Genomic DNA, 247417 nt, shown 5'->3' with positions numbered 1-247417 from the left:
TCCCCTAGGGGAAATTTGTCATGGACTCAAGTGCATGGTAGTAGCTGCCTGGCAGACAATAAATAGTCTACATAAAATAGCCTACATATGGACAGTTAGAGACGTAGCCTACATGCACACACATGACACATCCAATAAAAGATTAAAAGGGAAAACAAACAAACAGAACATCAAGTTATTGCTCCCAGGCCGCAGCTTTTTTGTGCCAAATGTGCAAAATCAATGAAATGTTGACCAAAGTGCTTCACAAAATAGATAATTCTGAGATTATTGTATTGATGCTTATTACAATCAATCACAAACACAGATTTAGTTAAGAGGATAATCGAGTGAATTAACAAAACGCAGATGGTTCACTGGTTATCAGTAAGGATAAGTCAGTACAGGGCCAGATAGCTAGGCCTACAGTCTTTCTTTCTTCTAGCAGAGGAGTCCTACTGCTGCAGTTTGAACCAGCGCAGGTGAGATAAGTCTGGGTGACTAAAGATAGAATTGCTGAGGCCAGAGGAAATAAAAACATTACCTTTAGTTACCAAAATCCCCAACAGACCTTCATCCGAGCACAGCGCCTGTAAGACTATGCTGGTATTGAACAGTACCGAAAAAAGATGTCTTACAGTTTATCCTAATTGGTCTAGCCTAATTGATCCTTGCTTCACGGCTGCCTAGGACTGCAGACAAGCTGTAGGCCAAAATGTTGTCAGCTTATATTAAGGATCAGCTAAATTGTTGACCCACGACTTATCCTGACTTAGAGTCCTCTCTGCAGTCATAATTAAACAGACCCAAAATGATTATTTGTCTGCAGATCAGGTTGGTTTCAGCTGACTGAACCAAGGGCAGCAAAGGAGTCGTCTTTCTCGAAATAACCACAAGATGATGCCAGATCTACAGTATGACTGTGTGTCTTAGATTAAATTGATTTTTAAAGTCTATTTTTAAAACACGCAAGTCATATTATGTTTTATCAGCCTGTACTTGGCATTAGGGTCTCCAATATAGGCTATAGATAGTCTACCATTAAATTAAGGTCTTCTTTCTGTGTCATGTTTAAAATGGTGGCAACCTGGTGGACCTTCATTGTTAAATCAGGTTTATTCTATGTCACTGAAGTAGGAGGCTGTTGTATCAGCATATCAGCATGCAGCCTGTGTGGAGCTGCTCTCCTGTAATTAAGTCACAGTTTTCCCTCTCACCTAATCAGTCCCTCTGGGCTTTTTAAGGCAGGAGGTTTATCCCATACAGTGATGCATTCCAAGAGGAGATCCTGTCTGACAACCAGGACTTACTTGAAAACAGAATTCCCAAAGTAATCAACCCACCAGGATCATAATAACGATGAAGATTATTCCAGGATGAGCTAGGAAATATTACCATACGCAAGTTAGGTGATGTATAACAGAACTGAGAGGTACTAACACTGCAAATAAGATGAAAAATAATCAAAAGTGTAATAGGTGTAATTGGATTCAGACCCCAAATGTCTGTTTTACCTGCAGTGGTCCCGTGCCCAAAGCTGCTGGGAGAAATCCCAAACAAGGGTCCTTTTGATATGGCTAAGTATAATATAATAAAAGGTCATTGAAATAAATGACAAAATAGGTTGTTGTGCCCGTTGTCACTATAGCATCACCAATGCGAGCTTCTTCTGAATTTTGTCTAATTCTATCATGAAACACAATTGAAGCATCTCCTTTTGAACAGTGAAACATTTGAACATCTGGTTTTACCCAGATGTTTAAACCAACCTATTTTGGTTAAAATGATCATACCCTGCTGTCATCACATGAACTCTTTTCAAAATACTGTTACAGGTCAGAGGTTAGGTTTGGGTATGAACATGCTCAAGTTCAAGAACATTGTGACGGTTAAAATTACCATCCATTGTTACCCCCTCCTTCAGAGGCTTTGTGGTGCTGAAGAAACTTTATGTTATCACCATGTTTTCTCCTGACAGACAGCATAAGTTGCTTAGTCATTTGAATGACCCGTACTGTCAACATCCTGGTAAAACCAGTTCCTCCAAGTGTCATGTTTGGATAAAATGTTATACGTCCTGAAATGCCATGCCCAGAATTAGCCTACCCCGTTTCTTGAGTTTGTGCATCTTTGGCCGTCGTTTCCAAAACAGTTTGTGTCAGTAAATGAAGACCTTTTGGGTTCTTAAGCAAGACAAACAAACTAATCACAGTGTGTATAGCCTGCATCTGTGAGCTACTTCCCCAAACACTGTGTCTGTTAATTATTTCTGAGGCATAAGTGCAAAAAAAAAAAAAAACAAGATTAGAGAATAGTCTACAATAAAAGTAGAATATGATTGTTTTCTGCACATTTTCCCCTTTATCCTCCTGTGATCATTTTGATTTATTGTATCTTGTTTCCTTTTGGGGGATCTCTTCACTTCCAGTTTTGGAGACATGCAGCCCATCCAGAACATTTAGTAGCCTAAGCCTGCAAAGAAAATGCACATTTGTCAGTGGTTGTAGAGCTGGAAATGTACATTTCTGATTGTGTCATGGGGGGGGGGGGGGGGGGGTTCAAAATGTGGTTATGGGTCTTCTCTGCATCTGTCAGATATCACATGAAAAACAGTCACACATTAAATTACACCAAGCCAATAACCTGCTGCAAATGTTACAATAATTTGTTCAGCAGACCTGCGGAGATTTGTATTTGTATTAAAATTTCAGATATAATGTGACAGAAAGTATCTGATCTTATTTGGAAACATGATGTACCTTCATGCAGCCCTCTAAACAGACGTACAGTAGCAGCACACAGGACACGTGCACGCTTGGGTCTCCTCATAAATCCACCTCTGAATTATAGAAAATGTCACAGAACTATCCATCTACTTGGAATATTGGTTTTCCTCTGGGAGGCAAGAGACCAGTGCTTGGATTTAGAAGTAATCAATTTCAAGTGCAAGTGACCCTCCTGTAGCTGCCTGCGGCTGATACAACACCTCCTCCATTCTCACCCTCTCCCCCATTCATCCATTCATCTGGTTTACTCTACTGCACCACGCTGCCTGCGCTGCCTGGACCAGTTCAGCCCGGGATGGCACGCACCATGAGAGGTCCATTTTGTGCAAAACGTTCACTTTTTTAAAGCGGGAGGCAGCGCTTATAAAGAGCCGGGAGACAGCATCCATCGGTCGGACGGTGATGACTCATTGCGCACGATCAGTCACTTAGGGTGCTTGAATTTTTTGCGCTTTGCTGTGGAGGATCGATACCTCCAAGAAGACCCATATTCTGGTGGAAGGCGTGGCTTGGTGTCACCGACACAGGGCTGATTTACCATATTCATTCCCAGGATATAGCCTCATCTCGCTGATACGGACGCGCCAACTGCACCCCACGGTACCGGGGCATAACGCGTCTCTCAAGGTAAGCCATCCTCCTCTTTTCACCAGACGGTGCTTTCCTTTCCCTCAAATGTTGAATCCGTTCGCAAGGTCAAATCAAACCAGCAAACATCAGTGGCCTCTAATGTGCTCGGGTGGGACAAGACTGCAAATGTAGGATATGACAAAAATGTTAATTAGCCCGAATAGGTCTATGTGCAGTGTGTGTGTGTGTGTGTGTGCGTGTGTGCCTGTGTGCATCAGTTTAATGCATGTTACGTTTTTCCATTTTTTGCATGAATTCACATTCTGCATACACTCCTCTTGTTATTTTCTAAAACTGCTGCAGGGGTAAAAAAAATCCCCTGACACCTGGGCGTTTTAATTGTACAATATGTGAACATGGTCAGGGCATGCTTTCCATAAATATTTGCACTCTGATAACAGACGGGCAGATGCATAGAGGGAGAGCACACACAAATGGGCTACCCCTATGACTGAGACCAGAAGCCTACTATTCTTCAAGTCTCATCTAGTAACCATGCTTTTATGTGACTAAATACACTATGTTTTTTCGTTTGTTTGTTTGTTTTTGTGTAATGCAGACATACATGACACACAGCAGCTTTTTATTTCCTCAATGAGGAGCAATGTTGAGACTTGTTGGGAGAGAGGGAACTGACACAAAGGACAAGGCTGAGTTTAACATTAGTTTCACTGAGATGAGCTGCACATTATGCAGAATGGATTACCATCAATACCGTGACTGAAATGGACATGGCCAACTCTCCAGGGACCACTAAACTACACATTGGTGTCTCTGCTTCCTCTTTGTGTAATGAAAAGTCTTGGTCACAGAGCAATTCATTTTGTCTGACTCCAAAAGATCAGATATTTCGGACGTCTGCTCGCTGAGTGCTGGCACATTACTTGCCGAATTGGCCCAGATGCTTTAACACATTTAGGGAGACAGACTGAGATGGAGTCATTCATCAGGCCTGGGATAAAGAGATTTGTGAAACTGTAGGTCACTGCCTAGATTTTAGACTAGATTGATCGCAGGATGAAAGAGGATCTAAAGACAGATCTAGCTGAGTTTCAAAGCTACTCTGTTTTTCTTGAGACAAAGAAAAGATAACTTTAAATCAAAAAGATTGTGGTTGTTCTCATTGTGCACTTTCATCTCACCTGGCAATTTTGCAGGAGTTGTTTTTAAAAAGGAAATGGAAATAATATTAGTTTGTCTTGACATAAAAATATTGAGATACCTATATTTCAACTGCATTAGACGAGACTCTAACAGTGTCTCATGTGGTTTAGTTTGCCATCCATCAGAGAACAGTTAGCTCAGCTGACACGACACTAAAATCACATCATTACAGCCTCTTGACGACGAGCAATGAGAGAAGAGAATTCATCAGGTATCTCTTTCTGTACTGTAACACTCATTATTCCTGGCATTTACAATGACTTTAGATGAGATTTGGATGATGAGGTGCTCCGTATAAGCAGCAGAAGACTGGTTGGTCAGATTTAACTTCATTAAATGGGGGAACATCCACATTTTGTAAATTAAAGTGCTTACGGAAAAGTAAGCACTTTAAGCACTGCATATATCAAAGTCTTAGCTCTGTACTTTGCTTTCTTTGCTTCATAAACTTTTCTTTGGTGTGATACAGCATTTTTTGCTTATTCTTTAGGGATTGACCAATTTATTTATTTGTTATTCAACTGCACCAAGCAATTCAACAATATATATTTACATTTTCTAATATAGGTTTACAAAATACGAATATGTGTTCTGACTTCTGACTTGAATCCTGCTTTGATTGTCAGGTTATGTTTTCTCTGTAGCCTTTCATCAGAGGCAAATTCACACACACAAGCTTGTTAAACATATTCCCATTATTATTTACACTGTATCTTATGATCACTTTGGAAATGAGACTTTGAATAATATATATCAATTGTCGACAGGTCGTTGTTCTGGTGCTTTGCCCTTTATTCCAGCAATGTTTATTTAAATGCATGTTAATAACTAATCAAAGAAACTATGTAGAACGCTCTATGCAACTGAACTTACATAATGATCACCTCAGCTGGGAGTATAATGTGTCTGGTGGTCTGATTATTTTGGCTTAAATTATGAAAAGTGGAGATCAATCATTTAAAATAAGCTAAATCTATTTCTGTTTTCCTCTTTTAGGAATTTGCACAAATCAGCTGGTTGCATATTCTGTTTTCATCTTGATCTGGATTACGACGATATACTATAAAGACTGAAACTGTGAATCCGGCATGGGAACTAACCCAAAAAGGACAGTGACAGTCCAGATGGTGCCTCAGCTGGCTGCGGTGGACACGCTGGGCAATAAGGAGACTAATGCCAACTGGACTAAAGAGCCCAACCTCAAACTCTCTCAGGTTTGTCCAAACCCCACCCTCACATCTCCAGACCACAAACAGGATAACGTGTCTGTGACTGGCGCTCCTGCTAACACCATCCCACATACCCAAAAAACACCCTCCAAGGGAGGTGAACCAGTTAGCAGCACCGTGTCAGACAAACCAGTCCCAGCCAATGGAAACGGGACAGAATCTGAGCTTGTGACAGGTGGAGACCAACAGATGTCAGACCTGTCTCTAACAGGCCAAGGTGTGGGTGAGGCTGGGGACGACCGGAGGGATTCTAACGCTAATATTAAAATGTTAAGCCCGGCTGATGAAAAGGAAATCTGTAAGGGCGGCTTGTCGTCTGCTGCTACAGCGTCAAAGGTCGACATGCAGACCAATGACTGCAGAATAAAAGGGCCAAGTGCAGCAGAGGAGGAGTGTGGAAAGCTGACATCCTCAGCCAAAGCCACTGCAGCAGAGGACAGTAATAAACATGAATCTCCAAGCAATAAAAATCTAAACAGTGCTTGTGAATTAAGGCAAACAGCATCTGCACCCAAGCAAGAGAATAAAGGGATTATATCAGCTCCTCAACATAAAGACACTGCCACAGCACAGAAATCTAAAGAACCTGATCATATACAAAGTTCCTCACAAAGCTCTGTGAGTCTGCAGGAGGCTCCCAAACCTCAAAAAAACATGGAAACGACACCCCCCCTCAGCTCTGCTACACCTCCATCCAACAGCAAAGAAGCAGAGACTCCGACGCTTATGAATCAGAATACGAGTTCAACTTTCCCACAGAAGGATTTACAAACAGCAAAGGAACCACAAGTCTCCTTGGATAAACATCAGCCAGTGTCTTCACAGAAGGATTCCTCCACTCGGCCCCAGGCCATGCAAAACATGCCGGCATATGGACAGGTGGCTGAAGAAGCCAGCCAGACTGACACAGCTGTCACCGAAGGGCAGCAGCAGCAGCAGCAGCAGCAGCAGCAGCAGCAGCAGCAGCAGCAGCACTGCAAGCTCTACAAAGAGGCTTCGACTATGACCTCATCCCTATCTTCCACCCCAGTCAAGCAGCGCCATGATATGGAGGTTCAGGCGGTGGCTAACACGTCCAGTAAGGCTGTGGCCACGAGTCCGAGCCTGCTGCCCTTCGCTGTGACTGCCAGGCCGAGCGGTGGTGCAGTCCCCAGGGAGGAGGCGCACAGCCTGACTGTTGTCTGTCAGGTGGACGGGGCTGCGTGCGTCCATCAGATGAGCATGACTTCTCTATCCACCTCGACTGATCCGAGGTCAGAGAGACTCACAGTTGAGGCGGAGATGTGTCACAACCAAAACGCAGGCATGGTTTTTAACACTTCATCCCAGCAGCAAGATGCTAGGCTAGGGGCAAAGCCCAAAGACCCGGGGCCAGCTTTGTGCAACATCCAGCCAGTTTATCAAATCAATATTGAACACAGCAACAACAAAGAGCAGAAGGAGACAGGTAACTCCCAACACAAGACTGCAGCTCAGACATCTGCAGCAAAAACAACCTCTGCTGAAGCTCCCGCTCTCAAATCAGGAACCCCCCCAGAGACAGCCGGTGCTTCCAAGTCTGGATCTGCTGACAGTAACAATGCTGCACTGTGTCAGGCTGCCGCTACAACCAAGCCTGAAAAGGCCCTGCCGACAACAACAGTAGGAAACACCACATCCAAGTCAGCTCCAACTAAAAAGAAAGCTGAGAGTTCAAAAGAAAAGAGCAAGGAAGCTCAAGGCAAAGCCAAGGCAAGTTCGGGCAAACAGAAGAAGGAGCAGGAGAGACACAAAGACGAGGAGGACCAGTCAGGGAAGGAGAAAGGAAAGAGTGTCCACGATGTCGTGTGGGACGAACAAGGGATGACCTGGGAGGTTTACGGGGCGTCGGTGGACCCAGAATCCCTTGGTTTTGCCATTCAGAGTCACTTGCAGTGCAAAATCAAGGAGCAAGAGAGGAAACTGATTGTCCAGACCTCCATCCGAAAGTCAATCACCGGTGTGGACTCGCCGGGACAGGGCACGAAGAACAAAAGGAGGCAACAGAACATTTTCAGGTCAATGCTGCAAAATGTCAGACGGCCCAACTGCTGCGTGCGTCCCCCTCCCTCCTCCGTCCTCGAGTAGCACAGCACACAGAGGTGGCTAATGTCGGACTCCTCCCTTTTTTTTCCTAGAGGTCAAAATGTTTGTCCTCCTCCCATCATGACTGCAATGCCAAGTGAAACATTAGCGGGGTGACGATCCCTGTAAGTAAGTACGTACGTATACTGGAATGTTGTAGCATAAAGAGTCAAACTATTGTGATGTTTGTGATCAAAGAAGGTAGGAAATAGAAATATAAAGATGAGCAACTCAAGAGTTATTTTATAGAAATAGATACTATGAAAAAAAGAGAGCAGACTTCTAACTGTTTTTAAATAACAAAGGCAATAATAATAGTAAAACGCATGTATATTAGTTGAAATGGCAGTTGTATGACTTAACATGAAGTCCAGACCTTCACAGTTACATGGCACTGATCATGGGCTGGGCATATTACTTACTGTCAGAATATTTGTGCAAATATATTCAACCAACATCTCATTACATTTTGGTGCATTTGGTATCTGTATTTGAGATGTTTTAGGGCCCTATATTTATAAGATTGCTGTATTTTTCTTTTCCTGCACATTTATTTTTAGTCAGTGATTGCATTGTACAAAAAAAAAGGAAAAAAGAAAATGGGGACCGTATGCATACATGCACTGTTTAATCTCTGTTCTTCTTTGGTTTTTATTAAAAATGACAAAAAATAAACAAAGCTGAGCTTAATATTCTTTATTTCTGGCGCAATGACAGATTTTTAAGCATCACTTTTCTTTGGTCATTTCCAGAATGTGAATGTGAATGTGTTTATTTCTAGACAAAAAGGTTGATGGCTCTGGGGCTGTAGGAAAATTAAACACAAGGAAAATAAAACAAAAGCATTGTGTTATAAAGACAGATCAAACACTGCAGTAACTCAAGGAGAGATGGTGTCGAAGCCGAGAGTGCATGAGGATGTGAAAGCAGCAGGCAACATCAGGGCTGGCCACAGGAGATGTGAGGGAGTGATAGACTGCTGCTGAGAGTAAAGGTACAGTAGGTTATAGACGGATCATCAACCTTAATGAGGCAGTTTCTGATCTGAAAGTTTGTTCCAATGCAAAGATCTTGCTCCCAACTAGTTCTTTTTGTTTGACGGATAGAGGAACAACTATGCATTTGATGTTTTCAGGTGGGGCCTCATCAGTAACGCGTACTTTTCCTTGGCATTGCTTAGCTTTGTGTGAACGTAAGACCTACATGTACAATTACAGGATTGTGTCAGCCAGAGAGAGAGAGAAAAATCAATGCATTTCTCCTGAAATGGTTTTATAGGCCAGCAAAGGACAGGAGAGACTCGGTCTTGTGGATATTTCCAAGAGAAAGATATACAGGTCTGGGATGTTGCTTTGTTGTTGTGTAAGTCTGAGTTAGAAAAAGGTTTTGAACAGGCCATTTACAGTAAGTGTGGAGTCATAGGGGAGAAGGATGGATATTACTTATTTCCACTTCAGGGCTTGAAACAGGCAGTTTTATCAGCAATGAACGTACAATTCTGTGTTGTTTATTATATTGTCCGTGATATTTTGGCTACACACAGTGTGAGGTATCATTGCTAGGATTTATTGTCGTATATAAAGGTGTGCACCGTGTGGATAAGACAGCGCCAGAGCCACATCTCATTTTAGCATTTTGAAGAAGGAAGCGAGAAAACTGGGCAGCTCCTAGGCCCGAGGGAATCTAAACAGACCCTGTCATATTCAGACATGATAGCAAGGCTGTATGAAAAATATTGATGTGTGTGAGAGCATAGTTGGGGATACCATGACTCTCTAAGATGCCATGGGCCCTGAATTTCAAAAGCAGAACGACGCTGGTAAACAATCATACAAGCGTTTTCAGTTATTGTGGATTTTTAGGTCGCCATTCACATGGTATAAAAGTTACTGTAATTATGAAATCCCAATGTTGTTTCTTCATGCTGTTCACTTTCAAGCAAAAATGAATGAATGAATTCTACCGACAGCCTTTCACATATTGGTTCTCGTTTGCATCATGGTTGAATAAAAATAAACAATTTAAGGATACTTTTTGGACACACTATTAACATTTGGAAGTGGTTATGAACAGAATGTTGACTTTTATATAAACTGAATAGATAATCAGGAGAATAATAGGCAGATTGATCAGTAACCTTTACTTGTATCCCCAGGAAACATCTGTATGTCCAACATCGCATTCAGTGATAGAGAAAGTCAATGAAACACATGAACCCAATAACTATAAACCCAATTTTGCATTTCTTACATCGCTGTGCTGTATGTATGTATGTATGGTACTATGGTACTATGTATGTATGGTACTTTGAGCCCTTACACGACCCAAAGTTGTCTGATATCATAAACACTTGCACATCTTTAGGAAAAATAACTACTAAACAAAAGTCAAGTGTGAAGGCCATACTGTATGTATGGGCTTTCAGCTAGGCTGGAAAATGTACACATTAGCTTTCTGTTACTGTTTAGTCATTCCATGCATCTGACTGGATTTAGACAATTATATCAACCATGATAAGCCAACTAATCAATTTATTTAAGCAGATCAATGAATTACTTGGGTCATTGTTCAGCCAAACATTTGATGGTTCCAGCTTCTCACATATGTATTTCATTACATAACACAAAACAAGACTTATGTCTTCAACTTCCTCATGGGTAATTCTTTTCTTTTACTACTATCTGATGTAATTTACACCGACTGATTAAATGATAGAAAATAACCATTAGCTGCTGCAAAACTGTGTGATGAATGCATGTAACTGAGCAGAATCTCCACGTAAGACTGTCTGCTCTTCAGATTTAATTAAGGTTTTAAGGTTAATTGTAGGGCTCCACTGCCGTTAAATGTCCCACTCATGTGTTCTCCAGGTGCCCATGTCCAGTGTATGAACAAGATAATAACTCATTTCCCACAAGACTACGACGCTCCTGCACAAGGGAATATTCTCAGTATCCTTCTATATGATGGCGAACACCTCCTTTCATTGTGAATTTACTGTCCTGACGGATGTAACACTGATTCTAGGCGACTGCTGTTATTGTCTTAACAAGCATGTCACTTTCTGTTAACGTCAGGATGTGATAACAGGGGGAAAAAAAGTCCTCTTTACTCGTCGTCTCTGCGCTGTGAAATGTCACAACCTGTAAAGAACAACACAGACTGAAACGCCTAATCTTTATTTATTTATTTATTTATTTTATTCATTGTGATCAGAGGACACAGGTACTGAGTCGTACTTACTGTATATCTGTCTCATCCTGCCTGCTCAGATTTTTGTAAGAACACGAGCCTGTAAATCTTCCTGGAGGTAGTTGTGCCCCCCGTGTCCTCTTCACATATATATTCTGCCTCAGGTAAAATAATGCATCTCTCCTTCCTCTTCCTGTCTAGGTCAGTTTCACCTTTACACACCAGCTCTGACCTTTTTTTTTTTTTTTTTTTGCAGGCCTGGTTGGTCACCAGCCTTGATTTTGATTCTTTCACCCTAGTTTTAATCAGCTGTGTTTCGATTTTTAATAACCCGCCCTTACTCAGTGTGTCGTTATGACTGGTTCCCATTTGGATGTGCAAATTAGATTGGACCGCAGCACTAAAAGAGACTTGGAGATGGGTTTCAAAGGCACATGGACAAATACTGCCCACTGCCCAGCAAGCAGAGGACGACAATCAGCTTTCCTTCTGAGCGCTCCATGCCCTCCATACGCATTTCAATGTGTTGTTATATGGGGAAAGTCCACTATTGGTGACCCAGTGCTTCAAGAACCATTATAGTGCTTCCCCCTCACCCTCTCCCAGTCCTTCTGTGGCTGGTGAAAGGTCCCACCCCCTTTGCCTAAAATTATGGTTGGAGACAGTATGTAACTATTTTGCCACAGTATGTTTTGATGATTGATGGGATTTCTATCAAAACCATAAGGACATGTCTTAATAAATAAAATCCACTAAGTGTGATGTCCCTATTTATAAAAGAATATGTTTTTCATGGTAATGTTTAGGCACTCACAGAATTTGGGTTAGTTAAGGTAAAATATTGTTTTAAAAACCAAAAGATTAAAAAAACAATTGAAGCATGAGACACTTCTTGTTTTGATGTGTTTTCATTTAATTAACTCATTAACTAACATGTAACTGAAACACAGTCTTTTCCTAACCTTAATCTTTGTCGCTCTTGTTGCTTAAACTATAGACTTTAAAAATCTGACCTTTTCCTTATCTCTAAAGCCAAAGTGCCATTTAATAACCAATATATAATTTAGTTTGCATACAAAATGCTTTAGTGGTCACACATGCAGTCTTCCTGTATTGCTCATCCTTGCTCTATTTTGCTATGCACAAATTAGTGGTGCCCTGATGAATAATTCTGTCACCAGCCCTTACAGCTCATATTTTTGTTTTAAAGGGCAAAACCTTTCACTTCTAATACTAAGCTGTAAAAAAAAACAAAAAACAAAAAAAAACACTAGTGATTTTATTCATTTCTAAGAAACACACCAGTGACAGTACAGCACTGACACCTACAGCCTGAGAGCAAATTAATGATCTCTGAAGTGTTACTACTTAACAAGGAATCTCCCAGACTGTGTCAGAAGCTAAAATATAAGACTGATAATCCATGAGAGGAAGTAGGAGCCCCAGTTTTACAGCCCGAGGGCCTCCCGTCCCCTGACTCACACTGATGTTGAAACTAATGGTGCTCATACTCTGGGTGAGCAGATGGGCTGCAAGGTAAACTGTGGTACAAAGCATACATCTATTTCTGTAAAAACCACAATAATAATAATAAAATAATAATGATGTCACCACCATGTTTACCTCAGTTACAGCATCCTTGCATTTGAATTCAGGGCAGCGACATTTTTGAGCTATAATTGAAGTGCTATGATAAGTTGCTGTCCTGGTGTTGGGATTTGAGATCTGCTTGCAGTGACCCAGTTAGCGTCATAAACACATTAGTTTGTTCAGCTCGTATAGAAACCTTTGTGGGAGGCCCTACAGATGCTACAGCACTTGGAGAGAAGCCATTACAATTATCCAGATCATCATCAGGATAAAATGTATCCACTGCACAGATCCTTTGTGGCATATTAGATACACGTTTATCGTGGGAATGCGTGTTAATTACTATTTACAGATCATATTTTGAGATTGTGGAGTGGGTAATTAGATGTAGCTGGTGATCATAATGTTGCCGTTTTTCCTTTCTTTCTTTTTTTACATAGCTAACCCAAGCAGTGAAACTGCTCTGGAGATGAGTCTTTGAAGTATCTCCATTTCCACCCATTTCCACAATTGTTTTTCTGCTTCTGTGTCTACCTCTGGTCTCTTTCTCTCACTATCGCCCCCCTCAACCTCAACTCTCCATTGTCTCCCTAAGCCTCCATTTCTGTCTGTCCTAGACCCTCCTTTCTCTGTTCGATGATGATATCGTAATGAAACATAAGCCACTAACAGTGGGATGATTAAAGCTTGTGCTGGCCTCCTCTCTTCTGAATATTTCCCATGAAAATGGTCTACTACCGCCTCTGTATCCTTCGTATTGTGTTAGCCTGATAGCTGGAAGTGAAGCTCGTCCTCCTGATGGCCGCTCCATTCCCAGTGGAATATGTGGCCTACATTTGTTTGTGGTGCAACGTTGGGCTGTGTGAGTGTGCTCCCTTATCAAACACTTCCAGTTTTCTGCCACATACCCCTTTTGTCTCAATTAACAGTCATTATTTTGTGGTTACACACTATGTTTTTTATTACTCTGTTCCCCTTTTGCTCTCTGTGTTCTCCTTTGTAACCTTTGTAACAGAGAATACATGTGGAAAAATGCACGCTTGGAAAAAAAAAAAAGCACTCACAAACATACACACATATATACACACAAAGGTCACCTTCCCTTGCTTCATTAGAGACTGCTTTATTATGGCTGACAGATGTGCCCATAAATCATAGGTCCCCTGGTGGAGCAAGAAGATTCAAAACAAACTCAGCACTGATAAAGGTGAGGAACACAGAGGGAGAGAGAGAAATACACAAAGAAACAGACACAGCATGCATACACAGATATCAATATACTATATTGACAGTTTCTGAAACAATAGGTCTCAACCACCATACTGCTTAAAGAATTTTTTTTTTTCTGCCACTGGCATCCCTGCAGGGAGATAGGCAGCTTTTGTTACATAACTGCCTTTTGTGAGAGAGAAAAAATGGGAGGGAACCCCTTATCTTGAGAGAATTATGAAGGAAACAGACAGAGAGATGCTGCTTCACAATCAAACACATTCAGAGTGAGTCCAGGAGATTATTTTGATCGGAGATGAAGCGCCAAGTGTTTGAGTAATGGAGCACACCTATGACGTGTGAGTTTCTCATTTTCAAATGGACGTAACATTATGTAACCACTGTTCCTGTGGCAGCAAGTTACATTTGTCAATTATGACTTAAAACACAATCAAATGCTGTCCATATTGTTATAATTAATATATAAAATAATATAAATAATATTTTCAATGAAGCCTTAAGTCATATTACTTGGGGTTACATTGTTATTGGTGGATTTATGATGTTTAACTGGGTTGCTTGATGAATTGACTGAATTAGTGCAAAGCAGTGGAGTGACACACGTAAATGCTTAAATGTTTATTATTATTGGCATGATATACCTCGATAGCTACAAGACAGCAAAGTAGTGTTGACACCCTAATATTGAAGTTGTTATGAGGTCTGATTGACTGGTCTATCCCACTGTTTTATTAGGTTTTTGAAAAATCGATTCCACACCATGAATATTATCATGCGAAGTCCACTGCAGACTGTTGAGATATCATTAGCGACACTTTATTTAGAGACCTTGTTCACATAGTTTTCTTGACATTTCTCCCATTTCCCTCCTTTTAGCTGCCCATGGTTCTCTGGCTGAAACTGACAGGGCAGAACCAATCACTGGATTAGGAATATAATGAAAAGTTTACCATTTGTAAGTGTCAAATAGAAAATGTAAATTCGTGCTGAAACCAACAAATTTGTGGCGTGACTTCAGTGGACTCATCATTAACTCTTGCCTTGATAATCTCTGGTAATCAATACATTTGTTGATTATGAAAAGAGCTATAAAAAGTTCTTCGATCATGAATTTGCTGCTTACAGGTGATAAAAAAAACTGTTTAAGTAAAGGATACACATTTCTAGTTTGTCAAGAACAATCCTAGTGTAATAAAAATGGTCACGTGATTGATTGTCCATCTTGGTTATTACATAAAGTCCTTGACAGTCTTGATTACACACAAAGGTTTGATTTACAACACATTATGACAATGGTCATGTGTACATTCAACATTTAAAACTTTAACATGTTTTATTTCCACTGTATTGTGTATTAAATCACCTTTTTTTAAAGAGAGAGAGACAGACAGAGAGAGTCATTCAACACGTAAAAATAGGCAGCGCTGTTTATTCTTATTTCTGTAACCTTTCTCTCTTTTATTTCCCATGCTGTGTACTGTAATATTGTCAACTCCTGTGACACCTGAACTCATATTTTTCTTCATTCTTGTACTGTACCAGCCTGTTAATAATAAATAATAAGAACTTAATACCACATTTGACATAGACAATAAGTTGCTGTGTGGGACAGGTCAGTTCTGTATCATTCATATGCAGATAAAGATATCCCAATGACCCCTTGTTTGGGACACAATAAGCGCCAACAATACTCATTAACTTGTTCTATGATACTGTATGATTTATGGCTCAGTCACATCCATCTCACCCAGGTTGGCATAAAGCAACACCACATTTGAAAGAGCTCAAGGTTCATCCGTGCTGATGAACCCTGGCCCCAGCTTGTGTCTGTGATAAACTGGCGAAGTGTTGGATGAGGCACAGTCTGGTGCAGCTCCTCCACCATGAAGGACATGGACCTGGAGAAGAAGGGTCATCGCAAGTCCAAGGGCCTGAGCGCCCTGGAGAAGGGTCTGATATTTCTCTTCGTGGCCATGACCGCAGCCTGCATCGGCCTCGTTGTCGTCTACTTCGTGGAGAAAGCCGACACTTCCACTCATATAGAAGGTGATACTCAAAGAAAATGTATTGTATTCTATCTTAATCCAACACGTGACTCTGCTTCAGGGCTTACAACGTGCTGAGATACTGTACTGATGCTGATTTGATATCACTGGGGTTAATTTCCCTGCTTTTAGTGCATAGTCTTTCTTAGATAAAATAAAAAATCAAACTCATCTGCAGCAATAATCCTCAACATGACAGCAATACAGTCAAAAGACAATCCTTACACAACCACCTGTATCTATTGCAAAGTATTGTAAGGGTAAACACCTTTACAAGAAATAGTAGCTGTCTTACAAGTGTCCAATGTCCTGCAACAAATAATAATTTTATCCAAGTGAGCACCTATCTATTGCTCACTCCATTATTATTATTGCTTGTGCACACCTGTGTTGCTGGTTTATTTGTCTGTTAGTAGGATTACAGAGAAAGTACTGAACCTATTTCTCACCAAACTGGAGGGATGGAGCATGGGCCACGAAAGGAGACATAACTTTTTTTTCTGGCAGTTCCAGGTCATTTACCATCAATAAGATTATTTTTGGCAGCTGTCTGCACATTTTTTGAGTGCTTTTAGTAGGAAAGTTTATTCTTCATCTTAAATGAATCTCATGCCTGCCTGTACAAATTTCACGTATCTGCTGTACACTGATGAAAAAAAAGGCTTTCCAGGTGACATACAGTACAGAAGCACAGGCTTTATTGTTATTTTTTCAGGAAATTATTCAGGATCCATTACTATTGGTGAATATTTAAATAAAAAGTCAGTTTTAAACTAACGGATACAGATGCTGATTAGAATTTGATAGTTGTAGTTTGTCAGAAATAGCTGTTAAAATATAATCTTGACAAAATGTTTTACACTTTATAATAACAGAAGGTCTGAAAGTCATACCTTTTGTCAAATTTAGGTTTTTCTTGACTGACATTTTTTTTTACAATGTGAGCTGGAATTTTGAAATCAGGATAGAAAATGTAACTCCTTGACAAACAATTGTATTGTTTATGGAAGAAAATGAAAACATTTAAAGGTCCCATATTATGCTCTTTTTAATCATTTTCACTCAGCTGTCAGACGTCCAACTAAACTGTATTCGAAATGTATTGCCCCAAACTGATCCGTGGTCCTGAATGGCAGCTGTCTCAAAGTCGCTCAAATGAGCTCTGCTGAGAACAAGCTGTTTCTGTGCCTGTACCTTTAAATGTTAATGAGCTCCGTCTGTCACAGCCTTGCCTTGCCCCTCTCAGCCAATCAGAGGCCTAGTAAGGCGGGTCTTGGCGTAGGAAAGATTCTGCCTCAGGGACAGGATGTGGCTAACGGTAGCATGGGCTAATGTTTATGGGTGGATGTATCACTATGGCCAGAGCGATTGATATAACAGCGTGGCGACAGCTCTTGACGTCGCCGCCAGTGCGGTCTCGTGGTTCATGTAGCTCACAATAGTCCCAAACTAGGCTTGAAACAACGTTCAAAACACACACAGCCAGTATCACAACTAAGCATAAAGTCCGCTTAGCTCAATGCTAACGTATAATGTGAAACCTCATAGACGGGCTAACAGAAATTAGCATCGGCTGTCGCCGTTTCGCGGCAAACGAACAGCCATAGAAGCTGCTAAAAACCCGTTTAATTCAGGCTTTAGCACTGTTAACACGTCACAGTTTTAATATTTTTTCATGCGAGAAAGTTTAATCCAGAGTCTGTGGTCAGTTTGCTCCGATGTCTGTCCTGGGAGAAGTGCAGAGTCTGTGTGAGCCCCTACCGGGGACCGTGGCAGCGGCTGTCTGCTGCAGCAGCAGCCGCTCTACTGAGCTGATCTGCCGGGTCGGACATCTGTCCTCCTCCCGGAGGAGAAAACGAGCGAAGTAACGTATCCGCATGCTTTTAGAGGTTTACCGCTGGCTGGTTAAATTATTTTTAGGAGATTTAATGCTGGTCTCATTGATGAAATTTTACAACTGTGGCAGTGGCATTAGTTTGTTTGAATGAAAAGTGAGGAGGAGCTGGGCTATGAAATCACCACATTTACGTAAATAAAGGGGGGGGGGGCGGTGACAGCGGAAAAGCGACCAGACTTGCCTAGTTGTTCATTTTAAAACATTTATTGATTGAAATGTGGTGATATCTGATGACTTTGGCGCTGTGTGTGCAGCCAACAACAGAGCAACCGCTTCTTCCAGGTCGTACATTCGCCATTGTTCTAACCGGAGCTATGTTAACAAGTGGGGAAAAAAATGGCACGGTTTAGAAAATTTCTTGAGGCGTGGCAAACCTTCACCTGGGGCGGTGCCACCAACCTAGGGGGTGGCGTCGAGTCTGTCGGTGACGTCACCGACAGACAGATCTTCAACTGGCCTGTTTAAGCACACATTTTCTAAAGACAGAGAAAGCAAAAAAGGGAGAGGATGAACTTTTTCCATACCAGGGGGGATTGTAGACAGGCCGGGGATGCATATTATTGATAGAAAACCGCTCTAAAGTGCATTTTGCATAATATGGGACCTTTAAATATTTTAAACAAATTAAAACATAATTGACATCTTGTCAGAGAAAGCCAAACACAGCAGATACGAATGGATAAGAAAAAGCAAGCTGTACTTTATCAGTGATTTACACATCTGACCACAACAATTTCATAACAATAATGTATGTGTCATCACTCTCCATCAATAAGTGTTAACCGCACAATAAACAGGCTACTCCCTCCTCCACTTTCTCCTTCATCTCTTTCTAGTTTCTCATCGAGGAACCTGATGTTTATTCTGGCTTAACGCAGGACAAATAATATTCAGCAGTCTCTGAAATGTCTTTATTTGAGTAAATGAGAAAGTGGAAAGTGAGGTGGAAAAATTCTTTGTGTTTGCTTGAGAGGAGTGAAGCAGCTAGATTAGCATTACAGCTCGTCAGAGTCTCCTGCACACCTGAATATTAGTCTTTGTGACAAGGGAGACAGCAGATATGAGGAGTTAGCACTTGCACACGGTTGCCACTTATATAATTTTGTCATAGACTATTTCAGAGTATGGTCTTCATCACTTGATAAAAGCTGTCTGTGTTTTTGTGATGCACTAAAAGCATCCCTGCCAAAAAAAAAAAAAATTGCCCTGTTTTTTCATAACAGAACAACAATATGATTACTATGTCCAAAGTAATGTTATGCCTAAATGACAAAAAACATATTTCAGCCTTTTGTTGTTAAACATAGCTGCGCTCCAGACTCCTGAACAGAAGCTGTCCCAGCCACTGGGGAAAACACAATGCTACTGTGGACGATGACACTCTGTATAATCAATGCTGTTTCCAAGGCATCACAATTGATTTTGATTTTTTCTTCAGATGTGATAAGGTATTTTTTAATCACTTGATTTTCAAGGCTTGTGCATCAATTAAATACAATCATCCCTAATGGCCAGAGGATAAATTCTGCTGACACTGGTTTGAAAGTTTTTGGCTTTGAGTAAAAAGTCTGAAAAATCTTTGGAGGGTTTTCGGTGAAGTTAGATATGGGCACTCATGTTCCCCTCAGGATGAGTAATTTTTTCCTCTGGCGCCATCGTCAGGGTAAAATTTAAATTAATTGATTTTCTCCATAAATTTGGCTCATTTTTCAAAACATTCCCTAAACACCAATAGCAATAGTCACAACAGTTTCATGGTACATCAAACCTCTATTGCATGTTTGCGAAGGATAATTCACTCAATATGAGCTAAAGCTATAAACAGCTGCAAAGCTAATGATATTTTGAGTAAATCTAGGCTGTTCTTTATATTTAGCGCTAATTGACAAATACTAAATATGCACCAATGCTGTGCTGACATTAGCATTTAGCTAAATTTGATCATGTGATATTGAGTAACTAGTGCATTTTAATGTTGGATGGGGACATGCATGTTGCAACCTACATATCACTTGAGCAACTTTTTTTGCCATCAGCTGCTGTTTATGTTGCTTTTTGATTCCCAAAAAGATGACTGATTAACAAGTGTGTGCCTTTGTCATGCATTTTCAGAGCCATCGGCACCCTCAGGTTGTGGTGGTCCTCAGGAGCTGACGGGGGAGTCGGGCAACTTCAGCAGCTGGAACTACCCCAACAGCTACGACAACGGCAAGAGCTGCACCTGGCGCATCACCGTGGATCCAGACAAGGTGACATGGATCCTCATCACTGCTCTCTCCCAAACCTCAACCAGTGAACTACTTACTGTCCCCACTTTAAACTGCCTTACAGCCTTCGTGTTAGATCAGAAAGAATATTTAATGAACTGACTGACTAGATTTAAATACCATGCTGCTCAAGGGGAAGTAGCTCCACATACAATATGAAGTCATGTGGAGCCCTACATAATGTTTCAATATGGAGTGGGCTACTTCTTGCTGTAATTTACATCTTCATCTTCAAAGCAGCTTCACTGCAGGTCTTAGTATTTGTTAAGGTGAACAACTGAGTGATTTTTATTCAAAGATTTTAAAAAAGAAAAGAAAAAAGATTTATTAAAGATTATTCTATAAATAGCCACGGATGGTTTCTCTCTTGGAAACCACTCTCAACACACCATCATGAATCTTTTTTCAAGAATTCAGTCATGTCTTTGTTTCAGACAGGGTCTTTCACAGTGTTTGTGCTCATTGTGTCTGATCAGTAGAGTTTGTTGACTCACTGTGAAACCGTCTTATGTGAGGCCAAGCAGTGGAGGACAGCTGGGGATGAATGCAGTGGCAGCATTGTGGACAGATGGCTGCCTTGTCTCCTTCACTTTCCTCAGCTCTCCTCCCCACATCCACAGGAGGAAACAAAAATCCTTGATGCTTTTTTTTTTTCTTTGTTACTAACATGGCTGCCTTCCTGCCTGCCTGTCTGCCTGATGCAGTGACTGCTTGTCTCAGTGTGTCTCTCCTCCATCTTCCTTTCGCTATCTTTAAGCACACATTATGCATACACACAGGGGCACAAGCAAACACCGTACACACTCACACACATCTGCACATATAAGCACTCGCTGAGCCTTCCCCGTCAACGAACTGTCTGCCTTGTCGGCTTTGCAGATTTACGTAAAAAAGAGAGACAGAGAGAAGAAACACCTCTGTACGTTTCTGTTGCAGGTGATCCATCTGTGGTTTGAGGAGTTTGCTTTGGAGGACACCAAGCTCTGCACATCTGATTTCGTCACGTTACGAGACTCTCTGGGAATCATCGGTAAAAAAAAAAAAATCAAATCCATTCAAGATAGATAGATAGATAGATAGATAGATAGATAGATAGATAGATAGATAGATAGATAGATAGATAGATAGATAGATAGATAGATAGATAGATAGATAGATAGATAGATAGATAGATAGATGGTTTATAAGAACATATACACACTCAAAATGCACATACACTCCCTTGGCCTGCAGAGCTATGCACTCGGTCCAAGACTAAGGGGATTGAGCTTTGATGTCATGCCCAAATCAGCCCATCCATCCATGGGCTCTCTCAGAGCCACACAGTCCTGCTGGTCCACTGCACACTGCTCCAGTTAGTAACACACACACACTTCAGCACTAGTTCTCCAGCCAACCTGCAGAGTTTAGGTAGTGCACTTTGTTCACAAACATGTCGGTCTCCTTTTTCTTTTTTTTATTATCATCTAACCCCCATTTTGTGATAGTTATGTATAAAGGAAATTAATCTATGGTTGCAACAAACACTGTGGCCACATCATTTTTTGTATCTTTGTGGTCAGGTTGCGCATCTTTGTAGCATTTTGTTTTGCATCTGGTTTGTGTCTGTAGAAGTTTTGTTTGTCTCTGTGGCTGTTTTATGTCTCCTTGTGCTTGTTTTTCTGTCTTTGCAGTTGTTTCGTTGGTTGTAGTTAAGTCGTGTCTCCCTTGTGCACAATTTCTCTGACACTTGTAGGTAAATACTGTGGCTACACCAAACCCAAGCCGTTGGTGACACTGACAAACCATCTGAGCATTTACTTTGACACTAATGAGAGAGTAACCGACCAGGGATTCAAGGCTTATTACAAAGCTGTGTCTCCACAACTTGCACCAGGTAAGATGACAACTTGTAAACCCATTTTAGCAAGAAAATTGCCCACACTCTGATGTGATTTTGGACATACGTCTTACAATATACGATTGACCTACAAAGTGAATGTGCAGTCTGAAAAGACAGGCAGAGGAATAGGAATGAAAATGGGGTGGGTGGGTGGGAGTGGAGGGAGAGGGGATACATAGTATATAATATTGTGGGTATCCTTGAATTGTGGAGCTGAAGTGCCCTCCATCCCTGCTGCCAGAAATAGCCGGAGCCGGTGGCTTTCTCCAAGGTGACCGGGGGGATTTGATGACCCCTGGCTTCCCTAAGCAGAACTACCCGGATGGAGCGTTATACCAGGTATTGCCACACACATCAGTGCAACAGCTCATTGAAACATTTACTTACAACGAGGACTTTTACATCTGGGGAAGCAAGTACATTATAATGAATGGAAATTATTATTTTATGCAGCATTTATCACCCATTGTGTCGTTCCCCATCAATGCTGCGGCCTGTTTGAGCATCTTACAGCTCACTCTCGTGGCTTTTACACGCTCTCAGTCAATCTCTTTGCTCACAGCAGCATCATTCCCATCGTTCCACAGCAGGACGCTGTTTTCAGCACGACTCAGTTTACAAATGAGAATTTTTCTATTTTTGACAGAAGAAACAGAAATATCCTATTTGACATACGCATACATAATATTATTTAACCTCACTTTTCAGCTATTTATAGTTATTTCAGCAAGTCTGTATAATTTTATTATGGCATGAAAACATTACATTGATTATAAGATTTGTGTAGCATTAGTTGCATAGATACAAAATTGTGTTTTTAGAGTAGTTTTAGTGTGGCGGCTGCCTCTTTTAATGATGTACATTGATGTTGATGCTGTCACATTATGTAAATCAATGCCAATTAAATCCACTGATCATTGAACAGGATATGCGCATAGAAGCAGAAGAGGTTTCTTCTTCTTTTTTTATTCCAAGTGAACTGTGCAACTCAGTACCATTATTACAGTTCCCATAGTGTTTGCATTGATAAGCATATGGTTCTGAACAAACGATAAAGATGTCAGATCAGCATCTCAAAGTAAATCCATCAACACAGTCACGTTGATGTTTTTTTGTTTTGTTTGCCTTGATCTGTGATTAATGCATCTAATTAAATCAGAATCAGTTGTGATGTCAGGATTGGACAAGGACTTGCATGGCTTCATTTGGCTGTCATCACAAGTTCGCCTGCCTGTGCTTTACCGTGACAAACAGCAGCAGAATCAGTGATGAGTTACTTTCTATATAAGTCGAACTGCAGCTCACTTTTCTACCACGAACAGTGATGCAGATAGTGGTTTTATGTCTGTTACAAACCCATTGCTGGTTTAGTCATCTGCATTTTTATGTTTGTAGTGTGAAATAAAAATGGTTTGTGGAAATATGTTTATCGCAGAATTAACTGGTGCATGTGTCTCTGTGTCTCTACTGTGCTTGTGTGTTGGATCAGTGGAGAATCACGGTGCCTGAAGGTGAGAAGGTCCGACTGACATTCACCTCCTTCGACCTGGTCCCTGAGGTCTGTGGAGACTTTGTTCAGGTCTACGATGGCTACAAACCCGGCTCCTCTCTCGTGGGTAAGCATATACACCAAACATATAGAAGATGAAGGGTCAAAGAATCTGGTTGAAATCAAGTTCATCCACTGTCTATGATGATAAGCAGGGATTTTAAAATGTACCACAAAATGTTCAGTCATCAGTGCAGTTTATTCCTAAGCTGGGTGATTATACGCCAAAAGGGATGCGTTGGAATTCAGAGTCGATTTTGGGCTTTGTTCAACATTAACAATGTCAACTTTGTGGCTCCATGAATAAAAGATGAGCTCAATTAAAAGTTTGAGAAGTTGTACAATGGACAGAGCTTCTGGAGTCTATTTTAAACTTAATGAATTTAAATCTGTCTGCATAGACTTAATTGTTAAAGTAGCTTAGAGGATCTAACAATGTATGTTACCGCCTGTCGTTCGTCTAAACAAGGGCACAGGTTTTAAAGAACCAATTGTTACATTCATTTGGTATTATTAATACATTATTAATACACTTTCTATTTGGTCTTTAGAGACCTCAAATTTTGAGATCAATGTTTTGTAATATATGAATATTTATCCTCATTTAATGTCTCATCTCCTTTGGTCAAATTGAGCTTTATTTGTGTTGCACCTTTTTTCATATAAATCAGTGCAATTCAAAGCTCTACAGATGGCTCGTGAGAAACAGAGGTGATAACAATGCAAGGATAACACCAATGATAACTTAAGTAGAATAGGTAAAATACCATAACGACTGAAATAGGAAAGAGGATGTAAAACATTTGTGACTAAAACTGAAATTGGAGGATGTGGCTGTTGTTGTCCAAGCTTCTGTGAATGTGTGTTACTGTACCTTTTAACACCGACATTGTCTCAATGAAAGATAAATTCTGTGGGGGGAAGATGCCAAAGCCAGTGGTGTCCAGTGGCAACACTATGGTGGTCCGCTTCAAATCTGACAACACTTTGACTGCAAAAGGATTCAGCGCTACTTACACAAATTCCAGCCTCCCACCCGTCGTTCCCACCACAACAAAACCCACACCCACGACCACAGCCAGACCCACAGCCGGACCCACCACAGAAACCAGACCACCTCTTACAACCTCTGGTGGTAGGTATTCTCTCCAAACCCACTTTACTCTTTAAATAACCCTTTTTGTTTAGACCACTTAGAATAAACCAGGACGGTGCTATGATATCTATCTATACTTACTCATAATAATCCCATAACACAGTTTGGCTTAATTGACTTTTTGAGCCAACCTGCCCGCCCCCGTGTGTCTCCACTTTCATTTCCATTAAAATATACCACATCAGATATATCTGACTGGCTCACTAACAAATCACATCATTGGTGTTGATGCAGTTGAACAAGCTACACAAGAAAATTGGTCATTACCTCCTCAATGTTTTTTATTTGACATTTGAGTGCCAAAGTACAATCAGTGACCACGGATATATCCAGTATACTACAGCATGATCAGTTTTCCACGTTTGCAGCTCTCTGTGTAGGAGTGTGGAGATTCCCTATGAGGTTTATTTGTTCATCAATCTATTAAAGCTATTGACAGGCAAACTAGATCTCTCCAGTGGCTAACAAAGGTGCTAATGAACTAAAACATGGGGCAGTTTTGTATGAAAGCAACCTGGTCCAGAAAATAAGTCTGTACCAACAGAAAACATAGCTTTTCATCCACTTTTCTTTCTTCCAAAACACTTACGTACTAAAACAAACACTTTCTCTGTCATTTGTTATTCAGGAGGAAGTGATGGTCCAATAAACCTTGATGGACGTAAAGGAGTGCTCCAGTCCTTGGATTATCCTAATTCATATCCTGCTCATCAGAACATCTCTTGGCAAATAACTGTGCCAAGAGGATTCCTGGTTAAACTGCAAATCACTGACCTGGCCATCACAGGAGAGACTGGGCAGTGCAAAGAGGACAAACTGATCATCTCAGATAGATACAGTGTTCTCGGTGAGTCATTATCAAATCTTTTATACTTCTACAGTAACAAATGTTTGTTATCATATAAATGTCAGTCGGATTTGTTCAGTGAAGTTTTATGAGTCTGGCATTTTGCTCATTAGTGTGCTCAGCCATGTCTGTCTCAGGGCCACATAGACACCAGTATGAAGAAGAGGTAACAACATCCCCTTCTACTTGCTTCAAGAAATTCAGTGGACAAGCTCCAAGACAAATAAAGCAAACAAGCCCTCATCAAACTGGACTCTGGTTTGTGTTTGCTGGCTCTTCTTAGACCACATAACTCTAGTTCTATATTATAGTTCAATATCCAAGCCCTGTTGTAAAACTGTAGATTAGGATCTTCTTTGCAAAGAGCCCAGCAAACTATAAATTACCTCTCCTCTTGTTATTCGCTTCAGTGCCTACAGTGCAGCTGATACAGCTTTATCTACTGATGAGTTCTCAAGGACTAAAGCGCTGAGGTGCAAGCACACGCTGTGTGAGAAAACATACTCAGATAGTTGATGAGCGTTGTGAGGGTGCATCCTGTTAGTCGATGGAGCGTGAGTTTGTGTGCAAAATGTTGACTTGAAATAGGAAACAAAATGATGCTGACCCATCCACCCCATTCTTTCCCTTACATGGACTTTGTCTCTACTATATAACAACACCTGAAAGTAGTGAGACATTATTGGATCGCGTCTTTTCCCCTAAACCATGGGGAAGCCTCACACTGTTTATTTATCACTTGAATTAACAGGAACATTACTAAATATAACTGAAAAAAATGTGCTAGAGCTATCGAAAAGGTTACTTTTCATCCAAAATACCTGGAGAAATGTCACCGTCAATAATTATTCAATTATTATATCACAAGCATTCAGAGCAATAATAGGGAAAATAAATTATTAATACTTCACACATGCCATTATACTACATTACCAGGAACAATTTGAGAGGCACTTGAAACAAGACATGCAAATCAATGAATATAAATGTTATGGACTAAATGTTACTGATTCCTAAAATGCAATCCTCAGTACCAAATCACTGTCTCTTCGTCAGAGGATGATTAAGCTGCTTGACCTGCTGCACTAATAAGCAGCATCTCAGTGAATGTCAGCGAACATTACCAGTCAGTGTCATCTTTTGTGTTCAAAAGCTCTTTGTAGGAACGGTATTGCACTTGGTTTTGTGTTTAGTTCATGATGAGTCGGTGATGCTCCGGAGTTGATGAAGGCACATTCACAGTCATTGTGGTCCCACTCATTTGCTGGTGTTTCATTATCATCATCTATCAGTACACATGCTTTTAAGTGGTGTACTGTATATTTACTATTTAGCTGCATCCATTGAGCCATCCCTTCATCCTTCACTCAGCTCTCTTCATCTCCCCCTCACTTCCAGGCACGCACTGTGGCTACATCCTTCCCCCTGTGGTGGTCAGTGCCACTGACACAATATCTGTCAACTTCCAGTCTGACAGTCGCCTCACAGACAGAGGATTCTCCGCCAGGTGGGACGCTGTGTATCCTGAGGATGTCACAGGTACTGAGGAGTGTCACGCACATCTGCACTCACTTGCACTGGGCGCACACACCACACACACGAGGCACACGTTGCTGCAGCAGCTCAGCAGCACCTCGTTAAGAATAAACCATAAAACATCTCGATCCCTGTCATATATTTGTTAACACTGAAAGTAGTTGCATAAGAAGCGTGAACTCTGCCAATGCACAGGTCAGAGTACGGTGTGAAGTATAAAAAGCGAGATAAAATTGCTTTATCTTTTTCTTTATCATGGTTATCAAGCCGGAGAAAGATTTGAGACCCTACACGTGGTGGTGGAAAACATTCACCATAAGCTAGCAATAGAACTATTATACTATTATATTATTAAAACAATACATGAATTAAATGTAATATAGAGCAGAAAAATGTTTTTGTGCATTAAAATTAAAAGTACTTATGTAAAAGCTTTAAATATTTAAGGAACTGCAAAATAGATATTATAGCTATCAAATATCAAATTAGTAGAGTACATACTCATAATGTATTTCTCTTAAATCTAATAAAGAAAATAAATGTTCTTGATGCATAAAATGCAACATTAGTCACAAATACATGAAAACTGTATCTACAGTTCTTCAGTCAATGTAATTAGTTACTTCATGTTAAAAATAGCACCCAGCCATGTTTTAGTGTTTTATTACTGGTCTTCTATCACCAGCAACACGTGAATGAAGCAAAAGTTGTCCTGACAGACAGATAAGGAATAATCACATTTCTTTTCTCTCTCTTATCACAGACAGATACTGCAGCTTGTATCCGCTTAATTACAATCACAATCACATCTCACACAGCGTCTTGACCACTCCCTATTCCTTCTTCAGAAACCCTGGGCTGCGGCATGTCTTCCAAAGAGGTAACAGGGGTCATCAAGTCCCAGAACTGGCCCATGAACTACAAGGCTAACACTGAGTGCATGTGGAACATCGCTTCGACTTTGGGGAAAAAAATCACACTGAATTTCACCCACTTTGACCTAGAAGGCAAAGACATCCTAGCGTCCAGGTGCTATGATAACGTAATGGTATATGACATCAACGGCCTGACTAATGGGCTGATAAAACAACACGGTAAGTCATTATTCATGAACAAAATTAATTAAATTTAACCATAATAAGTGTTAATTCATAGTTTTAAGAGACATTGTATATCTATATACTATCATCAGAAGAGGATCATAATGTTTATCATGGGCGAATTATTCTTTCAACCCACCGCAGGTCCTTTCTGTGGGACTAGGATGCCCCAGACCATTCAGTCAAAGGGCAACAAGCTGCTGATTCGTTTCCACACAGACTTGTTTACTGAGTCCAAAGGCTTCAGGGCCTATTGGACTACAGACACCAGCCTGCCTGCTCCCACTGAGCCACCTGCTCTGCCAAACCCTTGGGACGACATCCCCATAGGTGAGCCCGATGCAGTTTGCAAACATTTTCATTACACTACAGTGTCAACACACTTTGAACTACCAATGTGTATTTTGCATATTGATTAATTAATGATGTACAATGCAGAAGGGGACGCACTAGTAATGAACCCATGGAGACTTATCACTACACATTACTTCAGCTCGCTTTTAGCCTCAATTAGTGTGGTGGTTGGTTTTCTGGCCAATAAGTCCAAACGCATCGAGCTGCCGTGAAGACTGAACCTAAAGAAATCAGGAATACAGCGACACATGTAGATAGAAAACAATCAATTGTGTTCTTAGCTTATTTTAGACATGTAAAAAAAACAAAAATGTTACATTGTTTAAAAAAATAAGCCAAAGTGAAAATATGGAAAAAAGAAAGAAAAAAAATACACATTACAAAGCATAACGACTATGAACACGTTCAAAAGGGAGTAGGAAGAAGTATTTACTTATTAACCAGTAAAACAATCAATAGGTTGATTGAAAAAACATTTAATTAATCAACATCGGTATCATTTAATAGAATCTGCTAATACAAATGCTGGGTCTCCTCAGCTCTAACACCGTGTCACCAGGAGAGAAGAGAAGTACTGCCCCATCATCACCAACTGCAGTGACAAACATTTAGTCTCAACAGCCCCTTAGTAGCTGCACAGAGACCTGCCCCATATTTATGTGATTCATGCTTCCCTCCTCCCTCACCCCTTCCTCACACACACACACCTGCCCCCACGTCTTCCTCGCTGCGCCCAGATGTGCAGTAAAACGAGGTGCTTCGGTGTGATGAGAACACAATGTGAAACGGTCCTAGCGCTTCACTTTCCTTCCTTGCCGGCTGTCACTCGATTCCCATTCTTCACCCTGTGATGAGCCCCAGGTGGCCGTGGCCCCTGCCAAGCCAATTGCTGAAATAGTTTTATAGATGGACTCTGCTGCCTCTGGGTTTTTTTTTTTTTGTTTTGTTTTTTCGTCCACCCAGGCTTTGACCAGAGGCAACACTATGTGTCAGTTGAAGGAGGGACAAATAGAGATGATGGAGGAAAATGTGAGATGTAAAAGATGTCAACAGAAAATAGCCATACATGTTTATGTGTGCTAGCTGTGACTCTGAGTCCAAATCAGCATTCACTGCCAAAAACAATGGACACAGTTCACTGTAACCAGCAGAGTCGACCTGGTGTGATTTGGAGAACGATTTCAAAAATATAAACCGGAGCGCCAGAGCCGATGATTAAAGCCTGCACTTTTCTTCAACGTGCTTCTCTTATCTATCAGCTGCAGATAGATACTGTATAATCAGGCTTTGTTTATGCACACACAAACCACAAACAAATTCATACATGATCAGACAGACAACCAGATCCTGGATATTTTACGGAGGTTTCCTCTCATTTTTGCTATAGACTGGCCCAGTACATGTGGCAAACCAGCCGTTCCTCCTGCTGTTATGTCACGCATTGTGAACGGAGAGCCAGCCAAACCGCACTCCTGGCCCTGGCAAGTGTCCATGCAGGTGAGAATCTCCCTTAATTAACACTGACAGCTCACTCAAAGACAGAAGGGATTATGTCATCATTTAGAGTATGAACTACAGTATCAATGATTTAAAAGAGAATACAGTTGAACCTTTGTGTAATCATCATAATTCATCACCTACACCTAAGCTTAAGAAACTGACATAGTGCTGACTTCTTCTCTACTGTTTGTCTCAGGTTTGGCCTCCCAGTCGTCCAGAACCAGTATACTCCCACATCTGTGGTGGTACTCTCATCCATAAGAACTGGGTGCTTACAGCAGCCCACTGCTTTATAAAGTAAATATCCAGTTTTACTTAAGTGCATGCAAAATAAAGTTTAAAAAAAGACAAGCTATGTCCACTTCCTGGAAGCCCATTTGTATGATTTCAGGGGGCAGTTATTGGTGTCTGTGCTTTCACCTCAGGCTTATTACTGTACAGTCCAAGTGCAACACTCAGTTAGAGATGTCTCTATGTCTTAACTAATGGTCTACACTGTGCAACAGAGAGAGGGAGAGAGAGATGCGGATGTGCCCTGGAGCCTGTGTATTTCATATAGTTTTGTAGCAGGATGCACACAACACAAGGACATTTGTGCTGTATCACGGAGGTGTGCAGCAGTTCAGGTCAGAATATCCTGTGTGTTGTACAAGTGGAAGTGTTTACTTCTATAAAATGATAGCTTATAGTAGGATGCATTGGCCCTGATATAAATAGGTGAGGCAGCCTGTACATTGTGTGCTTACTATGGGGTTTTATTATTATTGATTCATCTGCTGATTCCCTATCCAGTTATGCTGATGAGCTGCAGCGTTGGCAGATGTGCCTTGGCAAACACAACCTGACCCACACAGAGTCAAGCCAACGCTGCTTCAAAGTGTCTGGTATCTATCGCCACGAGGGATTCAAGTATCCCACGGTGCCCACGGTGGAGTTTGACATTGCTCTTGTCAGATTGGATGGTGAGGTGACATCCAGTGATGAGATCTCCTACGCCTGCCTTCCCTCCGAGGAGGAAGTCCTACCGAAGGACAAGATGTGCTACGCCACCGGCTGGGGAGATGAGACCGGTGAGGTTTGAGCTTAGTGTTCATTAGTAGCAGCAGGTCACATTTCTATGTTCATGCTCATATATTAACTCCAGTCTCATCTTATAAAAGTAGTTTATGTTTTATTCAATTAATTAATACAATAATGCACCACCTCAGGCAACACTTGCATCTCATAATGTTTTTTTTTATGCTGTTACAGATTCATTGTTGCACAGTGTTCATGCCCTCTGCTGGACTTAATGTGTAAATTATCTCCTGTGTTTTTGCTCCTCCGGCTATCAAATTATAATTTTTTAATCATCTGCCTGTGTGTGTGTGTGTGTATTAGGTGACTCACTTAATGCTAAGCCTTCAGAGACCCTTAACCAGGTCGCCCTGCCCGTTGTGCCCTATAACACCTGCAAGAGGATGGATTACTGGTGGTTCCAGGTCAAACCCTCCATGATCTGTTGTGGTTATACGCTGCCTGATGAGCTCGCGTCTGTCTGTCAGGTAGAAGAAGACGAAAACAACATGATGAGAAGCATATGGACTAGGTTTGTTTCACATCTTTAGATGGTTAAAATGCTTATGGTGTTACTGACGTTGTATTTACAGGGAGACTCGGGTGGCCCTCTGGTGTGCCAGGACACTGCTGGCGGCCCTTGGGAAGTCCATGGTATAACCAGTTTTGGCCCAATCGGATGCATAATGAATAAGAAGCCCTCCGTGTTCACTCGCTTCTCTGCCTACCTCCCCTGGATCAGAAATGTCATCCGCAGAGACATCTACAATGAGCACAGTATGAATCCAGCTGCTCTGAACTGACCCACTTTCCTTTAAAAAAATAAAAAAAAGTATTTTTCTTTTTTTTTTGCTGGTTCTCACCCTCTGTCCTCCATGTGTAGCATCTGGCTGTGGAGGAGCAAAGGACCTCACTGGCACAAGTGGCAAAGTGTCCTCTATGGGACATCCTGGCACCTACAGCAACAAAGCCCGCTGCCAGTGGAACATCCAGGTGCCTGAAGGCAAAGTCGTCCACCTCCATTTCAGCAATTTCTCCCTGGAGGAGAGTCAGTTGTGCATGAACGACAAAGTGAGCATAGCAGACAGAGCAGGAAGTCTAGGTATGTGTATATCTGCTTTCTTTCCCTCCCAGGTAGGTCATTCTCTGAATGGCCCTTTGATATGATCTCACAATAAAATTTCACTCTCAACTCCCAATGCATGCAAAGTATTTACAGCAGTTGACTGACAGAAAGCCTCTGCCATTATACCATTTATACTAACTAGGACAAATGTGTCCAATCAAGGCAATCATCCTCAGAGGCCAGACCAAAAACATCACACATCCACACATCAAGAAACCAACATGCATAAACTAAAAGAGAAGCAAAAACAATATAAAAATGATCTCTAGTCAAATTTGACATCACCCTTCTCAGTCCTTATATAATACATTTAAGAAAAGAGAGATGATCTGATTGAGTTTCCATGGTCTTTTCTTTTATATGTATTTCCCCTCAGTTTTTTTTTACTATGCAATAAAGTGGCACACAAAACACACTGTCAGATGACTCAACCTTTCTCATCCTTAAATGCCAACTACACATATTCCATACGTATTATAGAGAAACAGTGCAGAAGTCACCCTCAAGTAATAAAGGTGTTGATAGACTTAAAAGACCAATACACAAGCTCAGGTCAGGCTAACACTTCTATATGTTTACCTTCCCTCAGGCACCCACTGCAGCCATGTGCCCCCTAAAGACCTGGTGACTGATGGGAACAGGCTTCACATCAGCTTCTCCTCTAACGACAAGGTGGTGGACACCGGCTTCTCTGCCACCTGGAAGGCAGTGGACCCCACTGAGGGTACGGAGAAAGGTTATACTGATAAGACACTGATGGAAGAATCTCTGGGGAAAAACTAATGTCCCCTTTTTCTCTCTATCCTTCCGCACATACTAGCTCCTTGTGGAGGAAGCTTCAGCGGTGATCAGGGGGAAATCAGCTCTCCTAACTGGCCCGGTGACTACCATGGCCAGTCTGTGTGCACATGGCGAATCACTGTCCCCGCAGGAAAAACAGTCCATGTGGCCTTCACTCACTTTGAGCTGCAAGCTGTAAACGTGTTAGGGAATTGCGTGGACTACGTGGAGATCCTCAACGGAGCCAGCATGGCCTCTCTCGGTTGGTTTACTCTACTATAAAGTATTTATCAGTGTCATTGTCTTAGATGCTGTCGCCACTTTGCTGCTCAATACTGAAAAAAAATCCTCTCAAATTTCTCACCTGTCGCACAGGTCGGTTCTGTGGCTTTGCCCCGCCACGCATCACCCACGTTCCCAGCAACACGGTCGTCATTCGCTTCGTTAGTAACGGAGCCAATCACCAGCAAGGTTTCCGTGGTTACTGGACCACTAATCCCAGTGTCTTCCCAACACTGCCTCCTCCACTACCAAAACCATGGGACAATATTACTATCAGTAAGTGAAGGCCTACAGTAGATAGCTTAACTGATAGCAGCTTTGTACGTCTGACGTGAGGTCATGTGTTGCGAACTCAAGTGGAGGTTCCCAACATTTCAAAATTATTTTGTTTTATATTAAACAATGCTGCATGAGCTGAAACTGGATCCCCTGCTTTTTTGGCTCCAAAATTATCATTACACGTGTATCTCCAGCTTTGATATATTTGTTCTTCATTAAGTATGTATTAGCAATTTTAAAGGTAACATTTCTGCTTTTATTGCCCACAAGGCGCCCGTGCAAAATAAAGTAACATCCTCTCAGTGCACCACCCTGTATTTGTTAAAACATTTTTTTTTTATGTAACAGATTATAACTTGCTTATACACAACTGAATTGCACATTTTGTCCTCCCAGGCTGGCCAAAAAGCTGTGGAAACCCAGCAGTGAAACCCAGCACAGCAACCACAAGGGTGGTCAATGGAGTAGAGGCGACCCCCCACTCCTGGCCGTGGCAAGTCTCCATGCAGGTACTGTCTATGCCTTTAATTTTGTGTTGTGTGCTTAATTGGCTGAGAGTAGAATTAATTATTTCATAAAAATGTATTTCTCTTTCCCAGGCTTCACCAATGTTTCCCATACCATACATGCATGGCTGTGGAGGCTCATTGATTCATGAAGAGTGGATCCTGACGGCTGCTCATTGTTTCATGGTGTAAGCTATAGAAAGATCTTTAAAAGCCTGTTGTACTTTACTGTAACAGTGTTATGTATCGGGATGCAAAATCACTGTAATCTGCAGCTCAGCTTTACAAAGTTCACTCACTGCTGGCATGGTGATGTTATTGTGTTTTCAACAAAGACTTGGTAGGGACCAAAAACTTAGCAAAAAGTAATGAATATGAATATATTTACCAAGTGGCCAAAGACATGACTCCAAATGCATTTTTATATGCATTGCAACTGCTGGATGTATAAATAAGTAACTCTTCTGCTGCCCTCAAGTGGCAAAACTTGCTTGCATTCATTTCGTCTTGGCTTGCAGCTCGCACAATAACCACAGGGGGAAACAAAGACAATATCTGATTTTCGTTTTCTGCTGCCGTTCCAGCCCACTGAACAAACCGTCCTACTGGCGCATGTGTCTGGGGAAGCACCACATGAACTCCTCTATGGACGTTCCCTCAGCAGAGGACTGCTACAAGGTGGACGGCATCATCCGTCACGAGGGGTTCGTCTACGAGCAGGATCGCACCGACATCACCAATGACATAGCCTTAGTGCATTTGTCCGAGCGTGTCAATATGACCAGGGAGATCAGCCCCATCTGTCTGCCCAAACCCGGCTCTGTGATGCCTGCTGGGAAGGCCTGCTTTGTCACGGGATGGGGAGACGAGAAAGGTAGAGATGACCATAGAAATTAGAGTTACCTGTAGTTAATGCACAATTAAAACCGATGATATTGTCAAAAAAAAATTTGTGATCCTATACTTTTTCTGTTTTTCCACACTCTGAATCGGATGTTTCTACATCATTTTTTCCCATTTCACTTATTTTTTAGGTAACCTGTTCCCCAAAGTGTCTGAGAAGCTGAACCAGGCAGCCCTTCCTGTTGTTGACTTTCAAACCTGCAGTAAACCCGCTTACTGGTGGGACACCCTCAGGCCCTCCATGATCTGTGCTGGGTATGAGTCCCCAGATGAGCTTAAATCAGCCTGCCAGGTGAGAGGACACACTCTGGAAAAAGTGACCACCCTTCAAATTGACACAGTTGATGTTTTTTTTTTGTGTTGTTTTAGGAGGATGCTTATAGGAAGATGCTACTTCTGTGTTGTAATTCACTCCATGCTTTTAAGCATTATATAAATATTCTGGCGTCTAACGATTAGGTTGTCTGTTATGCAACGTCCTGTTTTGTTTGTGATCGGTCAGCCTTGATTGCAAATAGCTGCCCTGTTTTCACACATAATTGGACAAGAGAACATAGGAACATTATTTGTTTGCGATAATGAGCATTCATGCAAGCAAGGACATGGGAAGGGCAGACATTTTCGGGAAGTACTAAAGAAAAACACTGACACAGCTTTGCAGTATAATGGTTTTAGAGAACACAACCCTGACATTTGCCTCCAGAAACCTCTGATTTTGATAAATATTGACACTTACAAACTGTATATAGGCAGTCAACATCAAATACTTGTCGGAGAATCTTCTCACCCGCACAGTAAGTCGTTGCTGATTTCCTCCTCCTGCTCTCCTGCAGGGTGACTCTGGGGGTCCGTTCGCCTGCACGGCTGCTGAACCAGAATCGACCTGGGAGGTCCACGGTGTCGTCAGCTTCGGACCTCAGGGCTGCATCAAGGACAAGAAACCGTCCGTGTTCACCCGTGTCTCTGCTTTCAGCGACTGGATCAACGACAACATCAAGAAGTTTATTTATGAAAGTGGCAAAACCAACTGAGCCTGATGTCTTTAAATAAAGATTTTCATAGTGTTACTGCTCATTTCTCTCCTTCTTTATGTTTCAACAGAAAAGTTATTTTTTATTTTTTATTATTTTATTTACCTTTTTATTCAAGGTATATCTTAAGAGTTGCTGTCTGGTGAACTCTGATGAAGAGGGGTAATGTCATGAACTAGAGGGCATCTTTTTCTGGCTTCCCAGTGAGGAAATGATGGCAGAACAAGTTTTATTTAACACTGTATATTATAGTCATTAGCATCAGAGAGATGCATTTGACAATGACATTTTGTGTATAAATGACGGAAACAATAAAATAACACATTTTTCTATGCAAAGTTTTTGCTGTCCTTTCCAATTATTCCTAACAGGCAAATGTAAATTATTAAGGCCAATATGAGTTTAAATGTATAATTAAATCATCATGTGTTAGTGTAAATTACAAATACATTTTTGATGTTGTTCAAATTAAATCATATACAATGCGAAACCTGTCCTGATTGATAAATCAATCGAGAGTATTGCAACCATGTTTCACTCTTTATAACGGCTGTGTTATTATAAAGCAGCTCCAGTTTTAAGTAAACAGGAGTTTGTTTCTCTTCCTTCAAGTTATTGGTGCTTAAAAAAAAGGTCCCTCCTCTTTTCTTCCCTCCTCTGCAGGCAGATGAATCCTGCAGGCACAGATTTAAAGTTTTGGGTTTTAACCCCTTAATCACATGACCAGGCGATTCAGCCAATGGGAGAGCTCGGCTCAGATTTCAGCCTAGGAGGAGAGAGAGGAATAAAGAGGGAGGAAGAGAAAGAGACAAGCACTAAGCTGTGCTCATGGGCCGGACAGCCCACACTCTGCCGGCAGTGACAGCACTTCTTTACACTCTCTCCCAGCCTGGATTATCTGTGTTGTGTTTTTGGATTGTTTGGATGGGATATTTCAAGGTGAAAGGGATTCCCACCACTGGGGAAAATCCAAAAGTGTGTCCTGGCACAGAGTGAGGAGAAGAAGAGGAAGAGGAGGGGGAGGAGGGAGGACGGACAGCGGCAAATTTTCCCCTCATCTTTGCCTCTGCAGGCGTTTCTTCTGTGGGAGAATGGGGGCAGGAGCTCTAACCATCTGTGTGAGTAGAAGCTAAAAAAGCCTGAGTTGGCTCAAAGACTTTCTATTCAACCTGTGATTAAGGGCTAAAGAATGCATAACGGGTGTGTGTTGTTCAGAGCCGGTCCACACACTCTTTTGTGATGTTCTGGTAGACACTGGACGGCTTGTAAAATGTCAAGGAGGCACAAATCTCTTCTCCCTGTAGTATAACTAACTTCCTCTCACAACATTAAAAAGAGCTTTTCTAATTCTTGACTCCTGACATCAGGATGAAGACTTTATCTAACAGAAAGCAGCTTTAATGCTGGCAAATTTCATCTGCTCTTTACTCCCACATCCTTTACCAATGTGTATAGGAGAAAAAGAAGGAAGTAAAACACTCTGAGCTTCATGTCTCCTGTTTGGAAATGTCATTTTTTCCAAGCAACGATCCAATGCCTTGATGAGGTCACCTTCCAAAAAATGGAAACAGTCAGAGCTTTCATAAACATTAAAGCCTTTAAGAAATCTCAGTTTTTATATGCATTAAAAACACTCCATGTGCCTGGGAGGAGGATAGTTTAGCAGCTGTTGCTTCTGGTGCCTTTGCTACCAGTTGCTATACTGGCCGGCCACCCACAGAGAGAGAGAGAGAGAGAGAGAGAGAGAGAGGCAGGGCGGAGGTGGGGGTGGGGGGTGAGCGCTGGGAATAGAGGGCACATGCTCAGACTTGCTATCCCCCTGCATGAGGAAGTCAAAGACATGGATAAAAGACACAAAATGCACTTGTTTATCCACTTCAACTATACAAAAATATTTAAGAAAAGCATCTCAGCGCAACACCTTCGTACCAAAAAAAACACTCTGGGGCAGAGAGGAGACTTTCAGCAGCCATTAGCTCACACAGTCTCGACAGTCCCTTGACAATAGGTTTGTTTCTCACTGTCAGAAGTTGTAGTGTGAAAGCATTTTAAGAATGGGGGAGGGGAGGGGGGACGAAGATGATTAGGCTAATCACAGCAGACTGTCCTGGTAAACAATAGCAGCAAATGGATAGTGCCACTGTGTGGTTCCTTGCTGCTTTGGTTCACACAGGCACAGTCGTTTGTAGTGTAGTAGCTGTTTGAATAAGAAAAGACAAGACTTCATGAAAACCTCAAAAAAAAATAACAGTAAACACTTTTAATTCTACAGTATCTGTGTTCAATGCTGCAGCTGCAGGTTTTGATGTAGAAGTAGGATGCACAGGTCACAAACTCTCTGCAAATTCTTCCTCTAACTTTATTTCTCGTCTTCTCTTTGAGTTGCAATTCATGCACTTTCAAGAATTTAAGTTGTCGCCCTAACATCTCAGGTGACCAAATAAAGAAAAATAAAGAGTTAACAGTTGAGGCAGCCCTTAATTATTCCATCTGCCATGTTAGGTCATCCTACCAGTCATCAAGGAATGATTCATGTGTGTTATTTAAGGTCATAGGCACTGCATGGTCACACAATGGGGTCAAATGTGGCTTGGAACTATTTGTAATAATGTAAATGTAATAATAGATGAAGGAATATATTGTATCTGCCCCCAGTTCTCACTTTTGGATCCCTGCCACAACTTGTTTTCATTTTTGTTAATTGTGAATATACTGTAGGCCTCCATATGCTGACAGTAACACCCAATGATGATGTCAGCTGTCTGTTTTAGTGTAGAGCTAAATACTGAGGCCATGTGTCTGTGTGTATGTGTATGTGTATGTGTGTGTGTGCGTGTGTGCATGATAGTAAAGACAGATCTGGGAGACATCTGCTCCGTCAGGCTCATCAAAGTCAACCCCAAGCTCAGACCGACTTAACTCTTTAACACCTGCAGCAGTAGTAGTACCATTGGAGCCAGTTCAAAGCCAAGAAAAGTTCATCACTGCCATCAATGGACTGTCACGTCTCTTCAAAAAAGTATGTCAGCAGCAGGGAAACCAACAGAAGAATACTGACCAACAAAAACTCACTCACTTTAAAGCGTTTGTTCAGAGCCAAAGAGCCGTATTATTAACCCTCTTTACAATTTTTATTCTCTTCTACCAAGCACTCAATAATCTAAAATAGTCCATACCTTTGTGTAAGTATAATCAAGGTTTATTGTTCTTTTTTTTGTATACCCATCCAAGCCATTTGTTTATTCTGGCCAACACCTATGAGGACCATGCCGGTCTATTACATTGAAATTCGTCAGTGCTGTTTATCCCTGTTAAGTATTGCTACTTCTCAGGAAGCCATCAAGCCATGAAGCAGTCAGAATCAAGATTCAAGTGTACTTAATTACATTTCACCCTCCCCAGGAGGACGCAAATGGCATATTTCTATGCACCTGTCAGAGACTAAGCAGCACTGACACGTATCTGCTTGCCTTGCAGAAGCCTCTCAGACGCTCATTTGAGAGTGGGTGCTTGTTGTATTGGAGCATCTGCCATGGTAAAGATTTTGTCTCCTTAGCCATCTTAGCGCCATCTGTGAGGTGGGCTTTTAATTAGCTGATCTGAAGTGTGGCACACGTCTGTATCCATGATGTCTGCACAATTGGCCACATGGGGAATAAACATGACGAGTGATACCTCTTCTTCACCACCCACTCCTACCTTCACAATACAATGCTGCCTTACTGTGGACCTCATTGTGACCAGATCATAGTCGGGGCCTCTCATTTCACTGTGTGGGTCAGTTCACTCATTTGAAGCGGTGAACTCTGGCACGACCAGAAGTCACATGGTGCAGTCGTAGCTATGGCTACAAGAGTGAAAACTTGCTCTGTGTCTGTGGTGCACTAAAGTACAGGAAGTCTTTTCTTCCTGCACCCAGTTAACGAATGCTGCTTCTGGATTGTGTGTCTCCTCTCTGGCTCCTGGAGCTATAACTAAACAAAAATGCGTCACACTGACTGGAGGTAAATGTGCCACACGAATCAGTCATTTACCAAGTCCCGTCTAGTGCTGCCTTATTAAAAAGGGATGATTTTTCTGTTGTCTCAGAGAGCGACAATAACAGAGTATGTTGTAAAGCCTACATGAAGAGGTGGGGACGACATGTGGCACTGTTTGCCTTTTAGCAGTAGTTATCAGATAACATGTACTTAACAGCTGAATTAACACAATCAGTTTGTGTTTAGACTGGTCATGTCTACTAAAGAAGGATGGGATCGGCCTGGAAAACACAGCACATCAGCAGCAGAGGCACATGGACTTTAACTTCTAACTCCACTAATGGTCTTTTTACTCCAGTACATGTAATGTAAACACTGCAGTGTCCTAACTACTTTGCAAGGGGGCTGCATGTGATGATTTAAACAACTTACTAATCTACTTGCTCTCATTCACTTTGAACAGAGGTATCAAACATTTACAGATTTCAGCCTTTCTTTAATGATAAAGACAAAGCATATGTTTTATATGTGTTATTGAGAAATTACATCAAAAATTTAAAGAATGGCCCCTATATTAAACTATTTAGCAGCACATAAAGCATTGGTTTCACCAGATGCAGCATTGAATTACTACATAACACTCTCATATGTGTACTTTTACTACAATATGCTGTGTATAAGTGTTACATATAAGTCTTACATGCTTAAAATTGACAGAACATTTTTGAGTTATAGTGTTTCTACTTTAAGTGAAGAAGTACGCACTGTATTTACTCAGAGAGACCTCTACAGTAAAAACCTTTTTTTTTATATATATCTTCCAATTTTTCATGTTGTCAATCATGACTGATTATCTTTCCACTTCTCAGCACACAATCCTCACTGATACGTTTTTCTTACTACTCTACATTGAATTTATTAGCTGGCTATAATCACCCCCTTTGAAAATGCGTGTGTCTTCCGGTGCCTGTGTATGTCTATTTGTGCAGGTGTCCATGTCACTCTGGCAATGCCTTTAACCAAAGGTGTTGCATGGTAACCTGATATTTGTTGTAGCAACACAAGCACGGTCCGGCCCTCCCTCCTTTTCTCTCCCTCTCATCTCTCCTCAAACACTGTCCCCTAAGTGTGTGACAGTGCCACTTGTAGAAGCTGTGCATGTATATGGACTACACATACCGTATGGCGTGGAGTGAGCCTTCCTCCTGCAGCCTGGACGGGAGTGTCAGTGGTGTCTAACCCGATGCCGGCTCCAGCGCTGCCCTCTGTGCCCTTAAGTGTCGGTGGCTGACTGCTGCTGCTCTCTGCTTTTTGTCCTGCAGCAAAACAAGGCAGCGGTGCAGGTTAAAGAAGACATGAAGAAGATCGTCCAGATACCCTTACTGAGACCCAGGACAGTGGCTGCAAAGCACACCAAGCTGTTTGGAGTGTCGTTGTTGGAGCTGCGAGAGAGGGGCCTGGTGGAGGATGGCGTGCCTCTGGTGGTGCGGAGGATGGTGGATCATCTCCACAAGCATGGTGAGGATGAAAAACTCAGAACTTCTCTTTTTGAGTATAGGGCTTTTAGTTCAAGAAGTAATGGCTTCTTTGCTAGCATTCATCAACAATTTCAGTGATGTAATATTTAAAGACATCACCAGCATCACAAACATTCAAAATCTGGTTTACCATATGATGGAAGGAGTAACAAAATACCCACAGATAGTTTAAATTGAAAGAACCATACTGGAGATTTGGTTTTGCAAACACTCAAACTACACTTCAACCGCTGCATTACTGACCAACAATAGTGTAGTTCAGTAGATTTTTTGTTTACGATTACGCAACTCCAGAATTAGCATTTTAGCACTATTAACACAAATGAAGGCAACACTTTTAATCAAATGAGGAAACCCACCAGTATGACCTACTTTATTATTTTCTGTAGTTTTTCTGTTTGATCACTAGATGTCAGTACAAGAGAGAAGAACTCAGTCCTGCTGGTTACTGAAACTGCACGGCTTTAGTGCGACACTGTGTGTATGGTATTATTATTGCCTTCAACTGTAAGGCCTCAGTGGTTTCTTTTTTGGTGTTTTTAGTGTCCAGATTAAATTCATATCAGAGTGGCACAACTATTACTTTACACTACACAAACTATCTTCTATCTTGACCACTGTCTCTGAGGTTTAGCTGTCCTCACTACATCCATGGAGGTGAACGTCATCCAGGGCTGGATGATGACTGGGCAAAGTGGGCAGCTGCCCAGGAGCCCCCAAAAAACCCCGATTCACTCTCCCTCATTTCTGTATAAATAATTTAATTAATTGCAGGGAAATTAGAAATTTGCACCACCAAAGTAGAACATCAGACATGACAGGTCATCCCTCCTCCATCTGGTGTCTCTGGTAAAAAGAGGGACTGTCTCCAAATCTAGTTTTAAGACCCAAACTGTTTTACTTTACATTAAATAAAATTTCTAAAGTTGCAGTTTATCAGACTGCTGAATTTGTTCAATGTGCCAGGTAAATACCATATAAGATCTGTCAGTATGATTAGACCTGTAAAGCTGCAACCTCTTTTATATATAGTCTATGGCTGCAACCTACAAGCCTATGTTTGATTGGCTAAATGGTACCAATGTGCAACCATATCCTGAATAACAAGAAAAAGAAAAAAGAGGAGGGGAGGGGAGAAAAATCAATATTCAAAAACAAGAGTTTAAAAAAGTAGCCTAATGTCTAACCAGCATTCACATTTGACAACCCAAAGGAAAAATGAATCTATGTTAGTGTCTGGTTGCCTGAGAAAACCAGAGGCCCTGAGAAGGTTGACCCGCCACTCACGACCTGAATAGATTTTAAAAGTAAAAATTTTAAAGTAACAAGTCATTTCAAAAACGGTGACTCTGTTGCAATGCACGGGTTACACCGTTTGCATTGGGACTATTTCTTTAGTGGAAAGTAGTTCCTAATGTAGCCTACTCACACAGAGGTCGGCGGGATTTTCAGCCATTTGTTTGTTGATTTAGTTTGATAAACATCTTAATACATGAAAAAGAAGTGGAATTAAAAGACTAAAACATAATATAAGTTAGTTAGGTGTTGCTACCACGATGAGAAACTACAGGTAGCTATTCATCTTGTTATAATTTGAGTGAACTATGGCAGCATCTAGTGGTTACCGTGGAAACATACAGCAAGGAAACTAGACAACTGAGTCACAAATATACCAACATTGCCAGCACTGTGCAAAAGGTAAGGGGGGAAAAATCATTACGCTGATTTGGCCTACATCTTCTCATATAAAACATTTCAAAAGTTTCCACCCGTTTTTAAAGTTTGAACCTCTGCACTAGCTTCACGAAGTTGTAAATTAACTTAACACAGCCTGCTGCTTCAGGTAACTTAACCTCACATAGCTAATCATATAATAATGTTAGAAAATGTTTCAGCTGTTTGCATGGCTTCTGTTCATGTCCTGGTTTGTATTTATATTTAAAAGATAGGCTATTTGCTAAATTACCAATCAAACGTTTGTGGTTGACTACATTAGCTAGCTAACGTTACATCATCTAACTTAGCTAACCACTTACCTCGGCTAGAAAAACTGTTTCCATATATCACTTAAAAATGAAACGCAAACAGTGGAGCTGAACATGCTTACATTGTCCTGAAGACTAATAAAACAATTTGATTGTCAAAATATTACATGACAGTCTGTTACGGATTATTTTAGTCGATTGACGAAAAATTAATCGACAACCTTTTATTTTGATAGTCGACCATCACTTCCGCCCATTTTTATAGGCAAACTGGCCAAATAATGTATGATATCAGATTTTCTAATGTAGAAATGTGCCATTTTTCTTTGTCATATGGGATAAAAAAGAAAAAAGAAAAACAATGAACAAACAAACAACAAAAAAGAGATTCCACCCCATGATTTGGCTTTAGGATAAATGACGCAGGGTTTTTGATCGTCATTCAACTTTTAGGGAAGAGAGTTTTAGGCCTATCACTACAATTCATCACTGGACAACAATATAAGTTTGATGTTATAGTTGTTTTTGGTTAAATTTAATTGCAGTTTCCACCAAAACAGGCTAGTAGTAGATCACTTTTGGGGGCACATCTTTTTTTCCTTCCAAATAAGACATCTTATTGTATAATTGATGGTTAGTTTGGCTATTAATTCCACAAGCATTAACTAGGCCTAACTAAAAAGGGTTTCTCTGTATTTCTGCCAGCCTTGCAACAAGAGGGCCTGTTCAGAGTGAATGGTAATGTCCGGGCCGTGGAGACCCTGAAGCAGCGGCTGGAGTGTGGCGAGGAAGTGGACCTTCTCTCTGAGTCTGATACATGTACGGTGGCCAGTTTGTTTAAGCGGTACCTCAGGGAGCTGCCACAGGGTCTGGTAGACTCAACAGTCCAACAGGCACTGATAGATCACTACCAAGGTAAGAGGAATTCCCAGTTTGTCTCCTTATTTGGCTCCTTCCAGCTCAACTAAATGGGGTTTAGATTTTTAAACCATCTTGTGATATCTTTCTTGAATCATTCCTCAAATTCAGCTTGTGATATTTATACCCACACGAGCAAAGTTAATATCTGGGTCATGACTGATATGATGATAAGCAAAGCTATCTTTAGGTGATGAAATTTACCATTACACTGCAGTCATCTGCACCAGGCAGTGCACATATAAAGGCACTGCTGGGTCAAGTGTGCATGTGTGTGTGTGTGTGAGAGAGAGTCTATGTGATTAAAGGAATGATGGACCTCATATTTCTGTCAATAATCTTAGAGGTCGTAAAAGGTAAAGTGAGTCATTTGGCAGGTGAACTGCCTTTGCTCACTCTCCACTCCCCTCCATCACAGGGTTTAATCTGTTTAATGGGGGAGGAATGTACATTTTGGCAGCAGTATTCATTTTGCCCTCAAAGACTAGTTTAGTATCAGGCCCATTTTTCAGGGCATGTGGCCAAAGGCTGCATTAGGGAACGACTCCTTGGTGCTGGACTTGGCCATAGCTTCTGAAAAAAAATATTTTTGTAATCTGTGTAAATTTCTTTCTTGCCAGTTTTTACAGAAATTTAAAATAGTTGAGTTATATGGTGGATGGATGGGTTGATTGTTAGCCTAATGTGAAAACTGATTCTCAGTGTACTCATGGACAGACAGAAAATAGTCATAGATCAAATTATATTTGTACATGTCAAGGTCAAGTTGTACTTTATTTGTCTTCATTATGAATCAAGTCATGACGGCTGAAAGGGATGCGGTAACACTAACTGCTGAGGGCTATGCTGATGTCATATTGTGTTGCGAGTCATTTATTAGTTGGTAAAGAGATATTATTCAGTGATTTTTGGGAATGGATTATTCATTTTCATTAATATAGCCAGTAAAAATCCTAAACCTTGCAACAATCTCACCTTCGAATCTCAAAATCTGCTGGTTTTTGTCAATGTCCACATAAGCCATACGCCATTCACTGCAATGATTTGCTCCGTTCGTCATAGCAAGGTTTTCTGAGTCATGTATGAGACAAAAGTTATGGAAAGAACAATCTCTTCTTGTCTTATACATAAGAAAACCTAGCAATTTCAATTTGCAGACGTAATGAATTTTGTTTTTGCATTAAATGTTTTTTTGTTCCATCCTTCAAAATGTGTTTATCTGATGTACAGTACCACCAACCTGTAAGAACTTGATCAACTTAAAGAAAAACATGTTAGGCGCACGCACACACGCTCAGGAACAACCTGAACTTTGCTCAGGGACAACAATAGCAGCTGTGAATTTTTATGCCATTATTTTAAGCCATGGTTCTCCACGGCACGCTCAACGTATTCAGACAGACGCACAGACATACGTGCGTATGTGCATACACTCGCGTGTACGCATGCACTCACAACGTTTGCGTCACTCAGTCACTCAGGATCAGTAGCCATATCCGTTTATCCAACTCTGACCCAATTATGTATCCCAAGTAATAGCATCAACATATTTTAGGCTCTTTGCTCTAATGCTCACGTATTACTTGTCACCACAACTCAAGATTAGATATCACAGAGAGCAGGCGGATGGAGCGATCGCTGCCTGCTGGAGACTGGCTGTAAAACTATTTACTAAAGTTGGGATTTAAACATCACTCACTGAAAATCTTTTTTTCAGTTTTGCATATTGTCATCTGCTCCACAGGCAATCCAGATGGTCATGTCACTAATCACTGGCAGTATGAATAGTTTTGAGCAGAGTGTCAGTGTTGAGGAAGGGCTGTTTCAAACATTGTAGCATGTGTTCAGTTTTGTGAACGTTTGACCTTACCTGACACCTGTGTTGTCTGTGTCTGTAGAGTGCGGTGATGATGGCTCATGGTCAGATGTGAGAGATCTGCTCCAGCAACTTCCAGATGTCCATCACAGCCTCCTCCGCTACCTCTGCCACTTCCTCACCCTTGTGGAGCGCAACCACAAGGACAACCGCATGACTGCCCTCAACCTCGCCACTGTCTTTGGACCCAGTGTCTTTCAGTGAGTTTAAGCTTTTGTCTTTTTTTTTTTTGGTCAAGCATCAAAAATAAGTGTCACTACTAGTGCAGCTTACTCTTTTTTGCTTTTTATCATATTCAGCAAAAACTGTAGGCGTTTAAGAAGGTGTTTAATTTCTAATCCATACACAGTACCATCTGGGACATATTTGATTGGCCCCCAATTCTGCAGCATGACAATGACCCGAAACGCACAGCCAGGGTTATAAAGAACTTGATCTTGAAATATAAGAATCAAATTCAGGGGCAGATGGTCCGGCTTACACAGTACACTCATCTTAACATCATCGATTCAGTCTGAGGAAGAAGAACTGTGGCAAGTTCTCCAAAGTGATTGAAATAACCAACCTGCCAAGATGTGTAACAAGAAGAGCCAGCCCAGTCAGGTTTAGAGGTAAAAAAATTGGCCAAAATGTTTATTTGTCCTGGAGCTGTTTTTAAAAAATATCCTTGCTTTACTTTGAAAAGCGTTTGCATGGTACTCCATAACCAAACACTGAAACTTCAATGAAATTTAGAGGACTTACATGTATTTCAGCTTGGATTATTAAACCTTTTTGGCCTCCTGGGGTCCATTGCAACAAGCCGTAAATACAATGCTGCCACCTTTTAGCATGACCTGATGAACCCAGGTCCAACTTTCACTCTCCTTACATAGCTCTATTTTGGTCTACTAATTCTGAGGGAAGTATCTGGATCTTAAGCTGCTGATTGCTCCACTGTGTTCATTTAGCTAGTCGCTAATTTGTCTGTTCTCCATTTGATGCTGAGTAGGCAGTGTACCCGCTTTTTTTGCTGCCTGCTGTGGCTGGAAATGAGTTTGACGGAAGCAGACCACAGCAGTAAAAGTTGCAGATGAAAAAAATTGATACCCGATGACACCAGAGGGAATATTCAGTGGTGTTCCTTTAAGGATGGTCTGCGCCTATGAGATCTCAAAGCTGGAGATGTAGCATGTATAGAAGCAACATTAGTGGTTAAATATTGTTTTGTCATTTTAAAATGGCGAAGGTGTAGCAGTCTCAGTGTAGCGCTATCATTATCACACTCAATCAAATTCCATGGCTCAGTCAATCATAATAAGTAAGATAATTCACCTCAAGTTGCTTCCACAGACATTTCACCTGTTCTGTGTTTCAAAATGGAGACAGAGTTTAAATATGAAGAGCAAATATTAAGGAAGCAGTTACATTCATCAAGGACAAAACATGTTCATTTGGCTTCAAAAACGAATTAATCCAAAAGTATTTATTGAAAAATGTAATGAGAGAGCATAATGATCACATGGCTGCTGTGTCTGGCCAGCAGATGGTGCTGCAGCTTATTTAGAGAAGCTGAAATAGTACGGTTTTTCAGTAAACAGTGTGGGCACCTGCTCTTCCTGAAATTCAGGGCTGATCATAGATATCCTACCAACAAAGTGTCTTTATATTTTATCAGACAAACTGCAAACTGCTGTGCCATTGTTTCAGAAAGAGCTGTCTAAACACCAGTTTCCTCCGTGGATAAAAAAAAATGTTGGTGCACCTTATGATCTGTAAATAGCTCTGAAATAAGATGTTTTATTCTAACATTATATTAAACAAAGGTCATATTCTACGAACACCAACTGGATGTTGTGAACACTTTTGAGGTGAATGTCCTGTGTCATATAGAAAACAGTCTGGCCTTAATGTGTTTTCAGATATTACTTTGATGTCCATAAATAAATGATGTAGTCACGGGCTTCATCCTCCTCCCTGCAGCTGCTCAGCTAAGTACCTCTGTTCTCACCAGTCTTTTTGGGGAGTCTGTTACAATTCATACCCCTACAGTTCCTAACATACAGCTGCACTGTTCTCCCGACTGGTGACGGGTGGGTTTCCAGTAATAACACATTATTACCGGAGAAACCCACCGTCTGAAGCTCAGGAACCCCGCATAGAAAATAGATCGAGTCTCGCTAGAGAAAATCGAGAAGAAGAAACTGTACTGGGTTCAGTTTCATATGTACAAACTGTTCTCTTCGCCCCAGCCCGTAGTTGTGTGTGTGTGTGTGTATGTATGTGTGCGTGTGTGTTCATGTTATATAATTAGGCCTACAGTTAGACCCACAGCCAAGTGTATACCTCACACAGCTGTTCAGCAACAACTCTGTAGCACCAGACTGTACTTACAGTGCCAGCTGAATTCTGCTGCGTTAATCAGGTCAGCTAACTGATGACTAAGTTTCAGTTTCTGTGTCACTCTTGAACTAGAATTGCTGAAGCATATGTTTATTCAACACAGCAGATCAAAAGTATGTTCCTAAGCCAGAAAGTCATTCATCAACAAATACTTAAGCTCATTTCTTTATTTTTTGTTTCGTCCCCTCCCTCTGTTTACCAGTGTGTCTCCTGGTTTTGAAGCGATGAGGGATCAAAATATCTGCAACAAGATCATGGTCAAGCTCATCCAGAACTACAGCAACGTATTTGAGACGGACAAAGAAAAGGAAGGCTGCACAGACGAACTGTCAACCCTCATCGTTGTCAAGGTGTTGTATATCCACTGGGACAGCAGCTGTTGATGTTTATATGGAATAGATCTGTGCCGGTGGCCAGATCAAGACTAGTAACTGTGAGTCACATGTTTTTGCCCATGCACTTTAAAAAGTGTGAATCCCTCCTCTCTTTGCCCTGTGACCTCACCCTCTGTCCATCCACTGGATGGAGGAGGTTGGTTTATAAATAAATGCAGGATATGATGCCAAGCTGAACTTGATTCCAGTATCGATCTTATATCACAGCCTCACAGGAAGGACTGCTCCACAGGTGGCTGTTGTGAGTCTCCGGTTGTTGATTTATATTTGCTGCTTCGATGGCTGATGTTTATTGATCAGCTGGTTTGTCTGGTCTGCTGGTTTTCCTGGCAGGGTCTTGTTACATAAAGAAAGAACAAACCGAGCACATCCACACCAAACCACCCTGAGTCATATGATGTCAGATTCTAGTCGCATTTCTTAAACACATGAAGAGTTGTGTTCAGTGATTTAGAGTGTTATTTATTTCTGAATATAATGAATATCTATAATTTTTTTTTGTGTATAACATATACAAATGAGTAGATACGTATGTATAGAAATCCAGGAAGGTAGCCAGGATTTCAGAAATCTTGAGGTCAGGACTCCAAAGTCTTCTCCTGCCTCAAGAAATGCTTGACAAGACTAAAAAAAAAAAAAAAAAATTACATTTTATTTCCTAAAACATGGGTCTCCACCATTTCCACAACATCACCATTTCAAAATCAGCAATGAGTTTTGAAATTGATTATTTCATCTAAGAACTAAACTATAATATACAATAAACTATAGAGGTGATACTAAATATATTGTATAAAACATTTTATCCTTTTAAAAAGCAATTCTGGACATTGCCAAGAAAACATCTTTAGCCCTATTTATTTTTTTCTAAAACTAGTGAAAATTGATCTGAATTGAGTCTTTCATTGGGATTAAGGAATTAAAGCCACTCAAAAATCCTGTCAGTGAATCGAAGCTGCGTGCTTTATTCTGTGACAGTGCTGCAAACTGAGACATGCTCACCATCTCAGTTCGCATGACATATTTTATGTATTTAAAGACTTTGGACCTGTTTTTGCTGCAATAAACAACATAGAGTTTTTGCATCACAAGCAAAATGGCAAAACATTGTGAGAATGTTCCAATTTTGGAAAGACATCCCTCACCAGAGTCTAGAAACAAACACCATGATTGTTGATGGATGAGTGTGTTATTAGTTTGAAACGTGACATGGGTCATCTGATACCCAGTGATGTGACCAGGCAATGATCAGGTATTTAGCTTCCTTGAGTTTGACCCCTCACCTCATGGGCACATCTCCTACCAAACATAGTTCCCATGTGACACCTTGCTTACCATGCAAAAAGAAAAAGAAAAAACACAGTTTAAGATGTTAATCATTTTTGAAATTACGTGATTACATGCAGCCTGAAATCCAAAGGTCCAGACAGTAAAATGAATACTTGGAAACACTTTGTAGTAGATGTAGTATCTTTTTTTTTTTTGTAATAACATTTCCAGTCACAAATATTGGGTCTGTGTTGTGAATACCTGTCAGGGCACTGCCACATGAGATCCCGCTGACCCATGGGAAACCCCCTGAGTCAGATAAGATCCTGTTGCACACAAACATGCATACATACACAAAAACACCTTACACATATGTGCATGCACACACAGTCTGTGAAGGCCCCTCACCTTCTGACCTTCCTCTTAATACCTTTGAACGCAGCATATATGATCGCTGGTGTTGCCTTTACCTTCAGCCATAAAACCCTGATGAGCAGAGGGGTGTTTGTGAAAGTGTTCATGTGTTTAAATCTATTCTGATCCCTGTTGTCAGGGCTCTCAGAAGAAAGAAAAAGTAGAACACATACTCAGGAGTCCTTTAAACTCACTCCTTGTTAAAGGGATAGTTCAACATTTTGGCAAATTGGCCCATTGCCATAATCCCTATAGTCTTAGCAGTAGGTTCGTTACCTTTATTTGTCGGTGTAAGCTATTTTTAGAATGGAGGAGCGGAGCGGCAGGCTGTTCAGAGCTACACTATGGAGGCTAATGGAATTTCTTGGTTTCCCTCATCAAACTCATCAAATACAAAATCCCAAAACTCCAAAACGCTTTCGTGGACAAGTTGTGAGCTGCACAATCACCACGCTATGAGATAATAATAGAACGTTACGAGACAGAGTTGTTTTAGAGGTAAATTCATGCAAAACCGCTGATGCGCGTTGCGTTCAGGGACAGTTTTTCAGCAAGCAGACTCTGTATTTACCTCGACAACGGCTCCGTTTCGTAACGTTCCATTATTATCTCATAGCGTGGTGATTGTGCAGGTCACAACTTGTCCACGAAAGCGTTTTGGAGTTTTGGGATTTTGTATTTGATGAGTTTGATGAGGGAAACCAAGAAATTCCATTAGCCTCCATAGTGTAGCTCTGAACAGCCTGCCGCTCCGCTCCTCCGTTCTAAAAATAGCTTACACCGACAAATAAAGGTAACGAACCTACTGCTATGACTATAGCGATTATGGCAATGGGCCAATTTGCCAAAATGTTGAACTATCCCTTTAAAAGATTTTTTATAGCCACTAGATATCTGAGGCTACAGTTACAACAACAACAATAACTGTTGAACGTGATTTGTTGCTCCTGTTCCTCTGCTGAATGTAAGACATGTATTTACAAATACAAAGAATGACCGTCTTCTTTGTCCTGTTTCTGATCCCAGGAGGCGCATGTGACCGATGCAGACACACAGACGTCACCCTGCCACCTCAACGCAAAGACACCGACACCAGTTCCCAGGACGAAAGTGCGTGCTCGGCTTTTCAGTAGCATGCCTGCATGTGTGCGTCTTTGTTTAAACGTTAATGCTCCTCGGTGTACATGTTATGGAAGCTTTTGTCTCAGTCTGTCTGCTGCGAAATCCAGAGTTGTTGTTTATGCATGAAATTCCCAGGTCGAACTTGCTCCAACCCTTCAAATTCCCTTACATAGTCCTTTTTAACACCAACCATGTGATCTGTGTGGCGTGATTAACATAACATGGGCATGTTTTGGAAAAGCTGTTTTCCACCACCAAAGACATCTCTGTGTGCGTCTGTGTGGGCTTTTTTTTTTTTTTTTTGTGAGTTTTCAAGATGTCATGAGTGTCACCTGACTCGTCTATACAACCTTGAATAGTACTTGAGGTCAGTCAGTGTGAACAGATAATAACCTTTTTAACAGTATATAACAGACATTACTGATAACTTATCAGGACAGAGATGTTTGAAAACAGCACTGTTCAAATTAGCATTTTCTTGCACTAGTGTGGCCGCAGAATTGACAAAGCAAATGTGTAAGTATTCACATTTTCATATTTATACTTAATTAGCAGAACAATTTATAAATTATAAGACATCTGATTTTGTTTGCAAAGAGCAGACTATTAGAGAGTTTTATAACGACATGCAGTATATCAATCAATATTATCTTCTAGTCTGACCTTATGTTATTCTGTAAACTTACCCGGTTGTGTAAAATGCTCAAGGCTGTCTCACTGAATGCATTTTTCATGCTACCATAGTCATTATATGTGTTGGTTCCCTTTTATTTACTCTTATTTTCTCTCTGTCAATTTTCCAAGGTCGGACAAAACAACCTGACAGAAAATGTGGAACATCTGAGCAAATCCTCAACTAACACTCCCAAGGCAAGACCACGGAAGAAGAAGGTATAGGAAATAATAGTTTGTTACTGTCAGTGTGATTGATTGTTGTTGTTAAATGGGCTGGCCTAATGGTTTACTACAGTCTTTTCTCACCCTTTCCAATAAATACTTTGCGCTTCTTTATCTGCTGTATTGCCTTGGTGCTGATTAGCCTGAGGTCATCTCTCAGACAGCCTCTCATGCCTGTGGCCTCATTGCTTGGTCACATGACGTGATTTGATAAAGGCAATCTGCTGCAGGAAACAACAACATGCTTATTTGCAGTGAGAGACAAAGATGGGCTATGTTGTGCTCCTCCAGCTCTGTTGTGGTATTATTACAGATGAGCCCTGCCATAAAAACAGCATTTGGCCATAGATTTGAGTGGAGTTAAAGCATGGAAATTTCCTGTTTGCATGCAAGGTTTGAAGAGCGTGCTCGGGATTAATTTACTTTAAATCAAACAGGTCATTAAGAGACCTACATTTTACAAATTGCATTTGTTAAGTTTAATACACCGCTGCTCTTTTGATCCCACGGACATCCAAAGTGAGCGTGCCTTCATTTACGTATGTGATAAAATAATGAGTAATTCCTCTGAAGTTGGCTTCAGTTTGCCAACAAAGACAGACTGAGCTGACTTTCTGTGGTTGTTTTGAATGCAGTTAAGAGCAAAGATCTGACGCCATGAATGTGGCGTACCTATCAAGACGAGTGTCTCTGTAGAGATAAAACACATGCTGACTGACAGCAAGATAATCTCATGGGAGTTAAAGCATCTGCTGATGAAGACTGTTTCCTTCCCTTCTTCCTTCCCCTGTAAACACCTGAAGTTGGTTACATTTTTTGAACCAGGAAGCTTCTGCTCATGTAATGCATTTGGATGCAAAGCTGGACAGCAAGCCAAACACACTTACAGTTGAGGTGAATGGCAGCCTTTGATTGATTTATTGAAAGTAGTAGTGAAACTGAGAACGGACTCAATGATAGCGATCATAACATGATAATTCCTTGAGCCAATGTAAAAGCAAAAATACTGTGAAAACTATTTCACACAGTGTTAAGGAAAGGTCAAGATGTGGTTCCTATATAGACAATGCAGTAATTGATCTACAAATAATTCAAAAGTTAGCGTTACTTAAAATGTTGCATTAGCATTAAACTTATAGAAAAGTGTGAATGTTGAAATAACAGAAGAAAGGGCATTTGCGAATGCTCGATGTAACAATGTTAGTTAAGCGGCAAAGAGCTGTGCCAGTACTAGGGGTCGCTATTACAACAGAGCGCTCAACTGAAATGTTTATCAGCAGCAGTAAATTAAAATGAATATATGAAGACCTTAATTTGAATATCTAGCTGATGAGGCTACAGATTCCTGTGAAAGCTCCACTGAAAATATTACTCTTAATAGCTTGACCTTCTTAATGACTTATCAAAGTGATTCACAGTGATTCATCACTATGAATATTAACTTTTACAGCTATGATTCCCAAACACTCCCTTCTCTAAAACCTCTCAAGGCCAGACCCTACACAAATTGCTCACTACTCACAAATCACTGTTATGGATTTGGAAGGGTGCCTCATCATTTATGCAGTGTTTATGGGCCTCAGGTCAATGGTGACTATTGGTAAGAGAAACAAAATCAAACAAAACAGACACACCCACACACACATAAACACAGACACATTTCAGTAAGGAAGCACTAAACATGTCTGTATCTGTGTTATTTATGATTCACCTGTTATTAAAATGGATGAATGTATGATCAAAGGGGAGTATCATGAGATGTTTCAATACATGATGGTCTTTGGACTCCATAGGGCAGCTGTTGAATCAATAGATTAATGACACTGTTTCGTTCTCATGGTCAAACCTCAGGAAAATGTGACAACAATTTCAAAATAGACAAATAAATTACACAATACAGCATTAATAAAACATCAAGTTCTGAATGTTTCATTTGATTTTATTTACAGTCTTTTGAAAGTCTTGTCACAACCTTCAAATTATAAATTAATCCATGATTTAGAAACCAGGTCATATCCTCCTTTTGGTCTGTCAGGCTCCTTGGCCATCTGGCCTATTTAGCTCCGACTTGTTGTTGCTCTGTTTGTGCTTTGGTTTTTTGCATAGGCAGAAACTGAGAACTAGAACTGGAGGCAGCATAGCAGTGATGAAACTTACACTCTATCAATTAATAGAATAACCTCCAACAGCAATTTTTTGACTATGCCACATTTTAATTCCCAGTGATAAGAGAAAAGGTGAACAATGTCAGTTTTCATTTTTAAAAGAAACAAAACATAAGTTTCTGTTGACTGTTCCTCAATGTTCCACATTGTTTTAGCGTTTTTCAGCGATACTTTACTTCTCTGGTTTTCAGTGAAAGCCAAATTTAGCTAAATCAATTACAAAATCCCTGAGGGGCAAAATCCATACCAGGTCTAGCTAAAGAAGCTTGTGGAGCTAATTATGTTCCCAGAGATTCACCCATTAAGTGCACCAATGACTAAATGTCCAAATGGAGGCAGCATAGATAGATTTTAGAACAACCCATTAAGTTAAACCCCAAATGGAGATGTTCCACTGGTAAGTGGTGTAAAGAAAAAAAAAAGCGATCCTTTTTAACTCAATCGACAGACATTTATCTAGAGCCAGGCCTCTTTTGGCATCGGGTGTTTTTGACAATTATCAATACTTCAGCTGCTGGCGTCAGAGCCATTTCATACCCTGTTAACCACAGCCAGTCGGCTATTTGGCCTCAGTGTAGATGGGCGACCGAACCAGTGCTTTCCATATATACTGGGAGAAAGCCTCTTGACACATTCTTCAACACTTCTCTCAGGTCTCCTGGGTTGAAAATGCAGAAGGGTTCTTCTCACAATGTGGCTGTAATTAGGTTAAGGTTCTTCTCCTACACTATAGTCGGCGGCTCACGCTATTTATACCCACTGAGGGTCAGCACGGTAAGGCAAACATCACTCAGACCTTTCAGTTTTACGAGCTAACCTTTATTTTCCCCCCTTTTTTGTGGTCTTTTATCGCTCTCTGACTCACCTCAGACGATCCTCGAATGCATGTTTTATTCTACCTGAGCAAAGGTTGAAAGCTCCACCGTGTGTTTCTGTGTGTTTCTGGTTGTACGGGCTTGATTGAGCAGTAATATTACCTGCGTTTAATTTCCCTCCTGCGGTATCTCATATTTCCTCTCACGAGACTAACCTGTCGTTGGCATCTCTCCTCTTTCACTCTTATTGCTTAGGTGAGGAAAGGGAAGAGTGACGGCATGCCCGAGGTTGTCGTTCAGCCCAGCCGTTCTTCTCGTTCGCCCCATGCAAGGCTTTTCTCCATACCAATAGTTCTGCCCCTGACCTCTGAGATGAGAAGCCCCAGTCCAGAGGCGATGGAAACCACTCCCGTTCCTCAGACTCGCCAAGAAACACCAGACGCTGCCTCCCACCACAGCCATCTCGATGTCAGCCCCTCTGGCAGCATGGAGGCCCTCAGCAGGTCAGTGTGTGATGAAAGCACATGCACTTCAGCAAATCTGAAATATTATCTATGTTTTATGTTTCAGCAGTTGGATTTGAATTATCGTTATTTTAAGACCAATCTGTGAAATAGTGATAGAGCAGATGATGTATTGACACAAACATGTGGAAACAGCAGAAACAGTGACAGCATGCTGTGTGTTGCATTCCTGGACATTATTAGTGTGATCTGAGGTGAATACTGCATTTTAGTTGACTTCCTTATTTGATGGGCAAGATGCAAATTAAAGGGATAGTTCACCCAAAATTCAAATTTCACTCATTATCTACTCACCCTCATGTCAACTAAGGGCTGGGAGAATTTTCAGAGTCCTCCGTGCCTTCTCGGAGTTACGGGGGTATCCGCGCAGCAGTATTTGTCCATATAATGGTTGTGAATGGTGCTCACTTGTCTTCGTAAAAAGACACACCAAAAAACATCCAAATACCTCCATACTGCTCGTCTGTAATAATCACGCAGGATTTGCACTGACACAGGAAGAGCAGTGAACTGAGACACTGGGAGCTTCCACTACAAACAAGCTTAAAATATAGACTTATTTAAATGTTTTCGGAATAATTTCTCATGTCGGGGCTTCAATACAAGAGTGACATTACAGACGAGCAGTATGGAGGTATTTGGATGTTTTTTGGTGTGTTTGGTTTTTGGTGGACAAAGAAAAGTGAGCACCATTCACAACCATTATATGGACAAATACTGCTGCGCGGACCCCCCTGTAACTCAGAGAAGGCACGGAGGACTCTGAAAATTCTCCCAGCCCTTAGTTGACATGAGGGTGAGTAGATAATGAGTGAAATTTGAATTTTGGGTGAACTATCCCTTTAACATAGTTTCAAAAGGATATATTACTGCAGTGCATTACGTGCAAAATATGCTTTAGATTATTATTATTCACCCATCGTAATTTTAGAATAGATTATTAAAACCTGCCACTATGGAATTCACTCACGCCATGAAATGTAGTCAGCTGCTCCTGTAGTTTTATGATTTTATGAGGATGATCTTTTATCTGTATGCAAGAGGCTTTATAGCTGCTATAAAACTAAAACCTAAGGTCATGTAACGCATATACAAAACTTCGATACCACATGCCTAACAATAAATGTTATTCCGTTTCTACTTTCATTATGGTATTATCTTGATCTCTGTGTGTCCAGTTCCAGTCTGGATTACAAGAGGGGGGGGATTGTAGCAGTGGTAAATAGGTTATGACCACTGTTTGCATAGGTGATGTGCGAGCAGCCGAGGGTAAGGGTGAAGAATCTTGAGTGTCCGACAGCAATCAGGGATCTAAGGCCCGAGCCCTGTGGCACGGTGCCTCTGGCATCCAAACAAGCCTATTATAAGAAGCTGAAACTGGAACCACTTGGTGTCGAGTGTCCTCAGCTCTGGAATAGCCAGGCTACAGCTGTGTCCGTTGTTGGGACTCTTGCTGTTTGTAACTGGGAGAATTAGACCTTATCTGGACCCACAAATTACAAGATGAATATAGGTCAAAACCTTCTCCGGATGATAGACTCATGCAGGATTGATCCTGGAAAAAAACAACAACTACAAAATAATCTGGGGCAAAGCAAAAATGTTGTGTATGATGTTGAAACATCAAGATGAGAAATGTGGATGCTGTTGTGACTTCTACTACAGCTTGCTGACCACAACGTTGACCTTTAGTATGACATTAATCGTGGCTTAAAACCGTGTCAGCACCAGATCCATTAACACATTACATAAAAGTTTAGTATGACACACACAGTGGTTTGCTGTCAGGCATACTTCAATACTGTATTACAACTCTCACTGCTCCAGCTTATACATATTAAAGAAATCATATGATATAAATACGTCAAGTCAACCTTATGTATGTATGTTCGTTTTTTTGTTTGTTTTTTTGCTCCTCGTCCTCAAGATAATGAACAGTTGATAAACAGGTGGCAGTTATTGGAGCAGATGTTCCTGCCCACATGAAGTGACAAATATAATACTTTCAAGGTGGCGAGAGCTGTCCTCACCGTGTCATGGTACCAGTAAATCTTCTGGTGGATTTCCTCCACACACACTTAAATTCTCCTTGCTGGGTCATATCAGTTGACTGATCTACAGACAGCGTGACGGGGGACCCCACTCATGTGCGTCACCAGTCTGAACTCGTTGGTATTTTACTAATAGACACCTGCAGCATTACTCAAAGGAGTTATATCATCTTTAATTTAAAGTTATAGTTCTGTTCCTGTTCAGAAACACTTTTTGTTATACTGGGTGAAATGGTCCTTCTATCCTGAGAGTAGTCAATACTGTACATTATGTATTCAGAAAAAGGAACGAAAATAATCAGACCTCTGTGGCAGCTGCAGGACTGACAAAACTCTGACCAATCTATGCTTTTCACTCCGAGAGCAAAAAAAACAATCAGATGCCTTCATGTCTAGTTCTGTCTACGCCCAATCAAGCTGCCGTCTCTCTACCTCCTCCCTCTCGCGCGATCAGAGTCTTCACCTACGTCCGCGGAAAAGTCACACTCCAGTCTGGTGGATGACAGTGTAGCTCTGGCAATGCGTGTTGGGTGTCTTCACCCACGTCCGCGGAAAGGTGAAGGCATGGCTTAAAGGAAGGGGCTGGGACTTTTGACTAATGCAGCCTGCTAGAACTGTTTTTCCAGAATCTCCAACCCTACCTTTAAGAAACTGAGATCTGACGAGCTATTTTCCAAATTGTTTCCAAATATTCAAAGACGAGACTTACAGGGGAAGCTTTGGGGCAACTATAAAAAGATAAAATAAATATATAATATATTTTTAATCATGTAATATAATTGTTTTATAATACAAAATAATTAGCTGCATTTTTCACACATAAACCAGTAGCAAATATATGATAATTTTCTGTCAGTGGAAACTCTGTAGATTGCTCTCCTACTTGTCAGCTTGCTCTCACTTTCCATAGGTATGTGTCGTTTAAATCTGTGTCAGCACATCGCAGCACAACGGGCGGCAAACAGATTGAACATAGTGACAAAGTCTTCTCCTTTTAGAAGCATTTGTTGCATTTTTGTTTTCTTCTCTTTTACATTTCATTCATGGTTTTCTTTTTATAGGGTGTGAAATATGTTGTTAAGAATTTCTGAAGTATGTTTGCATCTTGTTGGTGGTGTTTAACTTATTTTTATTTGCATGTTGACACGCGTGATAGATTTGACACCAGCACCATTCATTCCAGTGGACTGAGTTACTCCGTTCGCTCAATGAAAATCATCATCCTCAGGCTTTCCCATCAGTGGCCTCTCTTTTAGATCATGTGTCGTCTGTGCTGTATTGCACAAAAAGGTCCTTCATCCTAAACATTACACCCTAACCAACAAATGAATGCTGTAATTTCGAGTGGCACATTGCTCTCACCTGTAGCTGAAATGCGACACCAGCCTCATTCACCATATACGCCACATGAGCCAACATAGCAGCATCTTGTGAACGTATTTTCCTCTCAGCATTGCGTAGCTGCACGTAGGGGATGCATGCAGGCTTTTGTGTGGAGTTGCCATGGTTCACTGAATCTTGTGATGTAACTATTGGGTTTCTTAGAAGAGCGTTGGAAATAGGTGGGAGTGAGGAACGTTGCAGTGTGGTGTGAGTGCAGGTCCCCTGTGGGTCTAACGGTATTGTTGGCTGCCCGTCAGGAAGTCTCATCCATCAGCTTGAAAGTCTTGACAGCACATATTTACAGCAAGAACCTACTGGCTGGAACAGACTGGTTTTGCTGCTCTTTTAATGTTACTCAGGGGCCTTTTTCCCCCCAATCACACACAGAGCAGTGCTCCTTAAACGTGCTAAGATTAATGTCAATAAAGATTTTCAGTCACTCAAGTCATAGGATATTTATAAGTAGGAAGTCAAAGCCAACGGGATTTGTCAGAGGGCTTCTTCAACTTCTCTCAAGAAACAAAAACCCCCAAGTCAAACCCAATTGATGTTGAGATTATAGATACAAAGTTTAATGTTCAAGTACAGAGACAAATTGTCGGATATCTGACTTGATACTGAGGGAAATGAATGACTGCACGTGCTCCCAAAACAATAGTGTAACCATCCATGTATTTTAACCTGGACTGAAAAACTGTTGATTAACTGATCATAAGAAATGTAATTGTCATTGATGCTGACAATCAAAGAAACAATTCATTTATTCATTTCATTTTGCTGCTTTTCTCTGACCACGTGGATGTAATATAGATTAACTGATGCAATCATTATGCAGCCCCTAGTTTCGACAAGTATGTGGATTTCTCTCACGCGATGCTAATGTCTCAGTGAAAGATGCTGCTGTACCTTGTTGCATTTACAGATCCAAACTATGTGGCCAAACTCTTCTCACAGGTTTTACTTCTAATCATACACACATTGTTTTTGTTTGTGTCATTTTGCTGTTATTGCCAATAAGGTTTAGCCAAGGTAACAAGATGCATGTAATAATAGAAGACAAAAGATTTTCTGTATCTGTAAATTGTCCTGTTCATCAGCAGGTCTCCTGTGCCTCAGTTTAAAACCTAAAGCGTGACGGCTTCTCTTTTGCTTTAACACCTTTTTCCTGATGGAATGAGCATATACCACGCATAGCTTAGCCAGGCTTATCCAATAAATACTTTGGATCTTGACCACTACACAGTTTGTGCTTGGAGGTATTCAAAGAATGTCCAGCACCGATCTAAAAGCTGATGGTCTGGGGGTCCTGAACGGACCGGAGACCGAAGGGACTCCCACTTGGGACACTTTACCTCTCTGTTGATCAACAAAATACAAAAAGAACTTCACCTATGTGTCGAGACATTTGAGATCTCCCATTGTTCTCCACATCAATGCCTCAACAGCAAGTGTTTTTGTAAATTGTTGTCGAGAGATTTTGGAAAAGGTACAGCGGGGCAGGGCGGAAGGAAAAAGACCCTGCCAAGAATCAAGTGACCAGCATCCGCTGAGCCAGACTACCTTTGTCTACTCATTTTTATAAATGTTGAAAAAGTGGAGCGTATCCAGATTGACCAACTTGTCATTGGTAGTTTTCCGTTTGCCCCGGAGGGATCAGGCCTCCACAGTATCCCTACAAAGCTTTTGTTATCCTCTCAGTAAGGTAGTGGGTAAGCAGGATTTCCGCTTTTGCAATTCACGGCGGCTGTGACGGCACACATTATTTTAATTCGCCTGCCAGACTGTGTAACACCGGTTAAGAACGTGGGTGCGTGAGGAAAAAAAAAAAAAAAAGCATTCACCACTGAAACTCCAAAATAATTTGAAAGTGTTTTGTGGTAAAATACACCTGTAGCTCAAAGGCTGGATGAACACACGGACATTTCCTGTTTATTCCTGTTGATTCGTGGTGACATTAGAGAAGACTTTTGAAGTTCAATGAACTTTGACCGTTTTGATTTTGATTCCTGCCTGACGTGAAACCTAAATCCTTTGTTTTGAATTTGTTGAGGTGCTGCCTGAACGGTGAAGGTGGTTTCCCCTCCTCTCTGTGCCCTGCCCCTTACAGAAAGCCACAGGAAGGCACGTCACGTACCAAAACACACCAGAGTACCAAACAACCCACTCAATAACAATTCTTTCCTCTGTGTCTTAGGGCATCTGAGACGTGTTTACAGCCCACAGCTCTGACTGATTGTTGACAGGGATTATTTGATTAATTTAATGTCATCCACTCTCTGCTCCTCTTTTAATTTAAAACAGAACCTGTAAACCAGCATATTCAGACCATTTACTGGACAACTGTATGTGGCCTCTGTTGAGCTCTTCTAAACAGTACAAAGGATGAAAAGGGGCTTTGACATAAATAAATTAATCAGAAGTTAAATAGCAGAAATTAATTAAGTAAGACTACTTTCAGGATATTGTCAGTTGATCTGTCAATTATCTTCTTAATTGTTCAGTTAATTAAGAAAGAAGAACTAGGAGATGTTTTTACTCTTAGGTAAAAAAAAAATAGTACTTAAACAATTAAAGCAGATATCAGCTTCACGGCCGTTTCGGCTAATGCTGCGTTCAAGGCAGGCTTTTGAAACCGTAAGTTACAGCTTCAAGTCACAACTACGACTTGGTAGCGTTCCAGGTAACCCGTAGCTCGTGTTTTTACCATCCTGTTGTCTGTGAAAGTTCCCTATAACGGCCACTCGTAACTTCCGACCCGTGAACTCGTACCAGATCGAACTGGTATGACTTCACAGGAAGGAAAAACACAAAGTACGAGTTTCTTTGAACGCACCATGAGTTAGCAGCCCCCGCCCTTGTCAGGCATCAATTGGTCCTCGTGCTACGTCACCACATTCACGCGCATCCCTTGGCTGCACACACAGCCCTTCATGCCGTTCTCTCTCCTCATTGGATAACACTTGTATCCCACAAGGAAAATTTTCTCCTCGGGTTACAGCAGAGCAGAGTGACGGAGAGACTCGTGTTTAGGCTGAAATACTTCATGTAAGTGATTGCTGACGGAAAATAGGACTATTTAGGACTTATATTAACAAAAACATTCCACTGATATCTGCTTTAAGTATTATTGATGATCAATTAATAATCAATTTATAATTATATAAATAGTTACAGATTATTCATTATGATGAACCGTTGAATGAATGGTACATTCTCAGATCAGCAGACAAGAAATATATTTAAATATGTGTGGAAACTTTGTGTGCAACTGCTGTACCTGGTTTGTCAACATTTTTTGAACCTGAACTTTTGCCCCCAATTTTTTTTTTGTTTGTTATCAATGTGTAAAATGAGAACACTGGTAGAGTTCATGTTGTGCCGACAAATGTTCCTCTCACAAGTAAACATTCATATAAAACCTCAGCAGGGGTAAAAAAAAAAGTATTGAAGGGTCTTGTGTTAAAATATTCCTATTTATCTCATGTAAAATGAAATAACTATATAATGCCAGCCATGTGGAGGTCCTCCAGCACTTTATTTGTGAAATACTACATTTCAGGTTTTCGTTGCAGTGTTTTTCTTCCTGCTTTGATTTTAGAGGAGATAATACAGTATTCAGCTGTGCTGAGGCAAACAAGACGTGGTGATTATGAAAGCCTGCAAGTGCCAGGATATGAAAATGTTAAGCAACCTCAACATTAAGAGCCAAACACTGAGTTCCTCTTATCGTTGCATAATTTTATCATGTGTCACTGGCATACATCCAGTGGCAGTAACCAGCCTATATTCTAGAGCAGCAACCATTTCTCTGCTGGTTCATAATAATTACCCGAGACAAGTTGCACAAAGGCACTGATCTGTAGCACTGCATAGCTATTATTCTGCAGACAAAAGCCAGCCTTATGCTCCTATTGTCAGCCCCAGTAACATGTAGTGATGGATGGGTGAGGTTGGGGAGCAGGGATGTGAGGGGGTTAATGTTTTTATGCCATAGTTGATAGACGCAATGTTCAAGCTAATTAATTGTGTCTGTTTGTTTTCACATTTCAGTTCCCAAGAAGAAGAGCGCCCAATATCTCCTTTCTACATGAGGTAGGCTTCCTGTCTTTGTTAGACCACTGGAAGAATTGGGTGAGAGTATGTTGTTTTGGACTGGAGGTGTGGGGGAAGTGGTTGTGTGCTGCCTCAGTGCATTATCATCAGAAACAATGAAACCACCAGTTAGAGGGAAAGCAGGGCAGCGTGCACATACAACAGTTTGCCCACCACAGTTTGATTATTGTGGAGGAGGAGGCAGCCACAGGGCACGTTTCAAACACACCATCTAAACAAAACAAGCACGTCTGGGCAGAGACACTTTCAAAATGAAGTGATGGTCAAGATTATTCAACAATGCAGGAGCAATGACATTTAGAGATTATTCTAAAACTGAAAAATATTATATTTTGCACGGTTGGTTGAACACATTTTAGTGTACTTAGTTAAAGGGATAGTTCACCCTAGAATGATATTTCGCTCATTATCTACTCACCCTCATGTTGACTAAGGGCTGGAAGAATTTTCAGAGTCCACCGTCCCTTCTCTGAGTTACAGGGGGTCTTGGCGTAGCAGTGCATTTCAATGCAACGGTTGCAAAGGGACACCAGAGCTCTTCGTAAAAAAACACACACAAAAAAACATCCAAATACCTCCATGATGCTCGTATGTAATGTCCGTCTTGTGCTGAAGCCCCAAATTGCGTAATTGTCCCGAAAAAAATTAAATAAGTCTATATTTTAAGCTTGTTTGTAGCGGAAGCTTCTCGAAGCTCCTCTTCCTGGTCCGTCCAAATCTCGCGTGATTTGCGCCGGCGTCAGTGCGGTTACTGCGAATCACGCGAGATTTGGACGGACCAGGAAGAGGAGCTTCGAGAAGCTTCCGCTACAAACAAGCTTAAAATATAGACTTATTTAATTTTTTTCGGGACAATTACGCAATTTGGGGCTTCAGCACAAGACGGACATTACATACGAGCATCATGGAGGTATTTGGATGTTTTTTTGTGTGTGTTTTTTTACGAAGAGCTCTGGTGTCCCTTTGCAACCGTTGCATTGAAATGCACTGCTACGCCAAGACCCCCTGTAACGGTGAGTAGATAATGAGCGAAATATCATTCTAGGGTGAACTATCCCTTTAAGTTATAAATAGCATTTATATATATATATACATTTTATAGACTGGGAATCAATCGTTTGTGGAAAAGAAAAAAAAAAGAAAAAAGCAAACTGAGTAAAAATGAAAAATTAACCAAACCAAACAGGTATACAACACATGATAAACCTCATATATGTATTTGCACATGCAGGTGATAACATGCAACACTACCTGACCACACCTGCTTGATAATCACCTGTTAATCATCAATTACCCGGGGCGCCGTGTGGAGCAGTGTGTTGAGCAGGCGCCCCATGTGCAGAGGCTGTAGTCCTCGCCGCAGTCGGCCCTGGTTCAACTCCCGCATCGGGCGCCCCTTTACTGCATGTCATTCCCCCTCTCTCTGTCTCTCTCAACTATGCTATCAAATAAAGACAGCAAAAGAAATGCCCAAAAAGTATATTTAAATGCTTAGTCATCTGGAGTTGGCACATCATGACTGAAGCGAGTGTTGTTTGCTGATGTGACCTTAGAGCTGATATGGCTCTAGGGCAACTGTGACCATGATTAAGCTTTTTTTTTTTTTTATTGCTTTACCTATAAAGAAAGAACTGACTAGACAGTGGGCAGATACATTACAGAATAGTTGTCAGAGTAACAAGGTAACAAGTTTTCAGAAGTGAACAAAAAAAAAAAAAAAAACCTTCAACATTGGAACTTTTTTTTTTTTTAGATTTTCACTTCCCAGTTTAACTTTATTTTTAAACCACAGCTAACAACATTATCACTGTACATACATCTCGACAACCAAAACACTTAAATACAGATAAGGATTTGTTTTGTAGCAGTGAAGCTGGATAGGCTCCAAAAGAAAGACTTGATAATAATGCAATAAAACAGGAATCAGAAAGGTCAAAGGTCACAACTCAAGCGCTAATCCAAGGCCTGGCTATGTGGTCAGTCGTACAGTAAGCTATGTACAGTATGTGTTCTGTATAATGCATATCTATAACCTCTCTTAGAGAGAGTAATGTATTTATATGTATATGATCTACACTCTCTTGCTTCTTTAATAAGTGCATCCATACAAACCAATGTAATCCAGCACAACACGTGTTGGCACATATCCCAGCTTTATTTAGCTTTTAATGATCATGAATGTAATTAGTTCATATATAAAAAGAAGCAGAACAAATCCACAATTCTTCCTAAGTCTAAGTCTGTTTAATTGCTGAAACAGTGAGTTGGTTAATCAGTTTGACATTAGACAGATGATCATTGTTCATGCTTTTGAAATGTGTTTCCTTAGTTTATAGCCGTGGAAAGTAACGAGTGGTGTGTTCTCATCTAAGATAAACTTATTCAAATGGTCTCCTTTGACTTTGACTATTGACAGTTCAATACAAGAATTAAAAGAATGAAACATAACTGATAATGAAACCAAAGTTTATCTGATTCTCTCCATGACCTCACAGACCAATAACCATCAACACTTCCTCCCTTCCTAATAACTCCCTGTCATTCCCTTCCTCTGCTCACGTTCATCATTGACTCAAGCCATGGCCTACTTGCACTTTGACACGCACGCACGCACACACACACACACACACACACACACACACACACACACACACACACACACACGCACACACACACACACACACACACACACACACACACACACGCACACACACACACACACACACATTAACACAAACTTCCTCTCTCTCCTGAGGTTTACTTGCATTCCTTCACATACAGAGAATCCGAGGCTGCCACAGACGAGCTTAACTTCAGTCCAGTCAAAATGGATTGTAGACCAACATAATTTTCTCGGGGTGTGTGTGTTGACCAAAGACTCTAAAGGTCCTGGCTAATATCTGACTGTGGTGTAATACTGGATTACCTGCACAGACGCCACAGGGTACACAATGCGGGGGATTTAACTGGTATAAGCATCCGCTGTGTAAGCTTTGCAGTTGTTTCCTCTGCACTTTTTATGTCTTAAAGACCACTTGCCTTTAAATACATAGACGCTAACTTCAGTAACATATCATTTTGTTCTTACTTTCATTTCCTAAGAAGTAGTCTCGTGTCCTAAATAAAGCAATTATGTTGAGTAAACTTTAAGCTCCTGTAAAACAAAGACTTGCACTGCTGGCTTTTTAAAATCACACTCAGCAGGACAACAATAGTGCAGTAACGCAATTAAACTGTCCATGACTTTCCATACCAGTCATATCATTATAGACATGACCCAGTTCAGCAACACCATCAGCAGGCAACGCTCACCTGCTAGGGTAATTCAGGTAAATGGAAAAACATTTGTATTAGCTTCATTATATTTCTTAAAGAAATTGTTTCGCTATTTTATGAAGTTGTGCTCTCGCTAGGAATTAGATGAAAACAACGAGACCACTCTTATATACAGTACATCCATTAAATATTAGGCTTCAGCAAAGGTTGATGTGAAACAGCTAGACTGGCTCCGAAGGTCAAAACAAAACAAAAAACATCACCTTTAAAACTCACAAAATGAAATTACACTTTTAAAACTACATTACGTGGTTTTATGGGGAATTATTATATGATGGACTTTTTTCTTGAACAGGGGACTTTTGGGAGTTTCCAATAGTTGGGAAGTGAAAAGCTAAACTGAGTTGGATTAAAATCTGGATTTCATTTTCTTTGAACACAACCAGGCCAGCTGTATCTGCCTTGTTCCAGTCTTTTAGCTAAAATAAGATAACCTGTCACCGACTGCAGCATCATAATCACTGAACAACATATATGGATGTTCCTGCCCTCTGGTCAAACAAGTCATGTTACAGTAGCACAATGACACCAGACAGGTGAGAGGTGACTCTGGCGGCTTTCAGTTTCAAAGATTTTATCGCTCATATAAAGTTTTTACGACCGAGGATTAAAAGACACAATCATTGTTTCGTTGCCAGCTGATCAAACACAGGACTTGGGTTGGTGGTATAATTGTGTATTTTTAGTATCTGTTTCTTTGGGAAAAGGATTGTGGGCTTGACTCACTTATATTCGGATAGTGATGTTCCCGTTATGTTTCTGATGCAGTGACTCATCCTTCTTCCCCTTGGTCTCTTTTGTCAGTTAGTTCCTGACTCAGACACACACACACATCAGGCAACAAGCCTGTTTCATACCAGAGCGGTTTCACACTGTCACATCTTTAGTCAGTAAGTCAGCGACACAAAGTTCATTCAGTGATCTCACTGTGCTTTTGGTGGTCTACCAAACTGCCACACTTCGTCTGCACTGCGCCAACTTCAGCACTGGGACGATAACTGCCAGAAGATATTTAATTACCCAATATTTTACCCTTGACACTTACAGGCAGCACCACGCAGCTGTTTATTTAATCAGCAGCCTAAATGTGGCGAAAGCAGACATGAAAGAAAGCTGATTGAACAGTAAGGACCGAAAAACATTGTGTATTTCAGGGTGTGATGAAATTGAACTCAACGGTACAGTATTTGTTAAAATAAATGTTAAAAAGTAGTTTTTAATGTGTAAAATGATCCAAAGGCTCCATTTGATTTTGACTTTTGTTATCACAATCAAATGTATCAGCCAGTTAATGTGGACAGGACACATATAAAGAATTTGACTTCTGGTATATAATATGGTATTTGTGCTTGGGAAACCAGAAAGCTTTAGAACAACTGTTTGAAACTATCAAAGTGCTAAAACTGACACTTTGACAGAGAGCACACTAAACCTCATTTGACTCGCACGGCGCTGTCGGTAAACATCTCTCAAAGGTATGATAACTACCGTCCTCTGGCACCTATTGTATTTATATTGTATAATTGACCCTGTCGTCACCTTTAGATGCAACAGTGGCGTCCTATAAGCTAAGAGGACAGTCAAGGCGCTAAAGTCGCGGACAGATCTGGAAAGTTCTGTCTGTCATGTTTCTAGCCTTAATGTGTCAACTGCACCTGATGAATGGAGGCCTCTGACATTTACAGGCATTAGAGTCTGAAGCTAAGTCAACACTGGTAAGACATTAAACCAGTTTTTGTTGCTTTAACCTCTTACATTTAAAGCGCCAGGTCTAATTTTAGGAAGCTGGCTAATATTTTTCCTGCTGTGCTCAGAGATAATTGATCAGTTCAGTCTGCTGCCCCCGGAGCACCTGTGTGTGACATAACTTTCACTCTTCATTGAAACTCTATTCACTTTATCATCGGATATTTACCACGCCATGTTTATGATTTAAGCTGTTTATACTAATCGAAGTAGTTGCCAATATGGTGGTGTGCTCCCTTCCCATCAGATTCACTATCTTTGCTCTCGGCTCTGATAACGTCAACACAAGTCCCTGCCATTTCACACAGCTTCACCACCACAGTCACCTTCACAGTGTGCCTGCCATCGCTCCAGTGTTATCTCCCCCTGCATCAGTTCTCCGTACGGTGCCTCTGCCAAGCTCTGCTGTTACTGTCAACACCACTGTTTAGAGAGATTCCTCCAGGTCACCTCTACACATGTTGATGTAGCTGTGCTCCAGCAGAAGTCAAGACATGACGTTCGCCAGGCAGTGAAAGCAAGAGGGGACCTTCTGTGCAGGGTAAAATGGTTTTACCCTCTGTGTCAAAAGGTTGCAATGTCTTTCACCACACAGCCTCATATTTTAGGTCAGGTTGAACAGTGATTTTGTTGGCACATCACTGTGCTGTAACTAATCAACTTGTTTAAAGATTAACATACATTATAGCAATAATTATAAATTAGAGAGTAGTAAAAAAAAAAAAAAAAGGCGATTACAATTTCCTTAGACCCTTGTTGCGTCAGTGCCACAGATTAAAAATGTTAAATTTCAAATGATATATACAAAAATTGCAGTAAATCCTCACATTTTAAGATGAAATGAGTATTGTTTTGCTTTGCAGGTAATTGATTCATGATTGGAGAACTAAATTAAGAGAGAAACATGATAAATTGACAGAAGCTTACCTGGAACCTGGACTTTGTATTAATTAAAGAAGTGACTGGAGGGAAGCCTTCAAGCATCTGACAATAATAAACCAAACAGTTTAGTTAACATTTTACTTCTTGCCAAACAAAAAATCAAAACACAATCATCTATAACTCTACCCAGACAGGGATATAGATATAAGATATTAGTTTAGACGTACTTGTGCACACACACTTGTGCCGATTATAATCACCACTTTGCAGTTAATTGCTTTTTTTTTTTTTAAGATCACCGGCCTTTGTGTATTTTGGACAAGAGGAGAGAATGAGAAAGGCAGTCGAGGAGTAGTAAATGTAGAAAGTATTAACCAGATACTCCGTTTTGCCAGTGGTTCTCAGAGGACGTGCTTCTGCTCTGAACACAGCCAAAGTTAACATGCGCTCATGCACATAAGATGCCTCGATCACCTAGGGCCAGAACCAGAGCCCGGGGGATTTTCAGCGTTGCTCAGTGACCTGTTGTGACCACCTGTTTCTGTAGCATTAACTCACCTTCCCCTCTTGTTTTTCTTTCAGCAACCACCTCTCGCCTGTCCACTGCAGACCAGAAGTGGTGAAGTAAGTGGACTTTCTTGTTGTCACATAATCATATCGTATTGCTTTTTGAAATTAATCAATGATTCTTTTTTCTTTTTTTTTTTGTGAAGAACTTGAATCCTCTCTCAAATTTTTGTAACTCTTAAAATCTTAATCCTGTCTGCTTCTCGTCTTATTTCCTCTGCTGCAGTATTCTGGACAGGACGATACGTTCAGCAGTGGAGCAGCACCTCTTTGATATAAACCCCTCAGAGGATCAAAGTTCAGAGGACTGTGAGCTGACCCTACGTCCGCCATCTCCAAAGGTGACACCGACCGCCCGTCAGAGACGTCGACACCACAGAGAGCAGCAGCAGGACGAGGGCCTGAGGCACAGGGACAGAAACAGGTACGATGGGTCATGCAGTTGCCGTGAAGTTGGCAGTTGATGGTACCAGCGTAAAATTAGAGGCCGTTTGTCTTTAGTAGCAACAATGAATTGCAAAAAAGTAAACTAGGGTTAAGTTTTATTTGCCTTCATTGTCGTGTAATTAATGTTGAGGTAACAACACGCTACACCTGCTGCAATACGAACACATTCTTTTCTTTTTCACCCACCTGCTCCAAAATAGATTTTCACTCTTTTATCCATCAACATTCACGTCAATCCCTTCAAGCAGGTGACCTCCTCACTTGATCAACACAACAAGTCTGTTTACAGGTTTTGGGTTTTGACTAGACCTCCATTTGCTTGCCCCTAGCATTATGTGAGCAGTGATTAGCAGAACATGCTCTGGTTGAACTGCCAGGAACCTGTTGTTGAGGGTAATTTGGGAACAAGGTCTTGGCAAGTAAGAATAATGTGTGGAATTGAAAAAAACAACAACAATACTCTCTTTTACCTCTTCGTTGCAAGTCTGCCAAATCGGTGTAGTATCCCTTAAAGACATCACAAGCATAAAAATAACATTAAACAGAATGATATAACAAGTTCAGTGTTGCTCGGTTGTTATGCAATACTCCATGCAGTAGAGTTTATGACAAATAAAAACAACTAGCTCAATTACCAGGCACTAGATTTAGTTCAGTGACAGAACATAAGGAATTAAAGGACACCAACTCTTACAGAAATGATCAGAGGAACTGTACTGTATGTGCTTTTTTAAAGAGCAAGAGGATGTAAAAGTCTGTATGAAACTACTGTCTACTGTATGAAAACAAAGTTGTAAGGATTCAATAACGGACAGAAACACTTGATATAGTAATTAATTGGTGAAGCTTGATGAAATGTCTTTCATTAATAGACACTGACATCAGCGCAATGTTCCTTCCTCCAGTTGGTGTTGTGGGAACAGTAATCATCATCCGTAAGGTTTCATTCTGCATTGTAAGCTCGTCCACTGAGACACAGCACAGTCATAACAACTGGAGTCATCACTGTAAGAAGCTAATCCTTGTTGATGGAGACCTGGTGGAGTCTGAGAGATCAGTGACACGTAGATTAGAGGGGTACGTTTGTCCAAAGACGGCAGGAAATGTCAATAAGAGCGTGGACAGTAAATAGACAGTAAATAGAATTAGCTGAAAAACTAAACAGCACGTTAGCTGCCGGAGAAGGTGTAATAAATGAGGAGGTTAAAAGGACGACCTTGGCGTGTAGTTTGCGGAAGCACTTTGCCCAATGTCAAGCTGATAAAGACAGACCAAACCGTGCAGGGCAGATGTCTCATTTCCTCGCCCTTTTCTTTTCCGACTGACAGCAGAGCTGCGTCCGTCAGGGCAGACACCAACAAGGAGAACATCCCGTTGAGCAGTGGGAGCAGTGGGAGCAGGTCAGGCAGCGTCGGGGAGGATACAGGCAGCAGCGGTCTGGACTCACAGGGAGGCCAGAGTGGTCACACCGAGCAAACCCCCAAACCCAGGAAGTCCAAACACAGCCCCACGCTGGTCCAGCTCACAGACAACCAGGACGCACACACAGTGAGTCATCGCACCTTTTCACTTCAGCTCCTTTTATGTTTGTGCTTTGTCACCGCATCCTGGCAGAGACTCTCTGTTGCTCTCCTCTATTATTATATTATTATTATATTATATTATTATTATCTATTACGGGGCGGCAGTGGCTCAGGTGGTAGAGCGGGTCGTCCAATGATCAGAGGGTTGGCGGTTCGAATCCCGCTCTGTCCCGGTTGCTGCCGTAGTGTCCTTGGGCAAGACACCTTACCCACCTTGCTCCTGATGGGTCGTGGTTCGCGCCTTGCATGGCAGCTTCCGCCGTCAGTGTGTGAATGTGTGTGTGAATGGGTGAATGTGATGTGTACTGTAAAGCGCTTTGGGTATCGTTAAGATGGAAAAGCGCTATATAAATACAGACCATTTACCATTATTATTGCGTTTTTTTTGTTTTACTGCTTTTCTCTGTTTTTTTCATTTGTCGTTTCACTCACATGTCCAAGTGGAATATTTTAGACCATTAGTGTCAAACTCATTTTAGTTCAGGGGCCGCATACAACGCATTTTGATCTCACGTGGGCCGGACCAGTGAAATAATAGTATAATAATCCATAAATAACGAGAACAAAATATTTCCATTTTTTTAGTGCAAAAGTACATTATTAAGATGTTTACTTTTAATCAACTATCCTTTTACAAAACTTATTATGAATAACTGTAATTTTCTTGAGAAAAATATGTGCAATTTCAACAATATTATTCCTCTTTTGTCTTCTGTGCAATTTCGACACTTTGCAGCCTTGTGTTTGACACCCATGTTTTAGACGGTAGTGAATTCAGAAATGAATTCTGGAAAATAACAGTTTCCCCGGGCTGTCATCACCACAGTCACAGAGCTTCTCCTCTAATGCACCTGTGATGCAGATAGATTGGTAAAGCACTCCACTCAACCCCCTGTTGTTCTTGTTTCTGCCTCACTGCGAATAATAGTCTGTTGCAGTTAACAAGAATCACTAAATGGAGGCAAGTTGGAAAATGACAGGAAGCCTTGCAGCTGCCTAATGGCTCCCTGCTACTCTTGTTGTACAGTGGGTTGTAATATTGCAGCATGCCTCACTAATTGTTAACCACTTTTTTTCCAGAAGCAGTGCAGATGTAATGGCCAGCTATGAATGTGCCACTACTTTTATCCATTAAGGACGAAGAACATTTTGTCCTTTCAGATGTTTTGTTGTGTGGGAAACCACAATGTTCCAAGCACAGATTTTTTATTACTGAGAGGAGAGAAAATTGGAAAGTATTAAAAGACAGCATTTTATGTTTGGATTTATTTTCTGTTTCAGGTTTCAATCATCAATTTTCTAGTCAATTCAAAGTTTTATTTAAGCAAAGTTGCCACAAAGCTTTTTTTGTTTGTTTGACACTTTTTTATTCTCAGTAAGATTTGAAGAAAAATACAGTTGGGGACTGAAACCCTGGACTGGATTATGTCTACATACAAAGATGAATTAGTTCATATAGATAAATAATTAAAAATTATTCATATCCAATTATTCTTAATATAAAGGTCATTTATAAAAGTTTCAACCTCTGCTCTATTTGTTGTATCCGAGGATGTTGTTTCCAATCAACCAATCAACCCAAAAGATTTCATGTGACATAATATGATAAGATTTCATCCACACCCCAGGTGAACAAGTTCAGCTAGATAGTAGAATATTTTATCAGCTATTCTCAGCCTGCCAAAGCATATTAAAGTGAGTCATACTCAGAAGCGCTGTGGCACAGTGACAGCTGTATATGGGGAGTGTGTGAAAGCCGTCAAAGTCACGACGAGGACATGTTGTGGAGCATGTAGCGTAAGCGTAGTAACGCGATCTGGTCTCCACGGACTCTTCGTCCAGTGTAGCTGCATGTAAAGCAAGATAAGTTATTATTCGCACTTGGTGTGTATTAACGTAGTGATCAGCCACACACCGCGCCATCCCACCGACCAGCTGATGGAAATAGACTTGTTCGGTTTACACACTGACACCCCCAAGGAACTCAATCTCACACTGCCATACCGTTTATATCATTTTGCCTCTCCATGCCAACCACTTATGTAACGGCACAGATGACACGCAATTCCGTGACACACATACAGAGTTTACGGTATAGTGTGTATGTAATAGTTGTAATAGGTGTTGCTGATTGGCTGCCTGAGCAGGGCCGGTGCCAGTGGCTGATACTGTTGCAGAGATTTGATGTTACTGTAGCAAAGGTCTGAGTCTGTGCTGGCCTGAGCAGCCCTCTCCGTGAATGTGAGCTGGTTATGTCAAGAGCCACTTAGGGTAATCAGGAGCTCTGAAAGCCTCTGGACTGGAGAGCTGCTCCTGCTGTTTGTTTTAAACAAGCACAGAATCATACAATATTTTTTTTTATAAACAGCATTTGTTTTGTTATGACCTTTTTTGACAAAGTTTAAACCATCAAATCACCTTTTTGTTCAAAATTGCTTATAAATTATGTCAAAAATGCATTTTTAACCAGCGAAACAAGCACAGGTAAAACAATTACTGCTCTATCTGCTTGAATTACACCATTTGCTCATCTGCAGTCTCTGGCTTAATGTTATTAGCCTCACCAGCAACGATGTGAATGTCTGTTGACTGAAACATAATGAAGAGTCATGAAACCTGGTACGGAAATTAATATTTCCCACAAGAGGAATTGTAACGTTTCATTTTGTCCAATATCTTAATGCAATATGCAATACTATTGATATTACAATTAGCCTCATCTTGTTTCTGTGTTTAATAGAAATTGGCAAGTGTTAGCATGCTAACATGCTAATTTATAGACTAAAGCTGTACGATATTGGTGACGCTGACCCCCAGTTTTTTAGGGGGTTTATTGTATTTTGATTTTTTTTAGGTATGATGATGTGCTGTATTTCAATGACTGCTGCTCATTTTGTATTTTTATATAATATGTGCATTTGTTTTTACTTTTTGTTTCGTGTTGCCTTTGAAAAGGGATATACAAGTGAAGATTATTACAAATTCCATCACACGGTCAACAAAGTTCCAAAAAAAACTCCAATTACGAGAAAGGTTAAAAGATTCATAAGCTTTCTGTGGTTTCCCTTTGATATGCTAATACAACACAGCTTGTCTCATTTGGATTTAACAAGAAAAAGTTACATAAAAAATCTTTCTAAATGTGCACGTCTTTCCCCCAGGTGAAGGAATGTGTTGCTGAAAGATCTGGAGAAAACCACATGGATACATTTCAGAAAGGGTAAGCTCTGCAAAATCATAACTTTACCCATTACAGGAACCTTCAAAAATGTAATTTTCTGCATATAGTATACAGTACTTATATATATATATATATACTATATAACAACACAAGTTGTTAGGAGTCATTTGTTTTTACATTGATAAGCTGCTGTATGCTTTCTTTGCGTTGTTATCTGCGGATATCTGTATGGCATAGTGAGATGTTTATAACATACACTTAAGCTGATAAAGACATACAGAAGGAGATATACAGTATATATATGTGCAGTAAGATAAACCTCTTGTGTTTGGTTTGACAGAAGCTGATGTGAATCGGTTCATGATTATTCACTGAAGTGACACAAACTGTTTTAATATTTCAGGAATGACATTTCAAGGAAAGATGACCTTCCCTCTCCTCCACCGGTCAGTTCAAGTTAACAGTTCCTATCCTATGAGTTTCTCTTTTTGTTTTAATTCACTCCTTCCCATTTCTTTTAATATTGATCTGATCTGTCATGTGTGTGTCAACACAGAAAAATACTCTTAGACTGTCGGAAAGTAGATGTGAAAGAAAAGAAAAAGCTGAATATCGACCCTCTTCACTCACTGCAAAAACTGCCAAGTACACAATTCATCAAATGCTTGCTCAGATTAATGCTTTTCTTTGCTTATTCTTACTCTGCCCTTTTAAAGTCAGCATGTAATATGGGTTCATGTTCATTCATATAAGTATATAAGTATAGTGAAACCCAGTAAGAGGAGTAGGTAAGCCGGCCAGGTGTATTTGAGGGGAAACATACACCAGCAAGGTGGTGGAAAAGGCTTCAAATAAGACACAAAAACACATTTAGACAAGATATAAAATAGACAAGGAAGCATTCAAAATATACATTTCAATACATTTTTGTAAGAGACAAGTAAGTGGCAAAAAGAAAGAGCAGGCTCTTGGAAGAGCTCTAACCACCGACGTTGGTTTTGACCAGTGTGTTTTGTAACTCTACCACATTACTGCTTTTGCTGAACAGAAACTCCTGTGCAGTTTCACAGAAATATACAGCTTCACTCTTGACAAAGGGAGATTTTAGCATTCTGGAGAAAAGGGATCTTCCCAGCAAAACGCACATACAGTTGTAGTGCAGTTACTGTGAAAACGCTGCACTTTTGATTTGGACTAAATTGTGTGTGTGTGTGTGTGTAAGAAGGAGGAAACAAGTTACCTTCTCCATCTGCTCATCTCCTCTTTTAATCTGGGCCTGCTCCACTGAACAGAATCATGTAGCACTAAACCAATATGGTGAATCTGTGTTGAAGCAGTCCAGATGGATGTTAGCAGCTCAGGCCGCAGCTCCGCCACCAACACACTGTGCCACTGAGCCGCCATCTGGAGCCGGCGTGGCGCCGCTCTGAGAGGAGGCTGGTGCAGCAGGCTCTCAGCTGGTCATCAGCGCCCGGGGTACAACATGAGCAATCACACAGACACGATTGTTACCATCAGGCCTCCTTTGTCTTCCTCTGAGCAGCAGTTAGCTGGATTAATTAATGATCTGATCTGTCTGTATGGTGACCTCATCCCCTGCAGCTGATGTTTCAAATATTGATACATGCAGTATGACTTATCTACTGCACAATAAGCAGAACAGAAAAATATCACTGATAAATGTTTTATATTTATTTTGCTTACAAAATAAGACATTACCTTGGACTTGCACACATTTTTCACTGTGTCCTCTCCTTTTATCGACAGAATGATTAACCAAATATTTGCAAAAGAAAAAAAACTGCAGGTAAAAAGATAATAATGAAAGTTGTAGCTGAACTTGACAGTCTTGGTTCATAAACACATAACTCTAATGTTAGTGTAATGGTTGTAGCTTACATACACATCTGCTCCATCAGAGCCTGTTGTACAGTACCTTCAACTGAAGAAAACTGATAGTTAGAGAGCTGCAGCCAATGCAAACAAGTGAAGGTGACTGCAACAGCGATATGTCACATGTAGCAGAAATGTTTGCAGCACATGAAATCTGCAGATGATAAGTAACTCTGCATGTTTCTCAGAGACAGAGAAATATAGACTTTTGTGTGACTGGAGCAAACACAATGTTTGTCTCCATTTTCTGTAGAAACGGCCAGTGTATTGACATGTTTGTTGGTCTTCTGTGCACGTGCGCGTGTGTGTGTTGAAATGAGGTGTGTAGAGCTCTACTGCACAGAAATGGTGTGAGAGAGTGAAAGGAAAACAAAGCTATCAGACAGGAAGCTTATGTCGAGCCAAATCCTCCACATTATGTGTGTGTGTGCGTGCGTCTGTGTGTGTGTGTGCGTGTGTGTGTCCAAAGTTTTGTGCTTGTCTGTGTGCCATCTCAGCAAAATGCCCTTAAATTCCACCATGTGTTTGTTTGTACACTGTGTATGTAATCCCCCCCCACCCCAACTAAAAAAAAAACACAGCTTAATTATTGTCTAATGCATCCCCACATCCCCTCTCTCACACACACACACACACACACACTAGCTCTATCTCACCCATCCCTTTGCACCAGCTGGACCTCTAACGATGATGTAATCGTGGCTCAAGTGTGTTAGAGTGAGCACAGTGGACGATGTTCCTGGGAACACTGTGCAGCGCGTGGACCTACATTCGACCACAGCTGGACCACGGCGAGCTGCAACATCTGTGCTGCTGTTAATCCACCGCGCTTCTGTTCAGAGCAGCATCTTGAACCCAGCGTCACATTGTCCGTTCTATGTTCTATGATGCCTGACACATGTCCCACACGCATCCTCTCAGGACGTGTTTGTGCATGTGAGGTAAAAGTCAGGACACAGTCAAAGGCGCTTATAACGACTCATCTGCATATGAAAGACTTCGACAGCAAAAGTGCAGCCTTGATGAGGAAACGTTTTCCATCCCTGAAGGGTCTATTACCTGGTATAGATGTTGTTCAGTTGCTCCTCTTTCAGCATCTTTTACCCCTGAGACTCGCAACGTTACATAACATTCACCCAGTAGACTCATGTGTTAGGCCTAATGAGTCTGTATTTTAATTGCATCATTACCATCACGGAATAAAATGGCGCAGGAAGCACAGTAATTAACTAGAGAGTATAAAACAAATGAAAAATGTTCATGTTAATGGTTTAAATATCTGTTAATCTGAACACTTATCACTTTCTTGATTTACAAATTGCTTCTTACTTTATGCAGGGTTCCTACGCAAGTATGGAAAAGTATGGAAAATGGAAACTATTGTATGGAAATGTACTGTATTTATCTCAATACTTATCTGGGTTTGGTCTTATCTGAAGTTATTTGGGTTAATTATTTTGTACGCGCTATTGTACCTATAGCTACAATCTCCTGGAAATTATTTGGTTACATAATGGCATGCACATTCAGAATAATGAAAACAAATGACTCATTGCATAATTTATTTACATGGTGCACATCTATTTACTCAAATGTCACAAAGTATTTGAAATTTTTTACCGAGAAATCTGGAAATTAGGGTCTGGAAAAAGTAAGGAATTTGGAAATGTCAAATGTGTGGGAAGGAACCCTGTACCAGTTGTTCTTGCTTTTCACTTAGAGGCTGATGCAACCAATCATAGTATCATTCCTGTAGTTTTAAATGGTTACATGTGTGTGTGGATCTGTGTGAATGGGCTTTGAAAGAGCTGGAGCATTATGTACTTATTCGCGAGGGAGGGGGGGTCTTGACTAGAAAACAGTGACGGTAAGTGCTACTTAGGGGGGAAATTTCAGCTATTAGTGGCTCACAGTCGGCATGTTCTCTCTGGGCCACTAATGCCACTTTGTTGCCTCCGTGATTGAGATCACATCAGAGTTATTTCCCGTGTAACAGCTGAGGAGGTTTGATAACTCCCCCCCCCCCCTTGTTTTTGGCCTCCGCTGCCGCAGCAGAACAAGCGCACAAACACCTGAGACTCATTTACATAAACCTGCCAACAACAACAAGTCGGTATCATGAGTAAAAAAAAACACAAATCAAGGTTTGCTCGCTGCTGTAACCGGATTCAGCCGAACGCCTTCCTGTAAGCCATCTGTGGCATTTATGAGTCCTACTAGCAGAGTGTGTCTTGATCTGTATTTTCCCCCTAAAAATAAACCGGTCCCACGCCCAGACAGAGGAAACGGGACCCCACGGGCTTAGCGCTAAGTGATCCATGGACACGTTCTGAGTGCATGATCAGTGAGAGTATGTGGCCTCCCCTAAACTATTTACATTATCCTAGAATTTGATTACACAGCTTTGATTGTGGATAAGCGAAGTGGGGGCTGTTAGAAAACAAAGTTTAAGAGAAGGAGAGAGAGAGAGGAAGAGCTGGAGAATGATGGAGGTAGTGATGAGGTGCTGGATCAGGAGGTTTTCATGTAGTATTTCATGAGTTGTCTGTAAATAGGAGAGAAAAAAAAAATCCCCCAGTCAGCCTACGTGTGCTGGCTCACAGTCTGGCTGGTTTTCACCTCCCTCCCCCTCTCTCTGCCCCCCCCCCCCCCCCCCCCCTCAATAACACCCCGCCACCCCCTCCCCTCCCCTCCCCTCCCTTCTACTCTTTCTTTCTGCTGTGGAACAAACAAGTCCAGAGCGGCACTCGGGTGGGGAATATATACATGTCAGGCGAGAGAGAGAAAGCAACAAGGGCTACTGTAGGGAGAGGAGAAAGAAGAAAAAAAAAAGAGGGAGGGGAGGGAGGGAGAGACAGAGAGAGGGAGGGAGGGAGGGGGTGAGGGATTCCAGTAGGTGGAGCCAATCCACTCCTGCTCTCTCTACACACAGCCACAGACAGATGGGCGGATGTTTTGGCCGGCCGAGGCAGCCAATGGCGAGCAGGGAGCAGCCCCCTCCGTTAGGGCAGGGCCAGGCCGAGGGAGTGTGCAGCTCAACTTAAAGAGTGTGTTCACAGGGGCTGCTGGTCATCGTGGTTGAGGTTCTCTCTTTGCTTTTCTCTCATGGTTGTTCAGACGCTGAGGATGAAGATCCAGGAGTCGCCCGTCACTTGTGACATGGGGAGGGTCAGTGGCGGGGAGTCGCGAGGCTCGGATCCGGACTGCGAGAAGACGAGCTGCGAGGATGTTCCCCGCCTGGACCTGACAGCACTGACCGAGGAAAACAACTGGGGAGGTGAGGCTGGGGGCCATCTTAATGTTGTTGTTGTTGTTGTTTTTTTTCATGCTTTAAGTTGCTTCTTACATGCAGCACTTTGACTCTAAATAGATCCGATCTATCTGGAGCGCACACACCTCTTTACACAAACAACACACATGCTCAGACAATCCACTCACTGTCCTCCACCCAGCTCTGCACATGGGTGTTTGGGTAGCAGCTGCACACCTTCTGCTGCCCCTCTTCCTCCTCCTCCTCCTCCTCCTCCTCCTCCTCCTGATGCGTCTGCTTCTGTCTCTCCTGCAGGATTTAATAGTAAAAGATCCTCTTAAGTTCTCTAGCCACCTATATCTGGAGGAGAAACGCTCACTAGAGACATGCTTGTTTGCTCGGGTGGCAATAAGATAAGGCAGCGCTGCAGACAGTTTGTTTTGTTGCACACACCACATGGGATCCTTGAGGCTTTTATTCCTCTCACAAAAGAGGAAATACAGTATGAAGTTTAGATCTCCTCCTGCGGTTTTGTTTAAAGAGTAAATAAACAGTGGGGTTTTTTTTTAACCAGGATGTATCACTTACTTGGAGATTTATGTGTGCGGATTGCTTCCAGACTCAGCTGCTGCTGTAATTCCCAGTCAAAATCAATCATTAAAGGGGAGGTCGAATGGTGATAACAGTGTAGCAGCCAACCAGCTGTAGAGACTCGGCATGAGGTTACTGAGCCAGGTTGAACATTTCAGACTCGTGCTCCATCTAAAAAGCGGTGTTAAATTTTTCTGTGCCCCTCCTCGTGTTGGCTCTGTCGCCCCAGGAATCGTGACCGTGATATCGGTGCATGTGCATTCGATGGCAGCTTTGCATGGGATCAAATTTAAATGCAGCTAATGAAAGTAGGGCCATTTAATTTATTGATGCTGGCTCATCAAGTGTCATCACTAATGCAGAGTTTGCAGAAATAGCCACCAGTGTTGCATTATTCATAGATCTGCTCCAACTCTGCGTTGCTGTCAGACGTCTTTAGAGTTTGTTATCAGTGTGTTTGTGTGTGTGTGCACTGTTGGCTTTTTGTGCAGAAAGGAAATCATGCACAGTCGCCATGCACCCAGACTGTGATTGTTTTGTTAGGATATTGCAACACAGTGGAGGTGGGTGGAGGTTTTTTTTTTTCTCTTCTGTTTTCTAACAGAGCAATTGGAGCTATGCATTTTGCTGAACTGTACAGGAATGGTAACCAACAGGTTCACTGCTACAGTAAAAGACAGTTTCAGGGCATGTTGCAGCGTGCACTGACATCTTTGCAGCGCAAAAAAACGTTGGTCTTCATTTTCTCCACCACCACCGCTGCTGTTTCCTGTTTGATCTGGCAGCCGGAGCAAAAATTGTTCCATGCAATAAATCTCTCAACTTCAACCAGCCTCATTATTTGGAGCATTCACAGGCAATAGTGTGTTTTTTGGAGCTCTCTAGTGGCCAAATATGATACATAATAAAAAAAAAACATGTCCATGAGAGGTTGTTGTTGCTGTGCAACGTTTGCTGCATGCTCGAAGCCCTGCCTCTAAACTAACAAACTGTTACTTTAATCTGCATCAAGGTGTGGGTTGTTTTATCTGTGTCAGGTCAGGTCTCATTGTGTTTGCTTGTAGTTAAAATGTAATATGCATTGAACAAGGTATAAACTGTTTGCTCAGGGAAATTACAAACCAAGGGGGCTGTTTCACACAAGACATTTTATATTAGATCACTTTTTTGCACTCAGCTTTTCCTCGACTTTCTCTCTGTACACTTTGTCCTGAATACATAACTGAGTCCACGACAGCGAGGACACCACAGGGAGCCTGCATCATTGGCTGTGACAGGCCATTCAGACGTGCACCATCTCCTCTCTGTGCCTTTCATGCATGAGGATGATCAGGGCTTTGCCACGGCACGAACTTTCGAATTGGTCTTAATGTATCAAGCAAAGTTGAACTTGTAAGGTTCCTTTCTTTAAAAGTTGGCACGTTTATCCCTCGGCGAAGGAAGCCAAAGGCGGATTTATGTGCTGGCAAAAACGAGCCGAGGCTGAATCAGCGGGTTAACAAAGCAGCACACTGGTTGTAAGTGCGGTTTGGGGATGTGTTCATACTGTACAGAACGCGTCAGACTGTACAAATGGGTTTGCAGAGAAGAGGGATGAGGGCATTAGGCAGCGGCCGTGTGAGACCTTTGTCCCAGTACACTCTGTGCCAACGCCTGTCATGGTGACCCGATATCTGGTGCTGCTGCTCTGCCCTCGCCCCCGTCTGCCCGCCAGGGATGTTGGAAAGACATTAGTGGATATTTGAAGAGGAAGAGACACATATCTGAAGCTCCTAGCTCTCATGAGTGGATTAGGAAAGATGATGAACCACATGTGTTGTTGCTCTAGGAAAGGAGGCGTGCTGCTCCTTTGCTTTTACTTCTGTTTCTTTTACGTCCCCCTCATTTTGTTCTTCTTCTCTTCTTCTCCTTCTCTTCTCCCCCCCTTTCTTCTTAGATTCTCCGTTCTTTAACACCCCTTTCCTTGATTTCAAAAGCATTTTCCATCCAAGTTGTGATGGTAAGTGTTGTTTTACATTGACTGTCAGTGCTGACTCGCTTCGCCGCAAATAACATGTCAGAGAGAGAGAGAGAGAGAGAGAGAGAGAAAGAAAGAAAAGGCTGTCTGAATGACCTTTTCCTCTGCATGGCAACATGCTTGAACGATCGGGAACATTGTGGCTGAGAGTCTCCACACACACACACACGCACACAGCGAGAACAACCTTTAGTGAAAAGGCAAACTGCTGTGTTTTTTTTTTGTTTCATTAGTCTAGTTAATCCTGAACCATCAGCGAGCAGTTGATTTAAAGGATTAATTTCAAAATGCCACGGAGCCGTACTGCCCTCCTCTCTGTGGGGCAAGATAATGGACCTCGACGCAGGGACATTATTCAGTGTGATTGAGAGTTTCACCTGCTGTTTGTGAGCGAGCTCCAACATGCCAGGGAGGTACTACTTGATAAACTGCACGTACCTTCGGAGCACAGGAGGACCCCCGGGACTCTGAAGCTGGAATTTGAGCTAAGTCGCTTCTCGCAACGCCCCAAGTCGCCCCGGCTAAGAAAAATATGCATGTGCAGTTTTAGCGTGGGTGTGCATATTTTCACGGCTGCTTTCTGACACCGCGAGTGTTTACACTGACGGTGGGTTTCCTCCTGAGCTTGTTTTCACTCCCTCCTTTCTCTCCCCGTGTAGCTACTCCCCAGTATATAAATTACAGGTCTCTCCTTTTTCCGTGAAATATAAATTATTTCTCCTGCTGCGTGTGTCATGCATTGGCAGCGTCTATACAGTTTTCCCAACAGTGAACTATCCTCTCTCTCTCGCGCGCGCGCACGTGCTGGAACAGACACATCAGGTTTATAACTCACCGCGCAGAGTGGAAACTAAAACACAAACCCCGTCAACTGTACCTCTCAACAGGGGTCGCGCCCTGACATTATCCCGCAGAGAGCCGGGGCTTTATTAATAGCACGGGAATCGTCAGGGGTATATCTCCATGACTATTTCCACCAGATGTAATTATTGCCAGAGCGGAGGCCGTAACCAGGGGATGAGCAGAGAAAGGGAGGGTGGGTGTGTCTCACCCACATTTTCAGGACAACATCTGTGACTGTGGAGCCCCAGAGGAGGAGTTTGTTTTTGTTTTGTTTTTTGTTTTTTTAAAGCAGCTTCATCATGTCATGTTCATCATGTCCAGCGGCTTTTACAGCACCAGAGAGAATTGGGGCCGAAAACAAGCGCAAAGTTTTGACCTATCTTTTTTTGCGCTCCATTTGTTGATTAACAGATTTCTCTTTTCATATTTAGATCGAGCAAATCTAATTAATCAATTTGTTGACTGGCAGAGAATCAACATGAGATTAGACACAAAAGAGTATTTGGGAAAATAATCTGCAGATTAATCAAAAAAAACTATTCCAGCTCTATTCCAATTTATTTAGTCAGTTCTGAAATGTTAAGTTATTTGTAAGTTCGGTTAAAGAAAATCTAACTCCAAGTAGATTTGATGGAAGATTTAAATGTGTTTAAAGTAGATTTTTATTCAGCATTTAAAGTCGGTTCAGCTCTGCAGCAGATTGTTTTGTATCTTTCTTCTGTTGAGATGTTTTTGGAGGGAAATGGTGATTTTGCTGTCACAAGACCAAGAGGAGCGACGTGTTGTTGTCGACCGACCGGCATGCAGCACATGCTGCAAACAACACTCCCTGACTAACCTGTCTGTCTGTTTGCTTTGCTCTGTGTGTGTGTGTGCGCATCTCCTGTTTGACGGCAGAATGAGGAAAGTTTCACATTTGTAACACAAGGCGTGTGTGTGTTTTTTTTGTGTGTGTGTCACCCAGAGCCCGTCCCGGCGTACTCGTCTCTGCAGAGGGAGAGCATGGACCGCGAGGAGGCTCGACTGTCCCCTCACGCCGGGGGACGACTGATCCGCCAGCTGCTGGAGGAGGACAGCGACCCCATGCTGTCCCCTCGCTTCTACGCCTACGGACAGTGCCAGCAGTACCTGGACGACACTGAAGTGCCTCCCTCGCCGCCAAATGCACACTCATTTGTCAGGTAAGAAGACGCCGCGTGGTTTTTGTTTACGTAGAGGCGGCGGAACAGCGATAATAACAACATCGTTTATCTCTCCAGCCGCAGGAGGAGCTCCTCGCTCGGCTCCTGTGACAACGAGAAAGAGGAGTTGACGACAGCTCAGCTCACAAAGAGGATTCATGTCCTAAAGAAAAAGATCCACAGATACGAGGAGAGGTTTGAGGAGGAGAGGAAATACAGGGTGAGTAGAGACGACCTGTTCATTTATCATCAGGAGAGACATTAGAATAAAGCCCTACCTCAATAAATCAAAGTCCAAAAAATTTCCAAACTATAAACACAATTATTTACTACCCGAGGAGATTTGAAACAGGAATAAGTTATAAGTCCTATTGTCATCTGATTTATTGTTTTTTCTTTCCATGCAGCCTTCCCACAGCGATAAAGTTGCAAACCCAGAGGTGATGAGGTGGTCAAACGAACTGGCTAAGCTTCGTAAAGATCTCAAAGGTAAGGTAGACATGAAAAACACACATTTCTCATGATACAAATCAGTGAGTCAATCAAAGCTCACGTGTAGTTTTCCTTCCTCTCCAGAGCACAAGCTGCTGAAGTCTGAAGAGGACCTGCCTCCGCTGACCCGTCAGCGCAGCAACACGCTGCCCAAGAGCTTCGGCTCTCAGCTGGAGAAGAAACCTCAGCAGGAGAAAGTGCCCAAGCCGCCGGTGGAGAGCACGCTGGAGACCATTTCAAAGAAGCTGCAGGAGAAGAGGGAGGAGGTGAACCGCCCCGAGGACATCAAGGTACAGACATGTGTCCACGATACTCGCTTACTAGGAGCTTTGTAGCAAACTGATGCTGCGTGTGGGATAAGCAGGCAGCGTCAGTTTGACTTTGTGAAACCAAACAAGGAATAACATGTGTTGTAACAGAGAGTGAACTAGTGTGTTGACTCAACTTCCTGTCCCCCCCCGCTGACAGGATATGACACGGGAGCAGATCGGCGCGGAGAAAGTGGCCCTGCAGAAAGCTCTGCTCTACTACGAGAGCATCCACGGCCGACCGGTAAGTCATCCTCCACCTCCACCTCCACCTCAGATACATACAGTACAGTACATACGGCGCGGCGCAGCGCCCTCCATATGTCTGATCTGCTGCCAGCGGCGTCGACCCACGAGGAGGAAATCTCGTTTACAGCTTTATCGTGTCCCAGAGCAGAACCCCGACCGACACGCTCAGCGTTTGAATCCAATTGCAATAATTGTGCGGTCTAATCCCGGATAGTATTGTTGTATATCAGGGAGAGCGGTTGACCTTTCTGTTCCCCCCCCCCCCCTCTTCCCTCGTCACGCTGCGTTGCCCCGGTGGTTTGTGTTTAATGACCTTCACGCTGTGAGTAACGGCTGCAGAGCTGTCGTCGTCGCCGCCGTCGGCCGATCTGGGTTAGCTGTCGTTTTAATTTCATGTTAGTGCAGCTGCGGGGAAGTGAGTCCACAGGGACGACAGAAAGAAACTAATACTGAGCTAACAAGGTGTCTGTTTTCTCTCTGTTTTCTGTTGCCGTAGGTCACCAAAGGCGAGAGGCAAATAATGAAGCCCCTGTATGATAGATATCGCCTGGTCAAGCAGATCCTGTGCAGAGCCTCCACCATCCCTGTCATCGTAAGTATCCAAACCTCCCTTTTTAATTGTTTTCCTCCTCCCGCAGCTGCTGCCTGTGTTGTCCTGCCGCTCTCCTGACGAGCGAGCAGAGAACCATCGCCGCACCGTCCATACGTCTGCAGAGACGCTTAATCCCAGCTCGTGGTGGCTTTTAGTGCCAACACGCGCTGGTGAACCGGTGGCAGCCGCGCCACAGACGTGTTATCCTTCTCTCCAGGCTTTAAGCTCGGCTTTAGCGGCTCAGTGGATCCTCTGGTCGTAAAGTAGCTCATAGGTGGCAGACAGGACAGTTCACAGCAGATGACGGCGTGACGAGTGCGAGACGAGAGAGGGTCAGGAACCGTTAAAGTGGTCAAGTCTCCTTTGGTTTGAGGATTAATTTGGTCTGAATTGAAGATCAAAAAGAGAAAAACGTTATTTTAATCGAAATAATTCTGCCTACAAGAGTGGTTTATACGTTTTCTTTTTCTTTTCCCTGTTCATTCATTTACTTAACTGTTTAATAACCATTTTATTATGTAAGATATGATCTGCATTATGTATTTGCGGTATATCCATTATATAACACACACTACCTCTAATCCCCATCATGTCAATTGGGACCTCTGCCATAGATTATTCTGTACAATAGAAGTCAAGGTGCAGCCATTTTATTGTCTGCAAGAGATCAAGTCACATAATCCTGGAGTTTACTCTCCAAAACTCAGAAATGGCTACTGAACAAAATCTATAGAGGAATACACAATATATAATATATATTTCCTTCCTGCTTTTTCCTACTCTTCAGTCCCGCTCGTTAGAAACCTTTTTAACATTACTGTAATTTGAACCTGGACAAATGGAAGAATAGAAAATGAAAGGAGAAACATCCAGGGCTCAGTGGTAGAAAGAGTTTGGCGTTTTCTCGCTGTAAACACCAGAGCGAGCGACAGTCAGCGTGGTTAACTCCTCCTCCTCCTTCTGAACCGTCATCACAGGGCTCTCCCTCCAGCAAGCGCCGAGGCCCCCTCCTTCAGCCCATTATCGAGGGCGAAACCGCGCTCTTCTTCGATGATATCAAGGTGAAGAGCTGCTGCTGCTTCAATAATCAGTCGCCAGCGCCCCCCCTACTCCTCCTCGCCCCGTCCCCCCTTAATACCCTCAAACCCCAACCCACCCCCTTATTTACTACCATCCACCCCCTCTAATGAGCCTGATTGCTGCCTGTTGATTGGGGCAGTTTGCCTGTTTCCTCCCACCAGTATCCGTAGACGTGTTGAATCAGTAGCTGCCTGGACGTGATGTGTGAATCATGTGATTTTGACGCTAATGTAGAAGTAGGAAAAGTTCTGTTGTGAAGGACAGTGAACTTGGGTCTTATTTTATAACAACATTGTGCCCATTTAAAAATGCTGAGATGTGCGATGTGGTATGACTGAAAACCAAAGTGGCAAAAAATAGAAGTTGCCATGAGATCACATGATCAGTTTTAGATAAGCACAAATTATACAACTTATGATGATGATAATAATAATAATAATAATAATAGTGATGATTTTGATTATTAGTTTATAATTCAGACACAAACTGTAACAGCTAAGTATGAACTTTGGCTTTGCGTTGCAGTGGGTACATATGCAGCTGCCAGATCATATACAATATATATAGAAAAAAAGATGGAGCAGATTCACTGGTTGAATGACAAAGAAGCCACCAGCTATAAAAAGTGCAAGCACAAACAGTTGAAGTGTGCCACCCAAAGGTCATCTATCCATTTTATTTACTATATTACTTATACTGTTAAATAACATCCTCTTGTATTTAGTGCTTCAGTTTAAAAATGTCGGTCCAAACAACAAAAATAAGACCCAAGTTGCAGTGAAACTGAACGATGCTCGATGGGAATCAGATCCCAGTAAAAGTGAATCTCTGTTCCTCCGTGTCCTGAGGGTTGTTTGTCTGGTTCAGGACTTTCAGAAGCGGAGAGCTGGTTCTGTGGCGGACAGTGTGTCCTCTGGTGGACGCTGCACGCTGCTCTCCAAGTCCACACACATCCACAGATGAATCACAACCAAGAAGCATCGAAGTGCATTTTGCTGCTGCACCGTGATGATTTATACCCACTGATGATGACTAACACTGCACGACCCCCTCATGCACTGCAGTGTTTGAGCCTGGAGGCCGGGTTTATCTCCGTTAACAACGCTCGCTGCACGATGTGGCGCTTTCAGCCTTGGCCGCTGTTTGACCTCTCTGTGTCCCCCCTCCCCTCCCCTCTGCAGGAGGAAGAGGATGGCTCCGAGGACGACGGAGACTCAAAGACTCAGTTCACCGTGACCGTCCAGCCCGACCTCAGCGTGCTCAGCTTCCTGGACCACATGGACGAGGAAATGGACGGTTTCATTTCACCAGTGGACGAACTCTCACCTTCTAAAAACACGACGGACATGAGGCTGTCCAACCTCCACTCCGCCACCATGTAAGTTGTTGCAACACATGAGACATAAGACTTTTTATTGATCCCACATGTGGGAAATTAACTTGTAACAGTAACAAAGAGTAGAGGATACGTAAAGAAGTAAGGAATAAAAATATAAAGGATTTACTATGTGCAGAAATATATTTAAAAAAAACTAATATATGTACTGTTTTGCAGGGCTGCAACTAACGATTATTTTCATTATCGATTAATCTGTTGATTATTTATTAGGGGTGGTGAAAAAAATCGATAATCGATTAATCGCGATTATTAAATGACCGATTATGAATCGATTATTAATTTTCCAAAAATCGATTATTTATATTTTTCAAAAAAAAAAAAATTCAAATTTTTTTTTTTTTTTTTTTTTTATATTTTTCAAATTGTAATACAAAGGCGAGTCCTCCTGTTACTGGATGTCATACAGGATTTAACCACAAGGTGGAGCGGTCTGTCTGTCATAACAAGAGGCTGTGTAACTGAGCCAGCGAGCAAGTGTGTAGGTGCTAACAAGGTGCTAACAAGGTGCTAACGGTGCCGGAGCGAGACAAAGATTGATACAACTGAGTGGCGACAGCTTTTGATGTCGCCGCCAGCGCGGTCACGTGGTTCATGTTCCAAACTAGGCTGCCGCTGTCATGTTTTTCTATGGGACAGACAGCAGTGAGCTTGCTTTTGAAGCATAAAGTCCGCTAGCTTAATGCTAACGTTGTATAATGTAAAACACCATAGACGGGCTAACAGAAATTAGCATCGCTACAACCATAGCAGTAAAGCTGCTAAAAACTGTTTTAATTCTGGCTTTAGCGCTGTGAACACGTCACAACATGTGGACCAGCTGGTCTTCCTCCATAAGAATCTGGTTGCTCCAGAGCAATGATTTGATCACTGAAGTTGAAGTTACACAGCGTGCTCTGTTTTTATAACAGTAGGCTAAAGTAAAATGTGTGCAAGCTGGTTGTTCCAGAGCAATATTATTTAATCACTAGTTACGTGTGTTGTGTTCTGTTTTTATGTGTACATTATCTAAAGCCTACAGTAAAATATGTGTTGCATCTGTCTTTCAAAAAAGACTTACTAATTTAAATCTCCTTTGTGACACTTCCAAAAATACAAAGGGTCCATGATCAGTTAAAGTAACTTATTGTAACAAAAAATCCAAGAATCAAAAAATGAGCCAACAAGCAATCAACGCACAAAGAGAAAATTAATCTGTGGTTTTCAATAAATAAAAATAGGCTAATAATAATTCAGCAACTGACTGATAATAATCATAACAATAATCATTAATAATCGAAAATCGAATCGATAATCGTTAATAATCGAAAATCGGTCTGTAATCGAATCGAGACTTCAATAATCGTAATCGAATCGAATCGGGAAATTGGGCCAATTAACCACCCCTATTATTTATACGATTAATCGATTAGTTGTTTGAGTAGACTCCAGGAAGAATAGCGATGGCCTTAGCCAAAGCTAATGGAGATCTAAATAAATGAAAATGAAATGTTTGGTCAATAAAATGTTAAATTATGTTGAAAAATGTCAATCAGTGTTTCCCAAACCACATGATGACGTCCTCAAATCTCTTTTGTTGTCCACAAACCAAAGAGATACTCAGTTTATTGTCATGAAGGAACAAAGAAACCAGAAATATTTACATTTAAGAAGCTGAAATCAGAGAATTTTGACTTGTTTTCTTAAAAAAACGATTATTTGATTATCAAAATTGTTGACGATTACTTTAATAATCAATTATTGTTCGATTAATCGATTAATTGTTGCAGCTCTACTGTACTGTTTTGTACAAAATATTATTTAAATAGAGAAAAAAACAAGTTTAAAAACTTTGAATGTGAGATAATGAAATACTTCTGCTTTGGCTCTCGCAGACAGGAACTCGTGGAGCAGCTTCAAGAGACCAGGGAGGAGAAGAAGAGAATCCGAAAAAACCTGAAAGAGTTTGAGGACCAGTTCTTTAGACAAAACGGAAGGTAAAAAAAAGAAAAGGAAGAATTTGTTCAGATTATGTAACAGGGGCAGAATCATGCATAATGGCTTTTCCACAGCTGCGCCTTTTCTCGGTTTCTTAATGTTTGTTGTCTTCCACCCACGTCTTGTTCCCATAGAAATGTGCAGAAGGAGGACCGCTCCCCGTTGGCAGTGGAGTACAACGAATACAAGCACATTAAAGCCAAACTGCGGCTGCTGGAAGTCCTCATCAGCAAAAGAGACTCGACGAAGTTCATCTGAGGAAAAAGAAAACATAGAATAAAAAAGACTATAAAAACGACCGGTCGCTTAGTTTCTGGAGACACAGTCAGACACAACCTCACCCCGACTTCCCTTCTCGTTCGCCATCTGTGCTGCTCATGTTTCTGACTCGGGGAAACGGCCTGTTAGTCGACAGCGGACCCACAACCGATTCAAATCCACACCTGCTTCACCTGAGGAGTTTTAACTCCAACCAAACCTCAACCTTCACAAGAGGAACGTTTCTCCAGACTTCAAGCAGGACACACACACACAAAATAACCTGAATCACACCTGTACTGCTAATAATTTATTTCTATTCTTTTGGACGTTTTTATCAGAGCAGAAAAGTTATTTTTCTCACGCTTTATTGTAGAAGTCTTAAAAGAAAAACAAACAAAAAAAAACCCTTTGTAAGTAAAATAATAGAGATGAAATTACTGCTATTTTTAAAGAAGGATTTTGTGATCAAGATTTCTGTGTATTTTTGTAAGGGAGATGTTACTATTTGTATAACTTCAATCAGCTGAACAGTATTTACTAAACCAATAGCTTTTTCTGTTTCAGTTCTGACCATCGTGTAATGTCTGAAATAATCTTATGTTGCTTCTCTAGAAGTTAAAAAGAGTTATTTGCTCACTAAAACAAGTGGTTTCTAGTTTTAATAAAAACCCAAAGACAGGGACTCAGAGTACACACTATGAACCAAAATGATCATTATATTCAACACAACAGCTTATTTTATGTGATCACTGGTACTTACCTAAGCATTTGACTGTGTATTTGATGCATTGACGTGCTCCCCCCCCCCATTTACTTCATGTTAAATAAGCTATTTCTCGTCTTGAAATCACTGGCATGTTTGTGCTCACACTGATCAGAATTGACAAGGCCACGTGAGACGACTGGAGGACAGAGATGGTCGCTGAGCGCCCCAGTTTTCCCAGCGGCCCGTGTTTTCCTTCTCGTCCTCTCCAGAGCTTGTTTTGTTCTCTTGTTGTAAATATGGATCACTGTGTATGTTTACATTTCTGTGAGCGAGTACTTTTCCCCTTTCTTTCTCCAAAATGGATGATTTATCAGTGTGAATTTCGTTTTTACTGAATGTAAACACTGGCGAGGCTTAATGAATTTTGAGTGTGTACATTTTAGTACATAAATTGTATTTGTATTTTGTATATATTATGAATGAAATCATATTTTTACTGAATTTGTGTGGGCTGTGCGTCGTTCCTCTATGTGTGAGCTTCATTGATTAATCAGTCAATTATTTTATTGATGAGCGAATTTGCTTGAAAAGTATTCAAACATTTAATCAGCTATAAATTGGCAAATAAGCGTTTCAGTTTCATATTGTTTAGAGGTTGAGAATCAGGGGGAAAAAGCAGTGACGGGAGATTAATGTTGTCTGTATTCAGGGAAAATTAAGTTGCAGAAACTAATGTCATTCATAAAAAAAAGAGAAAGTAGAAGTCATTCAAATAATGACCTGAAAACTGAGTCCAAATTTGCATTAAATTTGCTTGAAAGTGCTGCTATTTAAAGCGTTTCAGAGACGTGTGGAGCATCAAACTTGTGCGCCATCTTATTGCAACAACAAGAGTTGACAAATCAGCAAAATTTAACGAATGTTTGTGCAGAAGAGAGGTGAAGCAACGACGGCGTTATGCAACGTATCTGCAGCCTGGACAATGTCCAACAGCGTGTTCGTGCCAAAAAAAAAAAAAAGTTTTCACCCTGCAGCTTCAGCAGGTTTTTTATTAAACTACAAATTATTTAGAAAATGTCAGAGAAGGTCTCGTCATGGATGCACATTCAGCTGCAGACGTGCAGCCTTGGCACCAATTTGCATTTCAGAAATCAGCTCCTAAAAATAAAATAAAAATATTCAAAACAGACTCTGTCCTCAAGAGACATGCTGGCCTTTAAAAAATAGGTCAAGAGCAAACTATCTCAGTTTCTCGACAACCTGAAAAATTCATCTGCTGAAGAATATCATGCAACACAAACACAGACTTTGAGAAAATCTTGTTTTTCTTAATTACTGTTTTCACATGCACGTATGAACTTCCTGTCTCCGTTTACTGTATAAAGCACATCTTAGCCCAATAATTCAATCAGGTTTTGACACTGTATTGTTTATTTAAAAAGTTGGCTGGAACAGAGAGCTTTGTGTAGATTCTGGACAAATATGCAAAAATGACATTTTATTTTTTTTATATAGCACATTAAAAGGTGCAAAAAAGTCAAAGGGCTGCACAAACAGTTGCATAGGATTAAACTCTGCAGGAGGAATCAGCTTTAATTAGACAAATACTGACTGAGTATGTCAAACATGTGTGTACATGCAGTACAGAGCTAAGCAATAAGAGGAACTGCTCTAAGAAAAATGTCTCAGAAGAGTCCAGAGTTTAAGACCTTTAGAGGAAAAGACCCAGAGTCGTCACTACATTACTGGGCTGTATCGGGTTGTTATTGCTAAATGGATGTGTCGGCGTGCGACCTGTTAGTCAGGACACATCAAGTCATTTCACTGTCTGAAGTCACGTTGACACCACTGTCATGTATGAAATATATAAAAAATATAGATATATGCAAGAACATTTCACACACTTGCACGACCTAATTAAACATCATTTGGGTTAAGAGGTTCGACTGTAGGAGTAAATACAGTATTAGGGCGAGATGACAGATATAAGTTTGTCAGTTTACTATATTATATTGAATATATTTAAAAGTTGATCTGCCCACACTCTTAACTAGTATGCACTTATTGTGTCATCCTGCCACAAATGTCACAATTTAATCACCTGTAACTTTAGAAACAGCTAATTACGATTATTAATGTTTATACGTTTAGTTTTTAAATGACAATTTGGGGAAATGTGCTCATTTGCTGTTTGAAGAATTGAAGAATTAGTCAAACATTTGATTGACACCGCTGTCAGGGAGTCGCTGGTTAACCAAGATTAGTTTAGATTAGTTTAGCCTAGCCTAGGGGAAAGACTGAGAACAGGCAGCACAGCTCCGTCCAGAGGCAACAAAATCCACCTGGCATTAATATGTTGTATATTATTTGTTTAACTTGTATAAAAAAAAGGAAAAATTATAAAAGTATTTTGTATTTTGTATTTTCACAGGGAAGATTTGCTAAGTGATACCCGACATAAGCAACTAAGAAACACGACAGGAAGTTACACATTTTCTGTCACCAAGTTTCTGTGACCTGAACATGTATTAGTATGATGATATCTAACAGTGGTATAGGAAGTATTCACATGTTTTTACTTTAATACATGTACTGATACCACACTGTGACTTCTCTATCACATGTTACTCAAGTAAAACTCTGTAAAGCGGGAAAACAGAAGTGAAAGTGCTCACTGCAGAACACAGCCCCTCTGCCTGTTGCTCTTTTAGATTATATTAGATTATATTATATTATATTATATTATCACTGATACATTAATGCACCATTGATGCTTAATGCTTAGTGGTTTTGTAACTGTTGGACGGAGCCAATATAGCGGTTTATCCATATCCAATCTCTGTCATGTGTCTTGTGCAAAGCTAGTTGTATCCTCATGCTGCGTTCAGTTGTTGTCGCTTAAACTGTAGTCGGGCAGGGAAAACCGTTCACAACTCATATAATCGGTTCGGCTAATTTAACAAATGGTACTAAGCACTGCATCTAGCTTCACCTGACGGACCATGACAAATACGTAACAACAGTTGACAGATATAGATACCAAGGCGTCTGCTGTCGAAGGACACGTTTAGGTAACGTCGGACAGTCAGTGAATGCAGCATTGGGGACAGATCAAGCTCCAACTCTCCACCACGAAGCAAATGAGCACATTTCACACCATGTCAAACGTCTCAGTGACAATCAGGGTTTTTCTTTCTTTTTCTTTTCTTTTTTTTTTTTGCTTTCACTCAACAACATGCACACAGACAACATCCACAGAAAATAAACCTTAAAAAGTCAGCTTTTCTCATGTCCATATAGTAGGTTTTGTTGTAGAAGGCAACACTGTTGAATGCAGGTTCAAGACAAAGTCAGCTGCTCTGTGGTCACAGCTCAAAAGGAACAAGGGATTGCAAATAATATTCACTGTGTTTCACCCTGCACCCCTCCGCCTGCCGCTCTCTCTCTTTTCATTTGTCCCTTTTTTTTTTAATCAGGCAGAGAGGACATGCTGGTGTCCAGATTTTAAAAGGATCAGCTTGTTGAGCGCTTCCTCGTAAAATCAGGGCTGAATATTATGTTCAAAGTGCTATTTACACACAGATATATACACACATATTTATTCTGTCAAAAAATAACCACTCTATTTAATAAATTAATAGGAACAAAAAGCAGATATACTGAATTGTCTCAATGTGATAACATAAGTCTTTAAAGCTGAAAAATATAATTTAATGTGTAGAATACAAAATACACAGATTTGAAAAATTATAATAGTAATAGTAATAATAATATTAACCAAAGAAAAACAGAGTTTCTCAACCTTCTCTGGCCTTTACTTTGTCACATTTTAATGATCCACAATCGTGGTGTACATTTGCGGTTTTTTAAAAATACTTTATATTTTAAACAAATATCCGGCTCTTTCAAAACGGCTCTGAAAGGTTGAGAAACTTTGCTCTCTTCCCCCAAAAAAACAAACAAATTAAGATAATAGTTGCATTTACATACAGTAGATAGACCTTTCAGATTCAAGATGCATGTAAGCGCATGTAAAGAGAGTGACGCTCCCATGTCACACAGTCCATCGTCCTTACACTGTTTTGACACCGACACGTGTATTGCTGTTAAAGTGCGTTAAAACTGTTGCAGATCTCCCCCCTCTCCCTCCCTCTGCCCCCACAGCCCCCACCTCCTCCTCCTCAGACCAGGCTGAAGCCCTCGTACTGCTCCACGGCCTGGGTGAGGCGGCGGCACAGGATCTCTTTGGTCTGGTAGCGGGGCATGTCCAGCAGGTTGTAGCAGGTGTGGGCCACCGGCAGGTAATCCTCCTGGGCCGTGGTCGACTGGATGATGATGCGCAGGCTCTCCATGCCGTGGATGGGGATGCGGTCGCTTCCTGTCAGGAACACTGCAGACACACACACACGCGAAAATGTCAAAATCAACGACTTGAAGCACAGTGAAAATGTCTCTAAACTCCAAACCCTCTGAATTTCCATCGATCATCAAAGGTCGTTTCTGCACAAAAAACAGTAGATACACTTTTTCTCTCTGGCATTCGGTTGAGTTGACGCATCTGTCTTTATTATTGTTTATTTATAATTTGTATTCTATTGCACTTTACTTACGGTATGTATTTTATGGTATTTAAATAATTGTATGTTTTATTGATCTGTACAGCACTTTGCTCAACTTTGGTTGTTTTTAAAGGGATAATTCAACATTTTTGGCAAATTGGCCCATTGACACAATTAAAAGGGTTTTCCATGGAGTTTTTCCTCAGTCGATGTGAGGGTCTAAGGACAGATGATGTTGTTACGATGCCATGTAAAGCCCTTTGAGACAAACTGTTTGTAAAAACGGGCTATACAAATAAAATTGCCTTGCCTTGCCTTGCCTTGCCTACAGTCATAGCAGTAGGTTTGTTACTTTTAATTGTCGGTGCAAGCTGGTTTTAGAACGGCGGAGCAGAGCCGCGAGCTGCTCAGAGCTACGCTATGGAGGCTAATGGGATTTCTTGGTTTCCCTCATCAAACTCATCAAATACACAATCCAACAACTTCAAAACGCTCGTGCAGGTCACAACTTGTCCACGAGAGCGTTTTGGAGTTGTTGGATTGTGTATTTGATGAGGGAAACCAAGAAATCCCATTAGCGTAGCTCTGAGCAGCTCGCGGCTCTGCTCTGCCGTTCTAAAAATAGCTTGCACCGACAATTAAAGGTAGCAAACCTACTGCTATGACTATAGCGATTATGACAATGGGCCAATTTGCCAAAATGTTGAACTATCCCTTTAAAGTTAAATAAATAATGTTTGAGTTGAGTTGAGATGAGATGCAGCCCGGACATTAGACCTAATCAACATTTTTTTATTGCAAAACTTGCGGTATGTACCAACTTCAGCCTAACAACAGCAGATCTCATTGAGGTGATTTGGTTCCTCCCTTCTCTCATGGAAACTATGAAGTGAAAATGTAGGAATCAGCTTCAGTAAATCTTTCCTGGATCACTCGTCCTCTCCTCCTGCAGCAGCTGTCCTGTGTTCTTCACTCACACCCACCCACACATTTACTCCGTCTTTTTTTTGTTTTGCTTTTTTAACACTGTTCACCTTAACTGACTCCGCAGTTGCAGCAACGTATTTAAGAAAAGCTCCTGAATCATGATTTAGTATTGTCGATACATTCAGGTTTTCAGTGGAGTCAGAACGTGTGCAGATTTACACTACTGCCATTACAGTTTATTCTCCTGCAGGAACAAACCTGCACATTATTTCAGCGTTTATTAGACGTCTGAGGCCCGAGAGCCTGAAAATTAAACTGTCGTGCAGATTGTGCAGCGAGGCAATTAAATCCTTACATAAGAACTGCTTCTTCTTTTCCAGAGGGAACTCGTGGAAAACCTCCCAGAACAATCTGACTGTTGGATGAGTGGCAGTGTATTCTCCTTTGTAAACGGCATTCTGCAAAAACAAACACAAAGAGAAATGTGGCGATTAAAATCATTACTCTGTTTTACGATTTCCTCACTGCACCAGTGAGAAAAAGGATGAGCATGAATCTGTGTGTATTTAAAAAGAAAATCAGACACATTTCTCACGTTTGTCTTTTGGCAACATCTTACACAATGATCCATCTTCGCAATAAGCGCACCAGAGTATATTGGACACAAGAGCTAATATCAATATGTGAAGATAAGCACCAACAACCACTCTGTTCACATCCTGAGCTACAAACTAACCAGACTGTCAGCTGGTTGATACCATAGAAACTGTTCTAGACTATCTAATATGTTGAATGTGTTTTTTGTGTTTTTTTTGGTGCCTCTTCAGCATCTGAGCAGGAACTACTGGTTTGGTTGTTATAGTCTCACACTGTCCTTTTTAGTGCAGATTTTCTGATTCTTGATTAATCCAATCATATTCTTAAATTTACAGGCCGCTTATTACGTGATAATTATGTGATAATGTCAAGAAATAACAAGTAATTTGTGTAGTAATGTCAAGAAATAGCCTAGATATAATTGCCAATTTCATAGTAATGTCATGTTTTTCATAAAGGCAACAGATTACACATGTTTTTTATGAAGCTTGAAACTTTTATGAAACTGAAATTGTTATCGAAATTTACTACAGTCGTTCATAATCCCCACAGGATGAACCTTACAGACTTTTCCTCTGGTGCCACCAACAGGTCATAGTTTTCACTCACTCAGGGAAATAGCTCAACATCATCCTCTTGGGTTTCTCCTACTTTCATCATCATGATCATGATTTTAGGTTTTTTGAAGAATATGTCAACCACTGTGTGGAAGTTTTGGTTTGGTGACCACATCGCTTTCTCATGACATCTGAATTTTAGTTCAGTCCAGTGCTTTGGTTTGTGATGTCATCCCTGAGAGCCTCACAAGCATAATAAGCGCTAACATAAGCGTTTAGCTCAAACCTCTGGACGTCTGAGCAGCTTGTTGAGTCATGATGTGTTTCTATTCTTCGCTGTGTCGTAACGTAGTATTCTCCTTTTCTGGGTGTTGTGCCGTGACTAACTTTCCAGAGGGCGATGAAGTAAAAGTCAGTCACCACAGCTATCAGTTTGCAGACACTTGCGTCACTAGGAAATGAGAATTTGAACTCCCTGATGGTTCGGTCCAGCTATGAGATTTGCATATGTTCACACATTTTTTGGGGTTAAAAAAAAAAGCAGATTAAAACCCCAAGGAGGAAATGGTTAGTCTGCAGAATGAGTCCAGAAAATAAGAGACACAACATGTTCACAGTTTTTTAAGCCTCACACCAACCTTCTCCATCTCCTCCCAGTTGTAGTTGTTGTTGCCGACGACCATGGCCATCAGTTCGGACGGCTGGAACAGCGACAGGATCTCCCCTCCGCACACCTTCAGGAAACCAGCAGAGAAGGCCGAGTATTGCTCGCTCACCGAGTCTGAGAACACGTAGCGCAGGTAGGCCTCCACAAACTCCTTCCTGCAACACAAACACAAACACAAACACAGACACACACACACACGTAAACATTCAGGTCATTAATGTGCTCTGTGCTGCAGCTGCATCCTTGCAAATCAGCTTTTGAGGAAAGAATTTAGTCAGACTTTAAGGTGTGACCGTAAACACTCTCTTCCTCCCTCATTGTGTGTGTGTGTGTGTGTGTGTGTGTGTGTGTGTGTGTGTGTGTGTGTGTGTGTGTGTGTGTGTGTGGACTAACTTGATTTCAGCTGTGGTTCTGAGCTGTTGCATGTTTTTTTTGGTTGTTGTTGCTGTTTTTTTTTTTTTCCCTCATCAACAACCTCTTTGTTCAGCCTGATCTGACTTTGTTTACATCTCTGTGGGTCTCACTGCAGAAGTCGCTTAGGTAGATTAAATTAAATCGATAATCTCTAGAGTCCTGCTAGATCCACCTGTGAGCCCCTTATTACAGACACGTGCAGCGCAGGTGAACTACATTTGAACAGACAGGGGTTTATTTTAAATTCTAATAACGAACAACCACAGTATTTTGAAAACATCCTTTCAAAAATAACTTCATCAATTTTGTATGAGAAATGCAAACAAAAAGATGAATAAAGCAATTGACAGTCATTAAAAATCAAAATTTTCTCAGTAAATGCATGGTACTAGTTAGGCAACATTTATGTAAAATAATTGTGCTGTGTGGATTATAAAAGTGCAGTGTAACATCAGTGTGAATTTAGAGAGATGTGAAACTCTAATACCTAACATGTATTAGTGCAACTTTCACAGTATTAACACCCTTTCCTAGTGTGAAAGGATCCAGAGATTGAAAGCTTGTGCATGAACTCGAGGAGTGTGCAAAACCTTCTCATAGAGGTGAATTCCTGATACTTTATCTTAAATGCTATCAATCGTTCCTCTCTTGATTATTCTCAGTATAGGCATTATGTGTCCAGGTGGCCGGTCTCTTGCTGAGAGCAGCAGGAGAAACAGGAGCAGAGAAGAGACACAAACAGCACTGACACCAGACACACGCACATTAGAAACAGAGATACTTTTCTTTCATTCAGATAAAAAGGAGCTCAAATTCAAACATATATACTGTTGTTCATCATTGATCATCTTGATTTACATCCCCCCCAAGTGTAATGTTGCACATTTAGAACGAGAAATAACTGAATACAGTATACACACAGTCTATATATTTTCCTTTTCATTTTGTCTTTTTTCTTTCAGTTTGCACTAGTCTCTGCCATTTGTTGTTTTCATTTGGTCTAACAGATTTTGTGTTTTTTATTTTAAGGTCTTTGTGTTAGCATTACGTTTCCTACCTCTTTGACTGTTACTGTTTGAATTCATGTATCTGTGCCTAAGTGTGTCTTTGTGCACTCATATTTTAGAATAACTGTATTTCCTACTATGCAAACGCATCGTAAAAAACAAACAACAACAATAAAAACCTTTTACAGATTTTGGAAGAATCCCAACAGACTCCTCCAAAATAAAAGTCTTTGACTGTTTTTAGTTCTCACCACAACATCCTGTTTCAACATGGATCAGAATAAGGAAGCATGCGCCTCTAAATATATTGCTCCACTGAGTTTAAAGATGTAAACTCAGCTGAAGGGAAAAGAAAACAGAAAAATTGTTCTTCAGCCTTTGATTACAAACCAGCATAAATACAACCACTGCCCTTAACTGCTCCATTAAGCTCCTGACAGATGCAGTACACAGTTTAGATATCGTAAGTTTAGATGACAGTCCCCTGCAAACACTGTCCCTCGGTCTGTAACAGTGAATTATACTGAGACGGGAACCTTGAGTCTAACAAACATCTCTGTGTTATAATGTTTGACACCACAGGCACAAACAGTTCACCATTATTTCTGTTATTACAGTTTTATATCTGTGTGCTGAGGGGATTTAGCAGAAACAACATGGGTCACTGCCGCTCTTCACCATCTGTTCGGCACCGGCAGCCAGACATGTTGACACCACCACCCGCCCCACAGCTCCTCCACATAACACTGTAATCAACGCCACTGGAACAAGGACGCCGAGCTTCAGGGAACAGGGCGGGCCGGGGACGGTGGAGAAACAGGGAGCGACGCTTCAAATACCAAAATCTTTTTTAACGCAAAACATGACCTTCACTCTGGAACAATGGGATGCAATCTGCCAGCTGTGTGAACACATGATTATCTTGCTGTTTTGAGGGGAAAAAAAGAAAGAAAATCTCACTGTCATCCGTTTATCTTCCAGAGAGAACAGAGTGTGAAGCAATAAAATAATTCCTAATGCGATGATTTTTAAAAATGGGACATCGAGTGATGGGAGGCTAGATTCATTAAAAAAAAAAAAAAAATCCAATTTGTTGAAATGTCACGTTTGGATGTGTGGAGCCGAGCGGCCGCCTCACCTGTTGTGCTTGTCCACACTGATGTTCTCTCCTCCAGGGATCAGCTCCTTCACTTCTGTCATCCCGTAGTTCTCCCTGGTGATCTGGGATTCAAACACAAGACGAGAGAGAGAGCGTGACGAGGTCGGACCAGGTTTCAGTGCAGCGCGAGTGAAGAACAGAGAGTTTGTTTTCAGTCAAAAAAAGATCCAACAACTAGTGGTGAATTAATACTAATAATATACAAATTATTGATTTTATTGTCTACCTGGAGAACTTTGTCCAACAACATACGATGCACACAACACAACATGCTAATAAAAACATAAAACATATTGTACAACATATATTAGTGCTAATGAGCAGGTAGCAACAGATTGAATGAATAAATAAATAAATACCAGAACAAATCCTATAAAATAACTAGATGAGTAACAAGTATTCATGTAATTAATTCAACTTTAATTATAGCAATTTGGTATTAGTATAAATATTGTTGATTCTTTGGACCAGATCAGAGTGAAATTACATGGTGGCCCCCACCTGCTGCTGTAAATTAGATTCATAAGTGAATTACATGAGTGTTAATCCACAGCAGAAAATAATCCTCAACAAATTTGACTTTTTACTCCTGTGTCAAGCTCTCAGCTGATTATTTCACCACAAAATGGATGAAAGTGTGTGTGTGTGAGGAGAGGAGTGTGCTTTTATTCTGATAGACAAAGAGCAAATGACATGCAGCAAAGGGCCATGAGTCGGGCTTAAACCCATGGCTGCTTTGATAAGGACTAGGTCCATGATGTGGTACAAACTCTACAAGGTGAGACATAGAGGCGCCTATGTGATGCATTTTTTAAATCTTCTGTATTAGTGGGTTTCAGACTCAAGAGCCAGAGACAGAACAGAGGAGTCACAAAAAACCACAAAGAGACAAACTTCCACAGTTTTGGCATCGGTCTGTTCATCTGACAATAAGAAAAATATAGAACAACCTCATCCTTAAATGCTGCATAAGAAATGGAAAGTCATGCTCACAGCAAAGTTGAGAAGGAACGTCTCCTCCACATCAGCTCCTTCATAGTCTAGAAGTTGCTGCAGGCTCCTGCAGAGAATAAAGAGCAGAGTAACGTCACTAAAGTACGTCACTAATGACACAATATCTGCTACTGGTCATTACATCCACCTGCCATCCTGGGTTAAATATGAAAATCAATCACGGTTTAAACATGCAGTGAATCAACACCATCTATTAGATTTGATGTTAAGTTGATGTTTTGATACATTTTCTAATAATAGGAAATGACTCAAAGGGAGTGTTGTGTTACGTTTTCCTGCAAATACCATGTGGGATATTTACCACCAAAACACAGGAAACATGGAAAGAGGACAAGTGGGCTGGCAAAGGAAGCACCAATTAGCCCAAGAGGATGCAGTATTATTGTCTGACAAATGAAGCATAACAACTGGGTTGAGGTCATTGTATTTGAAAATACTGAAGAGACAACACCAATGAAGTAAAAAAAAAAAAAAAAAAAAAAAAAACTCAGAGAGCTTTGTGTATTTTACACAGTTATTTAAACAACGTCTTATCTCCTTCTTGCCGGTGTGCTGACTTTTAGTAACAGCTCGAACCTTCACGACAGCCAAAATAAAAGCGTAGCATCTGTAATGTTTTTCCACATGATGTTCCTTTGAGGCCGTGTTGTCTCTAATAGCAACACAATACTTGTAGCTTTCAAAGTAATAACATAAAAATCAATAGTCAGCTGCAGACAATTAGGCACTGAGGGGAAACGCTGACCCTTCCTGCTGCTAATTCAATAAAGAGACATTGCCCAGTGACGGCCAATTTCACTGCTGCTTGAAGAAGAAAAAAAAAACACTGCTTATGTAAGTAAGTGACACTTTGTTGCACAATGTTGTTGTGTTTGAGCACTACAGTGGTTCGGTTACCTGGCCTCAGTGGGGGAGAGCTCCTTAAAGTCATCCAGTACTGGTAACACGTCGAGCAGCTTCTTATAGAGAACCAGGGGGAAGTGGAGGTCGACCACCGTGGCGTTGTAGATGGCCAGACCACAGATGATACCGATCAGGTGAAACCAGTTCTGCTCCACGAAGCACTGCAGACACAGGGAGGTAAATTATTATTATCATGATTATCATGAAAGTGTGTGCAATTATCATTATTGCAGCTGTACCCATCCAACATCTAACAAAACAATTGAACTTATAACATCTCAAGCTTACAAACATTAGGGAAAAATCACTATACACCATTCACTATTCATGAATGAGAAGTATTTTACATGTTTTTTTAGCTGATAAATATTGCCAACTACTGCGCCTGTTGCCCAAACACTGAAATAAAATAAGATTAAATAAGATTTTTTTTTTTTTTAATCATTCAATCCAGTTCAAAGTCTCAAAAACTGAATGTTTATAAATTTCATTTACATTTAAATTTGAATTTCTATGTATAAAATATTTCATTGTTCTGTGAAAACTCTAAAAATTAAATTAAATTGAGTTCATTAAACAATCAAGGGGTTCTACAGATATAAAAAGACGTGACCTTGCATTGACACGTCATTGAAAAAGCTGCTGACTCACAGTGATTTTACTGAAATAACTCAAATGGTTATTAGAGCTGAACGCGTTCCCTCATAGTGGTGAGTGTTTTGTAAACCACGGCATCCCCACTGACACTCGGTGTTGGTATGTATGATGCCAGCGACAGTGGCTCATCATGGAAAATACAGCTGTAGGTTGAATTAAAGCCACATTCTGGAAATCCATTATAAGCTTTAGTGCTTCCAAGCATTAAAAAAGAAAAAGAAAACAATAGCATGTTAAAACGCTTCCAAACCAAACACACAAACAGACAGAAGGTCGTCTGAGTTACTGACAGACTGTCTCCAAACTGCACTTTAGGTAACAGATGGAAAAGCTGTCATGTGAAAAACTTTCCAGGTGCCTTATCTCCAACTCGCTGTCGAACTCTGCAACACTGCCGCTCAGTCACAGCAAGTGGAAGTGAGTTGACCACACAACCTTGGCTGGTGAAAAAATGCTCTTTATAGTTCTTGAAGAGTGCTGAGACTACCACTATCACCAAGTCTCAATAAATATTAGGGGTGGGAGAAAAAATCGATTCACATAGATATCGCGATATATTTTTTGACGATTTTTCAATCGATTTTTTTTTTTCAAAAATCGATTTTTTTTTATTTGAATTTTTTTTTTTTTGAAATTTTTTAAATATTGTGCAATGTGTATTTGTTAGCCTCTTTTACATACAGAGAGTACAGGCTTTGAAAAGGGTTTAAGTTCACTTTATAATGGAGTATGTTAATTTATAGGCTCCTACAGTATTTGTGTGCAGATAAATGTTAAAAATGCGACTAAAAATCGAGAGAATCGGCAATATCGTAGAATCGCAATTTAAATCGAATCGCCATCCAAAAAATCGTAGAAGAATCGAATCGGGAGAAAAGCATATCGTCCCAGCCCTAATAAATATAGTCATATAAATCACTTTATGATGACAAATAATACTAATAAAGATAGAGGATATACAACATCTGAGACTGGACTACCTCTTATACCTGTTACTACCTATTCTAGTCAACAGGCTTCACAAAACTCATCTGTTTCTAGTAATCACTTTCTTTCTTATTATATATGAACAACTCTAAGTTAAAACAGCAATACCACAAAGTAAAAACACACAATTCATGATATTCGCTAAAATATCACAATAAAAGTACCCATGATAAATAATGACGCAGCCATCTGGTTATATAAATATCGGTATGTATATATTTACTTATATGCTAATATTGTATTATAAGTGATCACATGTAAACAGAGTTTTTATGTTGAAGTTGGTCAAATTATTTTTATATTATTAATTATTATTTATTACAATTAGTATTAGTATTATTACAGAGACAAACAACATCATTCATGCACTACTAGTGGCCAGTCAACCTAAGCACTTTGTGCTACGTTTTTAATGTATGAAAAGTGTTTTTGGACAGTGGTACACAAAGAGGTACACGGGGAGAACATGAAAAGCCCCTGCCCCGTGAATTGAAGCCCAACCCCCTTGCTGGGAGGCGAGAGTGATAACCACCACACCACCGTGGCACCCATCATATTATCATATGGAAATAAATGCTATATAATCAAATGTGATCTACAACAATGCAATCTGCAACAATGCTGTAGATGATAAGTAAAGGAAGTGAGTTTATGTAATTTCAATGTTTGTTTGTTAGTTTTTTCCTTCATTAACAATTTATTGTTGCACATCAACTCACTTTGTCTGAGAACCACAGCAGGTTGGACTCCTTGTAATGAGTGAACATCCCATAAACAGGATCCATCAGCTCCTTCAACAGCAGCAGGAAGAACTCTTTCGTCACTCCACCAGCGTCTACGGCCTCCTCCCCGTCAAAGATCACCTGGACGGAGGACAGAGAGGACGATGAAGACTGGACTCTTATTAAAACGACCAAACTGCAGCGACCTCCAGAAGCTTTACCTTGAGCGGTTTCTTGAGGTCCACGTCAGAGTACATGGTGAGCTCTCGCAGGGTGTCACTGACTAAATGGTCCCTGCGCACGTGGAGGACCAGGTACGGGTTCCTGGCGAGGTGCGGTTCCAGTGTGAGCAGCATGAAGACATTGTGTAGGTTTGCACCGCTTACCGCCATCTTGGTAAGAAATAATCATTTTTAAAAAATTAGTGGCAAATTTAGGCAATTCTGAGTAACAAACAGGAGAATAGGAAGACAGGACAGTTGACATCATAATGTTCATTTTGCACCAGTTGAGGCTCGAATCTGCAACTTTTGGAACCAAAGACCGTCGTCTATCGCTCTGAGCTAATTGGCAAGTGGCAGTCCAACAGTAGCTTCACAAATTGAGTAAGCCATTCACTGTCGTGCAGGCAGATTTGAAACCACTGTAAAAAAAAATTCAGTTATCAAGACAAAAATCTGAAAATACACAATCTAGACAGCATAGAGATGCTGGTAATTTGTTTTTTTAAATGACTGATTTGCTCCATAAGTGAATAACTGATGTTCAGATATGCCACTCTTGCATTGACTTCATTGGTTCACATGAGAGAAAAATTCAAAATGCTGTGAAAAATTCAGTTTGAGATAAAATTTTGAAATTTGCCACACACATCATCTACCATGCTTCCAAAATCATGAACGTCGAAAATGTTTTTAGCAAGAATTTGCAGGTATATGTTTACAGTACTGTTTACACTCATTACACTCATACATTTTGATGCACTGTAGGCTCAATTTTTGATAAATCAAAAATCCGGGAAACAAATTTTGTGTAGGACAGTCTGAAGATGCTCTCTAGCAAGTTTGGTGACAATTGAGCAAAAATTGTGGGAGGAGTGATGGACTTCATAATTTGTAATGAGTTTAAGTGGACAAAAGTTTTAGCAGTATTGGGGCAACATTTTGGTGAAAGATGCAGAACTCCAAGATTTGAGTAAATCTGGTATGGGGTCGGACATTTCTGTAAAGTTTGGTGAGTTTTCGCCCATGGGAAGTATGAATTCCTCGGAAGAAGAAGAAGAAGAATACCTAGGAATACAATAGCAGAATCACTGCCTTGTGGTTTTTATTATGCCTCCACCAAACAGCCAAAGTTGCAGGAAATACAGTCACAATCTCCCCTTCCTGAGATACAGTGCTGAAGAATGGCCAGAAGTGTTTTGCAGAACAATGTGATGTCACAATGAAGTTGACCTTTAAGCATTTGGATATAAAATATCATCACTTCATCGTTTTTTCCTCATTGTATTTGTGTTAGTTAGTGCACTAATTCAGGAGTCCGAGCCAAGAATTAGTTTGAAAGTGTCTGAGGTCACAGTGACCTTTGACCTTTGCCCACCAAAATCAAATCAGTTCATCCTTTAATTTGAGGAAATTCCCCGAAGGCATTACTGGGATATTGCAATCACGAGGCAAAGGAAACAGACAAACATGTATTGTAGCGGCACTGTGATGTTCATATTTGACCTTTGACCACTAAAATCTAATCAGGTCATCCATAAGAGAACAGTTCAGTAAAACCAAACTCTGTCTTTTATATCAGCAGCCTGTACCTGCATTTGCAGTTCAGCATCTGTTTGCAGCATGGTTGTCTTGGCTTGGGCGTTCAGTATGAACGGGTAGGCACAGAGGTTCACTGAGGGAAAGTCAGTCTGCAGGGAAAATACAAAAATAACATTAAAAAAAACATTTAATCTAATGTGCAATTTTAGATTTTTATAGTTAATCTTAAATGTCAGTACCTGTGAAGGAGATGATCCCACTTTCTAAAAAACAAAATGAGAGAGAAAGTCATGTAATTTGACCCGAGTTGCGTAATAATAAAGTTCCAGAGCAGCAGCGTAATCAGATAAATATTTACTCAAATGTCCAATGAGTGATAGAGAAAAGTCTTAGATGGCAACAAGTGACTAGCGGACACACCCACAGGCAGTTATGAAAAGCATTCCTCACTGTCCCTGCAGACGCTGTCACTGACATGAGTTAAGAGCATCACACACGAAGGGCTGCAAGTGTGTGTGTGTGTGTGTGTGTGTATATATGTGTGTGTGTGTGTGTGTGTGTGTGTGTGTGTGTGTGTGTGTGTGTGTGTGTGTGTGTGTGTGTGTGTGTGTGTGTGTGTGTGTGTGTGTGTGTGTGCAGAATCAGCAGATGTAACAAGTAACAAGAAAGTGTGATATTATCTGGGATTTTCAGTCACTCACAATTTCAGCTTTACTCAGAAACCATTTGAGGTAGTCTTCCTGGATGTCCACCAGGCTGCTGATGTCGGGGATATAAAAGCGGTTGTAATCCACATGGTGGGCCTTTAAGTTTACCTGGGACACATGAAACAAACACCTCACATTACCTCAGCAGCAGGTACCAACAACCATTTGACCAGGACAAACACAAGAGACGGTTCTTAACAGCGTCATATTAACAGTTTATACATAAAATAAATGGTAAGATGGACACATATACGGAAATCTGGGACCCATTTCTAACAACAACTCAGGGAATTTTTGATCCAGGACTTTGTTAATGTTTAGTGAAATTACTTTTGAGTGCATTTTATTCGATTGACGGCCGAGCACAGGGTTTGGGGTGGGGGAGATATAAGGTTCCTTCTTGATCCTTTACTAGTACAGTCTTTTTTCTTCTTTTTCTACACAGTTCAGAGATGTATAGCGTCTAGGGATGTCACGATTACTTGTTTTCACAATTAATTGCGGTATTAAACACCACAATTAATTAGTCGTAAAGATTCTTAAATATCGTCACTTTCCAAAAAAGATTACGTTGTAAACACAGAGGCAGATGTGCACAAAAGTTAAGGTAAATGTCAGAAATACTTGTCCATTTACCTAAACATAACATACAATTGATATGAATGTAAATGTTAGTGTCTCATTGGTTATATATTAATAGTAGATAGTTCAAATATTTAGTGTAAATAATTAGTAATGTAATTATATTTTGACTGTATTTGATTTTACACATTCATATGTTGTGAAATTAATTAATGCATAGTAATCGTGATAATCGTAACGCCGTGATTATTTCTCTGACAATAATCGTACAAAGAAAATCTATAATCGTGACATCCCTAATAGCATCTACACTGATTACACATGGAAGTATCTGTACTCTTGAGAATAAATATTTGATATGTATCTTGTTTGCAGGAGCCGCCGTACATTAACCTTTGTAAATACCTTGTGGAGTTTTTCCAGCAACCTTAACGTGGCGAGAAAGTAGTTCTCGTAGAACACCGGTACGAGCAGCGTCTTTCCTCCCGTCAGCATGAACACGACGATGCTCTTGTACATGTCGACCATTTTGGTGAACACGTTGCCGTCCACAAAACACCACCAGTTGTCTGCAGGGACACAGAAAAGAAGATTTCATAAATGATGTGCATTTTTGTATATACAGCTCTGGAAAAAATAAAGAGACCACTCCAAAATGTTCTTAATAATATCAGCTTCTCTACATGCCATCGATTCCAGTGTCTATTGAACTCCAACACAAGCACACCTCACTCTACTTAGCTGATCACCTGAACCACATCATATTTAATGAGGAAGAAAGATTTTAAATAAATTCTAAGAAAAAAACACTGTTGTGATTAAAAATTTGGATTATTCCACCAATTTTGATTTTTAAACTCTTCCTAAGTTTAAAAAGTAGTGTTGTGTTGTTTTAAAATTAATATGAACTTGTTTTCTTTGCATTATACAAGGTCTGAAAACACCAGAACTCATTATGTGATTTTGACCTGTTGACATTTTCTGCAAATAAATGCTCTAAATGACAATATTTTTATTTCCAATTTGGGAGAATTTTTTTCAGTAGGTTATAGAATGAAACAAAAGTGTTCATTTTACTCAAACACATACCTATGAATAGTAAAACCAGAGGAACTGATCATTTTGAAGTGGTCTCTTAATTTTTTCCGGTGGTGTATTTTCTTTAATGATTTGTTTAAATTTTATTTCAATTAGTAGTCCTTGGGATGACAACGCTAAGCACAGGGGATGTGGACATGGATGAGGACTCTATAAAGAGTGATGCGGCCATGACATCACACGGTGCAGCTCGCTGTTATATAACGTGATGTTCTGTGTTACCGGAGATACCAGCGGTCGATTTCAAGTGGCTTGATAGGTGTGAAAAAACACTTCTAGAGTGTGCATTCATGTATGATACCCAATACTTTGCTGGGGTTGGCATCTAGCCGCAGGATGGCCATCGCCAGCGGGATAGTGAGGCGGATGTAGTTCTTTGAATCCTGCAGGGCCGGATACTCGGACAGGATGAGGTAGATCCTCATGGCCTCGACGTCGGGAGGAGAGTGCGGCAGCTGAGGGATCAACAGACTCTCAAAACTCTTGGTGGCCTAAACAGAGAGTCAGACACATGTTTCTTCTTTTAATTATGGCCCATGAAGCGACAGTTGGCTTTATACAACTCTGAAATATTTGACAGTGAAGAGAGACATTTCTGGGATGTTTTCCGACTCTCAAACAACTTGGGAACAACTTAAATCTAGGCAGCAGGAGTAAAATATCAGTGACTAAATTTTGGGAGAGGCTTTTAGTGGTTTGGAACATGGCCCCGTTCTACAAACAGATTATAATTCACGTTGGACTGAGATACACAAATCCCAAACCTAACATTACTGAGCTAATGTTAGAGGTTATGACTAAGTCTTGAGTTCTGTGCCATTGGTTTGTGGCAGAACTTGATGTTCTTTCAGAGAAAGCACAAAATTCACATACGAGATGCATGAGTCTTTTTGCTGCTGCGTAACATCCCAATCTTCCAGATTTAGCTGCTTCGTTATGGCAACCAAAACCCAGACTGCAAGCTCATTTGAGTCACCTCTCAATATCAAACCTGAGTTTTTTTCAACTCAGAGGCTCAGGTCTGCACCAAAAGATGTTTTTTTTTCTTGCATCTGTTGAATATCATTTGTGGGCATCTCTGTTGTACGACTATGCATTTACATTGAGTCATAAATGACACCTTGATGACAGGCTGGACTGGTCCCTACACACAAATTATGTGTACAAAAAGACACAAAGCAGGCTCTTCTTTTTAAGAAGACTCAGGTCTTTTGATGTATGTAATGTAATGCTGCGTATGTTTTATCAGTCTGTCATTGCAAGTGTTACATTATTTGCTATTGTCTGCTGGGGTAACAACATCAAGGTCAGGGACAGGAACAGACTAGACAGGCTCATCAAAAAATGTAGCTCTGTGATGGGGGAGGGAGCGGAGCTGGTAGAGGCTGTGGTTAAGTGGAGGATGGGGTGTAAGTTGAAGACCATCCTGGGTGACCCCCAACACCCTCTACACAAAACCCTCTCAGGTCAGAGGAGCAGCCGAAGCAAAAGGCTCATCTCCCTGACCTGCAGAACAGAAAGATTTAAGAGATCATTTGTTCCTGCTGCAATCGTTTTATATAACACTTGTTAAAATGTTTTTTGTGTTAATCTTTTTTGTCATTGTTGTGTGAGCTACTGGACTAACTTGAATTTCCCTGCTAAGGATGAATAAAGTATTCTCTATCTCTATCTATCTATCTATCTATCTATCTATCTATCTATCTATCTATCTATCTATAAAAAGTTATGTTGTGACACATTTCACCTGAAAAGTCAATAATATTTTAATCAAATGAGCAGCCCTACGGTACGTCGTTATTACGTTTGATGAGAGATCCAGAGAGGAGTGGGATCGTTTGGGCAGAAAAACAAAAGGATTACTGAGCAACAGTGGGTTTGTTGTGTTTCAAATGGACTTTTCATTTGTAAAATGAAATGTTGACGGTTGTTGGTGTTATTCTATCTTTCCAAATGCATGTGTCATTACTTGAAACTTTAGGCGTAATGGACATCAAAGTGACATAAAAATTCAAAACTTTTATTCTTTGGTATTTCTGCTCAAGGTCTGGCACATTATCAACCCGTCCAGCTCGTTTATGACCTTGAAATACAGGAAACTAGGTTGAAATAAAAAAATAAGTGAAACTATTATTACCTCGTACACATGTACATGTGTGTGTAAACAGACTATTAGCCTGTACCTGCTCCAGAAGTCCAGAGAAAGCCGGTTTGCTGAGCGTCTCAAATAGTATTCTGACAGAGTTGAGATCGATGCCTGGGATCTTTGGGTTGGTTTTGAAGTGGGTATCATCACTTAGGAAGCAAACAAATATGACATGATTAGCTGGGACATCTACGATGTTTTGAGTGATCCTTCACAGGATAGAAATAGGCCAGAGCTCAGATTCAGGGACTTTGTTTCTAAAGCCTTGATGTTGCTTTGGATTAAACGTCAGTCTATTCCAACCCATCATGAGGCAGGTCACAATGGTAGATGCGCTTATTCTCAACACATCACGAGCAATAGTTAGATGGACACTCAGCCCTGGGGGTATTTAAGACAATCCCTAAGCAGATCTCTTCCTCAGCCAAGTGGACATTAACACACACACACACACACACACACAGACCCAGCATCACCTCCACAAAACCAACAAAACCCTGAGCGTGAAGGACGGCTACTATTTACAGTGTAAGCCCTTACATTCTTACAGCACATGGTTATATTTAGCCGTTACACAAATACAACAGATCTGATCTCGTGGAGACTGTTTGCCAAACAAAAAAACCCTGATGCAGATAATAGAGCCTACGTGATGCATCCCCATGAACTGTGTGAGCGAGAGCAATGACCCACTTTGTTTCAGAGAAGTCGTGCGATGCCACTGTCACTTACACTGTGCAGGCGCAAACAAATCCAGACCACAACAACAACAAAGTTCATCTGGGACTCGATGTGTATGGATCCACACTGAAGGGGTTGGTTTGATGAGGTTCATGATAATAACCTGATAATATAATAATCATGATGATCTGTCGCTTTTAGAAGCAGTTGTCAATTATTTTGTCTATCTAATATTTAATCCTGTTTGTCCAGGAATTTGCTTTCAGCTTCTCGGCACGTGTCCGTATCCATTTACTTCATTTTGGTTTCAGGTTTTCAGGTTCAGCCTTTTAATGAGTCATAGTGGATAAAAAATCGATTCAAACAGAATCAATCACCCCACTGCTCCTGCCCTCTTGTTCTCACATGTCACAAGTTGTGGAGTAAATATTCAGATCTTTAACAAAAGGAAAAACAAAACAAAACCATATCACAATAAAATACTAAAATCATATTATAATTTTGATATATACGTCACTTTAATGTTGCAGTTGGTAAAGTTGGGGGTCATTTTAAAATCCCCATATGCTATGACCTTAATCTACAATAATACATCATAATTCACTTGTTAATTATATTTTTATAGGGTTTCTTATGAATAAATTACAAAGTACAACATTTGCCTCTGAACTGAAGGATAAAGTGACAAAGTGGAATTACTCCAGTGAAGACGAGTACTACTTTAGTACAGTCCTCAAGTAAACTAAGTTACTGTCAAGGGATTTCTGGTGGTTATTGGTGGGTTTCAGTTGTTTCCAGACATCACAGTATTAAGCCGTTCACACTGTCTCTGTCTCCTCACATCCATTTTCCACCCTGATGTCTCAGGTTAATGACACGATAAGAATCTGCTGATGACTTTTGTACTAAAGAGCCGTCACACCTCCACACAGGCTGATGGTCAGGAGGAATCTGGAGAAACCGAACCCGCTACGGCGTCACCAGCCCTGAGGGTCAGCATGTTTTGTTGGATAAGATGACATACCACGAGTATGTGTATGTGTGTGTGTGTGTGTGTGTGTATGTGTGTATGTGTGTGTGTGTGTGTGTGACAAGCACAGTAAGTTCAGTAAGTGGACCCTGTGAGTTCCTTGGTCAATCAGTTCCCAGGAGTCTTGTTTACATATGAGCCATGCGATCTTGCTCATTTACATAATATTTATTCATTTCCTATTTAATTGGGGTGAACGATCTGAATGTCAAGCCAGTAACTGCATGCCGACACTGCAGCATGAACGCCACTAATAAAACTCGTATGGATCAATTTAAGGCACATTCTTGTAACGCTGAAGTACGATGAGATAGTTTCCTCCCTGGCACCAGCTTGATTTTGCAGTGACCTACTGTGTGCTTGAAAACTGTGGCAATCCTTTAATTTTCACGTTAAGCATGGCTGCAGCTCGTACTGTCTGTCACCCGCCAAGTCCAAAGATCATCCTATATGTGCTGTGCTATTTTTGACAGAGCATACGGTGGAAGTACAGACCAGGTGCATGTAGATAAATTATCTCCAAAATCAGGACAACCCCTCTCCATATGCTTTGCAATTGTCTAGTTGAGTCTTAAACACATTTTGCAACCAGTCCACACAGAAACAAACTCAAGCCAGCTGTTGTCACAGCTCACCAAAATACATGAGATTCAGTGTAATTACCTTGATTAAATCTTGCGTAATCACCATGGGGCTGTTAGCTGTTGTTTCATATCTCCTCTTCATTTATTCAGCTCTTACTTGCAGTACATTTTTTTGTGGTTTATCCTTAGCATTATGCATTGTGTGATGTGAGGCAAAACCTGACACTGAACCTCACCTTTGGTCCAAGAAGCTGGCGTTCCAACAAGCCGTAGAGGAGAGCTGAACTATAATGTCACTGAGCAAAAAACACAGAGCACAATAAGAGTCAACTGAATCAGTAACTACAGAGAAACATGATATGTTTTAACAAAATTAAATATTAAATGTGTATATCTAGAAACAGTAACCTAACTTTGGTGAAAAAAAGAACAATACAGTAATGTATTTCAAATAATAACTTCTTAATCATGACTTACTTTGTGACACTTGAATCTGTGCTGTACATCAGCTTTAACCTCCATGAATTTAACTGTTCATAATTGATTGGGGAGAGGCTTTTACTGATATTAATCACCCTGAAGTCCTCTGAGGGGATCGAGCCCTGCAACGGAAGAAGATAAACAGAGATGACATGAACAGCACTGGGAGATTGTTTGCAGTGGCACTTCCGCTGTGTGTGGTACGGCTCGGTGCTGAGACCGTCTGGGTTGTGTCTCCTTCCTCCGTGAAGATAAAACAAATGGGCCACGCCAGGGGGCTAAATATTTGAGTGTGTGTTATGTCTTTATCTGTGCAGATTCCTGGCAATTTGCTCAATATTTGTAGCAGACGTTCACACTGTTTGCAGAATAACTCCCATATAAGACCACAACAAAGCTTTGACATGAATGCCGCCCTGTGGTGAAATGTGGAAAGTGTTTTGTTTCTTGTTTTTTTGCTGGAGTTTAAATGGACAGATATGAGCTTTTAGGATTAATAATATGTTTGCTATTTTATAAATCACACGCTTTGGGTTGAAATTCTGATTTGTAAAGTGTTCCTTCGGTAATGTAACAAGAGTAAAACAAGGTCATTTGTGCATGTATATCATATGCATAGGCATCTCAACTTCAAAACGAACCCTTTATTCTGCTTACAGTATAAAAACATTAATGTAAGGGAAGGGAATTATAGACATAAGCAGGACTAACAGGACAATTATAGGCAAATGTAATATATTAAAAGTTAAAACTGAAGCTGAGGAACAGTGATGATGAAATTACATACCTGTTCATTAGCATACAATAAGAAACTATGGTCTCCTCCACAGATGATTTTGGTCACAACATACTGTTTTGTGTCTAATGAAGAAGAGAAAGATAGGACATTTTGGCATTTGATAGCAGTGAAACAAACCATATGAACCAAAAAATATATATCACACCTTTAGAGAATCTTATATTGATAAACTGCATACAAGTGTTTTTTTTTTACGATCACATCCCAGGCTGAACATTTTTTTACATGATGAGCTGAATTCAGATCATTCCAATAAAACACACTGTTGTGGATATATAATCGAAGAGCTGGTTCATTTGTACAGTCATTCTCCTCCTGGCTTTTACTGCAGCCTGTTTTGTCAACAGTCTGCACATTCTTCTTTATAAACCACCCACATCTGAGCTGCCAGTGCAGCCAGACCTAACAGCCCAGCTGACCACCAGCATGACAACTCACTACTGTCTGAGTGGCTCTTAGAGAAATCATCTCACTGTGCTGTTATCAGTCCATTATGTCAGTTATAAACTTCTGAATAGTGGCTCTTAGTTTTGAGCATTGTGAATATGATCTTTAAGGAATGGTCGACATATAAAGACACTGTGAAATTTTCACTCTATAAACTAATATCTTACAGTTTCCAATCAATAGATCATATATGATTTCTTAGTCTTCTAGTCCCAAAAGCTTATTGCTTTTACTTCCAATAGAACAAAAGCTATTGACTTTATTGTCTAAAGACGAAGCAATAGCTCTTATGCTTACCTGGTCTATGGAAATGTCCATTTATCAAACTGGTCTTCACGGGATATGGGCTTCTAGCATCGCCGAGTATTCCTGTGCCAAGCTGGCCATGGCTGTTGCAACCAAATGCATAAACTATGCCAGATGAAGGCACAAACGCCAACGTGTGGTGCCTGAAAAAAAGAACATTTATATAAACAAGATATAAGTTGCAGAAGTTGCTCAAGAGAAAACACAACCAACGTTGATTAGAGTAAAAACGTTTCTAGCTTATTATGCAATTTAATATATACACAAATAAATGAATCTTATCATGTTCAGTTTTTGTTGACACTGTATCAGGAAATTGTTGAGAGAACATTTACTTTGGGGAACTATGTTATGCTGCTTGTATTAGACGACAAAGGAGAGAGACATACAACAAAGGTCCGTGGCTGGATTCAGACTGGGGACATTTGAGTTTATAGTTTGCATCTTAACCCTTGGACTCACAGGGAGGATGTAATTTATTTCATTTTGCAGTGGTGTGTTTCTTTCTAGAAAGTAAAACAGATTTGACAGACAGTACCTGCCACAGGTGATCTGGGACACCTCGGTACCCATGAGCTCCAGCACTCGTCTGGGTAAAAGTTCATTATTGGTGGAGCCGTGACCCAGCTGACCCCACGAGCCATCTCCAAACGTAAACAAACCTCCATCCTGCCAGACAGACATATGATATGATAAGGGATTCTTTTCTTTTTTTTTGTCTGGTGAGAGTCACTACACAGAAGGAATCCTAATAATAATATCCATTTGCTGATAAAACAGTTACTAAACAAGCTAACACATTTAATAAACATATTAAAATATGTCCAATGCGTGGCGAGCTCTGCAGTCAAATGCACTGCATATGGGCTTATCAGTATGCAAACCTTTGTGAGTGCTGCTGTATGTTCATCTCCACAGCTGATGTAAACAACTTTTTGAGTTCTCAAAAACTTGATATGGCATGGGACGGCACGATCTGAGGACAAAGACAAAAACAGGCAAGCAAGGTCACGCTGTTTTGTATTTCTACTTATTTGACATGTTTTTAGTATTCATGAAATTCTAGATTTTAATCTGACATTGTACGGGCAAGAGTGTTTCCATTAGTGTAAATAGTATTTTCTTATTTGCTAACAATTTGAAAACAACCCATTTCCTGTCGCAGCTTCTCCCCATCCAGCCATCCATTCACCTTGTTTATCATTGAGACCCAGTTGTCCCGCTCTGTTTTTGCCCCAGCCAAACACAGCTCCGGACAGGGACAGAGCGAAGCTGTGGTCTCCCCCGGCGGTTATCTGTGCCAGAGGAATTCCTGCCAGAGACTTGAGGGGATGAGGGAACAGCTTGCTGGGCTCTCCTTTCCCCAGGCCGAGCTGACCGCTGGTGTTCTGGCCCCACGTGAACAACTGGCCGTCTGAGAGAGGGGGGGGGGCATAGAATTGGTATCTTCATATATAACACCATTAACTGCTACAAAGTACAAGCTAATATACAATATTTTGGGGGAGCTGTCATAGTGTCTGGATTTCTCAGTCTTCACTCCCCAGTATGGGTCATTTTCTCATTTAGGAGACTAAACAAAACATCATCAAACACTAGACATACATACTATACATTTAACATACATCAACAACATCAACATCAAACATTTTTACATACAGACTATACATTTAACATAGTTTGTATGTAAAATGTTTGATGTTGTTGATGTATGTTTGTATAGTACATGTGTAGTGTTTGATGATGTTTTGTGCCAACACAGGACTATGTGCTACCATGCTGTGCCGAAAGCAAATTCAAATGAAATGAGTGAAATGAAAATCAACAAACCTTAAATGTTAACAATGACTAAACGTAAACGAAAACAGGGTGAAGGTGACTAAATATGAGACAAACCAAGAATGACACAGGAGGACTAAGAGTAAAACTAGATGAAGGAAAATGGACAGCAGGTGTCTGGATTGTTAAGTGTGTTTCACTCACCTCTAGAAAGTGCAATGCAGTGCTGATTTCCACACATTACTTGGGAGATGCGATGGTCACACAACCTTTTGACTAACCTGAGCAATAGAAGGAAAAACAATTGTTTATCAGGCAAAATGTTCACATTGTATTAAAAAGAATTTAACTTCAAAAATCAAAGTAAAAAAAATGTCATCTCATCTCTTCACTCACTCTACCTAATTGTTAGTAAGCACAAATAGAACCAATGTTTTCAATAAGTACCATGCTATTACATGGACAAAGCCCAAATTCAGATACTGTGCATAAGTTCAGAGTCTAAACTAACTAAAACTAAACAGTCATTGGTTTTGTGCAGGAGTCTAAATCTAGACACTCTATCAACATCTAACTCAGAACAGGTGTTAATAATAACACTGACGATGCTGTAATATATCCCAGTGAAGCCGTCAGTGTGACAGTGAGGAACCAAGACACTGAAGTTAAAGATGCTACATAAAATTCAGTCATCATTTATTTTTTAATCCTGAGTCTACTGCGAGATGTCAAAATGTTGTGCATCTGAAAAGTCATTCTTATTACTTCTATGGATATTTTGATGGAAATACATCTTTCTGTTTTGTTTGCGATTCCTGCTTGTGTGCAGTGCCCCGACCCTTCACCTTTTCAGAAATCCTTTTTGTTGCTTCTGTCTAAAGATAAAGGCTTCACTCCATGCATGTGGTGCACTTCACAGTCACCTTGGGATTCGAACAGCCACCTCTGCAGTCCCCAGTCCGAGCTGACCCCCCTCACCGGCTCCCCAGGCAAAAACCTGACCCTGCTCATTAACCGCCATTGAATGGGCCCGGCCACTCGACACCATTGTTATCTTCTGAGTGTCCAAAGCTCCTACGAGCTCTATGGAGAGGAAAGAGATATAATCAGACTTTAGTTGACTTGATTGCTTTTTCATTTTCAAATAATACTCTCTAATCCCCATAAATTTGCATTTTGACTCTCGCTAATCCTCATTTATCCAAACCGAACCATTCAACCACTCAAATTTGCGACTTTGATTATTACTGTGGTGTTTCAGTTCGCAGTCTCCCCTCCAAATGGTTTTCATGTTTCAGTCTCTGCTGATGCATGATGCATTCTTATTGACCACATGGACCCAACCCATACAAGGTATTTAACATGGTATTCTGTCGACACCAAGAATCATGTAAACAGACTCAGATACTTGAATATACAGTACCTGAATGGAAACAGACATGTGCTGTATGTCAAAAGTAATAGTTGAGATTCTGATGCTGGTAATTTAAGATACCATCCATTTGTGCACATGTATGTGTTTGTCTGCATGTGTATGTAAATATGACTGTCTGTAATCTACTTTTTCAGCTGCACTGTAAAGGTAGGATTGTTTCCCCCCAAAAAAGCATAAGTGAAGGTTTAGAACAGGTTTAACACTCACAAACTGGGTTGAATGTGCTAAAAATTTTACAGTGTTTACAAAAATGAAATATACATGAGATTCTGTGGTTTCAATAAAACATAACAAGATTTGAAAAATTGAATATATCATAATATCATCGAGGTAGTTTCTCTTCTCTCCTACACACTAGTAACAGCGGCCATCAATTCTTGCATGTATTCAATGTTGCTACAGCTTCACCCACACGCCTGTACAAATGAACACAACACACATTTCCACCCACATGACACCAACACAGGCCTACCACTGTCTGCTAACACTTCACAAGCTAGGTGAGTGTTTCAAATCTCCTAGCAATGGCCATATGGGTATTCGCCCAATGTGATGTTGGCAACAAAGACGCCTTTGGGCAAAAATGTATGTATATTAAAATACAAACACATTATCAACCAATTTAAAATGGAAATACAGTTTCTGTCCATTTCCCATCTGAATTAATTCATTGTGCATATAACAAGTAAATAAAATCATTGTGTATTGATGTTTTTGCTAAGTGTCTCTTTGCCTACATATCCAGCAGCTGTAAAACACAACATTCACGACATGCACTGCACATTTGGAAAGGATCTCCAGTTTAACACAAAGATGGGGTTGTCTAGAATTTCAGCCAGTATATTGGAGCCAAATCAATATGAGGGTGTAACTATAACAAAGCAGGTCTGGTTGCAACTGCTGTTTCAGGTCATTATCTCCATTAAATCATTTAGAAAGGTTGGGATTTGAATTAAAAAAGGTTGAGAAATTGAGCCATAATCATACAAACAGCTTTTGCCACATTCACCCATGTTCCTCTCATACATCTTTGCTAGCTTTCCACCAACACATGCTGAGAGCAAAGGCCACAGGTTAGTGCAACTTAATCTGTAATAATTAACCAAGTGTCAGTTAATCTGGTGGCTATGTTTGAGCGCTTACCTGGGGAAGTCCCTGGTTTGTCATGGCCCAGCTGTCCACAGCTGTTCGCGCCACATGTGTACACACTACCATCCTGCAGCAGGAACAGTGAGTGTTGCCCTCCGCAGGTGACTTCTCTCAGTCCCCTGCCACTGAACACAAGACAGTTCCTTGGCTCAAACATGGGGTTCCTCTCCACACCGATACCCAACTGTCCATCCTTTGCATTCCCCCAACACAGCATGTTGGAAAAGGGAGGGGGGGAGATGAGCACCAATCTGAAGAGGAAGAGATAGTGTTGGCCAGATGAAGGAAGAAAGCGATGTTCAGGATTGAGAGCAGCCCCGTTTTCTCCTCTTCATGTAAATTCCAACCCTGGAAATAGAAAAAAACAGACTGATGTCATTTTCCTTCATTGGGAAATCATGCAGCATCATATCACTGTGTTCCATGTATGAACCCTGACGTTGTTTTTAAGAATGAAGTAAGGAGAGATTCAAAGAGGTAGGTGTGGCTGAGTGTGAGAATGATGTAAGTGCTATGACAGAGGAACAGGCAGTGTGTTTAAATAAACCCTGTCAGTGTAATCCCTGCTTAAGCAGCTTCAAGCAGTCCCGCCTTAATGTCAATCCACTTGCTATACATGCGTGCTACACACAGAGTTAACCATGGGTAATAAACACAGAAAATTTAAAGAATGAGATAACAGATAACATAAATAAGATATAAATATATAAATCAGAAGATAAAAGAACTGACATCAGCTGCAAGGACCGACATCACCAAATCATTTCATATCCTCTACTGTACCACCACACAACACAACACATCTGACCACTGTCTGAATCTTCTCTGAGGATGACATTACATGCACTTCACCGCCAGGGAAGGGAACTAAAACTAATGCAGTCCATCAACAGCTCTGCAATACACCGACCATACCCTTCTAAAGATTGTAATAAGATTAAACATGTAGTTAGTGATGATTTATTCAATGTTCCAGTTATTTATCAATCAAAAAAATGCTACATATTCACTGCCTCCAGCCAATCATAAAAATACATTGCCATTTTCATGGATCAAACAATTAGACAGTTTCAATGTGTACACAGAAAATATGTTACTAACGCAAATGAGCAACAAACACAATAAAGGGCTTCAAAAACAGATTTCGATACACCATCCCCCATCAATATCAGGACCATATCTTCTGACAATTTTGTAAATAATGGGGCCTCTAAGCAGTTGCCCTCTTTGGTTGGTCCAGTTATTGGATGGTTCCCCAAAACCATTGATTTAAGAATTACTTTGAAAAAGACAGGATTTCTCACAACCTGGCAACCCAAAAGTTGTTATTATCAATAGCTTTAAACTGATATATGAATTATTTATTACAAAAAGGGGCAGCAAGCAACATTGCAAGAATAATTATTTAGTAAATTAACTTATTTTTTAAGTGTAAATGGTCCAGAATGATCATCTGCAGAGACAGTAGGTATTTAACATGGACCAAAGCCTGCTGAAGAGGAGGGGCCTGTGCATGCGTTGTGTATTTAGAAAAGATAAAAACCCAGCCTAAACTAAACATTTCCACTGACACTGTCTCGTTCTACAGTTCAGCAGCGCATCAACAACATACGACTGCACGACCCTCACAAACCATTGCAATTAATAGTCAGCTAACTCAGCTTAGCAAAGCTATAGCAACGTTGGTAGTCACTCTTTAGATTAACCGCTTCTTAACGGATGTCTACGTTGCAAGTAAAAAACGATGTTGTAATGTATCTGCCATTGTTAGCAATTGAAAATGTACACACACTAACAGGACAGGATTTTTACCTGGACAGATGCATCCTGAAATTTGGGGCGTCTGGTTTCGGTTCAGCTCAGAAAACAAACGCGGAAGTGCTGTGCCACCGAATCCTACGTCACTGAACGTTAGATGAAGGAGGCCTGTGATTGGTTCGTTCTCGTCCAGCTCTTCTGTCCAAGGCTGTTCCCTCATGGAGATCACCCCCTCCCCTCCTCCCTCTCTCTACTCTCCCCCCCCAGCCCCGCCCCCGTTTAAAAAACTCGCCCACTGAGCGGTTGTGGGGTGGGCACGTCACGTATCTGTTAATTAATTCATAGTGGATGGAAAATAATTAGTGAATACTCTCTTTTTCTCCATATCTCCCGTTTGTTATTTTTCTATATTCACAGATTATTACACATTTACGCACAATTTGTCAATCTAATAACACACAAAAAAATATTGACACAACAAAACACGTAAGAAGAATACATTTTTATTTGCTTTGAGGACAATAAAGACTTCAATTTTTTGTACAACTTATGTACAATTAAGTGGGGGAATAAAATGGACAGACTACAAACCTCACACGCTTTTTGCACTGTATCAATATAGCACCACTATTGGTGAACTTGAAAACCAAAAGGTATTGAAAACAAACCTTATTTTGGCCTTTTTTAAATTTATTTAATCAGTACATTTTTATTGATTATTTATTTTGTTTTTTCCCTACTCTTTGTGTATATTATCTATGTACCTACCGTATAAACCTCCTGGCTAAAACAGCATTGTTCTGCATATTCAATTGTTAACAAAGCAATTTAAAAAAGAATAAGAAGAAACACCTTAGAGCTAGTATCTTTGCTTGCACCAGGGCAATTAAACAGAAGTACGACTCAATAAAGTTAGCCCGCGGAGACATAACATTGCCACTCGCCTTTGCCAACAGCCTCGTCATAAAGGAATGCTTTTCTGATTGGCGGCGGGACGCCAAAGTATCCGATTATATGATTGGTGCAAAGAGCTGTCAATCATCGTTTCAACGTCCAATCACCTGCGTGGAACTAGGGGCGTCGATGGAGGCGTAGACGCGTCCAGCACGCTGATTGGCGCGGTCATATCACAGGCCTTGTTTGATAACAACTGAAAGGAAAAATCAACACAGCGAAACGCGTCCAACAAGGCGGCGGCGGTCTTCATTCAGTTGTCAGTGAGTGACATCAAGAAACCAACAGAGGATTAAATCATACGAACAACATATTTTCCACATCTAAGGTATGATTTTAAAGTAACACAAAAAGAGATCGACCTTGAGGGAACTGCACAAACCGTGAATATCTTGCTAGTGTTAGCCACTTAGCTCGCTAACCAGCTAACGACTGTTATCGATTACGCAGCTAGCTACTTAATGCTAACGCAGCCACAGCAAAAAGCCATGAACGCAAACTTAATACTGCTTTTTCGTAGTTGCAACAATCCTACGTTATTTTTTGGATATCTGTAGTATTTACATTGAAAAACGGACACGAAACATACATAAACATGCATGTATTACCGAGGAACACATTGCCTGTTTAGCCCAAACAGCTATCAGTCGAGAGTTGCATCATTCGTGAAACCTTAACTTTGATGTTTACGATATCCTACTTTATTTAAACGTAGTCCTATATATATAGTGAATGAAGAGAGAAGATCATTGTATATCGATTATATACAGATAGAGTAAAGTCTGAGACTATAAAGGTCAGTATTTTGTGATATTTAGCGATCTTACTGAATAATTGGCTGGAGGTATCAAAACATGTACTGACATTTATCCTTTCCACAATTAGTTAACGTTTTCTGCTCTATTACAGATTGCAGATTGTAATACAGTGCATTTGTTGCATCATGTTAACCTGTGTCTGTTAACTCTGAGATGTAAAGAATCTGAAGTATTTGAGTAATGATTAGTTTGAACAGACTTTCCCCTAAATAACAAAGTTGACAGCAGCAGCTGCGACATTTGTAACATTATAGTACAGTTGTGCTCATTAAAATATAACATGTTAATTTCTTATTTCTGTGCAGGGGTATCAATCTTCCTTTGCATCAAGAGTTTCGCCAGTGTCCTTGCTGTGAGGGTGATGTCAGCAGCCTGTCTTGCGCGCCTAGCGAGGTGCAGTGGGCTCTATGTGGGTCGCAGCGGTCTTTTTCAGATGGCCCTAGCCCCACACCCACTGCCACAGCACAGCAACGCACATTTGATGGTTTTTCAGAGACAGTTTTACAGCCCTTCAGAACAGAGACACAGCAACACACGTTTTGATCCAGACAGCAGCGGCCAGCCCACCACTTGGGATTCATTTGGTATCTGGGACAATCGTATCGATGAGCCCATCCTGCTGCCCCCCAGCATTCGCTATGGGAAGCCCATACCCAAAGTCAGCCTATCGAAAGTAGGGTGTGCCTCACTCATTGGTCAACGCAAGGACAATGAAGATCGCTTTCAGGTCTCCCAAATGACCGACAGCATCCTCTATTTTGCTGTTTTTGACGGGCATGGTGGACTAGAAGCAGCTGAGTTTTGTGAGAGAAATATGGAGAAAATCATCAAGTAAGGAAGTTGTTAAGTCATTGTGCAAGAAATAACTAATCAACCATTTGAATCTGATTTGTTGTTAAAAGCATAATTATTTGGTTGTTGTTTCAGGGACCTTGTGACAAAGGAGTCCAATCTGGAAAAAGTGATAACAAAGGCCTTCCTTGAAGTCGACAAAGCTCTTGCGAGGCACTTGCACTTCTCTCCAAATGGTAGGTTCTTTCACATGACATGCACATAGACATGCTGTGTATGTAAAGTTAATATACACTCATCTGTACTGATGTAATGACATTTGTTTCTTCTCTCTTCAAAACCCAACTTACTTATTCTACTGAAGCCTTGGATTTCCCAACTGACATAACCTGAGCACTTTTGGTTAGAGGTCTGTCATTTGACCCAGAGTTACTGAGTAACTGACATGCAATAAACCAGCTACAAGTAGAGCAACACAACACGGCTGCTTGACTGCTTCCAGTACTGCATCTTAACATACAGACAGGCGACAAATTAAAGGAAAAACCTGAATAAACATGACAAATGTGGATCTTAACATACTGTACATAACACAAGGGATTGCTGATGGGGTTTTGATGAGTATGAACAGAAATATGAATCGCATTGTGTTGTCTGAAGAGTCACCAGACCTCAACCGAGGTAATTATCAATGGAAGATTGATTTGATGTTAAGCAACATACTGCACCACCATCATAAACTTTAATTTAGGGAATAACATTTGTTAAAATGGTGTCTACATCCTTCAATCTAAGATCTAGAGGCTCGAAGAGTTTATACCAACTACTGGTGACCAAACACTTTACAATGACAATGACACTCTATGTTGTTTTTTCCTTTAATTGTCACCCATCTGTTGATATTTGATCAATATGCAAATCATGTTGTTTAGCATGGTCATTGAAACTGATAGTAGGGGTAATGACGAGTATCGCTGGAACGAATGAATATAAAACCTTTTTTTTAATAGTAAATCTACATGTTTCCCTAGACTTTTCAAACAGAATTATGTCTGATTAAGGTAATTAATCTCTTGTTATACAAGCTAGTATACATATAACGTGGCCATACAACAGCCACGCTGTGTGAAATGTCCCAATATGCCTGTGTGTGTGTGTGCATGTTATCTACGGCAGCTGCTGACCCAGCTAAGAGCTAGAGGCCCTTGGCACCAATGTGGATGACGAGAGGCTAGATATTGAAGGAGAGTCCAGCGGGTCCTAAATCCTGGACTACTGGAAGGTTCCCTATCTTTCTCTCACTCCTCTCTCCCACTCTTCTCTTTCTCTCTCTCTCTCCTTCTCTTCTTTTTTCTTCTCTCACCAAGTGTATGCAAAGCTTCGTGTGAGACAGTGCTTCAGTTTGACAAATTGTATGAGATGTATGTGTCAGTGGCAGATTTAGTCCATGAGATGCAGCATGTTTGATATGCAAAACAGGCTAAAAATGTGTATGCTAAAGCCTCAAGTAAGTTATCTTGTTTATTTCTTCCTATTTAGAGGGAGAGCTAGAGAGAGAGGTATAATTCAGATGTCAACAGATAATCTGCACATGTTATTTACTGTTTCCTCAATTTTATCACCTCTTTAGGAGCTTAACTATAGCGTTTATGTGTTTATTTATGTATACCTTTACACACAGTGAACACTAAATACAATCCAATACAAATGCTCTGTCATCAAGTCCACTTCCATCATTCACACAGTGTTGAGTTCTTGTTGACATTGTCCGAGAGGTGTTAATTTAAAAACCATCTGGTTTTTTCCATTGATGTCACAGACAGTTGCCGATGTGCTGCACTGGATGGCATCATGTTGCAATGCAATCCAGTACAGCACCTCCTTTTAACTATAACCTCAGTGATAAAGTGAAATTAGTTTAATACATTTCACAACAATGTCAATGAAAACTGAAAATGGTAGAATTTGTGGCAGAGCTGTTGTGTTGAACTGCAACAGATTGTGTAGCGTACTAAATAAAGTGGTCATTGAGTGTACACATCCACTGCTCAAACAGTCTTTGCCAGTCGTAACACTGGCTGGAAGCATATTGCTGAGTACATTTAGAGAAATGCACACAAAACACAGAAGAAACACAAAATGATGAATTCTAGGGAAGTAGTTTACATTTTTAGATTAGTTCTTGTTTTCAAAAATCAATCCCAATACCAGACACTGAGAATTGTTGTGTCAGTTGTTGATTTTGTTACTATTTTAGGTCTTAAACTTAGACTTAAACTAACTCTGCTGTAACATTTGCTCTGGACCGCAACTCTGTGCTGAAACAGTTCAATCTGCATGTGTGACTGCCTCCTATTGTTTACTGTGCAATCTCTAGTTCGCTGTAAATCCACTATAAGACTTCCCCACCCATGTCTTCATGTGTTAGTGTGTGTGGATGTGAGAGTGTGAGATACACCCATGTGGTTGCTGTGAACAATTATTAGTGAACAGTGATTTTCTGTGTGTACCATTGAGGCTCCTTCCACCGCTGATGTTTCCTTCTATGTCTCTGTAGTAGCCGGGATGAACGCAGGAACCACCGCCACTGTGGCCCTGCTGAGGGACAGCATTGAGCTGGTGGTGGGCAGTGTGGGCGACAGCCGCGCCATGCTGTGCCGCAGGGGCAAGGCCGTGAAACTCACTGTCGACCACACTCCTGAGAGGAAAGACGAGAAAGAAAGGTGCATAGAACAAAGTATACAGCACATATGGCTAAAAAAGATATATATTTAAAAGTCCTGAGATAGGTTTATTAGCAGTAATAAGTCTGGGGATGTATTGTTACTATTTTTAACCATATTGTTAATAACATAATCTGTGATTGTGCTTCTCTGTCTCTCCTCCTGCCTCAAGGATTAAGAAGAGTGGGGGTTTCATTACCTGGAACAGTTTGGGGCAGCCAAATGTCAACGGCAGGTTGGCGATGACGCGCAGCATTGGAGACTTTGACTTGAAGAACATGGGGGTCATTGCTGAGCCTGAAACCAAGAGAATATTGGTAGGTTTGCAAAAAGAAATGTTGAGTTTACCACCTTCTCTGTGTAAACAGTGTCACAGCTCCTGTCAATCAGATTTACTTGTCCTTTTAATATAGACGATAGATTGTCTTTTTAATATAGATGAGGCTAAGGAAGTGCATACTGTAGGTCTAATGGTGATCAAAAGCACAACAAACCCTCATCCTCTCATCGCATAAACTCCATGTAAATGTATTGAAATTAGATTAAAAAAATATTTCCTCTCCCTTTCTTCCCTTAGTTGCACCATGTCCATGACACATTCCTGGCACTGACGACAGACGGCATTAACTTCATTATGAATAGCCAGGAAATCTGCAATGTCATCAACCAGTGCCACGACCCCAAAGAGGCAGCACAGAGAATATCTGACCAGGTACTTGGCCTTTTTCATTTTTTTTTTATAGTGTTGGCCTCCACTATAAATGAAGCCGGAGAGATTTGAGATGATAATGACGGTGGAAATAAACCATCCTGAAGCTGCTAATCTCTCTCTCTTTGAAACGCCACGTCCTTGTTTAGTTTTGTCTGGTCATTGTTCTTTTCTTGTGATAATTGAATGCACAGAGACAATAGTTCAGATAGTAAATTATCCAGTAATGGTTATTTGTGGTGGTCTTCTCTCTTAGGCTCTTCAGTATGGCTCGGAAGACAACAGCACAATTATTGTGGTGCCCTTCGGCGCTTGGGGAAAGCACAAGAGTTCGGATGCAAGTTTCTCCTTCAGCAGAAGTGTTGTGTCGAGTGGTCGGTGGGCGTAGGACGTCGACTCAAACTGTGCGGTCTGTGGACTTAATCAATGTGTGCAATAATTGGTGCCCTTGAGGAAACATTATAAAGAGTGTGGTTTGCCCAAACAATAATATACGTAAGGGTTACAACATGTTATTTAGAGTAGCATGATACTTGTTGTCCTCTTGAGAATCAGGAGGCGGGGAATTCATGAAGTGCACTAAATCAAACATCCTCCTTACACAAGGTTTTATCTACTAGCAAGCCAATGACTGATAAGTGTTTGAATGGCAGGCAGGAATTCATGTTGACAAGTGAAGTCGTCACTCTGCAAATATGTAAGACTGGTTTTCCTGGTCGTCTGCCATTCAGATACATTTTTATCTCATTTAGCTCTTCATAATGCCCAAGTTTGCACTTTTTTTTATTTTCAAGGTTAACTTAACGTAGATAAGTTGCATTTTGAAGACATTTTGATTTTTACCATTCGTTTTTAAGTTTTCAGTCTTTTACTTCTGGACCATTTCTCAGTGTTAACAGTGGGACAACACACACAGCAAAGAGTGGGGGCTGAGTACACAAATTGCGTTCATTTTTTTTCAGTTAATTGGAGTTCATTTAACCCTCGTATGAGAATAACACAATGTAGTAACATGTACAAATATGTGAAGCCTCAGCTTCCAAAGCAACTGGAATATCATTATCAAAAGCAAAAATAAGTCTGTGTGTAGGTCCTCCTCTCCATCTTGTGGGTCAAAGCGTCTGCATTTGACTGTAGCGAAGTATTTACAGTTGAAGCTCTGAAAACGCTTTGGTCCTGGTCAATTTAATTGAACTGTTGCTCTTCCATTTATTTTAGTTCTCCACACACAAGGGTCTACACTCATTGTTTTCTTTGTACTTCTAATACTGTTGTGAGCATCATTGGAAAAACTTTGATGCGTATTTGCACAGTGGGGATGGTTTAGGAGAAATGAACAAAAAGCCCCTGAATGTTCACTAATGTGCACTAGTGGACTGTGTGAAAGGAGCGTTTCAGTGGCTGAAGCTGACCTTTTTTTTTTTTTTTTTTTAAAGGAAATGAAGATATTCACGTTTCTTGCAATTTAAACATTGCTCAGGCTTGTATAAGTGTTATTATCTGTACTGATTTGGGGAGAAAAAGGTCATGTCGTTGGGGCGCTTTGAGGTGTTCAGGGTACAGAAATGTACAGTTTGTGTTATGTGAATAATTCTATTTATGTATATCTGGACAACTGATAGTTCTCTGTTACATTTACTAAATATCTTGGCAAAGTTTTCTCATATCAGAATATCTGACATGCACAGTACTTCTGCTCTGGTGCTTGTGTTGTGTGTAAGGCTACAATACCTTTGAACTGTAACTCTGTACTTCAGCATTTTGACCACTTAGTCAGTCATATAAAGAGGAAAGCACACTTAATGCAACACTAAAGAACTGTTCAGCTAAGAGCCATGTATGACAATGTGAATGTTTGCTTCAATGCCCTCCATGACTAAATCAATCAAACCCTGTAGGGTATTAAGAGTAATTAAGCTGTGTTTAGTTGTCTTGGCTGATCTAATGTGAGTACAGACACTTCCAATGCAAGACTAGACTCAAACCATAAGATCCATTGTACAGTTTTTGTTCACTGTTTTTGTTTTGTGGTTGTTAAAACTAGACATGCGCAACCATATCCATGTTCATCAGTATACTTGTTCTAACTATGTAGCTATCAGTTTTTCCTCAAACGCTGTTTATAAATGTTCTGTAAATACTTATTTTTCCTCCTCATCTACATGTTGAATGAGAGCTCGATTTATTTTAAGGACTTTGTCTATTATATGCCTCATACGTCCTCCTTACAAGCCTCCTGGTCTGTTGAACTTATCTTTCACAGTGCGGTCAATACTCTCTTTACTGTATTTTTGTGTCGCTGCCTTTCACATGTAATCAATGTAGTTGTGCGACCTGTATCTGGGACCTAAATGTGACAGTTTCAACAACACTGATAGTACTGTATTTTTGATCTAAATGGCTTGTAGCACTTAAATTAAAAAAAAAAAATTACACATCAAAAATGACGTTGTCCGAGTTTTAACTGTTGAGCTGATGCTTAATTAACACCTTTACAACCGTAGCAAAGTTGTAATACTGTCATTTTCACACTGAACAGAAATAAAGGGAAGACTGCGGTGATGATGTTGTGTGAGAAGACAGAAGTAGGCGGCCTCCGCTGAAATCGCTCATGTCTACTTGAGTGGTAAATAAAGGATTAAAACCACGTGGAGTTTGGTGGGACCCCAGTGGACTGTGCGAGGCACCGGTCCCTGCTGTCAGGAGCTGATGTTAGTCGGCCTGCCCAGTCTCTGAGCTCCGTCAGTCTGCACCACCAGCCTCCCCGCACTCTCCCACAGCTCGGTAAGTCTGCTACAAAAACCTTTGTTCACTTTGCACGATGATTATTTCCACAATATGTATATCACGTTTTAATTTCTGCTCTCAAAAGAGATCATCATCAAGCGTGTTTGTGTGGGCTACCTTCCTCCCTAATTTAGGATGGTACACCTGATGAACTGAAAATTGCAATGTTGTTGCTAATTGTTTTTAATATATATTTTTGCATTCAAATTTCACTCAGCAATGGTAAGAAAAATCCAAAATAATAGCATCTTTTTGTGTACGGTGTACCTGTGATTTTAGTATTTTTTATTTTGAAAACTGTTATTTATTTATGTATGTTTTCATCTATGAAGGAGAAAGTGATGTAAGAAATGTATTTCAATTTAGAACCTAAAAGTTCTTCGCCAAGATATAACAACTTCATCTGTATTTTAGCCTATTTCTTTCTTTTACGCCTTTTTCTGTTTTCAATTCATTTCATTTCAATTCAACGCTTTATTTCAGACACAGAGGCGGTCCATAGAACAATAAAAACGCACAAAAAGAAAAAAAAAAGAAAGAGACGGATACTTAAAATATCAAATATTTACATATAAGATAAAACGCCAATGCCTCCAAATCCTCCAAATTGAACCTAACCGTACTCGGGGCAGGATTTGCCAGCGCAGAAATGATGCTATTTGGTGACTGAGATATTCTACACATACAGCTGAACATGAGATTTCTACAGCAGGACATGTAGACACACCAACGCTCACAAACATTTGGCTGTTTATGTTAAACTCCAGTATAAATCTATTTATAATATGAGGGGATGTTTGGCAGCTCTTTCCTATGTGGTGTGTCCTTTCTCAAATAGCTTTAGCACGTTAAACAAATAAAAAAAATCAAGCCAAGTGTCAAGTTTCTGGCATTAAAATATGACAAATTCGCTGTGGATTAAACAAATTTTTCTGACAAAACTGACAACATTTGGATATGGTTGATCCACAATTCACAAAGCTCATGTTCTGTTGTCACATTATATTTTTTATGCAGAACTTAACCTGCAACCAAGACAGAACTTGGTTAAGTTCAGTCCTCCACGTGTTGCATATGGCTTTCTTAGCTGAGGTAGATCCACACACATCCTAATGAATCACATCTTTTAGTCAATTTAAACCACAGCCACGCACAAGGTGGAAAGTAACATCAACCACGCACTGTGCTTAATATAAATTTGAGTTACAAGTTCATCACATTGGTGAATGCTGCTTTATATCTTGTGTATTTTAGAGGAAAATGCACTTTTTACTCCAGTGTATTAATCGGTGTACACTTGTACTTGTTTCGTGAGAATTTTACATGCAAAAGACACAAACTAGCTTTTAAAAAAACGTATTGTGTAACCTGCGTGCAAGAGTTGTTAGCGCATTGACAGCTCGGCTCAAAATGAGACATTCACCCTGTAAACAATCATTTTAATTTAAACAAGTCGGAAACCACAAACTAGATCCACCACATCCAGCTACAACAATAAACTGTTACACACTGATGTACAAGTATTAACAATCTAATAATGTTGCATTTCTGTATGATGATAGTAATATTAAGTAGCAGTAGTAGTAATCGTAAGAGTAAATATCACTGAGACAGTTTTTCTGCAGAACAATTACTTTCATTTTTTATTTTATAATGTATTTTAAGGATATTTATTTGACAATAGTTTCTTAGGTATGATTTTGAGAGCATGGGCACCATAACATACAGTATTTTATATTATAATTTTAGTACTTTATTACTAGACAGAAATATCACCTCTGCTTTTTATTTTCAAGAAGGTTTGGTGTTTCATCTTCCACAAGAGTGCGTTTTAGATTAATTAATCTATCTATTAATCTATAATTAAATTTTAGTTTATTGTTTAGCTTGTAAAACACTTGATCTCTATAACATTTAATCTGACAGGGCGATCGCTGCTGAGGACAATGGAGCGAGCCAATCACATCAACATTGCAATGATAGAAGATATCGGCACCAACGGGATGGCCAGGTCAAAGGTCATCACAGCCGTGGACCAGAGCAAGCAGCCGTGTGGATCCACCGTGAGCTTCCACAACATCCAGTACAGAGTGCAGCTGAGGAGCGGCTTCTTCTGCAAGAGGAAAACTAGTCTTAAGGAGATACTGGTGGACCTCAAGTCAGTTGTAAAACCTGTGCACCCTCCTGAACTGCTTTCTTGTCTTTCTTTTGCATCTTTCTCACTTTATGCACTTGTATTTCAAAGCAAAAAAAAAAAAAAAAACTTGATTACTTGGCCTAGATTTTCCTGGACATCCGTTGGTATTTGAACTGTGACATCGGTCAATTCATGTTTTCTTTGTTAAAAAAAATCAAATCTAGTAGTAAATCTTTTAAATCCTTAAAGGTAATGATATTTCAGATTGTTGCTAAATTATTTGAACTTTTCTCTGACATATAGACAAATTATTTTAATCAATCATGAAATGTTTGATTTCTGTAATTTCCAGGAACAAGTAGCAAAACAGACCAATCATTTTTTTGATTCTGTTAATTTGAACTTGCAGTGAAAAAAACCCATTGTGGTTCTTAATGTCAGTTCAATATGAGTATCTAAATATCTTTATTCAAAACAGGACAATAGTGAGTAGACTCTTACGTTGGTTTGTTTCTGATGTTATTAAATACAGCTGACATTTCCCAGGGAAGAATGAATAATTTCACACAAGTTTTTGGGCCTTTTCCCACCTCAGTGTTAATTATATGATATTAAGCATGGTTTCTTGCATATAATCTCTCTGATGCGCTAAAGAGCAAGCAGTCTGCCAGGGAAACGAATTAAACACCATCACGTGATCCACTGCTAGGCTTTTATTCACTCTTTTAATTCCATTTTATATCTCTGACTCTTCCTGGTGTTTTTGTGTAACTGCTCCGAGGTCAAAGGATTGGCTCTTGAATTCTTCCTAGTGGTTTGACACATTTATTGTTTTCTTTTGTTTGCAACTTTCATCAAATGGTTATTATATGTGCTGCAAAAATCCCTTTTACAAATATAATTATATTTAATGGAAGGAAGGAAATCTAGGAAGAGGAAATGATCATCATACAACAAAGAAACATTTCAATCCGTTGATATTTTTATTGTAAAACGGATACAGTAGAGTGCATGTCTTATATTATACATGTATAATATAAGACATATAAGAATTAATTTATCTGTGTTGAACTGGTTACATACAGTTGTGTGTTATTGTCTTGCAGTGGGATTATGAGACCCGGCCTGAACGCAATTCTCGGACCCACTGGAAGTGGAAAATCTTCGTGAGTAATACCTGATCTGCAAAATAAATTTTAAAAAATATTGAGAATAGTCTGTATTTATTGTTGCAATATTAAATGTCATCCATGTTTTGTTTTTTAAAGATTCTTGGATATTCTGGCTGCGAGGAAGGATCCGTCAGGTCTCTCAGGAGAAGTGCTTATTGATGGAGCGCCACAGCCCCCAAACTTCAAATGCCTCTCTGGCTACGTGGTTCAGGTGTGTTTACTATTATTTTTATTTGCAGTAGCATGAACTCATTTGGGTATAGTTTTAAAAAAAAAAAGCTGCAAACACAACACTAACATGGCAAACGGTTGCATATTTACACGTCCAGCTGACATGGAACAACATTGGCTTTCACTTTGATTTAATTTGTGTCCATCTCACACATTAAAGTCTTCAGTTTCCAACGTCCTCCTGAGGAAAACATCTTGCTGTTAAGCATCCCATACTTCCCCCAGCTAGTCTCTAACTTCGTCTGCCATTTGTTAGTAATAGCTAAAATCTATTGAAACATGAGTTCTCTGTTTTACGTGTGTGCAGACACGTAGATTTTCAGCTGAGCAAGACAATAGAAACCAATAATTGATCCTCGGTGTCTCAGATGTTTGACCTTGAGTCCTTGTCTCCCTCCTAGGAGGATGTGGTCATGGGCACTCTGACTGTGAGGGAGAACCTGCGTTTTTCTGCAGCGCTGCGTCTCCCCAGCTCAGTGCCACCGAGCGAGAAGGAGGCTCGAGTCAATCATCTCATCAAAGAACTGGGTCTCACAAAAGTGGCCGACTCCAAGGTCCAACATACCTTAGTTGTTCACCTCACCTTGTACCTACTGATCTAGGTTAAGGCTGATGTGTTGTTCTGGTGTGGGTGTTTTCTCCAGGTGGGCACACAGATGACGCGGGGAATCTCAGGAGGAGAGAGGAAGAGGACAAACATCGGTATGGAGCTGATTATTGATCCCCCAGTTCTCTTCTTGGATGAACCAACCACAGGGCTGGATGCCAGCACTGCCAACTCTGTGTTGTTGTTGCTGAAAAGGTAAATAAAAGCAGACAAGTCTGTCGGTTGTTCCTGTTATTTCCTTGATTTCAACATGGATTGTGTTCAGATATTTCTCAACTGCATCCATGACACAAAGCCACATGGAAGCCAAACCACATAAATGCACAGGATGCCACCTAACATGCTGTACAATCGTTTTATTTTTAAGCAAAAAGGCAGGATTGATCCTTGTGGAACCCCCCAGGGAATATTAGATTTAAAACTACTGACAAAAATTGAGAAATCATATTTGATTATGCACTCAGCATAATGAGATGCTGGAGATGTTTATGAATTTTCCAACACAAATGTTTGACTCTGTGGAGGTGGCTTTTTTGTATTTACTGTAATATAAATATATTTACATCTAACTTTAACTACGTCTATTTTCAGAATGGCCAGTCATGGAAGAACTATAATCATGTCCATCCACCAGCCTCGCTACTCCATCTACAGACTATTTGACACTCTGACCTTGTTGGTTAGTGGAAAAATGGTGTACCATGGACCAGCGCCCAACGCTTTGGACTACTTTGCCAACATCGGTGAACAAACTGATTGTTACTGAACTGTTTATTTTTACACTTCTCCTTATGTTTTCAATGTCAAGTTTAATAAGACACATAGGTAATTGTGCAACTACCACATTTATATATGGTTAAGTATCAGTCTCTAGCTTATATACAGTCTAGCCACTATGTATGTAACATTTGACATTTGTGGATATTTGACATGGATGCTTGTGTTGATTGTTTGAGGCTATCCCTGTGAGCCCCACAACAACCCAGCTGACTTCTTCCTGGATGTTATTAATGGAGACTTCACTGGTGCCACCATCACCAAAGTGCACGGCTCTGAAGGTAATGCCATCTATGAACCAAGCCATGATTACTAGAATAATAATAAAGAATTACTAGAACTAAGATCTCTTCTGTCAGTACAATAGGATGGACTTTTAAACTTTGCAAAATATTTTGTACAATTAACGTGTGCTTAAATGAACAAATTTAACTTGATTGTAATTTGTGTTGGATGGTCAGATTTGGACTTTGAGGAGCCCAACAGCTCCAGGCAGAGCATCGAGGAGCGCCTGATAGAGGAGTACAGGAACTGCAGCTACTCCAGCGACACACGAGCCGAGCTGGACCGCATCGTCCAGGACAAGGAGTGTTTCTCACGCCCCAAATCCCACACCATCACCTACCACAGCTCCTTCTTCCACCAGCTACGTTGGGTGCTGCAAAGGACTTTCCAGAACCTCATGTTAAACCCACAAATATCTGTTGCCCAGGTAAACATCCACATTACTCACCTACAATACATCACTACCTCGTCAAGTTTTGTATTATTAATTTTTCAAGCCCAAGTCAGGTTACAGATCTTCAAGATTTAAGCAGGGACAAAAAACTAAAGCAGAAAGTAGGGTATTGACAAAATTAATTAGGTTGAATTATTTTCATAGTTATGAAAATAGTCCATCATCATTCAAAATCATAATCATTAGCTGCTACCACCATGAAGATACATTTTTATCCCTTTCATTCTTAGGTTGTTGAATCATCTGCACATTATGATTGTATCAATTTTTCATTGCCAGTGCTCTACAAGACAAAAATGCTCAGCACAGTTTGTTTTAAATAAATGTGTCAGGTTAATATTAAAGTGTCAGCTTTCTGCTGTCATGTCTCAAGGAGGTCAAGTCTCACAGTAAGACACATACAAGCTGAGTGTGAAGTTATAGTTTTCGTGACAGTAGTAGTAGTAGTAAACCTTTATTTAACCAGGCAAGAATTGCTAAGAATACATTCTTATTAAAGCAGAAGTGAGTGATCCGGTCGTTTTCGCTAATGCTGCGTTCCAGGCAGGCTTTTGAAATCGTAAATTACAGCTTCAAGTCACAACTTACGACTTTGTAGCGTTTCAGGCAACCCACTCGTGTTTTTCCGACCTGTTTTACCGGCGAAAGTCACTATAACGGCCACTCGTAACTTCCGACCGGTGAACTCGTACCAGATCGAACTGGTACCACTTCACGGTCGGAAAAATACGAGTTTCCTTGAACGCACCATAACAGTCGTCGTCCCTACGTCACCACATTCACGGCGTTCCTTGGCTGCACACACAGCCCTGCATGCCGTTCTCTCTCCTCATTGGATAAAAACTGTAGGATACGATAAATGTTTTCTCTTCGGCTCAGAGCAGAGCAGAGTGACTGAGAGACCCGTGTTTCGGTCCAAACACTCTATGTAAGTGATTGCTGTCGGAAGATATAACTATTTAAGACTTATATTAACACAAATATATCACTCACTTCTGCTTTAAGGCAATGGCCTGGTAGGAGGTAAAAGACTTCCTAAGGGGCAAGGGAGAGGGCGAGTATAACATTAAAATATAGACAATAAAAGCACATATGACAACAGTGACACAAAAGAAAAAGAAGAATAGAGACAATGTGCAGCTTTGACAGAATCTCTAATTTACTTCTTAGTTTAATGTCTTTAAGGTCAAATATTTAAATATAATGTTGCACCAACATCACCTTTACTTTGTCCAATACCTCTAACCAGTGTCATCATGGACAGGATGCATAGACGGCGCTTTGGAGGGGTCACCACTTAATGCTCTCATTAGTCACCCCATGGCGGCAAAATGCCGTCAGAAGTCTCCTCACTTTAAGAATTATTAACAGATAATTGGGCCTAAATAAGTCAAAATAATCCTTCAAGAGGGGTTTTAGGTGGCGTGGGCGCCATAATCGGCTTTGGTGACTGTTGTGACCCCACTCTTGCCTCTTTGGGCCAGGATCTTAACTGATATCATATCTGGCCAAAGCCCCTTTGGCCCTGCTCCGGGACTCATCACATGATGGCGTCATGACCTATCCATTCACCGCCCTGCTTTCACATGAGGGACTGAGGGGAATGAGGTGAAAAAGGCTCAACCTTACTGGCTTATCCCTTCACCCTGGGAACCGCTTAGTCCTGTCATAATCTGTAAATTGTTGGGATTAAAACTTGTGTCGCTTTCACTTCTCTGACTTTTTTCTGTCATCTTCCCCCCACCAGCAGGTCTGCTTGTTGTCTCAGTTAGGCTATGTCCGTCTGGAGGAGGAGCAGGGTGTCCACTTGACCCCTGATCCCCAAAAACAACGGCTCCTCTGTCAGTGACGATATTGCTTAATTTTAATAGAGCTGTATGATTAAATTGCACTGCAACTGCACTGATGGCTCAGTTCATCCCTTTACACTTAGCAACATTTGCCCCTTTCTTCCAAATAACCTCAGAGGTAAATGTCTCAAAAATATAAAACTTTAACTTTGTGAGCAGCTGTCTCAGTGTACAGCCTCAACTAGCACAGAGTTTTCTGATACAGCTTCACCCGTCTCACAACACATAAATGCACTTTATGAAGTTTTTAGTGTTGTATGAAGGGCTTAATGGAAGCTGACCATACAAGTTTTGTCCCAATGCAGACTGATATGTATTTTACAAACCTGGCCAGGTAGATTTTCATCATAACTTTCTTTTGTCTAAGTGTCTGGTGTTTCTGTGTGTGCAGATGGGAGTCAACATTTTCCTCGCCCTCATCGTAGGAGCCATTTTCTTCGGAGTCAAAGATGACCAGAGTGGTATTCAAAACAGGTGAGAGCTGCTACAACATGACCCACAAATGTCCTAAAAAGCTGTGGGGGCCGATGTTGATATTTTATATATAATTCATTATCAGTAAAAACTGTTTGAGTAAAAACCCTATTATCTATCGGTCAGGTAGCAACAACAAAATGTTCCACCAGTTTATAATAGAATCACTAAATGTATTATTGTAATGAATATGTTATTATCAATTCAAGATTTCACATATCCTTCAAGCAGAAAGATTGTTGTCTCTAAAAGTGTACATTCCCATGTACCCAGGGGTGCAAGGTTAACCAACTGTAAATAACATAATAGTTTTACACAATATGATGCATATTTTAATATGCTTAAAGCAGATATCAGTGGAATGTTTTTGTTAATATAAGTCCTAAATAGTCCTATTTTCCGTCAGCAATCACTTACATGAAGTATTTCAGCCTAAACACGAGTCTCTCCGTCACTCTGCTCTGCTGTAACCCGAGGAGAAAATTTTCCTTGTGGGATACAAGTGTTATCCAATGAGGAGAGAGAACGGCATGAAGGGCTGTGTGTGCAGCCAAGGGATGCGCGTGAATGTGGTGACGTAGCACGAGGACCAATTGATGCCTGACAAGGGCGGGGGCTGCTAACTCATGGTGCGTTCAAAGAAACTCGTACTTTGTGTTTTTCCTTCCTGTGAAGTCATACCAGTTCGATCTGGTACGAGTTCACGGGTCGGAAGTTACGAGTGGCCGTTATAGGGAACTTTCACAGACAACAGGATGGTAAAAACACGAGCTACGGGTTACCTGGAACGCTACCAAGTCGTAGTTGTGACTTGAAGCTGTAACTTACGGTTTCAAAAGCCTGCCTTGAACGCAGCATTAGCCGAAACGGCCGTGAAGCTGATATCTGCTTTAACACCGACGCAAATACCTGAAGTAGAGACAAAAACATTGTAGAAATATTACATGACAGCTTTAACAACTTAAATGACGTTATCAGTTATTCATTCACCTGTTGGAGCAGATTTAAACATTCACATTTTTTTCTGGGTTAGTTAAACTTTTTCTTACCTTCTTAAAGTTTTGTTACTGTGACAGTTAGGAATAAGAAAATTATTATTGTTACATTTTTGTATTTAACTTTTTGCTACTATCTGGTACGTTTAAGTATCTGTGTGGGATGCATCCACATGTATGCCTGTTATAAACTGAGAATAAAATGGATTTTTCTCACATGATAAATGTATGACACCAATATAGCAACTGTATTTTTGTGGCAACATTTTTAAAATGACTTTAGTATCTAGAATGTCTTCATTATTAGAAAGCATATAATAAGTCAAGGTCACTTTTGATAGAGAAGTGTGAAAAGTAGAGCAATTCCTGCATAGCTAATCCTCTTACCATATTTTATTAGGCACAACCTGGTACTCACAAGCTCAGTGAAGCACAACAGAAATCTCAATGGTCTCCTTCTCTTTTCTGTCTGTGCATGCTTCAGTGGAATATAAGGACCTAATGGCATTAAATTCATGGTCAATGCATAGGCAGTATGGCAGACACCAGTGTATGCGGCTTAAATGTCTCAAGTCGTTCACGTCCCTCCCTCCTTTTCTTTAGGTGTAAGGTCAGCTCTTAGGGCCACAGTGGAGTCAGTTAATTTTGAAGTCTTATGTGGTTACACATGGAGCACAACACACAATTCAACACTGTTTAACACTGGGGGCTCTAATGGAACAAGATCGACAAGAAGGAAAGTGTACAGAAGAAACAATGGATCCCATATGAGGAAGTGTAAACAGTAATACGAGAAAATAGAAAGGACATAACCAACATTTCAAAATGCATGAACAAATACCACATGCACCCCTGAGACGTACACCAATAGGGGTCGGTTTTAGCTCAGTCTGGATTTAAATCCAACACCCCATATCAGAAAATTCATTTGTACGATACACAACTGTGTTCATAAACCCTCAAATCAAATCAGTTAAAACAAAGAAAAAAACCTTCAAAAGACAGAACTTACATCTCTTCCTACTCCTTTTTTTAACTTGTGCATATTATGATTTGATGATGCATGCTTATATTTTTATTTTTTATATAAATATATTTCAAAATAAATTCACATTCATTCATTCAAATACACAACATTTAACTGGGATAATGCAAACACATGATAATAGTGTGTATGTAAAGGTGTGAGTGTCCTCTGTTTGGTTAACTGTTGTATTTGTTACTCAACTGACTCCACTTGTGGGTTATGAGGTAAAGGTTTTCCAGTAGGATATTAAACAGATCGCTGAGCAGATTTTGTTCTGTCGTCTCTTACAGGATGGGCGCCCTCTTCTTCATCACCACCAACCAGTGTTTCAGCACTGTGTCTGCAGCTGAGCTCTTCATCATTGAGAGGAAACTGTTTGTGTACGTAAATAATCCAACGTCACGTCTCACCGAGGGGAAAGAGAGAAAAGAGACCTGGGCTCATGTTTATTGAAGATTTCTCTCTGTGTTTTGTCTTGGCAGGCATGAGTACATCAGTGGCTACTACAGAGTGTCTGTCTACTTCCTCTCAAAGATCCTGTCTGACGTCACTCTGCGCACCATCACCTCCGTCATCTTCAGCTGTATTGTCTATTTTATGATCGGTGAGACAAATTCATTGATTTGTGGAATACTTTTGAGTAGTAGATTCAATACTGCTTCACTATTTAGTGTCTAATAACCATGTGTGTGTTTGTGTTTGTGTGTGTCAGGGCTGAAGTCCACAGTATCGTGTTTCTTCATCTTTACGCTGACGGTGACTCTGGTGGCCTACACAGCCACAGCCATGACCATGGCCATCTCGGCTGACCAGAGCGTCGTGGCTCTCGCCAACATCTTCATGACCATCGCCTTTGTCTTCATGATGGTGAGAGACACAGCAACTCATAAAAACAATGACACTTCTTAACATCCAGTTTTCCCCTTCTATGTATTTTATCTTCCTTACCGTTGAGGTTACATGATACTTACATCTTACAGAAACTATTTCATTAAATAGAAATACTTGTAATGATTTGTGGATTATTTTATCAATTTTTCTCCAAAATCCAACCTTGGCATATTTTGATTTTTTATGGATTTACACTAGGATTTAAAATAACATTCTTCTTTTACTTCTTTGGTTTTTAATGGTTTAACCAACTAGTTGAAATCTTCCATGCACTATAATGAACTGCACCTACAGTATTTGGAACTTGCTTTATGTGCAAAGACAAAAACTCTTAAAGCCATTAACAGCAAAAGCACAAGAACACATAATAATGCAGTAGTGTTAGCAGCAGTATTATATGCACATCACACACACACACACACACACACACACACACACACACACACACACACACACACACACACACACACACACACAATCTACAATAGTTTTCGAGGTGAAGGTGTAAAAAATGTATTTAAATGACAAAGTGATGTTTGATAGCAGGGAGAGCACAGGTGTGACTGGTGTTAACGAGCTGTGCCACTGAGCTGTAATTAATGTCATCAGTAACACCTGTGCTGGTGCTGCAGCATCAAAACATCTGCTAGTGAATAAGTTCATGTTGTTGTTCTTAGATTTTCTCAGGTCTTCTGGTGAACCTGCCCAGCATCACCGACTGGCTGGCCTGGCTGAAATACTTCAGTATTCCTCGCTACGGCCTCGCAGTAAGTTAAAACATAATGAAATTTAAGTTAAAGTAAGAACTACTGTGTATATTTATTGTTCCAGAGAAAGGTAGACGCACATTTGATGATTCTACAGTACATCATGTCACCATCAGGTATACTCAGTATGTGTCCAAGAAGGTTAATTGATGCATACACATCATCAGAATAACCAGTGTATCTGCAAGAAGCTTGGTCAAGACTCAGACTCATGTTTATATGCTATTTCATAATTCATTCATTTGGTTTATTATTATAAACCAAATCAAATCATCTTTTATCAAGCAATATTTGCAATGATGGCTTTACCGAAGGCCTTGTGTCTCTGTTTTGTTTTATAATTATTTGCTGTTGTTTATCATCCTTGTGGTTGTGTTGCATCTCTTTGTGGCCATTTTAGTTGTTTTTTTGTGTCCTTACTTGATCGTTTTGTCTCTCTTAATTGTCATTCCATGTCCTAATTTTGCATCACTGTGTGTTTCTGTGTGTGTCTCAGCTGACATCCAAACAAGTAACAGTACTGTTAATGCAGGCGCTCTGGTCCAGTGGCCGTCTGAGTGACCAATTCAATCATCTATCCATGCCTAAAGTACGCAGTTTAACCCCAGAGCACATATTTACTTTTCTGTGTCCAGGCCTTAAAGATCAACGAGTTTGTGGGTTTGAAGTTCTGCGAGGAGGCTGTTTTCCAAAACGCCAACATTCAACAATCAGCATTAAGGACCAACTGCAGCGTGAGCACAGCAGGCCTGACGTAAGTAAACTTCACATAGTATATTCTCTGTTGGGCGTTTTACAGCCTTACACCATCAACTCATCTAGCTGCTTCAAGGTAAATGTTTACATTTTTTACTATGATTTGTCATATCTGAGTGGAACATGTTTCTGTTTCAGATGTACAGGGGAACAGTATCTGGACTACCTGGGAATAGAGTACACCACATGGGGATTGTGGGAGAACCATGTTGCTTTGGCTGTCATGTCGGTCATTTTCCTCGTCGTCGCCTACCTGAAACTCTGCAACATCAAGAAGTTCACTTAAATGTTTCACCCTGAATCCAACTTACAGTAGATGTTCACAAAGATATGTTGAATACAACATTTTGGGTGAAATGTTAGCAGCGCTACAGACTAACTTGTTTTACCAGGAGCACAGTGGCCTTAAACTTAAACACATTGACCTGCCACCTGTAATGACAGGCACCAGATGTTTTCAGTCGCCCCTGCTACATTTCACCAGTGTAATGTAAATTTACTGGATGCACATTCTTAAATTTTAGGAGCAGCCTGGAGTTAGATAAGTTCACTGTCATTCACCAAGAAATACAGCAGTTACCTTTCTGTAGCCAGCTCATCATTACTTTGTTTAGTGCTGAGCAGTTCAGGTTCAGTGTGTTTTTAGGTTTTTGTTTTTTTTCCCGCTGAAAATAGGAAATAAATTTGGCCCATACAACATGAATATTTTAATCAGTGAATTTGTTACTTTTCCTGATTAATATGAGCAAAAAACAATTGGATCTAGATTAGAGTAGTTTGAATGCAGAGATATGGGAGAACAGATCTCTTCATTTAACTCCAGGCGAGAAAGCAAGTTATTCAATTTGTGAAAATGTCAAACCAAGTAAGTATACCTATGGTTTGCACTGATATTCTGTATAGGGCAAATACATACCTGAATGTAAACATTATTTTTTATCAAACCTTGTGTTAACTTTTCAGAAACTAGTTAGACATTATAATGTAGAGAAAAGTTAGGAGACAAAGGCACTAAAACAAGGTAAAGGTTTGTGGTATTTCAAAGATGTCTGTCATTATTTATGAATATTTACATTTGGTGTATTATCTTCAAATCAGACTGTGTCTTTTGTTCAATACCTGTGTTACCAAGTAGTGATGATTTATTATGCTTTTGCAAAATTTCCCATTTCAAATCACACTGAATTTTATCTTTTTTGATTTTCCCTTAAAACCTATTATTTGTAATTGAAGATATTGCAGATCTATGTTAGGTAGATATTTAGTGTGTTAACTTTTGCTGTTGTTCAAACTTCCATACATGCATTTGTATATTCTGACACCACTATAAACAGTTGATATAATCTTGGATTTAGCGTGGATTTTTTTTCAATGCAGTCATGAAATTCAATGTTGGGGTACTGATGTGCGTGCGGTAGCATCACAGTTATAATTGGATTTCTGATCATTCCAATTAATTTCAGCTGTAACCAGAAGTAATTTAGTCTGTGACCATGCAAGAATATGGGTTACATAGAATAAAGTGTGACTGAATACTTAAAATGTAGTGTAAATGAGTGCATAAAATAAAACGGATAAGATTTTGTCATGGTTTGCTTCACTGGTTGTTTTCTTGTCCTTCAATTAAAGTCCAAACCAGGGAAGACAAATGAAACAAACATCTTATTTTAATAACACTTTATTTGGCATAAAAAATGAAAAAAGAAATAGACTGTAAAAAAAGTAAGGCACAGGGAAAAAATATATAAATGCATGGGTTTCCCATGAACACTAGATGCACTCCAAATCGAAGTTTGTTTTAAGTTACAATATGTATCATAACATGATAATAAGCTATTTAATTAGACGCTTAATTGATGAACAGAGGAAAAGGAGATGTTGTACCTACTATGTGTTAAAATGATGACATAAAATAATCAGCAAAATTAACATTCATAGAATAGCTTTTTTGGTATTTGTTGAAATGCTAAAATGTGTGGATACAGAGATTAGAAGCATGTGAGCATATGTAATAGTAAAATCATACGTTGTGCATTCTTGAGTGCAAATGAGAGTGTTTTGCAGCTGGTGTATCACATCCAATACTGTGTATAATACTGTGATTTAATACCTACTGTAAATCCTTCAATATTCTTCAGTCTCTTTCACACATTTTTATATTCCCTCTCATCATCCCGTTGAAATAATACTTGATAATATCTTGAGAGTAAAGAACACTCTTTGATGTCTCTCAGGAGAACCTCACTCACTTTCAGTGCATTAAAATAAATGAGGTGAGGTAAGTTTGACTTTGTCACCTGCTTTGTAATGTGTCCAGGAATTTAAACAGCTTCAATAATTATTTTGTTCTTGCAAAAATTGTCCCACATCTGAAGTTATTTGTACCGCTGAAGGGAAATTTCCAATAGAGTTTTTTGCCAAAGTGGATTATTCTTCAGCGTGCCAAGACTTCACACATGGCCGCTCCCATTTGTGCTGTTGTCGTGGCCGTCGGTGGACAGAGAAGAAGCCGGACGAGGGCGGGGGCCCACAGGAGTGGCGGTCTGTGGGTGGCTGACCTGGGAGACCATATCATCGGACTCACAGAGCTCCAGTTCCTCCCTCACCAGCCTCTCCGCCTGCTCATCCTGCCAGAAGAACAGGTTTAGTTCCACACACACCGGTTTATGAATTGTAACTGTAATCAGTGGTGCTGATTCTGAGCTGACGGTGCACTGAAAGGCTGTGTGATTTTTAGTCTTAGTCTAGTTTTATACGATTTATAACAGTGGTAATTAACATTTATAAGGATACATTTTTACAATTTAACCTTGTTTCACTTTTAGCACTCCCCTCCCCCTCAGGCTGCACTTGAAAATAAGAATTTTGTTCTTAATTTGCTTGCCTGGTTAAATAAAGGTTAAATAAATAAAAATAAAATAAAAAACACTTAACTCTGTTTGATGGTGAGAGCACGACTACTTTCAGACCTATGACCTATTGATTGTATCAAAAATTATTTCTAAAAACTATACCAGCATTAAGTGCATGTCAACAGATCATGTATCGTCATAGCGTATCCACAGTGTCTCACCTCCATGGCGTCCAGCAGTCTGCCCACCACATCTCTCCTCTTGAGTTTAACTCTCTCCATGGTTTCCAGCTTCACGATCACAGCGTCTATCTTGGACACTATACTGCCGATAGAGTGCTCCATCCGGTCCACACGCCTCACCAGCCTGAGAAAAACAGAAATCCATTCTGTTTTATTACATGACTAAAGCTCAAACAAGTTGAAAAGCAGAAAATAAAAATAGCCAAGTGATTCATTGCTGGTTGCATCTAATAAAATCTGAAGAATTCCCATTTTAGATTTTTTTAAAAATCTGTAATAAGTGTGAATGTTTTTGGGTGTTGGACAGACAAATAAGAAGTTTTTTCCACCACTCCCAAGAATTAACATAAACTAAATTTTGGTCGAAGGGGTTTTAGGTTTTAGTTGTTCTGTTTTTCATATTATTTACAGTGATACAAAAACTTGAGCCCCGTACACTTGAAACTCCTCGTAGGAGACGCCGCCCGAGCTGCTGCCACGGCGACGAGAGCTGTGGCCGCTGTCCTCGTCGTCGTCCTCCTCCGAATCGTCCTGGGTACGAGGGAAGCTCCGCCCACTGCTGGGTCTAGTCAGCGAATTGCGTTCCAGATCCAAGTCCTCCTAGCGTATGAGCAGAAAGACACTGAGCATCTGCAGGTGCTGTGGCTTGCGTACGCCATCGCAGGGTGTGCCGTGTGTTTCCATGGTTATTCAGACAAACTGCTGACATCATCACTCACTCTCTCTTTCTCCAGGTCGTCTCTCATCTGCTGGTGTTCGTGCTCTGTCAGCTCCTGGTCGCCGTCGTGATCGTACTTGGCGAAGATAGCCTGGATCTCTGCGTCTGTGTGGCCCTTTCTGAGCAAAGACAGAATCCAAACACGCTCAGCACAGGTAGCATCCAACAACGACAACCCAAGCTTTGCACCGGTATCATTATATGTGATAGTTTTGAGTATGCGTTGAGATTTCGATCACCCTTTAAGATCCTGCCGGAGTTCATCAAAATTCAGTTTGCCCCCAGCTTGACGCAAACTGTCGGAGATGTCGTCTACCATCGTCTTCTTCAGTCTCAACTTCATCAGAGCTTTGTTACAACCCTAAGGGAGGGGCATGGGCGGGGTAGTAACAGTTACATTTACCAGGTCCCAAGCAAGTTAAATAAAGATTAGACTTTGAAACTTAAATTCAAGACTGACTATGGCAATGAAACATTTACAGAATGTATTTAAAATCCATGTTGAATTCCACTATTTAAGGTAATTAGCTTCTGCAACAGTAAACCAACTAAGATGTGCCTACATCTTAGTTGGTTTACTAAAGAAATACATCAGGCAAAACATATTAAACCTAAATTTTCAACAGATAAAAACAGACCCAGACTTCATGACTGCAATTCACAGATCTGATAGTCGAACTGATTTAATGGAATTGTAGTTTAAGGTAGTTCAATACCTTCTTAATGAGGTCAGTCATCTCCATCTCAGACCTCTGCTGGGACATGTCAGCCTTCACTTCAGAGTATGTGTCATTGATGATGGCCAGGAACATGTTCTACATAGGAAAAAAGAGAAATCGTGTTTTGTCTTTTTTCTTTGTTTTTTTAACAACACAAACAAACTTAATATTTCAACACAACATGTGGCCACCATACTCACCATGAGAATGAAAAAAATAAAGAAGACAAAGGTGGTGAAGTAGACAGGTCCAAGCACTGGGTTTGCCTCCTCGATCTGGGCGAGTTCAAAGTCTCCCAGAATGATTCGGAACTGGGTAAAACTACAGAAACAGCAAAGCATTTTAAGATTTTTAACGTTAGGAAACATCCAGTCAGAAGTATCTGTACCTTTGCAGGCTCGTTTTCTTACATGCTGGCTTGAAACGTGCTGAAATCATTGACTTGGGTTCCAAACACCAAGTAGGCCAGCTGAGCATACGCCAGGAAGATGATGAAGAACATGATGGCAAAACCCACGAGGTCCTTGGCACAGCGGGACATGGTGCTGGACAGCTGACTCATAGTCTTGTTGATGTTGATGAACTTAAAAAGCTGAGAGAGAGGATGGGAAGAGGATTACTGTTAGCGACAGTCCACACCCACTGGGTTTTTCTGTTTCCCAGTGGTAGTTTTGGAGTGATTATACATGGAAGGGAGAAGATTTCTACCTTGACCCAGGAGAAAAAGACGATGACAGCGGCCACATTGTTGAACTGGACCTGCAGGTTGGCCAACGACTCAAAGCTGGGGTGAGCAGTGTGGTTCTCCAACAGGCCCTTGAGAAGAGTGCTGACCATGGCTGTTCTGGTTATGTTCATGATTATGGCGACAACGCTCAACTGACAAAAAAGGAAGAGCAAACAACGAAGTCAGTGGCATTTAAATGAGTCTACGTTATTACTTAAATAGTTACACACATACAACTTTGATACGCACCACCAAAATGAGGACATCCAGGCAGTTCCACAGGCTCCTGAAGTAATGCAACCGGTGGATACGGATCTCCAGCACCTCCTCCACCACATAGTACAGGACGAATAGACAGAACGCCACCTCGCACACACCCACAAAGTAGTCCCAGCTGGACACGTATCGTACGAGACGCACCGTTTGGAACTGCCAGGAGGTCACCACACCGCCAGTAGCAGGGAACTCTGCCAGCAACCTGACACATATACATCCGAATATGTTAACTACTATATGCATTTATACACTGATAGTCGAAAAGCTGGCACTGTCATAATGTGGAGATAAATCAAAGTGCTATATGCAGATCATGTAAATCAGAAATCTAGTGGTAATAAGCAAGAAAGATGTATTTGTTTTCCTCTTTTTATGATTTGATGATTATGATTATGCTTGTTTATATCTCAAGTCTGAAATCTGTGACATTGAGTTCTATAAATAACATTGAAAGTTGACTTGTCTTGGCTTAAGTTGATGTGTTATTAACAACTGATGATTTTCACCTAGCGATGCAGAAGAGGTTGATGTTTCCATTGTAGACGGAGAAGTCCAGAAAGACGGCTCTGGTGCCCCTGTCCAGCCACAGGTGGTCTTTGAGAAACTGCAGTTGGATTGCCGACTCCTCTCTCGTACGTGACAGATCTTGGTAGTATCCTCCGCCTCCGTATTTAGACACCTGACCCGAATAACTGCTGCCATTCATCTCACTCTCTGCTGTATAAACCCACCTGACAGACGCCAAGAAGAAAGAAATGTCAGTTGAAACAGATGTTGTAAGTAACAATTATTTCGTAACTAAACCGAGTGGTTAAGATGATGTGTTCTGTGTGCACTGACTGGTCATTTATCAGTTTGCTCTCAATAGTCAAATTAAACACATGCACTTACGCAGTCCCGTTCTTTGGGCCAAAAGAGGTCATGTCCTCGTTGCTTGGTGTGTACATGTTGTAGCAGTCCTGAACCTCATCTCTCAGATCTTCGTGGATGGAGCAGGACTCGTTGAGGACTTTGAGCTGTCGAAGGCGCGGCACCCCGAGGAGGAGGTTCTCGTAGTAAATGAGACTCTGATTCTCTGGCAGGCTCTTGTTGTTGTACCACACCTCCCAGTACATCCCATTAAGGAAAGGGCCCTCTGTGAACTACACATGTAGGACAGTCAGGGTTTTGGCATCTTTCAACTTTAAGTCAAAAATATCTGGCTATCGATGCTAAATTTTATTGTTATTATACTTCTTAGTATTTGTGTAATTATCTTCAGTTTGTATGATGCTGTGGGGCTTCCTGTGTATTCAACCTCAGAGACTGCAAGTGTGAACTGCATTTCCTAAAACATTAAGTGTGGCATACAACAAATACAGTAGGACACAGCTGAAGCTGTATGATTATGTATCAAGGTTGGAAAATGCCAATTAACATGCACCTCATGTTAACTTGATACAGAGCTAGGCAAACAGTTTCTTTTGTTTCAAGTCTTAATGCTTACCGTAGTTAAGAAGGAGTGCAGATTTCCCCAAACAGAAGACTATTTCCTTAAATATAAGCTGCATATTTGATGTTCAGAGTTACAAACACAACAGTAGTTACAGTAGCAATAGCTCTCCTGACCTAAGAGTTAAGAAATGAGCTTCATTTTACCTTCCAAAAATTCTCCATCGTTGAGAGGTGTCTAAAAGTGGATGGGTCTCCAGCAGACAGTGGTGTGTCCAGGAAAAGCTGAGACATGACTTTGGTATAGTAGTACATATTGGCACTCACCATCCCATAGGTCACTGCAAAGCAAATATACACAATATAAATTACAATTAAATAGCACAATATACTGTAAGATGACTGTTAGTAGCCTATGTATAATGTAATATTCCCCTTAACAACAATTACATGCAGATTAAAACAGGAGAATTAACATTGTCTGAATGCTTTACGGACAATAACACACTGTTAACGTCCAGCATGACACTGCAACAACCTGACAAACACAAAAAATAAACTGAAAATTAAATTGAATTGACTTTAGTTTCACCTATGCATCAGCACGTTATGTAGCATACAGTATTCAGCAGGGAGTAGTTCTGGAAACAGCTTTTAATAGTCAAGATCTGCTTGGCAGAATTTGCCTTAATCCAGTCTGCCAGGAAATCATTTCCTGATCCACCCTAAACCACAGTTTGGCATTTTTCATTGCAAAGGAGAAATGAGAGTAGAGAAACCTTACCATGAGTTTTCTCTTCACACGTATTTGAATTATTTTTGCTAATCAAAAATGCGTTCCTAAAATGTGTACTTTTTTTGGAGTAAAAGCTCCCGGGAAAATATAAGAGATGAGATGTCCAGCTGCCAAAACCATTAAGCATGCATGAAGAGTTTGGAAAATAACTTTTCAGAAACAGGAAAGGTGCCCAGGCAGATTTTGTGCCACATATTAAAGAGCTCTCTGAGTCATTTGGACCATTCGTCAGTTTAGTTCAGTCCAGGACCGACTTCCTGGGCACATGTAATTTCTTTTTGGACGAGTCACCGAACACGATGTATGTACTTAGGTCAACTCCTCAGTCTAACGCTTGTTGTGGGCGCAGATCCCAACGGAGAATGGTTTTGATGAACAATTAGGAGTAATTAGGGACGTCTTGATCATGTGTTGAGAATAACCCATATGAATAAATAAGATGGAGCCCACTGAGGCCTTGAGTGGCCCCTGTTTTATCTTGTGTGTCGCACTGTGCAGCATCGTAGGATATCAATATCAGACTCAAAAATCTTTCCCGGAGAATACGCAAAACCTGCTTTACATTCAAATGTGGTATGGAGTTGAAAGAAAGCTAATGTTTTGTGTTCGGTGCCAAGGAGATGAAATGTTCAGGCAGCAGGCAGCTGTCTGTTTCATTAGTTCAATGCAGATTAAACATGGAGGTGGGGTGGACAGTACAGGTGTCTTGTAGCACATGGTTAAGAACACATTTCTTCTATCAGTTAAGGTGAGAAAAAAAAACACAACAAATCTGTTTCCACAACAGTGAAGCTGACAACAGGTGAATGATTTCCATCATTGTCATCTTGTAGCTGAATGTTTACTTACAGATACAAATAGTGATGAGGAATGCGATGTATGTGAGCATCTCCCTCAGTATGTTCCTGAGATATCTTTCTCGACTGCTGTCACTGTCCTCCATCAAATCTGTGCCCCACAGAACTGCAAAAAGAAACAACAGTTCAAGACGACAGCAGCATACAGTAGGCTATAGTGTCTCAGGAAACACTTCATAATAAAGTTTAATAAGTTCTGCTTAAACTCTGGATCATGACGCTGGAAAAGGTGGCAATGCATTGGAAACACTATAAATTCCCAAATACATAGCCTATGTCAATATTAGAGAGTGCTTACTGACTGGTATTTTTTTTTTTTTTTTTACATTAATTTCAATCACATAAATCCAAACATGGGTCACTGTGCAATGACAATGTTGATAAACTTTATAACCTGGCAACCCTGAATTTCATTGACATCAATTCGACTGATGCTAATCTTTAGATAATTTAATTATTATTTCAGGGAAGACTTCAATCCTGACAATAAAATAACATTTACAAAACATAAGAGAAGGGGGTGAGTGACTGACTGACCTCTGATTTTGTGGAGTATCTGCTTCATACAGCTGGGGTGCTCATGTCTCTCCTGCTGCTGGGCATCCACCGTAGGGGTCGGGTACAGTCCTCCTCCTCGGGGGATGTGGGTGCCGCTGCCCCCGCCGCTGTAGCTGCCCAGGCCGCTGCTGCAGCTGCTGCTCCCCGAGGCCGTGGACACCGACCTCCTCCCCGGACTCGACGCTGGAGGCCAGTCGGCTTCCATGATCTCGTCCTCGGGCTCGAACCCCGGGTTGTCTCGGCTCCACGCTTGTCTGGACGGAGGGGACGGGGTGCCTATGACTCCTCCGAGACCCAGGTCCGGACGCTGGATGTTCTCCATCTCGATCCCCTCGCTGGAGTCGAGTCTGTGCGGCGGCAACCTGCCAGTCTGACTCTGCTGCGGTAGCTGCTGCTGCTGCTGAGGTCTGACTCGGGATGAACTCATGGTCCAGTTAGATTTTTTTTTTTCTATCTAGTGTGGGGCATCTGTAAAAGTTCAATGTTTTCTTTAAAAATATCTGTAGTAACTATTTAAAAAAAAAAAGAAAAAAGAAAAAAGGTTAAAGCACTTCAGGCATTTTCGCTTTGCAGACACTTTACCGTTACTCGCCTATAAACCAAAAACAGACAGACTGGGAAAAGTTAGCCAAAGAATCAAACAACAACGACAAAAAACCCCTCTATTTATATAAGGTTTTTTAATGAATGTAATCCTGCTCTTCGCAGCCAGCGTTAGTAGTTAACGTTTCACCCTCAGCAAACCGTTAAAAACATTCCTCAAAGAAAAACATCAAACGTCTCCAAAAAGAATTCCGTTGCCGTTAAAAGATTCCCTTGTCAGTTGATAGACGTTACACTATCAACGTGAAATTATCGACGTCCATAAATTGTTGAGTGTTTTTAAGTGGAAGAAGACGAAAGATACTTTTCTCGCCCCAAGCCAGCCATCTTGTTCCTGAGCTGTTCCCCCAAAAAACTCTCACTCTGATTTGTTCGGGACTCAGATTACATTAAAAGTCATGGCGTCGTGGTGAAATAGGCTACCTAAGGTATTTTTTTTAGTAACTCAGAGAAAAACACTTTTCTTCATTGAGAAATTATTTGTAGGCTATAGTTTAAATGGAACGTTTTCACAACGTATCCTGGAATGGTTTATGATTGTTTGGATTTTTTTTCTGCTGATTCGTAAAAAAAAGTCAGTCCCTAAACTATGTATTTTCTATTTCTTTTGCTAGACGCCTTTTCATCCCTCTGACAAACAATAGGCATCATATTTTTCTTAAAATAGTCTATTTATCTATTCACATTGTAGCTATTTGATTGAATGCATACGTTTGTTACATAATCTCTGTGTGTTTCAGTCAGGGGTTGCTATGACAACAAGACAGTTAGCAACAACAATTCAAAGCTATTTCAAAGTGCATAACACATGGACAGGTGAAAGGCCCTCATGCTTTCTTTACTGGTAGAGATCCTAAACAACACGTGAAGATTTTGCGATTTTCTTGCAGTTATTTAATCACTGTAATTCTGTTATTCACCGATTGTTCTTCAGTTCTTTGCAGACTTTGTTTAATAGCATTGTGTGTATTAGCCTAGTTTGTGTGTGTGTGTGTGTGTGTGTGTGTGTGTGTGTGTGTGTGTGTGTGTGTGTGTGTGTGTGTGTGTGTGTGTGTGTGTGTGTGTGTGTGTGTGTGTGTGTGTGTTTCTTTTTTGATATCTCAAATTCATTTGTGGTTGTTTTCTGTCTCTTCATGATAACTTTTTCCAACAGAGGTAACTTTGTATTATTTGTAGGCCTACAAATAATGACTGATTTGATCAATAATGTTTTTCAAAGTTAAGCGTTTGTTTCATGTAATGACACACTAATATTTTTCCTGTGAGCAAACTGGTGATTGTGTGCTTCACAGTAAGTGAAAAACGCTAGCACTCGTTTGACCACTTGGTGGTGCTCAGCATCCAGATTAAAGGCAATCGACTTCCAACAATAAGACAACCAGACAACCAGAACCCAAATGATGAATCCAGTTTATTAACTTGTGTAAATATGTATCAAAGCAAGCACAATGATTGACACAACATTTAATGCATAGTTCAGGTTAATGGTGCACATGTTTTGTACTACAGCCCTAATGGGCTGGATGTGTGGTAATAAGTTTTTGGTGGTATTGGTAACAATTATTATTGCAACACTGAAACAAACAAACAAAGCTCCTATATAGGTTATACTCATTTGAGAGCCTTTTTTTTTAAGACAAGCATCTTTTCATTTTTTGACTGACTATCCCTCACATCAATCTAGAACAAATCTATGCAGCTGACCTAAAGGAGCAGGCAGTGAAACACATATGACCATTCGTGAGGTGACATGACCTTATTAAATTTGGCACAGCTTGGTGTGCTTTTCCTCCAATGTTCTGACAGATTTTGATGCTAAATAAAAGTTTCAAAAAATCAAATCACTTTTAACCTATAAACATGAAAGGTTCTAACTTTAGATCTTTTTACTTGAAACAATGAGTAGAATTAATCAATTAGTGTATGTCTGTGAATTAAATTAATCAATTAGCCTACTTAACCCAGCCATTTGTGGATTGGATGTTCTTTGGGTTTAGGTTAAATGAAGAACAAATGCCTAAAACTGAGAAAAATGAATAAAACCTTTAAACAACTACAAACAACACGCTACATCAGACATAAAAAAAAGACATTTAATCTCAAATAACTAAACCAGTTGTTGTTGTTTTTTTTACTTGAATTTAAATAGATAAATGAGACGATTATAACATCTGTTGTAAAATTGTAAGTGCAATCTTTGCAGTTCAATAAATTATCTATTTGAATTGAACCAAAGAAGATGCGTTTTTTATCTAAAAATTTAAAGCAGCTATGTATTATTATTATTTTTAAGATATCTAATTTTATAGTGTAAAAGAACGTCTTGGGGGCGGCTTCGTTGTCGACGTCATAATTTATGCTGCCCAGTGTAAACAGTCCATTGGCTGAGTGGTTGTGATGGGGGTTCCCTGCCCCAGTTTGCAGGGGTAAAACAATAAATCTTACCCTATCACTTTAAATCTTCAATCTCTGGTACAGCAGAGATCATTAACTGTCAGGGAGTGGAAAGGGGGAAATATTATAACGTTTCACCTGGGATACTCTGTATTTCAGAGCAGTCTGCGGACGGTTACTCGTAGTTATTTATTACAAATACTTCTGTCTACATAGATAGGTCTTTCATAAGGTAAGTTAGCCATCCTCCAAGCTAAGTTAGCCGTGCCAAGCTAATGTTAGCTGCATTGTCTATTCAAAACCACTGCCACTGACCTGTCAAACTGGCCAGCTACGTCTGTTGCTACTGTACTTCGGTGTACATTAGATGTGTAGTTTTAAATGTATGATAATCTATTTTTTCTCCAAAGGCTGCCTTCTTTTGTTTTCTTTGAGCTAGCATAGCATTGAACTTGTTTCATTGATAATGGGTCGACACTGGTCAGTGTAAATCAGTCTGGGGTGGTTATTTTATTTGAAAGTTCACGTGTACCAAACATCGCCTACGTTTTTTGATGGTAATGATGCAGCTAATTACAAATAAGGAGTAGTTGTTGTCATATATGGAGCCGATCTAGCATAACTTGTTTCACTACAATGGCTCAATCAAAATGCCTTATCTTCAGCTCGGGTTGATGGTTTCCCCCCTCTTGCAACAAGCATGGCAGTTGTTTGTCTAAAAAAGAAAAAGAAAAAAGGAAATCAAACGTCTCTTCGGTTGTTTGTTTGTTTTTCTGTGTTGACCAACAACGCCAACACACCACACGTTTCTTGTAAATATATCGCTCCCGCTCATTGTAAAAAATGACGCTGGCTGAAGGAAAAACGACGACGCCACAAGTTAGCTACAGCTAAATGCTAGTAGCGAGCTAACTAGCAATGTGCGATGAGGCCGGCAGATTAACATTAATATATATCCTTTGCTCGGATGTTTTGCACAGGCTGCATAACGTTGAACTGGCAGACAACATGGGCATACATTGACCTCTTTATCCGTGTAATAGGTTAAATAGGATTGAAATTATTGATATGTCACTTAATTTCGCAAATGAACATGCGACAAATGGAAGAAGAAGTGGCAAATTGTTGTTAGCATCGACATGAAAGGCCTCGTAAAGTAAGTAGGCCACTTATCTACAAAGCCATGGCCATGCATGTGTATCAGACCCATGATGTGTATAGTTATACAAGTGATCATTTGATATGTAGTTGAGGTCGTTTTCACGATGTTTCGCTTGGACCCCCGCGTCAGTCGTTTCTCTTTTTATTCTACAACCGGGTTCCCTCTTTGTCTCATTGGATGGACGTGATGGCGCAGTTGGATGTGAGCTAGTGTGCTAGCCAGTGAGCTAAACAGTCAGCTGTCTTTGCCTCTGCTATACGACTGATGTGGGTCAGATCAACCATGGGCCCGATGAGACAAAGAAAGTGAAACGTTGTTTTGTTGAAAGGAAACGCCTCTGATCACCTTCTATACTTGGTGACACATCTCTGTTATTTACACAAGGCGCATTAAACGAGCACCAATGTGTGCTTCTATTCAATCAATCAATTTAAATCAAATCAAATCATGTGGTCGTCTGACTCTAAGCTTATTTTCAAAGTCATTGTCTCTTTCACTTGACTATTAAGTACATCAAGTTAAAACTAATGCAGTTGAATACAACAGCTCATCAATAAAACCAGCTCTTACGAAAGTCCAAATAATCAAATAACTACTTAACACATGCATTTTTAACCAGTACTATTATTTTTCATACTGAAGGTAGTTTGTGGTGCTGACAAAGTCCATTTTCTTACTTAGGCCAAATAAAACTATATATTAAATTCGTAGAAATGCCTGTCACATCAATGCAGGACCCTAACCCTAACTAATTTATATGAAGTAACAGAAACTAAACATGGGCAGCTTGTATTGGTTTAGATTCATCGAGTGAACTAAATGAACCGACGAATGATTGTCATTCTGCATGCGTATGTGTTACCCCATCCCTAAATGTCATTGTAGCTAAATTATGGTTTGTCTTCTGTTTCAGCACTTAATATTGTTTACCAAAGAAATGGTGATGGAGAAGCCAAGTCCCCTGCTTGTAGGGCGGGAGTTCGTGAGGCAGTATTACACACTCTTAAACAAGGCACCAGATTTCCTGCACAGGTAATTTCTGAAATGTGATGTTTTAGATTATAAATCTGTAAGTGCTGATATCACGGTATAACTGTGATATTGTTGTGACTTCAGGTTTTATGGAAGGAAGTCCTCCTATGTTCACGGAGGACTTGACCCAAGTGGGAAGCTGGCGGAAGCAGTTTACGGTCAAGCGGTATGTATTACAGGACAAAAAACAAGATTCAATTTAAAAATGCTGTAAAATGGGTTTTGGGTGCTAGATTGTCCATATAAATATTACCCTAGCATAAGTGAATACATCATAACATGAAGTAAATCATCATATCAGGTGTTGTTGTTTTTTGTGTTGTTGCTGTTTTGGTATGTTGTGTGAGTTTGTTCTGTCTGGTTACTGTGTACTGGTGTGAAATAAAACACTTAAAAAAAAAAATAGCATTTTAGGAAGGGCTCAAAGTTTGAGGAAATGGTAGATATAAAACTTCATTTTCAGCATCATTATTTCCATTTCACATGTGTTTTGATACCATATTATTCCAGTTGATTGACGTTTCACCCAAGAGATGATTCAACCTTGTTTATAAATCTGAAACAAAATGGGGATTAGATGCTGTAATATATTAGTTGTAACATGGTAAAAAGTACAAGTGTGCTTTTTGAGACAGGGGTCTCAGTTGTTTTTGGTTCAGAATCAAATCATGATCAATAAGAGACTTGAACCATGGTTGTCTTAATCAATTAGGAAGAAAAATATACTTGACTCCAGAAAACAGGAACAACCTTTTAGAATAACAATGTTTGTGGGCTTTGACCAAGTTGTCTCTTCTGTTCGAGTCATTTATTATTCGGCCGTCCGTTTGTCTCTGCTCTTTCAGGAAATCCACAAGAAGGTCATGTCCCTGCAGTTCAGCGAGTGCCACACAAAGATCAGGCATGTGGATGCCCACGCCACGCTGAGTGATGGGGTGGTGGTGCAAGTCCTGGGAGAACTGTCCAACAATGGTCAGCCCATGAGGAAGTTCATGCAAACCTTTGTGCTTGCTCCAGAGGTGAGTACTTCTCCCTTTCTTAGCTCGTAACAGTGTGGGAGAACAAATAATTAACCAAGAACGATGAATAAAATGTAAACTGTCTGAAAGAAACGGTTGACATTTTATTAAGAGCAGATAATGAAGGTTGTTGTTGCTTTTAATGAATATAAAAAAATAGATTGCATTTGTTCCACTGTGTCAAAAAACATTTGCAAATCGCCCAAATTTAATATATTCATTGTTTCTCTTTGCATGACATGTCGTTGTCCTTAGGGTTCAGTGGCAAACAAGTTCTACGTCCACAACGACATCTTCCGTTACGAGGATGAGGTTTTTGGAGACTCTGAAGCTGAGCTTGATGAGGGTACGATGTTGACAAATAACAGACAGACCTTGGTTTTTTTTACCTGTCTTTTGTTCATATGTTTATGGTTTCAATCACCTGTTCAAGCAACTCACTTCTCAATTTGTTTATTTGTTGTTTTATCACTCAGAATCAGAGGAGGAAGTTGAAGAGGAGCCAGAGGAGAGGCAGCCTTCCCCTGAGCCACTTCAGGAAAGCCCCAACAGCACCACCTATTACGAGCCTCACCCAGTCACGTATGTCAAAACTAAGTCCTAATCTTGATGATGTATTGAAATGCGTTTCCTTTTCTGGTTTGTAAATCTAGTATGGCTGCTTTGCCCTGGAAGCCTCTTTTTATTTGGGATATTTGTGCTCTGCAGTAACGGCGTGGAGGAGCCCATGGAGGAGCCAGCTCCAGAACCAGAGCCGGAGCCAGAACCAGACCCCAAAGTAGAAGAGGTCAAGCCGGAAGTCGATGAGAAGGTTTTGGAAGAGATGGAGGAGAAAGCACCATCACCAGTTCCTGTGGAGTCCCCACCAAACACCCAGGAGCCTCCCAAGGTAAGACGGATGTGTTTATATCGAGTTTACTAGAGGTGATTGTACAATGAGTTGGTTATACTATGACTGTGAATTTCCCTCGGGATGAATCAAAGTATCTATCTATACTACATATGAAATGTTTTTGAGTTGTATAATGGTGATTAACATCATCACAAGCAAATTTAAAGGTTTATGTAAAACAATTAAAAGCTGTGCTTGAAGCATTCAGATCCAGGTTCATTCCCACACACCAACACTATATTTTATTCCATAATAATTTAGATTTCCAAATAATATGATTGATTAGTTTAATGTTTGAATATGTTAGATTATCATAATCAGATCTCATAAGTCTGCCCAATGATAATATATAATAGTGGTCATTTGGATACTGTTGCAGTCCTAACGATGCATTACTGCATCCCTCACAGACTTTCTCCTGGGCCTTGGTAACCAGTAAAAACCTGCCTCCTACCGGCACAGTCACCTCCTCTGGAATCTCCCCCCATGTTGTAAAAGCACCAAGCTCACAGGTAACCACCTACAGCTGCACATTAATAATAAAATAAAGAAAAAACTGTAAGTTCTGCCATAACAAATGGGTTACTATGCCAGAATCCAGTTTAATGTTCACAACTGTTTCCCTCGATGAGCACCTCGATGCAACGGGCAATCTTTAGAGCATTATGGCTCTTTATCTTTTAACAACCTGAAATTGCTTTTCTAAAAAGGTGGTACGGTGTTCAAAAAGCCCACGTCTCTTGAAGAGCATACACTTCTCCTCATTTCATGTTGTGCTTCACATGAAAAGATTGGCTTTACAGCAGTTGAGTCTGACTGTAGCTATATAAGCATTGAGGGTAGAAGATAAATTATAGAAAATGTCTCATTTGAGAGCAGAGACTTGACTCAAACAGGCTGACTTTTGTCCAGTCCTCTTGAGGATGATAATGACAGGAATGTATTGTTCATTTTGTATTTTGATTATTTATTTATTTTTGTGACACCCCTCCCCCACACAGCCCAGAGTTGAAGCCAAGCCGGAGACACAGACAGCACCTCTTCGTCCCAGAGACCAGCGTACACGGGACAGACCGGCTTTCACTCCACGGGGTCCCAGACCTGGTAATGCCAACACTGTTCCCACCAATTTAGGGTTTTATTTATGAGCGATTAATTTGGCTCATTCTCACCTTACCGCCTTGCATGTCTCTCACTCCTAGATGGTGTTGCATCTTCAGAGTCACAAACGGGGAAACCTCACTTGAGTTTTGTTAACAAAGGTAGAATTGTTTGTCTGAATCGCTTTATCATCTGATTTCATATGACTTTGAAAATGTACTTTGATGTGAATGCAGATGATGCTCAGCAGCTGATCTGATGTGTTTCTCTGCCTCTGTGTCTCTCTGGCCTTCAGGTGGCAGGGGAGATGCTGAGTCTGGCGACATGGACAGCAGGCGGATCGTGCGGTACCCAGACAGCCACCAGCTTTTTGTTGGCAACCTCCCACATGACATCGATGAGAGCGAGCTCAAAGAGTTCTTCATGAGTATGTTTCGCCGCCCAGTCATCCAAAGCTGTGTTGTTTTTAGTGTTGCCTGAAAGTTTAATTGCATCATATCTTCTCTTGTTCCAGCGTATGGGAATGTGGTGGAGCTGCGGATCAACACCAAGGGCGTTGGTGGGAAGCTGCCCAACTTTGGATTTGTGGTCTTTGACGACTCTGATCCTGTGCAAAGAATCTTGGGGGCGAAGGTAGAAGGGGCATGTATTGACATTTTCATTACCCACTTTCATTCATTTGGTGGTGGTTTGGTGACACACATTTCAACACTTAATTTGACAGTTTGATTTGATTTGTTTTCCCCTGTTCAGTTGAAATTATCCCACATTTCTTGTAAAATTTAATTTGATATAGTATTTTCTTCTCCTGTCCTGCCAATAGCAAATAAAGCATGTAAACAGAGTCTCTGAGGCCATGTTCAGACCAATAGCAGAAATACAATATCATATATATGGGACATTTGCCTTTTACTTATTTTATTGCCCTTTTTATAGTCACTAAATTTAACTCTGGGATTGACTGTAATTAACAACTTTGGATTTTTTTCGCCCATAAATAGCAGGAGCTAGGCAACATTAATCTTAATGCTACCATAGAGGCCTATACATGTCCTTTATACGAACATCCTGGAAGTAGATGTCCCATTAAAAACCTGGCGTTTGATATGTGAATAACTGAACATAAGCAGATGTTCAGCAGCCCAGTGTTAAAACGATGCATACAGCTGTGTCTGTGGGGACATGTGGGGGGAAAAAATACAAGCTGGGAAAACCAGTTTGAGTATTAGTTGTGTGAATTTGAGGATGTATGGGGCACAACACAGCATAGTAGTGTATGATTATGAGATTTTACGATTTTGTAAAATCGCCACAGTGGCAATTTTATCTTTCCTTACAACAACGGTGAAGAAGCTGTTGACTCAGTGGGGGTGCCATTCAAATTAATGAGGCAGCTGTGTTTGTTCACGCAGGCTGCAGTCTGTCTGAACTCGGCCTCGCTCGCTGTATGATGTTGCGGCACAAGTTTAATCTTTTTTTTTTTTTGGTCGAGCTGCCAGAGCGTGGGCTCCCCTGCTACAACACCAGCCTGGCTTCATTGTAATGAAAGCGGCCGCTGTTGGTCTGAACGCAGCCTTGGAGATTAAATTGTTTCACTGGCAGAGACACAGAACCGGTTCAGGTCAGACCGGTGGGACACAGAACGGGACTAATGACGGATTCAGGGCAGATGAACAATCGTGTGCAAAACCAGTGAATGATATGGGGTTGTGAAATTGGCGGGGAAATATTCAGTGTTTTTTTTATTTTTCCTCCTGTAACGACCTCGTTCTTCTTCCTCTTGCAGCCCATCATGTTTCGAGGCGAGGTGCGTCTGAATGTGGAGGAGAAGAAGACGAGGGCGGTTCGTGAACGAGAAACCCGCGGCGGAGGAGACGAACGTCGGGACATGAGGCGCAACGACCGGGGCCCCGGAGGTTCGAGGGGCATCGTGGGAAGTGGAATGATGCGTGAACGTGACGGGAGGGGACCCCCACCTCGAGGCGGCATGGCCCCCAAACCCGGCATGGGATCTGGAAGAGGCTCCGGCGGGCAAGGAGAGGGTCGCTTCACAACCCAGCGCCGCTGAGGAGAGCACCACCTGCAGTGTGGAAGTAGTACCGTGTTCTTCATCTTCAACCGTTCTCGTTAACGAAAAGAAATCTTCATGTATAAACGTATATATTTGTTTTTGTTTTTTTTTTGGTTTTGTTTTTTTATTTTTGTTCCCTCTTTGCTTTGGAATGTGACACAGCCTGTCAACCATTTGTTTGTGAAATAGACAAAACAAAATGCGCAAACAAAAAAAAATTTCGCTTATTAGTTGTGAGCTGAGCATCCTTTTCGGGTATCTCAAGAATTCACAAACTTTAATTTGTAAATTCGTGGAAAAAAGGCAAACCAACCAGGAGTAATCTGCCACATTAGGAGGGACTGATGAGACTTTTAACTACGATAATACAGCCCATCATTTGGAAAAGAGATTATATGCCTTGACTTAACTGGGGCGCTGCTTCACGAAAATCCCTCTATTGCACATTTTATATGGTAGTTTTCTGCCCGTTACTGTTGGAAAAGAGTGAGATGCAAAATTTGTGCAGTTCCAGGGGAAAAGCTTGCCTTTTACTTTTTTCCTTTTGAGAGACCACTGCTTCAAAATTGCATAATGCACTCATCAATATGCACTAATGGGTACTTTTTTGTCGTGTTACATTGACATCCACGCTCGGAACGCAGCTGGAGAGACCTCTTTTGTCTCAAAGCGATACGACTTACCGGGGCAGGCCTCGCTCACAGCTCGTCTGCTGTGACCAATGAACTTTTCACACTTTTGACCCAAAACGACGCTTCAATTTACTGCTGGATGGACAAGACGACAAGCAAATCTGCATTATATTTTTCCTCGTTTATAAGTCAAATAAAAAAAATAAAAAAAACACACAAACAGCTCAAATCCTGGACTTTCACCAAATGAGTGTGTGTGTGGGGGTGGGGGACAGAGGATAAACAAGAAACAAAGTTGAACAATAGAAGAGTGGTGGTAACGATGGCGGCTCGCTCTGTTTTTCTTTGGATTCCAAGTTTGTTTTTCTTCATGTTTTTTCCCTGCCAGCTAGACCGTGAAACTGGGATGGACGACACCTCCCTCCCTCCCTCTTCCCTCCCTCCCTGTCTTAAGTACGGAGTAACAGAATAAATGTACAGCAAAGATCATAGTTTACTGTATGTTTTGTGTATATTTTTTCATTTCTCTCTCAACTTGATAAAAGCATGATGGTGCCTTCTATTTCACCTTTTCCAGTCTTACTAAAGCGTAAAGCGGTTTGGGGCTTGCCGCCTCCTAATATATACGGAGCTGCTCATTTTGAACTATTGTCTACTGGGAGCAGATTTAAAAAAAAAGAAAAAAAAAAGAAAAGAAAACTTGCAGTATTCACAAGATTTAAGTTTTTTTTTTTTTTTTTTTTTTTTTTTTTTTTCAGGTGCATATTTCATTTTTCCATACTGTTTTACTACCTAAGATGATCTGCTGTGAGTTTTGTACATTTGTTTTGTATTGTGTCTGTTCTGGGTTTTGTAGAGACAAATAGGTGCCTCGAGTTCTGTTCGATGTTAAATGGTTAAAGAGGTGCATCTGAAGAACTACTCCCCCTTAAAAAGAAAAAAAGGTACATTAAAAAGATGGTGACAGTTGAAATGCTTGGTCCTTGGTTTGACGAGTCATAGCTCACACAACCATGATTTCGGTGAACTGACCTTTGCATTTTGGAAAGGGTAAATGTCTCACAATGTGATTCAGACGATGCTGATCCTTACTTTCAGTCTGATTTGCAGCTCATGGCAGACTCTCGGGTTAATTCCTGGACTCACAAGTTGTCGGACTGTTCTTTTTCTCAGCAACAATTTTGTAATGATCTGTGTTGGTGGGCTGGCCGCAGCTCTGGCCTATACACAAGCAAATAATTATGCTCACTTTTCTAGCCATTTATGCATTTGTATTTTCATATGCTGATTATTCATTGTGCTTATTTTTATTGGTTTATTTTTTTTCCATCGAAGGCAAGTCTAATCTGAATGCCTTAATAGTCGGCTGCTTCTTGTCCACTAGCATAATTTTGTTTTTACCACTCGGTAGGGAGGGAAGACCTTTTGGTTTCAGCTGGAAAGGAAAACATGACACGTGAGATGTTATCTTTTATTTTTTGTTATTATCTTGCACTGAAATGGGAAGCAAAATTTGATGTAGCATTTTCTGGACAAATATACTAAATGAGGTCTTCCTTGTCTGGTGGTATTGCACTATTTCCAACGTATCTGGGACAATCTGAACACAGCCTCTCTCTCCAAATTTACTCATCTGGCCAACAAGAAAAGAAACCAATGTTAAATGTTTGCCGTTTCTCTCGCAGTTTAAACAAGATGTGACGTACAGGCCCGCCGCCTTTATTTAATGTAGTTTTCAGGCGGCTCTCCCTTTGTAGTTTGGGATTGAATCTTTTCACATGTGAGAATGGTTTTCAATAGAAAGACTATTTGTGACCATCAGCCTTTGACACAATATTTTTTTTTTTGGGGGGGGGGGGGGATCCAGCTCTTTGGGTGTTTTTAAACAGATAGTTCTCATGGGTGCATTTACCCCCAAATGTTTATTTGCCAGGTTACTGCTTAACGTGAGCACTTGGCTGCAACCATACTCTGCAGCGGCACTGGTCAATGAAGAAAGTGGTGAAGAAGAGCCATCATGCTTTCAGACCAATCATAGTGGCGGTAAAAAATAAATAAATGTTTGAGCGTATTAAATTTACAGTTGGATAGTTCTTTTTCACTGAAACCCGCCCCTTTTTCCAAACTTAAAAGGATCATCAAACGCAGGAGCAAGAGGAGGGAAACAAAGCTGTAAATTTATTTTCCTGTGGTTGAAAAATGCAGTAGAGTGGATCCTCATTGTGAATCATTCCAGTCCTTTTTTTTGAATGGAAATAGAAGTACCTTCTTGGCTTTAGCAGGTGTGGTAAACAGTTGGCTGCCATCTTAATTTTTACTGTGTTTACCCTTTACTTGTTGCTAGTACAAAACTGTTGCAGGTGGAAAATCTTTTTGTTTTTTTCTCTTTTTTTTTCGTTTAGGTTTTTTTTTCTCCTTTCCATTTTGAATGTGTTGGACTTAACATACAATAAACTACTGATATCAGCACCACTAATACGTTTGTCCTGTTTACAGGTTACTCTTTAAGAGATCTTGTTTCATGTCGAAGCTTTCCAAAAGCAGAGGTAGAAAATGAGCTTTGCCCCAGGCTCGTGGGCTAAAGGAGATCTTTCCAACAGTGGCGTCTGTCTCACTGAGAAAGATGGACGATTTGTTCGCTAAAGCTGACGATGCGGTAGAGAAATTGTGATTGTTTTATGCAAAACATTTTCCACTTAATGGGACACGTCTTGGTTAAAGCTTGAACAGTCTTTAACTCAGGTCCCTTTTTGTCTTTGCGTTGCATGATATCCATGTGTGATTGTGGGCTGTCAGGACAGACATTACACACCTATAAACTATTGACTGAAACTCAGATGCAAAATGGACAAGTATTTCAACATATTTAACTGGTTAATTCATCCATTAGTTCCTGATGCTTCATAAAGTGTCGTGCCTATGTTCACACTGTCACATTAATTGCTCGGGTAACTAAGTTGATTAATTGACATGCTGGATGAATAACTGTAGCCTTATTGCTCCTAATGCTTGTCCATCACTCTTTGACTACTAGTATGACTGTGTTGCACTTGAGCACTGCAGAAACCTGCAGCATTAGTATGAATATTTAATACCCAGATAGTGTACACACACAGTCTGCACCTGTAGATATTTGAAAGACTGAATCACTCCTGCTCAATGGCTCTATCTCCAGTATATCTCCAGTCTGCTCAGTCTCATTCAGATGACGTTTCTCTTGATGTAACATCAGATGTTTGAGCCGGGAGGGGGCGTCTTTGATTTCCTGTTGGATCGATGCTGCTTTGATGAAATGATCCAGTGATCATGCAGGAACTGGGAGACAAGTCAGATGCTGCAAAAGGTGAGTGTGGAAGATAAAGGGGGTTAAACTTTAACGACACTTTAAAGAGGCTTTTATATCTTGCATCATTTGAAGCAGCATTTAGACCTGTGTGTTTAGACCTTTGTTTGGAAGTAAAAAGGTAATGCTTCATTCTAGTAGAGATTCAGGGGTGAGAACAGTTATTATTATGCCTGGTGTGTTTTCAACAGATGTTGATCCGTGGAGTAAATTCTCATCTCAGTCAATTTAGATAAAATATGCAGATAGTGTTATTCAACAACCAATATGGGTAAAATATGTAAACTGTATTAATTACATAAGTGGGAGTAATTACCTTATAGTTACCTTTAATTACCCTAGTCAAATACAGTATGTATTTTATATTAACATTCTTGAACTTGACTATTTCCAGTTTATTCCTCCTCCTCCTCCTCTACAAGGATTTGCTGTAATCAGTAACTGAACATTTCACTTTTATGACTGTTGTTCAGTATCGCAGGTTTGAAGCAAGACAAAGCAACATTGTGTAAAAGCAAATATACCATGTAGAGTAAACAGACTGGCCATTCAGTACAGTGACCTGATCACAACAACGTGTTGTGTTTTGTTGCAGTTTTAGTAAGTATTATCAGGATGGTGGCCCTGAGGGTTCACCACATACTGTACAGCTGTAGCTCAGTGGGTAATGACATTGACTATGGATTGGGAGGCTGAGGTTTGAACCCCAGTCTTGGCTAGTTTTTTGCAAATGCGAATTTGAACCTCAACCCTATTGAAGAAGAAAAAGAAGAAGTCTCACTTAGAGAGATGCAGACAGGCGGCCTTTGGCTGAGCCATGCTCATGGCCTTTTATTGAGAAAGCTGTCTGGCAGAGAAGACAAAAAACTCTTTGTAAGCATCCTTCCTCTGCTTTTACCCAGCTGGAACTACCTTATCATTCTTCGACGTACTGTAGCTGTAGCATCTATTTAACTTCATCGTAGCCATAACATAGACCATAATAATAGTTTGGCTGCAATGTTCAGAACTGCTCTGCAGAAAAGCGGAAAAGTCAAATTCATCGAACCTCAAAAAACTTGACTCTGTGGCTGATTTCCCATGATCCAATGGAGCAATATACTAAATGCTAAAAGCTCCCTGGGCAAGTACCAAGAAGCTCAATGTCACAAACGTAGTTTACAAGGTAGTATCAATCAATTTTTCTCTTTAACCCTGTCTCCCACCTCTACCTTACATACACCCTTGTTTACAAATTCAGTAACTCCCACGCATTGGACCGATCACACCATTGACCCGTGACCTTGATCGAATGAGCTGGCGCACTGTCAAGCCATGCAAGCTGGAACCGGTCTGTCGGATGTCAGGGGAGACCCAGTGTAACTGCTGGAGGGACAGGTTTCATTGTCTAAGTTCAATAGGCATTTAAAGGGTTTAAAGGTTAACATTGATACATAATTAGATTATACAGATGCCAGTGTGAAAAATAATTTTAGTTGTGAATTAAATACCTTGATGTGAGGTTAATGTTGTTTTGAAAGGCACCTGGTCTCATGACTGGGGCTTGTGGGATGCTGCACTGTGGGAAGGAGGAATGGAAAGTGGCATATTCTTTATATGAAGTATTTCTTTGTTACAGCTGCTTGCTGGATACTATTTCCTAGTAACACTTGGTGTATTAGAATAGGAACAGGAGTGCTATTTTTTATGTTATTTGATATTGGTAATAATATTTCTTGCTTTTCTTTGTTTACTCTACCACTTTTGGTTTAATTCAGCCATTAGTTTCAGACAGTGCTACTCTGTACCCTGTTCCCCTCTTTCAGTTCTCTAAAAACTCTTTTTTACTTTGTTGTCTTGAATAACCTCCGCATTATCAATTATACGCCATTTCTAACTGTTTTTTTTATGTTACCCTCCTCCCCTCACAAATGCAAGTCAAGTCCTAACACTGATATTCGTTTCTTTTGCTGTAGTAATTTGATGCATTAGTCGACATATGTGCATTTATGAAATAATTGCTTTTCTTCTGCACAGTTATGCTATGGTTGCTGTTTTCTTTTTTGTCTCTATGGTCATGAGTCAACACTAAAGCACACAATCGCTTTGCCCTTGACAGCTTCACATGGCCTCTCCTCCTCTTTATCTGCTGACCTTTGGCTCACTCATACAAGTTAAGGACGTGACTCTTCCTCTGTTTGAGTTTCAAGTAAAATCCAGCTGCGCCACCATCAGGAACATACGCTTTAAAAAGTATTTTGATATCAACACTGAAAGATAAATGTAAAGTGAAAGGGGTTGTTTGTAATTAATCTTATGCTTGTATTGATGAAACCAGAACCCAGAACGAAGCCACCTGGTTTCAGGCCAGTGAGCTCTGGATGATTGTGTGGGCCACGTCTAGGGGATTACACTAGTTGAATAATATTTAGCATTAGTAGGCTAAAACTCACTGTCAAATTTGCACCAGGGAGTCAAGAAAGAGTGATATACACATAATACTTGAGCTGTTGGAAAAAGATGCATTTTGAGTTTGTTTTGAAATTGAAACTTGCCCATAAGAAAAAGACCAAGACAAGGAAGCTCATAAACCAAGGAGCCACAAATCTCATTGTCTAATGTTAAAAGATACAGATTTAGTTGATTTGTCGGCTGCCTGTTAAAGCAATATGCCGATATCTGTGGTGTGTGCATGTATTACCACTTTATTATTATAATATATTCACATATTCGAATAAAAGCTAAACTCATGAAGATGCTGTTTGTAGATCTCAGACTGTGATTGAACCTTTCACGGAAAACAAGTAATTTTTATTTAATCTTGTATGTTGGGAGAGAAAGGTATATGTACACTACGTGATGTAACATCATGAGCAGGTGTTATGTACAGTTATAAACTACCAATATACAAGGCTATGATGAGTATCCTCCTCTGTAGGGACGTGTCCGTTTGAGCTTGAATGTGAGTTCACTTTTTCTGTGTTAGCAACGTTTCTATAAAGATTTGTGGTACAGGATGTTGAAGGATCAAAGGGAGGTGAATTTGTTACTTTCAGCCTTGCAGATGTTCACAACAGGGGGCTCATCTAATTTATTGATTAGTGGGTCTCTCACCAATACGTCAGGGGGAAGATACCAATTCCACACAAGTGCAGAGCCGAACACAATGCATTTACAATACACGTGCATTTAGATCGAAGTGAATGAACAACCAACACAGAGCCAGGTAAAAACATTGACACACACACACACACACACACACACACACACACACACACACACACACACACACACACACACACACACACACACACACACACACACACACACACACACACACAAAAACAACCCAAATCTAGTTGATGCAAAGTTCAAATTTTAATGTTTTCAGAGTGATGCCGGAATCAAATGTAGCCCAGCAACACATCACATGGCCCTGCTCAGCCAGTAAGACATGGTAGGTCATTTACATGACGAGACACCACTGTCTGGTTATTCGTAGGACACCGCAGGGCAAAAGCCTGTGAGGGGAAAAGAGCATTTCATGAATACACAACTTTATCAGAACTAAATAAAGGCAAGTACAAAATCTGACATCTGACAAATTATCTTGTTTTGAGAAAACGTATTTTACTACTTTACATAGTTGCTGCAACTGCTCCACAAATAAAAAGACAACATCCAGATTGTTTTGACAGCTTAAGTTAAAAGTTAAAAAGCGAGCACATGTAGATATACTGTAGGAAAATTCAAACCCTTACAGCCACATGACTTGTGACAGATCCTACCTTTCTCTGGCTCCATTACACGAGGTGACGGTAACTTCAGGCACTCTGCCTGCTTCAAGAACTCCTGCAGCTCAGCATCAGACACCTTTTCTCTTTTGCCTGTAGGACACAACAGGTGTTCAAATGGTAATAACTTTGTTGATCCCCTTACTTTTCTTCATCAACATGTGAACACTGTTATTTACATAGAGGTACATATGTGTCTAAGTGCAGTGTTACAGAGCTGCTTTTTAAAATATAATCTTATCAGAGTAAATTTGTGGACAGTCTGACTCACACCTGGGAAATATGATGATCAACAGGTTAAAATGCTCTTAAAGTATCAAAATTAAAAGAACTTGAATCTGTATTAAATAATTTTCCTTGAATGCTGTCAGATGTCCTGATCTGCCAGAGGATTTAGTTGACTTTATGTCTTTACTTGCATTAGAGCCATTTAATTCACTGAACTGGCAGAAAACAGAAACAAGTGACTGCATTTTTGTTCTTGTCTTTGGTCTTACTCATTTGCATGAGAACAGAGTAGGGGGTTCCCCTGGCGTTGATCTTCAAGAGGAGAACAAGGCAGTCAGGGCAGTTGGTCGGAAGACGGCTGGTGTCAACTACAGCTCGATCGCCTGGGGATTCAAACACACACACAGATACATCAACACATACTGTACATAAAGTGAGGTTGCAATGCTGAACATTAGTCAAAAATGTGTTTGCGCAGGTTTAGTCAGTCCACAACTGCACTGAAACTTCCATCATTACTACTCACTCATATGGAGGGTGCCATTTGTCAAGGTTGACCTCATTTTGGTTGGTGAGCATCGACCGCTCCTTTTTGCAAGTACAAAAAAAAAATATATAATAATTAGTAAATCTTCTGAACAAAACTTTGGCTCCAAAATGGCCTCAATTCAGTTGTTGTGGTTTGCAGCGAAATGTGAGCTCAAAGTACTTGATGCAATTCTTCAAACTTACATTTTCTGCATATGAATTTCATCAAGAACACCACTACCATTGACAGACGTCAGATTGGCCCAGACAGTCTCTAGAGAGTCCTTATGCCTCGCAAATTCCCTCTCATCTGAGGTTTGTGCGATGTATATCCATTTGCCCACCAGCTGCAACAGACCATGTCTCACTCAGTTACATAAGTGACTGATGGTCACAATAGATTTTTTTTTTTTAGAAAGTGAGAGTTAAAAGATAATCACAAGTGAGATGAGTGAGTCTTACCTCGTCTGTCCCTTGGATATAAACAGGTTGGATGAGACTTTCACAGTCTGTCGCAGGAGCTGAGTGTCCAACAGACAGAAGACTGAGCACGGCCACAGCGACATAAACGAACCCCATCATGGCTCTGCTGCTCTGAGTGTTTCCTCTTCAAGCTGCAACTGATGCACTGAAGATCAGCGGCTCTTTTATTATGGAGTCATCAGCTGTTTACATTAGTGTTGCAATCTGGTTCAAGGATGGACAAAGTCTGTGGTGGGTCAGTTGCCCAGTCATTTAAGTTCAGTAGCACCGGAATACAAATACTTAAGAATATTGCATATAGTCCATACTTTGAAAGATGTTACTGAGAAAATTTTAGTGGGGCACAAGTATAACTTTACAGAAAACTGAAAAATCAGGTTAGAGTTAACTCAGCATTGTATAACGGAATGTAAGCGCATTGCATGCAATGTAATTTGGGAAGGTGAGTTTGGCATCAAAGCTTTTACTACTTACTGGACACTTGGATACTAGTGGTGGATACTTATTGGACATTTTGAATCCAGTCTTTTTGAGAAAGAGAGAGAGGAAAATGACAAAGTTCTTAATGTCATGTGCGTTAACTTGAGTTGAGGAGGTAGGTGGTATCTGGGACACAAGACTTTTTACAAACAAGACTTTAATATTGCTGCTGCTGCTGCCTTTGTGTTTTTAATTGACCCCTGGAGATAAATAAAGTCTTTTGAAACTGAAAATTTAATTGAAACCCCCATAGAGTTGTGTTGGCCAAAGTTGTTTTTTGTTTTTTAAGTCTTGTATCCCAATTTCTGCCTCCTCAACTCAACCAAGTAGTCAACACACATTACACGAATTGCTCCACTGCACTTAGAGAACTTGTATCTTAATTGTGTTACAGCCTCTAACTGACATAATATACCATACAAATGTGCTTCCCTGAGGTGGGACCAGAGAATGAACACTGGAAATGAAGCAGAAGAGAGTGCAGACCAACAGTGTGATGGGATGTGTAAGTATACTGTTAATGTTTGACCTCCATACTCGTTTCTGAGAGTCACTGTCCCAAAGAACATGACGATATATTTACTCAACACATGAGACAAATATGTTGTGAAAGAAAGTTGAAAGTCTGCATTGGGTCGTTGTTGTTGGACAGGTTCATGTTTAGGTTAGATGAGGATGATGTGAGCCTTAATGTGTTTGATTGCTCAACATTGCCAGATGACGTGTTGCTGCATTGCACCAGAGCGAGGTTAAATTTTTTTTTGCTGCATCTTATTTTATTTATTTTATTTTGTTGTATTTGATGAAGTGTTGTTTATTTAAACCCTCTGCAGCAACACCATAGCAGTCTCATTAAAAATGACAGAAAAACGGGTGCTTGGTTGTTGAGTGGTTTGACAGCAAGTGCCATGTTGGCATATTTCATTTTCATTTCATTTCATTTCTCCTTTATTTATTCAGGGAAGGTCAATTGAGAGCGAGCTCTCTTTTTCAATGACGCCCTGATTACAAAAACACAATTATACAGTATACAAGGTCATGATTCACAATTACATACAGGTTGAAAAACATTCGATAATACGTTTTTAAAACTATCTAAGGAAATAAGATGATCCAGTTTCAGACAGTTTTGTAGATTATTCCACTTTTGGGGTGCATAAAACTGAAAGGCAGTCTTCCCCAATTCTGTCCTGATACTTGGAATTTGTAAAACCAAGGTGTCCTGTGAACGAGTGTATAAGTTACAGACTCTAAGTGAGATTAAGCTAGTAAGATAAACAGGTAAAATTTCAAGTAAGTCAATATGCCTGAAGTGCTGATCGCCAGTTTGACTTCCAACCGAGACGATCTTTAGCATGTCATTCCCCCAGTTTCTCAAAAGAAAAGAGAGAGAAAAAAAGACTGAAAACACATTTTTCTTTTCCCACTTTGCTACACACTTACATGTTTCCTCTCATCCTCAGTGACTGCGTTTACATGCACTTCAGTACCCCGATTTCAATCGGGTTTTTTAAGTACCCCGAATTTGTGTTTGCGCATGTAAACACCATTTCCCGATTCCAGAAATCGGGATAAGCTCATATCCCGATTTTGAGAAACCCGATTTTGCTGCCCGGAGAACTCCGAAAGAAATCAGGATACTGGAGCATGTAAACACAGTACCCCGATATCTGAAAGCTGCTCAGCCAGCTGACGTAACCGTTACCATAGATACGTTACGTAACAAAATGGCGGCGACAACAAGAGCGCATTCTGGAGCAACGAGGAGACTATTAAGTTTGTTTTGTTCGTTTTTTTCATGCGAGAAAGTAACTGTTTAGTCCCCCAATGTGCGGTCGGTTTATACAAATGACGGCTGTTTACAAGTTTGCTACGACGTTTTTGGGAGGAGTGAAGCTCCACCTGTGTGAGCTGTGACCGGGACATCACAGAGACAGCAGCCGGTCTGCAGAGCTGCTCTGCCTGCCAGACTACTCCGTCACCTCGGGAGAGAAGACGGTCGTTAATTAACTTACCCGTAGGTTTTTAGATGTTTACTGCCGGCTGGTTAAATTCTTTTTAGAAGATAAATGCTGGTTTCATTGATGAAATCTAACAATTGTGGCAGTTGCCTTAGTTTGTTTGAAGTAAAAGTGAAGCTTCATGTGTGTATTGGAGGAGCAGCGCTGCCTGGAGGCTCTGTCGCCTAACGTGTGTACAGAAATCACCACTTTTACATCAATAAATGCATGTTTTAAGATAAACCGATCAGTCTGCATTGAATTTACCTTTCTTTTATTAAGTTATATAACATGGCAGCATTTTTAATTTGTAAATTTTCGGACCTACATATTTCCTAGTAGTTGCGCTTCCTGTTGTAAATAATAAACATGAATTAAACACACACGCACGTAAGACGCAGTAATCAGAAACCGAGATACTGTATTTATCATGTATACAGGGATACTGAATAACCGGGTTTCTCTAACTTCATGTAAACACCATACCCCGAATTTGATCAATAATCGGGGTACTTAAAAAACCCGATTGAAATCGGGGTACTGAAGTGCATGTAAACGCAGTCACTGACACACTGGGTTGGGTGACAAATCCTTGATGCTGGTATGAGTGACATTAAAACCCAATAGCAAAGTGTTTTGCAATGGTAGCCTATATTTGTGATTACTCAGTTGAGAAACTGTGTTTTATAACCAGGTGGGGATGTTTGTTTAAAATGTAGACGTAGCCTACTTCACATTTCAACATCTGATAATAAAGTCATAGGTTAAAGAAGTCTAGCAACACTGATCTGCATGATCTGCCATCTGGCCCACTTCTATGAACTGAGCTAGAAAGGTGATAGCTACTCCAGCAGCAAAAAAAAAAAAAAAAAAATCATTGTCACCTCACAGTAAATACTCTCACAACATCCAGCCGTGACTCATTATCATCTTCGAGCCGGATAAGCCTGACTGGGGCCGATCCTAAACCACTTTGGCTTTAAAAGCTCCTGATTAGTGAACTTTATTAATCTCTGTTTTAGTAAACATTATTTAAGTACCACAGCATACTTAGACAAACAGTCGGCCTACATGCTGTGCAGCAGGCCACATCTAACAGTGTCCGTTGAAATATCTGACAGGAATAATATAAGCTTTATTTCAGACACAGGTCCATATCACAAATCATACTGTGTGTCATATCATAAATAGTAAAAAAAAAAAAAAAAAAGAAAGTACAAAAATACAAGAAAAGTGTGCATTTTATAAAATATACAGGCTATTGCACCGATGCCACCTTTGCCTAGAAGTGAATTGGTAGCAGCTTTTCAATGGGCTTACTAGGGCCTTAATTATGTGATTCTCTGATTTGTCTAGGCGACACATAAAACTAAACATCAACTGTCTTAAGAGTGCCTCACAAGTTGGCACTGTCCATTAGACACAAACAAATGACTGGCACTATGCCACCTAGGGACACAGAGCAGTAACCCCATTGCATCATTGTATGCTACCTTGAGCCGCTGCATGCTCTTTTGCTTATAATTGGACCACAATTGGGCAGTGTATAAAGGTGTTATGTAAGTTCTGAACAGAGAACACATAGAAAACTTCCTACTAAGCATGTTAGCTTGAGAGTAGATTTCACAGCGCTGTCGATAAAGGTCTCTGTCATCCGTCCAGTCATTAGATATGACATGACCTAAGTATTTAATTTCCTCACACACAGCAAGGGGACTGTCTGCCAAGGAAAAGTTGATTTCCTGTCCCCAGCACTTCTAACTATCATTATGTGGCTTTTCTTAGCGTTGTAGTAGCCTACTTTATGTCATGATCAAGGCCATACTGGGAGGAACACACCTTCAACATCTGCTGCAGTCCAGCACTATATGGGCAGAGAGCAGAGAATCACTAATTGCTCACAAATTAGCATCTTAGTCCCTAATTAAAAACACTGTGTAGTGGATGGTTTTCAAAGAGCAGTGCCATTTTCAGCTTTGACCTTATTCTCTTCTACAGAATGACGTTGAGTGAGTCAGGGGTCAGGCCAATAACTGGTCCAGCTTTCTTGATGAACTCATTGTTATCATCATCCACAGATAAGCTGCCTCCAACAAAGTAAAGCATAAAGCACAGTAGCCAAAACACCTTGATAAAAGACTTGTGCTAATGACAATGGATCAGTTTACTCTTGACTGAGACTTGGGACCGCATTGTTTTCTCTCCAGTTTAGTTTTATTCACACCTTCAGTCTAGCCTACTGATTGTTAATCGGCACAGGGGAGATCTTCTCTTTTTTGTTCTCATATGAAGGAGCTGTCACCTACCTGTGTGCATTTTTGTGAGTGTGAGTGTGTGTGTGTGTGTGAGTCAGAGGAGTCCCTAATCAATAGTAGCCTATGCAGAGAGATAGGTCAGTGGGTAAAACCATTGACTCTGGATTCGGAGGGGTCTGGATGGAGAAACTTTCTTGGAGCAGCTGGTTGTCCTGTGAATGAATATAAACGTTTTGCTCTATGTGTTCTATGAAGTAGGCTAAGTCTTAACACTATCCTATTGCAATAACTTACTTTTACTAAAGTAGGTAAATGGTAGGCTATGGATACTTCCTCCTCTGTTCTTGTATTAGGCCTACATAGCATTTGTATTAATATTGTAGCCTAGCCTATTACATATTAGCCTACATTTTTTTTTTTTTTTTTTTTTACAAAGGGGTGAAACTGAGTGGAGTTTGTGTATATTACTTTTTGTATTTTGTATTTTTCACACAGTTTAATGATTCAGACCTGTGTTGTCATCGATTACTTAGCCTATTAATCTATCATGTAGGCTATCATAAACTGGAGACAAGACCGCAACTCTGTCCAGAGCGTCGCTACTTTTTTTTTTTTTTTTTTAATTTCCCGTCTCCTTGGTAACAGTAACCATAGTTGTTACATTCCACTTCCGGTACTAGGATTTCAGAATAAGGGCATACATGCGACATAAAACATCACACACACTCTCTTCTTTTTTTCTCTTCTCTTTTTTTTTTTTTTTTTTTAAATGTATTTATTTAATGTGCACACCAAAGAAACCAAAACAAAATCATAACCCCCCTCCTCAAAAAAAAAAAAAAAAAAAAAAAAAAATTATATAGCCTACCGGTACATCTGTTTGTTGAAATGAAAAGAAAAATAGGGGTCATCATTTCAAATAATTATAATAATAATCATATTGAGGTTTTTACTGATTTATAGATGTCTAATGGTTTTTATAGCTTTTCTGTTTTTCATAATGATTGAATGTATGGCGGAATTCTATTTTGAAATATCAATTTTCATTCGGGAGCTGTGTCACAAACAAGATGTTTTTTTTTCTCCATCAAACCATTGATGATGAAAAAACAAGGATTTGTTCTTGTATCTAATATTTTGGTTATTGTTGTTGTTGCCCTTTAAATGATTCCTCCTCTGACTGCTGATCAGCCACGTAGCGCCACGTTTGCGCGCCTGCGCAGAGCAGACACGGTTGAGTTCCGGGGTCGATCAGTCAGTCGGTGTACACAGTGTCACACACACACACACACACACACACAATTATCATTGTGTACACGTTTCCTCTCTCTCTTTCTCTCTTGTCTTTTAAAAAAATATATATACACGGACCACGTAGAGGGGAGTCTGACGGTTTCTTCAGAGGGAGCGACGTCAGTGAAGATGAACTTCATCCGCGGAGTGATCGGAGGGCAGGTCCCGGGGCCGATGCCGTCCGGAGCGGAGACGGTAGGAGACCAGCCCGGCTAGCTGCTGCTGCTGCTGCTGCTGCTGCTGCTAGCTGCTGCTAGCTGCGGCGGCTAGCTGCGGTTTCACCTCCCTGTGTGACACAAACTGAGGCTGACCAAGGGGAAATGTGTTTTATACTGGGAGATAATGACTTTTTTTTCCAACAAAACAAAAGAGAAAAAGAAACATATAGATTGATAAAGACACAGGGCCCTGCCTTTTAATGAGTGACAACAGCGAGCTAGCTAACAGTCAGAGGGCTAATTAGCTAACGTAGCAGATCTGTCAGTCCGCAGCTGTGGTGGGTCTGTCTGTCTATCTGTCTATCCGTGACATATCTACCGTGTTTTACGTGCATGAATGAAATAAAACACACAGTAATGAGTATCCGCCTGCAGCCACTCACTCAGTATCTGTCTGCAATACTTTGAAGAAAACATATATATTGACACCCACCATGATAGGAAAAGGAAATCATGATTTTGATAGCACACAGACCGTCATTGCAGCTATCTATTATTTGCAATACGTATTATTCTTCTCTTCTCGTCAGAAAATTCTCATTACCATATTCATCACCCAATTATATCTAAATTACAGCGTTATAAAGTAAACACAAGCTGAAAACCCTCACCTGGTATAAATCCTATGGAACCACCAATTACTATAATAACAAAACACAAAAAAAGTGAAACATACAAGTGTTTGTCAGCAGGACTTTGCAGCCATTACAGGAGGGTCAGAGACACACAATCACATCTTTGTGTGTAGACATTCCTGTTTTGGCTGTTTAGAGGTGCAACTTGTCCTTCCTGCAGACTGTGCTACACATTCCTCATCACCAAAACCTGTGTGTTTTAATTTCTGTGTCATTGCTTTCTTGAAAAACTCCAGCAGCAGTTGTAGTGCAAACACAAACTAACATGTCTCAGCTTGTGGCCTTCTGTTGTGTCATTGTCTAATGAGTCCACTGTGTACCCATGCACATTGGTCTGACTTTGTCATTAGATTATTTCAGACTTGTTTTTCTCTTATATAATACAACAAAATACAATAGTTTTTTCTGCTTCTGGTTGGTTAATCAAACCTCAACCCCTTGTGAAGATCCTTACGCTCTAAGCATTGCCTATTCCACACTTTCAGACAATATCATGTCCATCCTGATTCGCAAAATCTCTCCCTCTGCATGAAGACATACACATACTGGGTATACATACAAATTAGGTGGAGATGTAATTGTAAACAAAAAAGAGTAATGATGAATCCTGTGTTGTTGACAGATCCAGAAGTTGTGTGACAGGGTGGCCTCCTCAACCCTCCTAGAAGATCGCAGAGATGCTGTCCGGGCCCTCAAGTCCCTCTCTAAGGTAAAGTGTCAGGAGCAGGTTAATGGGATAAGGTGACTCACTCTGCAGTTTATTAGGCACACCCACTATTACTGTATTTGATTTCATTCATGATTATTTTTTAACCCTCCTGTTGTCCTTCTGGGTCAAATTGACCCAATCTGTTGACTTCCTCCATCCTTCCTTCTTTCCTTCCTTTCCACAATCCTTTTTCCCTAGCTTCTTTCCTTCCTTCCTTCCTTCCTTCCTTCCTTCCTTCCCTTCGTCCTTCTTCTTCCTTCCTCTTTTGATCCAGTTGACCTGGTCTGTTCCCTCCCTCCCTCCATCTTTCTTTCCTTCCCTTTTCCCTTCCTTCTTTCCACAATCCTTTACGTCCCTCCTTTCCTTCCCTTCCTTCCCTTCACCTTCTTTTTTGACCCAATCTGTTCCCTCCCTCCATCTATCTTTCCTTCCTTTTTCCCTTCCTTCTTTCCTCCCATCGTCCCCTTTGTCCTTCCTTCCTTCCTTCCCTCCTTCTTTCCCTTCGTCCTTCCTGCCTTCCTTCCTTCTTTCTTTCCCTTCGTCCCTCCTTCTTTCTTTTCCTTCCTTCCTTCCTTCCTTCCTTCCTTCCTTCCTTCCTTCCTTCCTTCCTTCCTTCCTTTCTTCCTTCCTTCCTTCCTTCCTTCCTTCTATCCCTTTATCCTTCCTTCTTTCCCTTTGTCCTTCCTTCCTTCCTTCCTTCCTTCCTTCCTTCCTTCCTTCCTTCCTTCCTTCCTTCCTTCCTTCCTTCCTTCCTTCCTTCCTTCCTTCCTTCCTAACTTCCCTCCTTCCTTGACCCGGGAGGACAGCAGGAGGGTTAAATCGGGGTGTACATAATAAACTGTAAAATGAGTGAATGTCAAGCAGTTGGTATCAACTGTATCAACCTTTTTTATTTCACAAGCAGTTGTCACAATGGGTAAATCAGCAGTAGAGTGTGATTCCTGTTGCCCTGTGTTGTATTGTCCTATAAATTAACGGGGACATTTGTTTCCAATGTTTCCTCCTCTGTTACATTGTCTTTTATGTAACATCACAGCCACCAGCATCGGGGGTCATTTCTTACCTCTAAGTTCTGTTCACTTTCAGTTTTTCACTGGCCGCCCCATCAACCATGAGTAATGAGTTTATCAGGCATGAATAAGGGGTTTAGGAGGCACAGGGTTGCACATTAATAGGCAAGGGTGTCAGCGCTGGTCAGGAAAACAGATAGATGTGCAGACTTCCTGTATGTAAAAAAAGAAAAGAAAGTTCACCATTGTCATTTTTCTCTGTCTGCATCTTTCTAATCTGGTGCAACATGATGAACTGTCCAGATCTCTCAGATCACAGAAGTAGAATACAATGTTCATTCAACACACAAGGAGCAAACTAAAAAGAAAAACAATCTTTTAGGTTAAAACGTGAAGGCATTCTGATATCTTGATGTTTCATTCATATCATGCACTGTTTTATTTTTAACTGTCTTATAATGATTAGATTATTTCTGCAAGACACTATACATATGGATTTGCCCTGCTGTTATCTGTTGTAGAAATATCGCATGGAGGTTGGCACACAGGCCATGGATCACTTGATTAACATCCTTCAAACTGACAGGTATGTTCGTGTAATCCTTGTGCATTTGTTCAGTGTGACATCTGTCACGCTGAGAGCTTTGCACCTGTTAAATATATAAAGTTATGTGTAGTAGGTCGTGTGTTTATTTTCCAACTCCATACTTATGTTTTAGGTCGGACTCTGAAATCCTCGGCTACGCTCTGGACACATTATATAACATCATCTGCAACGATGAGGAGGAAGAACAAGGTATTTAACCCTGTCCCGTGATTGTTACAAATTATGAAATTTACCTTTTTCTATTGAATTAATTAATTAATTAATGATGGACGCTTAATTAATTAATTAATTAATTAAGCATCCACCATAATTGTCTTGACTGACTGAGCATTCTTCTGTTTGCATGTGTAAAATGAGTTCACTTTATGTGAACTGGACTTCAGTCAATTTGCATTCCCCTCTTCTACACACTGATAATGAGTGCTTCATGTAAAGGTTCTCGTTTCTCTTTTCTCTTCCATGTTTTAACCCTACAGATGAATCAGAAGGTAAAACTCTTTGCCTGTGCATGATGCCACACCCCTTCTATCCCCCCACCCTCCCACAGCCCCATACCTAACAACCAGCAAGCAACAGTCACACATATCATAGGTTGTTTTTGGTTGGGATGTGGAGAAGGAACACATTAATAGTCTTAATTCTTTTCTATTCACTTTTTCATTCCTCCTGTTTGGAAAAAGACATCTGGCTGTGTTTTAGTTGTTGTCATTGGCTTGTTTTCATTGAGAATCAGGCAGCTTGTTTTCTACACTTCTTCACAGTGGTTGAATGAATTCTAGCTTCTGGGTGCAGCTTTAAACTTCCTCTCCCCCCGCCCCGCCCCTCCCATGCCCTCACAGACGCAGTAACCCCTCTCCCTGTCTCAGGGAAGCATAAGAATGTGTCCGTGCCTGGTCAGTACTGAAGCGTAGCCGTTTGTGCAGTAGTAAGAGTTCGACTAGAAAACTAACTAAACTAAAAATCAGTGGTGAAGTGACATGAAGGTGTTTGGGTGGTAACAGGAACGCTTCACTAATACCGTCACATGCTCCAGCTTCTATCTGCTAATAAATTGTTTCTTTTTGGTATTTTCTCACACTTTAATACCTGGTTAGTTTTTGCACTGTTGTTGTGGTGAAAATGAAAATTATTGAGGTTTTTTTTGGTGTGTGTGTGTTTTAGTTAGTAGAGATGTTGCCAAATGTAAAACAAAAAAAGCATATTTCTTCATCCCCTCTAACAGTGCAGATAGTTTGTTCCATTTTTGCACAGTTTCACTGGAATATATATTTACAGGAACAGATGTTGAGATTCTTGGAAGAAATTACATAAACAGATATATTTGACTCCATTTTACTTTTTTTTGTGAACATGTCAACAGACAGATGCTTTTTTTTGCACATGTAGCACACACAAAACAACATTATGATTGAATTTGAGCAGTTTTTTGTCCATCTGTTAATCCCCATTGAGTGAAAGAAGAAATCTAACACTCAGTTTGAACAAGGATTAGCATCACCATTTTAGCACAAAATTGAAATTACTGGAAAACCAGTGAGTTCATGGATGAACAATAAAGTAATCTCAGCTGTACTGGAGAGGAGGAAGTGAAAAATGACCCACATTCATGTCCTGGATACGATTAAACTGACCAGCTCAGGTAATGTTACAATCACCCCAGGAGGATAAACTCTGCCTGAATTTGACTTTTTTTTAGAAATGGATGTATCAAAACATACGTGGGTCAACACATCTGAAACTATCTGCACGGTTTGATCGTACCAGAGGTGAATGAGAAAATATGTTGTTTTGTAGTTTTTTGTAACCGTCCCTTAGGGAGGAAATACTCTCGCCATACTTAAGCTCTCAGTTAACGACGCATTAAATGTTTATTCTTGTGTAGTAACCTCACTGAGATCTGTTCAACCTGTCATCCAGCTGTTCCCTCCCTCATCTGTGTTTTCCCCCCCAGTAGGCATGTTCACCAGTATCACCCTGAGCATGTGCACATTTATTGGGGAGATTCACATATTTGTTGTAGCTTCATTGTCGAACAGCAGAAAATGAACCGCTGATTTCGCACAAGGAACGACAAGGGAGAAGTTTCAGATCCAGTAGTGAGTGGCCGCTGTGTAACTCAGGCTGATTGCTATGAACAACCCAGCTGGTTTCCCCTCACCAGAGCGACGCCTCCTTCTGCAAGTGTGTCTGATTTCAGCTCTCCACCTCCTTTTGCAGACGAGAACGCCCAGAAGCAGGCGGACGACCTGGGGGCCGAGTTTACAGACAAGTTCATCGAGGACCCGGAGCATGTGACCCTTCTACTCACTTTGTTGGAGGTATTGAACTGTTTCTGCTCCCGTGGCAGCCGGAGGACGTCTGTGTGAAAACATAATGTCTGAACTAGGGCTGGGTATTGCCAGGGACCTCACGATACGATACGCATCACGATACTTGAGTCACGATACGATACGATATTGCGATATCCAAATTTTGCGATATATTGCGATATTCTACATAGTTCACTGAAAAATGTAAAAGGCATTATGCATCTTAAAATCAGAGTTGTATGTACATCAGATGATAGTGATAATTTATGGGACAAACTGAGTCAAAACAATGTAATTCAAATTATCCATGCCATTTTATACAAGTGCAAGTTACAACAACATATTTGCATGTACAACACACTGTCTGAGGTAGCAGTACAGTGACACCTCGCGGACTGGATTTACGTCTGAAACATGATTTATTATTTGAAAAAAAAAATATTGATATTTAAATATTGAATATCGATATCATATCGCGGTATAAAGTATCGCGATATATTGCCATATCGATATTTTTGCCCACCCCTAGTCTGAACAGCTGCCCAATGAGTGTTGTTGTTGTTGTTGTTGTTGTGATTGTAGGAGTTTGACTTCCATGTGCGTTGGCCTGCGGTGAAGCTGTTGACTGTTCTCCTCAAGAACCAGGGCGTCCAGCTCCAGGCCGTCATTCTGGTCAGCCCCATGGGTGAGTTCATCCACCTCCAGTTATTTATGCTGCTGACATTTTGTCTTTTTCTTGAGTTCTTTTCTTGACACTACAAATATTTTTCTCCCTCCACAGGTGTTTCCAGATTGATGGACCTATTGGCAGACTCCAGAGAAGTAATTCGCAATGATGTGAGTGAATCTCTCTTTAACATATGAAAGCCTCTTGAATTAAGGTGGAATTGACCGTATTCACAGCTTCGCCATCTTTGCTTACGTCGTCACTCGGGGGTGGGAAGATTCAACGCCGTCACATAACGTTACCATTAACGTTAGCAGTTGCAGCTAATGCTGGCTAACTTAATTCAAATCAATTGAACCCAAATGTTGTTTTACTTTGAAATATGGCCCGACAACCCATGCCTTCCTTAAAGCAGAAGTAAGCGATCCGGTCGTTTTGGCTAACTTCTTGTCAGCCGATGGAGTCAGCAGTCCCCACCCTCGTCCCTACGTCACCACATCCCTTGGCTGCACACACAGAGAGGACCGCCCCTTTATGCCGTTCTCTCTCCTCATTGGATAAAGGTTGTAGGATACAAGGAAAGTTTTCTCCTCGGCTTACAGCAGAACAGAGTGACTGACAGACCCGTGTTTCAGACCAAACACTCTATATAAGTGATTGCTGTCGGAAGATATAATTATTTAAGACTTATATTAACACAAAACTTACTTCTGCTTTAAATCTGTATCGACCAGGAAGTGATGAGAGGAAAGCAGTTTATCAGACTCCCGACGTTTGTACGGCTTGCAGCCAGGGAGTTATATGGTTTGTTTACCCACCCCGAGTGACGATGTAAGGAAAGATGGCGACACTGTGAATATGGTCAATTGATGTCTGTGCATCATGACTGTTAAATATAAATGTATAATACCACAACAGCCAAACTTGCAGGAGTTGTGTGAAACCCTGTGCTCTGCTTTTCAACAGGGCTTGCTGTTGCTTCAGCAGCTGACTAAAGGAAATGCTGCCATTCAGAAAATAGTGGCGTTTGAGAACGCATTCGAGCGTCTCCTAGACATCATCACAGAAGAAGGCAGCAGCGACGGAGGTGGGAGTAGAAGTCGACCTACAATCTTCAGTCTAGGATGAAATGTTAAGATTGTTGTAGAGATGTAAACCCTGACCTGTATGGCCGTCCTCCCCGTGTGCAGGTATCGTGGTGGAGGACTGTTTGCTGCTGCTGCTCAACCTGCTGAAAAACAACAGCTCCAACCAGAACTTCTTCAAGGAGGGCTCCTACATCCAGAGAATGAAGCCCTGGTTTGAGGTCGGCGACGACAACTCTGGCTGGTCTGCGCAGAAGGTCACCAACCTCCACCTCATGCTGCAGGTGATTTACAACAGTCATCATGTCGTCGCCTTGTTGCTCATATCTCCACGTTATCAGTTCAACATCCTGATCAGGCAGTTTTTTTCTGTTCCTTCCTGTCACCAGCTGGTGCGAGTCATGGTTTCTCCAGTGAACTCTCCAGGAGCCACATCCAGCTGCCAGAAGTCCATGTACCAGTGTGGTCTCCTGCAGCAGCTGTGCACCATCCTCATGGCCACTGGCGTGCCTGCTGACATCCTCACTGAGGTAAAAACCAACAACAATAAACCCAAGTCACGCCAGTATGACCATCTTTTATATAATGCTAAGTTTCATGTCCCTTTTGTATACAATATGTGTTTGGCGTATAGGCGTATATTTTTTAGTATCATAAAGGTGCACCCTGGGCTTCCTGTTCTAGGGAGTTTAGTTTGTATTTTGTATTTTAAAGATTTAATTTCTTATATTATGGTGGAAAGACCAATCATTCATCTCTGTATTATTTATGGAATCGCAAATATACTGCTGTGGGATTTAATGGTAATTTACAGATGAATGGATGAGAATGGGGAATTATGTTAATGAACATGTTAACCATGAAAAATCATAATAAAAAGAGAATTAAAAACAAAAAAAAACTATAAACCCAATAAATGAAGAGTAGCTCACTCAGGTGCTGCCACATTAAAACCAACTGCGTTCCAACTTGTGATCTGGCCGCTGTCTTTCAGACCATCAACACTGTATCGGAGGTCATCAGGGGCTCACAGGTCAACCAGGACTACTTTGCCTCTGTAAACGCTCCGTCAAACCCACCAAGGTAAGACACAACCAGTGGACCGAGATATTTAAAAAAAACTCCCCTTATCCATCTGAAAGTAAATCCAGCTTAACGCCCTGATTTCCCCCTCTGATCGCTCCTCTCTATTGCTTCATAGACCGGCTATCGTCGTTCTGCTCATGTCCATGGTGAACGAGAGACAGCCGTTTGTGCTGCGATGTGCAGTCCTCTACTGTTTCCAGTGTTTCCTCTACAAAAACCAGAAGGGCCAGGGGGAGATTGTAGCGACGCTGCTTCCCTCCACTATCGATGGTGAGTGACACCGAGTTAAGAGCTTCATAAGTGGCCTTCAGTTGTTGTTGTTGTTGTTGTTGTTACTGTAGAATGAACATTTGCCTCCAACTCCAACAGTCATTGTGTCATAGATTTAGCAAAACACTCACAGAATAATCTACATGCAATGATGCAGAGAGAAACTAGAAGATAGAAAATAGCATCACTTGAAGGGGTACTAAAAAAAAAAAGGAGATCACAGGTCACAGCCTCATTAAAGGGATACTTCACCCAAAATCAATAATTCAACAATTTTCTACTCACCGTCATGCCAAGGAAGGGTTTGGAGAACTTTCTGAGTTATCAAAACGCTTTTGGAGTTCCAAGGGGGGGGGTCCGGCTGGCAACAGATTTTCATATAATGGTGGTGGATAGTGCTCAGTTTTGAATCATCCAAAACACACACTATGAAACATCCAAATACCTCCATACTGCTCGTCCGTACTGACCCAAGTGTCCTGAAGCCGCCACATAAAAAAGTTGTTCTATATGAAAATCCGTTGCTAGCTGGACCCCCGTTTTGATGACTCTGAAAGTTCTCCAAACCCTTCCTTGGCATGACGATGAGTAGAAAATTGGTGAATTATTGATTTTGGGTGAAGTATCCCTTTAAGAGCGATGATATTATGTAAGACAAAACCTCCGGTGTCATTTCCTTCCTTGTTTTGGATGGACTGTTGTTTATTCTGTCTGATTCCTTCTACTTTGTTATTCATTGACTCATTTTTCCTCCACAGCCAACTCCATCTCTGCGGGCCAGCTGCTGTGTGGAGGCCTGTTCTCAGCTGACTCTCTGTCCAACTGGTGTGCCGCCGTGGCGCTGGCTCACGCCCTGCAGGACAACCTCACCCAGAAGGAGCAGCTGCTGAGGGTGCAGCTCGCCACCAGCCTGGGCAAACCCCCCGTCTCTCTGCTGCAGCAGTGCACCAACATCCTCTCCCAGGTAGGACAGTAAAACAACAACAACAACAACAAAAAGACGACACTTGAATGAAGGGGGATGCTGACAGGCTAAAGCATTTGTTTAACGTGCACAAGTGTCAACAACAGTGAACAGAACAGTCACATTATTGTGATTTTGCAGGGAGATAAGATCGTCCGGCGGGTGAGTAAAGAGCGTGTGTGTGTACTGTGTGTGTGTGTGTGTGTGTGTGTGTGTGTGTGTGTTTTTAAGTGTTTGGGCGGCACCTGTCCTGATTATTTTGGCTTGGCATCTGTAGTAGGGGTCTTGATGGCCCGCGTGTTGGGGGATCTTGCTTCCCTTTAACCCTTCACTACCCCTCCTTCGTCCCTAACTTATGGCTTTGACCCAGTTCTTCCTCATACGGGTGGCACACGGGTGCACTCCTTCACTGTTCACTGGTGGAGTGTGTGTGGGGAAGTACACAAGTGAACACCCAACAGAGGTTCTGAGAAAAGGGACACAGCAGCTGTTTTTATCTCTGTTGATATCCTAACGCCTGCTTTGAGCTGTGATCTCGGACCGTTTGTTGTGCTGCAAGCCGTCCTCTTGTCTGTTCAGGAAGTTTTGAGCTGCAGTGGCTTTTGGGGCCTTTTCCTGTCCAGGTTCTTATTCTTATTCCTGCTTCCAAATGTGATAAAACTTTACACTGAGGAGCGGATCGATCAGTTTTTACTTTGGGCTCAGAAAGATGGTTCTAAAATAGGTATTTAGAGATTTTAGAGTTGAGATAAAGGTTTACGTTAGTCAGTTATTAATCTAATCACCTCGGGGTTTCTCAGTTTAAATTCATGCAGCCCTTGGAGTTGCCAATTCCTCTGTTTTTCTCCAGTTGTAGATTTTGCAATGCGAGTGTACGGCAGTCTGCTAGTCTGTAAGGAGCTTTATGTTCCTTCCAACAAGCCATTTGTGTAAGGGCCAGGTAACTTCAGTAGCTCGCTCTACATAATCAGATAAACACGTGGTCGGTGGCATATCATGTCTGAAACTCCATTCACTCCATTATTGGCCAGCTGTTTGGTGCCTGGCATCGAACCAAGTATTTGTGGCACATTTCACCTGAACACCCGAGTGCAGCGCCTCTGTATGAATGTCTCACTGAGAGAGACTGTCTGAAATAGTGTCCCATTTTTACCATATGAGGTTTATAAACGCATCTTATTTCTGACATGTCATATGAACTAGTTGTGAGAAACCATAAACTGGAGGTCCAGGAGGTTGAGCAGTACAAGGGTCAAGATCAGCTTTACATAAAGCACACTCTCCATTTTGGTAGCTGCAGAGGATCAAAGGGTCTGAGTGAGTTAGGGAGAAACTCAGGAGGAGTTCTGGGTGAATAGGAGGCTCAGCTCTGTAACGGAAGAGCAGCGTGGGGTATCAGGCTTGCTTTCCACAGCTGGTGTTTTGTTTATTGACATGGGCTATAATTAGTGAGAAAGACAGTGGACAAGTGTACCTGCTACCTGAACACAGCAGGCCAAAGATCAATGATGAGCTTCATAGATGAGTGATTGGGGAAGTGTTGGAGGAGGCTGTTGGACAGACCTGGTAAAGCCACATCTGGTTCATCGGGTTATACTCTGAATATCTGACAGGGAACAAATAAGCCGCCATGATGAAGAACTAACTTGAAGTTAATTGGAAATAAAGAGGCCAGCAGGTGCAAGCAGCAGAATTTGGTTTTGCACACTGGCTCTCAAGAGGTTGCCCTGTGAACTGTGTAGGTTTTACACACTCATCCAATTGGAAGGAGACCAGTCAGACCAGTACAACACATCTGTCAGTGATATCCTCCTGTCTGTTTTAAGGGAAGGTACTTTGCTTCGCCCCTGACACAAGCACAGAGAAGGGACCTATGTTTGTTCGATTAATACTTGTGGTCATTTTCCTTTCTTTTTGTTTTCTCCTTCATTTTTGCATTACGTCAAATTTGGAGACAAAATCTGAAAAGGTGAATTCGTAAGTTTTTGCTGTATGGAATGCTGATACGTTTTTTTACCCACACGTTCATTTCTCAAAGCTTCATAACTCGATGAGTTTTGGCATCTTTTGTTTCACTCCAGAAAAAAGAGGTCTGCGCTTCTTAAAGCATGTTGTGCATTAAGTGTTAATGCACCAGCCTATTAGCAGCAGCAGCAGTGTAAGAGAGAGCGCAGATCCCACTCATCTCTGCACTGTGTTTTGATCTGTACTGATTTTATCTATTTACATCCCAACTCCATGAAAATCATCTGTTCTTCTGTTTGATTGAGATTAATAATTCAAAACTAACACAAGTTTACTATAAATATTCATTGGAAGCCGACTTTGTGAAGAGGAAGCAAATCCAGATGAAGGTCTGCTGTAGATCTGAAACCTCGTACATGTTTCTCAAAGCTGTTTTCATGGAAATGCATGATCACTTTGGTTTCATCGTCAGAAAACACATTTCAGTGGCTTTTGCTTTGCATGTGCTGATAGCTCGAAACGATGACATTTTCGTTGCAGTTTCAAAATGTTTTGATTATTAGTTATTTGCAGAATGAAGATTACATACAAAGCACAAAATACTAGAACATTTTGAAGTGAAGGAATCCCCGATGGCTGGATGTAAAGATAATGGGTTTTTTATTTTAGGCCTTATAGACGCTGATTTCCTGAAACAGAACTGCATGGGTAACAACCTTGTTTGAATCTACTGATCTTTTGTTTGTCTTATTAACTACTAATGGGTGATGTGATTGAGGTCCTTCGATTAACATGATTTAATTTGTCAGTTCATCATTATTTATTTGTTGAGCTGCACTTTTTTTTTGTTTTGTTTATACTTACAACATGTTTGAATTGGAGAAAAATTGGCCCTATCGGAAGTGTTGCTTAATTTTGTCCAAACACAATCAACCTTTGTGACCATTTCATCAGCCGCTTTGTTTTACTGGTTGAATCTAAAACATTGGCGATACTTTTGTTTGGTTTTCTTTTTGTTCTCTCGCCAAATGCCATTTATAACTTCTTCTTTAAATAAATAACAAAAATTGATGATTGATTTATGTTCCAATCTGGACTTAAACTAAAAGTCTATGACAAAATGAAAGTGGTTTCCATTCTGATAGAGGTTATGAACATGTGCTGTGATGTACATAAACTCCCATATGTAACATCTGGTTCTTCGTTGTCTGGACTCCAGATGTTTTAATATCTCTAGAACGTAACATCTGTCGTCGTCATTGGATTCTCGTCAGCGGGTTGTTAACTGTCATTTCAGATGCACGTCGTGTTGACCTGTCTGTTGTTTTATGTTGTGCTCCACAGGGCAGTAAAGTACAGACGAGGGTGGGCCTCCTCATGCTGCTGTGCACGTGGATCAGCAACTGTCCGATCGCTGTCACACACTTTCTACACAATCAGGAAAATGTTCCCTTCGTATCCTTGTGAGCCGCTTGTCACTGGCGCTCAAACAGCACATTCATACAGCATATTCAACCTGCAGGTTTAAAGGGTTGTGGGAGATTGTAGCTGAAGTATGAACCAGTGTTGAATGAATCCTTGACCTTTGGTGCCTCCTGTAGCTGACGGCTCAGATCTCAGAGAACCTGGGAGAGGACGAACGGCTGGTCCAGGGCCTGTGTGCGCTGCTTCTCGGCATCTGCATCTACTACAACGACAACTCACTGGAGAACTACACCAAGTAAGCAACACAAGAAAACAGATTGTTTCTGATAAATCGCATCAGTCGGATTCCTCCCCCCTCTCCACAGCAACTCACTGGAACTTGCATTGGTATATTTCTAATAGATAGATAGATACTTTAATAATCCTTCACAGGAAATTGCAATTGTTACAGCAGCTGTCCATTCAAGCATTTATTCATTGAAATAAAAAAAAAACCCAGATCTATCTAAAGAATTACAGACTTATCTACTATATAAATTAAGACACCCAATAATAAAAAAAAAAAATACATATGAGGTATATATACAAAATACGTTAAACACAATACATCAGGTAAAAAAGAATTAAAAAGCTACAACTGGAGTAGTAAAGTGCTGGAGTATTGCACATGAGTGGGACAGAGCTATTGAGCTGTTGCACATTGAGAAGTTTGGTTGACTTTCTGTAGCGTTCAGTCTCGCATCTTGGTGGAAGCAACTGCAGTTAAAGAGAAACTATGCAAGATTTACACCTTAATGAAACAGCTTTGGAGTATTTGTGATGGTTAAATTACTTGTTACTCTGCCATCCACCTCGGGTCTCTTGCCCGAAAACCAGCCTTACAAGATCAGCACCTCCGACCCGGTGTCCCACATCTTGTCTTGTGAGAAACTGCTTACGGCCCTATGACACACACACACCCCCAGTAATCTGTAAACTCAGGATTTAACGTTACTTACCTTGATGAACAAATGTACATGGCGGATTTTCACTACAACAGTGAAAATATACACTCATAGTGGGAGTTCTGTAGAGCAAAAACAGTGAAAAAGTGACCGGACTTGCATAGTTCACCTTTAATATTTGCAGCTGTAGCTTTGATGGTGAAGCAGTTTGTACTTTTAATTGTGTTTCCACCTAATTTAGACAGGTGACAGTGCTGCTTCTTTTAGTGCTTCTTGAACACTTTTATTCAATAACACCTTCCCACCTTTGTTCTGCTTAACAGTTTGTAATAGGAGGATCAATACAGCTTTTCTTTCCCTGCCTTACGTTGCTGATAGAGGGAAACCTTCCCCGCCCTTTGGACCGATGCTGTTTAAAAAGCCAAAGACTGGTCACGCTAAATATTGATTTGATTTAGATTTTCCTCTGTTTACTGCATTTCTTAGGAACGTAAGAAGTATTTGTATCACTGAATTTGAACCGTTGAGGAAAGGGTAAACTTTTAACTAGTGACGTGTGTTTGAATCAAGCAGACAGGCTGCCGTCGTGCTGAGGAAACCGACTCATTCAGTGTGTGGTGGTTATTTATGTTGTCTTGATTTTAATTCAATGATGACGACAGACAGATACAATTAGCTTTTTTTTTTTTTTTTTACTGCACTTGAGTCTCTATCTTGTCACTACAGGAATATTTTTCCTTCCCTGAGCCCTTTGTTGTGCAGTAAACATGCACCTACAGTATATTTATAGTTACTATATATGTGTATGTGTGGAGAGGTAATCAGGTTTCTCTGGCAGAGAAACAACCAGACTGTTCTTCTTCATCCTTTAACCTCATGAAGCATCTTAACCTCACACACACTCACAATGACTGCGTCCCGGTTTAGACTCTCCCTGTCCCCTCTGTCCCCTTCAGAGAGAAACTAAAGCAGCTGATCGAGAAGCGCATTGGAAAGGAAAACTTTGTAGAGAAACTGGGCTTCATCACCAAACACGAGTTGTACTCGCGGGCGGCCCAGAAGCCGCAGCCCGTCTTCCCGTCTCCAGAGCAGATGCTGTTCGATCACGAGTTCACCAAGCTGGTCAAAGAACTGGAGGGTCAGTTTTTTTTTCTTCTTCCTTCCAGTAATATCTCATGTTTTATCTTCCAGTTTCATACGTTCATGAGGTTTAATGAGACGTTTACCATCTACTCTAACCAGGTGTCATCACGAAAGCAGTTCACAAATCGAGCGAGGAGGAGAAAAAGGAGGAGGAGGTGAAGAAGACATTAGAGCAACATGACAACATCGTAACTCAGTACAAAGAGCTGATCAGAGAACAGGTAAACACACTCATACTCCTTTAACAGGGGCAATGTGCTGTTTGTTTTTAATTTGTGTGCATTTGACTTCACCTACTGTATGTTTGATGTACTACTGACTGTGTTACTGTAACTGTGTGATCTTCAGGATGCTCAGATCCAGGAACTGAAAGAGCAGGTAGAGTCCACGACGTCTCAGAACGAACAGATGCAGACGACAGTCACTCAGCAGCTGTCCCAGATCCAGCAGCACAAAGACCAGTACAACATCCTCAAGCTAAAATTAGGTGGGTTCACTTCACTTCACAGCTGCTTGTTCTGTCCTCTAGAAAGTATCAGAGTTGCACTGACTAACACGAACCAGTGTAAAGCCCGCTTTATGCTTCTGCGTCCAGTCGGCAGCGTACCCTCACCGAGTCCTTCGTCCACTCAGGACATCATTTCCGGTAGTAAACTTTCCGGGTGTGGCAAATTTCGCCCCATTCTCTGTCTCAACTTGTTGAGTGGGCGTACAGACGACCTCCACAAACGTCTTCTCCTTCATCTGTGAATCCGCATTTGCAATAAAAGCATTTGTAGTTCAACATTGATCAACTCTAATTCCAAAAAACACCTGTTCCACTTCGGCCGCCGTTGTTCACGGTGCCCAGAAGATAAACACATTTCACAAATAATGACTCAATGATGAAATAATGAAACCACACACACACACACACACCCAGCAGAATGGTGGTGGCAACGCGTTCCCTTGACGCAGAACTTTGAAAGGTCACACACACACACACACACACAGTTTATTTATAAAGCACATTTAAAAACAACCTCAGTCGACCAAAGTGATGTACAGTTGTAAAAATACAATATAGTTAATCATAAACACTATAATACATAAAAACAAAAACAGGGAATAATAATCACTCAATTTAAAACAAATTTAGAAGGTGCACAATGGCATCGAGCAGCAAATGCCCTAAAGACCACCTACCTACCGTATATATATTTTAACCAGCCTGGCTCTTGTATTTATTAGTTAGTTAGTTTTGGACGTCATCCAGCTGGTTATGACAACGTTTTACTGCTTCATAGCTGAGATACGGGGCAACAGTGATATGCAGCGACATCCCTAGATATAGTTTTACCACATGAAGCAACCACCAACATGATCAGAGGGTTTTTATAGGAATAGCTCAGTTTATGAGAAATAAGCTCTTTTACTTTCTTTTGCAAACAGAAATAATTTGTGGTTATTGGGAAGTTTCATGCTCCAGCCAGTTCTTGGTAAACAGTGACAGTGAGTTAGTCACTTTTAAAACCTCAGGTTTTCATGTTTTGTTTACACATGAAACAAGCAGGATGCTGAAGATTGATAATTTGGGAGATTTTGTCTTTTTTTAATTGTGGAAAAAGCCTGTAGTAAGGTGTATGAACGCATGACCTGAATTTCTCTTTAAACAGGCCAACAGTCCAACTTTATTATAGAAACATTTTAGGGAAATGAAAATAAAAGTCACAGATACAGACAGCTGTGTGAATGAATGCATGAGAAAAATGCAAGTGATAACTCACTCTGATAACTCACATGCTTCCTCTGTTCTCTGTAATAACACATCAGAGAAATTTAGTTGGTGAGTAATCTACCATCAGAAGTAAAAGCACATGCTTGGGGCAGGGCTCCAGACTGCGACTAAATGGTCGCATTTTGCGACTAAAATTTGATACAATGCGAGTAAATTTTTCATCTACTCGCGCATGTGCGACCAGTAAATTTGCCGATTTTTATTTATTTTTTTAATGACCACTGTGATTGGCTCATGTGTGAAAAGAAACGTGTGTTTCTCTTCTCTACATCTCGGAGCGGAGGAGACGTCTTTCCACAGCGCAGCTCCGTGTGAAACAGCAGGAGACACACAGACCGGTGTGCTGTGTCACCTGCATTTTTTTTTTTCGACGGCTCGCTACAAACCTTAAACATCCCATAATATGCTCGCGCTCTCGGCAGCGGTACTCAAATCGCCACAAGGCAACGAAGCAGGTTGACTCGCGCTGCAGAACGCGCTGCACAGACTAGGCTCGGAATTGATTGATTGATTGTTGATCGATAGATCCTTTTTTTTTTTGGCCGTGCGGAGGAGGTTGGGGGGGGGTTGTCGACGAGTTTGATGCCAAGGAGTCCGTGCACATGTGGCTCAGTCAGGGTCAGCAGACAAGGAGGCCAACAAGGGCTGGCCTACACAGGCACCTTATCCCCCGGGGGGGGGGGGGGTCTGTTCTAGGATGAGTTTGTTTGGTGTGTCTACTTGTTCTGTTATTTGTCAGTGCAGCCTAAACATTAACTTTATATTTTCAATATTTAAACTGTTGCACAATAAAATGTGAATTTAAAACATTATAGTTTCTGCATTTATCAATGTATTTATCAGTAATACAGTGAAAATTAGAGGAAATGTGCAAATTTACTTTGCAAGTCGATTTCGGTGTGCGCCCCTAAATTTTCTGCTTGCGCTCCTAAAATTTTAAGTTAGGGGCCACTGTGCTCCTAGTCAAAAAAGTTAGTCTGGAGCCCTGGCTTGGGGCATCGTATATTTCACTGGGTAGAGCAGACACCCCATATGCATAGGCATAAGTCCTCACTGCAGCAGCCTTTTGCTGCGTGTCTTTGTCTTCCCGTATCCTGTCTCTGTCCAGCTATCCTGTCAATTAAAGGTATAAAAATCCCCCCAAAATGCTTAGAAATGCTAAGAATAAAAACAAAAGTAAAGCACGAGCCGTATAGCGATCTGTCTAAACTCTTGTCTTTTACGATTATTTACATTACACTTCACTTGTGTGTGTGTTTGATCCTTCAGGTAAGGATAACCAGAGTCAGTCAAACAGCCAGGGAGACGCCTCCCAGGTGAACGGCCTGCAGACAGAAGAGCTGACTCAGCTCAAAGAGGAGGTGGAGGAGCTGCGCAAGCAACACACACTCCTGCAGACACAACTCGGTGACAAAGACGCACTCATCAACACCCTGGTTAGTAAAGTCTGGATACAGTACACGTTTGTGTGTATGTGTGTGAGTCTGGGGGTTGATTTCTGGGGCACAATGAAATAAGACTTGCAATCGGGTGTTTGTGTGTGAGTGTGTTAGTGTGAGTTTCTAGTGGAGATGGAAACACCGTCCTCCACACACAGCTCACTAACACCCAGGGGAGTGTTTCCCAAGCAGCAGCAGCAGTGGCCACTGTTCGGCCACTGCACAATGATTGATCGGTAGACGAGCTGCTCTCCATTTCACCCCGGACAAAAACAATCAAGCTTATTACACAAATTACGTTTAGCTTTGTCTGGTCTAATCAGAGCCATATACAGTTCATAAATGTAAATAGCCTCTGAATAATGCATTATATGACATATAGTAGTCGCTACTGAACTTCCAACCAAACGCTGGCGAGCACAAGTTTGTTTTACTCACATGATGTTAGTTGTTCTGCAAGTAATTCGTCAGCTAGAAGAAAATTAATCAGCAGCCTTTGGGAAAAGATGAATATTTTCCTTTTTTTTTCATTCATTCATTCATTAATTTATTGAACAGGGACAGTGCACATTAATTAACATGTCAGTTTTACCATCAATGTAAATGTGCAAGAGTTAGCCACAGTGGCTAATTTCATCTGTTGTCCCTGGGGTAGATTGGTAAAAGTTAACATCATACAACAGTTAATGCAAGAAAATGCAGTACAATAACCTGTATAAGTACAATACGGAAATAACATTTTGCAATTTCTTGACACGGTTACAAACAAAACAACTGATCAGTGAAACAAGCAGATTGATCATTACTGAAAAAGGTTGTTCTCTTACAATACAAAGACCTGTGTGTTTGGAGTTTTTCCCTGTCACTGTGAAAATGACGTGTGTTTTTACTGTGTGTGTGTGTGTGTGTGTGTGTGTGTGTGTGTGTGTGTGTGTGTGTGTGTGTGTGTGTGTGTGTGTGTAGAGGTCAGAGGCGGCACAGACGGCAGAGGGTTCAGCAGGAGCATCAGAAAACACAGAGCTGCTCAAGGTGAGGTTCATCATCATCACTCTTCACTTCCCCAGTTTGATTCAAACACCAGTCAAATATTTGTGTTCAAACTTCCACTGGTCCTGTATGTTTTAGTTCTGATAAAAACTAAAAAGGTCTGAGGCGTACCTGGGTTTTGATAATTCATTTTTATATTGTTTTTTGTGCTTTTTGTTGCAGGAGCTGGAGGCTTTGAGGAGTCAGGTTCAGTCCCAGTCGACAGAAATCAACCAGCTTCAGATGGAGAGACAAGAGCTGGTCCAAATAGTTGAGGCCGGGGTAAATACAGCGCTAACATTACAGCTTGCACCAAATACTAGGGGTGGGAGAAAAAATCGATTCACATAGATATCGCGATATCTTTTTTGACGATTTTTAAATCGATTTATTTTTTCAAAAATCGATTTTTTTTTTTTTTTTTTTTTTTTTGAATTTTTTTTTTTGAATTTTTTTAAATATTGTGCAATGTGTATTTGTTAGCCTCTTTTACATACAGAGAGTACAGGCTTTGAAAAGGGTTTAAGTTCACTTTATAATGGAGTATGTTAATTTATAGGCTCCTACAGTATTTGTGTGCAGATAAATGTTAAAAATGCGACTAAAAATCGAGAGAATCTGCAATATCGTAGAATCGCAATTTAAATCGAATCGCCATCCAAAAAATCGTAGAAGAATCGAATCGGGAGAAAAGCATATCGTCCCAGCCCTACCAAATACTATCACATTATTCTGAACACGAAGCAAATGAACGTCACTCTGTATCGTCTCCCAGTCCTCAGATGTCGTCCCCAGCAGCGATGGCCCATTAGACCCAGCCAAGGTGGCAGAACTTGAGAGCAGACTTTCAGCACAGACGGCTGAGGCAGAGAGACTGAAGGTGTGGAGAAGATCTGTGCAACAATTTATCTGTGCTCTGTCGAATCTCAATTGTTTTTTTTTTTTTTTGATTCCATCATTTGTTTTTGAGATAAAAGCTGATGAAAATACATGTGTATTAAATGTTCAGGGAGGTTTTGAATGTCTGTCATTGGTATCTTTATCTCATCATTCTCTCTTGTGTCTTTGTCGGATCAGGGGGAGACAAAGAGCTTGTCGGAGAGCCGGGCAGATCTGGAGCAGCAGCTGGCTTCAGCCACCAGCACGGTGGCCATCCTGCAGACGGAGAAGGCAAAGCTGCAGACGGAGGTTCAGGAGTCCAAGAAGGAGCAGGACGACCTGCTGATGCTGCTGGCCGACCAGGACCAGAAAATCCACAGCCTCAAACAGAGGCTCAAAGACCTGGGAGAGACGGTAGACAAAACCACCAGTTTTATATTTTTCTCAAGTCATCAGGACGTAGAGGAGTTTGAACTTTGACAGTCAAAGTTCAAACTCCTCCTCTAAATTATTTTGTATGCACTAATTAAAGGGGCAGATCATTTTAGCTTATATATTTTATAAGATATAATTTTTGTAAGAACCACAATTAATAATTAATATAAGTTATATATTTCAGTGAATATCTAATTGTTCTTAGCATTTGTTAGATAAGAAATTAAAACATGTTGGAACTATCAATGTCTCCTCTTGCCGCCAGAATCTCACCTACTTTTAACCTCAGACGGTCACAATGATGTATCAGATGTCAGACTGCCTCATTCTTTCAGTTTTAACCTGAATATATAAGACATGATTGATTTTCCCAATGATCAAAGTATACCAAACCGAACCGAAAACCATGACCACAAAACCGTCAACCGAACCGTTTGCTTGAACATCTTTTAAATACACGCTTAATATGTTTTATGTAGCCTATGGCATTTTTAAGCTTCATGTGTGTTATTGGACAGAAAGAGCAGCGCTGCCTCGGAGCATAGCCTACGTACAGAAAACACATTTACATCAATAAATAAATGTTTCACAATGAACCAATCAGTCTGTCTTCACATGTTTCAAAACCAAACACAGAGCGACAGATTGTGCAGGTTTAACAGGAGCAAAAGCTGTGCAAACCTGAGTAAATCTGGACCCTAGTCTCATGCTAAAATTGACTATAAATTCACCTTTAAAGTTGGTTTAAAAAAAAATTTCCCTGGGGAGCATGCCCCCGGACCCCCCTAGGGGGTCGGTATCTTGTCACCTTTTTTTTTTACCCCTGATGAGTTTGCACCCCTGTTGACTACCATGTTATCATTGAGTGTGCAGAGGAATGGTGGTGTAATGAGTTAGTGGAAAAATAGGTCGACTGATTTACTGTAAAAAAAAAAACATGAGTTGAAAATAATGTTTCACTTCAAGTTCCAATAACAGATTATTTTGCTACATATAAATCTTTTTTTCTTAAAGGCAGTGACACAGCATCTTATCGACAAAATCTTGGATCAATTTATTTTTGTTGACAAACTTATTCAACACAAAAAAAGTAACTACATGATAAAATACAGTATTGCTCTCCACTGTACGGTTAGAAAAAGACAAAATTTAAACACACAAAGTTTAGATTAAAAAATGTAAATCTGCACTGACAAAAATGAATGGTAAGTGACTAAATTATTAAAACAATGCAGTGAGTGGTATAATGTTTCTCGTTTGACTCCTGCTCTTGTTCTCTTATTTCAAAACCTGAACGTGTGACAACATGAGGATGATAAAACAGTAGATAGAGCAGTGATGTAACTGAGTGAGAATGACATGTAATATGTAGTTTGACTCACAGTTTAATCGGATGTCAGGACCCATCCCTCTTCACGCCTATGACACCTCACCTCATCAACAAGACAGGGCAACCAAATAAACAAATAAAAAATAAATAAAAAAGTTGATCACAAAAAAACAAGACAGGGCAACCTGATTGATGGATTTTGAAAATAATTTCCATCATTAGATTGTTATCAGGGATGACAGGAAATGAGTGAAAAGAAGGAGCAAAGCCAAAAAAAAAAAAAAAGATACCTGACCAGACTTGAATCAAAGCTCAGTGGGAAGGAAACCTGTGTCAGGGAAAAATCCCAAGACAAAAAAAAGTCTGCAAAGATTTCCCCACACCACTCGCTGCTGTTTGGGAAGCTCATTGTATTGCTGTGAGCTCACTGTAGTTACTGCATCTAGAAAGAACCACGATAGAGAGATTTTATTGAAAAAAAACAAGCTAAACTGACAAACTTGAGGGAGACAAGAGAAGAAAAGTGGAAATTGCACCCCCAAAACACGTATCTTTGTGTGTTTTAGTGACGTCTCAGCTCAGCCAGCCACTGTAATTGCTTATTATGACGGAGGAATAACTGCTCGGCCGTGTTTTGTGTGTTTGCTTTAGTTAGACTGTGACCCTTGCCTTACAGGTGGAAGATGAAGACGACCTCGACGCCAGGGACCAAACGGACGACGATGATGAGGAGGAGGAGGATGAAGATGAGGACTAGAGGGGAAAAAAAAAAAACACTGACAGAAGAGAAGGAAGCGATGGGAACTTGTCTGCTAACAGGCAAGAAAAGACTTTACAGAAACACGCGAGAGAAACTCAAGAATAGGACTAATATACTGAAGGAGTGTCTTTATCCAGCTGCCATGCTATCTTCAATTTTCTTCCCCCCCCTTCACGGTCACATCACTCACATTTGTTCAAGTTCCTCTGTCCAAAACTTCAGTTTTCAGTGATGGCAAAAAGTTTCAACATGTCAGTGCATTCATCTCTGCTATGTTCACCATCAGTTTGTGATGGATTTTTTTTTTTTTTTTTTACCAGTCTTGTGGTTATTGTAACGTATTGTCATATAGTTTGTAATCACGCTAGGTTCATTTTAACGCACAAGAGTTACCTGGAACATTTAGGAAGGAGGATTTAAATTGTAGCAACAACAAAAAAAACAAAGCAAATATTGACAGATTTAATGTTGTTCTCATTTTCCCCATCCTGCACTCCTGCTCTCACCAGACGTATGATGCATTAGGATCACCCGCCCCGCAAGCAAACATGTCACTGCGCTGCACCCTGGATTTGTCCGCCTTCACACCCCAGTTGAGTTCAAGTTCAGTGTCACAGTATTTCAAACACAACAACACTTGTTCCTTTTTGACAAACGAAACCCTAACTGCTCTACAATATGCTGCAAAACACTGAGAGAAAAGATGTAATGACAAAAAAGATATTTTTGCAACTTTTTGTCCAGTACTGGCATTCAGCTTCTGTATGATATTGTGTAACTTATCAATTTATGAGCCACATTGAAATGAATAAAGAATCTATGGGTCTGTGTGCCTGTATGGAGACGTAATTGTAGATAAATTAAATTTTACTAAATCCACAATGTGACTTTTGTTTTTGTTTTTTCATGAATATTTATGGCTTGACCAGTTTTAAATCTATTGTAGCATCAAAAAAAATCTTACGTACACACTTTTGGCTTTGATTTAAAAAGGAAAAATCAAGGTAAAGCAGCTGTTAATGACGCTGTGGTGTCACAGAATGAGCATCAGCTTTAAAAGAGAAGTTCTGTTGGTATAATCAATGTTTCTGAAAGACTCGGAGCCTCTAGCTCTATTTTCAGAGGAGAAAGTTGCTCCTGAGAAAACGAACAAACCCATTTACTCTGCAGGGAGAACTTTGAAGCCAGACAACTTGTCCAAGCAGCTCAAGTATTTGACTGTTGAGCCTCCAGGTGACGAAGGGACTTGTTACACACATCACTCTTGTTGGTAGACCTCACCTGAATAATAATAATAATAAAAAAATCTCCCGGTAAAAACATGTAGTGTGCAATATTTCCACAGGTTTTTACAAATTGTACCCTTCTTGATTATATAATTGTACATTCATTAAAAGGGCAAATCAAGATTGTAATCATCACATGTTGAAAAGAGAAGGTGAATATACAATTTGTGAAAACATGACATGAAACACACAGTTAAGGTAATGTGCCTTTCGCATAAGACTGGCAACTTTTATTATTATAAGTAAAGTTTTTGCTCTGTTTTCATAGCTGCCTAAAATATTAGATAACATTTACTTCATAAGAACAAAAAAAAAAAGACATTTATTTACTAAACTGCACTACCTGTTGAAGAAGTTTATCAGACAGCATCATTTCGCAGCCGGATCCATCCATGGCCATGTTCTGCAGATCCACTATTTCAGAGTGGATGTCTGGACATCATCAATAATCTCCAAGAGGAAAATGTTGAGGGAATTGTGACACTGTCCTGGGATGAGCTTGTAAACCGCTCTGTGACAGGAGGAGAACACTGAAACAACTTACTGTCCCAAACTTGTAGCTTTAGCCTCACCTGCAATAGAGACTGTCAAGATAAAACGACAGTAATAAGCCATGTGGTACCTTTCATGGATCTTGTAATTGCAGAGCTTCACCACCAGGGGGCAACAACCTCTTAAATACAGATGAGCCCTGAAAGACACATGGTGGAGTGACTTCTTGTACTTATCATTGTGGAAAAGGTAGTCCAAAACTAATTTGACTATTTATGTTACTGTTTTTGGTTCCTATACTTTGTTAGAGTGCCTTCTGGGTGAATAGCCTACTAAGTATTTACCCAGAAGGCACTCTGATTAGGATCCACTTTTTGACACTTGAGAGTTGTCCTAGCCTACTTTATTTCATAATTGAGAATTGTGCATTTCTCACCATGCCAACATATCAAATCCCCATGGTCAGTAAAGGCAGCGTTCAGCCACAACAAACTGAATTAGATATCAGAAAGCTCCATGAGCCGTTTATCTGCACACACACATAGACACACCTGAAACCATATGGAATCTATGCAAATTAGAGTAGTAGCAACACTTCAGATGTCTGTACTTAACCGACTGCATTTCAGCAGTAACGATCCCTTCAGGGCCCTGAGGCCAAACTGATGTTCGAGCCCATACCGATGCCTCTTCCTCCCTTTACTCCCCCACACTGCGTTGTGTGTGTAGGAGCTGTGGCCTTTAGGTTCCCATGACACAGTTCACACATGAGGTGAGGTGACACATCACAGCTTCATTATTATTATTATTATAAAGATAGATGTCCTACAGAGATGGAAACCAACCTGTGCATCATGTTGCAGAGTAAACACACATTTATTCAGGAGTTTGAACCATGTTTGAACAAAAAATATTGAATATTGTAAAACTATAGCTTTTGACTCATGCAGCTTATAGACTGGGCCTCAGGATTTTGAGTCCATTTTAAAAGTCTTGTCATGTTTTTTGATAATATTGTGTTTCAGGAAAGCAAATGTGTGAACAAATTAACACACAAATTGTTTGATTTATTGTTGTTTTTTCATTTTTGCTGCACATCTCTGCACACATGTACACAGAAAACATCAACAGTAATAACATTTCTGATCGATGTAAGAATTATATTTTATTTTCTTATGTTATGTCATGTTACACATTTAACAGAAACATAGACTTCTACACAGCAGTGTGATGCAGCAACTTGAGATGGATGATTTTAAATTCTTATAATATCACATTCAAATAATCCATAATTCAAGGAACTGGTAACTACAGATGTGGGACCAGATGTGAATAGAAATTTAATATAAAGTAGGCTACATGAAAAAGATATTTCAGAATTGCACCAAAGAACATTGAGTAAATCTATTACTACTTTTCACCACTGGTTTATAATCCAGCATTGTTTCCGATTTTTTATTTTATTTTATTTTTCCTATTTTGATATTTGTGGTGTGTGTCCCTTAGAGACTCCACTTGCACTCTGAGTTATTTTTATCTCCCTTTAATGATACACTATGCTTTGAATCAACCTGGACTGCCTCGCCTCGCCCCTCCCTGCTCCTCCTCCTCCTCCTCCTCCTCCTCCTCCCTCGTCGCATCCTGTGCTCGCATCTCTCCCCATCCTCCTCCTGCTCTTGTTTTCTTTTTTTCAGCAGCTGTGGTGTGGAGGAGGGCTGTGCTCTGTCTCTGAGCTTTTATTTTTTATTTTTTAAATATATAAATATCTTCTCTGTGTGGGACTCTCAAGGTCAGGCCGGGCATCATGACTTGGAAGTGACCGGACCACCATGCAACAACCAACACCACCACCGCCACCACCACCACCGGTGTTTTAACACGACTCATCCCCGCTCTGGGAACTCCTCCACCGGCTCCACCGCCGCTGCTGCACCGCTCCACCGACTCCTCTCCAGGGAAAACTACCACCAGCACCTGCCGCCGCGTCTCGCACCACATGACCGTCTCAAAGGTGGGTTCACCCTCAGCCTTCAACTCTTCTTGCAGCGTGTCTAGGTGTGTCTGTCTGTCGGTCGACCGGTCGCTTGTCATTTCGCAGGTTTCGTGTTTATCCGGCGGCGCTGCCTGCGCTGTAAACCGGCTTGTCCCGCCGGTGAGAGTTTTTTTGATTTGGGGCTGTGCACTCTGCAGCAGCGTGGCTCCGAGCTGCTGCAGCTCTGCCATGCGGCTGCACAGACAGCCTCCTCGGACCGGGGGGGAGATTCCCACCATGACATAACTCGGGTCCAGTTAGTTTTTTGAGTGTGTTTTTACTACAAAGTGCATGTTTTTAACTTCTGCCACACAGAGGCCACTTCTCATAGGATTGTTTACCTTTGCAGAACCCCCTTCCTTGCCATGGAAATGTAGTTTGATCATGTGAAACAAAGCTGTTTCTAATGAAGCTAACCAATCTCTAATTTCTGAATCAAATTTTTTACATTTACATGACTTGGAATTAAAGTGATCAATCTAAAATAAAATCAGGGCTGCAGGTAGCCTATTGATAAATTGATTCATTGTTGTGGCTATAAATGTCTAGAATTGGTTAAATATGTCCATTATACACTCAGTTGGCAGTTCATTGATACACCTACTAATACAACAGTCCAGCAATAAATCAAGTAGATTATAAGGTCCATTTGTCACTGAAATTGATTATAGAGTTGTTGATTTGGCTTTATGATCCCTATGGGGGATGTAGTTTGTGATGCTGTTGAACTTTATCGCATTATACAGAAAGGCGGTTTCTATGTTTGCCTAATAGTCTGGCAGCTGCAGTTTGCACTTGACAAAGATGAGCAGCAAATCCACACATTTAAAGGCTGGAACCAGTAGATATTTTGTATTTTATTTGAAAAAATTACTAAAATGATTTAATGATCATCCAAACAGTTGCTGATTAGTTTTCTGTGACTGTCAATTAGATTTCCTATCAACTAATTGTATTATTCGTTGTTTTGAGTCCTGCTGAAACTTCCCCACATCTCACTTTAGAAACCACTAAATCAGATTATTTTCAGAGCGACTTCACAAAATCTCTGACTGATTGGTGTCGGGTGATTGCAACACCAACTAATGCTGGAACTTTACGCTATGTATTTACGCTATAGAACTGATCAATTGATTGGTCAGGCTCAAATGACTTTCGGCTGAATGGTTTGAAGTTTTTGATTACACATGTTGTTTAGTAGGCTAATGTTGATTAGACCTTTGGGAACAAAATTAATCTGTTGTGCTGGTTCCAGGTTTTTTAAAGGTGAGATGTCCAGTCAATGTTAAAAACATTTTTTAAATAGTATATCTTTGAGTTTCGGATGACTGTAATGCTGCTTTTAGGCATCCCACATGTAAAACATAGGCTATATCACTAATAAATATATAGTTGCAGCCTAAAATCATGTTCTGTAAGCAACAGTTTCCTCAATTGAATCCACATGCAGTTAATGCTTCCTGTTCCCAAAGCCCAAATTATGTGAAATTAGTTATGAGTGAAATCTATTATTTTTGCTCCATGGGTGGCAGTATTATGTCCAGCCACCAGTTCACCAGATGGTTTGGATCTATTGTTTACACTCACTTTTGTCTCGATGGACATAAACAAACTAAAGACAAAAGCAAAAGCAGTTTAAAAGCTCTGTGTTTAATGACCCGGGTCTAATGCTCACCACATGTGGAGCAGTGGGAGAAAGTTGGGACTTAGTGCCAAGGCTCTTCTAGTGTGGCATGGTAGGCTACATCACTTCAACAAGAGCAGGTGATGCACTTTGGTAAACATTTAGCATTCTTTCTAAACTTTGATTTGACTCTAAAGTGATGATACGGTTCATGGTTTCATAGTAATATCCTTATGTCCAAATGAATGATTCAATTTTTAATTAACAATCTTCTAAACTTGAAATCCAGCTGTAGGTGAAAACAGAGGTCAAGTGCAATAAGAGAGCAAATAAAAAAGAAATGTTTATTTAAGATGTTTTTGGTGTCCATCCTAACTATACACCATTGTCCATTAGGTGAGGAGATCAATACCACACTATATCAATCATGGCGCTCGAGGAAATGAATTAGCTTAGCTTAGCATAGAGACTGGAAACAAACAGAGCTCCAAAGTAAAAACAAACACCTCTAAAGAAATAAAAAATATAATTCCCATAAAAAAACCTTTCAGTTTTACACATTTCAATGTGTTTATTAGAGACCAGATATTCAAAAGGCTGTTTGCTCTGGCTTCTGGCCTTAATGCTATAGGCTTATTGCCTTTGGCTCTCACTCAATACCTAGGCTATACCACATTTATGTAAATGTCATTGTCACTGTTATTACTAGTTTTCCCCTCCTAATAACATTCATGACAACATCCAAGTCATGACTCGGAAAGTCTGTTTTTTCTGAAAGTTCTCCAATGTAGCGCTAAGTGCAAGCAAAGGTTAGCTTAAGTCTGAAATTGTACACTGAAATTCACTTGAAAAGGTTTTTTTTTTGCACAACATCCAGTGCCTACTGTAGTACCATACAACCAACTCGTTCGCTACATGCTACATATTAAATTGAAAGGCTGTAGCAGAAGAAGATGCCATAAGTCGTCCAAAAGTTGTAAACATGGTAATTGTTAACACCTTTACCTCCACTCTCACAAGATGTGAATATGATTCATTGTAGCCTACAAAAATATAAGAGTTGTACCGATCTTCTAAACAAACTTCAACACTTCTTCAAATAGTCTAATTGTTGCTGTGGTTTGAGGCTAATTTCTAGCCGGGCCCTGAATAAGTCATAGCCTACACTAGGTGTTGCTAATGATCTGCATGCTTTGAATTGCCAGCTTCTCATTCATAAAACTGAACAGTTTCTCAGACTGTACAAATGAGTAGCCTACAGTAGAGTAGTGAGTTGCAGAACAAGTGTGGCAGATGTAAGTCGTCGTACTGGTGTTGGTTGGTGGTGTGTAGAGGTGTCACTCCAGCACAAGATCTCTCTTAAGTCGGCCCGTCATCTACTTAATGGGCAAACCCCTGCCAACATGGGCATTAGCCAAATGACTCTGCAACACGTCCTTACTTGTGGGAAACTGAAAACTCCCAAGTAGAAATAAATTTCACCCTTGTAGTTGGCTTTTAACGAGGGAAATGACACGTCCTGATGGATGCAGATAGTTTTTAATGAGGAGTTTGTGGTATTTGAAGACACTGGACTCTCTTCTGCCTAATTATGGTGTGTGTGTGTGTGTGTGTGTGTGTGTGTGTGTGTGTGTGTCTCTAGAAATCTGCTGTGCACTTTCATGTCAGGCCATAAAGCGCCAACCTGTATCTCTGGCATGTTATCACACAGACTGTTAACACATACCTGAGATTCTCCCACTTTGTCCAAACTGTGACTTGTGCAGTTTGCTATGTGGAGGCTCAGATCTTCAGTTTCTCGGAAGCAGAGACTCTGCTGTTCTTCTCCCCTAAGCTCTTTCCTGCAAAAAAGGGGGATAAGTTATTGTTTATTTGTCTTGTAGCCTACTGTCACCCATGTCAAAACAGTAACCAGAGTCCCATTCAGTTTTCTAACATGGTGCGCAAACTCGCTGCTGGTTACAGGTATCAAAGTCCTTCCTGCTGTAATAACTGCTGTGAATTGCAGGCGTGCTTTTGAGCAAATAGGTCTTTGGACCTGAGGACCTGATTGGTAGAAATCCCCTCTAGGCAATATACGTCTCCGTCATGCTGCTGTTGTGCAATAAAGTCAACGTCAAATAACCTGTATTCTAGACAAACATTATGACTTGATAACCTCAGAAGTCTGTTGATATTTAGTCTAATATTGTACTTTGAACTGCAGTTGTAATCCTGTGCAATCACATAACAAGCCAAGTGTGCAGCACAACACTTGGACAGAATAGTTAATTGATTAATGAGTTTATCAACAGAAAATTGATCTGCAGCGATTTTGACAGCTGATTGATTTTGCACTGGTTCCAACTTCTCAAATATTTGCAAATAAAAACACTAGCTGCCATTTTATAGCCCTCAGTACGCTGAATATCTTTAGATCCATTGGAGCTTTGGATCATATCTCATGATCTTCGTGAGGCTTTGAAACAGTTAAGTAAACATTGACGATATTAAGTGCTCAGTAAAAATGGAAATGTAATCATTTGCATTTCCTTGATAACTGGATATAGGCCTGCCCCTCCTGCTGATAGATCACTTGAAATAATAAGGGAAAGCACCAGAACTGCTACTACGTAAGAAGGCCTTGTAGTGAGATAATATATCAAGGTGAAGAGCTCTTAAGACATTTAAAAACATCAGTTTACCGTTTTATAGACCCAATGAAAAAATAATGAGAAAATAATCAAGGATGAATGTTGTTATTAGCGACAGCCTTGTGTGGTATCGGGGTATTTTCACCCAAATGCAAAAGATTCAAAGGCATTGGCTGATAACTGCTCCTGACGCACTGATGCACAGATGGCATGCATGTAGCTCTCCTCTGCAGCGTTGAGTGTGCAAAATGTGTTGCGTTTGTTGTGTTTTTGTGGCTCATTAGCTGTTAATGCGCACGGAGGTGAAGAAACCAATGAAAGGGTGATAAGTCATTATGTGACACGGTGAGACTGTGGTGGAGGCCTGTCAGTGTAGGATGGAGAGTCTCTGCCTTTTGTTACTGGATTGTAAAAAACACAACTACATGGTGATATCCTGCAGCTTTATGTTTAATCTGTAAAATATTTGTAGCCATACTAGTGATGTGGCTTAGTAGATGGCAGTGTTGGGTGGTCGAACTCTTTGATCTAGACTGAAATGCAGTAGTCCCTCCAGAGTATAAATAGTTATAACTTTGATTGCTGACTTTATTTTAATGCCACCAGTTAGTGACAGTGTTGTTTTTTAGAGAAATATTTTTACAATAGATGTAAATTTTGCCCTGGTGTTTGGTGAATATTGTATTATTCAAGGTCTCCAGAGGTTGAATTGGAAGAACTTTATTAACTTTTTCTCTAGTGCCATTGTCAAGTCAAAATAATGCAAATATTGATTGTTCCGACTTAACATCTACATGTTGGCGCTTTCACTTTGAGTATGGCTGAAAGTACCATGGCTGCACATGAGCATGGCTGTTGAAGGTCATCCTAGATACAAGGGTCTTCAAACTGCTTTTTTGCAACTAACAGCTCTAACCCGGCAGGCATGAAATTTCCAAGAGTACACAACAGAGAGAAACAAAATCCTTACATTTCAGCGGCTGCAAGGAACAAATCGATTGACTGAGAAACTGTTTCAGCGAAATAAATGTGTGCAGTTGGATCCTCTAGCTCCAACAGAAACTGTGTGTATCATGTATTCCTGTTTGCTTTTGCCCTTTTGTTGGATTATGTCACTGATTTAGTAACAGGTTAGAAACAGCCTGAAGGTGAATGAGATCATCTCACATGTCCTCTGTGGTCTGAGGTGGTGCTGCTGGTGGTGGAGAACCTGACGTTGCCACTAAATGATGCCTCATACATGACTATACCTCCAGAACAAAGCCCCCGGGGGCCTTAAGTCTCTGACTCCTGTGGTTCACTCTTCACTAAACCTAATGAAGTCCTGCCTCCCCGCCCAGCAGGACCAAGGCGACTTCATGGTGTTTGTGTCCTGTCACATTTAATCCTACTGTTCTCACACTGTCAATGAAACTACTGATACTGACTTAAACTGCCTCCTTTGGGACTCTTTAGAGGCCTAAGAGACAATATTATATACAAACCTGTGAAATAAGGCTTCTTCCATGATCCATATCCTCAAATATCTCACATTGTAAGATAAGACAAATGTTTGTTTTACTTGAAAAGCCATTTACTTAATGAATTTCAAGGTAAATCTGTCACAATACTGAAACCTTCCTAGTCCACACCAGTAGTTCCTCTAATGCAAATGAAGCAAAACCACTAAAGAGTGTACTAAAAAGCTTTTTGTGTTGGACAGATTTCAGCTATTTTTCTGGCACCAATCAAAACCAGATGTTTTAATCTGGTCTTTAATGGCATGTAAAGTACACCCTGGATTTAGGTTTTTAGGAGAACAATAACTTAAGATGTTCAGACACGATCAGCTTTGATAACGTCATCAAAATAGTTCTCTCCAACCCAAATATGTTCAGCTTACAATGATATGACACTGAGAACAGTAAATACATTGGCTGTAGATGCATTGATCAATGTAATGAATAAATCAATGTTTTTTTTTTTAAATAATCAATTAATTGTTTAATCCATAAAATGTCAGAAAGTAGTAAAAGTATACTTGCAAGTATTTACATGCACATTTTAGCTGCTTGTTTTGTCCCACAGTTTAAATCTCAAAAATATTCAGATCACAGTGGTAAAAAAAAACAAAAACAACTGCTAATCTTTACATTTGACTACCATTATCAGAATAGCTACAAATTAATTTTCTGTTGATGGTTTTATTGTATTCCTTATCTCTTTCTTTTGGAGCAAGGCACAATTAAGTTTCCAAACTGTAGGTGTGTGACGACTGATTGATGTGATAATTGTTGCAACAACTTTATTAGTCACATTAGTCAGTTGTGGCTTCCTGCTCAAGTCACACCTAATTACAGTGCAATGTTTTTTGAATGATTTGTTATTGTTGGTCGTATTTGTCATTTGATGCTTGATGCACTCGGGTCCAGGTAACAAACTGATTCAGGTCTGTCATATTTAAGTGCACAGGCTTTGGGAAACAGTCCACTGGTGGATGTTAAGGATGATTACTGTACTTGTCCTGACAATGGTTTGAAAATCCTAAAATGCCCTTATGTAACCATAGAGCCTGCACGTGACCGACCGCAGGACCTCTCGCTGTTATTGTCACACGCAGACCACCAGCTCCCCCCCCCCCCCCCCCCTCAACAAAACAGCTTCTGCTGTTTCTTGTCACTGCAGGGCAGGGTCATTTACACAGCAAAGCAGAATGGCTCTTTTTTTTTTTTTTAAACAATAGCATGAAAAGAGCTGTTTGTGTTTCCAGCGTGTGCTTCCTCTCCTCAACGTTACATCATTCATACTCAGATCAGTCGTGGCAGGTTGTCCTGCACGTTTCTGACATGACAGCTGTCCGACTGTTTGAGGATTATCTGGTGCTGCTCCCACGTGGGGCACACAGGGAGAGGATTACGTCAAAAAAAAGAAAAGAAAAAAAAGTCTGTGGATCTGTGCAATGTCGAGCTCCCAGTGCTGTTGTACAAGTTTTTCAGGCGGCGAGCGAGGTGACACAGTGAAGGCCACAGGAAAGAGGAAAGCTCAGTGATCCATTTGGACACTGAGAGATCCAGTGTTTATCTGACACTTTGCTGATTAGCTGTTAATGTTCTTTAGCTGCAGCTTCTCCCTCTCATGTCTTTACACAAGTCACACATCTAAAGGTCAGTTTTCTGCAAAATATATATCTAGAGCATTTTTTTTTTTTAAACGTAAATTTTCTTATTACACAGACACTTGATTGTGATGCTGATTCCTGTCCTGGTAACTGGAAATAACATGCTGTTGTTATGCTTGTTATTTAATGTTGGTTTAGTTTCTACAAATGAATTTTTCATATTTCATTTCTACCTTGCTTTCACCCAGGTCCATGTCCTCATTTAATCCCTGCCCCCGTCACTTCCTCAGATGTATGGATCATACATATTTATAACAAATACATATATAATAAATAGATAAAAATTTATCACAAGCTTGTATATATTTTATGAGTGATGAACATTTGAAACAAAGAGCAATTTTTCACCCTCCCAGACTGTTATTTTCCATAGGTTTCCCCGGCCTAAATAGGCGGGGGAACGGCAGAAATAACAGAAAATGTCGGTGAAATATAAACACATTTAACGTAGCAGTGATGTGTTTCTTCATCTTTTCTTATTAGCAAAAATATTGTTTGATACATAAGATTAATTTCTTAATTTCTGTGGTATATGAGCAACAACATCAAAGGCAATTTTAAGAGGAACGGCACTTGCAGTATATATTATGAATGTTAAAACTGATATGACTCTCTTTGAGTTAAGCACAGAAGCTAAAAGACTGACTCTAACATGCATTTGTTAATGTAGCTGTTTCAGTCAGTGTGTGTGTGTGTGTGTGTGTGTGTGTGTGTGTGCTCCTGTTGTTTCAGGAGTCAGGGGGTCTTAATCGACGGGCAGATGGGTCAGCAGAGTCTGATTCATTATTCATGAGGAGAAGCAGTAGATGGCTTTTCTCCACTGATGTGTGTGTTTGTTCACCTTATTGATCAGAGGCCTAAAGTAGCACTAATGGCCATGAAAGATGCTGTCAGAGCACATGTACGCTCGCCCTCTGACAAGGCCGGTGGCAAGTATGCACATTTGTTTGTTGGAGTCAACAAGTCTTTCAAATGCTGGTAGATGGATTTCCAGGTCTGTTTACATGAGTGCATCCATCCACCTACAGTTCATGCAGGATTCTTGATACAGTGCAAACATTTAAAATAACCCATGTTGATTTTGCTTGATATATATTTTTTGTAATATAGTTTTAGCAGCAGTAGCAGCATGGCTTTATGGATTGAAATTACGGTACGCTTGACCCAGGCTGAAATATACCAAGTAGATACATTACCATATCAATTTGTACAGATATTCATGGTCAACAGAGGGTAAATCCATGTCCAATGTCACCATGAGATTGACAGTTCTGTTGCAGGCAAATATTCATATCCCACTCAGGGTGAACTTACACTGCAGTGTTGTTCATGCTCAGATAAATACCTGTAAAACTAACGACCTTCCCATCGGCCTCAGCTGTGATTTATTTTTAGGGTCAGGGTTAGCAGGGTCAGCAGATTAGCACATAAACACACTAAACAAAGACAATGAAAATAAATGACAAGTTGGATAAAAGTCAGCTATGAGAACAAACAGTCTTTTTTTTTTTGTATCCAAAATATATTTGGTTATGATGGTATACTTCTTTTTTCTTTTGGTGCAAGATGTCACAGACAAACACTTGGGGACTTACACATCAGTGAGCTGCACGTTCTGTGTGGACGACTATCACAACGCGTTAATGCAGTTAGCTAATGGGCGTGATCTGATTAGCAGTGGCCTCCCTCAGCCTGATAACAGGGTGTGCACTGCAGCAGTGTGTGTATTGTTCACAGAGAGAGGGACGCTGAGCCTATATATACAGGCAGGCTAATCCCCATGAGTCACAGAAAGTGAAACTCACCTTGACTACAGTTACTATGGTTAGGATGGATGGATGGCCTTTAGCCGCTGAGGCTAAGCCCTGTATGCGCACTGTATTAATTTAAATGACAAGGATCTCAGTGACTTATTTGGTCTGCTTTCAGGGACAGGCTCATTGCCTTTGCTGAATAATTGATCGTCCTTCAGCCATTTTGTCATTTATTATGTATACTTACGACAAATAGTAAATTCTGCAATGAAAAAACGTCTCGTTTGCATACTAATTCCTCAGGCAGTGCCTCTTGAACTAATTTAAGAACATCAAGCCTCATTTTGTCCTGTAGCATTTCTTCCCCTCCTCTCTTTGATGCTGAATATTTTTAACTGTGTCAGGAGCTTTTTTTTTCTCCATTGGCTGTCTGCAGAGTAGCTTCGATTTGTTGTAATTAATACAAGATAACAGAAACCCTCTTGAGGCTATACGACCTGAGACACACTCTTCTTTCTAGCTGGCATGATCCATAATTATAATTGCCACACTGGATGTGAAGGGGACATGGATATATTGTGATTTAAAGTTCTTGGTCCACGTAAGACACATTTATGTGTGTTTTTTTTTTTGAAATTTCTGATCAAATTCTTACTGAAAGATTGATATTCTGTAGAATGAACAGGTATAGAAATACAGGATTTTGTTGCAGGCCTATTATGCACATGTAGTCTACTTTACACACCTATTTACAGGTGATAACGGGAAGTCTTGTTCCTTTCATGGTACCAAGCTAACAAACATTAGGCTACCCCTATATAAAGAGTTTCCCTTTGTTGCTGTTGTGTGCTGTTTGGATTTATAATTAATTAGGTCTACAGCCAAAGTAGACAGAGTAATATTATATTTGCCTTTTTAAAAACAAGAGCAAAAATGTAAGCAGTGGATTAAATTGTGTGTTTATCTGTTCTGTAAACTTGTTTAACTAACTTTTAACACCTTAACGCTAATGTAGTATCATCAACATGGGCAAAATGCTATGTTTAGAAAAGTCCAGTTCACACTACATTATTTGGGAGTTGATCCTAGACTATAATAGGCCTATAAAGTGGTAACTTGATTTGTAAAAGTACTTTGACCACACCTGTTAGCTGTGCATTGGCACTCTATTGCACGTCTGTCCGTCCTGGGTGAGGGATCCCTCCTCTGTTGCTCACCCTGAGGTTTCTCTGATTTTTCCCTGTTAAAAGGGTTTTCCATGGAGTTTTTCCTCAGTCGATGTGAGGGTCTAAGGACAGAGGATGTTGTTACGATGCCATGTAAAGCCCTTTGAGACAAACTGTTTGTAAAAACGGGCTATACAAATAAAATTGCCTTGCCTTGCCTTGCCTATTCATTTTTATTTTAAAGCAAAAACATACTGTTCAAGATGTATGGGGATAAAGATAAATTAATAAATATTTGTACAAATTAAATTTTTAAGTCCTTAGGGTCCTCAGTTTGATTGTCATTGTACATTAGGCTACAGCTTGAATATCAAGTTAATACCATTTTGTTTCTCTCAAAAATTCAAATTGTGGACCTTTTGGGTTTAGATTATTTCACAATTAGATATTTTTCTTAGACTTCTTGAAAATTGAGATGTTTGAACTTCCAAATACAGGAGTCTGAACCAAAAGAGACCCAGAGTTTAGTCCATTTCACCACGGTGTCCCAGCTCTTGTCTCGGCGGCACTGGACACAAACCCGCTCCGTAACCCGTAATCTCTTGTTTATGACAGATAAGACTACAGAAATATACACAGTGTAATGCGTATTTGATAAATAACTTTATCCACTGCTCTATTGATTGCTTTCTCGCCAGCTCTGTTGAAAATAAATGTGCCAGGAGTTGGGTTAGCAAAACAGCGGAAAACCTAGTTCCCCTTTAAATCCACTCTTTTTTTTCATTAAGACAAATACAAATGAGGAGCTTTCGTCTGCTGCTGTCTTAAATCTTTGTTTTATAGATTAATAAATATTTCAATTGCTCAAACTGATGCTGTAAACCGCTGACTCCACGTGCTAAAATGGAAATATTTACTAGCATAGCAACAGTGACTAAGTGGAGGCGGGGCCTAAAGAACGAACAGATGATAACAAATAGTAGAAACCCTCGTAAAAAATATTACAACAACTAGGCTACAAAGACGTCTAGTAAAAGACAGGAGTTGTTGATTGTGTTGTTATTAAAAAAGAAAATGTAAGTTATTTTAGCTATGTAGCAAATATATTAAACACTTTTAAGTATTGCTCTTTCAACACCCCCCCTCCCCTCTCCGTGATGTGATCGTAAACAGCTTGTGTGCAGTAAAAGCTCCATCCAGCATGCCTTGAGTCTGGACCATGTTACTGTAAGTCAATAAAGGCATTGATTTGGTTTCCAGCTCGTCGATCCCAGTTGCCGTTGTTGTTGTTATTCACCTGGATGCCAGACATTTGTATGTGATTGTGTGTGGAAGATTACATTCTTTGACACTAAAATCAGCCTAGTTGTAGGTGTGTGTGTGTGTGTGTGTGTGTGAAAACAGAGAGGTGTGCAGACTCGCATAAATGTGAGTCTTGATCTTTAAAGTATGTGAAATGTATTTTTCACGAGTGCATGTCTCCCTGTGATGTGAATCCAGGGCTTTATTGGCTGTACAAACCACGATTCCCTGCCAAAGTTGATGTAAGCAGCAGGTAGGTAAGGATGTGATATCATACACTGAATGGGAGTCGTTTCAAACAGCTGTGTTGATGCAGATATCGGAGTGAGCTGGCCGCGATGGAACGAGGTGTGCTGCACGGGCATGCTAACACGATGTGAGTCATGAAACAGCTCAGCTAGCTGGAGGTGAGCTCACCATCACACCGTGTACTTCGGTCGACCATATGATGAAACATGGCTCCTCATTTGACGACAACATTAATTTAAGGATCACTCTTGGGCATCTTATCAAATACTTTGTTCTCTTCGTCACTTCCCTTCTCCTGATTGTCATCGCCTTTCTGTCTTTGATCTGCTCGAATGGATCTGAATGTCTGAATACTGGCAGGCTGACGCACTCCTTAACGCTGTGCGACCAACCTTATTGTCTATATTATCAAATGTGTGTGTTGGCTGGAAACAAACTGGTAGTAGGCCAGTGCAGGCAGAGGTTTATAACCCACAGATATCAGTGTGTTTAGTCACACCTTGGCCTGTTGAGACACAAGAGGAGATTATGATCAGATCTGAAACTCAACTATGCATAGGCCTTACTGTATCTTCATTTTGTGAGGGTGGGTCATGACAGGGCGCGTTCTCACAGATGGTTGCTCTTCTGTCATGTTACATTAACTTTATATAGTATATATTAGGATATGGTGTGTGGTATTTGAGTCTTTGATATATTTACCCCACTTACAGCTTACTTCCTTGACAACCTGAATCCCCCGAGTCTTGCCAGCATCTTCGCACTCGATTGAACCATTGGCCTGATAAACAGTATAGCTACACACAATCTCTAAATGTTGTTTTCTCTTTCGACTAAAAAGAATTGCATCTATGTGTCATTTCTGTTAATTCAAATTACAATAATAGCTCTCCAGTATTGCCATATTGGAGGATCCATCACATTATCCTCAAATTAAGTGTTAACGCACATAAATTGCAAATGAATTAGAAAGTGTTTTTTCTGACTGGCTGCTGCAGAGGTGACTTGTAGAATCAGTATCTCTCCCTTCAGTTCAGACAGGTGTGTCTCCTCATTTGCACAGTAAAGCATTAAAACCAGAGCGTAAAGCAACATGCAAATTCACGATATGGAAGGTCAAGCTTTTTTAGCATTTTTTGTCATGCACAGTGCTGCTCAGTCAGGACTCACACACGTGACCAAGTGATGTGACTGTGGTTGTATTTCAGAGAAGGTGTTGCCCCAACTAGTCATTTAGACATGTTGTTTGCTCTCAGAAACACTCGTGTAAGTTAATCTGTCTTTAATGGAGCTTTCTGTGTACACTGGATTTCAATAGCCCCAGATGACCTATTGAAAAAGGGACTGCACCTGTTCAGTTAAGTGTCCACTTCAATGGGACTGTTTGCCCAGTGAGTGAATTAACGCTTGACCATTTAAAGTGCTAAAAGCCTAAAAAACCTCACGACTGCACTTGGCACTGAAACCAGGTGTTTCACAGTCAAAACACAGTCAAGACGGCTAATCAGCAATGACAAAGTGAGGAAGGGAAGGTCACGGTGGCTCTGTAGTGTCAAAGGCTTTGGCCCATTTTCTCACAGAAGCCAGCTATTAGTCTGTGGCTGTGTGATCTGTGATTAGAGAGCAAGCCCCCTGGTTTGAGCTCTCTGGAAAGAGCCACAGGCTTTTAGGACTCATGCCCTGTCCTTATTGATAATTGCCACAAGTCAGACACACACATACACATACACACACACATTGCACACACACACACACACACACACACACACACACACACACACACACACACACACACACACACACACACACACACACACACACACACACACACACACACACACACACACACACATACTCACTCGAAAACACTGTGGTTTAATTCAGAGACTAGAACTGAATGAAAGAGTGAAACAACGAGTGGAGCCAACAGGTGTCATAAATCAACGCTGTGTGTCTGCTATGATAAGAGGAGCAGACGCACAGGCCTAGATTTAAACCCGCTTGAACTTTACATTTAAAATCTGCTCATGTCCGTGCATTGTTTGGTACTATTCTCTCAGATTCGTCCATGTTTCTGTAGAGTCAGTCTGTTGTTTTCTGCAGAGCAGCTAGTTCCAGTTTTTAAAGGGCTGAGTGCTCATTGTGAATGGATGAGGAAGTTTGGGTGGGTGTGTCCTCGCTGATTAAAAATGATCCCAGCTGATTGTCGCGTTAAGCTCCTGCCTTTGATGGACCCTGTCTTTCCCAGGTTGCGTGTGTTCTGCCTCTTATCTGTGTGACCGTTGGACTTTGTTGTGTATTTGTGTTTGGGGCCAGCTTTGGCATTAGTGTGTATACGTGGGTGTGTGTATCTCCTGTAACTACAATTTTTGGCTGCCTTGTCCTTTGCATGATGGGTTTTCCTTTTCTATTTTTTGTTTTTCTCCGTTTCAATATAAAGGAAGAAGAATGTTGCCCTTTTTTATCTGCTATCTATGGTGCAGATATAAATTGATGTGTGTAATGTTGGGCATATTCGCTTCGCCTCATTACTTTCAATGTTAAACTGCTGCTCACACATGAACTCATCAGTGGTAGTAATGTAATAATGTATACACTATTGTAAGGAACTCTATTCACCATGACAAAAATTATTTTGGTGATCACATTTCTGTATTTTACAACAGTCTTTCTCAAAGAGGAATACTTTTTCAGGTTTTCAGTAATTAAAAAAAAAATGTAGGACTCCATTAGGGTTTCTAATAGAGTATTCAAATACCTTAACTTCAATGAATTCATGCATTTATTCAAGTTTTATTCATGGTGCTCTAGTGAGAGCAGTTTACTCTTTTGCATGGACACAAATGAAGACAGCACATAGAAGATATTGACAGAGTTTAGGCCATTAAACTTGCAATAAATAGATGCAAAAACAAAACAATAAAGAATAATACAGACATTAAATAACTGCAAACTTAACAATTTTGATAAAAGAAGCCAAGTTGATCTAAAAGCTCTGTACCTCACTAAGGTCTAATCATTGCATTACAGGAATAGTGCTTACAACTGGTGTGCAGGCATGCACGTTTCTGCAATAACTACGATTGATTAGCCCCCCCAGCTACACCCCTGTTCGGCCGTGTGTAGGCCAGCTGTCAGTGACCAGCTTTTTTTCAACCCGTTCTCCTATCGACCTGATAGGCTAGCCTCTGGTGCTGATGTGCCGTTACGTAATGTTTGAGTTTGACTTGGAGCGCTGACTGTCCAGCAGCAGCCATGTGAATGGTTGAATAGGATTTTTTTTTATTAAGCAGTTGGGCATGGTACCAAACAGTCCAACCAATCTACCTTTATGCTTTAAATGTGAAGGTGCTTGGACTGAGGAGTGTGAGATCAAACTTCAGAGAGGACAGATGGTTTGAGAGGGGCTGCCAGAGATTATTACATTAGGTAGAAATATTAGTTTGGTGTCTTTGCAGTGGAGAACATCTGGTCTGCACTCTTGTTCTGTGCAGCTTGAGAATGAATTGATGAATTCATACAAAAACCTAATACAGCTTAATAGTCAGGTATGCAGAGGAAAGTCCCTTTTTGCTGTTTAAATGTGTCCCAACTTTAGCTTCTTTCAAAATAAAAGTCTATCTCCTTTTATTGAAGTGGAGTGGTGAAAGGCAGAGGCATGTCAAAAAGTCCAGAGATGCTGTCTTTGTCTTATAAATGTACATTTCACCAGTTGTGTCCAGTTTACTCTTCATGAGGTGGACAGGAAACATTGGTATTGGTCTTCTGTGGATTGATACAGGAGTTTAGATAATGATGCCATATGTCAGCTGGGGAGAGTCTAATTACAAAATGTGGGTGATATGGGATGCAGTGTTTCTGTGATGAAATGATGAGATGATTCAAAGGAAATTAATCCACAGCCACTTTGAGCCAATATGAATGGTTTCAATCAAAGTTGAAAAATATTTGATGGATCTATCTCTTAAAATGTGATTGCTGCTCTTCTCTGCCGTGTATAGATATTACATTTAAAAAAAGGTACCATATTAATTCACTTGCAATAGAGCCGCAACTTTTACATATTTTCCTTATCATTTAATTAGTTTGTCATTGAAATTTTTGAAAGAAATGTTTTAAAATTGTTAGATTTTTTGGTCAGAAACTCAAAGATATTTCCTAAACTATTACATTACGACGAAGAAAAGCAGCACATTCTCACATTTGAGAAGCTAAACCCTCAAAATGTTCAGCATTTGTGTTTGACAAATGGTTGACACAGTTAAATAATCATTAAATCATTATCAAGACAGTTGCCAATTGAATGAATTGGCAAAGTTCTGCTTGGAGACATGATGTGTTGTCTCTCTGGGAAAAGGCATTTATAGTTACGGAGATAAATGTATAGAGTTTATACAAGTCGGACAGAGAGTGTCTGCGGTTTTCTTGCTCTCCTCCTGTCATTCCTCTCAAAGATGGAGTGAGACATCCTGATTGAGCAAACATTGTGGAGGAGTGACGCGAGGAGGGAGCGGCTCTCAAGGAAAGAGAGGGAGTGTGATTACCTGCTCCCTCCCTCCCTCCCTCCCTCCCTCCCTCCCTCCCTCCCTCTCTGTCTCTCCTTGTAGTCACCTCCCCTCTCTGGGAGTGTACGCACTCCTGCGTTCTCCCCCTGCTTGTTCACACACGCTCCGGCCTTCATGCTGCACACACACCCACCGTCTCCTCGGGCTGTCTGTCTGTGTGCACATCAAAAGAAGAAGCAGCAGCAGCAGCAGCAGCTCGATTGGGACTCTACTTGGACAGGACATTAAGATTTCTGGACAGGTCGCCTGCTTGTGTGTGAGTGTGTGTGTGTGTGTTGTGTGTGTTGTGTATGTCTGAGTGTGTGTGTGTGTGTGTCAGAGTGCATGTGTTTGTCCGAAGAAGAGGAACCAGAATCTCCATGTGCTTGAGATAAAGCAAGAAGAGTGAGTTCTTTCCTCCTTCTTCTTCTGGCTGCCACTCAGACACAGAGACTTAACTTTTTTCTCAAGGACCTGCTGCTGCTGCTGCTGCTGCTCCTCGTGCCGGTGAAGACTCACTCGACAGGGTGAGTGCTCCTCAACTCCCAGTTTGCCTCACTCCTCCTCACACTCCTCACACACATACACTCCCTCTTGCTCAACTGTTTTTCTCTTTTTTTTATGTCTGAGGTGTCTCTCTGCTGACTTTCTTTCATGTCCTGCTCTCTCTCCGAACAGTGTCTGCGATTTGACATTCTGTTATCGATCTTTACTGTTTAGTGTGTGAGAGTGTGTGTGTGTGTGTGTGTGTTTGAGGGAGAATGAGAGAGAGACAGAGAGTTTTTTACCCTGGGGATTCAAACTCAGGAGTGTGTGTGCATGTGCAGGAGACAGGCTTGAACAAGATGAAACAGAAAATCTTCCCTCAAACCAGTCCTTTGCCTGAATCCATGCATATTTGGAAAAGAACTTAAAAAAAAGAAAAAAACTTTCCCTGCACAGCACAGATTTATTTTAATTATCCTATTTCCCCTAAACTTGGACACGTAGCCACTCATTGGGCGGCATTCAGCGTGGAAGTATTTTCTATTTTTTGCTGACGACAGAAAAATACCAATATGAAACTTAAGTTGTTCCACGACAGTGAAAATGACATCATCATCCACCGTCCCGGTCAAGTCATCTCTACCCACAGATGGTTATTTATGGTGGCGTCCACCCTTGAAAACACCAGCGTTGGCTGAAGTATGTGCCTTGTGGTTTGAATGGCAGTCTGTTCGAGGTCTTTTCATTAAGCCTGGTATCCTGTTTCTCACGTCAAAGGATTATGGATCTATGAGCAGAGGGTTTTTTGGTCCAAACTGTGGAAGTGCAGTCAGGGCCGGGTATCGAAGCTCTGTGCTTTTTGAGTCTTGACTGAAATGTGCTCAATCAGCTTCTCAGGCTGGTTTATTTTCACTTTTTCATTTTCAAAATCTGTAGATTTTTCCTATTTAAGCCCAAAATTTAGACTGGTGTTAGGTATATTTTCTTGATTAACAAAGAAGGAGAATTAACATGTTTATAATTCCCAAAAGAAACACTGAATCTATCGTAGTTTTTGTACCAACATCAAACCTTACTGGCGGCCTCTGTATAGGTGTCCTGTCTGTAAGAAGATCCTTGATTTGCATTGTATTGTCTTGCACTTAATCTTTGCATGTGGCTAATGGACCTACAGTACAGGAACTGTGTACTCTCCTCCTCATTGGGGAAATGATGGGAACCTCGCAATGAGAAACCACTGAGCTAATGGGATACCTGCTCACCGTGTGGCCGGAAATTGGCGGCCTTGAAGAGGATTTTTCTGGTTGTTTTGGCGACACCTATAGTTACAGGTGGTAACACTCAATGTGGTTCGATTCTTCAGTCAGGAAACTCTGGGAGCAGCACAAACAAAGTGTTGACATTTTGATAAAGAGGTCAGTCAGCGACTGGACTCTTACAATCAGTCTGTGAGCAACTGAATCTATGCTGCCAGGTATGGAGTCATAGCACCTGGCTGACACGTCAGAGATGTACGGTCTGCAGCAGCTCCTCATCGAAATAACTCACACTGCATTGTCTCTGTAGATGCATTGATTTTGATGCATGATATATTGAATTTCCTGTGATAACTTCCTAAATTAGCTTGTGTTGATTCACATAAAAAGCTTTTTATGTGAAGCTCCAGCAGGAGGAAATGTTTGGTTTGCATTAGTTGGAACGTCTTCATGCAATCATTTCTCTGGGCAGACACCCAGTTTGTAATACTACAGAAATATTGAACTACTTGCATCAGAGCGGCTGTGGGCTCAGTCACCATTGTGGTGGTGATACGCAGCAAGCCAACAGCAAATCTTCACATCAATAAATGGCTAAGATAAGTTTGAAAGCTTGGTAATTTTGGACCGCCACCAACAGATAATTCCACTTTATTACATCTTTGGTATCAATTGTTTTTGCTCTTGTTTCGAACAGTGATAATAACAGGATACTACAATAAGAGACCTTGAGACAGGTTGTAAATAAATTCCCCTAGTTAACTTGGAAGAGAAACAAACTGAAAGCAAACGGTTATAAACGTTCACTGTAGTCAACATACCGACTTCCTGGTCCAACTTACCGTACACTTTTCCTCTGTAACCATGGATTATTACTTCCAGATAAAGTGGTTAAGAAGATCTGACTTGTTCGTAGCGCAATCCATGGCAATCCAACATAAAAACCATGGCTATAAAAATGAGGCTTGTTCAAGTTTCTGTCTTCACATCTATACCAGATTTAGAATTGAATCACATTTGACGTCTTTTCTGCTCATTTTCTGGTCTTTTCGGTGCTTGAAATAGGCTGAAAGAAATAAAAACATTTGCAAAGCTCAGCTACAATATGTATATAGATCAACAGATGCTATGAAAACCCAAGAAAACCCAATGAGGTGCAATTTTACAATACATAACACACACATGAAGTTGACAAGTTGTTTTGTTTTTTCATTCATGAGTTGAATGGTGTCATTCAAATTCTCCACACCCTGCCCATCAGACTCCTGTGTATGTTAATCATTAATACACCTTTGTCTGCTCATGCATTCACACACCTGTGAAACACCCACTGAGAATAAAGGACGACTGTGAGCTAATCCTGAAGATCTGAATGTCCAAATGTGATGAAGTTGGACGAAATGACCGAGTGATGCAGAAAACGTGGACATGTTTGGACTTTGCCACTGAGGTGCTGATGATGCAGCTCTGGCGAAAAAGAAACCAAGATGTGTTTTTTTTTTCATGTGTGCGTGAGTTTGTGCATGACAGCATCTGCACAAACACACCCTCTCCTAGATGTCGTAACTTGATTCAGTTTTCTTTGCAGCACCGTAGAAAACGTGAATCCGTGGTTTGTTCTTCAGAGGTCATCCAGAGCTTATGTTTATGCTGTTGTGTATGCGCAAAGAGACAAGATTCTCCTTGTAAACACGGTGACTCAAACACACACATACAGAAGGGCACACACACGACCATATCCTGTCTTTATCCTTTCATACTCATTCACATGTGCACATATAGCAGTGTAGCTGCTATTGGATTACCAGCGTGGCTGTTATCCTATTACAAGACAGCGGTTCTAAGCTGTCTTCTGTGTATGATATCAGACTGTCTCAACCACTCAAACACACACACACACACAATGGACATGTGAACACACACACTGCCTCAGCGTATCTTAACACCTGTACATTCCTTGTCTTGAGTTTCACTGTGAGCGTTTACAAAATATTACATCTCCAGATTGGGACAGAGCGTGGCCAGCGAACGCCTTAGATAGCGGATCTTCAGATTAGATTCGGTGTCACCAAGTCAATATTTTTTAAGGATAAGGAAGAGCCACGAGTGGTTGCAGACAAATAGTTGCAGGTATTGATGATGGTCCATTGATGGGAGTGTTTGGATTAGCAGATTTTCTTCTGCTCCTTTCTTTAATGGTTTCAGGCTCTACGCTGCTTGAGTAACTGATATCTTGACACCAGAGTGTAAACTTTGAACTCCGTCTCCTGCAGCAGCGGGCCGAAGAGAGGAGTGGCTGCTAGTGTGCATGTTTATGAGTTATGAGGTGCTTAAAACACTGCCTGTAGGTGAGGGATTGGTGAATGCTATGCACGTATACACAGACCCACACCACAGCCACGGCCGAACAAACCAGATGTACGCTATATCTCTTTTCTAAAATCATATCTGTGTTTTCAGTTTAGTTTTATGACTGTTTTTACAGCCCCCTTATTGCGGTCGCTGCTGTGACTCACTGGTCATGGACTTAAATAAATTTCCCTCTGACTGCATCTCCTTTTTTGTCAAATTGTGCCAGACATAAAGCATGTCAAAGAAAGTTCTTGAGAGTACTTTTTTTTTCCTTCCCCCTGCTGTCAGTGAACGTGCCTGGTTGTCTTTTTGATCAGTGAGAAGCCGGTGTAAAAATAGCCAGAATAGTGTTTTTCGTCATCAGTTCTGCGAGGAGGAGCAGGGAGAGACTCGGCCCACCCTGCAGCCCCGCTGTGTACCTGCTGTAAGACGCAGCTGAGAGGAAGCTGCCACTGGCCTGATTACAACCTGATTTAGATGTGACAAGATGTCTTAGCTTTCTGCCCTGGAAGCTTCTCTCTCTGGGCTTGTAAGCCTCAGCAGAACATGAATGCTGATTTCCACAACCCAGATGTGCTGTGCTCTGGTTGGGAAGTGCATGGCCGCTGCTTTCAGTCCTTTTATCAAAATACCCACCCCCTCGCGGAGGCATTCATATGCTGAAGTAAAAAGTGTATTACAGTTCATGCCTGTCAGGGAGTCAATTTCTCTCACGCCCTCATGCGTGTCGGCTTTTTTAGTTGTTAACATACTCAAGCTCCTATAAGGAAGTTGCCCTTAAATAGTTGTTGTGTTACGTACAGTACAGTACTGTACAGCGTGTGGCCTTTTCTTTCGCAAAGACAAAGGAAGATAATGATCAGTCATGTATGTTGGAAAGTTTGTATTGTAACGCTGCGTGTTATCAGAGACAGTTGGGTTTACATAATTGGAATAGCTTTACAACTACACGGATGACTCAGCAGGAGGGAATCTGAAGTATACATGGAAAGGTCAGGCACAACCGCAGTGATTTTTTTTGATTCATTAACAATTTGATTGAAACTAAATTAAACTGTTGTTTTTTTCCAAATAAGCACAATTCATTTCTGTTTAGCAGTTGGATGTACAATTTTAGCACTCCACTGCTAGCATAATCACCATGATCTATAGGTACTGTATAATATATGATACTAATAATATATAAAATAATATAAAACATTCAGAGAATCATGGTCATCAGAGGATGAATCTTTTGTGATCCATTTTCTCCATCTTCATCTTTTAACTTTATTGCCATGATGCCATTGGGTTCACACATTGATCAATCCCTAAAAATAGCACCATCATCTGGTCAATATTTTAATTATGTAAAATACTCTCGTTTATGACCAACTGTCCTTTATTAATGTTAATTTTAACATGCTAGTAGAAACATTATAGCCTAATTGCTGTTATAGTGCATGTGTGTTTTGTCATGTAAAGTGAACAAGTTGCCGTGCTTACAGAAGCTTTAGTGTTAACTCAAAGTGCAGTCTCACAGAGCTGCAGTCGTAACAGTATCATGTTATTCAAATTTGCTACGATGCCTTTGTCACTGTTTAGTTTATTGAAGCGGGAGAAATGTGTAACAAATGCTGATAAGTTAATGGTGTGTGAACAGTACTGCAGGAAGAGCTTCATGCATGATCATGTGGATTTGACAGATTTCGTCTCAGAGGCACTCAGACTCTTAAACACCTGAGAAGCTCTTTGTCAGGTGAGGAAACATTCCTGTGTGACAGTACGAGGCTCTCAGTGCTGGCCCCGGGGGTAGAAGTTGAGAGGTGGAAGAGAAAGCTTAGACACGGGGAGTCGTCGTGATCTCCAACCGTCCATTTCTGTCACTTTCTGGGATTCTCCTTTTTTTTTTTTCCTACTCATTTCTCCACTCAGCTTCTTTTCCAGACGGCGCTGCTGCAGCCCCACCTGCTTCATGCTGACCAAATACTGTTATTTTTACTTCCCTCACTGTGATGTCACACGCGGTTGTGTTTATTTAGCCGCCAACTGAATCACCAGTGAGCAGTCCACATAAATCAGCACAATGATGTCACTGTTTTTAGGGGCAGGATTGTTTGTAGGTGACGTATGATTTCTAAGAAAAACAGATCCTTGTGGTGCATTTATGCATCCTTTGTTGTGTCCCCCCCCCCCCCCACACCGTCTCTTTGCTCTCACTGTGTCTGCTCTACGTTGTTGTTTGGGTCCTTTTTTTTTTTTTCATGTCCATCACTCTACTACTCCACCCCTAATTTATAAGTAATGACCATGCAGCAGGCAGGCAGGGATCCAGGCAGAGTAGCAGAGCAGACACGCTGGCTGGCCGGACCTCGTCCCTGTGGACCGCAGCCACTCAATGTATCTCTCACAGTAATGACATATGCATCGACTGGCTTTAGGAAAGTAGCTAAAAAGAGACTCAATAATTGTCTCATTGGCGTTCCTTTCTGTATTCATTAAGCGTTATACTCTTGATTGAGGAACTTATTTTATACCAAACTCAAGGCCAAGAAATGTTAATAAAGGAAAAATCCTGAAAGCTTGACATTGTTACATAAAACACACTTTAAATATTGACATGTACGACATATAAACAATCTCTGCTCTTGTTCTATTCTTAAAACATCAACAAGGTTTTCACACGTATCTGTGGTGAATGTGTGTGTGTCACAATAACCTTAACCTTTGGCCTTTCACCTAATCCTAATCGGGTCCTCCTGAGATATTACACTCACTTCACTAGTGTGATACATTTTATACATTCAAAACAACTTATTGTAGAGTAGATTTGAGGATGCAGCACAAGGTGGTGTCTAATGAATTTATTTTTAGATATGCAAATTTCATTTCCTTGAAGCTTTGAAGAAGCAATCTAAAGAGAAATCCTTGTGATGGCAACACTAGATCCTGACACTGTCAGTATTGTTCTGTGGTACCTTTGATGCTCACCAGACATGTTTACACATTACACCACCCACATAAATCACTATTGTTTCTTATTCAATGATTTTTCCATCATATTATGCATATGAATCCATCACACTGACTAAGTATGTTTGATCTGGATGCAAATTGTATTGTTTTTTTCCAAAGGAAGTGATCAGTTTTCTACCAGCAACTGTTAGATGTCAAGAAGCTCAGTGATTGTTTGCAGTGATTGAAACACAAGAAAAGCAGAATAGTCAGAATCATAAAAAACAACAACATCAAAACTCACTGTTATCATATCATGGGAATAGAAGTGGGACTAAAATACATCCCTGTGGAACGCCACAAGATGAAGTGTGTGTATGTTCAAGTTTAAAGGTTCCTCAAATATTGGATTTCTTTACATTATTATATAGATTCATGATTATTTTTAATAGAAAATATCAGTTACTCCATTTTCAGCTGCTAGAACAGTTAAAAAAAATAAATTTTTTCCTTCATATCTATCTATTTAGATTCAGCCCAGAAACAGGCGAAGGTGTCAGTTTTATGTAATGTTGCTGACATGATGTCAACGTGTCATCAACAGGTTTTTTTCTCTGTCTATTTTTGGTGGGAGATTTGCATCATGTGTGAAACATAGGCAAGACAAGTACATTTGCAGTAAATATCATCAAAGTCGGTGGGAAAAAAGACACTTTATGAAAGGGATATAACACAAAGCAGATGGGAAAACCACACTACTGTTTTCCTTTATTATCTTACTATTATATTTCTGTTTTTTAATTATGTGTTCATGATTGTAAAGGCCTTTTAACTTTTGTACTCATATAAGACAGTGTCTTCTTACAGTGTGATGATGCCAGTGCTGCTGATGTTTTGCACAATTGGTCCCTTGCTGTGTTTGCATGTGAGAAAGCAGCAGGAGTACTAACACCTATAAAATGCTCCGTCACGATAACTGTGCGAGATGGATGATTCTCCTTGACTGACCTCTCTCCTCCTTCTCCTCCCTCCCTCCCTCCCTCTGTGCTCGCTCTCAGATGACATGGCGTCCTCAGTACCGCAGCTCCAAGTTCCGCCACGTGTTTGGTAAGGCCGCCACCAAGGAGAGCTGCTATGATGGCGTGCCAATCACACGCAGCGTTCAGGACAACAACTTCTGTGCTGTCAACCCACGTTTCCTGGCAGTCATCACTGAGTGTGCCGGAGGAGGGGCCTTCCTGGTCCTGTCCGTCCATCATGTGAGTGTCTGCACCTCTTAGTTGAAGTAACAGACTAATAGTATCTGTATTTTCAGATCCAGTGGTATGGACATTGATTTTTTTTGTAGGCCAGATTCAAACACACCTCACCTTTTCACAATTGTCCATCCAGAGGAACTCATTAGAAATTAATGAGATTTTACTTACAGTATACATCAAACCATCAACACATCAGAGAAAATGGTTACAAACATGCTGACAAGAGTAGAAGAGATGGACGTAGCTGTACAGGCTGTAAAGTGAAAGTTTAGGCAAAGAAATATTACATCTTAGATTGGTGCATCTTTTTTCAATGATTTAGAAAAAAGTTCTGTTTGAGGTTTCTTCCCGTTTGCTCTCTGTGGGTTCCTCTTGATAAAATAATAAAGTAATAAAGTCTTGACCTCAACTGCCTTGAGTTGAGATAATGTATGTTATGATTTGGTGCTGTACAAATGAAATGAAATGGACTTGAAGTGAGTGGTTAGTACCAAAATAATCCTCCCTTCAAAACAGAAAATGACTGACATAAAGCCAGTGGCAGACTTAATATTACCATACCATACTATACCAACTTTATTTATAAAGCACTTTAAAAACCCAGTGGACCAAAGTGCTGTACAAAATTAAACATAAAATATATACAATCCACATAAGACATAAAATGTACATAAAACTAAACAGAATAATAAAATAAAATGCATTAAAATAACACTATATAAAACCAATAAAACAATTTAAAACATAGCACGTAAGTAAAAAATAAATAATAGCAGATTAAAATACATCAATATTAAAGTGAAATCAAATGGCAGTTCAGTCTTAACATTACACTAGTAAACATATAGTACAAATATTAAGGTTTTCTATCACAGGAAGAGTTATTGTGCCATCTATGCTTTTCCCTGAGCAATTTCAAACCCATTTTAGGGAATAAACTATCCTGTAAATACTTCGGGAATTTCAAAAACTAAATTGTCTCTGTTTTCAAGGTGGCAGTTTAAGTCAGAAGTGAGCAAGTAAAGGCAAAAAAAAAAGAGTCTTTCATGGCCACTTTATGCCCCTGCTCACACAGCACACCTGGAAAAGACAGCTCTGCTCTCACAATATAAATAGCGCAGCAGCAGTGGAGCCACAAGACTGTCTAAATACCAGGAAACCTCCTGGCAGCTCATTCACCACAACCTAAACGTCACATGTGGTCCCCGCCATTATTCTGATCTTATCTCTCTGACCAGCGTCTGCTCAGAAGTGTTTCATCCAACGCTCTTCCAGACATTATTTATGGATATTATCACATCTACCTGTGTTATCAGTAACAATACTGATCTCTCTAGTAAACTCAGCCTGGCTGCTCCACTCGTGTGCAGGTAAAAATTTACAGTCCTGCTGTAAATCCTCGGTGCGGAGTGATTCATCAAGCCGAACACCTCTCCCTCCTCCCTCCTCTCTCCCTCTCTCCGTCTGTCTCCATCTTTTTAAATCGTCTCTGTGAATTATCACTACCTTCCTGGCACGGGGCAAGAGTTGCATATGAGCTCAGGAATGACATAACTCATCTTCTGACCACCTCTTCCCCTCCTGTCTCGAAGAAGTGAAACTTCTGGACTCCCCCCCTCTCTCCTCCTCCTCCTCCTCCTCCTCCTCCTCCTCCCCCCAACGGCCTCCACATCTCACCTATGTGTGTGTGCACTTACAGATAAGCTATAGTTCTGTGGAGAACGTAGTTAACACACATAAATATAAGAACAGAAGAGCTTTGTTCTACTCACTGTGATGGGTTCGCTGGGAGCACATACAAAGGTTACATCATTCCTTTGTTCCAGACACACCTTACCTGCACTGTAATGTGGCCCGCAGGTGTGTGTGTGTGTGTGTGTGTGTGTGTGTGTGTGTGTGTGTGTGTGTGTGTGTGTGTGTGTGTGTGTGTGTGTGTGTGTGTGTGTGTGTGTGTGTGTGTGTGTGTGTGTGTGTGTGTGTGTGTGTGTGTCAGTTGAAAAAAGGTTATGTTCATACAAACTGGATAATGAGTGCTATAGTTGAAGTAGAGGACCTCAAGCAACATAGAGCATAGATTACAGTGTGTGTGTGTGTTTGTGTTTCATTTTAATGTCATGGAGGATTAAGAGAATGCCAGAGCCAACCCTTAACCTAACACACACAGATCAACCTGTCCTGTTTCCTCTACTTGGATACATCTGATTGTTTAAAAGAGTAAAAAAAAAAGTTTTTGTTATGATTGAATAGTACATTTAGACAAGTAAGCAGGACAGATTTGAACACATGGAGCTGCAGGTAGGACAAAGCCTCCATGGCTTCGTGCTACCAGGTGAGCCAACAAGCCTATGTCACAGATTTTCACGCATTTTACTCACACATAGGCTTTTATTTTAGGCTTAAAACCTGCCTGTGGATCCCAGTGCTTCTAACGCATGCTGGGCCTGCCGGCGGGCCAGTGGGTTTCAAGGGGTCAAAGGACACGCATGAAAAAAGTCCTGCAAGGCCTATTGAGGTTCAAGAGACAGCGGTGCAAAGTCTGATAAACTAACACAAGTTATGTCACAAGAGGCAGCGTGAAAAGTATGAAAAAAAATAAAAAATCTGTGTGTGTGTGTCTTTCAGTTACATTTTACAACAGGAGTATCACTCTGATAAACTCACTGTTTACTACTGGCACCAAAACAGCAGACAGACAACGTTGGTGAACACAGCAGCTCATTCATCCACTACTAGTAGAGAGTGAGATAGTTCACTAGTTTGGAGTTAGTGGGAAAAAACAGTGCACACTCTGGGATGAAGTGAATATTTGACTGACTTTCATTAGGCGGCTGTTTGCTAATGCGTTTGCCACAACAACCGTACTGGGTGAGACTATGTCAGTGGTGTGTTTACAACTTGTTTTGCTGCTGCTAAGTGGCCAAAATCTGAGTTAATTCTGCTTTAAGCTCTGTACATTGTCAGACTGCAGCCCTTCGCTCTCTCGACTCTCTGCTCTGCTCTGTTCTTCACCACGGCCATGTACAGAGCTCAGTCAGAGCTTTCATGTGGGCAGCTGCGTCCACTTGGATTTAACTCCAAAAAAACTCTGAAATTACAGACACTGGTCGGCTTAAACGATTTCAACAACATGAACTTTCAAAGGACTCCAATGTCCAAGTGCAGTCCTTCCAATGTATAGTCTTTATTCTTTCCCTGTCCTTAACCTCTTACTGTACCTTCTATGTACTACGTTGGTACTATGCTGCTTTGCGTCCCATAATTATGCTGCTATTTTAGGCAGGATCTCTCTGGGAAAACAGATTTCTGTTTTTAAGAGACGTCCCAGTTAAACAAAGGTCAAAAACCTGTTTCGTATCCGCTGTTATGAAATGAAGGCATTGTACACACTGTATGGATGCATGGATGAATGCCTGTCTATCTTAATTCCTGGAATGTATTTGTAAATAGATATATCTTTAAGTGGCATCTAGTAAACACCAGGTTAGATACATTAGTATTTTAATCAGCAATAAATCAGTCAAATATAGTAACAAACAACACAATAAATCAAATATCAGTAAATCACAATAAAATGAGAAAAGCGACTGAACTCAACTTCAGGACTGTATTCTCTAACCTTATTATGTATTACAAGAATAATATAAAGTAAACCCACATGAGTGGATCTTCTTGACACTGATGATGAACACTCAAAATGTCCTCATGTCTGCATGTACAGTGTAGAGTTTTGTAAAGTATGTGTGATGCATGTAACGCAAATAATAATTATAATAACTAAAGTGTAATCAATTCCTTTTGTTTATTTTTGTGTTGTCCTCTATCAGACGGGTAAATTGGACCCTCTCCAACCCAGAGTGTCGGGCCACAGAGGCAACGTGTTGGACATCAAGTGGAATCCCTTCAACGACTACAGCATCGCCTCTGCCTCAGAGGACACAACGGTTTGTACACACCCACACACACACACACACACACACCCATACACCCATACGCACCGTCAGCACATTTTCCAAAAGGTTCATTGACATGTTATCATTTGCCCCAGAAGATGAGCATGTAGCAGCAGGGGGATGAGTCGACCGCCCTTCAGTTTAGTCTTAAGAAGAACGAGAAGTCATTCCTCACATTCCTCAGCTCTGACCTGGCAGAGACGATCAGAACAAAACCCCTGTAGACAGAAAGAGAAAAGAGCAGTCAACAGGTTTCATAATGTCATCTTCACACTACTCTTTACAAAGAGCGTCTCTGAGTTGTATAATTTGATTTCCATAGTCAGTGGGCCGTACATCCCAGGATTATTTCCACATCGGCTCTTTTATATAACTGCAGAGGAGTTATGTGCAGAGATTGATTTGGGTTTTTGTGTGTGTGTGTGTGTTTTAATGTGGTCTTGTGTGTGTGTGTGTGCAGGTGAAAGTGTGGGATATCCCTCCTCACGGTGTGCTGAAGAACCTGACAGTCCCATGGAAGGAGCTTCAGGGTCACAGCCGCAGAGTGAGCCTCGTCGAGTGGCACCCGACCGCCAACAACATCCTCTTCAGTACAGGCTACGACTACAAGGTGACACAGAAACACACTCTGAAACACTAACCAGAGCACAAAGTTGGCTAAATGTTTCTATGATAAGAAATGAAGTCAGTTGTTGCTGTGACATGTACTATAAGAAACTCTGTGTTGCAATGCAACCAAGCTGTTCACAGCAGTGGAGATGGATTGCAGCTACAGTACAGATCTCTGGTTATTATAGCATTGAGTAACTGTATGAGGCATCGCCAGCAACTCTTTCCAGGACTGTCTTAAAGCGCATTAGTGTTAAACACCGGCAACGGTGCCTGTAGTTGCTTGTGCCCAAACAAAGATTGATTGATGACAGATTGGTGCATGAAGAAATCAATAACAATACAACTATAAAACATGAAACTACACAGCAAAAACAATGTCAATGTTTGTCAAAAAAAAAAAACGCCACACAGAGCATTACATTTTTATGTCATGTGAAAACATTTTTTTATTTGTTGCTGATGTTGGTTTTCATTCATAGAATATAATCTTTTGACTTTTCTTGATTGTTATGTATAATGACCTAAACATCTGTATCAACACAAAGTCTTCTGACAATCTGACAAGTCTGACAGTTTGCCATGCATGTAGGATTTAGGATACGAACGAGTGCAGCATCATGAGTTCCTCCAAGTGAAGAATATCTGAAGATTTGTGTGGCGACCTCCATTTGCGTGATTATTGCATTTCCAGTCCTTGATGGTCGGCTTTTCACTTATAGTCGCCAAGACTAGAAACAGGAGTGTGTGTTGGTTGTCTGGCAACCTCAAAGCAAAAGACTTGTCATAAAACCACAAGTCAGTTTTGGGTTTTGCACAGCATCTAAGCAGCTGCTAGCTGTGTAGTCTTACTTTGTGTATTTACCTTTCTATTTACCGTGCAGACGTGAGTGTGAGAGTTTTATCTTCTCGTCAAAGGCTCAATGGGAGAGCAAAATGTCAAACTCTTCTTTAAAGAAGCTTACAAATTGAACCTTGCATGAAAACAACCAACCACTATTTGAGTTGCAAATCAAACTGACTGTATGTGTGCGTGTGTGTGTGCCTGCACCTCCTGCCCTTTTCACACCTGCAGATAATGATCTGGAACCTGGACTGTCCAGAGCAGGTGATCAAGAACCCCGTACGGACCATCAGCCACCACTCAGACGTGGTCCTGTCCATGTCTTTCAACACAGACTGCACTCTCCTCGCCACCACCTGCAAGGACAGGAAGGTCCGGCTGATGGAGCCGCGCTCAGGAAACCTACTGCAGGTAATGCTCACTGTGTGTCTGTGTGTGTGTGTGTGTTGTTTTAATCCCTGTCTAAGGTAACAATCCTGCAAAAACATGACAGGAAATGCAGTGACTTCTAGTTATGTAGTTGTTATTTCAGTATGTACTAGCTTATGTAGTGTTGCTGTAAAGATTTTTAGATCTTCAAATATCTGAAATTCATCACTTTTTGAGGATAATAAAAAATTTAAAACTTCAGTTGTCATAAATTCAGTTGGCAACTAAACACTACAACAACAACAATTTTATTTATATAGCACATTTCATGCAACAAGCGCAAACTCAATGTGCTTCACAAAAACAAAACAAAGCACAACATTACATAAGGAATACACTTAAAATACATATAAAAGACAAAAAGAAGGAAATGTACAACACAATTAAAAACTAAAAGCTTGTGAGAAAAGAAATGTTTTTAGTCTGCTTTTAAAAGAAGATACTGTTGTTGATACACTAGTTGAAATACTTTGTTGTGTATGAGACTCTGTTGCATTATCAACAGCTCATTTACACATCCTATGATTTTTTCTCACCTCACTCCTTGTTACTCAGAGAATTATCTTAGATGCACTTGCAGATAAAATAATTGTGTGTCTTTCCTGCAGACTATCTCTTTGCATCTGCAATCACAGCTTTAAAATTCCCGGTGATATAAAATCAAAATGAAAATCAATTATGACCGATCGGCGCCAGATATTTTTTGAGGCTAAGTTGTGACGACCTGTGTTGCATAAGTGGGAGTTCCCTGCTCTGTTTCCCCTCTCCCAGTGGGGCCACGCAGGCACTCATCCAGCACCACACAGCCAAAACTGACACCTCTGGTCTGGACCGGCCCACGGCATAACTCCACAGACCTCTGGGTCACCAACCAAAGACTCACACTCTTAACACCGGTCTGCCCTCACACCCTTTGCAAGCTTGCATGAACAGACATAACAGTATAGGAGATATTTCATCATTGTGCTATAATCGATTTTTTTTAGAAGTCTACACCTTTCATATTACTTAACAAACGAATGATAAATGTTTAAGTGTTTAATGTGTCGTGTTGTGTGTTTGCAGACATCCAGCAGCAAGACCCACAAAGCCAGTAAGGTGTTGATCCTGGGAAACATGAAGATGCTCCTCACATCAGGCACTTCACGCTGGAACGAACGACAGATAGCACTGTGGGATCAGGTGAGAGGAAGTTCAATCAGGTGTACAGCACAGCAAGGTTTATTCTGACAGACATAACTCATACCTACGATCTACTTACAAGCTACAACCTTTCGTCTGGATCAAAGATTTTAAAGTTTAGAGTATAAATAGTGATTTCAACACAAAATATTAGAATGCAGGCCCAAGTCACAAGCCCACAACAACCAACAGAGAATTAATATTAATATCATGTATTTATGTAAGTAATTGTCACCTCATTACACAAGAGCGGTCACAGCTCCAGGCAGCTCTGTTTCCTCATCTCCACCATTAACACCCCTGAGCAAAAGCAAAAGAGAGAGAGAATGAAAAAGACATTAACAGTGAGTTGCTAGTTACACCGAATCGTCCTCCTTCATGATGGCGATAATGTTCAGTTTGGTTGAGGGTTTTTTTTTTAGAGAGAGATGTTCTATTCTATTCTATTCTATTCTATTCTATTCTATTCTATTCTATTCTGCACTATTCTATTCTATTCATGTTGAATTGTGTCATTTTGTTTTGCATTTGTATTAATTATTGTAGGTTCAATATTATCTGGGTGTTACAAAGAAATTCACAACAGAGTGTACAAGGTAAACAAATAGAAATAATATATCATATAAAATAAAAAAAAAGACAAACATTGACAGAAGGTTAGAGGAGTTAAATATTAAACATACATGACATTAAAAGCCTGTTGGAAATGATGTCTAGCAGCTCATCAGTTCATCTGTTTTGCTCCAAATGTGCTTGTATGCGACAAAAACATCATGAAAACACATAATACACATAAGCTCTTCCCATCCTGATTCATAATCTTTAGTGGCGGAAAGTCAATATCAGGGAACTTTATGCTACTGTCCACTACACCCCAGAGGGTAAGATTGTACTTTTTACTCCTGTACATGTGTTTGCACCTTCAGTTTCATAAAAAAAATGTAAAAACACATTTTAAATAAAAAAAAAACACATACACAACACACTGTGTCATATTTCAGATGTCTGAGACATTCGCCTCTAAACTTCTCAGAAGTCATTTTTATCATATAATGTACTATGTCACAAAAAAAGAGAAGAATGGAGAAAAGTCTCAACCAACTACAACAGTTGAATGCAGTTAATCTGTCTATATATAAATACTGACAATCTAATACTGTCATAAATAACAACGTTCACATCAAAGGAGCAAGTAATTATTAGTGGCAGGTACAACAACAATACTTAAATTTACTTTTAATGATAAAAGTAAAAGTGCTTCACTTCGTTTTATCAGTATTTTTACTTGAGCAAAGCATCTGGATATTCCCTCACCACTGACAATCTTATGAGTATGACAGTATTGCAGAATAAAGCCCCCCACACACACACCATAAGGTCTGATGCACAACTCCGCCACCTAGTGGTCAGATTAGTAAACATTAAACCACACCCTGTTTTACTTAAAGAATTCACTCAGCCGGTGTCAAAGTGGAGTGAAGTTATTATCTTTTTGATTGTGTCAGTGCCCAGGGCCCTGACCACACCTGTTAGTTTGTTATTTTGTGGATGTGCCAGACTTGTGTGTTTTGATGTGTGCGAGTGTATCGTGGGTGGAGGATTATGGCTGAAGCACGGATTAGGGATTGAGCGCTGAGTATTTTTAATTCAGCGCTGGAGAGAGTGCCTCTTATGCAGAAGTGGATTTAAATGATAGAGTGTTTTGATATGAGGGATGGTTGTTGCACGCTGTCTGTGCCCAAGTTGTTGTTTTTTTTGGTACAAGTTGTTGGTCTCTGTGTGTGTTTGCAGGATGATATGTCTGTGCCTTTGTTAGAGGAGAACCTGGACGGTTCCTCAGGAGTCATCTTCCCTTTCTTCGACCCTGACACACACATGCTGTACCTTGCTGGGAAGGTGGGTCTTTGAACACAACCAAATCAAATCAAATCAAAATAAACTTTAATGTCCCCGGAGGGAAAATTGTCATGGACAATCAATGCTGTACATCCTGCATACAGATTATAAAACCATACACCATATCACATACTCACACACACAACCAACAGAGATCACTTACAGACAGTACGACCAAGTTCCTGGTTAACACAAGTAATAAAAACCAGACACCGTCTAGATGTTCATAAACCAAACGCTTTGAATATTATGGTTACAAAGACTTCTCTTGCCTCCTGTCAGGGTGATGGGAATATCAGGTACTATGAGATCAGCACAGAAAAACCGTACATCCACTACCTAACAGAGTACCGCTCGCTCTTACCTCAGAAAGGACTGGGTAAGGAACACACACACACACACACACACACACACACACACACACACACACACACACACACACACACACACACACACACACACACACACACACACACACACACACACACACACACACACACACACACACATTTACACAACACACAACACTTACATTTACTTTCAAATTCTACTTTCCTGGATGTTGCATTGTCATATGAAAAATGATCTGTTTGGAAACTTCTGGCTGCGCTGACTCTCTTGCACCTGTAAGCAAAACTGCTGTGCAAATAAGTCGGCCATATTTGAATAGCCAAACCATCTGATGGCAGCCAGTGTGTAGTTAGTAGATCATGTGAAGTGACGTGGAGCATGAGGCCTTCAGACCAACAGACAGACATTATACACATAAGACTTATTCAATCTTAAACTTGCTTGCTGTTAAACTAGAAGTAGAGGAGACACGGCTGTTATGGGATGGCTGTTTTATTAGCCAGTTACTGTTCGTATCATCAGTACACATTGTAATGCATCTATCATGTACTGCCAGTACTACAAAGAGTTGTATGAATAAGAGAGACATCATACAACATGCAGCACACACGAGCCCCTGTCCATTAATGCATTCAAAACCCAAACAGAAACAGGAAGAAAACTTATCCAACATATCCACATTCAAAGAGTAATAATCACTCATAATAATCATAATAATTACTGATCTTGGAGGTAGTTAACACCATGTTGACTCTGTGCTGTGGTAACAACCCTCATCTACAACTAACAATATTCAAGCCTAATCAATACCCATTCATTGCTGCATACATACTGTATAGTATCCCTACATTGGAGTAGATAAACAAAGCTGGATGAAAGATGGAAAATGATTGGATAAATAAACAGAAGCATGCTGTATTTATATGTATTGATTATATATGGATTACCTGTCGCACTTGGAAGCGTCTAACTGTCAAAAACAGTCAATTCATTTTAATTTAATAATTTATAAACCTTTCCAAATGAGTCACTCCACATGTGTGATCTCCTGCAGGTATGATGCCAAAGAGAGGCCTGGACGTCACCTCCTGCGAGGTGTTCAGGTTCTACAAACTGGTGACAATCAAGAGCCTCATTGAGCCTCTAGCCATGATCGTACCCCGCAGGGTAAGAGCACGTGGTGTCATTTTACATGTTTTGTTGTATTTTTCATACTTGTAGTTCTACTTTGGTTTGTCTGGTTGTGAATGTCCAATGTATATGTTTCCAGTCGGAGTCGTACCAAGACGACATCTATCCAATGACAGCTAGTAACAAGCCTGCTTTAACTGCAGAGGAGTGGCTCAGTGGCATCGACAAAGGTCAGCAAAGATTTATGCTTGTTGCTGCAATGTGCATTTGTAAATGTTTGCAATTTAGTAGGGCCTGGACAAGTCTCAGCCGGTTGCAAGCCCTATATGCAACTCATCTTTTTGGTCACACTTTTTTTTATCCCTCTCCAGGCCCTGTGTTGATGTCTCTTAAGCCTGGAAGTCAAATAGCGGAGTCGTTTTCAGAGACGAGCAAAGGGCTGGGGAATTCTCTGGACAGTCGCAGGTCTCTGAGCAGACCAGGCATGCTACAGCTGGCGTACATTCAGGACCAACTGGGAACCAAAGACAGCAAAGAGGACAGCGGCCTTGCAGACAAGAGTCGGACGCCCGTGAGCAATGGAGACGACCTTGGACTTTGCTCACCACCAAGGACGGAGAACGAGGTACAGACCATTTAGTTTTGACATTTTTCACATATTTATTCCCATTGTGGATGTCCGAGATATTTTGCATTTGTTTTTATCATCAGTTTTTCAACTGATTGCCAGTCCACCATTTTTTCGGTTCAAAATATCTCAGCTATTCATTGTCCCTCTATCCTAATTACTTTAATGATCCTGGACTGTTCCTCAACAACCGCTGCAACAACTAATGGATGGATTACTATGCAATGAGTTGTTATAGTAGCTGGGCAGCAAGAGGACACTATGCAGTGACACTTTAATGAGTAAAATGAGATTAAAGAGGCTGCCCCCCCCCCCCCCCCCCCTCCACCCATCTGCAGTATGAATAACACTGTGAATGTGTCTTGTCCACAGTTGCGTCTCAAGTTCCACAAGCAACAGGAGGAAATCCGGCGGCTGAGAGAGCTCCTCAACCAGAGAGACGTGCGCGTCAAACAGCTGGAGCTGGAGATTAAGAACATGAAAAACTCCCAGTCTTAGGGCTCACTTTAAGATTTGCCCGGCCTGCAGAGTTCACCTTCACCTCCTCGTGGGACACATGCATTACATTTCAACTTACTAACCCTATTTTGGCACCACCCCGCACTCTTTTGCACTCTTTTGACTCACCTCTTTTCCTCAGAAGAGCCCCCTGTACTCACTGCACAGGGCAGGGGTGATCTAAACCATGACTTTGTGTTTGCAATCTCTCATTTTGTCCGTTCTGCACAGGGTGCACATATTCTTTGTTCATGTACATACACGGAAACACTGAGTTTTTACCCCGCTGCAACATGTTTTAAAACTCTTTGCACCTTTTGACCTTTCCCTCATTTCTTTTGTATGCTTCACAGCTATGCAATAAAAGGATGTTTGTGCTTGTCTTGACTGCATGATGTGACTGTCTGTGAGTCGTTTGAAAGTTTGTTGCAGGGCAGGAGCAGACATCCTGTATGATTGTAATGATAACGCTGAATTTATTTTCTATGCTTGGTGATTGTTTTTTGTTTTTTTTCCATTATGTAAACTACTGTAAGTGGAGATGGTTGTGGTGTTTAACATTCAGTATGTGTGCTTGAATGACAATATCATGATTCCAGCTGTGTTCTGTCATTCCATCTAGCTGCATTTGTTCGATTTTTTTATTATTATTTTCTTTTTTTTTCTTGAATGACTGGAAAATTTGGTGAAAAATCAGTCTTTTTCACTGCAGCTATTGTATAAGCCAATTCTGTAACTGATGCCATGTAGCAGTTTTGATCTTAATTTTTATATTTATTTTAAAAATACAGTCAACGAAAATAATTGAATTCACATTTGTAATGTTGAACAAATACAGCACACAAACTGTCTAAAGGCTGCTTGCTTTTCGCTGGTGAGAGGTCACCGTGAGGAAATATTTTGAAGCCATTTTTAGAGCCTGAGTACTGCACCACTTTCAAGTTAGCTCACATTCCTCTACTGTAGCTTTTACGTTGCAATGTATTTTCCCACAGAGTGGCTTTCTATTGCCTCATAAAAAAAGATAATCTGTGATACTGGGGTTTTCTGTTATCAGCTAAAAGGAAATCTTCTATAATACTGATATCAGGAGCAGCAGAGATAATGTAAACCATTAGACACTCCCACCTTTCCTCGCCACTTTATTAGGTACACCCGTGCTATCTAACTAACAGAAATAACCAATAACAGCTCTGCCCTGTATTTTAAGCTTTAAAATTATTCCACTATCTTTATTATTAAGGTTGCAGATTGGTGATATTGATGTGGAGTGTGTTATACTGAGGTGTTCCCAATAGGCTATTTTGTCTGTATCATTTACATATGAGGGAGGCAAAATATACAGACCTGATAGTGGATTGTGGAAGCCCTCCCTTTAATAATTTAGCCATGCCATATGTTTCCCGATCCAATGAAAAGTCTCAACGTCTTCTACACAGATTAGCACAAAATGTTGTACAGACATTGATGTGTGCTATCAATGATCTACCCTGATGATTTTATACAGCTGACTATCTGTGAGCACCTCTATGAGGTTGACAATTATAGATTTGAGTGAACTGTCGAAGCTAAATTGCCATCAATATTGGGGTAGCCTATACTCCTGCTCATTCATATCTCCCTCCAGAGACATTGTAAACCTTTGGTGATCCCGTAACCTTAATCTCGCACTATCATCAGGCCAAAAATGTTGATTTAACGCTGGTTTATAACCAAACCTGTAACATTCCCATCAGCCTCAGGTGTACTGTTTTTTGTCGTAAATTTGCCAGCATGCTAACATGCATGCTTACATTATAAACATGGCTATAACATCAGCATATTACAGCACTGTGACTGTGATTATGTCGGCTTAAAGCACCACTGTGCCTAAGTACAGCCTCCATCGGGACCGTTTTATGGTAGCAAATGTTTTTGTATGATTGTTGTTTTTATCAATTTGATGAGGTTTCCTAATGTGTCTGGTGTTTAATTCTCTGGATCAGACAAAACAGACAAAAACGACAATAACAAAAGGCGTTCCTATCTAGTTATTTTACCATTTTTGGTAAATGTGTTGTTTATATAAATATCACAAAACGATGAAAGACCTGTTGACAAAACAGTCTTTGTGCTAGATTTGTGTGAAGTGTTTTAGCCAATATCATGGATGATGATCAGAGTGAAGGAAAGCAGTTACAGAAAGACATGAGTAATTTAAATTTTTAAAATTTAAAAAGTTATCCTGTGATAATTATATTTTCTTTAAATAACTAAATTTGACTTTACATAGTACAAATAAGTACAATTTAGAAGGTACACAGAGATTCCCAGTATGACATTTCTGCTTTGAAAGCCTGTGTGAGAAAATACCTTTGTGAGGGGAGTGGAACAGAAGTAAGCTTAAAAAGAGATTCATGAGTGTTTTGTCAGGTTTTAAGTGCGTAGCTAAGTGAAAGTCTGTTAAAGCAACCTCAACAAGCTTAAATAACTGTAAAATGTACACAGATTTATGCTGAGCAGATGGTAAAATCCACACTAATGGCTTGTAGAGATATGTTTTCCCTCAGGGAACTTCTGAACTTCATAGTTTTTGGCGCGGTGTGGTAGGACCAGTTTCTCACATTTGTTGCCGTTGATTTTGACGTGACTTTTTCAAGAAAACATTCCCTTGTCTCTCGCCAACTTGTAGTGAGAACCAATATGCTGGTAGACATGTAAATATGCCTAGATGTCACTCAAGCGCTTGCAGGTATTAGCTAACACCAACATCATAGCCATTAGTTGATCATGTAATAGCCAGTCAGAAACTGTATGAATGACCATGCATGCCTGTATTTATGTAGTCAGAGGCAAAAGCACCATAATTATATTCTAGATCTGGCTTACGCTTCATGGCCACTTGGGAAAAAAAAAAAAAAAAAAGGTAACACGTGGAAACTGCCACACCAATCCACAAACGTACAGGCACACTGTTTTCAATACAATAGCGATCTGTGAACCCTTTGACCTCTGTCAGGACAGTTCTAGCACAGCAGCATCCCTGGCTGACTTTTGTCCAGGAGCAGCAACGGTCAGCCAGGGTAAACTGTAACCACCGTCCACTGCTGTTAGTGGACAAGTTTCAACACATTCCCACCATGAGCTGCTGTTTTCACAGTCAGACAGTGGACTCGTTCAAGGGCTGATTGAGCTGTTTCTTCACATTAAACAGTTTAAGGTAACTAGATTCACTTACATATGTCTTATTTTCACTCACAAAACAATTCAGCATCATTGTTTTTTTTAAACAAACAAACTTTTGCTCCACTTCAATAAAATAAAAAATGTCTTGCCGCTTAAAGGTCTGTATATTAGCAGCTGCCACGTTTAGCACTGTTTGAACCTCCAAGAGCAAATGTGCAGCCCCATTTTACTCACACCTGTGAGCTCACGTGTAACTGAATTTGGCAAACCGTTTATAGATATATTGCAAGCATTTTTACTGACATTAGTAGATGAAGTAAACAGAATTTTTCCACAAAAAAAAAAATAATTGGAAAATTTGGCAAACACTTTTTTTTTATTACTGTACGTACGTCTACTTGTTTTTGGAATAACAGAATAATTCCTGGTATAGGCTACTATTCCCTTTAAAGGATCTGTACACCCACACAGGTGTTTTCTCTGACTGTTGTTGATTAGACTTCACAGTATTCCTCTTCCAATAGAGGCATTTCCAATTTTGTTTCAAATCCTGGTTTTGACTTTATTTGATAAATTGGTTGGACTTGTAGGCTAGTGAAGTGTTGCAATACAATTGCAGTTCAAGTGGGCGGGGATCGATAAAGTGAATATAGGTTAGGTGGACCTATTAGCCTACCAAGTTTCATAAGTTCCAATAAGAACGATAAACATGAAACTTCTCCCACCCAAACTGCTGCATCAATGTTAATACAGTCAAACACACCACCACCTGTGTGGGTAAACCATGACTATGCTGGACTTTAAATAATTTTGGTGCAACTAGTAGCTATAAACTGTTTTCTCATCTGTTAAATTGAAAACAAGAAGTGAAAACTAGAGAAAAGTCATGACGTAGACCTGTGAACTGACTCCTCTGTGAGCTACTTTTAGATTTTAGACATTTTATTTTGACTTCGGTCTAAGTTTTTTTTTTTTTGCTCTAATGTTAGTCTAATACTAGCTAGACATTTTCACACAAAAAATAATCCAAGGAGTTGGGCAGTTGACCCAAACTCTGAGCTAAGATCCATGTTTTCATGCTAACAATCAGTGACACCTGCTAGAAATGCCATCTTCACTTTCATTGTCTCAGCCTCTCTTGTGGTCCACCTACTATAGTTTTTCTTTTGAATATTTATGTCCTTGGTACTGTGTAATGTATCCAGAATCATTTAGTTAATCCACTTTGAATCAGAAGTCTATTACTTAGGTGTAAGCCATAATAGTCAAAGTCTGCCTTTGCGAAATTGGGCCCTGGTCTCACCAGACCACATTAGGCTGCAGCAGGAAAAAATATAAATAAAAAATATATTTTACAAGAGTGATGTTGAGTTGCTTTAAGATTGGTTTACTTGTAATGGGCTTTAACTGCATGGGAAGGGTCTAATCAAAAATGGGAAATGTAGGTCTAACTTGATTTGCAACCAAAAATCAGGATATCTCAGCCTCGTTTGGATCAATTTTGTCTACACTGATAAAGATCTCCTTTTGAGGCGCCCCTAACCTCATCTCAGTGCATTAATAAATTACTGGAACTGATGAATGAGTGAATTTGACTGCACATTTGCAGTTTTGGTAGAGATGGCACTAATTGCAAGCTACGACCACAAAATGATACTACTAGATCATGAATACCCATTCTTTTAGTGTATTATTATTTGCACTGGTGCAAATGGAGGACAATAATAAACATCATACATTAGTGTGGGTTATTAAAAACAGGCAGTGCATTTGTTGTTTTTCAAAGGCACAAAGTTTTATGAATGAATCATCACAATGTTGTGGTTGAGTGATGATTGTATTACAGAAAACTGTAATAGTTCAGTGCAGCCGCTGATCATGACTCTTTTCCTGAATGTGGCCAATACAATACTAAGTCCTCACAAAAAACCCAACCTACCAACAAACCAAATGACAACAACATCAATATATTCCAGACACCTCTCAGTTTTAAAGCATGCGCACTAACAATCTCTTGCGTTATTATGGAGCAATAATGTAGCTGCAGATTCAACTGTAGCATTTACTGTTGAAACATGTCTGAGTTAATAAACTGTTTAATTTGAGGACTGTTGCTAGATTCATATGAGCTTCACTGTGCCTGACTTAAATGCATTGTGATCTTTAAATTGTCTGTATGTTTTGTTTTGTTTTGTTTTGTTTTTTAGTAAAAAACTGAAAAAGACTTTATCCCATTTCTTTTAATATTGTCTCTAAAACATGTAAAAAATATATTAATCACATGAAGTACAATTAAATTTTTCTGGGAAATCAATTTGTCTGTTTGTAGACCTTCTCTAGTAAATCAGACCACAGACCACTGAAACAAAAAAATAAATAAAATAGAAAACATTTCACTCAGTTGCACATGTTAATAATATAAGGGCAGAGTTCACTATTTTTCTTACAAAAACTGTTTCCTCAATTAAACCGTTGACTGAAACAAACATTTTCATCTGTACATGATTGTCTGGCTTGTGATCAGAATATAAAAATG

At 40.5% G+C, this 247417-nt stretch overlaps 11 protein-coding genes across 16 annotated transcripts; 8 read left to right on the top strand and 3 right to left on the bottom strand.

Moving 5' to 3' along the window:
* Window positions 1–5647: 5647 nt before the first annotated feature.
* gprin3b (GPRIN family member 3b) lies at window positions 5648–7894 on the top strand (the record flags this gene model as incomplete). The annotated part of the gene is made up of 1 exon (XM_083973140.1): window positions 5648–7894. One exon carries the CDS (start codon window positions 5648–5650, stop codon window positions 7892–7894), a length of 2247 nt encoding a protein of 748 aa, XP_083829266.1.
* Window positions 7895–15786: 7892 nt separating this feature from the next.
* Window positions 15787–35999, top strand: LOC310998250 (ovochymase-2; the record flags this gene model as incomplete). The annotated part of the gene is made up of 24 exons (XM_083988208.1): window positions 15787–15949; window positions 19958–20094; window positions 21049–21142; window positions 21848–21988; window positions 22236–22333; window positions 23484–23610; window positions 24448–24678; window positions 25328–25546; window positions 26945–27085; window positions 27931–28176; window positions 28327–28512; window positions 29924–30033; window positions 30233–30333; window positions 30829–31106; window positions 31417–31580; window positions 31686–31869; window positions 31976–32194; window positions 32808–32954; window positions 33039–33260; window positions 33374–33556; window positions 33956–34052; window positions 34650–34939; window positions 35100–35260; window positions 35802–35999. The coding sequence occupies 24 exons, from the start codon at window positions 15787–15789 to the stop codon at window positions 35997–35999; spliced, it is 4137 nt and encodes a 1378-aa protein (XP_083844334.1).
* A 1091-nt stretch (window positions 36000–37090) lies between these two features.
* Window positions 37091–92905, top strand: fam13a (family with sequence similarity 13 member A; the record flags this gene model as incomplete). Its single annotated transcript, XM_083980835.1, has 26 exons — window positions 37091–37117; window positions 41302–41497; window positions 44208–44417; window positions 46319–46496; window positions 48881–49028; window positions 51783–51866; window positions 52683–52769; window positions 56011–56258; window positions 63764–63805; window positions 70373–70414; window positions 70584–70781; window positions 72136–72352; window positions 75549–75607; window positions 75972–76014; window positions 80579–80738; window positions 83239–83301; window positions 85127–85343; window positions 85422–85563; window positions 85751–85832; window positions 85920–86125; window positions 86304–86387; window positions 86889–86984; window positions 87962–88045; window positions 89246–89442; window positions 91335–91436; window positions 91572–92905. 26 exons carry the CDS (start codon window positions 37091–37093, stop codon window positions 91693–91695), a joined length of 3336 nt encoding a protein of 1111 aa, XP_083836961.1. The 3' UTR covers window positions 91696–92905.
* Window positions 92906–93859: 954 nt separating this feature from the next.
* On the bottom strand, window positions 93860–123441 carry herc3 (HECT and RLD domain containing E3 ubiquitin protein ligase 3). Of its 2 annotated transcripts, none has more exons than XM_083976315.1 (25): window positions 123373–123441; window positions 121555–121908; window positions 119900–120059; window positions 119181–119257; window positions 118390–118611; window positions 118082–118173; window positions 117736–117866; window positions 117189–117340; window positions 116433–116506; window positions 115643–115767; window positions 115402–115461; window positions 112908–113019; window positions 111026–111215; window positions 110032–110195; window positions 109039–109152; window positions 108577–108600; window positions 108388–108486; window positions 106796–106966; window positions 106572–106715; window positions 104203–104369; window positions 103285–103351; window positions 102271–102353; window positions 99683–99866; window positions 98246–98348; window positions 93860–96794 (listed from the first exon to the last, which is right to left on the bottom strand). In XM_083976315.1, the coding sequence occupies exons 2-25, from the start codon at window positions 121775–121777 to the stop codon at window positions 96586–96588; spliced, it is 3147 nt and encodes a 1048-aa protein (XP_083832441.1). In that variant the 5' UTR covers window positions 121778–121908; window positions 123373–123441; the 3' UTR covers window positions 93860–96585. The 2 variants fall into 2 exon arrangements, with proteins under 2 accessions (XP_083832441.1, XP_083832442.1); XM_083976316.1 differs by having other exon boundaries at window positions 111026–111179.
* Window positions 123442–124463: 1022 nt separating this feature from the next.
* ppm1kb (protein phosphatase, Mg2+/Mn2+ dependent 1Kb) lies at window positions 124464–130745 on the top strand. The gene is made up of 7 exons (XM_083975553.1): window positions 124464–124600; window positions 125396–125921; window positions 126018–126118; window positions 128440–128605; window positions 128778–128922; window positions 129183–129317; window positions 129571–130745. Exons 2-7 carry the CDS (start codon window positions 125452–125454, stop codon window positions 129700–129702), a joined length of 1149 nt encoding a protein of 382 aa, XP_083831679.1. The 5' UTR covers window positions 124464–124600; window positions 125396–125451; the 3' UTR covers window positions 129703–130745.
* A 189-nt stretch (window positions 130746–130934) lies between these two features.
* abcg2d (ATP binding cassette subfamily G member 2 (JR blood group)) lies at window positions 130935–145994 on the top strand. The gene is made up of 16 exons (XM_083975541.1): window positions 130935–132098; window positions 134028–134259; window positions 135345–135404; window positions 135507–135621; window positions 136043–136195; window positions 136286–136443; window positions 136840–136991; window positions 137205–137306; window positions 137487–137737; window positions 140006–140088; window positions 142401–142490; window positions 142593–142714; window positions 142823–142977; window positions 143679–143768; window positions 144404–144522; window positions 144663–145994. The coding sequence occupies exons 2-16, from the start codon at window positions 134048–134050 to the stop codon at window positions 144808–144810; spliced, it is 2010 nt and encodes a 669-aa protein (XP_083831667.1). The 5' UTR covers window positions 130935–132098; window positions 134028–134047; the 3' UTR covers window positions 144811–145994.
* A 220-nt stretch (window positions 145995–146214) lies between these two features.
* Window positions 146215–154638, bottom strand: pkd2 (polycystic kidney disease 2). Of its 2 annotated transcripts, none has more exons than XM_083973181.1 (15): window positions 153680–154638; window positions 153135–153248; window positions 151697–151830; window positions 150950–151200; window positions 150565–150789; window positions 150032–150260; window positions 149764–149934; window positions 149466–149647; window positions 149256–149376; window positions 149053–149151; window positions 148576–148697; window positions 148338–148455; window positions 148055–148218; window positions 147598–147742; window positions 146215–147151 (listed from the first exon to the last, which is right to left on the bottom strand). In XM_083973181.1, exons 1-15 carry the CDS (start codon window positions 154125–154127, stop codon window positions 146975–146977), a joined length of 2700 nt encoding a protein of 899 aa, XP_083829307.1. In that variant the 5' UTR covers window positions 154128–154638; the 3' UTR covers window positions 146215–146974. The 2 variants fall into 2 exon arrangements, with proteins under 2 accessions (XP_083829307.1, XP_083829308.1); XM_083973182.1 differs by having other exon boundaries at window positions 148055–148215.
* Window positions 154639–156736: 2098 nt separating this feature from the next.
* g3bp2a (G3BP stress granule assembly factor 2a) lies at window positions 156737–164822 on the top strand. Its single transcript, XM_083976766.1, has 13 exons — window positions 156737–156929; window positions 158773–158891; window positions 158976–159057; window positions 159737–159910; window positions 160166–160256; window positions 160387–160492; window positions 160619–160799; window positions 161213–161314; window positions 161804–161906; window positions 162005–162064; window positions 162199–162330; window positions 162418–162536; window positions 163690–164822. The coding sequence occupies exons 2-13, from the start codon at window positions 158797–158799 to the stop codon at window positions 163969–163971; spliced, it is 1527 nt and encodes a 508-aa protein (XP_083832892.1). The 5' UTR covers window positions 156737–156929; window positions 158773–158796; the 3' UTR covers window positions 163972–164822.
* Window positions 164823–171293: 6471 nt separating this feature from the next.
* On the bottom strand, window positions 171294–173110 carry LOC310988175 (uncharacterized protein). Its single transcript, XM_083974687.1, has 6 exons — window positions 172941–173110; window positions 172683–172825; window positions 172477–172538; window positions 172220–172333; window positions 171717–171815; window positions 171294–171449 (listed from the first exon to the last, which is right to left on the bottom strand). Exons 1-6 carry the CDS (start codon window positions 173058–173060, stop codon window positions 171421–171423), a joined length of 567 nt encoding a protein of 188 aa, XP_083830813.1. The 5' UTR covers window positions 173061–173110; the 3' UTR covers window positions 171294–171420.
* A 754-nt stretch (window positions 173111–173864) lies between these two features.
* On the top strand, window positions 173865–202548 carry uso1 (USO1 vesicle transport factor). Of its 2 annotated transcripts, XM_083982005.1 has the most exons (26): window positions 173865–173946; window positions 179075–179184; window positions 180465–180551; window positions 182083–182147; window positions 182281–182357; window positions 182645–182656; window positions 184386–184486; window positions 185060–185162; window positions 185259–185314; window positions 186111–186231; window positions 186335–186513; window positions 186619–186759; window positions 187224–187312; window positions 187431–187585; window positions 188344–188549; window positions 191859–191969; window positions 192116–192234; window positions 193840–194021; window positions 194126–194247; window positions 194375–194513; window positions 197073–197239; window positions 198206–198271; window positions 198452–198550; window positions 199044–199148; window positions 199346–199561; window positions 201589–202548. In XM_083982005.1, exons 2-26 carry the CDS (start codon window positions 179119–179121, stop codon window positions 201667–201669), a joined length of 2865 nt encoding a protein of 954 aa, XP_083838131.1. In that variant the 5' UTR covers window positions 173865–173946; window positions 179075–179118; the 3' UTR covers window positions 201670–202548. The 2 variants fall into 2 exon arrangements, with proteins under 2 accessions (XP_083838131.1, XP_083838130.1); XM_083982004.1 differs by lacking the exons at window positions 173865–173946; window positions 182645–182656 and having other exon boundaries at window positions 178801–179184.
* A 2623-nt stretch (window positions 202549–205171) lies between these two features.
* On the top strand, window positions 205172–245354 carry coro2aa (coronin 2Aa). 3 transcript variants are annotated; one of them, XM_083984284.1, is made up of 12 exons: window positions 205172–205461; window positions 229998–230198; window positions 234023–234139; window positions 234609–234758; window positions 235833–236012; window positions 237096–237212; window positions 239004–239108; window positions 239391–239487; window positions 240514–240626; window positions 240730–240820; window positions 240962–241215; window positions 241591–245352. In XM_083984284.1, the coding sequence occupies exons 1-12, from the start codon at window positions 205447–205449 to the stop codon at window positions 241714–241716; spliced, it is 1566 nt and encodes a 521-aa protein (XP_083840410.1). In that variant the 5' UTR covers window positions 205172–205446; the 3' UTR covers window positions 241717–245352. The 3 variants fall into 3 exon arrangements, with proteins under 3 accessions (XP_083840410.1, XP_083840411.1, XP_083840412.1); XM_083984285.1 differs by lacking the exon at window positions 205172–205461 and adding an exon at window positions 222031–222438 and having other exon boundaries at window positions 241591–245351; XM_083984286.1 differs by lacking the exons at window positions 205172–205461; window positions 229998–230198 and adding an exon at window positions 236802–236926 and having other exon boundaries at window positions 234024–234139; window positions 241591–245354.
* The last annotated feature ends 2063 nt before the right edge of the window (window positions 245355–247417 follow it).

Source organism: Trachurus trachurus (assembly GCF_905171665.1).
Source record: "Trachurus trachurus genome assembly, chromosome: 1".
NCBI classification, from domain to species: Eukaryota; Metazoa; Chordata; class Actinopteri; order Carangiformes; family Carangidae; genus Trachurus; species Trachurus trachurus.
This window is presented reverse-complemented; position numbering and strand designations above follow the sequence as displayed.

What these genes read in the sequence shown, in the direction of transcription:
- herc3 (XM_083976315.1), bottom strand. Translation starts at nt 121,777, where the DNA reads ATGCTGTGTTGGGGGAATGCAAAGGATGGACAGTTGGGTATCGGTGTG. An exon ending in ACAGATTCAAGTGTCACAAA is followed by an intron (nt 115,462 to 115,642) that starts GTAAGTCATGAT and finishes TTTTTTGCTCAG; the next exon opens with TGACATTATAGTTCAGCTCT. An exon ending in AGTGTGGACAAGCACAACAG is followed by an intron (nt 99,867 to 102,270) that starts GTGAGGCGGCCG and finishes TTTGTGTTGCAG; the next exon opens with GAAGGAGTTTGTGGAGGCCT.
- ppm1kb (XM_083975553.1), top strand. Translation starts at nt 125,452, where the DNA reads ATGTCAGCAGCCTGTCTTGCGCGCCTAGCGAGGTGCAGTGGGCTCTAT. An exon ending in CTGAAACCAAGAGAATATTG is followed by an intron (nt 128,923 to 129,182) that starts GTAGGTTTGCAA and finishes TTCTTCCCTTAG; the next exon opens with TTGCACCATGTCCATGACAC. An exon ending in CACAGAGAATATCTGACCAG is followed by an intron (nt 129,318 to 129,570) that starts GTACTTGGCCTT and finishes CTTCTCTCTTAG; the next exon opens with GCTCTTCAGTATGGCTCGGA.
- abcg2d (XM_083975541.1), top strand. Translation starts at nt 134,048, where the DNA reads ATGGAGCGAGCCAATCACATCAACATTGCAATGATAGAAGATATCGGC. An exon ending in CAGAGTGGTATTCAAAACAG is followed by an intron (nt 140,089 to 142,400) that starts GTGAGAGCTGCT and finishes CGTCTCTTACAG; the next exon opens with GATGGGCGCCCTCTTCTTCA. An exon ending in TTCCTCGCTACGGCCTCGCA is followed by an intron (nt 143,769 to 144,403) that starts GTAAGTTAAAAC and finishes TTCTGTGTCCAG; the next exon opens with GCCTTAAAGATCAACGAGTT.
- pkd2 (XM_083973181.1), bottom strand. Translation starts at nt 154,127, where the DNA reads ATGAGTTCATCCCGAGTCAGACCTCAGCAGCAGCAGCAGCTACCGCAG. An exon ending in GATACTCCACAAAATCAGAG is followed by an intron (nt 153,249 to 153,679) that starts GTCAGTCAGTCA and finishes TTCTTTTTGCAG; the next exon opens with TTCTGTGGGGCACAGATTTG. An exon ending in TCCTACGAGGAGTTTCAAGT is followed by an intron (nt 147,743 to 148,054) that starts GTACGGGGCTCA and finishes TGTTTTTCTCAG; the next exon opens with GCTGGTGAGGCGTGTGGACC.
- g3bp2a (XM_083976766.1), top strand. Translation starts at nt 158,797, where the DNA reads ATGGTGATGGAGAAGCCAAGTCCCCTGCTTGTAGGGCGGGAGTTCGTG. An exon ending in AAGCAGTTTACGGTCAAGCG is followed by an intron (nt 159,058 to 159,736) that starts GTATGTATTACA and finishes CTGCTCTTTCAG; the next exon opens with GAAATCCACAAGAAGGTCAT. An exon ending in TAAAAGCACCAAGCTCACAG is followed by an intron (nt 161,315 to 161,803) that starts GTAACCACCTAC and finishes TCCCCCACACAG; the next exon opens with CCCAGAGTTGAAGCCAAGCC.
- LOC310988175 (XM_083974687.1), bottom strand. Translation starts at nt 173,060, where the DNA reads ATGATGGGGTTCGTTTATGTCGCTGTGGCCGTGCTCAGTCTTCTGTCT. An exon ending in ATATCCAAGGGACAGACGAG is followed by an intron (nt 172,826 to 172,940) that starts GTAAGACTCACT and finishes GGTCTGTTGCAG; the next exon opens with CTGGTGGGCAAATGGATATA. An exon ending in GAAATTCATATGCAGAAAAT is followed by an intron (nt 172,539 to 172,682) that starts GTAAGTTTGAAG and finishes ACTTGCAAAAAG; the next exon opens with GAGCGGTCGATGCTCACCAA.
- uso1 (XM_083982004.1), top strand. Translation starts at nt 178,861, where the DNA reads ATGATTCCTCCTCTGACTGCTGATCAGCCACGTAGCGCCACGTTTGCG. An exon ending in GCTCCGTCAAACCCACCAAG is followed by an intron (nt 187,313 to 187,430) that starts GTAAGACACAAC and finishes ATTGCTTCATAG; the next exon opens with ACCGGCTATCGTCGTTCTGC. An exon ending in TCAAAGACCTGGGAGAGACG is followed by an intron (nt 199,562 to 201,588) that starts GTAGACAAAACC and finishes CTTGCCTTACAG; the next exon opens with GTGGAAGATGAAGACGACCT.
- coro2aa (XM_083984284.1), top strand. An exon ending in GCTCAGGAAACCTACTGCAG is followed by an intron (nt 236,013 to 237,095) that starts GTAATGCTCACT and finishes GTGTGTTTGCAG; the next exon opens with ACATCCAGCAGCAAGACCCA. An exon ending in GCTCAGTGGCATCGACAAAG is followed by an intron (nt 240,821 to 240,961) that starts GTCAGCAAAGAT and finishes ATCCCTCTCCAG; the next exon opens with GCCCTGTGTTGATGTCTCTT.